Genomic DNA, 218,750 nt, shown 5'->3' on the forward strand with positions numbered 1-218,750 from the left:
ACCAGAGCGTCCACCGCTATTGCCTGAGGGTCCCTTGACCTGGCGCAATATCTGTCTAGTTTTTTGTTGAGACGGGACGCCATCATGTCCACCTTTGGTTTTTCCCAACGGTTCACAATCATGTGGAAGACTTCTGGATGAAGTCCCCACTCCCCGGGTGAAGGTCGTGTCTGCTGAGGAAGTCCGCTTCCCAGTTGTCCACTCCCGGAATGAACACTGCTGACAGTGCTATCACATGATTCTCCGCCCAGCGAAGAATCCTTGCAGCTTCTGCCATCGCCCTCCTGCTTCTCGTGCCGCCCTGTCTGTTTACGTGGGCGACTGACGTGATGTTGTCCGATTGGATCAATACCGCCTGACCCTGAAGCAGGGGTTTTGCTTGACTTAGGGCATTGTAAATGGCCCTTAGTTCCAGAATGTTTATATGAAGAGATGTTTCCATGCTTGACCACAAGCCCTGGAAATTTTGTCCCTGTGTGACTGCTCCCCAGCCTCTCAGGCTGGCATCTGTGGTCACCAGGATCCAATCCTGAATGCCGAATCTGCGGCCCTCTAGTAGATGAGCACTCTGCAGCCACCACAGAAGAGACACCCTTGTCCTTGGCGACAGGGTTATCCGCTGATGCATCTGAAGATGCGATCCGGACCATTTGTCCAGAAGATCCCACTGAAACGTTCTTGCATGGAATCTTCCGAATGGAATCGCTTCGTAAGAAGCCACCATTTTTCCCAGGACCCTCGTGCACTGATGCACTGACACCTGGCCTGGTTTTAGGAGATTCCGGACTAGCTCGGATAACTCCCTGGCCTTCTCCACTGGGAGAAACACCTTTTTCTGGACTGTGTCCAGAATCATTCCTAGGAACAGGAGACGTGTCGTTGGAATCAGCTGCGATTTTGGAATATTTAGAATCCACCCGTGCTGACGTAACACTAACTGAGATAGTGCTACTCCGACTTCTAACTGTTCCCTGGACCTTGCCCTTATCAGGAGATCGTCCAAGTAAGGGATAATTAAAACGCCTTTTCTTCGAAGAAGAATCATCATTTCGGCCATTACCTTGGTAAAGACCCGAGGTGCCGTGGACAATCCAAACGGCAGCGTCTGAAACTGATAATGACAGTTTTGTACTACAAACCTGAGGTACCCTTGGTGAGAAGGGTAGATTGGGACGTGGAGATAAGCATCTTTGATGTCCAGAGACACCATATAGTCCCCTTCTTCCAGGTTTGCTATCACTGCTCTGAGTGACTCCATCTTGAATTTGAACCTCTTTATGTAAGTGTTCAAGGATTTTAGATTTAAAATTGGTCTCACCGAGCCGTCCGGCTTCGGTACCACAAACAGCGTGGAATAATACCCCTTTCCCTGTTGTAGGAGAGGTACCTTGATTATCACCTGCTGGGAATACAGCTTGTGAATGGCTTCCAAAACTGCCTCCCTGTCGGAGGGAGACTTTGGTAGAGCAGACTTCAGGAACCGGCGAGGGGGAGACGTCTCGAATTCCAGTTTGTACCCCTGTGATACTACCTGCAGAATCCAGGGGTCCACTTGCGAGTGAGCCCACTGCGCGTTGAAATTTTTGAGACGGGCCCCCACCGTGTCCGAGTCCGCTTGTAAAGCCCCAGCGTCATGCTGAAGACTTGGCAGAAGCAGAGAAGGGCTTCTGCTCCTGGGAAGAGGCTGCCTGGTGCAGTCTTTTTCCTCTTCCTCTGCCCCGGGGCAGAAATGAGTGGCCTTTTGCCCGCCTGTACTTATGGGAACGAAAGGACTGAGTTTGAAAAGACGGTGTCTTTTTCTACTGAGAGGTGACCTGGGGTAGAAAGGTGGACTTTCCGGCCGTTGCCGTGGCCACCAGGTCCGATAGACCGGCCCCAAATAACTCCTCCCCTTTAAACGGCAATACTTCCATATGTCGTTTGGAATCCGCATCCCCTGACAACTGTCGCGTCCATAACGCTCTTCTGGCAGAAATGGACATAGCACTCACTCTTGATGCCAGGGTGCAAATATCCCTCTGTGCATCACGCATATATAGTAATGCATCCTTCAAATGCTCTATAGTTAGTAATATACTGTCCCTATCCAGGGTATCAATATTTTCAGTCAGGGAATCCGACCACGCAACTCCAGCACTGCACATCCAGGCTGATGCGATTGCTGGTCGCAGTATAACACCAGTATGTGTGTATATACCCTTCAGGATATTTTCCAGCCTTCTATCCGCTGGTTCTTTGAGGGCGGCCGTATCAGGAGACGGTAACGCTACTTGTTTAGATAAACGTGTGAGCGCTTTATCTACTCTAGGGGGTGTTTCCCAACGCGCCCTAACCTCTGGCGGGAAAGGGTATAGTGCCAATAATTTATTAGAAATTAGCACTTTTTTATCGGGGGAAACCCACGCTTTATCACACACCTCATTTAATTCATCTAACTCAGGAAAAGCTACTGGTAGTTTTTTCACTCCCCACATAATACCCTTCTTTGTGGTACTTGTAGTGTCAGAAATGTTCAATTCCTCCTTCATTGCCGTGATCATGTAACGTGTGGCCCTACTGGACATTACGTTTGCCTCCTCACCGTCGACACTGGACTCAGTATCCGTGTCTGGGTCTGTGTCGACCCACTGAGGTAACGGGCGTTTTATCGCCCCTGACGGTGTCTGAGACGCCTGGACAGGCACTAATTGATTTGTCGGTTGTCTCAAGTTGTCAACAGTTTTTTGTAAAGTGCTGACATTGTCACGTAGTTCTTTAAATACAACCATCCAGTCAGGTGTCGACTCCCTAGGGGGTGACATCACTAATACAGGCAATTGCTCTGCTTCCACATCATTTTCCTCCTCATACATGTCGACACGATCGTACCGACACCCAGCACACACACTGCTAGAGGACAGGACCCCACTAGCCCTTTGGGGAGACAGAGGGAGAGTTTGCCAGCACACACCAGAGCGCTATATATATATATATATATAGGGATAACCTTATATAAGTGTTACTCCCTTTTATAGCTGCTGTTTATAATTTAGCTGCCAATAGTGCCCCCCCTCTCTCGTTTTTACCCTGATTCTGTAGGGACTGCAGGGGAGAGTCAGGGAGCCGTCCTTCCAGCGGAACTGTGAGGGAAAATGGCGCTTGTGTGCTGAGGAGATAGGCTCCGCCCCTTCACGACGGCCTTATCTCCCGCTTTTTTCTGGAAAACTGGCAGGGGTTAAATACATCCATATAGCCCAGGAGCTATATGTGATGTATTTCTTTTGCCATCCTAAGGTATTTCTGTTTTTATTGCGTCTCAGGGCGCTCCCCCCCAGCGCCCTGCACCCTCAGTGACCGGAGTGTGAAGTGTGCTGAGAGCAATGGCGCACAGCTGCAGTGCTGTGCGCTACCTTAGTTGAAGACAGGAAAGTCTTCTGCCGCCGATTTCACCGGACTTCTTCGTTCTTCTGGCTCTGTAAGGGGGCCGGCGGCGCGGCTCCGGGACCCATCCAGGCTGAACCTGTGATCGTCCCTCTGGAGCTAATGTCCAGTAGCCTAAGAAACCCAATCCACTCTGCACGCAGGTGAGTTCGTTTCTTCTCCCCTTAGTCCCACGATGCAGTGAGCCTGTTGCCAGCAGGACTCACTGAAAATAAAAAACCTAAAATAAACTTTTACTCTAAGCAGCTCAGGAGAGCCACCTAGCATGCACCCTTCTCGTTCGGGCACAAAAATCTAACTGAGGCTTGGAGGAGGGTCATAGGGGGAGGAGCCAGTGCACACCAGCTAGTTCAAGCTTTTACTTTTGTGCCCAGTCTCCTGCGGAGCCGCTATTCCCCATGGTCCTTACGGAGTCCCAGCATCCACTTAGGACGTTAGAGAAAAAACAATTTCTGAGACTTAGCAAAAACTGCGTATACACTACAAAAAGTAGGCGTGTAGGGGGCGTACTAAAGGGCTGGACTCGCAAAAACTATGATCAGGGGCGTGGTGTTCTGGGTCATGTTGTGGGCGTATGCTAATGGTCTGTGGGCGGTGCATTCGCAATTTTTACAACAGATTGCACATTTCTGATGTGCAGTTTCGGAGTGACTACAGGTCTACCTTAAAAATTGCACAAGCTGACCTCAGTTGTAGACTGCATGTATACTGCAATCATTGCTTCATTCTACCCAGCTTAAGAAGCTCACACCTCAGACCACAAATCACTTCATTCAGCTGTATTGGAACTTAAGGGCCCTACACATTTATCGAACCACCGCCGAGCTGCCCGACGGCGGATACGGCCGACGGGCGACCCGGCGGGGAAGGGAGGGGGGGGGGCAGTGACGGGGGGAGTGAAGTTTCTTCACTCCCCCCGTCACCCGGATCCATAGAAGTGCAGGCAAATATGGACAAGATCGTCCATATTGGCCTGTATGCACAGCCGACGGGGCACCAGCGATGAACGAGCGCGGGGCCGCGCATCGTTCATCGCTGTTGCCTCCACACTGCACAATATTTTTTTTTATTAACACATTTTTATTACATTTTATTGTAACAAGATAATACATAGATGCATAAGCGGGGTTTAGATACAGAACCAGTTATCACACCCTAAGAACAAGATGAATAACCCCAAATAGCAGATTGTGGTCACACACTCAAATAAACAGAACTAAACAAACAAGACTAGACAGGATGCACACAGAAGGGATAGAAATTCATGGGAAAAAGATAAAGCTCTAGGAAGAAATAGAATAGAGAGAGAAGCACAGTAAATATATGAATACCACATAATTTGGGGAGCACCCAAACAATTAGTTTATAAACCTTTTTGTAAATGACATAAGATGTCTGTATCAATTTTTATCATACTAGCTCCTACACAAAGGAGTAAACGTGGAGATTACTAACAGAGGAAAGTGCTAGTACATTGAGGGTCCATCATTTAAGCATGTAAGCACAGATAAGATTTGACTCTTGTCCATTCCTGAAGCCCAAAGAATCCCGAGACTGTACTTCTTGAGTCCTTGTCCAAGGAATTTATGAAGAAGTCCCAGCGTTTGTGAAATGTAGGCAATGGAAGAGTTGGGTTTATCATCAAAGTTCGCATATCAAAATAAAGTAGGAGGAGGAGTCGAGACTTCAGTTCATGAATTGTAGGAGCAGACTTCTTGATCCAGTGGATCAAGATCAACTTTTTAGCCAATGTTAATAAAGTTACAAGATATGGAATGCAACTAGGGGCCTTAGTATCCAATCCCCAATGGTCAAAACTGAGTTAAAGGCAAGCTTCTGGTATAGGTGTCAAGGATACATCAAGTAACGTATTCAAATAACAAATCATTTTGGACCAAAATCGCCTGACTTTAGAACATTCCCAGAGACAGTTAAATAAGTGTGCATTTAACATCAAGCTTTTAGGACAATTCCCAGTTTCCTGTGGAACCATATATTTCCTCTGGGCGGGAGAAATATATGCCCTGTGTAAATATTTGAAATGAGTTTCCAGAAGGTAAGCTGATTGCAAATGTCTGGAATAATCGCAGTATTTTTGTAGTATGTTCTCCTGAGGGGTTATGAGATACGGAATGTCAGTGTACCAGTTAGTCAGAAGACGTTGAGAATATTGGGGAATATGTACCTTGCTTTCAATCAAATGTGAGTAAAGATGTTTTAATCTATACATTGTAGTAGAGCTATAGTGTAAAGCTTTGAGAATAATATGTGGTTCAATAGTTAGAGGGACAGTGATTGTGAGGGAGTGTATGTAGTGTCTCACCTGAAGGTATAGGTAAAAATTGTGATTAGGTAGAGAGAATTGGTGCTGAAGGGCCTGGAAGGAGAGAACATATCCCCCTGGGTCAAAGACTCTGTTCACGAGAGCAATACCTTTCTGTTTCCAAATTTGAAAATAAGGATTGTGGAGAGACGGGATAAAGTTCGGATTAAGCCCAAAAGGGGAGATATGGGGAGAATCTGAAGTCCCTTTTTAGTTTTTTATGTAGACTTACCCAGTTGATATATGTATCGTGGAAGATGACATGTGAGTTAAATTGCTTAGGGATATCAGAAGCTTTAAGATGAAGCAATGCCGAAGGGGAATATGGGGCAAAAATTGCCTCTTCCAATAAGGCATCTGTATAAGTGAATTTCTCCAAAAGCCAGTCTCTGGGATATCTAAAAAAACAAAACTGAAATAGTATAAGATTTAAAATCTGGGAGGTTGAGACCTCCTTTAGACTTAGGGAGTATTAACTTAGAAAGAGCAATTCTAGAGCGCTTTCCCTTCCATAGAAATTTAGTTATGGCAGAGTTTATAGTCAATAAGTCTCTTTTGGCCAGAGCAATGGGTAACATCTGGATGGGGTAAAACAGCTTCGGAAATATCACATTTTTCACAGCAGTGGCTCTCCCCAGAAGAGAAAGGGGGAGTGAATTCCATGATGACATTAACGTGGACACTTTATTGACCATAGGAGAAAAGTTTACTTTGTATAATTTGTCTATTGTTCTGGGAATATGAACTCCTACGTATTTTATGGAGGAGGTGCTAACTTTAAAATTTGAAAAGATTGGGGAGGACATAAGATCCATGGAACAAATGCCTAAAGGTAAAATTTCTGACTTGTCCACATTTACCCTGTATCCAGACAATTTTCCAAAACCATCAATCATGGCCATGATTGCTGGAATCGAGTTCAAAGGGTCCGAAACAAAAAGCAACATGTCGTCTGCAAATAAGGATACCTTCAGTTCATATGATGAAACATATATACCCCTAAATGCAGACGAGTCCCTGAGTGAAATAGCTAAGGGCTCTATGGCTATGGCGAATAGTAAAGGAGACAATGGGCAACCTTGTCTCGTGCTTCTGAACAGTGAGAAACGATCAGAAAATTGTCCATTACACATAATTTGGGACAGGAGATAGGCATAAAGTAGTTTGATAAATGAAACAAAAAGAGGAGAAAAGCCAAATTTATCCATGGTTCGAAATAAATGAGGCCAAAGTACAAGGTCAAAGGTCTTTTCTGCGTCTAGGGACATGATCACCCCGGGGGAAGCGCGATCGGATGTGTGTTGGAGATGCTGGATAGCAAAGACTTCCTTTCTGATATTCAAGACTGAGTGCCGGCCTATGATGAAACCAGTTTGATACGGAGGTATGATAGCAGGAAGTACAGTATTCAGTCTGTTCGCCAATAATTTAGCTAGAATTTTGTAGTCCGAATTGAGAAGGGAAATGGGTCTATATGAACCCGGTAAGGTTAAGTCTCGGCCTGGTTTGGGTAAAAGTTTGATATATGCTGCATTAAAATATAGAGGGGCCGAGCCTGATTGTAATATATAACTAAATGTGAGTACAAGTGAGCCGAGAATGTCAGATTTCATTGCTTTATAGAAACTACTACCGAACCCATCAAGCCCAGGGGCTTTGTTTGTTTGTAGAGAATTAATTATCCTAGAAACTTCCCCCGGTGTGATCACATCCGTGAGCATGGATTTCATGTCATCAAGTAAGGTAGGAAAATTAAGGTCGTTCCAGGGAGAGCCAGGGCCTGTAGAACGGGCAGCGGGAGATTGAGGATCTAAGGGGGTAGCTGAGTATAATTCTGCATAGAAGTCCTTCATCAATTGGGCAATTTCTTTATTAGAGGAAGTGAAAGAGCCATCAGGGCATTTGAGGGGGTAAACCACTGCTGTGGATCTGGTACCATTTAATAAATTGGTAAGCAGTTTCCCGGATTTATTTCCGAACATGTGATATTTGTAGTTAATACTGTAGAAAAGCTTGTTTCCCTGTTTTGTAAGATATTCATTAAAGTGCGTTTTAGCCGTGTTAAAATTTAATTTATTGGTTAAATTTGTCAGTAGCCGAAAATCTGAATAAGCTGTGGAAAGAGCATGTTGTAGTTTGAGTTATGTGGCGGCATAGGCTTTTTTCATTTTGGTTACATATGATATTATATCCCCACGTATTACCGCTTTCACCGTTTGCCAGAATAATGGAGGGTTAAGGGTAACCTGCGCTTGGTTGTGAGAGTAATAATCCTTCCAACTTTCCGCTAACATAGTTTTAAATTCAGGGAAAGTCAAGAGATGGGAGGGGAAGCGCCAAGAGAGCTGCAAGGGATGCTCATCGGAAGCATGCAGAAGAAACCATTGCATTGCATGGTCAGATATAGAAATCGGTTCTATCTCTACCGAGGATACTCTCGCGAACAGAGACTGCAACACCAGCAAATAATCTATTCTGGATAGGGTTCCATAAGCAGCGGACAGACAGGTAAATTCTTTAACAGTAGGGTTAGCAGCCCTCCATATGTCCACTAACGATAACTGAGAAGTGAGCTGAGGTATGCCATATTTAGGCAGTGAAAAGGAAGGTTTGGGAGGTGAAGATCTATCTAAGAATTTATCAGAGACAAGATTAAAGTCCCCACAGACCATCAAATTTTCGTTCATATAAGGTATGAGTCAGTGAGCATATGCATAAAGAATTTTTTTTTATAAACAGTGGGGGCATACACATTACAGAGGGTATAACGCTTAGAATACAAAGAGACGTGCAATAATAAACCTGCCCTCAGGATCTAGTGTAAGTTTTATTGTCTCCAGAGGGATTGAACGCTTCATCAGGATAACTACTCCTCGAGCTTTGGAGGTGTAAGGGGAGCAGGCCACTAGTTTCCACACCAGCATTTGAAGTTTTAGCATTTCGGAATGTATTAAGTGAGCTTCCTGAATAAAAATTAAATCAAGTTTTAGCCTATTACAATAAACCAGTACTTTCCTACGTTTTGCAGGGGAGTTAAACCCCCCTACATTCAAGGATCCTACCTTAAGCGTAGACATAATGGTCGTCAGAATGCAATCAACACATCGTTTGGGTTACACATACCTAAAATACTGTGGTGAGAGAATGGAATGAAAGGGAGAAGAAAAAGAGGGGACCAGGAGGGAGAGGGAGACACAACAACAATAAGAATACAAATAAACACAAGGAAATGCGACATGCGCAGCATGTCAAAAATTTAAGTTAAATATTCACATAACTTCGGAATACATAAAAAAATATCAAATTTAACAAGCTAACCCAGAGTATAACTCCTACCGTGACCGGCCTGAGCAGCAGATCCTTCCCCTATAAGCAAAAGGAGTTAGAAGAAACAACATGTGGACGGTAAAGCAGGTGACAGAACAACAAACATTAGTCGTCTACATTTGTGAGGCTATAAATTCAACTAGCTAAACTGTAAACTACTAGTTAGAAAGCAGTTGAATAGAAAGTGAATACGTATGAAAATTTTAGAAAAATACAGCCCACTAGGCCTGATCGGATATGTCAGTATCCAAATGGCTTTCCCTTTCTTGCAAAAAAGCTGCAGCCTCATCAGGCGAGTTAAAGTGAAAGTGTTTATCCTTATCAAAGAAGCGCAGTTTGGCTGGATAGATAAGTGCAAATTTCTGTTTTTCAGCAATCAGACGGGAACAAATGGGTGAGAAAGCTCTGCGGGCTTTCGTGAGTTCCACTGAGAAATCCTGAAATAGTCTCAGAGTCATGCCTTCATACTTAAGCAATGGCTGTTTTCTGGAAGCTTTCCAAATTTCCAATTTGTGAGTATAGCTAAGGCATTTGAAGATAGTGACCCTAGGGTGTGAATCATTAGGGCGCAGGGGAGGGGGGGGGGCAATTCTATGAACTCACTCTATTACAAGGTCCTTACAAAGATCCTGAATACCCAGCAATTGGGGGAGAGTATGTTTAACAAATTGCTCCAGGGAAGGCCCTTTAAACGACTCAGGGAGACCCACAATTCTTATATTACAGCGCCGTGAGCGTTTTTCAATTTCCTTCAATCTGTTCACTATGGTATAATTTTCCTTTTCCAGCCTCTTCACATGACATTGAAGGTCAGCCAAACTGTGGGCTAGGGACCCTATACGGTTCTCAGCAGTGGATACCCTCATATTAAGCTGCTGAATCAGCAGTGAGATGTCACTTACCGCTTTTGTTAACAGCGGTCCTACTGCAGTGGTGATCGCGTCCACCAAATCCCCAATGGGTGAGAAGGGTGTCCCGCTGGTTTTGGGCAGCGTCAGAAACCGGGGTGGCAGTTGCAGGCTTCTTAGATGCAGAAGACGCTGCTTGTGTCTCTGCATCCGGCGCCATGACAGGGTCCGGGCTCCACTTTACCTGGCGCAACGTTTGTAGCGATCTCGGCGGCTGTGAGGCAGTGATATATTTGTCCATCCTCAGTGAGGGGACAGTGAGGGGTGATTTCCAGGGGAGTTGGAGGCTGCAAGAAGCCTTGAAAAAGTGTTTTAGGCTGGTCACGGAGCGAAGCAGTGAGACGTAGCTGCTCACTCCATGCACCTGGAACCGGAAGTTTTTATTTTAAAAATTTTATTTGTACGCTACACACATAAACATATGTTGAAGAACAGCAACACCATCTTTTTATTTTCAAGTTTTGCAAATTCTGCTCCATATACTATTGAAAAAAAATATTCACACATAATTCCTTTAAGTAAGGTACGTAAATAAAAGCAAAGAAACAATAATATGTAATATTTGACCACTTCACAATCAAAAAAACACTTTTTTTTTATAAAAATGTTACTGTTGTTTCCGAATTAAAATATTTTGACTCCAAAAAACGTGTGTTTGTTAAAACATATACCAATAATTGCTGTTGTGTAGGGTTTAGAGGCTAGAATTCACACTCTCTCTAGTTGAATATATTTGAACACAGTTATGGGAATTAGTCAATGTTTGAAGAAAAACACTATGGTCTCTTTAAGATAATAATTGCTAAATTACCACAAGATCATTTGACCAATTAAGTGATGATTGAATTGATTTACAATTGTTGAGTAGTTTCTTTAATTTGGGTGCAGGAAAGTAGGTTGTGCAATTTTTAAGGGAAAAACACTGTTGTTAGCAAAAAATGCAACATCAGAAACATGTACGCAAAAATTGCGTACATTTTTAATATGTATGCAAAAAATAAGATTTTAAACCTACCGGTAAATCTTTTTCTCCTAGTCCGTAGAGGATGCTGGGGACTCCGTAAGGATCATGAGGTATAGACGGGCTCCGCAGGAGACATGGGCACTATAAGAACTTTAGATGGGTGTGCACTGGCTCCTCCCTCTATGCCCCTCCTCCAGACCTCAGTTAGAGAAACTGTGCCCAGAGGAGACGGACAGTACGAGGAAAGGATTTTGTTAATCCAAGGGCAAGATTCATACCAGCCCACACCATCCACACCGTATAACCTGGAATATACGAACCAGTCAACAGTATGAAACAAACAGCATCAGTCAAAGACCGATCAAAACTGTAACATAACCCTTATGCAAGCAATAACTATATACAAGTCTTGCAGAATGTTGTCCGCACTGGGACGGGCGCCCAGCATCCTCTACGGACTAGGAGAAAAAGATTTACCGGTAGGTTTAAAATCTTATTTTCTCTTACGTCCTAGAGGATGCTGGGGACTCCGTAAGGACCATGGGGATTATACCAAAGCTCCAAACCGGGCGGGAGAGTGCGGATGACTCTGCAGCACCGATTGAGCAAACATAAGGTCCTCATCAGCCAGGGTACCAAACTTGTAGAATTTTGCAAAAGTGTTTGAACCCGACCAAGTCGCCGCTCGGCAAAGCTGTAACGCCGAGACGCCTCAGGCAGCCACCCAAGAAGAACCCACCTTCCTAGTGGAATGGGCCTTTACCGAATTTGGTAACGGCAATCCAGCCGTAGAATGAGCTTGCTGAATCGTGTTACAGATCCAGCGAGCAATAGTCTGCTTAGAAGCGGGAGCGCCAACCTTGTTGGCTGCATACAGTACAAACAGTGCCTCTGTTTTCCTAACCCGAGCCGTTCTGGCTACATACATTTTCAATGCCCTGACCACATCAAGGGACTCGGAATCCTCCAAGTCCCGCGTAGCCACAGGCACCACAAAAGGTTGGTTCATATGAAAAGAGGAAACCACCTTAGGCAAAAATTGAGGACGAGTCCGCAACTCAGCTCTATCCACATGGAAAATCAGATAGGGGCTTTTGTGAAATAAAGCCGCCAACTCAGACACTCGCCTTGCCGATGCCAAGGCCAACAACATGACCACCTTCCAAGTGAGATACTTTAATTCCATGGATTGAAGAGGCTCAAACCAGGGAGACTTAAGGAATTGTAACACCACGTTAAGGTCCCATGGTGCCACTGGAGGCACAAAAGGAGGCTGGATATGCAGCACTCCCTTCACAAAAGTCTGGACTTCTGGGAGAGAAGCCAATTCCTTCTGAAAGAAAATGGATAGGGCCGAAATCTGAACCTTAATGGAGCCTAATTTTAGGCCCATATTCACTCCAGTCTGTAGGAAGTGCAGAAAACGGCCCAGATGGAAATCTTCCGGAGGAGCATTCTTGGTTTCACACCAAGAGACATACTTCCTCCAGATACGGTGATAATGTTTCGCTGTCACCTCCTTCCTAGCCTTTATCAGAGTATAGATGACCTCGTCCGGAATGCCCTTCCCAGCTAGGATCTGGTGTTCAACCGCCATGCCATCAAACGCAGCAGCGGTAAGTCTTGGAATAGACAGGGCCCCTGTTGCAACAGGTCCTCTCTGAGAGGAAGAGGCCATGGATCTTCTGTGAGCATTTCCTGCAGATCCGGATACCGGGCCCTTCGAGGCCAATCTGGAACAATGATAATTGTCTGTACTCCTTTTCGTCTTATTATTCTCAATATTTTTGAGATGAGAGGAAGAGGAGGGAACACATAGACCGACTGAAACACCCACGGTGTCACCAGGGTGTCCACTGCTACTGCCTGAGGGTCCCTTGACCTGGTACAATATCTCGGAAGCTTCTTGTTGAGGCGTGACGCCATCATGTCTATTTGAGGAAGTCCCCACTGACTTGCAATCTCTGTAAAGACTTCTTGATGAAGCCCCCACTCCCCTGGATGGAGATCGTGTCTGCTGAGGAAGTCTGCTTCCCAGTTGTCCACTCCCGGAATGAAGACTGCTGTCAAAGTGCTTACATGATTTTCCGCCCAGCGAAGAATCCTGGTGGCTTCCGCCATCGCCACTCTGCTTCTTGTTCCGCCTTGGTGGTTTACATGAGCCACGGCTGTGACGTTGTCTGACTGAATCAGAACAGGCAGGCCGCGAAGAAGAGTCTGCGCCCGACGTAGGCCGTTGTAGATGGCCCTCAATTCCAGTACGTTTATGTGTAGACAAGCCTCCTGGCTTGACCACAGTCCCTGGAAGTTTCTTCCCTGTGTGACTGCTCCCCATCCTCGGAGGCTTGCGTCCGTGGTCACCAGAACCCAGTCTTGAATGCCGAACCTGCGACCCTCTAGAAGGTGAGCACTCTACAGCCACCACAAGAGAGATACCCTGGCCCTGGGGGACAGGCTGATCTTCTGATGAATATGTAGATGGGACCCGGACCACTTGTCCAGAAGGTCCCACTGAAAAGTCCTCGCATGGAACCTGCCAAAGGGAATGGCCTCATAAAACGCCACCATTTTTCCCAGAACTCGAGTGCATTGATGGACCGACACCCTTCTCGGCTTCAACAGGTCCCTGACCAAGTTCTGGAGTTCCAGGGCTTTTACCATCGGAAGAAAAACCCTTTTTTGTTCCGTGTCCAGAATCATGCCTAAGAAAGTCAATCGGGTCATTGGAACCAACTGTGACTTTGGCAGATTGATAATCCAGCCGTGCTGCTGCAACACCCTCAGGGAGAGTGACACGCTTTTCAGCAACTGTTCTCTCGATCTCGCTTTTATCAGGAGATCGTCCAAGTACGGGATAATTGTGACTCCCTGCTTGCGCAGGAGCACCATAATTTCCGCCATTACCTTGGTGAAAATCCTCGGGGCCGTGGAAAGCCCAAACGGCAACGTCTGAAATTGGTAATGACAATCCTGTACAGCAAATCTCAGGAACGCCTGATGAGGAGGATATATGGGAACATGAAGGTATGCATCCTTTATGTCCAGTGACCCAATAAAATCCCCCCCTCCAGGCTGGCGATGACCGCTCTGAGCGATTCCATCTTGAATTTGAACCTTTTCAAGTATAGGTTTAGGGATTAAAAATTCAGAATGGGTCTGACCGAACCGTCCGGTTTCGGGACCACAAACAGGGTTGAGTAGTACCCCGTCCCCTGTTGAAGCAGGGGAACTTTGACTACCACTTGTTGAAGACACAGTTTTTGAATTGCATCTAAAACTACCTCCCTTTCTGGGGAAGAAGCTGGTAGGGCCGATTTGAAAAACCGGCGAGGAGGCACATCTTCGAATTCCAGCTTGTAACCCTGGGATACAATTTCTATTGCCCAGGGATCCACCTGTGATTGAACCCAGACGTGGCTGAAAAGTCGAAGACGTGCCCCCACTGGGGCGGACTCCCTCAGCGGAGCCCCAGCGTCATGCAGTGGATTTAGTAGAAGCCGGGGAGGACTTCTGCTCCTGGGAACAAACCGTAGCTGGCAGCTTTTTCCCTCTGCCCTTACCTCTGGCGAGAAAGGAAGATCCCCGTACTCTTTTGGACTTATGCGACCGAAAGGACTGCATCTGATAATGTGGCGTTTTCTTTGGCTGTGAGGAAACATAAGGTAAAAAAGTAGATTTACCTGCAGTAGCTGTGGAAACCAGGTCCATGAGACCTTCCCCAAATAAGTCCTCACCCTTGTAAGGCAAAACCTCCATATGCCTCTTTGAGTCGGCATCACCCGTCCATTGGCGTGTGCACAGGGCTCGCCTAGCAGAAATCGCCATGACGTTGGCAACCCAGTAGGCCAACGTCTCTCTGAGCATCTCTCATATATAGGACAGCGTCTTTAATGTGACCCAAGGTCAATAAAATGGTATCCTTATCCAGGGTATCAATTTCAGCAGACAAGGGGGTATATTTACTAAGGTCCCGATTTTGACCGAGATGATGTTTTTTCTTCAAAGTGTCATCTCGGGAATTTACTAAACTCAAATCACGGCAGTGATGAGGGCATTCGTAATATTTTGGAAGTCCTAGGAAAAAATTACGAATCAATACACCATCGGTCAAATACGCCTGCAATTTGGTAGAAATCGGTCATTTACTAAAAAGTGCAAATCACAAACACTGCCGACAATAGCCAAACACTGCCGTGCTGAAATACAATTCGTGAGAAAGTGCTAAAAAAAAAACAGACCTGCTTTTTTTCCCCGTGTTTGGATAGGCATGCACGGATCCATGAGATCCGTGCATGTTTATCAGTGGGAAGGGGATGGGAAAGTGTTATTTAAAAAAAAAAATAATGCGTGGGGTCCCCCTCCTAAGCAAAACCAGCCTCGGCTCTTTGAGCCGGCCCTGGTTGAAAAAATATGGGGGAAAAAATGATAGGGGTTCCCCCATATTTAAACAACCAGCACCGGGCTCTGCGCCTGGTCCTGGTTCCAAAAATACGGGAGACAAAAAGCGTAGGGGTCCCCCATATTTCTGAAACCAGCACCGGGCTCCACTAGCCAGATACATAATGCCACAGCCGGGGGACACTTTTATCTAGGTCCCTGCGGCCCTGGCATTACATAACCAACTAGTCACCCCTGGCCGGGGTACCCTGGAGGAGTGGGGACCCCTTCAATCAAGGGGTCCCCCCCCTCCAGCCACCCAAGGACCAGGGGTGAAGCCCGAGGCTGTCCCCCCCCCATCCAAGGGCTGCGGATGGGAGGCTGATAGCCTTTTTGTCAAAAAATGAATATTGTTTTTAGTAGCAGTACTACAAGTCCCAGCAAGCCTCCCCGCAAGCTGGTACTTGGAGAACCACAAGTACCAGCATGCGGAGGAAAACCGGGCCCGCTGGTACCTGTAGTACTACTACTAAAAAAATACCCCAATAAAAACATAAGACACACACCTTGAAAGTAAAACTTTAATACATACATCCACACCTCCATATACACATACTTACCTATGTTCACACGAGGGTCGGTCCTCTTCTCCATGTAGAATCCATGGTGTACCTGTTGAAAAAATTATACTCACAAAATCCAGTGTAGATGGCTCCTCTTTTAATCCATTTGTAATCCAGGTACTTTGCAAAATAAAAAAACGGACACCCGACCTCGCACTGAAAGGGGCCCCATGTTTTCACATGGGACCCCTTTCCCCGAATGCCAGGAACCCCCTCTGACTTATGTCTAAGACGGTTCCATCAGCCAATCAGGGAGCGCCACGTTGTGGCACCCTCCTGATTGGCTGTGTGCTCCTGTAGTGTATGACAGGCAGCACACGGCAGTGTTAAAATGTAGCGCCTATGCGCTCCATTGTAACCAATGGTGGGAACTTTGTGGTCAGCGGTTGACCGAAAGTAACCTCACCGCTGACCACAAAGTTCCCACCATTGGTTACAATGGAGCGCATAGGCGCTACATTGTAACACTGCCGTGTGCTGCCTGTCATACACTACCGGAGCACACAGCCAATCAGGAGGGTGCCACAACGTGGCGCTCCCTGATTGGCTGATGGAACCGTCTTAGACATAAGTCAGAGGGGGTTCCTGGCATTCGGGGAAAGGGGTCCCATGTGAAAACATGGGGCCCCTTTCAGTGCGAGGTCGGGTGTCCGTTTTTTTATTTTGCAAAGTACCTGGATTACAAATGGATTAAAAGAGGAGCCATCTACACTGGATTTTGTGAGTATAATTTTTTCAACAGGTACACCATGGATTCTACATGGAGAAGAGGACCGACCCTCGTGTGAACATAGGTAAGTATGTGTATATGGAGGTGTGGATGTATGTATTAAAGTTTTACTTTCAAGGTGTGTGTCTTATGTTTTTATTGGGGTATTTTTTTAGTAGTAGTACTACAGGTACCAGCGGGCCCGGTTTTCCTCCGCATGCTGGTACTTGTGGTTCTCCAAGTACCAGCTTGCGGGGGAGGCTTGCTGGGACTTGTAGTACTGCTACTAAAAACAATATTCATTTTGTGACAAAAAGGCTATCAGCCTCCCATCCGCAGCCCTTGGATGGGGGGGGACAGCCTCGGGCTTCACCCCTGGTCCTTGGGTGGCTGGAGGGGGGGGACCCCTTGATTGAAGGGGTCCCCACTCCTCCAGGGTACCCCGGCCAGGGGTGACTAGTTGGTTATGTAATGCCAGGGCCGCAGGGACCTAGATAAAAGTGTCCCCTGGCTGTGGCATTATGTATCTGGCTAGTGGAGCCCGGTGCTGGTTTCAGAAATACGGGGGACCCCTACGCTTTTTGTCCCCCGTATTTTTGGAACCAGGACCAGGCGCAGAGCCCGGTGCTGGTTGCTTAAATATGGGGGAACCCCTGACATTTTTTCCCCCATATTTTTTCAACCAGGACCGGCTCAAAGAGCCCGAGGCTGGTTTGGCTTAGGAGGGGGGACCCCACGCAATTTTTTATTTTATTTTAACATTGATTACAATTTTTTAAAAGGTGCACAATGAAGCCCAGCACGGATCTCTCACGTAAAACACTGCCAAAAAAACCGAATGACATCGACATCGGTAAATCCGAAAATGCAGAATACGACAGCTTAGTAAATTAGTCATAATAAATTCAAAAAGTTGCAACTTTACACTTTCGATGTCATTCGTGATTGAACTTTGACCTCAAATGGGAAAATACGAATTTTAGTAAATATACCCCAAGGTATCTGTCCAAGCTGCTACAGCGCTACAAACCCAAGCCAACGCTATCGCCGGTCTGAGCAAGGTACCAGTATATGTATAAATCGACTTCAAGGTAGTCTCCTGCCTGCGATCAGCAGGATCCTTGAGGGCTGCGGTATATTGAGACGGCAGCGCCACCTTTTTGGATAAGCGCGTTAACGCCTTGTCCACCCTGGGGGAGGATTCCCACTGTATCCTGTCCTTAGCCGGGAAAGGATACGCCATAAGAATCCTCTTGGGAATCTGCAGTTTTTTGTCTGGAGTGCTGATGTGCCCTGGGACACAGGGCACATCTCCACATCCCCCCCCCCCCCCTTTTTCCTTTGTAGTCCCTACAAAGGTCTCCACGACGTCCATTGTCCGCGGGTCAGGGAATTCCGAGGTCCCTCCAGCGAGGTTGTGTTCGAGGGCCCAGCCCGGACAGACTGTGACCCCACCTCCTTCCTCCACCGGTTCCGGATTCCTCTTCTTCGTTCCTCCTGACCTCCATCGGTGGATCCTCTGGGGGAGTGGCACCTCCTCACGGTCGCTCGACGGGGCCCACCAAGGGGAATCTTCCTCCACGGGGACAACAGTCACCCACTCTTGACCTCCCATGTCGTCTGTGGCATCGTCCCTGTCTTCAGGGTGTGGTACCGACCACCACCCAACAGCGGAATCCTCCGGGGCATCCGTTTCCTCCCGGGCAACAACCACCATCTGTCGCATCTCCTCGTGGGGCATCTCTAAAGGTCCCATGTCTTCCTCTGGAACGGGTCCTCCCACGGCATCACGATCCTCTCCCCGTACGTACGTCCATTTCGGCACTTCCGGCAGGTATTCTTGCTCCAGGACTATCTCCTCCTCTGCACGGAGGGCATTCAACTGGGAGCACGACTCCACCCGATCCTGCCAGTCACTCTCGTCGGCGCTTCCGATGCCAGAGTCGTCCTCATCTGTTCTTGGAGGGATTCGTCGGCGGACAGCTCACCGTAGTCCGAGTCCTCCTCCACCGATACCTGGACTAGGGGATTATTTTCCTCCTCAGCGTACTTGGTCCCTTCCGCTGGCATCTTTACTTCCTCAGCGTACTCCTTCGCTTCCGCTGGCATCTTTACTTCCTCAGCGTACTCCTTCGCTTCCGCTGGCATCTTTACTTCCTCAGCGTACTCATTCGCTTCCGCTGGCATCTCTTGGTACCCAGGGCACACCTGTTCCACACGTCCTAGTCGTGGACAGTTCCAACGCGGAGAGATTCCGGACGTCCCCGTCACTGGGTCTTCACGCTTTTCCTCGCAGCGTGGTCTCTTCACCTCCCAGTCATCCACCTCCGCCTTTCGCGGGAAAGGATTTTTCCTTACTGGGGTCGCTTCCTTGGGACAGAGCTGGGCACGACCATCCACAATCATCCGGTCTTCATTCCATGGACAATCGGGAAGCTCATGTCCCCTAGCCTCGCAGAGCACACACACGGGCTCTTTCTTCGTTTGGCCCTTCTGACGTCTTCGGTCCGCTTCCTGGACCACCTTCACGGTGGACTTCTCTCGTCAAGTACATTCTTCGGCAAAGTGCCCCGTTTGCCGACATTTCTTGCAGGGCATCACAGCTGCCTTCTTTCGCCCCTTCTCCCGGCGCTCTTCCTTTTCACGCTGGACCGACCACTGCACCATCTTCAGGAGGTCTGCCCCAGACACCATCACCCAGTCGCTCTGGTCCGCACACATCCGGGGGTGGGTCTGTTCCGGAGCCGTCCGCAGGGAGGTCTTCTCGGGGACGTTCCACATCGTGTCCGTGATCCTGTATCCTTGATCCTGCCGACTACTGTCAAAGTCAAAAATATTACATAGAGAGACCATATAAACTGCACACATATAAGTCGCTATACTTGCAAATATGCGCAGCGAGCACAGCAATATATGGAAACACACGCATTTGCTCGGACATGGCACAGAGATGGATTCGGCACTTGTTTCATACAGTACATGGTTATAATAATGAACAGCACCAGACATCATGGAGATTTAGAATTGGCTAATGAATTAATGTCATGGATGTGTATCATTCGAACCGAACCAGATAAACACATCATGTTTGGTATTGAAGCAAGCAGAATCAGGTGTGGGTTAGTTTGAGGCCTGTTGTGTTGTTGTGGGACATTGCAGCGGATAGATATGATTATATGTATAAAAGCTAAGATCATATTGTTAGAACAATATGATGCTCAAAACAACCTTTTACTAAGTTTTCAGGGCTGAACCTGATTAGCATATACAAAGAGAATGGTGACTCAATACAAAGGAGAAAGAAAGACCCCTCCCCCAGGTACTGGTCAAACAGGAAGGTAGTGGTCAGGTGTGGCATCAGAGAACAGATGTAATGTAGCTACACTCACAGACACACACACAGCTACCTGGCACCAAGCAGCATGGCGGCTGAATCCCCAGGACATCTTCCAAACTAAAGGCTAAGTATTGAACCTCACATGGCTAGATAAGGAAACAGATAGATTGCTTTCTGGTTTAAATAGGATATTGTAACTTGGTTGTGTGATTGTTGGGTGTTTGTGGATACTCTGTGAAGTCTGTGATAAATTGGAACAGTATACAATCTGTAGCATAATATTTGTGGTATTTGTTTGCCAATGGAGATTTAAAATAGATTGTGCTGGTTAGTTATAATATATATCCTGTTAATCATAAATACCACCATGCAGTTACGTTTGTGTTAATTACATTGTGATCTGGTCTTGTGATGAATATGCTCTGGTTATTGAGATACTGAAGTTGTTTGGGATGTGAAATTATGAGATGGTTCTAGGAAGTTGGATTACATTGTGAAAGGTGTTTTAGATGGTTTGGAATTGTAAAATCAGAACATATGCATTGTTTTGAGGCTTGGACATTTTGGAAGAAAATGGAGTCTTGTGTTTTCTGCTATGTGATTGTGGTTTAGTATAGAGTGCCATGTGTTTGGACCTGCAAATCTAAAATGGCTGCTGCTGGATGTCTTCCCCTCCCCCTTTCAGCCATGTGGTGTGGTCTTTGGAATCAAGTGGAGGTTTCTCAAAATGGAGTCTAGCTTCCATCCCATGCTGTATTCAGCATTGACTAACTGCGCAGCGATTGTCTCTCACATGTGTAGTTTTATCTGCAACCATGTTGTCTCTTATTTAATGTTATCATGAGCCATTTCTCTCTATCTCTCTCTTCTTCTCTTCCCCTTCCATTTTCCCATAAATAGTAATTGTATTGTATTTCTTGTGTAGTTATCTGGTTAGGAAGTCTCTGTTATATTGTAGTGTATCAATTGTACTGTTATCCCCTTTTACAAGTATATTAGATATAATACAGTTAATAGGCCTTGGAACCTAAACCAGCATCTGTGTATTTTCTATAGTGATAAGTGTTCATTTGAGCGTCGGTGACGCTCATGCAGCTTTGTAGATAGTCAGGTTACACAAGGTTGCACTTACACCCTGTACTCACATTAAGGTATTCAGTGTATTTCATTGGTATAAGGTTTTAACATAAAGGTATAGTGTTGTAAGCGTCTGCATCGCTGGTGACCTCCTCGTGGTCTCGAGCGTATGCTACGCTACAGCGAATCATTCCCCTAGACATAACCAATAACGTGTCCTGTGATCACTGGGCCGTGAGCGAACGTGACGCTTGAGCGTCTCGCCTACGGCTGAGCGATCGCTACGCAGATAGCGTACCATTACGGTACTTCTTAAGTAAACAGCGTACAGTGTTCTTAGCTTCATAAAGGGTTGTTTATACGACAAAGGAATTTAGCATTGTCAATTGCGGGCTCGTCCTATACTTCTCATATCTGCACTAGGTAGATCAGCAGACATTATCCCTCCAGCAAAGGGTGGGAGGTTGTCTCACAGTGCTGACGGGATAAGCGTCTGCTTCGCTTAGATAAAGAGTGCTGAAGGAACCCGGTAACCGGAGGTAAGAACAGTACGCTATTGTCTTTGAAAATCTGGTTTTTATTTCAATTTGGTGCCAACTACACACTCAGGCCTAGAATAACTTTAGGAGTTTTGAATGATGACTTTCTTTGTGACAAGAGGCCGCATGGTCTGTCCACCATTTTGTGTGACCCTCATGGAGGTGGAAGGGGGAGGAGCAGCGGCCATTTTGGGAAGGTCAAAAAAAAAAATTTTTTTTTTTTTTTGAGCGGCTGGTTTTCAGTTGACTCAGGAAACAATCAGCCATCCACTGTCAAAAAGAAATCATCATTTAATGAGTTTTTTTTTAATGCATTTATTTAATCTATATCATAGTCAATCATAAGTAATAGTGATTGGTACTTATATGTAATATCTATATGCGTGTGCTTACATCAATGTATGTTATTAGATTAAATTTAGAATTGCATTTTCATCTGTGTAAGTTTCACATCTCACCTTCCTGTTTGCCATTTGCATTGATAACGTGCTGAGAAAAAAAACAAGCACACAGCATAGAAGATACTGTGTGGTGTTTGGTAAGCGTTTATATAGTGAAATATCGCTTATAGTAAGGCGATACAGAAGCCACAAGACAATAGCACACATTTGTTCAGTTTCCAAAATTTAGTTTAAATACCTTACTTTACTGTAACGCCTCTGGGGAGAGCTATCAGACTACGGGAAATGATTTTTCTGATCAGAAAACTATAAGAATGATAGTGGGTTGAAAACGGTATGAGTGTATTGAATCCCGCTTTGTGGACTTTGTGATCTATGTGATAAAACGGTATTGAATTCCGCTTTGTGGACTTTGTGAACTTTGATCTATGTGGAACGTGATGAGCACGATCTGAGTGAAAACGTGCAACAGAGTGTGATAAAGTTTTCGTTGTATTACGCTCTGGCTGTTTTGGAGCACAGTAGGGAGACTCCAATGATCCTACCATTTATGGGCAACAAGTGTCTATAAGTGGTACGATTGGACCGCACGGTTGTATGTGTGACCAATAACGCAACGTGATATGAGGTCGTATATCCATGCGTAAATCATGCCCTCATACGTGTTGTAGGGAGCACATGCAAGCGTGATTTGTGTAAAGAAAAAGGAAGGGAATTTTCTCAGGAAAATCTCTAGAGATAGGGCCTGCAACGGCTACACGTGTCTGCTAGAAGGCGGACCGGAGATACCCGGAGCAGAAGAAGTTCAGTGGAAGAGCTTTAAGGATTTCCAACGAAGTTCTGTGTTTGGTGCATTTTAGGAAGTTTTTCTGTGTTAAAAAGGTCCACAATGGCAGCCAAGTGCACAACACAGAGACGGTCGGAGGTCAGGATTCAGACTCCAGAGGCTTGCAGACCCCGAGGGTCTGCTCGGTTAGTATGTGGGGGAAATATGGTCCCCACACTGAGACCTTTTGTGATGAATGGACACGAATGACTGCGGGGGATAAGGCACCATTTCCCGGGATAGGTAGTTTTGACTTAGAGGTGTTGCATAATTTAAGGCAAAGGATCAGTCTCATAAAATCCTGGAAACAACGAGTTAAACATGATGATTGTTTGCAGTTATGGCAACAGGAAAGTGAAATGCAAAGAAATGTAACTTACATATCTAACTTTCATCTTGAGAGGAGAGACATGGCATTGAAGAGGATTATGGTTGCAGAGAAATGGCACAATGTTGTACGATAAAAATGCACTTAGTAACTGTATTAAGAATGAAAGTGTTAAATGTAATAATGTTTATGAAAATGAAAGTGTAAAAATTACAAATGTTAACCTGTGCAAGTCGCACCCCATGTTAAACTTCCCTCAGGATTACCAACAAGAAAGTGAGCCCAGAACGATGTCGGCACCTCTTAAAGAAGCCATCCTACAAGACATCCAGGTGGACGCGACCAAATTGGTAAAGGCAATAATCAAACCCCCTAACGGAGGGTCAGGTGAGGTCGTGTCCACAGGTACGTACAATGTTTTATATCACGCACAAACAAATGTACCCCATATTATAAGACCAAAACAAGGTGATGTAATTGAGTTTAGTCCTGTCAGGGTGATCACAGTCCCCAATGGGAAGACTGACGATCAGGGAACCATTCCCGTCAAGGACAGTGCAATGCGCCATCCCTGGTCCCGAACAGAATTGAGATCAATCATGTCTGATTACCCAGATCCTAGGAAAGATCTAACTGTATGATCAAAGATTCACAGAAGGTATATCAACTCCCTAGACAACGACATAATCATGGTATCCAAGGAATCAGGTAGGTACAGGGAAAGCGGTTGATGGTGATGAGCATCCAAGCGTTTGAGGAGGCATCAAATCAACCAAAACCCCAGGCCATTGGCACATGGAGGAACTTCAAAAGTTATGACACACCATTATAATCAAGGATCACATAGGCAGGAAAGGTGATTATTAGGAATGGAGGCAAGCCTGAGGTAACGGTTAATAAATTGGGAGGTCATTCACTGAAGACACAGGAATGACCAGGTTAAACGTTGTAAATGTATTTGTGAAAAATGTTTTTTCTTTCTCTCTCTATCCCCATCTCTGACGATTATTGGTAAGAATTCAAACATTGCATATTCGCTTGGTCCTTGCAGAAGTCTACCAAACCCCAGCATGACCTCCGCCACAATGTATTTCTGGCCAGATACAGACAGTGGAGTAATGCAGGTGCTGGTGGGGAGGGACTGCTCAAGGAGACCATTAGACACATAGATATGACAGCCTAATAAGTCTGACAATGTTTTTCTAATGCTAACAATGTTTTCTTAATGTTGACAATGTTTAAAAATGTTTTGTTTCTCTTTTCTCATTGGTGGTTATTGTCGAGTTATGTAATGTATATATGCACATGAATTGTTCTCTATCTCTTTTGTTTTTTTGTTGTCTCTCTCTTCCCACTCATGTTTCCATGGTTTAAAGATGGTATGTCATCCCTCAGTTGGACCAATGGTAATGCCAGATTTTTTCTCCTTACAGAAAGATCGCCGGTTAGGAAGGAATATTGCATCACCAGAATGTTCGTTTGGAAGACTGAGAGACAGCACCTTTGAGAGGACAGCAGAACAAGAAGAACAACAAGACGAGAGAACTTATTATCGTAACAAGTTCTCTCCCCCTCAAACTGTTTTCTTATACCCCCTTTACAAATTTCTTCTTTTCTCCTCCTGTAAGATGGACTTGCCCCAAGAGACTGTGATATGGATTTTCCCGTTAACCATGATGTTGACCAGAGCAGTCTGTTTCGGTGAGAGTACCAGTGAGGTCGAGAAAGGATCCAGAAAGGTCCTGATGACTGAGACGGAGGTGTAAATTTCCAATAGCAACCCAATCACCAAGCAAAGGCGAGTACCGGGCACGATCTAACAACCATGTTATCTGTAAACATTTTCTTTGAAGGATTGTTAGTTCAAAAAGAAAAACTGTATCTGTAGGCTCTGTGACAATGGTTGAAGATGGATGCATAAAGAAATGCCAATCCAGTCTTAATATCCATATGGACCGGCATCCATTGAGTGACTATCACTCCTTAGTGGGTAGTGTGTTAAATAAAACTGATTGTTGGGTATGCTCTCAAGTACCTCAGGGTCATAGTAAATCAGGGCTAGTACCATTTCCTTTAACATTAGGGGAGGTACTTGAGCTAAGTGGTGGGAGACCGGTGGACAGGAGGTTTAATATCTCCAGCCCTCCTAGTTTGAAGCTCCACCAATACCATGTGGATAGGTCCCTCATATGTTTTAACATCTCCAATCCCAGAAAACCGGGAAATTGGGAAGTGTCATGGAGCAACCTTACCATGACCTTTTCACACAGAGCAGATAGAATGCCTACAGATACAGAGCTCGTACGCCACATAGCCAGTAGAGGAAAATCTTTCCGGTATCGATATACCTTAGGGAATAGGATTACTAGAGTTGGAGAGGTATCACCAGGATACTGTGCACATGTCATACAAACTGATACGTGCATTAGGCAGATGGAAGAATTAGGGTCAGGAGATTTCACCTGGAAGGTTTGTAACATGGTCATGTCCTTCTCCGTCCCTTATGTTCTCCCCGATGACGCATATTTCATATGCGGGAGAAAGGCGTATGAGCAGCTTGCCCCAAACCCTGAAGGATTGTGTTGTATTGGAAAAGTACTACCTGAGGTAATGAGTCTAAGGAGTGAGGAAACCGTAATTAACCTGGATTTGATTTATGACCCAATGATAGAAACCAGAATGTGATGAAAATGCGATTATACGGTCCGTTTCTTTCACCTGTTTTTCTGCTTTTCTCCCAGATACAAAGACCCCCTTGGACGAGGAAGCTGACGAGACGAGATGTATACAGACAACAGACAAGCACCAAAGAAGAAGATTTGACAACTTTAAATATGGACACTTGATGAACTTTGCCATGGATCCCCAGTTTCCCTAGTATCTTTAAACTCACGCTAGCCCAACATTTTTGTAAATCTGATGGCTCAGACAAAGCTATTTGCTCATGCCTAAGGAGCAATACAGCGCAAAGAAGACGACTCTCAACAGATACCGAACACAACCTCAACGACAGATGTACATTTCCCTGACATAGAATATCATTGCATTTTCCATAAGTGTTCTTTATCTTCATCTCTACAACCCTCAGGTAATAACACACATAGACGATAGGGAATACAGGCACAGATATCAGCAACCACATACCTCCCCCATTCATGTATCACCAATTAAAATGTGCATCCCCATTTTGTTACAACCACAGCCGAAATGAGCTCGGTAGAGTTTGACAGCCCATCCACAGACCCTTAGTACGGGATAAGAAGGAATTCAAATGTATACTTCGCAATACCTCGAAGCTTGATGTACAACACGTACGGCACGATGATACATGACCCCCCAAACATGGATTCATACACACATGCTTCTGCTATCTCACTAGGTCATACCCTCTTCACATCTTCTCCTCTCTCCTCCCTTACCCAACCATGGAAATGTATTAACCCCTGACATATATTTTTCTCTTTTTGAAATGTTTTAGGAAGTGGCAGTTATTGGTGACTGCCAAAGGGTGGACTGTCAAAGTCAAAAATATTACATAGAGAGACCATATAAACTGCACACATATAAGTCGCTATACTTGCAAATATGCGCAGCGAGCACAGCAATATATGGAAACACACGCATTTGCTCGGACATGGCACAGAGATGGATTCGGCACTTGTTTCATACAGTACATGGTTATAATAATGAACAGCACCAGACATCATGGAGATTTAGAATTGGCTAATGAATTAATGTCATGGATGTGTATCATTCGAACCGAACCAGATAAACACATCATGTTTGGTATTGAAGCAAGCAGAATCAGGTGTGGGTTAGTTTGAGGCCTGTTGTGTTGTTGTGGGACATTGCAGCGGATAGATATGATTATATGTATAAAAGCTAAGATCATATTGTTAGAACAATATGATGCTCAAAACAACCTTTTACTAAGTTTTCAGGGCTGAACCTGATTAGCATATACAAAGAGAATGGTGACTCAATACAAAGGAGAAAGAAAGACCCCTCCCCCAGGTACTGGTCAAACAGGAAGGTAGTGGTCAGGTGTGGCCTCAGAGAACAGATGTAATGTAGCTACACTCACAGACACACACACAGCTACCTGGCACCAAGCAGCATGGCGGCTGAATCCCCAGGACATCTTCCAAACTAAAGGCTAAGTATTGAACCTCACATGGCTAGATAAGGAAACAGATAGATTGCTTTCTGGTTTAAATAGGATATTGTAACTTGGTTGTGTGATTGTTGGGTGTTTGTGGATACTCTGTGAAGTCTGTGATAAATTGGAACAGTATACAATCTGTAGCATAATATTTGTGGTATTTGTTTGCCAATGGAGATTTAAAATAGATTGTGCTGGTTAGTTATAATATATATCCTGTTAATCATAAATACCACCATGCAGTTACGTTTGTGTTAATTACATTGTGATCTGGTCTTGTGATGAATATGCTCTGGTTATTGAGATACTGAAGTTGTTTGGGATGTGAAATTATGAGATGGTTCTAGGAAGTTGGATTACATTGTGAAAGGTGTTTTAGATGGTTTGGAATTGTAAAATCAGAACATATGCATTGTTTTGAGGCTTGGACATTTTGGAAGAAAATGGAGTCTTGTGTTTTCTGCTATGTGATTGTGGTTTAGTATAGAGTGCCATGTGTTTGGACCTGCAAATCTAAAATGGCTGCTGCTGGATGTCTTCCCCTCCCCCTTTCAGCCATGTGGTGTGGTCTTTGGAATCAAGTGGAGGTTTCTCAAAATGGAGTCTAGCTTCCATCCCATGCTGTATTCAGCATTGACTAACTGCGCAGCGATTGTCTCTCACATGTGTAGTTTTATCTGCAACCATGTTGTCTCTTATTTAATGTTATCATGAGCCATTTCTCTCTATCTCTCTCTTCTTCTCTTCCCCTTCCATTTTCCCATAAATAGTAATTGTATTGTATTGTATTTCTTGTGTAGTTATCTGGTTAGGAAGTCTCTGTTATATTGTAGTGTATCAATTGTACTGTTATCCCCTTTTACAAGTATATTAGATATAATACAGTTAATAGGCCTTGGAACCTAAACCAGCATCTGTGTATTTTCTATAGTGATAAGTGTTCATTTGAGCGTCGGTGACGCTCATGCAGCTTTGTAGATAGTCAGGTTACACAAGGTTGCACTTACACCCTGTACTCACATTAAGGTATTCAGTGTATTTCATTGGTATAAGGTTTTAACATAAAGGTATAGTGTTGTAAGCGTCTGCATCGCTGGTGACCTCCTCGTGGTCTCGAGCGTATGCTACGCTACAGCGAATCATTCCCCTAGACATAACCAATAACGTGTCCTGTGATCACTGGGCCGTGAGCGAACGTGACGCTTGAGCGTCTCGCCTACGGCTGAGCGATCGCTACGCAGATAGCGTACCATTACGGTACTTCTTAAGTAAACAGCGTACAGTGTTCTTAGCTTCATAAAGGGTTGTTTATACGACAAAGGAATTTAGCATTGTCACTACACCAAAATGTAAGAGGGCGGCGGTGCGTGTGGTGGTGCCTGCTGCCGTGCAGGTGTAGTTTCGGTACTCACCAGGCGCCGCTCTCTCTCACCTTCAGGTACTGGAGCCTTCAACGGACCTGGAAATCTTCAGTCGGATCCAGACACGGCAATTCCCTCTCGGAGCTGACCGACGAACGAGCTGAGGAGAAAATAGTCTACCTTAAGGGGGGTATCAACCCTTCTTCCACCGGAAAAGGGGATACCCCAGGGGTGACGGCGACCTTCACCGGTTGGGTGAAAGGTCATCACTGGCACAAAGCCTCAGCCACCCAGAAGTCACACACTCGCACTCTCGCGCGTAGTGTGATGAAGGGGTTCTCACGTCCGTGAGCAAGCCCCTATTCCGGCGCTCGGGGACAGACAAAGGGACAAACGTACACAGATGCTACTCACCGTCAGTTCCGCACTGCGAACGTCTTCTTCTCTTACAGGTCCCTGTAAGGAGGCAAACAGACAAGCAAACAGCCGTGCAGGGCCTAACTCTAACCTAGTGTCACACCCCTATACTAACTACAACGGCAGAGCCCTCAAACTAGCTCTGTGGGTGTGGTGCAACAAAACTAAACACAGACTTAACAAGCTCACACTTTGCCCTGCACGGTAACAACATATCCAATCACAATCCACAGCACAAGCAACTACCACGGTGCTGTCCCTTTAAGTACCTGAATCAGAACACCAGGTAGTGGGGGCCGCACAGCTCACCCACCTCCCGTACTCTCTTTCCAGGGGCTCAGGCCGAGCGGGCCTGCCTGCCTAAACACCTTGGGGTGGACTGGGCCTAGTGCCCAGTGCCACCTCTATTCACCTTCGGGGGAACCGCTTATTTATCGGGCCTAGCGCCCCCTATTCGCGCATGTTGGGTGACCTGGGCCTAGTACCCAGCGTCACCTTACATTAACCTAATCGGCCAACATACACTAGGGCCTAATGCCCTCTAATGCCCCACAGGCCTATTGCCTGAATTGCCCCTCGGGCCTAATGCCCGCCTATCTGGTACCACAGGCCTGTGGTCTGACTATTCCTATGGGCCTAGTGCCCAAACTGCACCCTCAGGCCTAGTGCCTGCCTATCAAGGCCACGGACCGGGGGGGCCCCCGACTAAATGCCCCAATGGGCCAGGAGGGCCCGACTAAATGCCCCCACGGGCCAGGAGAGTCCGACTAAATGCCCCCACGGGCCAGGAGGGCCCGACTAAATGCCCCCACGGGCCAGGAGTGCCCGACTAACTGCCCACAGGCCGGAAGGGCCTGACTGTGCCCACGGGCCTAATGCCCGAACACCCGGTGGTCTAGGGAGGAGAGAGGGGGGGGGGGCACCTTAGAAGGGCCTACCTGGTGGAGAAGGCTGCAGTGGGGAACTGCACAGCTCTATTGCTTCCCACCACTGCAGCGCTTCTCAATCCTGGATGGGCTCTTCTGCCGCTGGCCTGTCCTGGCCAGCGGCGCCGCCGTCGCTTCGCCGCGTCCAGCCGCCGCTGGACATCTTCTTCCACGAGCCTGGAGTCTTCTGGCCTCTTCCACGGCCACCCGAGCTCTTCAGCGCTCTTCCGCGCAACCTCGCATCATCGTAGTCGACACTGGAGTCAGAATCCGTGTCGGTATCAGTGTCTGCTACTTGGGATAGTAAGTAAGCATCCTTGATGTCCAGCGACACCATAAAATCCCCCTCTTCCAGGCTTGCAATAACCGCCCTGAGCGATTCCATTTTGAACTTGAACTTCTTTATATAAGTGTTCAAGGATTTTAAATTCAGGATGGGTCTCACCGAACCGTCCGGTTTCGGTACCACAAACATTGTGGAATAGTAACCCCTGCCCTGTTGAAGGAGGGGGACCTTGATTATCACCTGCTGGAGGTACAGCTTGTGAATTGCCGCCAGTACTACCTCCCTTTCCCTGGGAGCAGCTGGCAAGGCTGATTTGAGGTAACGGCGAGGGGGAGTCGCCTCGAACTCCAGCTTGTATCCCTGAGATACAATTTGTACAGCCCAGAGATCCACTTGTGAGCGAACCCACTGGTTGCTGAAGTTTCGGAGACGCGCCCCCACCGCACCTGGCTCCGCCTGTGGAGCCCCAACGTCATGCGGTGGACTTAGTGGAAGCAGGGGAGGATTTTTGTTCCTGAGAACTGGCTGCCTGGTGCAGCTTCTTTCCTCTACCCTTGCCTCTGGCCAGAAAGGATGCTCCTCTGACCCGCTTGCCTTTCTGAGGCCGAAAGGACTGCATTTGATAATACGGTGCTTTCTTAGGCTGTGAGGGAACCTGAGGTAAAAAAGTCGACTTCCCAGCAGTTGCTGTGGATACGAGGTCCAAGAGACCGTCCCCAAATAATTCCTCCCCCTTATAAGGCAAAACCTCCATGTCTTTTTTAGAATCAGCATCACCTGTCCACTGCCGAGTCCATAATACTCTCCTGGCAGAAATGGACATTGCATTAATTCTAGATGCCAGCAGGCAAATGTCCCTCTGTGCATCCCGCATATATAAGACGACGTCTTTTATATGTTCGATGGTTAGCAAAATAGTATCCCTGTCGAGGGAATCAATGTTGTCTGACAGGGTATCAGTCCATGCTGCTGCAGAACTACACATCCAGGCTGAAGCAATAGCAGGTCTCAGTAGAGTACCAGAGTGTGTATACACAGACTTCAGGATAGCTTCCTGCTTTCTATCCGCAGGATCCTTTAGGGCGGCCGTATCCTGAGACGGCAGTGCCACCCTTTTAGATAAGCGTGTTAGCGCCTTGTCCACCCTAGGGGATGTTTCCCAACGTAACCTATCAGTTGGCGGGAAAGGGTACGCCATCAGTAACCTCTTAGAAATCACTAGTTTCTTATCAGGGGAACTCCACGCTTCTTCACACAAATCATTCAATTCATCAGATGGGGGAAAAGTCACTGGCTGCTTTTTCTCCCCAAACATAATACCCCTTTTGGTGGTAACCGGGTTAATATCAGAAATGTGCAATACATCTTTCATTGCAGTAATCATGCATCGGATGGCTTTTGTAGACTGTACATTTGTCTCAACCTCATCTACACTGGAGTCAGACTCCGTGTCGACATCTGTGTCTACCATCAGAGCTAGTGGGCGTTTATGAGCACCTGACGGCTTCTGAGTCGCCTGGGCAGGCGCGGGCCGAGACCTCGGCTGTCCCAAGGCTGCTGCGTCATCGAACCTTTTATGTAAGGAGTTGACACTGTCGGTTAAGACCTTCCACATATCCATCCAATCAGGTGTCGGCCCCGTCGGGGGCGACCCCACATGTATCTGCCCCTGCTCCGCCTCCACGTAACCCTCCTCATCAAACATGTCGACACAGCCGTACCGACACACCGCACACACACAGGGAATGCTCAGACTGAGGACAGGACCCCACAAAGTCCTTTGGGGAGACAGAGAGAGAGTATGCCAGCACACACCACAGCGCTATATAACACAGGGATTTACACTGCTATGTGATTTTCCCAATAGCTGCTTGTTTGTATCGATTTGCGCCTAAATTTATGTGCCCCCCCTCTCTTTTTAACCCGTCTTGTACCTAGATACTGCAGGGGAGAGCCTGGGGAGCGTGCTTCCAGCGGAGCTGTGAAGGGAAAATGGCGCTGGTGTGCTGAGGAAGAAGGCCCCGCCCCCTCAGCGGCGGGCTTCTGTCCCGTGTTTTCTGTAACTTAATGGCGGGGTTTTTTACACATATACAGTTAACTGACTGTATTATGTGTATTTTATGCCAAAAGGTAATATTATTGCTGCCCAGGGCGCCCCCCCCAGCGCCCTGCACCCTACAGTGACCGGAGTGTGTGGTGTGCTGTGGGAGCAATGGCGCACAGCTGCAGTGCTGTGCGCTACCTTAATGAAGACAGGAGTCTTCTGCCGCCGATTTCATCTTCTGGCTCTGCAAGGGGGACGGCGGCGCGGCTCCGGGAACGGACGATCGAGGTCAGGCCCTGTGTTCGAACCCTCTGGAGCTAATGGTGTCCAGTAGCCTAAGAAGCACAAGCTAGCAGCAAGCAGGTAGGTTTGCTTCTCTCCCCTCAGTCCCACGTAGCAGTGAGTCTGTTGCCAGCAGATCTCACTGAAAATAAAAAACCTAACAAATACTTTCTTTTCTAGCAAGCTCAGGAGAGCCCACTAGGAGCACCCAGCTCTGGCCGGGCACAGATTCTAACTAAGGTCTGGAGGAGGGGCATAGAGGGAGGAGCCAGTGCACACCAGATAGTACCTAATCTTTCTTTTAGAGTGCCCAGTCTCCTGCGGAGCCCGTCTATTCCCCATGGTCCTTACGGAGTTCCCAGCATCCACTAGGATGTCAGAGAAATAGGGGCATGGCTTCGTGGGGAAGGGATGTGGCCACAAAATAATACCAATTCATATAACGGTGCACAGTAGTCTCTATTACTCAAATTACGCTGCACAGTAGCACCACTACACCAGGTAGAGCCCCTTTTACACCTTATGGCGGACAGATTCCCCTTTTTACACATTACGGCAGACAGCGTCCACCTTTTACACATTAGGGCAAACATCATCCCCTTTTTACACATTACGGCAGACAGCGTCCCGTTTTTATACATTACGGCAGACAGCGTACCATTTTTACACATTACGGCAGACAGCGTCCCCTTTAACACATTACGGCAGACAGCGTCCCCTTTTTTACACATAACGGCAGACAGCGTTCTCCTTTTTACACATTACAGCAGACAGCGTCCCCTTTTTACACATAACGGCAGACAGCGTCCCCTTTTTTTTTTACACATTACAGCAGTGTCCCCCTTTTTACACATTACGGCAGACAGCATCCCCCTTTTTACACATTAAGACAGACAGAATAGAAAGAAAGAAAGAAAGAAAGAATATATTAAAGAAAGAAAGAATATATTATACTTACTGTCTCCGCTGGCAGTCAGGCTCCTCGGTGCAGCAGCTTCTGGCAGATCCCGGGCAGGGTAGAAGGGAGCCGCAGCAGTGCAGTGTAATTGGTGGAGGCACTAATAGCTGTACCTCTCCTTCACCATAGGCGGAGGACAGCCTATGGTGAAGGAGAGGGACAGCTGCAGCAGCGCCTCCACCAATTACACAGCGCTGCTGCGGCTCCCTCCTCCTCCTTCCCCCCGTGGCCGCTGCACTCCTCTCCTCGGCGGGCGGCAGTGGCTCGCAGCACACAGCGGCATGTAATTGGTCAGTTTGACTCATTACATGCCGCTGGCATTGGGCCCCTTGACAGTGGCGGGCCCCAGTGCAAGGCACAGCATTTTTGCCAGATATTCTGATTCAGCAGAAATACACACAGTTTAGTGAAGTAACCCAGTACAGTGAAAAACACAGGACGGTGAAATAACACAGTAAACCCCAGACAACTGAATGGAGTGACACAGAGAGGAATGAGACCAGCACACGGTACCTCAGTCAAAGCAGTGCTCTGCTAGGTATAATTCACAGCTTTAGTAAGGCAGAATGTGGTATAGCCACCTATTTGCTCCCTCCTTTCTATAAAACCCCCTGGTACCAGTACAATTGGTGATTCAGCGGGGTCTGTGGAGGAGCAGCGGTTGCATGCAGCATGGAAGTAAGCAGCAGCTGGAAATGGCGCTTTTGAGCCGCTGGTCCCGCTCTCCGGGAAGCCCCGCCCCCTTAAAGGCGCGCGGTCCCTATATGATTATACTGGCTTTATAGTAACATATACAGTATAAAATTGAGTTTAAAAAAACCCTTTACCTCAGCGCCAGTATGGGTGTCTGCAGCTGGCACCGCAGCCTGGTGCCCGCCGTGCCCTTATACCGTCATTGTCACCGGGGACCCGCTAACCGGGACCCCGGGGTTAGTACTCACCGCACTGTGTCTTTTGTAGCATCTGTTAGGGGTGGAAGCATGCTGATGGCGTGTGCGCACACCCTGGGGGCATGTGAAACAGCGCCTCAGGAGCTAATGTCCTGTCAGCAGGGAAATGAACCATTAACCCTATGTTCCAGCTTGTTCCAGCTAGTGCGGCCTGAAAATAATAAACTAAAATAAATTTCTGAAGAAAACTCTCTGGAGATCAAGAGAATGCACCCAGCTCCCTGGGCACATTTTTCTAAACTGAGTTGGTGGGAGGGGCATTGAGGGGAGGAGCCAGCACACACTGAATATTTATTAAAAGTGCCAGGCTTCAATGGACCCGATCTATACCCCATGGTACTAATCCATCCCAGTATCCCCTAGGACGTTAAAGAAAACCACTTTATATAACAAGAGGAAACTTGGGAGTATTAATGCATTCTGTAGGGCATACAACCCTGTATTCCTGTAAAAACCGACCAACAGAACCTGCCCGCCGCCACATACACGCTGGCGATTTTGCCCAGTGTGTATTCACAGCGATGATGTGAACATCAGACTAGCAGGAAAATCGCTCAGTGTATATGTAAGAGGGCGGCGGTGCGTGTGGTGTTGCCTGCTGCCGTGCAGGTGTAGTTTCGGTACTCACCAGGCGCCGCGCTCTCTCTCACCTTCAGGTACCGGAACCTTCAACGGACCTGGAAATCTTCAGTCGGATCCGGACACGGCGATTCCCTCTCGGAGCTGACCGACGAACGAGCTGAGGAGAAAATAGTCTACCTTAAGGGGGGTATCAACCCTTCTTCCACCGGAAAATAAGAATTTACTTACCGATAATTCTATTTCTCGGAGTCCGTAGTGGATGCTGGGGTTCCTGAAAGGACCATGGGGAATAGCGGCTCCGCAGGAGACAGGGCACAAACAGTAAAGCTTTACGATCAGGTGGTGTGTACTGGCTTCTCCCCCTATGACCCTCCTCCAAGCCTCAGTTAGGTACTGTGCCCGGACGAGCGTACACAATAAGGAAGGATTTATGAATCCCGGGTAAGACTCATACCAGCCACACCAATCACACCGTACAACCTGTGATCTAAACCCAGTTAACAGTATGATAACAGCGGAGCCTCTGAAAAGATGGCTCACAACAATAATAACCCGATTTTTGTAACTATGTACAAGTAATGCAGATAATCCGCACTTGGGATGGGCGCCCAGCATCCACTACGGACTCCGAGAAATAGAATTATCGGTAAGTAAATTCTTATTTTCTCTATCGTCCTAGTGGATGCTGGGGTTCCTGAAAGGACCATGGGGATTATACCAAAGCTCCCAAACGGGCGGGAGAGTGCGGATGACTCTGCAGCACCGAATGAGAGAACTCCAGGTCCTCCTTAGCCAGGGTATCAAATTTGTAGAATTTTACAAACGTGTTCTCCCGCGACCACGTAGCCGCTCGGCAGAGTTGTAATGCCGAGACCCCTCGGGCAGCCGCCCAAGAAGAACCCACCTTCCTTGTGGAGTGGGCTTTTACCGATTTTGGCTGTGGCAGGCCTGCCACAGAATGTGCAAGCTGAATCGTACTACAAATCCAGCGAGCAATAGTCTGCTTAGACGCAGGAGCGCCCAACTTGTTGGGAGCATATAGTATAAACAGCGAGTCAGATTTCCTGACTCCAGCTGTCCTTGAAATGTATATTTTTAAAGCTCTGACAACGTCCAACAACTTGGAGTCCTCCAAGTCGCTTGTAGCCGCAGGCACTACAATAGGTTGGTTCAGATGAAATGCTGACACCACCTTAGGGAGAAAATGCGGACGAGTCCGCAGTTCTGCCCTGTCCGAATGGAAAATCAGATATGGGCTTTTGTAAGATAAAGCTGCCAGTTCTGACACTCTCCTGGCCGAAGCCAGGGCTAGTAGCATGGTCACTTTCCATGTGAGATATTTCAAATCCACAGTTTTTAGTGGTTCAAACCAATGAGATTTGAGAAAGTCCAAAACAACATTGAGATCCCACGGTGCCACTGGAGGCACCACAGGGGGCTGTATATGCAGCACTCCCTTAACAAAAGTCTGGACTTCAGGAACTGAAGCCAATTCTTTTTGGAAGAAAATCGACAGGGCCGAAATTTGAACCTTAATAGATCCCAATTTGAGACCCATAGACAATCCTGATTGCAGGAAATGTAGGAATCGACCCAGTTGAAATTCCTCCGTCGGAGCACTCCGATCCTCGCACCACGCAACATATTTTCGCCAAATGCGGTGATAATGTTGCGCGGTTACTTCCTTCCTTGCTTTAATCAAAGTAGGAATGACTTCTTCCGGCATGCCTTTTTCCTTTAGGATCCGGCGTTCAACCGCCATGCCGTCAAATGCAGCCGCGGTAAGTCTTGAAACAGACAGGGACCCTGCTGAAGCAAGTCCCTTCTCAGAGGTAGAGGCCACGGATCTTCCGTGATCATCTCTTGAAGTTCCGGGTACCAAGTCCTTCATGGCCAATCCGGAACCACTAGTATCGTTCTTACGCCTCTTTGCCGTATAATTCTCAATACTTTTGGTATGAGAGGCAGAGGAGGAAACACATACACCGACTGGTACACCCAAGGCGTTACCAGCGCGTCCACAGCTATTGCCTGCGGATCTCTTGACCTGGCGCAATACCTGTCCAGTTTTTTGTTGAGGCGAGACGCCATCATGTCCACCATTGGTCTTTCCCAACGGGTTACCAGCATGTGGAAAACTTCTGGATGAAGTCCCCACTCTCCCGGGTGAAGGTCGTGTCTGCTGAGGAAGTCTGCTTCCCAGTTGTCCACTCCCGGGATGAACACTGCTGACAGTGCTATCACATGATTCTCTGCCCAGCGAAGAATCCTTGCAGCTTCTGCCATTGCACTCCTGCTTCTTGTGCCGCCCTGTCTGTTCACATGGGCGACTGCCGTGATGTTGTCCGACTGGATCAACACCGGTTTTCCTTGAAGCAGAGGTTCTGCCTGGCTTAGAGCATTGTAGATTGCTCTTAGTTCCAGAATGTTTATGTGAAGAGACGTTTCCAGGCTCGACCACACGCCCTGGAAGTTTCTTCATTGTGTGACTGCTCCCCAGCCTCTCAGGCTGGCGTCCGTGGTCACCAGGATCCAATCCTGTATGCCGAATCTGCGGCCCTCCAATAGATGAGCACTCTGCAACCACCACAGAAGAGATACCCTTGTCCTTGGAGACAGGGTTATCCGCTGGTGCATCTGAAGATGCGACCCTGACCATTTGTCCAACAGATCCCTCTGGAAAATTCTTGCGTGGAATCTGCCGAATGGAATTGCTTCGTAAGAAGCCACCATTTTTCCCAGGACTCTTGTGCATTGATGTACAGACACCTTTCCTGGTTTTAGGAGGTTCCTGACAAGCTCGGATAACTCCTTGGCTTTTTCCTCCGGGAGAAAAACCTTTTTCTGAACCGTGTCCAGAATCATCCCTAGGAACAGCAGACGTGTTGTCGGAATTAACTGGGATTTTGGAATATTCAGAATCCACCCGTGCTGTTTTAGCACTTCTTGAGACAGTGCTAATCCCATCTCTAGCTGTTCTCTGGACCTTGCCCTTATTAGGAGATCGTCCAAGTATGGGATAATTAATACGCCTTTTCTTCGAAGAAGAATCATCATCTCGGCCATTACCTTGGTAAAGACCCGAGGTGCCGTGGACAATCCGAACGGCAGCGTCTGAAACTGATAGTGACAGTTCTGTACGACGAACCTGAGGTACCCCTGGTGTGAGGGGTAAATTGGAACGTGGAGATACGCATCCTTGATGTCCAAGGATACCATAAAGTCCCCTTCTTCCAGGTTCGCTATCACTGCTCTGAGTGACTCCATCTTGAACTTGAACTTCTTTATGTACAGGTTCAAGGATTTCAGATTTAGAATAGGTCTTACCGAGCCATCCGGCTTCGGTACCACAAATAGAGTGGAATAATACCCCTTTCCTTGTTGTAAAAGGGGTACCTTGACTATCACCTGCTGAGAGTACAGCTTGTGAATGGCTTCCAAGACCGTCACCATGTCGGAGGGGGACGTTGGTAAAGCAGACTTCAGGAAACGGCGAGGTGGATCCGTCTCTAGTTCCAACCTGTACCCCTGAGATATTATCTGCAGGATCCAGGGATCTACCTGCGAGTGAGCCCACTGCGCGCTGAAATTCTTGAGACGACCCCCCACTGCCCCCGAGTCCGCTTGAGAAGCCCCAGCGTCATGCTGAGGCTTTTGTAGAAGCGGGGGAGGGCTTCTGTTCCTGGGAAGGAGCTGCCTGTTGCTGTCTCTTCCCCCTTCCTCTGCCTCGTGGCAGATATGAATATCCCTTTGCTCTCTTGTTTTTAAAGGAACGAAAGGGCTGCGGTTGAAAAGTCGGTGTCTTTTTCTGTTGGGGAGTGACTTGAGGTAAAAAGGTGGATTTCCCGGCTGTAGCCGTGGCCACCAAATCCGATAGACCGACACCAAATAACTCCTCCCCTTTATACGGCAAAACTTCCATATGCCGTTTTGAGTCCGCATCGCCTGACCACTGTCGCGTCCATAAACTTCTTCTGGCCGAAATGGACATAGCACTTACCCGTGATGCCAGTGTGCAGATATCCCTCTGTGCATCACGCATATAAAGAAATGCATCCTTTATTTGCTCTAAAGACAGTAAAACATTGTCCCTATCCAGGGTATCAATATTTTCAATCAGGGACTCTGACCAAGCTACCCCAGCACTGCACATCCAGGCTGTCGCTATAGCTGGTCGTAGTATAACACCTGTATGTGTGTATATACTTTTTTGGATATTTTCCATCCTCCTATCTGCTGGATCTTTAAGTGCGGCCGTCTCAGGAGAGGGTAACGCCACTTGTTTTGATAAGCGTGTGAGCGCCTTGTCCACCCTAGGAGGTGTTTCCCAGCGCGCCCTAACCTCTGGCGGGAAAGGGTATAAAGCCAATAACTTCTTTGAAATTAGCATTTTTTTATCGGGGGCAACCCACGCTTCATCACACACCTCATTTAATTCATCTGATTCAGGAAAAACTATAGGTAGTTTTTTCACACCCCACATGATACCCTGTTTTGTGGTACCTGTAGTATCAGCAATATGTAACGCCTCCTTCATTGCCAAAATCATATAACGTGTGGCCCTACTAGAAAATACGGTTGATTCGTCACCGTCGCCACTGGAATCAGTGCCTGGGTCTGGGTCTGTGTCGACCGACTGAGGCAAAAGGCGTTTTACAGCCCCTGACGGTGTTTGAGGCGCCTGGACAGGCACTAATTGATTGTCCGGCCGTCTCATGTCGTCAAACGACTGCTTTAGCGTGTTGACACTATCCCGTAATTCCATAAATAAAGGCATCCATTCTGGTGTCGACCCCCTAGGAGGTGACATCCCCATATTTGGCAATTGCTCCGCCTCCACACCAATATCGTCCTCATACATGTCGACACACACGTACCGACACACAGCAGACACACAGGGAATGCTCTTAACGAAGACAGGACCCCACTAGCCCTTTGGGGAGACAGAGGGAGAGTTTGCCAGCACACACCAAAAGCGCTATATATGACAGGGATAGCCTTATAATAAGTGCTCCCTGTATAGCTGCTTTAATAATATAGTTTTGCCACAATTTTGCCCCCCCTCTCTTGTTTTACCCTGTTTCTGTAGTGCAGTGCAGGGGAGAGCCTGGGAGCCTTCCTGACCAGCGGAGCTGTGTGAGGAAAATGGCGCTGTGTGCTGAGGAGATAGGCCCCGCCCCTTTTTCGGCGGGCTCGTCTCCCGCTCTTTAGTGGATTCTGGCAGGGGTTAAATATCTCCATATAGCCCCCGGAGGCTATATGTGAGGTATTTTTAGCCAAAAAAGGTTTTCATTTGCCTCCCAGGGCGCCCCCCTCCCAGCGCCCTGCACCCTCAGTGACTGCCGTGTGAAGTGTGCTGAGAGGAAAATGGCGCACAGCTGCAGTGCTGTGCGCTACCTTAAGAAGACTGAGGAGTCTTCTGCCGCCGATTCTGGACCTCTTCTCGTTTCAGCATCTGCAAGGGGGCCGGCGGCGAGGCTCCGGTGACCATCCAGGCTGTACCTGTGATCGTCCCTCTGGAGCTAATGTCCAGTAGCCAAGAAGCCAATCCATCCTGCACGCAGGTGAGTTCACTTCTTCTCCCCTAAGTCCCTCGTTGCAGTGATCCTGTTGCCAGCAGGACTCACTGTAAAATAAAAAACCTAAGCTAAACTTTTCTAAGCAGCTCTTTAGGAGAGCCACCTAGATTGCACCCTTCTCGGCCGGGCACAAAAATCTAACTGAGGCTTGGAGGAGGGTCATAGGGGGAGGAGCCAGTACACACCACCTGATCGTAAAGCTTTACTTTTTGTGCCCTGTCTCCTGCGGAGCCGCTATTCCCCATGGTCCTTTCAGGAACCCCAGCATCCACTAGGACGATAGAGAAAAGGGGATACCCCAGGGGTGACGGCGACCTTCACCGGTTGGGTGAAAGGTCATCACTGGCACAAAGCCTCAGCCACCCAGAAGTTACACACTCGCACTCTCGCTCGTAGTGTGATGAAGGGGTTCTCACGTCCGTGAGCAAACCCCTATTCCGGCGCTCGGGGACAGACAAAGGGACAAACGTACACAGATGCTACTCACCGTCAGTTCCGCACTGCGAACGTCTTCTTCTCTTACAGGTCCCTGTAAGGAGGCAAACAGACAAGCAGACAGCCGTACAAGGCCTAACTCTAACCTAGTGTCACACCCCTATACTAACTACAACGGCAGAGCCCTCAAACTAGCTCTGTGGGTGTGGTGCAACAAAACTAAACACAGACTTAACAAGCTCACACTTTGCCCTGCACGGTAACAACATATCCAATCACAATCCACAGCGCAAGCAACTACCACGGTGCTGTCCCTTTAAGTACCTGAATCAGAACACCAGGTAGTGGGGGCCGCACAGCTCACCCACCTCCCGTACTCTCTTTCCAGGGGCTCAGGCCGAGCGGGCCTGCCTGCCTAAACACCTTGGGGTGGACTGGGCCTAGTGCCCAGTGCCACCTCTATTCACCTTCGGGGGAACCGCTTATTTATCGGGCCCAGCGCCCCCTATTCGCGCACGTTGGGTGACCTGGGCCTAGTACCCAGCGTCACCTTACATTAACCTAATCGGCCAACATACACTAGGGCCTAATGCCCTCTAATGCCCCACAGGCCTATTGCCTGAATTGCCCCTCGGGCCTAATGCCCGCCTATCTGGTACCACAGGCCTGTGGCCTGACTATTCCTATGGGCCTAGTGCCCAAACTGCACCCTCAGGCCTAGTGCCTGCCTATCAGGGCCACGGGCCGGGGCCCCGACTACACGTGGCCACGGGCCAGGAGGGCCCGACTAAATGCCCCCACGGGCCAGGAGGGCTCGACTAAATGCCCCCACGGGCCAGGAGGGCTCGACTAAATGCCCCCACGGGCCAGGAGGGCCCGACAGAAATGCCCACACGGGCCAGGAGGGCCCGACAGAAATGCCCCCACGGGCCAGGAGGGCCCGACTCGGGCCCTCATTCCGAGTTGTTCGCTCGCAAGCTGCTTTTAGCAGCATTGCACACGCTAAGCCGCCGCCTACTGGGAGTGAATCTTAGCAAAATTGCAAACGAAAGATTCTCAAAATTGCGAATAGAAATTTCTAAGCACTTTCTGAGTAGCTCGACTCTTACTCTGCCACTGCGATCAGTTCAGTCAGTTTCGTTCCTGGTTTGACGTCACAAACACACCCAGCGTTCGCCCAGACACTCCCCCGTTTCTCCAGCCACTCCCGCGTTTTTCCCAGAAACGGCAGCGTTTTTTCACACACTCCCATAAAATGGCCAGTTTCCGCCCAGAAACACCCACTTCCTGTCAATCACACAACGATCACCAGAACGAAGAAAAAACCTCGTAATGCCGTGAGTAAAATAGCAAACTTCTTAGCAAATTTACTTGGCGCAGTCGCAGTGCGAACATTGCGCATGCGCAAATAGCAGAAAATCGCAGCGATGCGAAGAAAATTACCGAGCGAACAACTCGGAATGAGGGCCTAAATGCCCCCACGGGCCAGGAGTGCCCGACTAACTGCCCACAGGCCGGAAGGGCCTGACTGTGCCCACGGGCCTAATGCCCGAACACCCGGTGGTCTAGGGAGGAGAGGGGGGGGGCACCTTAGAAGGGCCTACCTGGTGGAGAAGGCTGCAGTGGGGAACTGCACAGCTCTATTGCTTCCCACCACTGCAGCGCTTCTAAATCCTGGATGGGCTCTTCTGCCGCTGGCCCGTCCTGGCCAGCGGCGCCGCCGTCGCTTCGCCGCGTCCAGCCGCCGCTGGACATCTTCCCCGAGCCTGGAGTCTTCTGGCCTCTTCCGCGGCCACCCGAGCTCTTCAGCACTCTTCCGCGCGTCCTCCGTCTTCGGCTCCCGCCCGGCGTCTTCTCCTGTCGCGCTCCCGCACGCGGCCCTCTTCTTTGGTTCCCGCCCGGCGTCTTCTCCTGTCACGCTCCCGCACGTGGCCCTCTACTTTGGATTGGCTCGCCGCGCCCACCTCCGATTGGCCGGTACCCCGCGAGCCGCGATTGGCTCGCGGACGGCGCCGGATTTGAAAAGTCGCGGGCGGCGCTTTTGATTGGCGGCCAGAATGGCGCCAAGTTTAAAGCGCCGCTGCCGCGCCGCTACCCGCCGACGACAGCCTGGTGCAGGGAAACGTCTGATCCCTGCACCAGACACCCGCTGCTGCTGTATAGCCAGCGCTGGGGACAGACAAGCTGCCCCAGCGCTGTCCACCCTTGCGCTCTGCAGGGGACACAGATCCCCTGCACCCTGCAGTGCTGATGTGCCCTGGGACACAGGCACATCTCCACATATACACAGAGTCATTTTCACCCAGCTCAGCTATGTTTACTCGGCCGGTATAACAAGCCAACACACGGCGGCAGCCATCGATGATGAAGGAGCGTGCATCAGCACTCACCGACCCATACACACTAGAACAGAGGTTCCCAAACGCGGTCCTCAAGGCACCCCAACGGTGCTGGTTTTAAATGTATCCATGCTTGGCCACAGGTGACTTAATTAGCACCTTAGTCAATTTGATTTAACCATCTGTGCTGAGCCATGGATATACCTAAAACCTGGACCGTTGGGGTGCCTTGAGGACCGCGTTTGGGAACCTCTGCACTAGAAGATTTTGAGCTCAAAGTAGCTCAAAACGCCAAATGTGAGCAAAATTTGAGCTCAAAATCTACTAATGCGTATGCACCTTTAGAACGACATATAAGCACAGTTTACATAAATTAATCAACTTTTGGCCTTGGGGTGCAGTGAAAAAATAAGAATTTACTTACCGATAATTCTATTTCTCATAGTCCGTAGTGGATGCTGGGGACTCCGTAAGGACCATGGGGAATAGCGGCTCCGCAGGAGACTGGGCACAAAGTAAAAGCTTTAGGACTAGCTGGTGTGCACTGGCTCCTCCCCCTATGACCCTCCTCCAAGCCTCAGTTAGGATACTGTGCCCGGACGAGCGTACACAATAAGGAAGGATTTTGAATCCCGGGTAAGACTCATACCAGCCACACCAATCACACCGTATAACCTGTGATCTGAACCCAGTTAACAGCATGATAACAGAGGAGCCTCTGAAAGATGGCTCACAACAATAATAACCCGATTTTTGTAACAATAACTATGTACAAGTATTGCAGACAATCCGCACTTGGGATGGGCGCCCAGCATCCACTACGGACTATGAGAAATAGAATTATCGGTAAGTAAATTCTTATTTTCTCTAACGTCCTAAGTGGATGCTGGGGACTCCGTAAGGACCATGGGGATTATACCAAAGCTCCCAAACGGGCGGGAGAGTGCGGATGACTCTGCAGCACCAAATGAGAGAACTCCAGGTCCTCCTCAGCCAGGATATCAATTTTGTAGAATTTTACAAACGTATTTGCTCCTGACCAAGTAGCTGCTCGGCAAAGTTGTAAAGCCGAGACTCCTCGGGCAGCCGCCCAAGATGAGCCCACCTTCCTTGTGGAGTGGGCATTTACAGATTTTTGGCTGTGGCAGGCCTGCCACAGAATGTGCAAGCTGAATTGTACCACAAATCCAACGAGCAATAGTCTGCTTAGAAGCAGGAGCACCCAGCTTGTTGGGTGCATACAGGATAAACAGCGAGTCAGATTTTCTGACTCCAGCCGTCCTGGAAACATATATTTTCAGGGCCCTGGCTACGTCCAGCAACTTGGAATCCTCCAAGTCCCTAGTAGCCGCAGGCACCACAAATAGGTTGGTTCAGGTGAAACGCTGAAACCACCTTGGGGAGAAACTGAGGACGAGTCCTCAATTCCGCCCTGTCCGAATGGAAAATCAGATAAGGGCTTTTTCAGGATAAAGCCGCCAATACTGACACGCGCCTGGCCCAGGCCAGGGCCAACAGCATGACCACTTTTCATGTGAGATATTTTAACTCCACAGATTTAAGTGGTTCCAACCAATGTGACTTTTGGAACCCAAAACTACATTGAGATCCCAAAGTGCCACTGGAGGCACAAAAGGAGGCTGTATATGCAGTACCCCTTTTACAACGTCTGAACTTCAGGGACTGAAGCTAGTTCTTTTTGGAAGAAAATTGACAGGGCCGAAATTTGAACCTTAATGGACCCCAATTTCAGGCCCATAGACACTCCTGTTTGCAGGAAATGTAGGAATCGACCCAGTTGAATTTCCTCCGTCGGGCCTTACTGGCCTCGCACCACGCAACATATTTTCGCCAATTGCGGTGATAATGTTTTTGCGGTTACATCCTTCCTGGCTTTGATCAGGATAGGGATGACTTCATCCGGAATGCCTTTTTTCCTTCAGGATCCGGCGTTCAACCGCCATGCCGTCAAACGCAGCCGCGGTAAGTCTTGGAACAGACAGGGTCCTTGCTGGAGCAGGTCCCTTCTTAGAGGTAGAGGCCACGGATCCTCCGTGAGCATCTCTTGAAGTTCCGGTTACCAAGTCCTTCTTGGCCAATCCGGAACCACGAATATAGTGCTTACTCCTCTCCATCTTATCAATCTCAGTACCTTGGGTATGAGAGGCAGAGGAGGGAACACATACCCTGACTGGTACACCCACGGTGTTACCAGAGCGTCTACAGCTTATTGCCTGAGGGTCCCTGGACCTGGCGCAATACCTGTCGAGTTTTTAATCATGTGGAAGACTTCTGGGTGAAGTCCCCACTCTCCCGGGTGGAGGTCGTGCTGAGGAAGTCTGCTTCCCAGTTGTCCACTCCCGGAATGAATACTGCTGGCAGTGCTATCACATGATTTTCCGCCCAGCGAAGAATCCTTGCAGCTTCTGCCATTGCCCTCCTGCTTCTTGTGCCACCCTGTCTGTTTACGTGGGTGACTGCCGTGATGTTGTCCGACTGGATCAACACCGGCTGACCTTGAAGCAGAGGTCTTGCTAAGCTTAGAGCATTGTAAATGTCCCTTAGCTTCAGGATATTTATGTGAAGTGATGTCTCCAGGCTTGACCATAAGCCCTGGATATTCCTTCCCTGTGTGACTGCTCCCCAGCCTCGCAGGCTGGCATTCGTGGTCACCAGGACCCAGTCCTGAATGCCTAATCTGCGGCCCTCTAGAAGATGAGCACTCTGCAACCACCACAGGAGGGACACCCTTGTCCTTGGTGACAGGGTTATCCGCTGATGCATCTGAAGATGCGACCCGGACCATTTGTCCAGCAGGTCCCACTGGAAAGTTCTTGCGTGGAATCTGCCGAATGGGATTGCTTCGTAGGAAGCCACCATTTTACCCAGAACCCTTGTGCATTGATGCACTGAGACTTGGCTCGGTTTTAGGAGGTTCCTGACTAGCTCGGATAACTCCCTGGCTTTCTCCTCCGGGAGAAACACCTTTTTCTGGACTGTGTCCAGGATCATCCCTAGGAACAGAAGACACGTCGTCGGAACCAGGTGCGATTTTGGAATATTGAGAATCCAATCGTGCTGCCGCAACACTACCTGAGATAGTGCTACACCGACCTCCAACTGTTCCCTGGATCTTACCCTTATCAGGGAATTGTCCAAGTAAGGGATAACTAAAATTCCCTTCCTTCGAAGGAATATCATCATTTCGGCCATTACCTTGGTAAAGACCCGGGGTGCCGTGGACCATTCATACGGCAGCGTCTGAACTGATAGTGACAGTTCTGTACCATAAACCTGAGGTACCCTTGGTGAGAAGGGTAAATTTTTACATGAAGGTAAGCATCCTTGATGTCCCGAGACATCATGTAGTCCCCTTCTTCCAGGTTCGCAATCACTGCTCTGAGTGACTCAATCTTGAATTTGAACCTCTGTATGTAAGTGTTCAAAGATTTTAGATTTAGAATCGGTCTCACCGAGCCGTCCGGCTTCGGTACCACAACAGTGTGGAATAATACCCCGTTCCCTGTTGCAGGAGGGGTATCTTGATTATCACCTGCTGGGAATACAGCTTGTGAATGGCTTCCAAAACTGTCTCCCTGTCAGAAGGAGACATCGGTAAAGCCGACTTTAGGAAACGGCGAGGGGGAGACGTCTCGAATTCTAATTTGTACCCCTGAGATATCACCTGAAGGATCCAGGGGTCTACTTGCGAGTGAGCCCACTGCGCGCTGAAATTCATTGAGACGGCCCCCCTACCGTGCCTGATTCTGCTTGTAAAGCCCCAGCGTATACTGAGGGCTTGGCAGAGGCGGGAGAGGGTTTCTGTTCCTGGGAACTGGCTGATTTCTGCAGCCTTTTTCCTCTCCCTCTGTCACGGGGCAGAAATGAGGAACCTTTTGCCCGCTTGTCCACGAAAAGACTGCGCCTGATAATACGGCGTCTTCTCATGTTGAGAGGCGACCTGGGGTACAAACGTGGAATTCCCAGCTGTTGCCGTGGCCACCAGGTCTGAAAGACCGACCCCAAATAACTCCTTAATAAAGCAATACTTCCAAATGCCGTTTGGAATACGCATCACCTGACCACTGACGTGTCCATAACCCTCTACTGGTAGAAATGGACAACGCACTTAGACTTGATGCCAGTCGGCAAATATTCCGCTGTGCATCACGCATATATAGAAATGCATCTTTTAAATGCTCTATAGGCAAAAAAATACTGTCCCTATCTAGGGTATCAATATTTTCAGTCAGGGAATCCGACCACGCCAACCCAGCACTGCACATCCAGGCTGAGGCGATTGCTGGTCGCAGTATAACACCAGTATGTGTGTAAATACCTTTTAGGATACCCTCCTGCTTTCTATCAGCAGGATCCTTAAGGGCGGCCATCTCAGGCGAAGGTAGAGCCCTTACAAGCGTGTGAGCGCTTTATCCACCCTAGGGGGTGTTTCCCAACGCACTCTAACCTCTGGCGGGAAAGGATATAATGCCAATAACATTTTAGAAATTATCAGTTGTTATCGGGGGAAACCCACGCATCATCACACACCTCATTTAATTTCTCAGATTCAGGAAAACTACAGGTAGTTTTTCCTCACCGAACATAATACCCCTTTTTGGTGGTACTCGTATTATCAGAAATGTGTAAAACATTTTTCATTGCCTCAATCATGTAACGTGTAGCCCTACTGGAAGTCACATTTGTCTCTTCACCGTCGACACTGGAGTCAGTATCCGTGTCGGCGTCTATATCTGCCATCTGAGGTAACGGGCGCTTTAGAGCCCCTGACGGCCTATGAGACGTCTGGACAGGCACAAGCTGAGTAGCCGGCTGTCTCATGTCAACCACTGTCTTTTATACAGAGCTGACACTGTCACGTAATTCCTTCCAACAGTTCATCCACTCAGGTGTCGACCCCCTATGGGGTGACATCACTATTACAGGCAATCTGCTCCGTCTCCACATCATTTTTCTCCTCATACATGTCGACACAAAAGTACCGACATACAGCACACACACAGGGAATGCTCTGATAGAGGACAGGACCCCACTAGCCCTTTGGGGAGACAGAGGGAGAGTTTGCCAGCACACACCAGAGCGCTATATATATACAGGGATAACCTTATATAAGTGTTTTTCCCCTTATAGCTGCTGTATAGTTAATACTGCGCCTAATTAGTGCCCCCCTCTCTTTTTTAACCCTTTCTGTAGTGTAGTGACTGCAGGGGAGAGCCAGGGAGCTTCCCTCCAACGGAGCTGTGAGGGAAAATGGCGCTTGTGTGCTGAGGAGATAGGCTCCGCCCCCTTCACGGCGGCCTTTTCTCCCGCTTTTTTTAGGAAAACTGGCAGGGGTTAAATGCATCCATATAGCCCAGGAGCTATATGTGATGCATTTCTTTAGCCATATAAGGTTTAAAACATGTTTTATTGCGTCTCAGGGCGCTCCCCCCCAGCGCCCTGCACCCTCAGTGACCGGAGTGTGAAGTGTGCTGAGAGCAATGGCGCACAGCTGCGGTGCTGTGCGCTACCTTATTTGAAGACAGGAACGTCTTCTGCCGCCGATTTTTCCGGACCTCTTCGCTCTTCTGGCTCTGTAAGGGGGCCGGCGGCGCGGCTCCGGGATCCATCCAGGCTGAACCTGTGATCGTTCCTCTGGAGCTAATGTCCAGTAGCCTAAGAAGCCCAATCCACTCTGCACGCAGGTGAGTTCGCTTCTTCTCCCCTTAGTCCCTCGATGCAGTGAGCCTGTTGCCAGCAGGTCATTCGGGCACAAAATCTTAACTGAGGCTTGGAGGAGGGTCATAGGGGGAGGAGCCAGTGCACACCAGCTAGTCTTAAAGCTTTTACTTTGTGCCCAGTCTCCTGCGGAGCCGCTATTCCCCATGGTCCTTACGGAGTCCCCAGCATCCACTTAGGACGTTAGAGAAAAATGCTGCTAGATGGCTAACCTGCGGCTCGTCTCCAGCTGTTGTGAAACTACAAGTCCTAGCATGCCCTGCCACAAAGAATACTACAATTGTGGGAGGCATGCTGGGATTTGTAGTCCAGCCTTGCTTAGGGTGCCGCGATTCAATAAAGTTTGGGAACCCCTGACTCACGGTGCTGTGCAGCTAGTTATAGCTTAGCACCGCAGAGAGACATGATGACACCACGTGACACACACCACGCAGGAAGGACGTTCTACTAACTGCACACACGCCACAACCAACATGGCCGTCGCCCCTTCACCTGTGGGTCATGTGCAGCGTCTCGTCTAGCCATGGCACTCTGACGCTCTATCACCGCCGGGCGGAGGACTGAGCAGCGCAGCCTGTGTGTGTACAACGCGCCCGCAGCAGTGTCTGACTGGTGCGATGGCGGCGGTGCCGGAGCTGCGGGTGTCGGTTAAATCAGGAGTTGCTGGAGGTGGCAGCGAGCCGGAGCCCATGGAAGTGGAACTGGAAGTAGAAGAGGGGGAAGTAGAGGCCGCGGCCGGCAAGAAGTCTCCCCTTGAGGTGGTTTCGGTACGTGTAGCCGGTGCTATAGCTCCCCCATCCCCGGTGAAACTTGGTGTATGTGCTTAGCTAGACTCGGGTCCCCCCTGCCTGTCTATCACCTGGCTCCTCCTTGTCTCAGCAGCTGCCCATTCATTGCCCGGTGTCTGCACTGCGTGTTTGTGACCTGGGTGCATATAAATACAGTTCTTGTTATTACTACCATAGTACATGTTCCCATCCCAGTATGACATACAACAGTGGCAGTGAGGGATCAGCTTCTATTGGCATTCATGTACAGGACTATAGGGTGGGAAGTAAAGGAGAAATTAGACATTTGGTATTGGTAGATGCTAGAATCAAGTGGGCTAAGGGACCTTTTCCGTCTGGGGGAGGAGTCACAACACAAGGGGGAGGAGCAAGGCCAGCGGGATAGTTCCTCTACTATCCACGCCACCAACTATTACCTTTAGTAATCAGGTGGCAAGCGGACCGAGCCCGAAGCGTGGCGAGCATACTTTTCGGGTACCCTGTTCGCCCGTAGCTCCTCCCCCCTGGTGACGTGTCTCCTCCCCTAGATACGTCAGAAGGTCCCTTCTCCCACTCCGAAATAGAATCAACCATTTGGTAATAGGTGGTCCCATTTCCACCCCTGCATTGAATTAAGGTTGCCGTTAAGCTGGGTAGACACTAATACCCCTTTCACATCGCAAATGCTAGGTCCCACCTGGTAATTGGAAACGGGTCCTTACCGGGTGGGAACGGCATTTGACCCTAACAACTTGCTCCCTGACCCAGCAATATGCCAGGTTGGGTTGCCATAGCGGTGGCGGGTGGAGCTGTGGGCGGAGGCGGCGCTCCGCCTCTTCCTATGTAGTGAACGGGTCCCAGGTCGCATCGACCTGTCAACCCGTTCACACTGCCCCTGACACGGTATTCAACCCGGGAATAACACTGCTTTCTCTAACGTCCTAGTGGATGCTGGGGACTCCGTCAGGACCATGGGGAATAGCGGCTCCGCAGGAGACAGGGCACAAAAGCAAGCTTTTAGGATCACATGGTGTGTACTGGCTCCTCCCCCTATGACCCTCCTCCAAGCCTCAGTTAGGTTTTTGTGCCCGTCCGAGCAGGGTGCAATCTAGGTGGCTCTCCTAAAGAGCTGCTTAGAAAAAGTTTTTAGGTTTTTTATTTTCAGTGAGTCCTGCTGGCAACAGGCTCACTGCATCGAGGGACTTAGGGGAGAGATTTTCAACTCACCTGCGTGCAGGATGGATTGGAGTCTTAGGCTACTGGACATAGCTCCAGAGGGAGTCGGAACACAGGTCACCCTGGGGTTCGTCCCGGAGCCGCGCCGCCGATCCCCCTTACAGATGCTGAAGATCGAGGGTCCGGAAACAGGCGGCAGAAGGCTCTTCAGTCTTCATGAAGGTAGCGCACAGCACTGCAGCTGTGCGCCATTGTTGCTACACACTTCACACTGAACGGTCACGGAGGGTGCAGGGCGCTGCTGGGGGCGCCCTGGGCAGCAATATTTAATACCTTTTATGGCAAAGGAATACATCACATATAGCCATTGAGGCTATATGTATGTATTTAACCCAGGCCAGATATCTCAAAACCCGGGAGAAAAGCCAGCCGAAAAGGGGGCGGGGCTTATTCTCCTCAGCACACAGCGCCATTTTCCTGCTCAGCTCCGCTGTTAGGAAGGCTCCCAGGACTCTCCCCTGCACTGCACTACAGAAACAGGGTAACAAAGAGAAGGGGGGCATATTTTGGCGATATTTATATATTTTAAGGCGCATATAACAGAAACAACACCTTTTAGGGTTGTTTATATACATTTTATAGCGCTTTTTGGTGTGTGCTGGCAAACTCTCCCTCTGTCTCCCCAAAGGGCTAGTGGGGTCCTGTCTTCGATAAGAGCATTCCCTGTGTGTCTGCTGTGTGTCGGTACGTGTGTGTCGACATGTATGAGGACGATGTTGGTATGGAGGCGGAGCAATTGCCGGTAATGGTGATGTCACCCCCTAGGGAGTCGACACCGGAATGGATGGCCTTAATTATGGAATTACGTGATAATGTTAGTACATTACAAAAGTCAGTTGACGAAATGAGACGGCCGGAAAACCAGTTGGTACCTGCTCAGGCGTCTCAGACACCGTCAGGGGCTGTAAAACGTCCCTTACCTCAGTCAGTCGACACAGGTACCGACACAGATGAATCTAGTGTCGACGGTGAAGAAACAAACGTATTTTCCAATAGGGCCACACGTTATATGATCACGGCAATGAAGGAGGCTTTGCAGATCTCTGATACTGCAGGTACCTCCAAAAAGGGGTATTATGTGGGGAGTGAAAAAACTACCTGTAGCTTTTCCAGAATCAGAGGAATTGAATGACGTGTGTGATGAAGCGTGGGTTAACCCCGATAGAAAACTGCTAATTTCAAAGAAGTTATTGGCATTATACCCTTTCCCACCAGAGGTTAGGGCGCGCTGGGAAACACCCCCTAGGGTGGATAAAGCGCTCACACGTTTATCAAAACAAGTGGCGTTGCCGTCTCCTGATACGGCCGCCCTCAAGGATCCAGCAGATAGGAGGCTGGAAACTACACTGAAGAGTATTTACACACATACTGGTGTTATACTCCGACCAGCAATAGCCTCAGCCTGGATGTGCAGTGCTGGGGTAGTGTGGTTGGATTCCCTGACTGAAAATATTGATACCCTGGATAGGGACAGTATTTTATTGACTTTAGAGCAATTAAAGGATGCGTTTCTTTATATGCGAGATGCTCAGAGGGATATTTGCACTCTGGCATCGAGAGTAAATGCGATGTCCATATCTGCCAGAAGAAGTTTATGGACGCGACAGTGGTCAGGTGATGCGGATTCCAAAAGGCATATGGAAGTATTGCCATATAAAGGAGAGGAATTATTTGGGGTCGGTCTATCGGATCTGGTGGCCACGGCAACTGCCGGCAAATCCACTTTTTTACCTCAGACCCCCTCCCAACAGAAAAAGACACCGTCTTTTCAGCCGCAGTCCTTTCGCTCCTATAAAAACAAGCGGGCAAAAGGACAGTCTTATCTGCCCCGAGGCAGAGGAAAGGGTAAGAGAGGGCAGCAAGCAGCCCCTGCCCAGGAACAGAAGCCCGCCCCGGGTTCTACAAAGCCATCAGCATGACGCTGGGGCTTTACTAGCGGACTCAGGAGCGGTGGGGGGTCGACTAAAGATTTTCAGCAATCAGTGGGCTCGCTCACAGGTGGACCCGTGGATCCTGCAGATAGTATCTCAGGGTTACATGTTGGAATTCGAAAGGTCTCCCCCTCGCCGGTTCCTAAAGTCTGCTTTACCAACGTCTCCCTTAGAAAGGGCGACGGTATTGGAAGCCATTCACAAGCTGTATTCTCAGCAGGTGATAATCAAGGTACCCCTCCTACAACAGGGAAAGGGGTATTATTCCACACTATTTGTGGTACCGAAGCCGGACGGTTCGGTAAGACCTATTCTAAATCTGAAATCCTTGAACCTGTACATACAGAAATTCAAGTTCAAGATGGAGTCACTAAGAGCAGTGATAGCGAATCTGGAAGAAGGGGACTTCATGGTGTCCCTGGACATAAAAGATGCTTATCTGCATGTCCCAATTTACCCCTCACACCAAGGGTATCTCAGGTTCGTGATACAAGACTGTCATTATCAGTTTCAAACGCTGCCGTTTGGTTTGTCCACGGCACCTCGGGTCTTTACCAAGGTAATGACCGAAATGATGGTTCTTCTACGAAGAAAAGGCGTATTAATTATCCCTTGGACGATCTCCTGATAAGGGCAAGGTCCAGAGAACAGCTGGAAGTCGGGGTAGCACTAACCCAAGTAGTGCTTCAACAACACGGGTGGATTCTGAATCTTCCAAAATCTCAATTGACACCGACAACACGTCTGCTGTTCCTGGGAATGATTCTGGACACTGTTCAGAAAAAGGTGTTTCTCCCGGAGGAGAAAGCAAGGGAGTTATCCGAACTTGTCAGGAACCTCCTAAAACCAGGAAATGTGTCAGTACATCAATGCACAAGAGTCCTGGGAAAGATGGTGGCTTCTTACGAAGCAATTCCATTCGGCAGATTCCACGCACGAATATTTCAGTGGGATCTGCTGGACAAATGGTCCGGATCGCATCTGCACATGCATCAGCGGATAACACTGTCACCAAGAACAAGGTTGTCTCTCCTGTGGTGGTTGCAGAGTGCCCATCTGTTAGAGGGCCGCAGGTTCGGCATACAGGACTGGGTCCTGGTGACTACGGATGCCAGCCTACGAGGCTGGGGAGCAGTCACACAGGGAAGAAACTTCCAGGGTGTATGGTCAAACCTGGAGCCGTCTCTTCACATAAATATACTGGAGCTAAGAGCGATCTACAATGCTCTAAGCCTGGCGAAACCGCTGCTTCAGGGTCAGCCGGTGTTGATCCAGTCGGACAACATCACGGCAGTCGCCCACGTAAACAGACAAGGCGGCACGAGAAGCAGAAGAGCAATGACAGAAGCTGCAAGGATTCTTCGCTGGGCGGAAAATCATGTCATAGCACTGTCAGCAGTGTTCATCCCGGGGGTGGACAACTGGGAAGCAGACTTCCTCAGCAGACACGACCTTCACCCGGGAGAGTGGGGACTTCATCCGGAAGTTTTCCACATGATTGTGAACCATTGGGAAAAACCAAAGGTGGACATGATGGCGTCTCGCCTCAACAAAAAACTGGACAGATATTGCGCCAGGTCAAGAGACCCTCAGGCAATAGCTGTGGATGCTCTGGTAACACCGTGGGTGTACCAGTCAGTGTATGTGTTCCCTCCTCTGCCTCTCATACCAAAGGTACTGAGAATTATACGGAAAAGGGGAGTAAGAACAATACTAGTGGCTCCGGATTGGCCAAGAAGAACTTGGTACCCGGAACGTCAAGAGATGCTCACGGAAGATCCGTGGCCTCTACCTCTAAGAAGGGATCTGCTTCAGCAGGGACCTTGTATGTTCCAAGACTTACCGCGACTGCGTTTGACGGCATGGCGGTTGAACGCCGGATTCTAAAAGAAAAGGGCATTCCAGAGGAAGTTATTCCTACCTTGATTAAAGCTAGGAAGGAAGTGACCGCACAACATTATCACCGCATTTGGAGAAAATATGTTGCGTGGTGTGAAGCCAAGAAGGCCCCAACGGAAGAATTTCAATTGGGTCGATTCCTACATTTCCTGCAGGCAGGATTGTCTATGGGCCTAAAATTGGGGTCTATTAAAGTTCAAATTTCGGCCTTATCAATCTTCTTCCAGAAAGAATTGGCTTCAGTGCCTGAAGTACAAACTTTTGTCAAGGGTGTACTACATATACAGCCCCCAATTGTGCCTCCAGTGGCACCGTGGGATCTAAACGTAGTTTTGGATTTTCTCAAATCTCATTGGTTTGAGCCTCTCAAATCGGTAGATTTGAAGTATCTTACATGGAAAGTAACCATGCTACTGGCCCTGGCTTCAGCCAGGAGAGTTTCAGAGTTGGCGGCTTTATCGTACAAAAGCCCATATCTGATTTTCCATTCGGACAGGGCAGAACTGCGGACACGTCCTCATTTTCTCCCTAAGGTGGTTTCGGCTTTTCACTTGAACCAGCCTATTGTGGTGCCTGCGGCTACTAGCGACTTGGAGCACTCCAAGTTACTGGACGTTGTCAGAGCATTGAAAATATATATTTCAAGGACAGCTGGAGTCAGAAAATCTGACTCGTTGTTTATCTTGTATGCACCCAACAAGATGGGTGCTCCTGCGTCTAAGCAGACGATTGCTCGTTGGATCTGTAGCACAATCCAACTTGCACATTCTGTGGCAGGCCTGCCACAGCCTAAAACTGTTAAAGCCCACTCCACAAGGAAGGTGGGCTCATCTTGGGCGGCTGCCCGAGGGGTCTCGGCATTACAACTTTGCCGAGCAGCTACGTGGTCAGGGGAGAACACGTTTGTAAAATTTTACAAATTTGATACTCTGGCTAAAGAGGACTTGGAGTTCTCTCATTCGGTGCTGCAGAGTCATCCGCACTCTCCCGCCCGTTTGGGAGCTTTGGTATAATCCCCATGGTCCTGACGGAGTCCCCAGCATCCACTAGGACGTTAGAGAAAATAAGAATTTACTTACCGATAATTCTATTTCTCATAGTCCGTAGTGGATGCTGGGCGCCCATCCCAAGTGCGGATTGTCTGCAAATACTTGTACATAGTTATTGTTACAAAAATCGGGTTATTATTGTTGTGAGCCATCTTTTTTTAGAGGCTACTTCTTTGTTATCATACTGTTAACTGGGTTCAAATCACAAGTTGTACGGTGTGATTGGTGTGGCTGGTATGAGTCTTACCCGGGATTCAAGATCCTTCCTTATTGTGTACGCTCGTCCGGGCACAGTACCTAACTGAGGCTTGGAGGAGGGTCATAGGGGGAGGAGCCAGTACACACCATGTGATCCTAAAAGCTTGCTTTTGTGCCCTGTCTCCTGCGGAGCCGCTATTCCCCATGGTCCTGACGGAGTCCCCAGCATCCACTACGGACTATGAGAAATAGAATTATCGGTAAGTAAATTCTTATTTTTTCAGACGACCCGGGAATTCGCCATGGGCCCTTTCACACCACACAGCAACCCATGTCGACCCGGCAATATACCAGGTCATACCGGGTTATTTTTGCGGTGTGAAAAGGGGAATTAGTGACATATTGGATGATATATATTGTTGCGGTGTCGATAGTAACAGTATATATATACACATTGGATAGTGTGTACCTGTGATCGCGCACTCCCTGCTGTACTCTGCAGGGGTCTCCCATTGGATGTACTGCTCGTCAGATGGACCGACCCCGTGAAGATGACTTTCAGTTAAAAGCGCGATGTACCAATATATAGTGTGGCGGTGTGATACATCAGTGCATTGTGTTGGGACATCGCTGGGTTGCACCATCGCGTAGTGTGTACCCAGCTTTAGGCAGCCTAGATTTCTGGCCCCATCTCTATTACCAGGTCTTGCATTTTGACTCTTGATTGAAGTGATTGGGGGGGGGGAGAGAACGGAAATGCAGGGGCAAAACCTGGGAATTCTGCCACGGGCTCATGCAGGGACATTCCCGGGTTGGCACCTTTCATACCAGCATTTGGAGCCGAGACATCCCGGGTCTGCACCTTTCATACTGAACCCGGGATAGCCCTGCATTTTCTGAAAATGGGCGTCTCAGAACAAACACAAGACCAGGAAGTTCCTTGAATAGCCAATCAGCATCAGCAGAGGCAACCCGGGAAGGTGGGACATGTCCCTGCACCATTCACACTGTCCAGGTTCCAGGGAAGAACCCGGGACCAACCCTGGTCGATTGCAGGGTTGAGATGCAGGGACAGAAGAAACCTGGGATTTTGTCCCTGTACCCTTTCACACTGAGAAATTTCCCGGGTTGATGCGCGTTCATGTGTTTTAACCCGGGAAATTTTGGGCTGTGTGAAAGGGGTATACGTAAGGTAACAAGACCTTTCGTGTGTAATTTCACTCTAATGTCCCACCAGGGCAGAGCAGGTAGACCACTGCTTCCCCTCATGGCGATTAGACTGTACCTTATATCAGTCATTACTGTCCCAACGTCTGTCGTAAGATGGCAGGGCTGGGAGAAACATGTAGTGGGATCAGATTTTTGCATCTAATGGGCACATCAGCAGCTGAAATTCATTGCCAACTGGTTGAGGTGTATGGTGATAACATGTCACGAAAACAAGTTTTTGTTTGGTGCACTGCCTTTGATAACGGCAGGACAGACTTTCAAGATGAGCAGTGATCTGGCCGGCCGAGCATGTCAATCAAACCTGTTTCCGTGACATGATCACCGTACATCTTGACAAGTTGGCAATAAATTTCAGATGCTGATGTGCCCCTTAGGCACAGAGATCGGATCACGCCACACACCTCAGTGTTTGCCCATGTTCCCCCAACATCGTCATCTTACTACTGCTGTTAGGACCGTTTGACCATACCTCCCAACATGACCCTCTCCAGGAGGGACAGAATGCTCTGCTCCTGGACTTCCCTCTTAATGTGTGATTGCTGTCACCTGTTTTGAACAGTTTAATGGATAAGAAAGGTGTTTCAGCACAGGTGATGGCAATCCTAAATTAAGAGGGAATTCCAGGAGCAGATCATTCTGTCCCTCCTGGAGAGGGTCATGTTGGGAGGTATGGTTTGACTAATGGCCATGAGGGGAAGCAGAGGTCTATCTGCTCTGGCCAGGTGGGAATTTAGAATGAGAATATTACACACTGAGGTGTTGTTGCCTTACGCCGTACCGGTCAAGATGGATGGTCCCAGAAATGTATTGGGGAGTCCTGGTGGTGACTGGCTGTTTAGACACACACAGATGTACCATTTTATGGGTGTACTTTCTGAGTGTCGAAGGTGTGTCACTGACATGATTGTGTATATAGATGCTTTTTTTCACTCTCAGTGGAGGCCATACTCTGATGGAGAATCTGCACCTAGCATGAAGCTGGGGCGAGTTTCCATGGTGCAAACTGAGCATGATTTTATTGTCTAAAGGTGCTCAAAGTGGGTGTCTCAGTCCTTGCACATTTAGATGTATGGCTGTACACCAGGGAAACTGCTTATAATAGCATTAGCATAAAGTCGCAGATGCTCCTATGGCCCAGCTGGTTGTCATTTCTGGCCCATGTGCTATTTTGTAAGCTCTCACTATGAGGGAGATGTATCAAACCTTTGAGAAAGTTTAATTGGAGAAGTTACCCATAGTATCCAATCTACACTGTGCTAGAAATGATAGTTTGCTATGGGCAGCTTCTCACCTTTTATCTCTTGAAGGTTTGATACAGCTCCGCTTGTGCGTGGCCAGCTGTGGTGGTGCTGGCTGGTCTGCTGAGATTGCTGCAGTTGGATAAAGAATAAGGGGTCTATTAACGAAAGGTGGGTACACACTGGCCGATATATTGGCCGTTCTCTTGAACGGCTGATATATCGCAGGTCCGTTGGCTAGTGTGTACGGCTGATACGTCTGTGAACTCAGTCGTTCACAGACGTATCGCGTCAGTCCCGCTGCACAGCCGACGGACAATATATCTACCGATATATTGGCGCATCGCTGTGTGTGTGTGTACGGGCGGTTGGCCGACCGCCCGTACACATGCTGCGGCGGTCGGCGGTGATTGACAGCTGAAGTTCATGACGTAAGTCCCCGACGGATCGGGCAGTGTTTATGCACAGCACACTGCCCGATCCATCCATAGATATATCTGCCGATCAATTGATTGGCAGATATATCTACCAATGTGTACCCACCTTAAGTCTCGGATGGAGATAAAGTACCAGCCAACCAGCTCCTTACTGACATGTTTCAAACCCAGTCTGTGACATGGCAGTTGGAAGCTGATTGGCTGGTCTTTTATCTCCGTCTGCTTTATCTCCATCCAAGGCTTAGTATAGACCCATAAGACACTGTTTATTTTGAACTATGTGACCACATTAATAATTGCAAGAAGCACATTACCTTATTGTTAAACTTTCTTTATAATCTGATAATCGGGGGCCCCACCAGCGCTTTAAAGCGTTCAAATCTTTATAACGAAAAGGTAAATGAAGAGTCGTAACTCTTCACTCCCTACAGGTGATCTATTTAAGTTACATAATCATGTCGCATACTAGCTCTACAGTGGATGAGATGGGAGCCCAGCATGTACTGTAGGTTACAATGGACAAGGGAATGTACACTGATACCAAATTAGGAGTTGGCTTGGCTCCAATACTCCATTAAATAGTTCTGTAAAATCTTATCAGTTTGTTAGGATTCTTAAATCTGAATGCTCTAATAAGGACAGTTATGTACCTGAGACTAAAGCTGGCCATAGACTGCAAGATGGATGCACCTCCATACACTGCACAATGAATGGAAACCATCTCCATTATCATGTGGGCTGAATGACTGTCAGATAGGTTTAATAATTAAATGATCCAGAGCAGTTTTCAAGTTGTGAATGATTATCGTTCAGGTCCATACGCTTTTCTTCATACCCCAGATCCCCACTGCAACCTGTATATAGCAGAACAGAATAAATCCTTAATGCATCTGTCATTTTTGTGCATTTAATCACTGCAGACATCTAAGCAGCAGCTGAGCTGTGGGACCCTCATGAGGCTGCCAGTCTTTAATGGAGTGGAAACCACGTTTTTGACGTGGTTTCCGGCGTGTGATCGCTGGGGCAACAAATTGCAGTTATGGCCGTAACCGTTACAGAAACGTATTTTACATGCCAGCCAGTTTCTGTTCTCACAGCAATTATAGATCCTGGAGAGAGAGCGAAAAGTAGTTTTTATAGGATGTAACAAAATAATAGGTTTGATTTTATTATTGTTTACATATAGTGTATATGTATGTGTATATCGCTCTATCTATAGAGGGAATCGTGAGAGCCCAAAGGAAACGCACACATATGGAGAACATGTAAACTCAATACACACAGGGCAATAATTGTGAATCTAAAGCTGCGTACACTTGAGCGACACCGTCTAGTGTTTCCCATCCTGGGCCGCCCATATACAGTCTGCGATATGACTGTTCATATCGCTCAGTGACGTCACGCAGTGGCCGGGCCGTGCAGGCAGCTCCTGGACGACCGTCCAGATTGAGCATGCATGCACTGCCGACACCAAGGGTCGTTAACAACCCGCGGTGCCGCGCATCGCCGGCAAACACACTTGCCGAGAAAGTGAACAACGTATCTCATGAAGGGAGAAAATGAGTGACGTCGTTCATTTTATCAGCAAGTGTGTATGAATCATTACTCCTGGCCCCAGTGCTGTGAGAGAGAAATCGTAGCTACTGTGTTTTAACAAAATTACTGTGTTCCAAAATTGATCCTTCTATCCCGTGTAAATATTTTTCTCTATCGTCCTAAGTGGATGCTGGGGTTCCTGAAAGGACCATGGGGAATAGCGGCTCCGCAGGAGACAGGGCACAAAAAAGTAAAGCTTTACTAGGTCAGGTGGTGTGCACTGGCTCCTCCCCCTATGACCCTCCTCCAGACTCCAGTTAGATTTTGTGCCCGAACGAGAAGGGTGCAATCTAGGTGGCTCTCCTAAAGAGCTGCTTAGAGAAAGTTTAGTTTAGGTTTTTTTTCTTTACAGTGAGTCCTGCTGGCAACAGGATCACTGCAACGTGGGACTTAGGGGGAAAGTAGTAAACTCACCTGCATGCAGAGTGGATTTGCTGCTTGGCTACTGGACACCATTAGCTCCAGAGGGATCGAACACAGGCCCAGCCGTGGAGTCCGGTCCCGGAGCCGCGCCGCCGACCCCCTTGCAGATGCTGAAGCGTGAAGAGGTCCGGAAACCGGCGGCTGAAGACTCCTCAGTCTTCATAAGGTAGCGCACAGCACTGCAGCTGTGCGCCATTTTCCTCTCAGCACACTTCACTGGGCAGTCACTGAGGGTGCAGAGCGCTGGGGGGGGGCGCTCTGAGAGGCAAATATAAACCTTATACAAGGCTAAAAATACCTCACATATAGCCCATAGGGGCTATATGGAGATATTTAACCCCTGCCTGACTGGAAAAATAGCGGGAGAAGAACCCGCCGAAAAAGGGGCGGGGCCTATCTCCTCAGCACACGGCGCCATTTTCTGTCACAGCTCCGCTGGTCAGAACGGCTCCCAGGTCTCTCCCCTGCACTGCACTACAGAAACAGGGTAAAACAGAGAGGGGGGGCACATTAATGGCTATATATATATATATTAAAGCAGCTATAAGGGAGCACTTAATATAAGGATATCCCTTGTATATATAGCGCTTTGTGGTGTGTGCTGGCAGACTCTCCCTCTGTCTCCCCAAAAGGGCTAGTGGGTCCTGTCTTCATTAGAGCATTCCCTGTGAGTTTGCGGTGTGTGTCGGTACGTGGTGTCGACATGTATGAGGACGATATTGGTGTGGAGGCGGAGCAATTGCCAAATATGCAGATGTCACCCCCCAGGGGGTCGACACCAGAATGGATGCCTTTATTTGTGGAATTACGTGATGGTTTATCTTCCCTTAAACAGTCAGTTGAGGACATGAGGCGGCCGGACAATCAATTAATGCCTGTCCAGGCGCCTCAAACACCGTCAGGGGCTGTAAAACGCCCTTTGCCTCAGTCGGTCGACACAGACCCAGACACGGGCACTGATTCCAGTGACGACGGTAGAAATTCAAACGTATTTTCCAGTAGGGCCACACGTTATATGATTTTGGCAATGAAGGAGACGTTACATTTAGCTGATACTACAGATACCGTAAAACAGGGTATTATGTATGGTGTGAAAAAACTACAAACAGTTTTTCCGGAATCAGAAGAATTAAATGACGTGTGTGATGAAGCGTGGGTTGCTCCTGATAAAAAGTTGATAATTTCAAAAAAGTTATTGGCATTATACCCTTTCCCGCCAGAGGTTAGGGCGCGCTGGGAAACACCCCCTAAGGTGGACAAGGCGCTCACACGCTTATCCAAACAAGTGGCGTTACCCTCTCCTGAGACGGCCGCACTTAAGGATCCATCAGATAGAAAGATGGAAGTTATTCAAAAGAATATATACACACATGCAGGTGTTATACTACGACCAGCTATAGCAACTGCCTGGATGTGCAGTGCTGGAGTAGTTTGGTCAGAATCCCTGATTGAAAATATTGATACCCTAGATAGGGACAATGTTTTACTGTCGTTAGAACAAATAAAGGATGCATTTATCTATATGCGTGATGCACAGAGGGATATTTGCACACTGGCATCTCGGGTGAGTGCTATGTCCATTTCAGCCAGAAGAGCCTTATGGACACGACAGTGGACAGGCGATGCGGATTCAAAACGTCACATGGAGGTTTTGCCGTATAAAGGGGAGGAGTTATTTGGAGTTGGTCTATCAGACTTGGTGGCCACGGCTACTGCCGGGAAATCCACTTTTTTACCTCAAGTCACTCCCCAACAGAGAAAGGCACCGACCTTTCAACCGCAGCCTTTTCGCTCCTACAAAAATAAGAGAGCAAAGGGCTTGTCGTACCTGCCACGAGGCAGAGGAAGAGGGAAGAGACACCAACAGGCAGCTCCTTCCCAGGAACAGAAGCCCTCCCCGGCTCCTGCAAAAACCTCAGCATGACGCTGGGGCCTCTCAAGCGGACTCGGGGACAGTGGGGGGCCGTCTCAAAAATTACAGCGCGCAGTGGGCTCACTCGCAGGTAGACCCCTGGATCCTGCAGATAATATCTCAGGGGTACAGGTTGGAATTAGAGACGGATCCTCCTCATCGTTTCCTGAAGTCTGCCTTACCAACCGTCTCTTCCGAAAGGGAGAGGGTGTTGGAAGCCATTCACAAGCTGTACGCTCAGCAGGTGATAGTCAAAGTACCCCTATTACAACAAGGAAAGGGGTATTATTCCACTCTATTTGTGGTACCGAAGCCGGATGGCTCGGTAAGGCCTATTCTAAATCTGAAGTCCTTGAACCTCTACATAAAAGAGTTCAAGTTCAAGATGGAGTCACTCAGAGCAGTGATAGCGAACCTGGAAGAAGGGGACTTTATGGTATCCTTGGACATCAAGGATGCGTATCTACACGTTCCGATTTACCCCGCACACCAGGGGTACCTCAGGTTCATTGTTCAAAACTGTCACTATCAGTTTCAGACGCTGCCGTTCGGATTGTCCACGGCGCCTCGGGTCTTTACCAAGGTAATGGCCGAGATGATGATTCTTCTTCGAAGAAAAGGCGTATTAGTTATCCCATACTTGGACGATCTCCTAATAAGGGCAAGGTCCAGAGAACAGCTGGAGACAGCTTTAGCACTATCTCAAGAGGTGCTAAGACAACACGGGTGGATTCTGAATATTCCAAAATCCCATTTAATCCCGACAACTCGTCTGCTGTTCCTAGGAATGATTCTGGACACGGTTCAGAAAAAGGTTTTCCTTCCAGAGGAAAAAGCCAAGGAGTTATCCGATCTGGTCAGGAACCTCCTAAAACCAGGAAAAGTGTCAGTACATCAATGCACAAGAGTCCTGGGAAAAATGGTGGCTTCTTACGAAGCAATTCCATTCGGCAGATTCCATGCAGAATATTCCAAAGGGATCTGTTGGACAAATGGTCAGGGTCGCATCTGCAGATGCACCTGCGAATAACCCTGTCACCAAAGACAAGGGTGTCACTTCTGTGGTGGTTGCAGAAGGCTCACCTATTAGAAGGCCGCAGATTCGGCATTCAGGATTGGATCCTGGTGACCACGGACGCCAGCCTGAGAGGCTGGGGAGCAGTCACACAAGGAAGAAACTTCCAGGGAGTATGGACGAGTCTGGAAAAGTCTCTTCACATAAACATTCTGGAACTAAGAGCAATCTACAATGCTCTAAGCCAGGCGGAACTTCTCCTGCAAGGAAAGCCGGTGTTGATTCAGTCGGACAACATCACGGCGGTCGCCCATGTAAACAGGCAGGGCGGCACAAGAAGCAGGAGTGCAATGGCAGAAGCTGCCAAGATTCTTCGCTGGGCGGAGAATCACGTGATAGCACTGTCAGCAGTGTTCATCCCGGGCGTGGACAACTGGGAAGCAGACTTCCTCAGCAGACACGATCTTCATCCGGGAGAGTGGGGTCTACATCCAGAAGTCTTCAACATGTTAATAGACCGTTGGGAAAGACCAATTGTAGACATGATGGCGTCTCGCCTCAACAAGAAACTGGACAAATATTGCGCCAGGTCAAGAGATCCACAGGCAATAGCTGTGGACGCACTGGTAACTCCTTGGGTGTACCAGTCAGTGTATGTGTTTCCTCCTCTGCCGCTCATACCAAAGGTATTGAAGATCATACGGCAAAGAAGAGTAAGAACAATACTAGTGGTTCCGGATTGGCCGAGAAGGACTTGGTATCCGGAACTTCAAGAGATGCTCACGGACGAACCGTGGCCTCTACCTCTGAGAAGGGACCTGCTACAGCAGGGTCCCTGTCTTTTTCAAGACTTACCGCGGCTGCGTTTGACGGCATGGCGGTTGAACGCCAGATCCTAAAAGGGAAAGGCATTCCAGAAGAAGTCATTCCTACCTTGATTAAGGCACGGAAGGAAGTCACCGTGAAACATTATCACCGCATTTGGCGAAAATATGTAGCGTGGTGCGAGGATCGGAGGGTTCCGACGGAGGAATTCCAACTGGGTCGTTTCCTACATTTCCTGCAATCAGGATTATCTATGGGTCTCAAATTGGGATCCATTAAGGTTCAAATTTCGGCCCTGTCAATATTCTTCCAAAAAGAATTGGCCTCTGTCCCTGAGGTCCAGATTTTTGTCAAGGGAGTACTGCATATACAGCCTCCTGTGGTGCCTCCGGTGGCACCGTGGGATCTAAATGTAGTTTTAGATTTCCTCAAATCCCATTGGTTTGAACCATTGAAAAAGGTGGATTTGAAATATCTCACATTGAAAGTGACTATGTTACTAGCCCTGGCCTCTGCCAGGAGAGTATCTGAATTGGCGGCTTTATCTTATAAAAGTCCTTATCTAATCTTCCATTCGGATAGGGCAGAACTGCGGACTCGTCCGCATTTTCTCCCTAAAGTGGTATCAGCATTTCATCTGAACCAACCTATTGTGGTGCCTGCGGCCACTAGCGACTTGGAGGACTCCAAGTTGTTGGACGTTGTCAGAGCCTTAAAAATATACATTGCAAGGACGGCTGGAGTCAGAAAATCTGACTCGCTGTTTATATTGTATGCACCCAACAAGTTGGGCGCACCTGCTTCTAAGCAGTCGATTGCTCGTTGGATTTGTAACACAATTCAACTTGCACATTCTGTGGCAGGCCTGCCACAGCCTAAAACTGTAAAAGCCCACTCCACAAGGAAGGTGGGCTCATCTTGGGCGGCTGCCCGAGGGGTCTCGGCATTACAACTCTGCCGAGCAGCTACGTGGTCGGGGGAGAACACGTTTGTAAAATTTTACAAATTTGATACCCTGGCAAAGGAGGACCTGGAGTTCTCTCATTCGGTGCTGCAGAGTCATCCGCACTCTCCCGCCCGTTTGGGAGCTTTGGTATAATCCCCATGGTCCTTTCAGGAACCCCAGCATCCACTTAGGACGATAGAGAAAATAAGAATTTACTTACCGATAATTCTATTTCTCGGAGTCCGTAGTGGATGCTGGGCGCCCATCCCAAGTGCGGATTATCTGCAATACTTGTACATAGTTATTGTTAACTAATTCGGGTTATTGTTAAGGAGCCATCTTTAAGAGGCCCTTTCTGTTGTCATACTGTTAACTGGGTTTAGATCACAAGTTGTACGGTGTGATTGGTGTGGCTGGTATGAGTCTTACCCGGGATTCAAAATGCCTCCCTTATTGTGTATGCTCGTCCGGGCACAGTACCTAACTGGAGTCTGGAGGAGGGTCATAGGGGGAGGAGCCAGTGCACACCACCTGACCTAGTAAAGCTTTACTTTTTTGTGCCCTGTCTCCTGCGGAGCCGCTATTCCCCATGGTCCTTTCAGGAACCCCAGCATCCACTACGGACTCCGAGAAATAGAATTATCGGTAAGTAAATTCTTATTAATTGATTAGTTCAGTAGAAAAAGAAACACTTGTCGTTTCTCCTGATCCCTATAACTAGCCAGTGCTCCAAAAATAATCTGTATTTCATATCATGAGATGATCTGCAGAAGATAGTTGTCTTACTAGGTACCTATCTTGTGACCAAAACACCAAAAGTTTTCCTAATGTTATTAATATAATAGACAACATACATCCTAACACATTAGCCATAACATTAAATCCACTGACAGGTGAAGTGAATAACCTTGATCATCTCATTACAATAGTACCTGTCAAGGGGTGGGATATATTAGGCAGCAAGTGAACAGTCAGTTTTTTTGCAGTTGATGTGTTAGAAGCAGGATATATGGGCAGGCGCAAGGACCTGAGCAACTTTGACAAGGGCCAAATTGTGATGGCTAGATGACTGGGTCAGAGTATCTCCAAAATATCAGGTCTTTTGGAGTGTTCCAGGTATGCAGTGGTTAGTACCTTCCAAAACGTGGACCAGCCACAGGGTCCTGGGTGCCCAGTGCTCTTTGATGCACCTTTTTAGGGCAATCCCACAGAAGAGCCACTATAACACAGATTGTACAAAAAGTTAATGATGACTTTGATAGAAAGGTGTCAGAACACTTTAGTGCATGACAGTAGCCGCAGACCAGTCAGAATGCCCATGCTGATCCCTGTCCTTCACTGAAAGTGTTTATAATGGGGCCGCTCAGCATCATATCTGGACCATGGAGCAATTCAATAAGGTGACCTGGTGTGATGATTCACGTCTTCTACATCATGTGGATGTCGGGGTGTGAGTGTCATTTATACGGCGAAGAGATGGCACCAGGATGCTTTATTGGAAGTAGACAAGCCTCCGGAAGCAGTGCGATGCATTGGAAAACCATGAGTCCTGATATTCATGTGGATGATACTATGACAAATAGTACGCATGTTAGGCTGTTTTAACAGGGGCCCTGCCCTAATTGTGGCGCTGTTCCTGGCCGCAGTATAGCAATAATTGCCGGTGAATAGACGCATGACACTGCATTGAGGGCAGAGCTTGGGAAGCCCAGCACCTCGTAAGTGTTGGGCACGCCCCTAGAGTGATGCCAACGGGGCTGCACCCCCCTCGCCTGCCACGCTGTGCAGCAATCTCGCACATCGGCGCCCTGCCCACATCCTAGTGGGAACACTAATGAAACGTTCCACCTGGCTAAATATTGTTCCAGGCCAGGTCACTCCTTCAGCGCTATTCCCTGATGGCAGTGGACTCTTTCAGAAGGATAATTGTGCCCTGTACACTGCGAAAAGGAGTTCATAAATGGTTTGAGGAACATGACAGAGTTCAAAGTGTTGAATTGGCCTCCAAATTCCTCAGTACTCAATCCAGTAGAGCACAGGTTCTCAAACTCTGTCCTCTGGACCCCACACAGTGCATGTTTTGCAGGTCTCCTCACAGAATTGCAAGTGAAATAATTAACTCCACCTGTGGACCTTTTAAAATGTGCCAGTGAGTAATTAATACACCTGTGCACTTGCTGGGTTACCTGCAAAATATGCACTGTGTGGGGGTCCTGAGGACCGAGTTTGGGAACCTGTGGTCTAGACTAGTACACAGGTTCTCAAACTCGGTCCTCAGGACCCCACACAGTGCATGTTTTGCAGGTCTCACAGAATCACAAGTGAAATAATTAGCTCCACCTGCAGACCTTTTAAAATGTCAGTGAGTAATTAATACACCTGTGCACTTGCTGGGTTACCTGCAAAACATGCACTGTGTGGGGTCCTGAGGACCGAGTTTGAGAACCACTGCAGTAAAGCATCTGTGGGATGCAGAGCCATGAAGGCCCCCACCTCGTAACTTACGGGACTTAAAGGAACCTGCTGCTAACATCTTGGTGCGAGGTGCCACAGGACACCTTCAGAGCACTTGTGGAGTCCTTTACTCAAAGGGTTGGCACTAGGGGCACCTACACAGTGTGGTTGTAATGTTATATCTGATTGGTGTATGTTCTGTGTTTACTAGCATGTGATTTTGTGGAATGATATATTAGTACAACAGGGGGAACTTTGTCATAATTAGAATCCTGTGTAATCTTTTTTTTTTTTTTTACTAAAAATTGTATAATATAATGCTAAAAATGTAAAAAATTTTTTAAATATAATAAATCAGAAGCTGGGATAATCTTTGTTTTTAACTTCAGTTTTTAATTATATAAAATATGATTTTACTTTACATTTCTTACAGTAATGTATAAGTTCTGCTTATTTTTACATAATTTGCACGGTTTAGAGTGTTTTCTACATAATGCAAATAACTAGCGCACTGATATATGGATTGTAACTGGATGTTCTGTGTTAATAAAGGAAGCTCATGTGGATTTGAATTATGGACGTGAGTACCAACCTATTGGAATGGAGGTACAAATCGTAATTTCTCTAACGTCCTAAGTGGATGCTGGGGACTCCGTCAGGACCATGCTGGGGACTCCGTCAGGACCATGGGGTTTAGCGGCTCCGCAGGAGACAGGGCACAATAATAAAAGCTTTAGGATCAGGTGGTGTGCACTGGCTCCTCCCCCTATGACCCTCCTCCAAGCCTCAGTTAGATTTTTGTGCCCGGCCGAGAAAGGTGCAATCTAGGTGGCTCTCCTGAGCTGCTTAGAATAAAAGTTTAAGTTAGGTTTTTTATTTTCAGTGAGTCCTGCTGGCAACAGGCTCACTGCTACGAGGGACTTAGGGGAGAGAAGTAAACTCACCTGCGTGCAGGATGGATTTGCTTCTTAGGCTACTGGACACCATTAGCTCCAGAGGGAGTCGGAACACAGGTCTCACCCTGGGGTTCGTCCCGGAGCCGTGCCGCCGACCCCCCTTGCAGATGCCGAAGTTGAAGAGGTCCAGAGGTCCAGAAACAGGCGGCAGAAGACTTTCAGTCTTCATAAGGTAGCGCACAGCACTGCCACTGTGCGCCATTGTTGTCAGCACACTTCATACCAGCGGTCACTGAGGGTGCAGGGCGCTGGGGAGGGCGCCCTGGGCAGCAATGTATTATACCTTTTTTATGGCTAAAATACATCACATATAGCCCTTGAGGCTATATGGATGTATTTAACCCCTGCCAGATCTCACAAACTCCGGGAGAAGAGCCCGCCGTTTTAGGGGGCGGGGCCTATTCTCCTCAGCACACGGCGCCATTTTCCTGCTCAGCTCTGCTGTGAGGAAGGCTCCCAGGCTCTCCCCTGCACTGCACTACAGAAACAGGGTTAAAACAGAGAGGGGGGGCACTTATTTGGCGATATGATTACTTATGTGAAAATGCTATAAGGGAAAACACTTGTATAAGGGGTTGTCCCTGTATAATTATAGCGTTTTTGGTGTGTGCTGGCAAACTCTCCCTCTGTCTCCCCAAAGGGCTAGTGGGGTCCTGTCCTCTATCAGAGCATTCCCTGTGTGTGTGCTGTGTGTCGGTACGTGTGTGTCGACATGTAGGAGGACGATGTTGGTGAGGAGGCGGAGCAAATTGCCTGTATTGGTGATGTCACTCTCTAGGGAGTCGACACCGGAATGGATGGCTTATTTAGGAATTACGTGATAATGTCAACACGATGCAAGGTCGGTTGACGACATGAGACGGCCGGCAAACAAATTAGTACCTGTCCAGGCGTCTCAGACACCGTCAGGGGCTTGTAAAAACGCCCATTTACCTCAGTTGGTCGACACAGACACAGACACGGACACTGACTTCAGTGTCGACGGTGAAGAAACAAACGTATTTTCCTTTAGGGCCACACGTTACATGTTAAGGGCAATGAAGGAGGTGTTACATATTTCTGATACTACAAGTACCACAAATAAGGGTATTATGTAGGGTGGGAATAATCTACTTGTAGTTTTTCCTGAATCAGATAAATTAAAGTGTGTGATGATATGTGGGTTTCCTCCGATAGAAAATTATTGGAGGTATACCCTTTCCCGCCAGAAGTGAGGGCGAGTTGGGAAACACACCTTAGGGTGGATAAGGCGCTCACACGCTTATAAAAACAAGTGGCGTTACCGTCTCCAGATACGGCCGCCCTCAAAGAGCCAGCTGATAGGAAGCTGAAAAATATCCTAAAAAGTATATACACACATAATGGTGTTATACTACGACCAGCAATCGCCTCAGCCTGGATGTGCAGCGCTGGGGGGGCTTGGTCGGATTTCCTGACTGAAAATATTGATACCCTTGACAGGAACAATATTTTATTGACTATAGAGCATTTTAAGGATGCATTTCTATATATGCGAGATGCGCAGAGGGATATTTGCATTCTGGCATCAAGAGTAGATGTGATGTCCATATCTGCCAGACGATGTTTATAGACACGACAGTGGTCAGGTGATGCAGATTCCAGACGGCACATGGAAGTATTGCCGTATAAAGGGGCGGTCCATCGGACCTGGTGGCCATGGCAACAGCTGGAAAATCCACTTTTGTTACCCCAAGTCACATCTCAGCAGAAAAGGACACAGTCTTTTCAGTCTCAGTCCTTTCGTACCCATAAAGGCAGGCGGGCAAAAGGCCAGTCATATCTGCCCAGGGTTAGAGGAAAGGGAAGAAGACTGCAGCAGGCAGCCCATTCCCAGGAACAGAAGTCCTCCACAGCTTCTGCCAAGTCCGCAGCATGACGCTGGGGCCATACAAGCGGACTCAGGTGCGGTGGGGGGTCATCTCAAGAGTTTCAGCACGCAGTGGGCTCACTCGCAAGTGGACTCCTGGATCCTACACGTAGTATCCCAGGTGTACATTGGAAATTCGAGACGTCTTCCCCTCACAAGTTCCTGAAGTCTGCTTTACCAACGTCTCCCTCCGACAGGGAGGCAGTATTGGAAAAAAATTCACAGGCTGTATTCCCAGCAGGTGATAATCAAAGTACCCCTCCTACAACAAGGGAAGGGGTATTATTCCACACTATATTGTGGTACTGAAGCCAAACGGCTCGGTGAGATCTAAAAGTTTTGAACAATTACATACAAGGGTTCAAATCAAGATGGAGTCACTCAGAGCAGTGATAGCGAACCAGGACGATATGGTGTCACTGGACATCAGGGACGCTTACCTACATGTCCAAATTTTGCCCTTCTCACCAAGGGTATCTCAGGTTCGTGGTACAGAACTGTCACTATCAGTTCAGACACTGCCGTTTGGATTGTCCACGGCACCCCGGGTCTTTACCATGGTAATGGCCGAAATGATGATTCTTCCTAAAAGAAATATGGACGCTTTCCTGATAAGGGCAAGGTCCAGAGAACAGTTGGCGGTCGGAGTAGCACTATATCAAGTAGTTCTACGACAGCACGAGTGGATTCTAAATATTCCAAAATCGCAGCTTTTTCCGACGACACGTCTAATGTTCCTAGGAATGATTCTGGACACAGTCCAGAAAAGGATGTTTTCTCCCGGAGAAGAAGACCAGGGAGTTATCCGAGCTAGTCAGGAACCTCCTAAAACCAGGAAAAGTATCAGTGCATCATTGCACAAGGGTCCTGTGAAAAATGGTGGTTTCTTACAAAGCGATCCCATTCGGTAGATTTCACGCAAGAACCTTTCAGTGGAATCTGCTGGGAAAATGGTCCGGATCGCATCTTCAGATGCATCAGCGGATAACCCTGTCTCCAAGGACAAGGGTGTTTTCTTCTGCGGTGGCTGCAGAGTGCTCATCTATGAAAGGGCCGCAGATTCGACATTCAGGACTGGGTCCTGGTGACCACGGATGCCAGCCTGAGTGGCTGGGGAGCAGTCACACAAGGAAAAAATTTCCAGGGAGTGTGATCAAGTCTGGAGACTTCTCTCCACATAAATATACTGGAGCTAAGGGCAATTTACAAGGCTCTAAGCTTAGCAAGACCTCTGCTTCAAGGTCAGCCGGTATTGATCCACTGGGACAACATCACGGCAGTCGCCCACGTAAACAGACCCCTGGCACATGAAGCAGGAGGGAAATGGCAGAAACTGCAAGGATTCTTCGCTGGGCGAAAAATCATGTGATAACACTCTCAGCAGTGTTAATTCCGGGAGTGGAAAACTGGGAAGCAAACTTCCTCAGCAGGCATAACCTCCACCCGGGAGAGTGGGGACTTCAGCGGGAAGTCTTCCACATGATTGTAAACCGTTGGGAAAAACCAAAGGTGGACATGATGGCGTCCCGACTGAACAAAAAACTAGACAAATATTGCGCCAGGTCAAGGGACCCTCAGGCAATAGCGGTGGACGCTCTGGTAACACTGTGGGTGTACCAGTCAGGGTATGTGTTCCCTCCTATGCATCTCATACCAAAAGTACTGAGAATCATAAGAAGGAGATGAGTAAGAACGATACTCGTGGTTCCGGATGGGTCAAGAAGGACTTGGTACCCGGAACTTCAAGAGATGCTCACGGAAGAACCGTGGCCTCTACCTTTAAGAAAGGACCATGCACCAGCAGGGGCCTTGTCTGTTCCAAGACTTACCGCGGCTGCGTTTGACGGCATGGCAGTTGAACGCCGGATCCTGAAAGGGCATTCCAGATGAAGTCATCCCTACCCTGGTCGAAGCCAGGAAGGATGTAACCGCAAAACATTTTCACCGCATTTGGCGAAAATATGTTGCGTGGTGTGAGGCCAAGAAGGTCCCTACAGAGGAATTCCAACTGGGTCGTTTCCTACATTTCCTGAAAACAGGACTGTCTATGGGCCTAAAATTAGGGTCCATTAAGGTTCAAATTTCGACCCTGTCAAATTTCTTCCAGAAAGAACTGGCTTCAGTGCCTGAAGTTCAGACGTTTGTAAAAGGGGTACTGCATATACAGCCTCCTTTTGTGCCCCCAGTGGCACCTTGGGATCTCAATGTTGTTTTGAGTTTCCTAAAGTCACATTGGTTTAATCCACTCACCACTGTGGAATTAAAATATTTCACATGGAAGGTGAAGATTCTATTAGCCCTGGCTTCAGCCAGGCGTGTGTCAGAATGGGCGGCTTTATCATATAAAAGCCCTTACTTAATTTTTCATTCTGACAGGGCAAAATTGAGGACTCGTCCTCAATTTCTCCTGAAGGTGTTTTCTGTTTTTCACATGAACCAACCTATTGTGGTACCTGCGGCTACTAGGGACTTGGAGGACTCCAAGTTACTTGACGTTGTCAGGGCCCTGAAAATATGTTTCCAGGACGACTGGAGTCAGAAAATCTGACTCGCTGTTTAGCCTGTATGCACCCAACAAGATGGGTGTTCCTGCTTCTAAGCAGACGATTGCTCGCTGGATTTGTAGTACAATTCAGCTTGCACATTCTGTGGCAGGCTTGCCACAGCCAAAATCAGTAAAAGCCCATTCCACAAGGAAGTGGGCTCATCTTGGGCGGCTGCCCGAGGGGTCTCGGCTTTACAACTTTGCCGAGCTGCTACTTGGTCAGGGGCACACCCTGACTGAGGAGGACCTGGAGTTCTCTCATTCGGTGCTGCAGAGTCATCCGCACTCTCCCGCCCGTTTGGGAGCTTTGGTATAATCCCCATGGTCCTGACGGAGTCCCCAGCATCCACTTAGGACGTTAGAGAAAATAAGAATTTACTTACCGATAATTCTATTTCTCGTAGTCCGTAGTGGATGCTGGGCGCCCATCCCAAGTGCGGATTGTCTGCAATACTTGTACATAGTTATTGTTACAAAAATCGGGTTATTCTTGTTGTGAGCCATCTTTTCAGAGGCTCCTTCGTTGTTATCATACTGTTAACTGGGTTCAGATCACAGGTTGTACGGTGTGATTGGTGTGGCTGGTATGAGTCTTACCCGGGATTCAATATCCTTCCTTATTATGCACGCTCGTCCGGGCACAGTATCCTAACTGAGGCTTGGAGGAGGGTCATAGGGGGAGGAGCCAGTGCACACCACCTGATCCTAAAGCTTTTATTATTGTGCCCTGTCTCCTGCGGAGCCGCTAAACCCCATGGTCCTGACGGAGTCCCCAGCATGGTCCTGACGGAGTCCCCAGCATCCACTACGGACTACGAGAAATAGAATTATCGGTAAGTAAATTCTTATTTTTAGTGCGCCTCTTGCACAAGTGCCAAGGGTTATGTTAGTGTGCCTCTTACACGTCCGCCCATCTCATTGACCTAGTGCCAATGGTTATATTAATGCGCCTCCTGTATGTCTGGCTATCTCACTGACATGGTGCCAAGGGTTATAATAGTGCGCCGTTTACATACCCTAGCAGAATTTGGGATTTTCTGGCCATTTGTCAGAGAATATGAATGATAACTCACAAACTTTTCTTTCACTCATGGTTAGTGTTTGGGTGAAGCCATTTATGGTCAACTGTGTTTACTCTTTTTAAATCATAATGACAACAGAAACTACCCAAATGACCCTGATCAAAAGTTTACATACCCCAGTTCATAATACCGTGTATTGCCCCCTTTAACATCAATGACAGGTTGAAGTCTTTTGTGGTAGTTGTGGATGAGGCTCTTTATTTTCTCAGATGGTAAAGCTGCCCATTCTTCATGGTAAAAAGCCTCCAGTTCCTGTAAATTCTTGGGCTGTCTTGCATGAACTGCACGTTTGAGATCTCCCCAGAGTGGCTCAATGGGGTCGATTCAATTCGGCAACAGATGAATAGCGCCGGGAATTAGCTCCCGACGCTATTCAATTCAGCTAAAGTTAAGTCGGCGAATGCCCGTTCTCGCCGACTTAAGTAGTTTTGTCGGGAGAACGGGCATTCTCCGACTTAACTACCCGCGGCGATGCTGATTCCCGACAGAATCAGCTTCGCGGCAGCACTTTTGTCAGTTTTCTTCTTTCACCCCCTGGGGGAGAGAGAAGAATTCCCGACAATTGCGGGTAACTAGCAGCTGATTTGAATAGCGTCGGGAGCTAATTCCCGGCGCTATTCATCTGTTGCCGAATTGAATCGACCCCAATGATATTGAGGTCAGAAGACTGAGATGGCCACTCCAGAACCTTCACTTTATTCTGCTGTAGCCAATGACAGGTCGACTCGGTCTTGTGTTTTGGATCATTGTCATGTTGGAACGTCCAAGTACGTCCCATGCGCAGCTTCCGGGCTGATGAGTGTAAATTTTCCTTCCGTATTTTCTGATGTTTGTTCGGGATGCAAAGAAAAATCCACCAATAACTTCAGCTGAAATACAGGACTCTCTGAAAAAAAGTGGTGTGGTTGTTTCAAGATGCACAATAAGGAGGCATTTGAAGGAAAATGGGCTGCATGGTCGAGTCGCCAGAAGAAAGCCATTACTACGCAAATGCCACAAAGCATCCCGCTTACAATACTCCAAACAGCACAGAGACAAGCCTCAAAACTTCTGGAACAAAGTCATTTGGAGTGATGAGACCAAAATTGAACTTTTTGGCCACAACCATAAACGTTACATTTGGAGAGGAGTCAACAAGGCCTATGATGAAAGGTACACCATTCCTACTGTGAAACACTGAGGTGGATCGCTGATGTTTTGGGGATGTGTGAGCTACAAAGGCACTGGAAACTTGGTCAAAATTGATGGCAAGATGAATGCAGCATGTTATCAGAAAATACTGGAGGAAAATTTGCACTCATCAGCCCGGAAGCTACGCATGGGACGCACTTGGACGTTCCAACATGACAATGATCCAAAACACAAGGCCAAGTCGACCTGCCATTGGCTACAGCAGAATAAAGTGAAGGTTCTGGAGTGGCCATCTCAGTCTCCTGACCTCAATATCATTGAGCCACTCTGACGTGCAGTTCATGCAAGGCAGCCCAAGAATTTACATGAACTGGAGGCTTTTTGCCAAGAAGAATGGGCAGCTTTACCATCTGAGAAAATAAAGAGCCTCATCCACAATTACCACAAAAGACTTCAAGCTGTCATTGATGTTAAAGGGGGCAATACACGGTATTAAGAACTGGGGTATGTAAACTTTTGATCAGGGTCATTTGGGTAGTTTCTGTTGTCATTATGATTTAAAAAGAGTAAACACAGTTGTTTGACAATAAATGGCTTCACCCAACCACTAACCATGAGTGAAAGAAAAGTTTGTGAGTTATCATTCATATTCTCTGACAAATGGGCAGAAAATCACAAATTCTGCTAGGGTATGTAAACTTATGAGCACAACTGTATATGGCCATCTCACTGACATAGTGCCTAATTCAGAGTTGATCGCAGCAGCAAATTTGTTAGCAGTTGGGCAAAACCCTGTGCACTGCAGGGGGTGCAGATATAACATGTGCAGAGAGAGTTAGATTTGGGTGGGGTGTGATCAAACTGAAATCTAAATTACAGTGTAAAAATAAAGCAACCAGTATTTACCCTGCACAGAAACAAAATAACCCACCCAAATTTAACACTCTGCACATATTATATCTGCCACACCTGCAGTGCACATGGTGGTCATTCCGACCTGATCGTAGCTGTGCTAAATTTAGCACAGCTATGATCATCTTCCCTGACATGCGGGGTGTCGCCCAGCACAGGGCTAGTCCGCCCTGCATGTCAGGCCGCCCCCCATTCCCCCCCCCCCCCCTCTCAACCCGGTGCACAAGTACAAAAGCATTGCACAGCGGCGATGCTTTTGTACTTGTAGAGTAACGCCTAGCCAGCGCAGCTCCTGTGGCTGACCAGAAATTACTTGTCGCTAGCTGGGTCGTAGCGGCTGCGTGAGACGTCATGCTGCGGCCCGCCCCCCCCCCCCCCCCCCCCCCGCATGGTCTGATTACACCTGCGTTGGCTGGACCGTGCCCACAAAACGGCACCAAAACGCTGCCGTGCCGTCCCCTCCTGCCCAGCGAACGCCTCTGCCTGTCCATCAGGCAGAGGCGTTCGCTGGGCTACGACAGCCGTCGACTGCCTGGCATGTTCCGGCGCATGCACAGTTCCGACCTGATCGGCTGCTGTGCGGAAACGCACAGCACCGATCAGGTCGGATTGACCCCCATGGTTTTGCCCAACTGCTAACAAATTTGCTGCTGCGATCAACTCTGAATTACCCCCATAGTTCCAATGGTTATACTAGTCACGCTGGATAACTGATTTGAGCTTGAACATAAACAACGTTTTGTTGCAAGCCCTCATATTAGGTGAACACATTACTGTTACACTGATTTCTTCAGTCCCACAATTATGTGGATATACAGTGCATCCGGAAAGTATTCACAGTGCTTCACTTTTTCCACATTTTTATGTTACAGCCTTATTCCAAATTGGAATAAATTCATTTTTTCCCTCAAAATCCTACACACAATACCCCATAATGACAATGTAAAAAAAGTGTTTTTGGGATTTCTGCAAATTTATTTAAAAAAAAAACAAAAAAAAAACCTAAGACTTCACATATACATAAGTGAAGCGCTGTGAATACTTTCCGGATGCACTGTAGCTAATAGACTGAAGTGGTGGTATGAAAATGTTAGTGATAGAATCTGATAGTATAACCATTGATACAGTAAGAGAGGGCATATTGCCGTATACAGGCCCTCTACAATCTGTGTGTGTTATTTTGCTTAGAACAATGTTGGGAAATGTAACTTTTTGGGATTATTGCTCATAAACTAAGAACATTAATTTCTGGAAAGAAAACAGGTTCATACCACTGTAGCTTAGAGAAGTATTGTGGTTATTCTCATGCAAACTTCCCCCGGATATGAAGGAGTTAAGGTTATGTCCTGTTTATCCTTTTTAAGTATGTTGTATTTAATAAAATAGAAAAAAAAAACCACCTGCTGTTTTTAAGGTAACTGCTTGTTTATCTAGTGCTTTATGGAAGCATAATAAACACAAAACAGGTTTTTCTGTGCTCCTGCTGTTTAGGAGAGACCATAGAAACCCATTGTGTGCTGTTTGCTAATGTTTCAGAGTCCTCCTGCAGTTACTCTGTAATCGCTCTTGGACTTCATTCAGCTGCCCTCTCTAGAGAGCACTTACATGGCAGGAGAGGATAGAGGAATATGTGGGGTAACTTACCATTCCCCTTCCTCCCCAGGCAACGTGCTGCATGCCCCTATTTCAGCATGTACTTTGTTTGCGAGTGTATACAGTCAAGTGGGGGGAAAAAATAGGTTCTTACAAATGTTATTACATATTGGGACATAATTAAACCATCTTGTTTATAAAGTATTAAAAATCAATAAATCTTCCAAAAAGCAATGAATAGATTTGACCTTTGGGGGTGATTCAGAGTTGGAAGCTAATTGCATTGGGCAATGGTATAATATGCTAATGCCACAGGAGGCATCCGAGGACAATAGACACCTAGTGCTGGCATCACAGATACGAGTGCTGCATCTGAAGGCTCCGCAACGGGTCACCGATTGTGATGTTTGCAGCATCGGCCATCTGAGTAAGCCTAATGCTCGGTACACACTTGATGACTGATCGGCCCAACGATTGTGTAGGAAGGAGTGTTAGCAGAATAATGGCTTAAACGCTATTGCAACTATCTAATTGGGAGGTCGCATCTTATGTTCTGCATAGCTGACCTCCCAATTCCATAGCTGAAGTACACGCAGCTATTTCATGCTTGGTGTGTACTGGGGTCAAACTGGGTACACACTACTCGGCTGATCAGGAGCATTTTACCCGTTCAGCCGAGTGATCGCAAAGGTGTGTACCCATCTTAATGCCGTCTCATCTGCTCTGCAGTGGCTAGTAAATTTGCATCAGCAGATGCAAACACTGGCATTGGCACTCCCAGACAACACGAGCGATACATCCCATTTTTGGGAGTGCTGCTCAGTGCCACTTCCAGTTGGGGGCACTGCGCATGCACTGTTTACCCACTATCGTATGAATCGGTCCCTTGTCAATATTCATTCAACAAGAAATAAGCTGTGAAAAGTATGTATACACTGATTCTTGAGCTTGCAGAATAATGTGAATAAATGGGATGAGGGCGCGCTAGGAGTGCGCACCCTAATTCTAAACATAATGGCGGTCTATGTACTAAGCCTTGTGGAGAGAGCTTAAAGTACCAGCCAATCGGCTCCTAACTGCCATGTTACAGGCTGTGTTGGAAAAATAACAGGAGTTGGTTGGTTGGTACGTTATCTCCTTCCACTTTCTCCAAAGCTTAGTACATAGACCCCAATGAGAGATGCTACCATGCTAAGACTTCTAGTTCCACACAGGAAAAAAAATGCAGGTGCATACTATAAATACTAAATACTGCTACAATCTAACATAGTGGTCAATCCAATTAGGTGTGAATGGTGCAATGTAACATTGCCGCAGCATTTCAACGCTGGCAACAGCACCCTATCTCGCACCCTTCGGAAGCTGGTTTGATCTTGCATAAAACTGCTCGGAGCCCTAAGGGTTGGTGAGCACTTTTTTGTGCGATTTCCGTCACCGAAAAGTGCTTATTGGATTGACTCAGAGTAAATTTGAGGTGCTTAGCATAACTTTGGCTAAAAATATGGGTCCACAAACCGTGACCAAGTGACCTCATCTGGTGGGTCCCTAACACTAAAGGCCCATACACACTTGACGATAAAATGAACAACGTTGTTCATTTCAGCCCTCATCAACGACGTCGCTCATTATATCGTCAAGTGTGTATGCATCCGACGACCACCGATGTGCGGCCCCGCGGGACGTTAACGACCCTCGCTTATCTGTGGAGCATGTATGCTCAATTTCCACTATGGTCGTTACCGACCAGAGACGTCGTTGAATGTGTATGGTGTGAAAGACCAACGACCAAGCCACTGTTCACCAGCCCTGTTCCCAGCTCATTATTTTAATAAACTGTTCAGCTTGGATGCTTCAACGATGAATGGTCTTTGGTCTTTCGTCTTTGGTAGTTTGTATGCTCATGTCGTTTGCTCAGCTGTTCAAGGGAAGTCGTTAACGATGTGTGCATCGTCAAGTGTGTATGGGCCTTAAGGTTCAAGTCCAGGTGCTGCTTTTGGGGTCCAGTGCCCTGGATTTGTACCTTTAGTGATGGTAACCTAAACATTTTCTGTGGGAATATCGGCCTAATGCAGTGTTTCCAAACTTTTTTTGAATCCCGGCGCACTAGAACATCGGAATTTTTTTCACGGCACCCCTAGGCCAAAAATTTCTTATTGAGAAATTTGGAAAGAAATATTACATTAAGTAGATCACGTTTATATGTCATCCTTAGGGTCAGTTGTGTGGTGAGGGACAAGATTTGCTTCTGTTTGGCCACATATTTTATGACTGGCAGCCACCAGCACTGGTTTTGCCTATTATATTGACCATGAATAATTTGAATTGGTCCTGGACCATCAACCCAGGGCACCCCTGCAAGTGTCCTGAGGCACCCCAGGGAGCCACGGCACACAGTTTGGGAATCCCTGGCCTAATGTGTTTTATTTATATATATATATATATATATATATATATATATATATATATAAATCTATCTATCTATCTATCTCTGACCAACTAATCAATGGGATTAAAGTGGTGTCACCTTTCATAAATGAGTAAAAAAAAAAATTTGGGGGGGAGGAGTGCTGGTCAGCCATTTAAATTGTAGATATTCTGGTGTGCTTAGTATCCTTGTCCTGCTACATGGGCCAGTTATCAGAGTGATTGCCTCACATTTTTCTTTAGGATACGCTGCTATATATCAGGGGTTCATGGTTGATTCAATGAGTACAAGATGTGCAGGTCCTGTTCCCGCAAAATAAACCGCACTCATCATTTTTCCACCCCTGTGCTTGAACCTTGGTTTGAGGTTCTTGGGCTGATATGCTGATTGGTTTTAACTGAGCATGACACGGTTATTTAAGACCATACAATTTCACTATTGTCTTGTCTTTCCAGACAATATTGCTCCAGTTGTCTTGTGTTTCATTCTGACACAGCCTTGGAAAGCGAAGTTGTACTGTCGTATTGTTTTTATTTTATTGTTTCTTAATTGGAGTGAAGGATCTGGTTCTGTGTACCATTCAGTGAAAGGCTTAGCTACTTGTTAGTGCTTCCTGATGATCAAATAATAAGTCTGCAGCACCTGGCTCAAATTACCTCCTAATTGATATGGAAGCAGTAAAGGTGTACTTACTATTTCACAGATGGATTATGACAAAGTAAAATGTTCTTTAGACGCTTAACATGACCGATTGTTGCTTCCTGATATGGAAAGAGACAGGTTTGAAAGAGGTTGTGCTTTCTTTTTGTCATTACTGTACTGACTGACAGCCTACACAGCACACTTTTGCATTTCTTTGTGCAGTGGTTGGATAAGCGCATGCATTCAGTCACCCAGGCACCTAATATTATGGTGTCGCTGACATCGCATGTATCCCTTCTCTAATACTGACTAATTTTAGAGTGTTGGACATAGTTAATTCCAGACATGGGTATGTATAGAAGCAAGAGTTTGTCCTCCGCCCTCTGACTCCTCAACGCCCTGCCCTCTGACCCCTCAACACCCCGCCCTCTTGCACATACGTTTGATCAGACTCTGACCACTGTGCGATTGGAAGTTACCACTGGTCCACGTTGAACTTGCCAATATTCATCAGCATTACCAGTATTCTGGGCTAAAGGCAGCTCTGGTAGCTGGTTGGAGACTAGTTTGGCGACTGTTGTGTCCCTATTCCCAGAGTGGCATCAAGACAGCTGCCTGCAACCTATCTGTTCTGTTTCCCAACTCCAGCCCTGAGTACACCCAATTAGCTCCTAATTTGGGGATATGTCTGTGGGAAAAGAAGGTAAATTGCTAACCAAATATTTCTCACTGCTCCATGATTAAAGAAATCCTCAAAATATGAGCTCTTGAGGGTTTTGGAATTGGGGAAATAGTGATCTATATTGTGCCGATATTGGCACCTTTTGATAATCTCTTCACTTAAGTGGTCAATTCAGTTAGGAGCAATGCCAAATCACCTTTATTTAACAGTTTCTTCTATAGCGCAGCATATTCCGTTGCTCTTTACAATTGGAACAACCGTAATTGGAAAAAAAAGTGGGTAAAAACAGACTGACACAGAAGTAGGAAGGCCCTGCTTGCAAGCTTACAATCCATAGTGAAATAGGCACTGATACACAAGTATAGATGCTACCTATTGCATAATGGTCCACAAGATTGCAAAGGCTCTTTATGGTCACCCAGCAATGTTGGCCAAGAGTCAGTAGGGTGTGAAAGTGAAGAAAGATAAAATATGTGAAGTTGTGTGGACTGTACAGAGGGAATGTAATTAGATAGGGAGGCACTGAAGGTTATGTGGGTGTGGACAGAATTTGATAAGCTTGCCTGAAGAGGTGAGTTTTCAGCTAATGTTTGAAGACTAGAGGTGAGTCTTATTGTGCTTGGAAGGGCATTCCACAGATAAAATCCTGTCATTTTGAGTGGGAGCAAGTAATGAGTGTGAATGAGAGATGCAGAGCGGAGAGGTCCGGTAGGGAAATATTTTGAGATGAGTGAGATGTATGTTGGTGCAGTTTGGTTAATAGACTTGTATGTAAGAAAGTATTTTATATTGAATACGGTAAAATACAGCCTTGCAGCTGCATTCAAAATGAATTGTAGTGGTGAGAGCCTATTTTTGGGAAGACCAGTCAGAAGACTATTGCAATAATCAGTACGTGTGATAATGAGAGCATGGATTAGAGTTTTTGCTGTGTCTTGTGTACGATATGGTCGTATTCCACACCCGTTCTATTTCTGCTGACGGGTGTCGTATATTCATTTCAACTCGCTACCCCCGCGATAGCGAGGGCACCCAACCTATTACGCAGCTAAACCGGATTACTATGGGTGTGGTAATGTAGTTCACTTTAGATAGGAGAATGGGCGTGATATATAATTTAAATACCGCCCATTGAATGTGGGGAACAAAGGTCAGTTCAGAGTCAAGAATGACACCTAGGCAGTGAGCTTGTAGGGTTGATTGAGTTATCAACAGTGGTGGACATATTAGGTTGGTAACTATTATTGACCGTTGGAAATATAATTAATTCTGTTTTGGAAATATTAAGTTTGAGGTAGCGAGCAGTCATCCAAGGTGAAATGGCAGAAAGGTATTCAGTGACACAGACCAATACAGATGGTGACAAATCAGGGCAGGTTAGGTAGATTTCAGTATTATCTGCATACAGGTGATATTGAAACCCGAAAGAGCTGATTAGTTTGCCAAGAGATGTTGTATAGATTTGAGAAAATCAGAGGACCTAAGACTGAGCCTTGCGGTACCCCAGAGGTAGTTAAGAAGAGGTGGATTCAGAGGAATGAACACTGAAAGAGTGATTTAGATAGGTAGGTTGAGAACCAAGAAAGGGCTGTGTCCTGGAGACCTAGGGATTGTAGTGTTCGTATGAGAAGAGTGGTCAACCGTGTCAAAAGCAGCAGAGAGATCAGGGAGAATAAGGAGTGAGTAATGGCCTTTAGATTTAGCAGTGACCAGATCATTCACTACTTTAGTCAGTGCTGTCTTTGTGTAGTGTTGGGCACGAAATCCTGACTGAAGTGGGTCCAGTAAGTTGTGTGAGTTAAAGTGTGTGAAGCGAGTGTAGGCAAGTCTCTTAAGTAGCTTGGAGAGGCATGGTAGCTGAGATTTATTTATTTTATTATAAATAAATTTATAATTTATAATAGATTTATAAATATTATTACCAGTTGTTTATATAGCGCACACATATTCTGCAGCGCTTTACAGAGAATATTTGGCCATTCACATCAGTCCCTGCCCCAGTGGAGCTTACAATCAATATTCCCTACCACATGTACACACACATTCACACTAGGGTTAATTTTGTTGGCAGCCAATTAACCTACCAGTATATTTTTGGAGTGTGGGAGGAAACCGGAGTACCCAGAGGAAACACACGCAAGTACAGGGAGAATATACAGACTCCGCACAGTTTTTGGCCATGGTGGGAATCGAACCCATGACCTCATTGCTGTGAGACAGTAATGCTAACAATTACACCATCCGTACTGGGACGGTAGTTTGAGAGAGTTAGGGTCAGAATTTTTTTTTCTCTGACGTCCTAAGTGGATGCTGGGACTCCGTAAGGACCATGGGGATTAGCGGCTCCGCAGGAGACTGGGCACAACTAAAGAAAGCTTTAGGACTACCTGGTGTGCACTGGCTCCTCCCACTAAGACCCTCCTCCAGACCTCAGTTAGATTCTTGTGCCGGGCTGAGCTGGATGCACACTAGGGGCTCTCCTGAGCTCCTAGAAAGAAAGTATATTTTAGGATTTTTATTTTACAGTGAGATCTGCTGGCAACAGACTCACTGCAGCGAGGGACTAAGGGGAGAAGAAGCGAACCTACCTAACTGGTGGTAGCTTGGGCTTCTTAGGCTACTGGACACCATTAGCTCCAGAGGAATCGACCGCATGGAACCGGCCATTGATGTTCGGTCCCGGAGCCGCGCCGCCGGCCCCCTTACAGAGCCAGAAGCAAGAAGTGTTCCGGAAAATCGGCGGCAGAAGAGTTCAGTCTTCACCAAGGTAGCGCACAGCACTGCAGCTGTGCGCCATTGCTCCTCATGCACACCTCACACTCCGGTCACTGATGGGTGCAGGGCACTGGGGGGGGGGGGGGGGCGCCCTGAGCAGCAATATAAACACCTTGCCTGGCAAAATCATCACAATATATAGCCCCAGAGGCTATATATGTGATAAATACCCCTGCCAGAATCCATAAATAAGCGGGAGAAAAGTCCGCGAAAAAGGGGCGGAGCTATCTCCCTCAGCACACTGGCGCCATTTTCTCTTCACAGTGCAGCTGGAAGACAGCTCCCCAGGCTCTCCCCTGTAGTTTTCAGGCTCAAAGGGTTAAAAAGAGAGGGGGGGCACTAAATTTAGGCGCAATATTGTTTATACAAGCAGCTATTGGGGGAAAAATCACTCAGTTATAGTGTTAATCCCTGCATTATATAGCGCTCTGGTGTGTGCTGGCATACTCTCTCTCTGTCTCCCCAAAGGACTTTGTGGGGTCCTGTCCTCAGTCAGAGCATTCCCTGTGTGTGTGCTGTGTCGGTACGGCTGTGTCGACATGTGGGATGAGGAAGGTTACGTGGAGGTGGAACAGAGGCCGATAAATGGGATGTCGCCCCCTGTGGGGCCGACACCAGAGTGGATGGATAGGTGGAAGGTATTAACCGACAATGTCAACTCCTTACATAGAAGGCTGGATGACGTAAAACAGCTGTGGGACAGCCGGCTTCTCAGCCCGCGCCTGCCCAGGCGTCTCAAAGGCCATCAGGGGCTCAAAAAAGCGCCCGTTACCTCAGATGGCAGACACAGATGTCGACACGGAGTCTGACTCCAGTGTCGACGAGGTTGAGACATATACACAATCCACTAGGAACATCCGTTACATGATCTCGGCAATGAAAAATGTGTTAAGCATTTCTGACATGAACCCAAGTACCACATAAAAGGGGTTTTATTTTTGGGGAGAAAAAGCAGCCAGTGTTTTGTTCCCCCATCAGATGAATGAATGAAGTGTGTAAAGTAGCGTGGGTTCCCCCGATAAGAAACTGGTAATTTCTAAAAAGTTACTGATGGCGTACCCTTTCCCGCCAGAGAATAGGTCACGTTGGGAGATATCCCTTAGGGTGTTTAAGGCGCTCACACGTTTGTCAAAAAAGGTGGCACTGCCGTCTTAGGATACGGCCACCTTAAAGGAGCCTGCTGATAAAAAGCAGGAGGCTATCCTGAAGTCTGTATATACACACTCAGGTTATATACTGAGACCTGCTATTGCCTCAGCATAAATAGTGCTGCTGCAGCGTGGTCTGATACCCAGTCAGATAATATTAATACTCTAAGACAGGGATAATAGTTTGCTAACATAGAGCATATAAAAGACGTCGTCTTAGATATAAAGGATGCACAGAGGGATATTTGCCGGCTGGCATCCAGAATTAATGCAATGTCCATTCTGCCAGGAGGGTATTAGAAACCCGGCAGTGGACAGGTGATGCTGCCTATAAAAGGCACATGGAGATTCTGCCTTATAAGGGTGAGGAATTGTTTGGGGATGGTCTCTGGGACCTCGTATCCACAGCAACAGCTGGGAAGAAACATTTTTACCTCAGGTTTCCTCACAGCCTAAGAAAGCACTGTATTTTCAGGTACAGTCCTTTTGGCTTCAGAAAAGCAAGCGGGTCAAAGGCGCTTCCTTTCTGCACAGAGACAAGGGAAGAAGGAAAAAGCTGCACCAGACAGCCAGTTCCCAGGATCAAAAATCTTCCCCCGCTTCCTCTGAGTCCACCGCATGACGTTGGGGCTCCACAGGTGGAGACAGGTGCGGTAGGGGCGCGTCTCGGGAACTTCAGGGACCAGTGGGCTTGCCCACAGGTGGATCCCTAGGTTCTGCAAATAGTATCACAGTGATACAGGCTGGAGTTCGAGGCGACTCCCCCTCGCCGTTACCTCACATCAGCCTTGCCTGCTGCCCTCGGAGAAGGGTAGTACTGGCGGCAATTCACAAGCTGTACTTCCAGCAGGTGAAATCAAGGTACCCCTCCTTCAACAAGGCCGGGGTTACTATTCCAAAATGTTGTGGTACCGAAACCAGACGGTTCGGTGAGACCCATTCTAAAATTGAAAGCCTTGAATACTTATATACGAAGGTTCAAGTTCAAAATGGAATCGCTCAGGGCGATTATTGCAAGCCTGGAGAATTTCATGGTATCACTGGACATCAAGGATGCTTACCTGCATGTCCCTATTTACCCTCTTCACCAGGAGTACCTCAAAATTGTGGTACAGGATTGTCATTACCAATTCCAGACGTTGCCGTTGGTCTGTCCCCGGCACAGAGGTATTTACCAAGGTAATGGCCGAAATAATTATCCCGTACTTGGACGATCTCCTTATAAAAACGAGGTCCAGGGAGCAGTTGTTCGGCGGAGTAGCACTATCTCGGGAAGTGCTACAACAGCACGGCTGGATTCTGAATATTCCAAAGTCGCCGCTGGTTCCTACGACGCGTCTACTGTTCCTGGGTATGGTTCTGGACACAGAACAGGATAAAAAGGGTTTCTCCCGGAGGAGAAGTCCAAGGAGTTGTCGTCTCTAGACAGAGACCTCCTAATACGTATACAGGTGTCGGTGCATCAATGCACGCGAGCCCTGGGAAGGATGGTAGCTTCTTACGAAGAAATTCCATTCGCCAGGTCCCATGCAAGGATTTTCCAGTGGGATCTGTTGGACAAGTGGTCCGGGTCGCATCTTCGGATGCATCGGCGGATAACCCTGTCTCCAAGGGCCAGGGTGTCGCTGTTGTGGTGGCTGCAGAGTGCTCATCTTCTAGGGGGCCGCAGATTCGGCATACAGGACTGGGTCCTGGTGACCACGGATGCCAGCCTTCGAGGCTGGGGGGCAGTCACACAGGGAAGAAACTTCCAAGGCTATGGAAAAGTCAGGAGACTTCCCTACACATAAATATTCTGGAACTAAGGGCCATTTACAATGCCCTAAGTCAGGCTAGACCTCTGCTTCAACACCGGCCGGTGCTGATCCAGTCAGACAACATCACGGCGGTTGCTCATGTAAACCGACAGGGCGGCACAAGAAGCAGGTTGGCGATGGCAGAAGCCACAAGGATTCTCCGATGGGCGGAAAATCATGTGTTAGCACTGTCAGTAGTGTTCATTCCCGGAGTGGACAACTGAGAAGCAGACTTTCTCAGAAGACACGACCTCCACCCGGGAGAGTGGGGACTTCATCCAGAAGTTTTCCAAATGATTGTACACCGTTGGGAAAGGCCACAGGTGGACATGATGGCGTCCCGCCTCAACAAAAAGCTACAAAGATATTGCGCCAGGTCAAGGGACCCTCAGGCGATAGCTGTGGACGCTCTGGTAACACTGTGGGTGTACCAGTCGGTGTATGTGTTCCCTTCTCTGCCTCTCTTACCCAGGGTAATGAGAATAATAAGAAGGAGAGGAGTAAGAACTATACTCATTGTTCCGGGTTGGCCAAGAAGAGCTTGGTAACCAGAACTCCAAGAAATGTTCTCAAAGGACCCTTGGCCTCTGCCGCTCAGACAGGACCTGCTGCAGCAGGGGGCCTGTCTGTTCCAAGACGTACCGCGGCTGCGTTTGACGGCATGGCGGTTGAACGCCGGATCCTGAAGGAAAAGGGCATTCCGGAGGAAGTTTTCCCTACGCTATTTAAAGCTAGGAAAGAAGTGAACGCAAACCATTATCACCGCATATGGTGGAAATATGTTGCGTGCTGTGAGGCCAGGAAGGCCCCAAAGGAGAAATTTCAGCTAGGTCGATTTCTGCACTTCCTACAGTCAGAGGTGACTATGGGCCTAAAATTGGGTTCCATGAAGGTCCAGATTTCGGCTCTATCGATTTTCTTCCAAAATAGAACTGGCTTCACTGCCTGAAGTTTGGACTTTTGTTAAGGGAGTGCTGCATAGTCAGCCCCCGTTTGTGCGTCAAGTGGCACCGTGGGATCTCAACGTGGTGTTGGATTTCCTGAAGTCGCATTGGGTTGAGCCACTTAAATCCGTGGAGCTACAATACCTCACGTGGAAAGTGGTCATGCTGTGGGCCGTGGCGTCGGCCAGGCGTGTATCAGAATTGGCGGCTTTGTCATACAAAAGCCCTTATCTGTATTTTATATGGATAAGGCGGAATTGAGGACTCGTTCCCAATTCCTTCCTAAGGTGGTATCAGTTTTTCATGTGAACCAACCTATTGTGGTGCCAGCGGCTACTTGGGACTTGGAGGATTCCAAGTTACTGGACGTAGTCAGGGCCCTGAAAAGTATATGTTTCCAGGACGGCTGGAGTCAGGAAAACTGACTCGCTATTTATCCTGTATGCACCCAACAAGCTGGGTGCTCCTGCTTCTAAGCAGACTATTGCTCGCTGGATCTGTAGCACGATTCAACTTGCACATGCTGCGGCTGGACTGCCGCACCCTAAATCTGTAAAAGCCCATTCCACGAGGAAAGTGGGCTCTTCTTGGGCGGCTGCCCGAGGGGTCTCTGCTTTACAGCTTTGCCGAGCTGTTACTTGGTCGGGTTCAAACATTTTTGCAACAGTCTACAAGTTTGATACCCTGGCTGAGGAGGACCTAGAGTTTGCTCATTCGGTGCTGCAGAGTCATCCGCACTCTCCCGCCCGTTTGGGAGCTTTGGTATAATCCCCATGGTCCTTACGGAGTCCCAGCATCCACTTAGGACGTCAGAGAAAATAAGCTTTTACTCACTGGTAAATCTATTTCTCGTAGTCCGTAGTGGATGCTGGGCGCCCATCCCAAGTGCGGATTGTCTGCAATACTTGTTTATAGTTCTTGCCTAACTAAAGGGTTATTGTTGAGCCATCTGTTGAGAGGCTCAGTTATATTTCATACTGTTAACTGGGTATAGTATCACAAGTTATACGGTGTGATTGGTGTGGCTGGTATGAGTCTTACCCGGGATTCAAAATCCTTCCTTATTGTGTCAGCTCTTCCGGGCACAGTATCCTAACTGAGGTCTGGAGGAGGGTCTTAGTGGGAGGAGCCAGTGCACACCAGGTAGTCCTAAAGCTTTCTTTAGTTGTGCCCAGTCTCCTGCGGAGCCGCTAATCCCTATGGTCCTTACGGAGTCCCAGCATCCACTACGGACTACGAGAAATAGATTTACCGGTGAGTAAAATCTTATTTCTCTAACGTCCTAAGTGGATGCTGGGGACTCCGTAAGGACCATGGGGAATAGCGGCTCCGCAGGAGACTGGGCACAAAAGTAAAAGCTTTAGGACTACCTGGTGTGCACTGGCTCCTCCCCCTATGACCCTCCTCCAAGCCTCGGTTAGATTTTTGTGCCCGAACGAGAAGGGTGCACACTAGGTGGCTCTCCTGAGCTGCTTAGTGAAAAGTTTAGTTTTAGGTTTTTTTATTTTCAGTGAGACCTGCTGGCAACAGGCTCACTGCACCGAGGGACTAAGGGGAGAAGAAGCAAACTCACCTGCGTGCAGAGTGGATTGGGCTTCTTAGGCTACTGGACATTAGCTCCAGAGGGACGATCACAGGCCCAGCCATGGATGGGTCCCAGAGCCGCGCCGCCGGCCCCCTTACAGAGCCAGAAGACTGAAGAGGTCCGGAAAATCGGCGGCAGAAGACGTCCTGTCTTCAATAAGGTAGCGCACAGCACCGCAGCTGTGCGCCATTGCTCTCAGCACACTTCACACTCCAATCACTGAGGGTGCAGGGCGCTGGGGGGGGGCGCCCTGAGACGCAATATAAACACCTTAGATGGCTAAAAATACATCACATATAGCTCCTGGGCTATATGGATGCATTTAACCCCTGCCAGAATTCACAGAAAACCGGGAGATAGGCTCCGCCCCCTTCTCGGCGGCCTTATCTCCTCAGCACACTGGCGCCATTTTCCCTCACAGCTCCATTGGAGGGAAGCTCCCTGGCTCTCCCCTGCAGTCACTACACTACAGAAAGGGTTAAAAAAGAGAGGGGGGCACTAATTAGGCGCAGTATTAAAGATACAGCAGCTATAAGTGGAAAAACACTTATATAAGGTTATCCCTGTATATATATATAGCGCTCTGGTGTGTGCTGGCAAACTCTCCCTCTGTCTCCCCAAAGGGCTAGTGGGGTCCTGTCCTCTATCAGAGCATTCCCTGTGTGTGTGCTGTGTGTCGGTACGTTTGTGTCGACATGTATGAGGAGAAAAATGATGTGGAGACGGAGCAGATTGCCTGTAATAGTGATGTCACCCCCTAGGGGGTCGACACCTGAGTGGATGAACTGTTGGAAGGAATTACGTGACAGTGTCAGCTCTGTATAAAAGACAGTGGTTGACATGAGACAGCCGGCTACTCAGCTTGTGCCTGTCCAGACGTCTCATAGGCCGTCAGGGGCTCTAAAGCGCCCGTTACCTCAGAAGAGACAAATGTGACTTCCAGTAGGGCCACACGTTACATGATTGAGGCAATGAAAAATGTTTTACACATTTCTGATAATACGAGTACCACCAAAAAGGGGTATTATTTTCGGTGAGGAAAAACTACCTGTAGTTTTCCTGAATCTGAGAAATTAAATGAGGTGTGTGATGATGCGTGGGTTTCCCCCGATAACAACTGATAATTTCTAAAATGTTATTGGCATTATATCCTTTCCCGCCAGAGGTTAGGGTGTGTTGGGAAACATCCCCTAGGGTGGATAAAGCGCTCACACGCTTGTAAGAACAAGGGCTCTACCCTCTCCTGAGATGGCCGCCCTTAAGGATCCTGCTGATAGAAAGCAGGAGGGTATCCTAAAATGTATTTACACACATACTGGTGTTATACTGCGACCAGCAATCGCCTCAGCCTGGATGTGCAGTGCTGGGTCGGCGTGGTCGGATTCCCTGACTGAAAATATTGATACCCTAGATAGGGACAGTATATTATTGCCTATAGAACATTTAAAAGATGCATTTCTATATATGCGTGATGCACAGCGGAATATTTGCCGACTGGCATCAAGTCTAAGTGCGTTGTCCATTTCTGCCAGTAGAGGGTTATGGACACGACAGTGGTCAGGTGATGCGGATTCCAAACGGCATTTGGAAGTATTGCCTTATTAAAGGGAGGAGTTATTTGGGGTCGGTCTTTCAGACCTGGTGGCCACGGCAACAGCTGGGAAATCCACGTTTGTACCCCAGGTCGCCTCTCAACATAAGAAGACGCCGTATTATCAGGCGCAGTCTTTTCGTGGGCAAGCGGGCAAAAGGTTCCTCATTTCTGCCCCGTGACAGAGGGAGAGGAAAAAGGCTGCAGAAATCAGCCAGTTCCCAGGAACAGAAGCCCTCTCCCGCCTCTGCCAAGCCCTCAGTATGACGCTGGGGCTTTACAAGCAGAATCAGGCACGGTGGGGGCCCGTCTCAATGAATTTCAGCGCGCAGTGGGCTCACTCGCAAGTAGACCCCTGGATCCTTCAAGGGATATCTCAGGGGTACAAATTGGAATTCGAGACGTCTTCCCCTCGCCGTTTCCTAAAGTCGGCTTTACCGATGTCTCCCTCTGACAGGGAGGCAGTTTTGGAAGCCATTCACAAGCTGTATTCCCAGCAGGTGATAATCAAGGTACCCCTCCTGCAACAGGGAACGGGGTATTATTCCACACTGTGGTGGTACCGAAGCCGGACGGTTCGGTGAGACCGATTCTAAATCTAAAATCTTGAACACTTACATACGGAGGTTCAAATTCAAGATTCAGTCACTCAGAGCAGTGATTGCGAACCTGGAAGAAGGGGACTACATGATGTCTCGGGACATCAAGGATGCTTACCTTCATGTCCCAATTTACCTTTCTCACCAAGGGTACCTCAGGTTTGTGGTACAGAACTGTCACTATCAGTTCAGACGCTGCCGTATGGATGGTCCACGGCACCCCGGGTCTTTACCAAGGTAATGGCCGAAATGATGATACTCCTTCGAAGGAAGGGAATTTTAGTTATCCCTTACTTGGACGATTCCCTGATAAGGGTAAGATCCAGGGAACAGTTGGAGGTCGGTGTAGCACTATCTCAGGTAGTGTTGCGGCAGCACGATTGGATTCTCAATATTCCAAAATCGCAGCTGATTCCGACGACTCGTCTTCTGTTCCTAGGGGATGATCCTGGACACAGTCCAGAAAAAGGTGTTTCTCCCGGAGGAGAAAGTCAGGGAGTTATCCGAGCTAGTCGGGAACCTCCTATAACCGAGCCAAGTCTCAGTACATCAATGAAAGGGTTCTGGGGAAAATGGTGGCTTCCTACGAAGCAATCCCATTCGGCAGATTCCACGCAAGAACTTTCCAGTGGGACCTGCTGGACAAATGGTCCGGGTCGCATCTTCAGATGCATCAGCGGATAACCCTGTCACCAAGGACAAGGGTGTCTCTCCTGTGGTGGTTGCAGTGTGCTCATCTTCTAGAGGGCCGCAGATTCGGCATTCAGGACTGGGGGGGCAGTCACACAGGGAAGGAATTTCCAGGGCTTATGGTCAAGCCTGGAGACATCACTTCACATAAATATCCTGAAGCTAAGGGCCATTTACAATGCTCTAAGCTTAGCAAGACCTCTGCTTCAAGGTCAGCCGGGGTTGATCCAGTCGGACAACATCACGGCAGTCACCCACGTAAACAGACAGGGTGGCACAAGAAGCAGGAGGGCAATGGCAGAAGCTGCAAGGATTCTTCGCTGGGCGGAAAATCATGTGATAGCACTGTCAGCAGTATTCATTCCGGGAGTGGACAACTGGGAAGCAGACTTCCTCAGCAGATACGACCTCCACCCGGGAGAGTGGGGACTTCACCCAGAAGTCTTCCACATGATTATAAACCGTTGGGAAAAACTCGACAGGTATTGCGCCAGGTCAAGGGACCCTCAGGCAATAGCTGAAGACGCTCTGGTAACACCATGGGTGTACCAGTCAGTGTATGTGTTCCCTCCTCTGCCATCTCATACCCAAGGTACTGAGAATTATAAGATGGAGAGGAGTAAGCACTGTATTAGTGGCTCCGGATTGGCCAAGAAGGACTTGGTAACCGGAACTTCAAGAGATGCTCACGGAGGATCCGTGGCCTCTACCTCTAAGAAGGGACCTGCTCCAGCAAGGACCCTGTCTGTTCCAAGACTTACCGCGACTGCGTTTGACGGCATGGCGGTTGAGCGCCGGATCCTGAAGGAAAAAGGCATTCCGGATGAAGTCATCCCTATCCTGATCAAAGCCAGGAAGGATGTAACTGAAAAACATTATCACCGCATTTGGCGAAAATATGTTGCGTGGTGCGAGGCCAGTAAGGCCCGACGGAGGAAATTCAAATGGGTCGATTACTACATTTCCTGCAAACAGGAGTGTCTATGGGCCTGAAATTGGGGTCCATTAAGGTTCAAATTTCAGCCCTGTCAATTTTCTTCCAAAAAGAACTAGCTTCAGTCCCTGAAGTTCAGACGTTTGTAAAAGGGGTACTGCATATACAGCCTCCTTTTGTGCCTCCAGTGGCACCTTGGGATCTCAATGTAGTTTTTTGGGTTCCAAAAGTCACATTGGTTTGAACCACTTAAATCTGTGGAGTTAAAATATCTCACATGGAAAGTGGTCATGCTGTTGGCCCTGGCCTGTGCCAGGCGCGCGTCAGAATTGGCGGCTTTATCCTGTAAAAGCCCTTATCTGATTTTCCATTCGGACAGGGCGGAATTGAGGACTCGTCCTCAGTTTCTCCCTAAGGTGGTTTCAGCGTTTCACCTGAACCAACCTATGGTGGTGCCTGCGGCTACTAGGGACTTGGAGGACTCCAAGTTGCTAGACGTTGTCAGGGCCCTGAAAATATATGTTTCCAGGACGGCTGGAGTCAGAAAATCTGACTCGCTGTTATCCTGTATGCACCCAACAAGCTGGGTGCTCCTGCTTCTAAGCAGACTATTGCTCGCTGGATTTATAGTACAATTCAGCTTGCACATTCTGTGGCAGGCCTGCCACAGCCAAAATCTGTAAATGCCCATTCCACAAGGAAGGTGGGCTCATCTTGGGCGGCTGCCCGAGGGGTCTCGGCTTTACAGCTTTGCCGAGCAGCTACTTGGTCAGGGGCAAACACGTTTGCTAAATTCTACAAATTTGATACCCTGGCTGAGGAGGACCTGGAGTTCTCTCATTCGGTGCTGCAGAGTCATCCGCACTCTCCCGCCCGTTTGGGAGCTTTGGTATAATCCCCATGGTCCTTACGGAGTCCCCAGCATCCACTTAGGACGTTAGAGAAAATAAGAATTTACTTACCGATAATTCTATTTCTCATAGTCCGTAGTGGATGCTGGGCGCCCATCCCAAGTGCGGATTGTCTGCAATACTTGTACATAGTTATTGTTACAAAAATCGGGTTATTATTGTTGTGAGCCATCTTTTCAGAGGCTCCTCTGTTATCATGCTGTTAACTGGGTTCAGATCACAGGTTGTACGGTGTGATTGGTGTGGCTGGTATGAGTCTTACCCGGGATTCAATATCCTTCCTTATTGTGTACGCTCGTCCGGGCACAGTATCCTAACTGAGGCTTGGAGGAGGGTCATAGGGGGAGGAGCCAGTGCACACCAGGTAGTCCTAAAGCTTTTACTTTTGTGCCCAGTCTCCTGCGGAGCCGCTATTCCCCATGGTCCTTACGGAGTCCCCAGCATCCACTACGGACTATGAGAAATAGAATTATCGGTAAGTAAATTCTTATTTTATTTTATTTTTCAGATTGGGGTTATTACTGCATGCTTGTACAGAGAAGGAAATATACCAGGAGAGAGAGAGATTACAGATTTTAGTTAAAGTTGGGATGAGCACAGGAGACAGAGCTTTACTTATTTGTGAGGGTATAGAATCAAGGGGGTAAATTTACTAAGTTGGGAGTTCTATATAAGATGGGATGTTGCCCATAGCAACCAATCAGATTCTACTTATTTATCTAGACCAGTGGTTCTCAAACTCTGTCCTCAGGACCCCACACAGTGCATGTTTTGCAGGTAACCCAGCAAGTGCACAGGTGTATTAATTACTCACTGACACATTTTAAAAGGTCCGCATGTGGAGCTAATTATTTCACTTGTGATTCTGTGAGAGGACCTGCAAAACATGCACTGTGTGGGGTCCTGAGGACCGAGTTTGAGAACCTGTGATCTAGACCCTTCTAGAAGATAATACCTGGAATCTGATTGGTTGCTATGGGCAACTTCCCATCTTAAATAGAACTCCCATCTTAGTAAATTTACCCCCAGGAGAGGTAGTCAAGTTGGCAGATCAGAAGAGTGCTGATATTTCATCTTCATTTGTGGGATCAAATGAAGAGAAGGGTTAGAGGGTTTAGGAAGGAAATTGAGTAGGTCATTGGCTGTGGAAGAGCATACTATTTCATTTCTGATCTTATAAATCGCATTGTTCCGGTTGACATGCAGTGCATGACTACGGTAGCCTCAATTCTCGGATTTTAGTACACATTGCTATGGGACTGCGTGATTGAAAGGCAAAATTGGAGCAATATAGTGTAGAAGTAGGGTGTCATTACAGCAGCACATTTCAGGCATCGCCCCTAATTGAATCAACCCCTTACTAACCTATAATTACAGTATTTAATTTACAGTAAACCACAAACAGATGTGTCCTCCTAAATCCAGCCTCAATATGCCACGTAGCGCAAGATGCCTGGTATGAGTGAGCTCCAGGTCCCGTGCAACCCCTTAGTTTGGTTTGGAAATTGTAATATAGCAGAGTGTAAAAACTGCTGGTAGGATAATTGGTATGCAACTGCCTAGTATTCAGTCTATTTATGAAAAGAGGCTCCTTACGAAGGCTAGGAGTAGACTGGGTGATGCGACCCATCCTAAATAAGGGGTATTTATTTTGCTTCCTTCAAACTCGCGTTACAGATCGCTACTGTGTAAGACCAGCCGGCTGAAAGACCGCTTTTTTCCTATGGCAATTAATATGCTTAATGGTTTTAAATGCAGATAGGACTGTTGTACCTGTCTGTGTTTACTGTGTTCTTATGGCTTTTTTAAAATATTTTATGGTACTCTTCTTTTGTGGTATTTTATGCTTTTGTGGTATTTGTCCCTGCTTACATCAAAATTTCATAGATTGTCCACATGCTGAATATTTAATGACAATAAACTCAACACTGCTAATGTGTCTGGCGTAGTTTTACGATGCGACTAGTATACATAAGGAGACTGTGCTGATTAATTTGATATGACGCTTGTGTATTGTGTGTGACTGAGTCTTTATACGGAGCAGAGCAGGACTTGTATTGGGGAAAAAGCTACGGCTGCTACAATGTAGCACTTTGTGTGCGACAGAGTCTCTGAATCTGTACACAGATATACAAGTGTCATATATCAAGTGTCCTATATCAAATTAGCAGTGTCTCCTCGTGTATCATAGTCACATTGCGTTGCATCTTAAGGTGGGTACACACTGATAGATATATCTGCCGATCAATCGATCTGCAGATATATCTATGGACGGATCGGGCAGTGTGTTGTGCATACACACTGCCCGATCCGTCGGGTACTAACGTCATGAACTGGGCGGGTGTGTACACACGTCCACCCAGTTCAGTTGCCAATCACCGCCGGCTGCCGCAGCATGTGTACTGCGGCCGACCGGCCGTACCACACAGCGACGCGCGGGGGGCGACGCGATTTGTCTGTGAACAACGGAGTTCAGACATATCGCCCATACACACTGGCAGACGGACCCGCTATATATCGGCCGTTCAAGAGAACGGCTGATATATCGGCCAGTGTGTACCCACCTTAAGAAGCATATTCGGTATAAAAGATGCCTGAAGCTAGAAGAGTCTCGCGTGACATGGCTTGCCAAGAGGGGTTGTTTGCCGTGACAGCAGCAAAGATGTACGAGGACACATCTGTACATATATGTGCATTTTTCCCCAAAGAAGTGTCAAAGATGTTTAGTATTTATAATTTGCTCACCTTGTACTGTGTGGCCTGTATTTCTGTGCATAACAACTAAAGTTCTAGATATTCTATCAGGATGTGGTTTAACATCCCATTAGACTGTTGTATGTCATATGATCTTAATGCTCATGACTATATTGAGTCATCTTTTGTATAATATTTAATTTTATGCTTTTAAAAAAAAAAAAAAAAAATGTTTTTGTTTATAGGGCAGCTCCAGGCGATATGAAAATAAAGCTGGCTCCTTTATTACTGGAATAGATGTCAATTCCAAGGTAAATTATTCAAAATCTGTTTGTGAAAAGACCATTTCATATCACATTAATTTGTCTGGATATTGTATTTTTGTTTCACAAAAAAAATATATAATTGGAGAGCTACAGCCATGAACCACATCTCCTATATAATAGCCCTATTCTGTGACCTTGTGATTCATTTGCTAACGCTGGGCGGAGTTACAACAGTGGGCGGAGTTAGTCAAATGAGTCACAGAGATCTGGCCAAATCTACAGGAGACTAGGAGCAGAAGCAGATAGCATGGGCATTGGGCATGGCACAGGCAGGGGTGCAGACCTCCCAGCTTTCTGCAGGAGCTTTATCCAGGCAGAAGGAGGGACACACACACACTCGGCGAAAAGGGGGCGTGGCTTCACGGGAGGGTCCCCGTTTTCGTCAGTGAGGGAGCATGCCCAGCGCTCTGAGCTGCTGGCATGCTCCCAGGGGCTGATTATGAGTCCCGGGGGCCCAGGGCACTTGTGACAGGCGAGCCCTATCTCATTGCTGTGCCTGCTGTGGGTTGGGGGCGTGGCCTAATCGCGCCCCGCGCGGCCACGCCCCCTTATGCAAATTTCAATTTTTATTTTTATTTTTTTGATGGGATTTTGGCCCCTCAGCTAGGGCTAAATCCAGAGGAGGTGGTCGCTCCCCCCCTACACACCCGCACAGGCAGAAGAAAGCAGGGAAACTGCTGCCTCCCTGCAACACCACAGACCTGCCTACACGTAGCAGCGTGCGCTGACTGTAGCACAATGCTGCCGCTGTTACTGGCAGGACGGGGGGGTAGCTTCTGAGCTGGGACAGAGCTACTCCAGCCGGGGGGTCCCCTAAAACTGTGGGGCCAACGGTACGTATCCCCTGCCCCCCCCCCACACCTTAATCCGGCTCTGCTGCTGGAACCCCCCCATTAATTCGTACCCCCTGATGCCCCCTCTCCCTCTGTCTCCACTATTCACCGCTGCTCTGCTAAGCAGAACAGCGAGTACAGGAGCTTTCCAACTGCCCCCCCCCCCCCCCCCACCGTCGGACACTGCGACCCGCGGGCGGGACAGCGGGACAGACCCCAAAAAATTGGACTGTCCCGCGAAAATCGGGACATTTGGGAGGTATGGGGGTGTGTGAGGGGTATGTCATACAGACAGACGGGCACCGGCTCACTGCGTGCTTGACCCCCCACATCGGCATACTCAGCAGGGTCTCTCTGATGCGGAGGAGCGTCACTTTCTGGCACACTCCACGCTTCTTAGCTGCAGTTTAGTGGGGCACCTGCCGCTGTGCAGGTTCCGTACTGCCTCTGTTATCTCCAGCCCCGGCAACCCCACCGCTAGCTGCAGCGCTGCCACCCGCAGTGGAGTGCGCCCAGCTCATTCACACACTTTAGCTGGCGGGTAGCGCTGCAGAAATCCGAGCTGCTTGCAGGCTCTGACCCACTCCTCCCTCCAGCGTCTCCTGGGAGCTAACCAGTCACTCCCAGTCTCCCCTTACCACAGTGCCCGGAAGCCGTGAGGTCCGCGCCACGTGCATGCTATGACTCCCTCCAGCCGCAGCATCTCCTGGGGGCTAACCAGTCATTTCCAGTCTCACCTTACCACAGTGCCCGGCAGCTGCGCGAGGTCTGCGGTGTGTGACTGAGGAGGGGGGGAGGGATGCGGACGGGCAGAGGAAGCAGGACTACAGCCTGAGAGAGTCAGCCATGCCAAGTCTCCAGCAGCAGCAGATCCCAACAGGTTGGAGTGGAACAGCAGCAGCCAGCAGCAGTGACTCCGGTAAGACACATCTGTCTGTCACCACTGTTTTGTCCCTAATACCAATCTCTCCCGTGCCCTGTGTTCTGTCATGTCCCTGTCACCCCTGGCCTTGCCCTTTCACCCTTATCCTGGCCCTTTCACCCTTATCCTGGCCCTTTCATTTCTGTCCTGGCCCCGTCACCCCTGTCCTGGCCCCGCCACCCCTGTACTGACCCTGTCACCCCTGTCCTTGCTCTGTTACTGCATACCCTCCAACTACCTTTTATGGCATGTACAGTACCCGCAGCGCCTCCAGACCTCCCCCCAATGCACCACACCTCCGCACCTTCCCCTCCACCACATGCGGCACTCCACCCCTCCCCCACATGCTGTGCCTCCAGACCCCCTACACCACCCGTGGCTCCCACTCCTCCACCCCTTCACCACCCACAGCACCTCCAGGCCCCTTCCACCATTCACCCCCCTTATGTCTCCCCCAACACCTGCTCCCCTCCACCCGCAGCATCTGCAGACACCCTCCTCCATCAGCGGTCCCCCCCTCACCCACCCCTCCCCCACCAATGGCACCCCCGCACCTGCCCCTCCACCACCTGCAGCACCTCCGGACCTCCTTTCCCATCCGCCGCAACACCCGTACCTGCCCCTACCCTACCCATGGTGCCTGCGGTCCCCTACCCAACCCCCGGCACTCCCGTCCCTTCCCATCCAACAGCACCTCCGGAACCCTTCATCCATCCACAACATCCCCACACCTGCCCCTCTCCCACCCGTGGCACCCCTGCCCCTCCCCCACCTTCAGTGCCTCCGGACCCCTCCCCCATCTGCATCCCCCACTCCTCTGCCCCTCCCCCACGCGCAGCACCTCCCGAACCTTCCCCATCCGGGCCCCACCCCCACTTCTGCCTCCCTCCACCCGCAGCATCTACAGACACCATCCGCAGTCCCCCCCACACCCGCTACATTCTGTACATCGTGCCCTGCAGGTGCTGTTCACGCCGTCGCAAGGGGCTGCGCCTCCTTCACCATCGCACGCCCTTTCATTGTGCAATATTTAACAACTAACAAAGGAATGCAGGTAATACTCCATATAATACAAATATTAAACCCCAGAAAGGCATGCAAGGGTTAAGGGGGCGTAGCCCCTTGCGACGGTGTGAAGAGCGCCCGTAGGGCGCGATGAAGCACCTAGTTATCGATATGGCACTAGCAGTTGGAGGAATAAATGTATATACAGTGCATCCGGGAAGTATTCACAGAGCTTCACTTTTTCCAAATTTTGATATGTTACAACCTTATTCCAAAATGGAATGAATTAATTTTTAGCCTCAAAATTCTACACACAATACCCCATAATGACCACTTGAAAAGGTTTGTTTGTTTTTTGAGATTTTTGCTAATTTCTTAAAAATAAAAAACTAAGAAATCACATATACATAAGTATTCACTGCCTTTGCTCAATACTTTGTCGATGCACCTTTGGCAGCAATTACAGCCTCAAGTCTTTTTGAATATGATGCCACAAGCTTGGCACGCCTATCTTTGGCAAGTTTTGCCCATTCCTGTTTGCAGCACCTCTCAAGCTCCATCAGGTTGGATGGGAAGCATCGGTGCACAGCCATTTTCAGATCTCTCCAGAGATGTTCAATTGGATTCAAGTCTGGGCTCTGGCTGGGCCACTCAAGGACATTCACAGAGTTGTCCTGAACCCACTCCTTTGATATCTTGGCTGTGTGCTTAGGGTCATTGTCCTGCTGAAAGATGAACCGTTGCACCAGTCTTAGGTCAAGAGCGCTCTGGTGCAGGTTTCTATCCAGGATGGATGTTTCTGTACATTGCTGCATTCATCTTTTCTCTATCGTCCTAGTGGATGCTGGGGTTCCTGAAAGGACCATGGGGAATAGCGGCTCCGCAGGAGACAGGGCACAAAAAAGTAAAGCTTTAGGATCAGGTGGTGTGCACTGGCTCCTCCCCCTATGACCCTCCTCCAAGCCAGTTAGATTTTTGTGCCCGGCCGAGAAGGGTGCAATCTAGGTGGCTCTCCTAAAGAGCTGCTTAGGAAAGTTTAGCTTAGGTTTTTTATTTTACAGTGAGTCCTGCTGGCAACAGGATCACTGCAACGAGGGACTTAGGGGAGAAGAAGTGAACTCACCTGCGTGCAGGATGGATTGGCTTCTTGGCTACTGGACATCAGCTCCAGAGGGACGATCACAGGTACAGCCTGGATGGTCACCGGAGCCTTGCCGCCGGCCCCCTTGCAGATGCTGAAGTAAGAAGAGGTCCAGAATCGGCGGCAGAAGACTCCTCAGTCTTCTAAAGGTAGCGCACAGCACTGCAGCTGTGCGCCATTTTCCTCTCAGCACACTTCACACGGCAGTCACTGAGGGTGCAGGGCGCTGGGAGGGGGGCGCCCTGGGAGGCAAATGAATACCTATTTTGGCTAAAAATACCTCACATATAGCCTCCGGAGGCTATATGGAGATATTTAACCCCTGCCAGAATCCGTTAAGAGCGGGAGACGAGGCCGCCGAAAAAGGGGCGGGGCCTATCTCCTCAGCACACAGCGCCATTTTCCCTCACAGAAAGGCTGGAGGGAAGGCTCCCAGGCTCTCCCCTGCACTGCACTACAGAAACAGGGTTAAAACAGAGAGGGGGGGCACTAATTTGGCGATATGCTTATATATATATTAAGATGCTATAAGGGAAAACACTTATATAAGGTTGTCCCTATATAATTATAGCGTTTTTGGTGTGTGCTGGCAAACTCTCCCTCTGTCTCTCCAAAGGGCTAGTGGGTCCTGTCCTCTATCAGAGCATTCCCTGTGTGTGTGCTGTGTGTCGGTACGTGTGTGTCGACAGCTAGGAGGACGATGTTGGTGAGGAGGCGGAGCAATTGCCTGTAATGGTGATGTCACTCTCTAGGGAGTCGACACCGGAATGGATGGCTTATTTAGGAAATTACGTGATAATGTCAACACGCTGCAAGGTCGGTTGACGACATGAGACGGCCGACAAACAATTAGTACGGTCCAGACGTCTCAAAAACACCGTCAAGGGTTTTAAAACGCCCGTTTACTTTAGTCGGTCGACACAGACACAGACAGGGACACTGAATCCAGTGTCGACGGTGAATAAACAAACGTATTCCTTATTAGGGCCACACGTTAAAGGCAATGAAGGAGGTGTTACGTATTTCTGATACTACAAGTACCACAAAAGAGGGTATTATGTGGGATGTGAAAAAACTACCATAGTTTTTCCTGAATCAGATAAATTAAATAAAGTGTGTGATGATGCGTGGGTTCCCCCCGATAGAAAATTATGGGCGGTATACCCTTTCCCGCCAGAAGTTAGGGCGCGTTGGGAAACACCCCTTAAGGTGGATAAGGCGCTCACACGCTTATCAAAACAAGTGGCGGTACCGTCTATAGATAGGGCCGTCCTCAAGGACCAGCTGACAAGGCTGGAAAATATAATAAAAAGTATATACACACATACTGGTGTTATACTGCGGCCAGCGATCGCCTCAGCCTGGATGTGCAGAGCTAGGGTGGCTTGGTCGGATTCCCTGACTAAAAATATTGATACCCTTGACAGGGACAGTATTTTATTGACTATAGAGCATTTCTATATATGCGAGATGCACAGAGGGATATTTGCACTCTGGCATCATGAATAAACGCGATGTCCATAACTGCCAGAAGATGTTATGGACACGACAGTGGTCAGGTGATGCAGATTCCAAACGGCACAGTATGGCCGTATAAAGGAAGAGGACTTGTTTGGGGTCGGTCCTTCGGACCTGGTGGTCACGGCAACTGCTGGAAAATCCACCGTTTTTTACCCTAAGTCACATATCTGCAGAAAAAGACACCGTCTTTTCAGCCTCAGTCCTCTCGTCCCTATAAGATCATATCTGCCCAGGGATAGAGGAAAGGGAAGAAGACTGCAGCAGGCAGCCTATTCCCAGGAACAGAAGCGTTTCACCGCGTCTGACAAGTTCTCAGCATGGCGCTGAGACCGTACAGGACCCCTGGATCCTACAAGTAGTATCCCGGGGGTACAGATGGGAATGTCGAGACGTTTCCCCTTCGCAGGCTCCTGAAGTCTGCTTTACCAAGTCTCCCTCCGACAAGGAGGTAGTATGGGAAAAAATTCACAAGCTGTATTCCCAGCAGGTGACAATTAAATTACCCCTCCTACTACAGAAAAGGGGTATTATTCCACACTATATTGTGGTACTGAAGCCAGAAGGCTAGGTGAGACTTATTCTAAAAAAAATTTTTTGTCCCGGGACATCAGGGATGCTTACCTCTATGTCCCAAATTTGCCCTTCTCACTAAGGGTACCTCAGGTTCGTGGTGCAGAACTGTCACTATCAGTTTCAGACGCTGCCGTTTGGATTGTCCACGGCACCCCGGGGTCTTTACCAAGGTAATGGCCGAATTGATGATTCTTCTTCGAAGAAAAGGCGTCTAAATTATCCTTTACTTGGACGATCTCCTGATAGGGGCATAGTCCAGGGAACAGTTGGAGGTCGGAGTAGCACTATCTCGGATACTGCTACAATCAGCACGGGTGGATTCTAAATATTCCAAAATCGCAGCTGATCCCGACGACACGTCTGCTGTGCCTAGGGATGATTCTGGACACAGTCCAGAAAAAGGTGTTTCTCCCGGAAGAGAAAGCCAGGGAGTTATCCGAGCAAGTCAGGAACCTCCTAAAAACAGTGCATCATTGCACAAGGGTCCTGGTAAAAATGGTGGCTTCCTACGAAGCAATTCCATTCGGCAGATTTCACGTAAGAACTTTTCAGTGGGATCTGCTGGACAAATGGTCCGGATCGCATCTTCAGATGCATCAGCGGATAACCCAATATCCAAGGACAAGGGTGTCTCTCCTGTGGTGGTTATAGAGTGCTCATCTTCTAGAGGGCCGCAGATTCGGCATTCAGGATTGGATGCTGGTAACCACGGAGCCCAGCCTGAGAGGCTGGGGAGCAGTCACACAAGGGAAAAATTTCCAGGGTGTGTGATCAAGTATGGAGACTTTCCTCCACATAAATATACTGGAGCTAAGGGTAAATTTATAATGCTCTAAGCTTAGCAAGACCTCTGCTTCAAGGTCAGCCGGTATTGATCCAGTGGGAAAAACATCACGGCAGTCGCCCACGTAAACAGACAGGGCGACACAAGAAGCAGGAGGGCAATGGCAGAAACTGCAAGGACTTTTCGCTGGGCGGAAAATCATGTGATAACACTGTCAGCAGTTTTTCATCCCGGGAATGGAAACTGGGAAGCAGACTTCCTCAGCACGACCTCCACCCGGGAGAGTGGAAACTTCATTGAGAAGTTTTTTCCACATGATTGTAAACCGTTGGAAAACTTCAAGAGATGCTTACAGAGGTCTTATGGCCTCTGCCGCTAAGAAGGGACTTGCTTCAGCAAGTACCATGTCTGTTCCAAGACTTACCGCAGCTGCGTTTGTCGGCATGGAGATGGAAAGCCGGATCCTAAGGGAAAAAAGGCATTCCGGAAGAGGTCATTCCTACCCTGGTCAAAGCCAGAAAGGAGGTGACCGCACAACATTATCACCACGTGTGGCGAAAATATGTTGCGTGGTGTGAGGCCAGGAAGGCCCCACAAAGAAATTTCAACTCGGTCGTTTCCTGCATTTCCTGCAAACAGGAGTGTCTATGGGCCTCAAATTGGGGTCCATTAAGGTTCAAATTCGGCCCTGTAAATTTTCTTCCAGAAAGAATTGGCTTCAGTTCCTGAAGTCCAGAAGTTTGTCAAGGGAGTATTGCATATACAAAACCCTTTTTTGTGCCTCCAGTGGCACTGTGGGATCTCAACGTAGTTCTGGGATTCCTCAAATCACATTGGTTTAAAACCAGTCAAATATGTGGATTTGAAGCATCTCACATAAAAAGTGACCATGCTCTTGGCCCTGGCCTGGACTAGGCGAGTGTCAAATTGGTGGTTTTTTCTCAAAAAAGCCCATATCTGTTTGTCCATTCGGACAGGGCAGAGCTGCGGACTCGTCCCCAGTTCTCTCCCTAAGGTGGTGTCAGTGTTTCACCTGAACCAGCTTATTGTGGTGCCTTGCACCTACTAGGGACTTGGAGGACTCCAAGTTGCTAGAAGTTGTCAGGGCCCTGAAAATATGTTCCAGGACAGCTGGAGTCAGAAAATCTGACTCGCTGTTTATACTGTATGCACCCAACAAGTTGGGTGCGCCGGCTTCTAAGCAGTCGATTGCTCGTTGGATTTGTAACACAATTCAACTTGCACATTCTGAGGCAGGCCTGCCACAGTCTAAATCGGTTAAGGCCCATTCCACAAGGAAGGTGGGCTCATCTTGGGCGGCTGCCCGAGAGGTCTCGGCATTACAACTCTGCCGAGCAGCTACGTGGTCAGGGGAGAACACGTTTGTAAATTTCTACAAATTTGATATCCTGGCAAAAGAGGACCTGGAGTTCTCTCATTCGGTGCTGCAGAGTCATCCGCACTCTCCCGCCCGTTTGGGAGCTTTGGTATAATCCCCATGGTCCTTTCAGGAACCCCAGCATCCACTAGGACGATAGAGAAAATAAGAATTTACTTACCGATAATTCTATTTCTCGGAGTCCGTAGTGGATGCTGGGCGCCCATCCCAAGTGCGGATTATCTGCAATACTTGTACATAGTTACAAAAATCGGGTTATTATTGTTGTGAGCCATCTTTTCAGAGGCTCCGCTGTTATCATACTGTTAACTGGGTTTAGATCACAAGTTGTACGGTGTGATTGGTGTGGCTGGTATGAGTCTTACCCGGGATTCAAAATTCCTCCCTTATTGTGTACGCTCGTCCGGGCACAGTACCTAACTGGCTTGGAGGAGGGTCATAGGGGGAGGAGCCAGTGCACACCACCTGATCCTAAAGCTTTACTTTTTTGTGCCCTGTCTCCTGCGGAGCCGCTATTCCCCATGGTCCTTTCAGGAACCCCAGCATCCACTACGGACTCCGAGAAATAGAATTATCGGTAAGTAAATTCTTATTTTCCTCTATCCTGACTAGTCTCCAAGTTCCTGATGCTGAAATACATCCCCACAGCATAATACCACCACCATGCTTCACTGTAGGGATCGTATTGGCTTGGTGATGAGCAGTGCCTGGTTTCCTCCAAACATGACACCTGGCACTCACGCCAAAGAGTTCAATCTTTGTCTCATCAGACCAGTGAATTTTGTTTCTCATAGATGAGTCCTTCAGGAGCATTTTGGCAAACTCCAGGCGGGCTGCCATGTGCTTTTTACTAAGGAGTGGCTTCCGTCTGGCCACTCTACTATACAGGCCTGATTGGTGGATTGCTGCAGAGATGGTTGTCCTTCTGGAAGGTTCTCCTCTTTCGACAGAGGAATGCTGTAGCTCTAACAGTGTGACCATCAGGTTCTTGGTCACCTCCCTGGCTAGGGCCCTTCTCCCCCGATCGAGCGCTCAGTTTAGACGGCCGGCCAGCTCTAGGAAGAGTCCTGGTGGTTCCGAACTTATTCCATTTACGGATGATGGAAGCCACTGTGCTCATTGGGACCTTCAAAGCAGCAGATATTTTTCTGTAGCCTTCCCCAGATTTGTACCTCAAGACAATCCTGTGTTTGAGGTCTACAGACAATTCCTTTGAGTTCATGCTTGATTTGTGATTTGACATGCACTGTCAAGTGTGGGACATAGATATATATATAGACAGGTGTGTGCCTTTCCAAATCATGTCCAATCAACTGAATTTACCACAATTAAGCTGTAGGAATATCTCAAGGATGATCAGTGGAAACAGGATGCGCCTGAGCTCAATTTTGAGCTTCATGGCAAAGGCTGTGAATACTTTATGTACATGTGATTTCTTAGTTTTTTATTTTTAATAAATTTGCAAAAATCTCAAACTTTTCTCTAACATCCTAGTGGATACTGGGGAACTGTGCTTTAGTACCATGGGGTATAGATCGGGTCCACTGGAGCCTGCCACTTTAAAAATCTTTAGTGTGTCTGCTGGCTCCTCCCCTCTATGCCCCTCCTACCAGACTCCGTTTAGAAAAATGTGCCCAAGGAGCTGGGTACATTTCTCTGGCGCTCCAGAGAGTTTCCTTTATTTTTTATTTTTGTTATTTATTTTCAGGTAGCACTGGTTGGCAACCAGTCTACCTGCTTCGTGAGACTTAGAGGGGGGCCGAACCAACCTCCTGAGGGTTAATGGTTTCGTAGTCCCAGCTGACAGGACACAGAGCTCCTGAGGTGCTGTTTCACACACCATACTGTGTGTGCCCACGCCAACAGCTAGCCGCCACCCTCTAACAGATGCCGAAGATCGTCAGGTGCGGTGGGTGTTAACATCAGGGTCCCGGTTAGCAGGTCCTCGATGCGGTTTGACAGCATGTCGCGTGGCGGCCACGAGCTGTGGTGCCCGCCGCAGACTACACTGGTTCAGAGCCCATGCTCCACAGTGCTCACTGTTAATTAGGCTTTGTGTGTACTGTTTTATGTTCAAATCAGCCAGTTATAAACATTAATGGGAGCGCGCGCCATTACAAGGGGCGGGGCTTTCCGGAGAGCAGGACCAGAGGCGGGAAGGCGCCATTTCCTGCTGCTGCGGTTTATCAAGGCTGCATGCACGCTGCTCCTCCATGGACCCACACTGTTGCAGACTGTGTACTGGTACCAAGGGGTCATAGCAGGGAGGGGAGCACATCAGCGGTAGCGCTGCTGCACATCTATAAGGTGATACACATATTTTCACACACTGTGCTGTGTGCTGGTCTCCATTTTTTCTGTCACTCCAGGGGCTCTCTAGGGTCTATGTGGAGGTGCTTTTTCAGTGAGCTGCGCTGTATTACAGTTGTGTAAATATGTTTGTTGACATGGTTTTGTGTGCTGCTTGTAACTCTACCCCTTCTTCAGCGGGGTGCCTCATGTGTGAACAGTGCTCCTTATCTCCACAGGTACACAGTTCACAGGCACCTGACTGGCTAGATAATTTTAAAGGCATGATTCAGAATGTGAATTCAGAATTAGCTGCAGCTAAAAAGGAGAGACAGGTGTTAAAACAGTCTATAGCTTGCATGGCTAAAGCAGCAGATACCAGAAAGGCTTCTCAGCCCCCTCTGTTGGTTTCACATAAACGCTCACTGCCACAGGTGCTCCAGTCTGATTCTGTTCAGCCTGATGTGGATGACGATGATATGGGTGAAGACAGTTCTCTGTCCCTGGGGGTGGAGGCCCTCATTTATGCTGTAAGAGACGTTCTTCACATACCAGATCAGGAAGCAGAACCATATGAGGAGTTGTACTTTAATGTTAGACCCAAGACCTCAGCCACTTTTCCTGTGTCTAAGGAATTAAACTCCCTGGCCAGGGAGGCATGGGTCAACCCTGACAGGAAATGTAAAATTCCTCAGAGGTTTTTATCTACTTTTCCCCTCCCAGCTGAGGACAGGAAGGTATGGGAACCCCTACCCCCCCCCCACCCCCCACCCCCTGTAAGTCGATACATCTGTGTCCAGACTGTCTAAGAAATTGAAACTGCCTGTGCGAGGGGCTATATCCCTTAAAGACCCCGGTGACCATAAACTTCAGACCACTCTCAAGGCAAAATATACGGCAGCAAGCGTAGCACAGCGTCCCACAATAGTGTTTGGGTGGATTTCCAGGGCAGTAGTCAAATGGTCCGAATAATATTAATGGATTAGACACTCTGCCCCAGGATGAGGTCATTACTCTGCTGCAACACATACAGGATGCTGCAAATTTTATGAGTGAGGCTATAAAGGAATTGTGCAAGGTAAATTGGCGCACTACTGCTATGGCAGTTTTGGCACGCAGAGCTCTGTGGTTACGTCCGTGGTCAGCGGACGCGGATTCCAAAAAGGGTGTAGAAAATCTTCCCTTTATAGGTGATGCCTTGATTGGGGACGAATTAAATAAATTGATCTCCCAGGCAACTTGGGAGTCTACCTATCTGCTGTCGGCTACGCCACCTGCTAGACGTTCTTACACAGGACCCTCCTTGCAGTCCTTTCGTGTGGCAAGATACAGAGGCAGTGGCCGGGGAGTCTCCACCACTCCCGAGAGGATCTTGTGGTAAGTCCCGTAAACCTGCAACTGCCCATAGAGTGTAAGCTTGCGAGCAGGGCCCTCCTACCTCTGACTGTTTTTACCCAGTTTTGTCTTCTAATTGTGTCTAGTTGTAAAGCGCAATGGAATTTGCTGCGCTATATAAGAAACTGTTAATCAATCGATAAATAACTACTGCATCCCTGGACCAGACCACCGGATCCCCTGCCACTTAGCTTTCTGCGTGACAGTTGGCTTCAGCAGCAAGGCGATTTTAAGGTTGGTGTTCACCTTCAACACTTCGCCCACACGTGCCGGGATCCATGGGTGAGGGGCCTCATTTCCCAGGGATACCGGCTGGAATTTCAAGCACTTCCTCACAGATTTTTCAAGTCAGGCTTACCAGCTTTACCCGCAGCAAAAGTTACCTTGCAAGAGGCTATTCAAAAACTTTTACGGACAGGGGTGGTGGTTCCGGTACCTCCAACAGGGGTTTACTCCAGTGTTTTTATCGCTCCAAAACGAGACTGTTCGGTGCGACCCATCTTGAACCTGAAGTCTCTAAACCTGTATCTGCGATTGTTCAAATTCAAGATGGCAAATCTGCGGGCAGTGGTGTCCAGTCAGGAGGAGGGGGAATTCCTGGTATCTCCTAGATGTCAAGGATGCTTACCTACTCATTCCCATGTGGCCCCCTCATCAGGCTTACCTCAGGTTCTTCATCTTGGACAACCATTTCAAGTTTCAGGCATTGCCTTTTGGCCTGTCCACAGCTCCGGGGGTCTTCGCCAAAGTCATGGCGGAGATGATGCTGCAACTGCGCATGATGGGAGTCAACATTGTCCCCTACTTGGATGATCTCTTGATAAAGGCTATGTTCAGGGAGCGTCTACTGCACAGCATTGATCTGACGACTCGCCTGCTTACGGATCATGGGTGGATCCTAAATTTTCAGAAATCTCACCTGGAACCGACCCAACGTCTTCGGTTCCTGGGAATGATACTGGATATATTGTCTCAAAAGGCGTTTCTACCGATGGACAAGGCCTTGGCTATCCAGGCTATGGTCTGCTAAGTGCTTCGTCCTCGCAAGGTATCCATACATCTGTGCATCCGCTTGCTGGGCAGGATAGTTGCTGCTTATGAGGCAATCCAATACGGCAGATTTCATGCCCGCCCATTTCAGCTGGATCTGCTGGACAAATGGTCGGGGTCCCACCTTCTCATGCATCAGGAAGTGACTTTATCTCCGAAAGCCCGGACTTCTCTATTATGGTGGCTACAAGTTCCTCATTTGGTAGAAGGCAGTAATTTCAATATCCACTTGAGGATTCTACTGACAACGGATGCCAGCCTCCGTGGTTGTGGGGGCTGTGACCAAAGGGACTCTGTTCCAGTGGATATGGTCAATTCAGGAATCTGCTCTGCCGATAAACATCCTGGAACTCATGGCAATTTACAATGCTCTTCTGCAAGCTTCCCATCTCCTGAAGGATCCGGGCGATCCAGGTTCAATCGGACAACGCCACGGCGGTGGCATACATAAACCGACAAGGGGAAACAAGAAGCAGAGTGGCAATACAAGAAGTGTCAAGGATTCTCGTCTGGGCAGAGGCCAACGCAAGGGCCATCGCAGCCATCTTCATTCCAGGAGTGGACAACTGGGAAGCAGACTTCCTCCGCAGACACGACCTCCATCCGGGTGAATGGGGCCTACATCCCCAGGTGTTTCAACAGTTAATTCACCGGTGGGGCTACCCGCAGATGGATCTGATGGCTTCTCAACAAGAAGCTATGCCGTTACTGTTCCAGAACAAGGGATCCGCAGGCTGTAGCAGTAGGCGCGCTGACATCGCCATGGACGTACCAGTTTGTGTATCTGTTCCCTCTACCGCTAATCCCAGTGGTTCTAAAAAGACTAAGAAGGGAAAGCATTCAAGCAATTCTAATTGCCCCGGATTGGCCTCGACGGGTGTGGTACTTAGACCTCCTATCCATGGCTCTGGAGGATCCCTGGCCTCTGCCGCTTCAAAAGGATCTTCTTCAACAAGGTCCGTTCGTCTATCCAAACTTAGTTTGATGGCTTGGAAGTTGAGAGGGAGATTCTAGCAAGGAAAGGTCTTCCCTCCAGGGTTATTTCCACCGTGGTCCAGGCCAGGAAGATGGTTACGTCAAAACATTATCATTGTATCTGGATAAAGTATGTTTCCTGGTGTGAAAGTAGAAAGGTTTTTCCCGTGGAATTTAGAATTGGTCGTTTTCTACTTTTCCTACAAGCAGGAGTAATTATGGGCCTACGTTTAGGCTCCATTAAAGTACATATTTCGGCGCTCTCTATTTTCTTCCAGAAACAACTTGCTATATTGCCGAAAGTACAAACTTTCCTAAAAGGAGTTCTTTATATGCGACCGCCCTTTGCACCTCCCAATGTGGTTCTGTTCTTTCTTCAATCGGACTGGTTTGAACCCTTAAATAGGGTGGAGTTGAAATTTCTTACCTGGAAGACGGTGATGTTATTGGCATTGGCGTCTGCCAGATGTGTCTCTGAATTGGGGGCCTTATCCTGTAAGAGCCCTTATTTGATTTTTCATGAAGACAGGGCGGAACTCAGGACCCGACCTCAGTTTTTGCCAAAAGTGATATCTTTTCATGTGAATCAACCCATTGTGGTTCCGGTGTTTGACGCTTCCGTTGGTCAAGAGTCCTTTGATGTGTTGAGGGCTCTGAAGGTTTGTCAAACGGACTGCTTGTCACCGGAAATCTGATTTGCGGTTTGTCCTTTATGATGCCACCAAGATTGGTCTTCCGGCTTCTAAGCAATCAATTGCTCGTTGGCTCAGGTTGACCATTCAACAAGCCTGTACTTCGGCGGCTCTGCCTTTGCCGACGTCTATTCAGGTCCATCCGACGAGATCGGTGGTCTCTTCCTGGGCGACTGCCTGGGGTGTCTCAGCCTTACAGTTGTGCCGAGCTGCTACTTGGTCTGATTCAAATACATTTGTGAAATTCTATCGGTTTGACACCTTGGCCAAGTATGACCTTCAGTTTGTAGGACTCTACACACCCACATGGCACTGACCATTCCACCACAGCACTGGTCACAACTCCTTGCTTCTCCCCAGGCCCATGTGGCACTTAATTTGGCCATGACGGTGCTAACTCCCCTAACCATTGCATCGACAGCTGCTGCATATCTCCAGGGGAGCAGTCACTGCCCACAGTGGACCAAGGAACAATAGGCAGAATATTGGTGGACAATTGCTGAGGTGTGTGCCACACAGACACAGCAGCAGGAATCATCAGTAGTGAGCATAATTCCCATAGACATTGCTGTATAATAGTTCAGAGACACGTTATACCAGTCACCAGATTACACTTCAGGAAGTATAAAGTATTGGCACTGGCACTGTCTAGGTGACCTGTGTGGTGAGTAGGAAGGGTATTCTGTAGCTCTCTGGCTAATCTGTGATGTATATGAACAATCCAAGCTTCCAGCAATGTCCGGGTACAGTCTGTATAGTGTTGGGGTGGGGGTTAGGGCATCTAGTGTATCTTATTATAGGAAAGTGTTGTGAAGCAGGGTAATAAGAGAGGTGTAGAACTGCAGCTTCCTTCCCCCGCCTTTCCAGTCATCAGGGCACATTACTGTGTTAGGCAGCTGCAGCAAAGCCCACACTGTCACGGAGAGTAACTAATGGCTAACCTCAAAACCCCCTAATAACAAATTTCCAAACCCATACTATTCACTGGTGTTAGACATACAGGTTTTTCCTATGGGGAAATCCCATTCCCATAGCATCTTCTGCTAATATCTTTTATCATGGAAGGTGGAACAATTGAAAACGCCCTTTTTGTGCGCAGAACTGCGCCCTCAGGTTGCAGAGCCCATGCATAAATCAGTATGCCAGCTGCTGCCTGTTTTGGCAGTTAAAAAAAAAAAAAAAGTGATCCTATGGTTTTATATAGTTTATTGGGCACCAGAGTTTAGCAGCGCCCCATAATGTTTGCTAGTAGTCATCTTAGAGTCACAAAATAAAGTATGGACAATTGCTCCAGAAGGATGGGGTGCTGTTTAAAGCCCTCAAGAATTGAGGACTCAAGAAAAGCCTTTAATGCATAGGGGGGCCCATTTATCAAAACATATTTGTGGTCTATTTCCCCGAAAAAACTAATTTTTGGGAGTTTGTTGCAAATATCCGCCCTTCTTACTGTACCGCTCTTCTGCAGAAGAAACAGCCCACTACCCAGCCAGCTGTCCGTCGCCATCTGCTGCCCTCAGCAGACTGGACACCATGGGGCATGTGTAATAGGGTTCAAGTTTGCCGGCGATTCGAGATGCCGGTTGTTCTCGGAGGTTTTCTTTTAAAGTGGCAATAATTTACAAGGCAAACTCTGACCCCATATGTGCTGATGTTTGATAGCATGAGCCCCAATAGCCACCAAAAGCCAGGAAGACCACTTCACTAACGGGCTGTAACAATTCCAAGGTGAGTTTACATCCAAGTGTCCTCTGACAAGTGGAGCACCCAATTGGGAATTACTAGCATTTGAACTCATGCCCCACTCTCCCAATCTCAAGTCTAGTATCTTATCTGACATGCTTCAGAGGACCACCAGTGGACGCCCCTTTGCAGAGATTGCTCAAATGATTTCCGCAGAGACCACAGTGAATTTGCAAACACAATTGTTGCTATGGAGCTTCTGGTGACCCTACCAAATGAGAATCCTTGTGGATGGGTTATCTTAAGGGCCTATAATTACCTGTGTTTGGTATCCTGTCAATTTACAGCCCTAATATCTTATTTCTCTGCACTTTTGTTGTAAATGCGTATAGTATTTTGTCACTGGAATTCTTCTGGACTCCATCAACACTGTTTCCTTCCCTGTTTCTCATACCCCTGCTTCTCACCACTGGCTAATTTTTGGGGCTTCCATATGTCTGTGGCTCATCCTTACTCTTCTAAGCAACAGGTCTGGCCCCAGAGAGCGAAATTTCAGTCTACTAGTCATATCCACATAGCCAAATTGTGCACTGCTTGTGAATAGCTGTAACCTGTGCTTGCCACTTCTAACTTTAATGATGTTCATGCCTCAGCTCTAATACCCAGTAAGTGTGGGACAGCCTGGGGGCAAGCATTCAAGCAGGGCTTTAGTGTCTGAAAATATTCACATCACTCCCCAATGTGTTACTTATACCCCTTTCAGACATGGGACCCGGGAATTTCCATGCTTCAGACCCGGGATTTTCACCTCTGAAAAATCCCGGGTTTTTGCTGGGACCCCTTTCACACTAAACCTGAGACCTGGGAAATTCCCGGGTCGACCCCTTTCAGACATAAGTCTGGTCTGCCCTGACAGCCTTAATCTCTCTGTCTCAATCCTTGCAGGGCTGTCTTGAGTCACTGTGTTATATTTTAACCTATTCCTGTGTGTATGCTCTGCTGTTCAGTATGCTGGAAAAAAGGTTACATGTCAGTCCTGTAGCACAAAGTTTTCCTCTACCCCAGGGGGGGTCTCTGTTGTGTACTCAGTGTGGTAACCGTTCTCAGGAGCCAGCATGGCTGGACTCCATTAAGGGGATGATTACTGATATCACCACTGAACTAGCTACAGCCAAGCAAGAAAGGCAGGTGTTTTACAAAATCTATGAATGTTTTTCTAGTTCAGACTGCTGACCTCAGACCTTCTTCCCAATGGGATCAGTACGAGATCCCGGTGGTTGGAATACCGACACCGGGATCCCGACCGGCACAATCCTGACAGGATCTGTTTTCCTCCTTTCAAAGTATGTCCGTCTCCTCGGGCAGTTTTACTAGACTGAGTCTGCAGGAGCGACTGAGGGGAGGAGCCAGCACACTGAAGAAATTTTAAAGTGCCATGGCTCAAATGGACCCCATCTATATCCCATGGTACTAAGACCATCCCAGTATACCCTACAGACTAGGAGAAAAGGAATTACCAGTAGATATCAAATTCCTATTTTAATACATTTCCAACACGATTTTATTTAAAAAAGAAAAAAGTAGAACTTGTTTATTAACATCGATTTAAATATTGATGGTCATTATATCCGGATCATTGATGATCAAACCATTGTGACTTTACGTTTTCATGGCAGCTCGCACCTCTCTGCAGCCACTGGGTGTGCCCAGGGTAGCTAAGGGGAAGTTTCTTTTATATTTCCCCAGTGGCTGCTAATGTCGGCAGCCGTAGGGTGTGGGGTACTGCCAGTCTGCCTGATTAGCAGTGATTGGCTGTACAGCAGGCACAGTAGGAGGGAACCAGGAAGCAGAGGAGTCGGGAGGTCCCACTGAGATTGGCAGCTGCTGGAAGATTATCTTCCAGCAGCCGCACATTGGGCATTTCTGACTGGTCGCATCAGATGTGACCATGTTGAGTGGACACCAGCCTGGTGTGGTTGCATGTGATGTAACCTCACCAGGCAAGTTGTTAATATATAAAGGACAAAGGGGTTAGTGTAATAGACTGCAAACTGCAGGCATCAGCGATTCTGCCCAATGTTTTAAAGTAGAAATCTTTTAAAAGTTTTAAAATATCTGTCAGACACCCTGGGAACCTGCCAATGCCTTAAGTTCTGAGGCTATTACATTTACCACCATGTCTCTTTATTAGTAGCAGAATCAGCAATATTTTTACAAAAGGCATAAGTGTACAAATATAACCCCCTCACACAATCTTATATGTAATGATTTGTGCATATATTACTTTCCCCACCTGCAGAGGGCTGGCCATAGTGAGTCCTCCTCTGTACAGCCTTTATCCCAACAAGAGCTGTTTTCAAGTATTTCTGTAAATGTTTGGTAAAACTTATGCCAGAGGTGGTCAAAGCGTAGACCGGTAGTTTGCGGTGTATATACTGCAGAAGCCAGTAAGAATCAGGCTGACTTATTGGCTAGCTGTGCAGTAGCTGCATCCGTCATGTCTCCATAAGCTGTAATGTATGACAGCAGCAGCCAATAAGAATCAGGCTGATTCTTATTTGGCTTGCTGTGCAGTGAAGCCGCGGCTTCCAGTATATGCTACATTACCATGACTGGGTATGAGATGATGCCAGCGCACAGGGTGTGGAAATATCCACAGTTCCCAACCTCCTCCCTGCCACACAGCTCGGTGCCAGTCCCGGTGGTGTGTGCCTGCTGCCATATTTCTCTTGATGCCACTTGGGCTCTTGGTGCCTATACGTAGCTGTCCATGTCTGGTTGCTCCTTATTGGTAATCTGAAGGGAACCTGTTCAGTTTTAGAGGGCATTTCTGCTGTATGGTCAGTGTGCATCTATTTATCTGTTCCCTTTCTGCCCTGGCTGGGCGGTTAGCACCCCTTTCCTAACTAAATAGTTACACCATTGCCTACATACCTCCTAAAACTTCCCGATTTTGTAGGGAGAGTCACCATGCACCTTGCTGCAAGACCACATCCCCCTTCTTTCGGCACACCACAACCCATTATTCTCTGCTTGGTAGGTCGTCAAAGATTTTCGCCCTTTGGTTTAGAGTCCAGAAGTCTGGCTACCCCTAACCTATGTGTTCCACCAGGCACAACGAACTCTGGTAGAATCGGGTTAATGAATCAGAGTTGACAGATTTATATGGTAGTTATTATATAGAATCTACTGGCATTTACAGAAATGGTTATGTATGTATATGTGTGTATATAAATTTTTTTTTTTTTTTAGTATTACCTGTATGAAAAATGTATCGACTGTCATTTAATGTTTTAAAAAGGTAAATACCGGTGTGTTTTGGAGTTTCCTTCATCTGGATTGTGAAACTGCAATAGCTGTAAATGAGCACGTGGGAGCGTTCAGGGTGGCACCATGACGCATAGTAAGTTGGTGTGTTTGTTGTCAGGAAGCTATTGAGAAAAAGGAGCAGAGGGCAAAGCGTTTCCATTTCCGCGCAGAAGTTGGTGAAGACCGAAGAAATGTTGTATTGGATCTAGAGATGATGAGGAAAGGTAAATATTGTCCTGCCTAATACTTCTATTACCTGGTATGTTGCCTAGTAACCTATGCACATAGAGCTTTGTAGACAGCGTGGTGATAAAATGTCGGTCATATAAACCTGTCTATTAGAAGCTGGCTATAGGGGGTAATTCCAAGTTGATCGCAGCAGGAATTTTGGTAGCAGTTGGGCAAAACCATGTGCACTGCAGGGGAGGCAGATAACATGTGCAGAGAGAGTTAGATTTGGGTGTGGTGAGTTCAATCTACAATCTAAATTGCAGTGTAAAAATAAAGCAGCCAGTATTTACCCTGCACAGAAACAAAATAACCCACCCAAATCTAAGTCTCTCTGCAAATGTTATATCTGCCCCCCCCTGCAGTGCACATGGTTTTGCCCAACTGCTAAAAAATTTCCTGCTGCGATCAATTTGGAATTACCCACATAGTGCGGCCACCTGCAGCCGCCCCCCCCCCCCCCTCCCACACACACACACACACACACACACACACACACACACACACACACACACACGTGTAATTCTATTGTGCTCTGACAGTGCACAAAGGGACACGCATCCACCAAGTTCTAGTATTTATTTACAAAAGTATTGACATGTTATAAAATAAGTGTTAATCCTATTTACCCTGCTGATTTCTGAGTGAGGGAAATTGAAACCTACCTATACAATGACATTACTGAGTAAGCCGTGTTTTCCAGTGCACGTTCTCACTTATACTTTGAAGCTATTAATGAATAATCATGGAAGCACTATACCTATTAGTGGTAATTGACTTATTGTGATCACTAATATATAACTAATCAGGCAACCTACAACCAATGTGGAAATCTGGTGGAGCGTTAGCAACTACATGACAGCAGTTTTGTGTGATATTTGCTCCCTTGGTTGTATTAAGCTCCCTGGATATAGTCAGTGTGACATGCAATCCTGCCTGTGTACCTGCTATCAATCCGTAATTATCGCAGAGAGATTAGGTTTCTTAGGTGGTGCTATAACATTGGATTAATGTGTAAGTGACTCATGTGTACATGGATTTAATCCTAAATAAGTGATCCCAATGGAAATTTTGTGTGTTGGATTTTATTTTGTGTTGAGTGCAACTCAGGTGACTACATATTCCCTTGGGTGTCTCGCAATAAGAATCTTCTGATAAAAATGACATCACTGTCTCAGTGGTATAATTAGTCCTTACAGCATGCAGCATAAACCTATTACAGAGAAATAGAAAGCGTTAATGGCTAATGTTTTGCAGTAACCCCCAAACTCCGGCTGGAGACCATTCATGTAATTGGTGTGGATGACATGAGCACAGAGGATATCTTTGGCTTCTTCAAACCCTACCCTCCTGGTTTCATTGAGTGGCTGGATGATAGCTCTTGTAAGTTGAATGCACAGTACAGATGTTTTTATTTCAATGTGAATTATTTCCATAATGTCGGCAGTGATGAGGTTAGAGACCAGGCAGCAACATTAGTAAGTAAACCCAAACAAGTGTGAGCTTTTCTGGTGGGGCTGCCACAATACTGCAGAACCATATGTGTTTATTATTTACTTGAGTCATCTTACGCCAACAAGTGTGATCTCTCTTCCCCCCAGGCAATGTAGTGTGGCTTGATGAAGTAACCGCAGCTCGGGCCTTGATAAATATGAGCTCTATGCCATCGGAAGTGAAGGACAAAGCACGTGGAGAGAGCAATTCTGCAAAGTCCAAAACCGGTAATGATGATATCCAGTTCTATAAGTTGCTGCAAATTTTTGGTTCCCATTTGCTTCGCTACACTAGTGTGTAGAATTGTGTTTCAGATTGATACATTTTATACCTTATGGTGCAACTGTTATCTGAAGGGAGGTGAAGTATAACTACCTGAACGTAGGCGATGATCAGAGGGTTTTCTATACTGGTGCCTAACTTAATACAAATTGAATAGTTCTGTAACATCACACTTTCTCCTTGTTGGATTCTTAAGTGTTGGTATTTTTTTTTTTTTAATACCTGTTCAAATATAAATAAATGTTGGTGCCGAGAATGCTGTAAGGAAAAAGGTGACGCTTTGGATTTGTAGTACTTCTCATGCAGTAATTTAAATGTTATCCCTAAATAAATTATAGGCAACTAATTACACTTCCAAGTCATTATTATCCCACTGTTTGCTGTGACTAGAGGTTTTTAATACATATTTCTCTTACGTCCTAGAGGATGCTGGGGTCCACATTAGTACCATGGGGGTATAGACTGGTTCACCAGGAGCCATTGGCACTTTAAGAGTTTGTGTGGGCTGGCTCCTCCCTCTATGCCCCTCCTACCAGACTCAGTTTAGAAAATGTGCCCGGAGGAGCCGGTCACAGCTAGGGGAGCTCTCCTCCGTTTTCCTGGTAAGTTATTTTTTTAGAGTTTATTGTTTTACAGGGAGGCTGCCAACAGCCTCCCTGCAGCGAGGGACTGAGGGGGGAGCAGTGTCTGCCCTGCGGGGTCTGAGCCACTGTCTACGCTGACTAAACACTGAGCTCCAGAAGGGTTTGATCGTTCTCCGCCACAGGGGGCTGCTCGCCCCAGCAGCATGCCGCCACCCCCTTGTAGAGCTGAAGAATCGGTGGCGAGTGAGACACCGAACCCCCTAGCAAGCGGGGGGGTCGGTGTGGAGATGGGAGCAGGGTAGGAGCACAGTATTAACTGCGCTCCTGGGATGGCTCTGAGCCAGCGCGACACCCTACACTGGTCCAGAAGCCTGTCTGGGTCCCCGGATCTCAGCCAGCACTAAATTCTCAGGCCAGTATAATCTGAAGAGCGGGAAGACAGCGCCATTTTGGGGGCGGAGCTTCTCCTCAGAGCGGACCCAGCAGCGTTCAGCGCCATTTTCCTGCTTGTACAGCGCTGAAAATGAGAATCAGGTCCCTCCACAGCAACTCCAGCTATCTGCAAATGGTACCAGGGGGTTGTAGAAGGGGGGGGGGGGGGGGGGGGAGGCTGCAATACGACTGTGTATCCTATTAAGGTACACAGCGCTGAAAAGGGGTCTCCCTTTGGTAAAAATGCGCTGTGTGTGGGTTGGCTCCAATCTCTGTCTTTCTCTTGCCATTCTTGGTGGGAAACTCTGTCTGCCCTCACGTGTGTGTGTGTGTGTGTGTGTGTGTGTGTGTGTGTGTGTGTGTGTGTGTGTGTGTGTGGAGTGTTTGGTGGTTTCCTTAAGCTATGTCCAGGGACACTGTGTCATATGCTGTAGAGGATTTGTCCTCCCAGGATGATCCCATTCCATGTAATCAGGATAGCACTGGTTTAGCACAGATACCAGCAAGGGAGCCTGAGTGGTTTTCCTCTATCAAATCTTGGATTTCTCAGATTTCTGACATGGTTGCTAGTAATGAATCTGAAACCCAGGTATTACAGAGCTCTATGGCAGTATGGCCCGATTCTGGTACCTCAGGACGCTCCGCTATATACCCCCACAAACGTGCGCTTGTGCATGTCACACAGGATGACACGGATACCGATTCTGACACCACAGACGGTGATGGGGATGTGTTGCGGTGGTCTGCATCTCTTGCAAAGGGGGTGCAATTGATGATAGAGGCTATCAGGGATATGTTACATATTAATGATACCACATCTGAGCAGGGGTTTTTTTTCACTGAAAATAAAAGCCTCGCTAACCTTCCCTGCGTCAAAGGAATTGAATGCTATATTTGAGAAAGCATGGGAAAACCCTGAGAAAAAATTCCAGATCCCTAAACGGGTACAGGTAGCGTTTCCTTTCCCTGAGGAGGATAGAAAAAAATGGGAAAACCCGCCGATTGTTGACACATTTGTGTCCAGACTCAAAAGAAGGTGGTTTTACCTGTTCTAGGATCTACCGCCTTAAAGGAGCGGCTGATCGAAAGATTGATAACACACTTAAATCAATGTACACTGCTTCAGGGGCCATATTACGTCCCACTATTGCTAGTGCATGGATTGCAAAGGCTATAGTAAGTGGTCGGCTACCTTACTAGAGGATTTGGATACGATGGATAAGGGTGATGTTGAATTATATTTGCGCAACATTCACGATTCAGCAGGTTTTATGGTAGAATCCATGAAAGACCTGGGTTCCATGGCTGCGGGAATCTCTTCCATGTCTGTTTCAGCCCGTCGGGGACTGTGGCTGCGCCAGTGGTCGGCCGACGTGGAGTCCCTATCCTATACAGGTCAGGCTCTTTGGGCAAGCTTTAGACGCGTGGATATCCACGGCTACAGCAGGCAAGTCTCCGTTTCTTCCCTCAGCAGCACCTGCTCCGAAGAAATCCTTCTCTTCATCAGCAACACAGTCCTTTCAGCCAAACAAGCCTAGAAAGGCCAGACCGTCCAATACCTTCTTTAGGGGAGGTCGAGCTAAGTCCAAGAAACCTGCTGCTGCAGGTTCCCAGGAACAAAAGCCTGCTTCAGGTATGCCAAAGTCCTCCGCATGACGGTGGGCCGCGCCGCCTGGTGGTGTGGTCAGTGGGAGCGAGATTCAGACAATTCAGTCACTTCTGGGTATCTTCCGGCCTTGATCCCTGAGGGATAGATATTGTATCCCAGGGGTACAGGCTGGAATTTCAAAGTCTCCCTCCTCATTGTTTTTTCAAATCAGGCTTACCAGCTCTGCTGGCAGACAGCACTGTCCTACAAGTAGCTGTCCAAAAGTTGGTGGAGGCACAGGTCATTGTGCCAGTTCCTCATTCGCAAACCACAGGTTACTATTTGAACCTTTTCGTGGTACCAAAACCGGATGGTTCGGTCAGGCCCATTCTGAACCTAAAATCACTGAACCCCTTTCTAAAGAAGTTCAAGTTCAAAATGGAGTCTCTCAGGGCGGTGATATCAGGTCTGCAAGAGGGGTAATTCCTGGTATCCCTGGATTTCAAGGATGCGTACCTACACATTCCGATCTTTCTGCCGCATCAGGCTTATCTTCGTTTTGCATTACTGGACTGTCCTTTCCAGTTCCAGGCCCTGCCATTCGGCCTCTCCACAGCACCGAGGGTGATGGCAGAGATGATGGTTCTCCTCCGCAAACAAGGGGTGAACATCATTCCATATCTGGACGATCTGCTGATAAAGGCATCGTCCAAGGAGAAGCTGCTGCAGTCCATTGTTCTCACAACCCGCCTCTTCAAGATCTACGGTTGTCCTTTCTGGGAATGATCCTAGACACAGAAGTTCAGAGGGTGTTTCTTCCGCAGGAGAAGACGTTGGTGATGCAAACAATGGTCCGGGATGTCCTGAAGCCAGCCCGGGTGTTGGTTCATCAATGCATTCGCCTGTTGGGAAAGATGGTGGCCTCTTACGAGACTCTCCAGTACGGGAGGTTCCACGCTCGGGCCTTTCAACTGGATCTCCTGGACAAGTGGTCAGGATCTCATCTCCACATGCACCAGAGAATACGTCTGTCGCCGAAGGCCAGCATTTCGCTCCTCTGATGGCTACAATTACCTCACCTTCTGGAGGTCCGCAGGTTCGGGATTCAGGAATGGGTCCTTCTAACCACGGATGCGAGCCTTCGGGGCAGGAGAGCAGTCACTCAAGGAATAACTTTCCAAGGAAGGTGGTCAAGTCTGGAAGCCGGCCTGCCCATCAACATCCTGGAACTAAGAGCAGTCTACAACGGTCTTCTTCTGGCGGCCCATCTTCTAAGAAATCGGGCCATTCAAGTGCAGTCGGACAATGTAACGACCGTAGCATACATAAACCAACAAGGCTGAACGAAGAGCAGAGCTGCAATGTCGGAGGTGACCAGAATTATCCTCTGGGTAGAAAGACACGTGTTGGCGCTCTCTGCAATCTTCATTCATGGAGTGGACAACTGGAAAGCAGACTTCCTCAGCAGACACAATCTCCATCCAGGGGAGTGGGGTCTCCATCCGGAGGTGTTCAAGGAAATAAGACATTTGGGGGTTACCCCATATAGACATGATGGCCTCTCATCTCAACAAAAAGCTTCAACGCTATTGTGCCAGGTCGAGGGACCCACAAGCAGTGGACGCCCTGGTGTCTCCGTGGGTGTTCCAGTCGGTGTACGTGTTTCAACCACTTCCACTCATTCCAAAAGTTCTAAAGCTCGTAAGGAGAACAAGAGTTCAAGCGATCCTCATTGCTCCAGACTGGCCAAGGCGGGCTTGGTACCTTCTGAATCTCTTGCAGGAAGAGCCAAGTCCTCTTCGGGAGGACCTGCTGCAGCAGGGGCCGTTCGCCTATCAAGACTTACCGCGGCTACGTTTGACGGCATGAAAGTTGAGCGCCTGATACTTGCTTGGAAGGGCATTCCGAAGAAGGTCTTTCCTACAGGCTAGGAAAGGGGTAACGTCTAAACATTACCATCGTATTTGGAAGAAATATGTCTCTTGTGAATCCAAGAAGTTTTCTACGGTGGAGTTTCAACTCGGACGTTTTCTCCTCTTTCTGCAAGCAGGGCTGGATATGGGACTGAGATTGGGCTCCATCAAGGTCCAGATCTCTGCTTTGTCCATCTTCTTCCAAAAACAATTGGCTGTCCTCCCTGAGGTTCAGACCTTTTTGAAAGGAGTTCTGCGCATCCAACGGCACCCTGGGATCTTGATGTGGTGTTGCAGTTCCTGCAATCAGCTTGGTTTGAGCCTCTACAGGTGGCTGACATCAAGTTTCTCACATGGAAGGCGGTCACTTTGTTGGCCTTGGCTTCTGCCCGACACGTGTCGGAATTGGGGGCTTTATCTTGTAAAAGTCCCTATCTGATCTTCCATGAAGACAGGGCAGAACTGTGGTTGTATCGGCTTTCCATATCAACCAACCTATTGTGGTGCCAGTGGCTACGGACTCCTCAATTGCTTCAAAGGCCTTGGATGTTGTGAGGGCTTTGAAGATTTATGTGAAGATGACGGCTCGTCATAGGAAAAGTGACTGTGATCCCAAGAAAATTGTGTCCTGCTTCTAAGCAGTCGATTTCACGCTGGATCAGGTTCACTATCCAGCATGCTTTTTCCACGGCAGGATTGCCGTGTCCAAGATCTGTAAAGGCCAACTCTACTTGTAAAGTGGGCTCTTCCTGGGCGGCTGCCCGGGGTGTCTCGGCTGTACAACTTTGCCGAGCAGCTACTTGATCTGGGTTGAACACGTTTGACAAGTTTTACAAGTTCGATACTTTGGCCTCTGATGACCTCAAGTTTGGGCAAACAGTCTTGCAGGAGCCTCCGCGCTCTCCCTTCCGTACTGGGAGCTTTGGTACATCCCCATGGTACTAATGTGGACCCCAGCATCCTCTAGGACGTAAGAGAAAATAGGATTTTGATTACCTACCCGTAAATCCTTTTCTCGTAGTCCGTAGAGGATGCTGGGCGCCCGCCCAGCGCTGCGTTTTCCTGCATTGGTTTTCTAGTTCAGTCCTGCCTGGTTCCTAGGTAAGTTCTGCGTTATTTACGTTTTCAGCTGTTGCTGAGTTGTTCCGGCATGTTAGCCAGATTTGCCTGTTGTGTAAGCTGGTATGAATCTCGCCACTATCTGTGTAATTCCTTCTCTCGAAGTATGTCGTCTCCTCGGGCACAGTTTCTAGACTGAGTCTGGAAAGAGGGAGGAGCCAGCCCACACTCTCAAACTCTTAAAGTGCTAATGGCTCCTGGTGGACCCGTCTATACCCCATGGTACTAATATGGACCCCAGCATCCTCTACGGACTACGAGAAAAGGATTTACCGGTAGGTAACCAAAATCCTATTTTCCCCACCACAGTGGCCATCTTTTTATTGCAGTTGTGTTTTTGGTCAGCAATTTTATCATGTTCTGTGATGGGAGAACATCCTTTAAAGCAGTGTTTCCCAACCTCTGTCCTCAAGGCACACTAACAGTCCAGGCTTTAGTGATATCCATGCTTGAGTACAGATGGTGACCTCAAAATAACTGCGGTACTAATTAAGTCACCCATGCTCAAGTATAGCTATCCTTAAAACCTGGACAGGTAGTATTTGGGAACCCCTGACTTAACATAATGTACTACTCAGAGGATTGATGGATTTCTATGTTTTTGTTAGTTTTATTGAACTATGATACAATTTGTCATTAAACTAAGGATTAGGTGGTTATTCTGCTCTAGGTCTTGTATATTGGTGCTCTAAGACCATTTACCACATGCACCACCGATAACGTGTCTATTCAAATGCTTTGTTTCACCTCCCTCTAGATAGATACAATGATAGCTCTGGGGATGAGACAGAAGAAGGAGAAGTGGATGAAGATAATCCTAGTGATGCTGAAAAAGAGCCTGCGAAGAAGGTCGTGAGCACGGTATGAACTCACGGACGCATCATGCTGATATTTCTCTGCTTCTGCATGCTTCAGTCTCCTTCAACTCAAGCTAGTGACCAGCACCTATGTCACATTCCCTCTGTGGCTTTTTACATTTGCCTAAGGAGGTTCTTTGTGCCACCTCCAGTTGCTTCCCACTCCTTGCACCGCTGGTTGGGTTCTGAGTGATGTAGTTGGCACCCAGTCCAGCAGTGCCAGCCCTTACATTACCCTCCCCTCCCCCTTTTTCTTTTGCCCAGGTAGAATCCCTAGAGCTTACACTGGAGGTACTGTAGGGTCAGTTAGGAGCAAACTAACTTTTGCCAAAGATTACAGATTTGGTGGGAAAGTGCCACGCACAGATGCCCACCTAAAGGTGCAGCATTGTGACTTCTAGATGTTCCATTGTCCCCCAAGTGGATGAGTGGGACAATGGGATTTTTATAATTATTAAATCCTATTCTCTGTATTTATTGTGACTCATTAAGTGGCAACCCTGATTATGCTCTTATTTTCTCCTATTATAAGTGTTCAGAGACAAGCACTCATAATCCAAAGTAAGCCACACCCATAGATTTTTTTGGGGGTGCTTTTTGATCCAATAAAACAACAGATTAATCTATTCCACTTGTCCTATATTTTGCTACCATTCACTGTGCAATGCACTTGTGGCAAGGTAACTTAAGTTTGTTGAATGTCTCATTTCTTTGCATGCAGATGGACACATTCTCTCAGGCAGAGCAAGACTCTCTAATGCAGAATGATCTTCGATCCTCTGTGAAACTGGTCAAAGGAAACAAACTGTACATGAGGTTTGCCACTGAAGGTATGCAAGAAATCATTTTAAAACTTCCCTGGTCACAGACAGAGAGACAGATGTATTAACATGGAGAAGGCATAAGGAAGTGATAAGTGGAAGGTGATAAACGCACCAGCCAATCAGCTCCAATATGCAAATTGACAGTTAGGACCTGATTGGCTGGTGCGTTTATCACCTTCCACTTATCACTGCTTTATCACTTCCTTATGCCTTCTCCAGGTTAATAAATCTGCCCCTGAAGTGAAAATGCTTTCCATAGATTGGTAGAGTCCCACAGGAGCAAGTGATGTCGCTGTACGCTAGAAGGGAAATTACTTGTGTTAGCTGCCAGTCGCCTTACTAACCAACTTTCTCAGGGTCCATAGGGCTCCACAGGAGTTATGCTGGGGTGTAGGTGGCTGGAGAGGACCAGGCACCAAACAGTTAAAGCTTTCAGCTCCTAGGATGCACTTGTCCCTCCTCCCCTATACCACGCCTCCAGCCAACGGCCGGACAGTTTTCAGCTGGTGGCGGCAGGAGCCGGATGCACCTTTAGACGGGGGGCTGCTTCAACGCTGGTAAGTTGTCCAGTAATTACAGCGAGTGCCACCAGAGCTCAGCTAGCCGCTCCTCTGGGTAGAACCAGGCTACAGCCGGAGAATGGGGGGGGTGGATTTAGGGGGGGAGGGGAGGGGAGGGGGATGAGTAAGGTGATTCCTCTCTTGCAAGGGATCGTGTCTTTTTGCAGCCTTTACCTCCGGATGTGGAGAGCAACTGGAGGCACTGATGTGGGCGTCCGGTTTATCCTCAACCTTCACTAGGCTACCAAGGCATTTATTGCTGGCACCGGGGTTTTGAGGCCAGTTACCCCGAAGGTTAAAGTCAGCAAGGGGGCAGTATGCTCTCCATAGAAGCCCCTCTCTCGGCTCAGCGCAATCCCTCAATTTTTTTTACAGGAGGCTGTTGGCAACAGCCTGCCTGCAACGAGGGACTGGGGGGGGGGGGGGGGGGGCAGTGTCCGCCCTGCGGGGTCTGAGCCACTGTGTCCGCTGACTGGACATTGAGATCCAGAGGGGACAGATCACGCCCCACCACAGGGGAACGCTCACCCCAGCAGCATGCCGCCATCCCATCCCCTTGCAGAGCTTAAGTGTGGCGAATGAGTCACTGTCCCCCCTGACAAGCGGGGGGTCAGTGTGAAGATGGCGGCTTAAGGGTAGGAACGCAGTATTAACTGCGCTTCCGGACGGCTCAGGGGTACTTCGGCGCTGTGAGGGGCGCCCTGAGCCAGCACCTGACCCTACACTGACCAAACAAGGCTGTTGGAGTCTGCGGATATCAGCCAGCAAAAAATCCTCAGGCCAGTATAATCTCAGAAGAGCGGTAAGACAGCGCCATTAAGGGGGCTGAGCTTCTCCTCAGAGCGGACCCAGCAGCGTTCAGCGCCATTTTCCTGCCTGCAGACACGCTGCCAGTGGAATAACAGTCCCTCCAGAGCACCTCCAGCTATCTGTACGGTACCAGGGGGTTGTAGAATGGAGGGGAGGCTGTGTAAAGACTGTGTCGCCTATTAAGGGACACAGCGCTGGTTTAGGGTCTCCCTATACCTAGAATAGCGCTGTGTGTGGGTTGGCTCCAATCTGTGTGTCTCTGCCATTCTTGGGGGGGGAACTCTGTCTGCCCAGTACCCTGTGTGTTTGTGGGGTGATTGGTGTGTATTTGCAAACATGTCTAGAGACACTGTTTCATATGCTGCAGAGGATTTATCTTCCCAGGAAGATCCTATCCCATGTAATCAGGATTGCACTGTTGTAGCGCAGATCCCAGATAAAGAACCGTAATGGTTAGCTTCTCTTAGGGGGACTATTTCTCAGATTTCTGATAGGGTTGCTAGAACTGAGCATGCAACTCAGGTACTGCAATCCTCTATGGTTGTATGGTCTGATACTGCTTCCTCAGGGTCCCCTGCAGTACATTCTCACAAACGTGCACTTGCCAAACTTTTATGCAGGATGACACCGATTCTGACACTGTAGACCAGTGATTTTCAACCTTTTTTTACTCACGGCACACCAAACAATAATTTAAAATTGCCAAGGCACACCATCAGTTTCCCACAGAACCCCCCCCCCCCCCCCCCCCCCACCACCACCACACACATTGGCCCTCACAATAAAACAAGAATCCACACATACATTGGCCTACACAGGAAAGACAATTACATTGCTCCCCATATAAATCATGTTGCTCACACATAAATCAATCCCATTTCTCCCCACATAAATCCTATTGCTCCCCACATGAATTATTCACATTGTTCCCCCCATAAATCCATAAATCCTATTGCTCCCCACAGGAGAAATAACATAACAAATATTGGCCCCTCTGGTTATCTGTACTCCTCCCTGTCCCTCAGTGGCGGGGGTTGTTCATAGTGGAGTGCTGCGAATACTGAGCAGCAGGCGGGCGGGCAGGTGTGGATGTGGGTGGGCAAGGAAAGCTGTGTATGCAGGCAGGAACTGGAAGATGTGTATTCAGGCAGGTGGGCTGGCTGGGTGGTGAGACGCTGCGGCCGTGACCTATGATATCTCACTGCCGGAGCATGACTGATCCTCTCAGAAGAGCCCGGGAAAACAGTTCACTCTGAAGGTACAGGAAGTTGCTCTGGCTCCGCGGCACACACCTTGCAACTGGTCGCGGCACACTAGTGTGCCCACAGCACACTGGTTGAAAAAGCTAGCTGTAGATGGTGATGGGGATGTGTCAAGGGGGACGGCATCACTTGCTAAGGGTGTGCAGTTGATGATTGAAGCCGTAAGGGATGTGTTACACATTACTGACACAACTCCTGAGCAGGCCTTTTTCACGAACAGTAAAAAGCACCCCCTCACCTTCCCAGCATCTAAGAAATGAAATGCTATCTTTGAAAAAGCCTGGGATAATCCGGAGAAAAAAATCCAGATCACTAAGAGGGTCTTGGTTGCTTTTCCCTTCCCATAGGAAGATAGAAAAAAGTGTGAGTCTCCGCCGATAGTCTCCAGGCTGTCAAAACAGGTGGTATTACCAGTCCCGGGATCTACCGCGTTGAAGGACCCGGCAGATTGCAAGGTGGATGCTACGCTAAAATCCATTTACACGTCTTCAGGGGCTATATTGCGGCCTACTATTGCCTGTGCTTGGATTTCTAAAGCTATTGCCAGGTGGTCAATCACTCTGCAGGAGGAATCGGCTTACGATGGATAAAGGTGACGTTGATTTATTTTTACGTAATAATCAGGATTCTGCAGGATTCCTGGTAGATTCCATGAAGAACCTGGGTTCCATGACTGCGGGGATCTGCTCCATGTCCGTCTCGGCTCGCAGGGGTCTCTGGCTGCGCCACTGGTCTGCGGACGCAGAATCCAGGAAGAGTGTGGAGGGCCTACCATATACAGGTCAGGCTCTCTTTGGGGAGGCGCTAGATGCGTGGATTGCCACGGCTACCGCGGGTAAGTCTCCTTTTCTCCCCTCAGCTGCACCGGCTACGAAGAAGCCTTTTACACCAGCCACGTCACAGCCCTTTCGGCCCACGAGGCATAGAAAGAACAAGCCTTCGAACACCTTCTTCAGAGGTGGTCGTGCTAAAGGAAATAATCCTGCTCCTAGAACCAGAAGCCTGCTTCTGATACCCCAAAGTCCTCCGCATGTCGGTGGACAGCTATGCCTGGAGGAAGGTCAGGTGGGGACAAGACTCCGGCATTTCAGCCACGTCTGGGTGTCGTCTATTCTGGACCCCTGGGTACTGTATATAGTGTCCAGGGGGTACAGGCTGGAGTTTCAAAATCTCCCACCTCACCGTTTCTTCAAATCAGGCTTGCCAGTTCTGCCGGCAGACAGAACAATTCTTCTGGAGGCTATCTGAAAATTGGTGGGGTCTGAGGTCATTGTTTCAGTTCCGCCTCATCAGTGGAACAAAGGTTACTATTCAAACCTTTTCGTGGTACCGAAGCCGGATGGTTCGGTACGGCCAATTCTGAACTTAAAATCTTTGAACCCTTATCTCAGGGAGTTCAAATTCAAGATTGAGTCTCTGAGAGCTGTCATCTCAGGTCTGACGGAGGGGGAGTTCCTGGTGTCTCTGGACATCAAGGATGCGTACCTCCACATTCCTATCTGGTCACCGCATCAGGCATATCTCAGGTTTGCACCGTTAGACAATCACTATCAGTTTCAGGTGCTGCCGTTTGGCCTCTCCACAGCACCGAGGGTCTTCACCAAGGTGATGGTGGAGATGATGGTTCTCCTCCGCAAGCAAGGGGTGAACATAATTCCGTATCTGGACGATCTCCTGATCAAGGCATCGTCCAGGGAGAAGTTGTTGCGATCCATTGCTCTCATGACACAACTGCTCAAAGAGCACGGTTGGATCCTGAACCTTCCAAAGTCTCATCTGGAGCAGACAAGGAGGCTGTTTTTCCTGGGGATGATCCTGGACACGGAAGTGCAGATGGTTTTTTTGCCGGTGGAGAAAGCATTAGTGATTCAAACAATAGTCCGGGATGTCTTAAAGCCTACCCGGGTATCTGTTCATCAGTGCATCCACCTTCTGGGGAAGATGGTTGCCTCCTACGAGGCTTTACAGTACGGAAGGTTTCATGCTCGATCCTTTCAGCTGGATCTCTTGGACCAGTGGTCGGGATCTCACCTACACATGCACCAGAGGATAAGTCGGTCACCGAAAGCCAGGATTTCACTCCTCTGGTGGCTACAACTACCACACCTTCTGGAAGGCCGAAGGTTTGGAGTTCAGGACTGGATCCTTCTAACCACAGATGCAAGTCTAAGATGTTGGGGAGCATTCGCTTAGGGGGAAACCTTCCAAGGAAGGTGGTCGAATCAAGAATCCCTTCTCCCAATAAACATCCTGGATCTAAGAGCCGCATACAACGGTCTTCTGCAAGGAGCACACCTTCTACAGGATCGGGCTATTCAGGTGCAGTCGGACAACGTGACCACAGTGGCCTACATAAACCAACAAGGCGGAACGAAGAGCAGGGCTGCAATGTCAGAAGTTTCAAGAATCCTCTGGGCAGAAAGACACGCGGTGGCGATGTCAGCAATCTTCATTCCGGGAGTAGACAACTGAGAGAGCAGACTTCCTCAGCAGACATGATCTCCATCCAGGAAAGTGAGGACTCCACCCGGAGGTGTTGGTGGGGGGTTCCTCACATACATGATGACCTCCCGCCTCAACAAGAAGCTGTGGAGGTACTGTTCCAGGTCGAGATACCCGCAGGTAGTGGCGGTGGACGCACTGGTAACACCGTGGGTATTCACGTTGGTGTATGTGGTCCCTCCACTTTCTCTGATACCAAAGGTTCTTCAGCTGGTAAGAAGAACAAAGGTTCTGGCAATCCTCATTGCTTCGGACTGGCCAAGGAGGGCTTGGTACGCGGATCTGCTGGATCTTCTGTTGGAGGTTCCAAGGCCCTTACCTCTTCGGGAGGATCTGCTACTGCAGGGGCCATTCGCTTATCAAGACTTACCACGGCTATGTTTGACGGCATGGCGGTTGAACGCCAGATCTTAGTTCGGATAGGTATTCCGAGTGAAGTTATTCCTACCCTGATGCAGTCTAGGAAGGGGGTAACGTCTAAACATTACCATCGAATTTGGAAAAAATATGTTTCTTGGTGTGAATCACGGGGCCGCGCATCGCTATCGCTGTGGGGTTTCACACGGAAACCCCCGTTTCCGTGAGTACCCCCGTTTACTGTGTGATGATTGTATTGCTATATCCTCCAAAGGCAAAGGTAATAAAGATGCTGCTGCTCTTGTGCTGGTTACATGCAGATATTATTCAGCAGGATTATCCCCTCAGGATCCTGTACAGATCTGCTAACTGTACACTCATTTCTTAACCCAGACATACCAGGGTGTTTAAGGGTTCAAAATCTACCTCCCATTTTCTTGTACTTGTGAGGAATGTCACATTGCATTGTTTGCCTGTACACATACTGTGTGGCTTATACTGCCAGATATATTACTATGTCTTCTAAAGGCAGGTGTAATGAGGAGACTGGGAGCGCCTTCTCTGGCTACGTGCGGATCCTGTTCAGCTGGGTTATCCCCTTCGGATTCTGTACATGACAGTGAATGGTTAGGGTGTTATATCCCACGACAACAGTCTGTCACTATACCGCCTGTCCAGGAACCACCATGGTGTTTTCCTTATCTCCGGTTATGACGCAGTAGATGACTTCGAAACAAGGGGAGGCTTACAGAGAAGACAAAAGATGACCCTGGTAGGGAGCACTCTTATCCGAAGTAACACTAGAGTTAATTTGTTCATAGAATAATCATAAAATATCAATTTTTATTGGTATGCCTTAAAAATACTCATTCATTAATAAATATGTGATCATGAGCGAAAATATTTTTGAAGAGTGTGTGTATTATTATTATAATGAATGGCCTCAGCCAAAACCATAGAATATATTAAGGTCCGTCTGTATAATAGTTCCCTTAACACGATGTGTTGGGAATCGAAGTATTTAAAAATTGAAAAGTGTAAAGTGTGACCATCATCTAATCAGTTGTGTAGCCCATACACAAGTTTCACAGGGCAATTGGTTTGAATCATGGGTCACTGGTTGGTTACTTCGATTGGGTCACCTGTACAACAGTACAGGTCCTGAAAGTCAGCAAGAGATATCTGTGGAGCTGTAAGTGGTGGGCATCAATGTGTTATCCACCCACCTGGTGATACTGCCACCTATGTGAAAAAGATTATATATATATATATAGTAGTTATTCACATATGTATTAAATGCAGAGGTTTGCAACCCTAATGTTTGTACAGAGGCTCAAAAACAGCTCATTTGCTCAATATAGAATATTCACAAAAGATAGAGGCGGAGCCTATGAATCTGCAATGTACAATAATCTCTCAATAATTCTCTTTAGACTGTACACAATCAACAATAAAGCATATTCCTGGACAAGTGCTGTAATTGTTGTAGGATAATTTCCTAATCATGCTTGTGGCTAAAATATAAACACCTAGACCACATGATTACAAATAGACATGATTGTTAGAAGATTTGATATAGTCAGTTGTGAGATATGAGGCACAAGTACCTCAGTTATTCACAGATTGTCAAACGGTTTTGATAACAAATCTTTAAGCACTAGATAGAGATGTATACAGTGGCCAAGATACAGGTATGACTGCCCTTCTGCTGTTCTCCCGTCTTGCCAATAGGTATAGGACGAGGAATGAGAGAGGGTAAGTGCACCCAACTTGACCAGAAGAAAGAAAGAGGAGGTATCAAGCAGAGTGACCTGCGGCAGGTGCTCCCTGGTGCCCTTTTTAACAAGCAGTGCAGAGAATGTTTAACCTGCACTTCGGTCTCTAGTGCGGTACACTCCTGAAAGTTTCTTTATTGTACTGTCAGATACTTGTATGGAGTATGTATATCTTTCACAAAGAGCTGTGTCTAAATTTAAATTGATATGCTCATGAAAAAACTGCGTTTCTCATTGTGTTTGTCCCAGAAAAATAGAGCACATGTAGCTTCTTTAAACTTGCACTTAATCTCTCTAGCAGTACACTCCTAGATAGTTACTTTTCTTTATCACAGAGGTATATGGCACATGAAATACATCAATTTGCTCAGTAATTGTCAACCACTTATGAAGTGCTTTGTTCACAACATCAATTTAGGATTAAAAGGGGGTCGTGCTCCAGCAAGGGTGTGAAACTCTCAATTTTAACGTTGAACAGACATTAACAATTGCTGAAGTCCTGATATGATAAATGGAACACACTCCCTGTAGGGGCTCACTGATAATCATAAACAGCTGATCCCTCTTGTGCAGATACACCTATCAGCAACAAAATAACAGTTAGCTGATAATGTTAATCCTGCTATGATTGCACATGATACAATGTGATCTTGTGCAGATACATCTGTCAACAACCAATTGACAATTAGCTGATAATGTTGCTCCTGCATACAATTTCAAAAAGTGGTCCACTACATATACCTAAACTCTAATATAGTGAGAAACAATGTGCATAATTTGTCTCATGTATCATATAGAATTAGCAACATGAAGGAGGATTTGTGTGGTTAGTCATACGGTTACCACTCCTGAAGCTGGCCTCGGAGGGGAGAGGAGATACTGCCACAGGATCCCATACGGGAGTGTCCTCAATATCAGGTGCTTCCTCCCGCTGGTTGGCCGCACAAAAAACTCGCCCGCCTGAGCCGCTCAATTCAGCGGCGGATGGCCGCTTCCTCTGCTTTCGCTGCCACAGTGCTGACTGTAACTGACGGACCCGTGAATCACGTGTGCGCACCACGTGACTCACACGGAGTTCCTGACGTACGTTTCGCAATGCTTGATCACAGGTAATTGGGTAACCTGTGAGCTAGTGTTTATAAAGGAGAATCACTTTCCGTTCACAGCTTAAAGTGATTAATTTAATCCGTTTTAAATGCCGGTAATTACTTTCACAGTGTGATGAATTATTAGGTAAGTTTTGAATACCAGGAACAGTTATATATCTGGAGGGGGAGATTACCAGAGAATAAATAAATAAACGTAAAAATGAAAAATAATAAAAATAATTATAATGATAATGAGATAAATTAAATTGGATATATATAATATATCAATGATTACCAAAAAATTATCACCAATGATGAAGGATAAAAATTAATTAGAATAAAAAAACTAGTTGATTATAGGAGTAGTGGGTGATGAAATAATTAATTAAACTAAATTGAAAAAATAATTCCCACAAAGCATTTTGGGTGAACAGTGATATGAGGTCAGACATAATATAATATAAAGGAAGAAAGACAATTCTACATTAATTATATGGTAGTATTGAGAAAAACCCAATAATGTACATATTGTGAAATAATAAACGAGAATAAATAAATAAACGTAAAAATGAAAATTAATAAAAATATTAATAATGATAATGAGATAATTAAATTGGATATATATAATATATCAATGATTACCAAAAAATTATCACCAATGATGAAGGATAAAAATTGATTAGAAAAGGGGAATAAAAACAAAACTAGTTGATTATAGGAGTAGTGGATGATGAAATATTTAATTAAACTAAATTGGAAGAATAATTCCCACAGAGCATTTTAGGTGAACAGTGATATGAGGTCAGACATAATATAATATAAAGGAAGAAAGACAATTCTACATTAATTATATGGTAGTATTGAGAAAAACCCATAAATGTACATATTGTGAAATAATAAACGAAAAGGCAGATGATTATATCTGACCCATACATGGGTATTATTATTTGGACTCAGTTATGAGGGAAGGAAAAGGTTTTTTATGTGTATATATATATATATATGCTTTATAAAGCACCTTGCAGTGTATATACATGATTTATATATATTTTTCTAATTTATCTATACAGTTGCTTCCACCTACACATTATACATGAATTGTGTGTAGAACTGTGTTCATATTGTGTGAAGTTGTGCTGGATTCCCAGTTAATTAAGTGATGCTGTGAATGAGATGGGACCATGAATCGAGGATTTGTGTGACAATGTGTCGAAGGCAGAGGGGTTATTCATCTGCCTTAGTGAGTGATATTATGTGGTTGAAATAGATAGTTATATAAATGTGTACAGTTGCAATGAGTGTGTAGTATGGTAATAATGACCCAGATGTGATAATCACATAACAGGGATATCAGTACCTAATAATCTGTGCAGACTGGACAAAAGGTGATAGTAAAAGGCATAAATAATGAAGAAAAGAGAGAAGGGGTGAAACCTCAAACCAAATACATTGAAGTGATACGTGCTCTAAAATGGTGAAGCCGGGGGTCGCGTGACCAGTGACTAGTGTTGGAGTTAATGAATATATGTATATGTGAAGGTCCTAAACAGAATCAGAGGCATGAATTGTTGATTCAAACCTAATCTATTTATGACAATAGATATTGTCAAGTGATGTGTAGTAATGAAAGATATGTCAGAATCACTTGGGAAGGAAGGCTCCAAAGTTAATGTTCTCATTTAGACCCTCTGGATTGAGAGCCCCAAGTTTAAAAGTCCATTCACATTCCCTCTGTAATAGGCTGTTAGTGAGATCGCCTCCTCTGTTCCCTAACTTAACTTGTTCAAGGCCATAGATTTTAAAATTCACCCATGATCCATCATGTTCAAAATGGAAATGACGTGCAACTGAAGTCAATTTTTTAAATTTAGTCAGATCCTTTGCAGCATTCCTTATTGAGCCAATGTGCTCCAAGATACGTTGTTTAAAAGGTCTGCTTGTCATCCCCACATAACGTTTATTGCACTCACATGATATGCAATAGACTACGGCTTCTGTATTACAATTGATGAAATGTTGGGATCTTATGTCCTTTCCAAAACGATCCCTGATTGTATCCGTTTGTTGTATCCACTTGCAGGCTTTACAGTGTCCACAAGGGAAAGTTCCCACAGTTTTTGGTTTTGTAGTTGGGACCCGCTTAAAATGACTTGAGACCAACTGATCTCTCAAATTTCGGGATCTTTTCCAGCTCATGGAAACATGAGAGCCTAATCTTTCGGCTAGGACAGGGTCTAGTTGGAGAATACCCCAATGTTTTTGAATTGCCTCTTTGGCTTGATGCCATTGACGACAAAACCTCCCAACAAAGCGTAGGGTACCTTTCTCTTCTTTTTTAGATTCCTTTGTTGTGAAAATTAATTCTTCTCGGTTTAAGTACCGAACACTATTGTGGGCTTTTTTAACAGATGTCTTGCTATACCCTCTTTCATGAAGCCTTCTTGTTAAATCCTTACTCTGTTCAGCAAAAAGTACATCATCTGAACAGTTCCTCCTCAAACGGAGGAATTCCCCTTTCGGAATGTTCTTAATAGTAGATGGTAAGTGCGAGCTAGCATGGTGTAGAAGGGAGTTTGTTGAAGTTTCTTTCCTATATAGCTTGGTAGAAATCATGCCTTCCTGGTTTTTATATATCAGTAGATCCAAAAAGGGAAGTTCCTGTTGACTGATGTCATGAGTAAGATGTATATTTAATTGATTGTTGTTAAGGTGTTCAATGAACAGCAGAAGTAATTGAATGTCACCTTCCCAGATCATCAGAATATCATCAATGTATCTGATCCACATTATGATGTTGGGAGTGAAATTATCATTCTGATCCGTAAACACGTGTTGCTTTTCCCACCATCCTAAAAAAATGTTTGCATATGTGGGAGCACATGCTGCTCCCATGGCAGTTCCACGTGTTTGTAAATAGAACCTATCATTGAACAAGAAAAAATTGTGGTATAATATGAACTGAAGAAGGTCAGCTATGAAAGCATGAAATCCCTCATAGCCCTCTGTTTTCATGAAATAATTCACTGCCTCTAGACCTATTTTATGGTCAATGGATGTGTACAGTGCCTCCACATCTAGGGAGACTAAAAACTGATTTTCCTCTAACCGTATGCCATGTAACTTACGTAGGACGTCCGACGTGTCCTGGACATAGGATGGAAGGGACTGAACATGATGCCTGAGATGTGTGTCTACAAAGATGCTCGCTTTTTCTGTTAGGGCACCAATGCCCGAAACAATTGGCCTCCCAGGTGGTGTAGTTAAGTTTTTATGAACCTTTGGGAGTAAGTAAAAGGTTGGTATCCGTGGATAGTCATTTGAAAGAAATGCAAATTCCTGAGAAGTGATGGTACCATCCTTCAGGGCATTAGTGATCTTTCTGTTGTAGATAGTTCTAAAATCCTCTAAGGGGTTGAAAAGAAGTCTTTTATAGCATGTGGGATTCTCCAGTTGCCTGTAGGCTTCCTGTAAATATTTAGTTTGAGGCCACAGAACCACATTTCCTCCCTTATCTGATGGCTTTATAATTGTATCTTTCCATGATTGTATGTCATGGAAGGCTAATTTCTCTTTCTTGGTTAGATTAGAATTTCGGGGGTATGTGGGTTTTTTTACATGAATTTGATCAAATTCTTTGGATACGGCCTTTATGAAAATCTGTATCTCTGGACTTGTGTGTTCCGAGGGAAAAAAGGAAGATTTTTTCTTAACTATTGGTCTAGTTGCCACCTCCCATTCCTGATCCTTCGACATTGAGGTTTCTTGTTCTAGATCCATCAGGGCCTCAAGGGCTTCAGATTCCAAGGTAGCTAGGTTTTCACCCGCTTGGATCAGAGAGTAGTCCTTTTGGGTTCCTTGATTTTGGTTATGGAACTTGGTGAGAAGCAATTTTCTGCCAAACAGTTTAAGGTCCTTCTCCCATTCAAATCTATTGAAATCTGTAGTTGGAGAATATGTTAGGCCTTTGCCTAAAATGGATAAATGATCATCACTTAATTGATGTTCAGACAGATTAATCACTTTGAGTTTGGATGATGACTCCTCCTCAATATCTACTGGAGAGAGGTGGGATATTATCTCTTCCGTGTGTTTCGTATAGGTTGTCTCCTTGATGGTGGGGAATCCCATTGTTGTCGTCGGTATCCCCTTTCGTTTCCTATTTGCCCTCCTTGTTTTCCTTCTTTTTGTCTCCCCCTCTTTCCTTTCGTGAAATCCCCTAAAAAAGAAGGAGAATTGGAGGAATTGGGGTTAAAGTTGTAATTGGAGGCGTGGTGACTTGCCCTATAGTTCGTCACCTGTGATCCCTCAGTACCAGATTCCAGGTCCTCGGTCCCTGATGTCTCTGTCTCCGAGGATGAGTAATTGTCCGTATTTTTAGGAGGATATGATTTCCACACTTGTTTATGCCACTTAAAGATTTTTCCAGATGCGAAATCCCTTCTATCTCTTATGAATTTGTTCTTTTTTCTATCCACGATAGTTTGTTCATAGGTTTTAATATCAACCTTATGTTTCTCAAAACAGCGTTGGAATTGTAAATCTTTTTCCCAGGGTTCAAGTTTCTTACTGAGCTCTTCTAAGTCACGTTCACACCTTTCTAATATGAGGTTGTTGTGTTTCATCAGGATGTGAATTAGGTCATTTGAACATTTCAGGAGAGCATTTTCCCATTCACTCTTTAATCCTTCACTCGCTAGTTCGAACGTGGGAAAAACTCTGGGTCTCAATCCCCTTGGAACAATTTTGTTTTTAATATAATTTTCAAGTGTGATGAGATCCCAGTTAGTTCTAACCTGCTTCTGCAGTGTCTGTTTAAGTCGCGTAAATTCTCCCTCCCAACTTATATGGGGATCCTGATTGTCGATATTACTGGGAAAAATATCTTCCAGATTATCACTCGTAGCTCTTTTAAATGTCAGTTCCTGTTTTAAGTTAAAGCTCATTCTGCTCCCACAATCTGTATTTGTGGGAAAATGTAGAAGAAGGCAAGTAGCAAATTCTTGAAAAAAAGAGAAAATTTCCAAGAATAAATGTAAAGAATCATATAATGTGATCAAGCATTGCGAAACGTACGTCAGGAACTCCGTGTGAGTCACGTGGTGCGCACACGTGATTCACGGGTCCGTCAGTTACAGTCAGCACTGTGGCAGCGAAAGCAGAGGAAGCGGCCATCCGCCGCTGAATTGAGCGGCTCAGGCGGGCGAGTTTTTTGTGCGGCCAACCAGCGGGAGGAAGCACCTGATATTGAGGACACTCCCGTATGGGATCCTGTGGCAGTATCTCCTCTCCCCTCCGAGGCCAGCTTCAGGAGTGGTAACCGTATGACTAACCACACAAATCCTCCTTCATGTTGCTAATTCTATATGATACATGAGACAAATTATGCACATTGTTTCTCACTATATTAGAGTTTAGGTATATGTAGTGGACCACTTTTTGAAATTGTATGCAGGAGCAACATTATCAGCTAATTGTCAATTGGTTGTTGACAGATGTATCTGCACAAGATCACATTGTATCATGTGCAATCATAGCAGGATTAACATTATCAGCTAACTGTTATTTTGTTGCTGATAGGTGTATCTGCACAAGAGGGATCAGCTGTTTATGATTATCAGTGAGCCCCTACAGGGAGTGTGTTCCATTTATCATATCAGGACTTCAGCAATTGTTAATGTCTGTTCAACGTTAAAATTGAGAGTTTCACACCCTTGCTGGAGCACGACCCCCTTTTAATCCTAAATTGATGTTGTGAACAAAGCACTTCATAAGTGGTTGACAATTACTGAGCAAATTGATGTATTTCATGTGCCATATACCTCTGTGATAAAGAAAAGTAACTATCTAGGAGTGTACTGCTAGAGAGATTAAGTGCAAGTTTAAAGAAGCTACATGTGCTCTATTTTTCTGGGACAAACACAATGAGAAACGCAGTTTTTTCATGAGCATATCAATTTAAATTTAGACACAGCTCTTTGTGAAAGATATACATACTCCATACAAGTATCTGACAGTACAATAAAGAAACTTTCAGGAGTGTACCGCACTAGAGACCGAAGTGCAGGTTAAACATTCTCTGCACTGCTTGTTAAAAAGGGCACCAGGGAGCACCTGCCGCAGGTCACTCTGCTTGATACCTCCTCTTTCTTTCTTCTGGTCAAGTTGGGTGCACTTACCCTCTCTCATTCCTCGTCCTATACCTATTGGCAAGACGGGAGAACAGCAGAAGGGCAGTCATACCTGTATCTTGGCCACTGTATACATCTCTATCTAGTGCTTAAAGATTTGTTATCAAAACCGTTTGACAATCTGTGAATAACTGAGGTACTTGTGCCTCATATCTCACAACTGACTATATCAAATCTTCTAACAATCATGTCTATTTGTAATCATGTGGTCTAGGTGTTTATATTTTAGCCACAAGCATGATTAGGAAATTATCCTACAACAATTACAGCACTTGTCCAGGAATATGCTTTATTGTTGATTGTGTACAGTCTAAAGAGAATTATTGAGAGATTATTGTACATTGCAGATTCATAGGCTCCGCCTCTATCTTTTGTGAATATTCTATATTGAGCAAATGAGCTGTTTTTGAGCCTCTGTACAAACATTAGGGTTGCAAACCTCTGCATTTAATACATATGTGAATAACTACTATATATATATAATCTTTTTCACATAGGTGGCAGTATCACCAGGTGGGTGGATAACACATTGATGCCCACCACTTACAGCTCCACAGATATCTCTTGCTGACTTTCAGGACCTGTACTGTTGTACAGGTGACCCAATCGAAGTAACCAACCAGTGACCCATGATTCAAACCAATTGCCCTGTGAAACTTGTGTATGGGCTACACAACTGATTAGATGATGGTCACACTTTACACTTTTCAATTTTTAAATACTTCGATTCCCAACACATCGTGTTAAGGGAACTATTATACAGACGGACCTTAATATATTCTATGGTTTTGGCTGAGGCCATTCATTATAATAATAATACACACACTCTTCAAAAATATTTTCGCTCATGATCACATATTTATTAATGAATGAGTATTTTTAAGGCATACCAATAAAAATTGATATTTTATGATTATTCTATGAACAAATTAACTCTAGTGTTACTTCGGATAAGAGTGCTCCCTACCAGGGTCATCTTTTGTCTTCTCTGTAAGCCTCCCCTTGTTTCGATACATGTTTCTATACCCTTGGGAGCACCACTGACCGTCAAAATCTTTGTTACCAATATACCAATTCGGCGTAGGTATACTATTGACTAATTAAGGGAAAGAATATCCCGAGAGTGTCAGTTTTTTCTGAGGTAACTATATAATGTACAGTTTTTTCCTGTGCGGCCGTCCACAAACCTCCTTTCTTACCATTGCATCTTGAGACTGGTTACAGTCTTTCTTGGAGGGCCAGCACGGATCACATTATATGATTCTTTACATTTATTCTTGGAAATTTTCTCTTTTTTTCAAGAATTTGCTACTTGCCTTCTTCTACATTTTCCCACAAATACAGATTGTGGGAGCAGAATGAGCTTTAACTTAAAACAGGAACTGACATTTAAAAGAGCTACGAGTGATAATCTGGAAGATATTTTTCCCAGTAATATCGACAATCAGGATCCCCATATAAGTTGGGAGGGAGAATTTACGCGACTTAAACAGACACTGCAGAAGCAGGTTAGAACTAACTGGGATCTCATCACACTTGAAAATTATATTAAAAACAAAATTGTTCCAAGGGGATTGAGACCCAGAGTTTTTCCCACGTTCGAACTAGCGAGTGAAGGATTAAAGAGTGAATGGGAAAATGCTCTCCTGAAATGTTCAAATGACCTAATTCACATCCTGATGAAACACAACAACCTCATATTAGAAAGGTGTGAACGTGACTTAGAAGAGCTCAGTAAGAAACTTGAACCCTGGGAAAAAGATTTACAATTCCAACGCTGTTTTGAGAAACATAAGGTTGATATTAAAACCTATGAACAAACTATCGTGGATAGAAAAAAGAACAAATTCATAAGAGATAGAAGGGATTTCGCATCTGGAAAAATCTTTAAGTGGCATAAACAAGTGTGGAAATCATATCCTCCTAAAAATACGGACAATTACTCATCCTCGGAGACAGAGACATCAGGGACCGAGGACCTGGAATCTGGTACTGAGGGATCACAGGTGACGAACTATAGGGCAAGTCACCACGCCTCCAATTACAACTTTAACCCCAATTCCTCCAATTCTCCTTCTTTTTTAGGGGATTTCACGAAAGGAAAGAGGGGGAGACAAAAAGAAGGAAAACAAGGAGGGCAAATAGGAAACGAAAGGGGATACCGACGACAACAATGGGATTCCCCACCATCAAGGAGACAACCTATACGAAACACACGGAAGAGATAATATCCCACCTCTCTCCAGTAGATATTGAGGAGGAGTCATCATCCAAACTCAAAGTGATTAATCTGTCTGAACATCAATTAAGTGATGATCATTTATCCATTTTAGGCAAAGGCCTAACATATTCTCCAACTACAGATTTCAATAGATTTGAATGGGAGAAGGACCTTAAACTGTTTGGCAGAAAATTGCTTCTCACCAAGTTCCATAACCAAAATCAAGGAACCCAAAAGGACTACTCTCTGATCCAAGCGGGTGAAAACCTAGCTACCTTGGAATCTGAAGCCCTTGAGGCCCTGATGGATCTAGAACAAGAAACCTCAATGTCGAAGGATCAGGAATGGGAGGTGGCAACTAGACCAATAGTTAAGAAAAAATCTTCCTTTTTTCCCTCGGAACACACAAGTCCAGAGATACAGATTTTCATAAAGGCCGTATCCAAAGAATTTGATCAAATTCATGTAAAAAAACCCACATACCCCCGAAATTCTAATCTAACCAAGAAAGAGAAATTAGCCTTCCATGACATACAATCATGGAAAGATACAATTATAAAGCCATCAGATAAGGGAGGAAATGTGGTTCTGTGGCCTCAAACTAAATATTTACAGGAAGCCTACAGGCAACTGGAGAATCCCACATGCTATAAAAGACTTCTTTTCAACCCCTTAGAGGATTTTAGAACTATCTACAACAGAAAGATCACTAATGCCCTGAAGGATGGTACCATCACTTCTCAGGAATTTGCATTTCTTTCAAATGACTATCCACGGATACCAACCTTTTACTTACTCCCAAAGGTTCATAAAAACTTAACTACACCACCTGGGAGGCCAATTGTTTCGGGCATTGGTGCCCTAACAGAAAAAGCGAGCATCTTTGTAGACACACATCTCAGGCATCATGTTCAGTCCCTTCCATCCTATGTCCAGGACACGTCGGACGTCCTACGTAAGTTACATGGCATACGGTTAGAGGAAAATCAGTTTTTAGTCTCCCTAGATGTGGAGGCACTGTACACATCCATTGACCATAAAATAGGTCTAGAGGCAGTGAATTATTTCATGAAAACAGAGGGCTATGAGGGATTTCATGCTTTCATAGCTGACCTTCTTCAGTTCATATTATACCACAATTTTTTCTTGTTCAATGATAGGTTCTATTTACAAACACGTGGAACTGCCATGGGAGCAGCATGTGCTCCCACATATGCAAACATTTTTTTAGGATGGTGGGAAAAGCAACACGTGTTTACGGATCAGAATGATAATTTCACTCCCAACATCATAATGTGGATCAGATACATTGATGATATTCTGATGATCTGGGAAGGTGACATTCAATTACTTCTGCTGTTCATTGAACACCTTAACAACAATCAATTAAATATACATCTTACTCATGACATCAGTCAACAGGAACTTCCCTTTTTGGATCTACTGATATATAAAAACCAGGAAGGCATGATTTCTACCAAGCTATATAGGAAAGAAACTTCAACAAACTCCCTTCTACACCATGCTAGCTCGCACTTACCATCTACTATTAAGAACATTCCGAAAGGGGAATTCCTCCGTTTGAGGAGGAACTGTTCAGATGATGTACTTTTTGCTGAACAGAGTAAGGATTTAACAAGAAGGCTTCATGAAAGAGGGTATAGCAAGACATCTGTTAAAAAAGCCCACAATAGTGTTCGGTACTTAAACCGAGAAGAATTAATTTTCACAACAAAGGAATCTAAAAAAGAAGAGAAAGGTACCCTACGCTTTGTTGGGAGGTTTTGTCGTCAATGGCATCAAGCCAAAGAGGCAATTCAAAAACATTGGGGTATTCTCCAACTAGACCCTGTCCTAGCCGAAAGATTAGGCTCTCATGTTTCCATGAGCTGGAAAAGATCCCGAAATTTGAGAGATCAGTTGGTCTCAAGTCATTTTAAGCGGGTCCCAACTACAAAACCAAAAACTGTGGGAACTTTCCCTTGTGGACACTGTAAAGCCTGCAAGTGGATACAACAAACGGATACAATCAGGGATCGTTTTGGAAAGGACATAAGATCCCAACATTTCATCAATTGTAATACAGAAGCCGTAGTCTATTGCATATCATGTGAGTGCAATAAACGTTATGTGGGGATGACAAGCAGACCTTTTAAACAACGTATCTTGGAGCACATTGGCTCAATAAGGAATGCTGCAAAGGATCTGACTAAATTTAAAAAATTGACTTCAGTTGCACGTCATTTCCATTTTGAACATGATGGATCATGGGTGAATTTTAAAATCTATGGCCTTGAACAAGTTAAGTTAGGGAACAGAGGAGGCGATCTCACTAACAGCCTATTACAGAGGGAATGTGAATGGACTTTTAAACTTGGGGCTCTCAATCCAGAGGGTCTAAATGAGAACATTAACTTTGGAGCCTTCCTTCCCAAGTGATTCTGACATATCTTTCATTACTACACATCACTTGACAATATCTATTGTCATAAATAGATTAGGTTTGAATCAACAATTCATGCCTCTGATTCTGTTTAGGACCTTCACATATACATATATTCATTAACTCCAACACTAGTCACTGGTCACGCGACCCCCGGCTTCACCATTTTAGAGCACGTATCACTTCAATGTATTTGGTTTGAGGTTTCACCCCTTCTCTCTTTTCTTCATTATTTATGCCTTTTACTATCACCTTTTGTCCAGTCTGCACAGATTATTAGGTACTGATATCCCTGTTATGTGATTATCACATCTGGGTCATTATTACCATACTACACACTCATTGCAACTGTACACATTTATATAACTATCTATTTCAACCACATAATATCACTCACTAAGGCAGATGAATAACCCCTCTGCCTTCGACACATTGTCACACAAATCCTCGATTCATGGTCCCATCTCATTCACAGCATCACTTAATTAACTGGGAATCCAGCACAACTTCACACAATATGAACACAGTTCTACACACAATTCATGTATAATGTGTAGGTGGAAGCAACTGTATAGATAAATTAGAAAAATATATATAAATCATGTATATACACTGCAAGGTGCTTTATAAAGCATATATATATATATACACATAAAAAACCTTTTCCTTCCCTCATAACTGAGTCCAAATAATAATACCCATGTATGGGTCAGATATAATCATCTGCCTTTTCGTTTATTATTTCACAATATGTACATTTATGGGTTTTTCTCAATACTACCATATAATTAATGTAGAATTGTCTTTCTTCCTTTATATTATATTATGTCTGACCTCATATCACTGTTCACCTAAAATGCTCTGTGGGAATTATTCTTCCAATTTAGTTTAATTAAATATTTCATCATCCACTACTCCTATAATCAACTAGTTTTGTTTTTATTCCCCTTTTCTAATCAATTTTTATCCTTCATCATTGGTGATAATTTTTTGGTAATCATTGATATATTATATATATCCAATTTAATTTATCTCATTATCATTATTAATATTTTTATTAATTTTCATTTTTACGTTTATTTATTTATTCTCGTTTATTATTTCACAATATGTACATTATTGGGTTTTTCTCAATACTACCATATAATTAATGTAGAATTGTCTTTCTTCCTTTATATTATATTATGTCTGACCTCATATCACTGTTCACCCAAAATGCTTTGTGGGAATTATTTTTTCAATTTAGTTTAATTAATTATTTCATCACCCACTACTCCTATAATCAACTAGTTTTTTTATTCTAATTAATTTTTATCCTTCATCATTGGTGATAATTTTTTGGTAATCATTGATATATTATATATATCCAATTTAATTTATCTCATTATCATTATAATTATTTTTATTATTTTTCATTTTTACGTTTATTTATTTATTCTCTGGTAATCTCCCCCTCCAGATATATAACTGTTCCTGGTATTCAAAACTTACCTAATAATTCATCACACTGTGAAAGTAATTACCGGCATTTAAAACGGATTAAATTAATCACTTTAAGCTGTGAACGGAAAGTGATTCTCCTTTATAAACACTAGCTCACAGGTTACCCAATTACCTGTGATCAAGCATTGCGAAACGTACGTCAGGAACTCCGTGTGAGTCACGTGGTGCGCACACGTGATTCACGGGTCCGTCAGTTACAGTCAGCACTGTGGCAGCGAAAGCAGAGGAAGCGGCCATCCGCCGCTGAATTGAGCGGCTCAGGCGGGCGAGTTTTTTGTGCGGCCAACCAGCGGGAGGAAGCACCTGATATTGAGGACACTCCCGTATGGGATCCTGTGGCAGTATCTCCTCTCCCCTCCGAGGCCAGCTTCAGGAGTGGTAACCGTATGACTAACCACACAAATCCTCCTTCATGTTGCTAATTCTATATGATACATGAGACAAATTATGCACATTGTTTCTCACTATATTAGAGTTTAGGTATATGTAGTGGACCACTTTTTGAAATTGTATGCAGGAGCAACATTATCAGCTAATTGTCAATTGGTTGTTGACAGATGTATCTGCACAAGATCACATTGTATCATGTGCAATCATAGCAGGATTAACATTATCAGCTAACTGTTATTTTGTTGCTGATAGGTGTATCTGCACAAGAGGGATCAGCTGTTTATGATTATCAGTGAGCCCCTACAGGGAGTGTGTTCCATTTATCATATCAGGACTTCAGCAATTGTTAATGTCTGTTCAACGTTAAAATTGAGAGTTTCACACCCTTGCTGGAGCACGACCCCCTTTTAATCCTAAATTGATGTTGTGAACAAAGCACTTCATAAGTGGTTGACAATTACTGAGCAAATTGATGTATTTCATGTGCCATATACCTCTGTGATAAAGAAAAGTAACTATCTAGGAGTGTACTGCTAGAGAGATTAAGTGCAAGTTTAAAGAAGCTACATGTGCTCTATTTTTCTGGGACAAACACAATGAGAAACGCAGTTTTTTCATGAGCATATCAATTTAAATTTAGACACAGCTCTTTGTGAAAGATATACATACTCCATACAAGTATCTGACAGTACAATAAAGAAACTTTCAGGAGTGTACCGCACTAGAGACCGAAGTGCAGGTTAAACATTCTCTGCACTGCTTGTTAAAAAGGGCACCAGGGAGCACCTGCCGCAGGTCACTCTGCTTGATACCTCCTCTTTCTTTCTTCTGGTCAAGTTGGGTGCACTTACCCTCTCTCATTCCTCGTCCTATACCTATTGGCAAGACGGGAGAACAGCAGAAGGGCAGTCATACCTGTATCTTGGCCACTGTATACATCTCTATCTAGTGCTTAAAGATTTGTTATCAAAACCGTTTGACAATCTGTGAATAACTGAGGTACTTGTGCCTCATATCTCACAACTGACTATATCAAATCTTCTAACAATCATGTCTATTTGTAATCATGTGGTCTAGGTGTTTATATTTTAGCCACAAGCATGATTAGGAAATTATCCTACAACAATTACAGCACTTGTCCAGGAATATGCTTTATTGTTGATTGTGTACAGTCTAAAGAGAATTATTGAGAGATTATTGTACATTGCAGATTCATAGGCTCCGCCTCTATCTTTTGTGAATATTCTATATTGAGCAAATGAGCTGTTTTTGAGCCTCTGTACAAACATTAGGGTTGCAAACCTCTGCATTTAATACATATGTGAATAACTACTATATATATATAATCTTTTTCACATAGGTGGCAGTATCACCAGGTGGGTGGATAACACATTGATGCCCACCACTTACAGCTCCACAGATATCTCTTGCTGACTTTCAGGACCTGTACTGTTGTACAGGTGACCCAATCGAAGTAACCAACCAGTGACCCATGATTCAAACCAATTGCCCTGTGAAACTTGTGTATGGGCTACACAACTGATTAGATGATGGTCACACTTTACACTTTTCAATTTTTAAATACTTCGATTCCCAACACATCGTGTTAAGGGAACTATTATACAGACGGACCTTAATATATTCTATGGTTTTGGCTGAGGCCATTCATTATAATAATAATACACACACTCTTCAAAAATATTTTCGCTCATGATCACATATTTATTAATGAATGAGTATTTTTAAGGCATACCAATAAAAATTGATATTTTATGATTATTCTATGAACAAATTAACTCTAGTGTTACTTCGGATAAGAGTGCTCCCTACCAGGGTCATCTTTTGTCTTCTCTGTAAGCCTCCCCTTGTTTCGATACATGTTTCTATACCCTTGGGAGCACCACTGACCGTCAAAATCTTTGTTACCAATATACCAATTCGGCGTAGGTATACTATTGACTAATTAAGGGAAAGAATATCCCGAGAGTGTCAGTTTTTTCTGAGGTAACTATATAATGTACAGTTTTTTCCTGTGCGGCCGTCCACAAACCTCCTTTCTTACCATTGCAGTAGATGACTTGTCAGCTTCTACTCTGCATCACAAAGAGGTTCCCGCAGCATGTATAACCTGCCTTAATGACTCCCCCTATAGATCCTCCCTTGAGAGATCCTTTTTCACTGTGTCAAGCGTTTGTCTCAGACGTCGGTTGCCTTTCAGGTAAGGCTTCAGGGCAACAGGCGTTACCTGCCAATGCGCATAAATGTGCTGTAACATCAGTCTGTTCAGGCTTCAAATTCTGAGGTATCATCTGATCAGATGGTTATAATGATTCAGACCTCAAGTCTCCCTATGTTTGTGAGGAACAATACTGTACTGTGGATGTTCCTGCTTTAGTGCAGGCAGCACAATTCTTAGTGAATATGAGGAATGGGAGCCGGTGTCTAAGCCTAAAATGTCTGTATTTAAATGCCAGAAGGTTGAAACCAGAATTTCCTCAGTCAGACCAGCCCAGGGGACCTGGGCTATGCCTAAGAAGCGGTTCCAGTTGTCAGAAAGGCTTACGTCCTATTATCCTCTACCTGTTGGACTGGGGCGTCACTGCCCCTGATTACACCCGGTGCAGGCTGCCTTCGGAGTGGCATGCCTTAGTGTAGGGGGCATGGTCTCACAGCCCGAACCCCTGTTTTCGGCATTCCGTGGGTCCGGGAGATACAAGCTGCCCCCCAGTGGATTGCTATGGCTGCAGTGCCAGCTCCTACAAGGTGAGAGGAGCCAGGTGCTGCATGTAATGTTAAAGTGCAGGAGCCTGCATTTTGGGGGCACCCGTGTGCGGCCCGCACCCCCCCTTATGACGCTGCTGGGGAATTTACGAAGTGGAATGTGCTCCTCTTCGGTAGATGCTCATGTAGCCGTATAGTCAGAAGCTCTGCATCACCTGTTCCCACTGCATCCACCCTCACAGATGCCAGCCACTGGGGAACAACTGACCTTTAAAGTATCTGCAGTCTCTGGCAGCTAGACGAGTTTTTTTGGCTTCGCTCCTGGAGGGCAGACTCTTGTCTCAAAAAGAGCTCTTGAGTCTCTGCCTTTTGCAGGTAAAATACTGTTTGGAGCACAGCTAGATAAGATTATGGCCACTGTCGCAGCTTTTAAAACTGCTCTTCTGCAATCAGCTGCTGTCCCGACATCTATGACCTCCTCTTTTAAGCCCTTTCATACTCAAGGGACAGCTTTAGGTCACTCCTTTTATAGGCACAACGGACCACACTCTCTAAGCTGTCCTGGGCCTCCAGACGTCCAGCTACTAAGCCAGATGGGCAGCCTCGTGGGGATCCCAGGGAAGGAGGCCGTCTGCTTCAGTTTACAGTGACCTGGTGTCAAACTACAACAGACGATTGGGTATGAGACGTAGACACCCATGGGTACGCTCTTTCATAAGTGACCTCCTCTTTTGTATGGGTCTACCAGCAGATCCAAACATTTTATGTGGATTGCACTGAGGGCCTAATTTAGATCTGATCGCAAAGCAAATTTGTTAGCTAATGGGCAAAACCAGACATAACATGTGCAGAGAGTTAGTTTTGGGTGGTGTGTGTTCAAACTGAAATCTAAATTGTAGTGTAAAAATAAAGCTGCCAGCATTTACCCTGCACAAAATAACCCACCCAAATGTAACTCTCTCTGCACATGTTACTGTATATCTGCCCCCCTGCAGTGCACATGGTTTTGCCCATTAGCTAACAAATTTGCTGCTGCGATCAGATCTGAATTAGGCCCTGAATCTTTCTGTACATAGGATGCTCTTTTTTTGTGTTATATGGTAGAAGACTCTCTTCTTCCTTGCTAGGTCTTCTGCTCGCAGAGTGTCTGACCTAGGAATGCTATCCTTTCTTTTTTTTTTTTATTATTTTCCATCCGGACGGGGCCGTCCTCACGACTAGGTCTGGATACCTCTCCAAAGTTTTATCTCGGTTGCAGATTACTGAAGAGATTGTGGTTCCAGCCTTTCAATCTACACCACTTTCTGCAACGGAAGCCCTGCTTGAAGTTGGTCGTGCGCTTCTCATTTATGTGGATCACACTGAATCCGTATATAGGATGCTCTTTTTTTTTTTTTTTTTTTTTTTTTTGTGTTATATGGTTTTCACAAAAGGGGCTGGCCTGCTTGGGCTTTCGCAGACCTCCCCTTTCCAAGTGTGGTTACAGCTTATTCCACATGGTCTGTGGGGCCCTTTTGGGCAGCTAGACGAGGAGCTTCTGCTGAACAGTTGTGCAGTGCGGCCACGTGGTCTTCCGTCCACACTTTCCTCTGTTTCTACGCCTTTGATACGTCCGCCTCCCAGGTTGCTTCCTTTGGGTGACAAGTTCTCCATTCAGCTCAGGATCGTCCCCTCCCTTAGGCTCCCTCTCCTCTGTCCTGCTCCTACCTTGGCTTGTTCACAAAAACTGTCTGGCCGTTGGCTGGGTGTAGGGGTGGAGGGACCAGTGAATCCTGGGAGCTGAAAGCTTTAACTACACCCCAGCGTTATCCCTGTGGACACCATTGACCTAGAAGAAAAGGCGCTAATAAAGGTAATGCTACCATAAATCTTATAATGTCATGTGGATTATCTCAAGATTTAGTGGAAGGAGCCAGAGCAGAAAAATTAACTAGGGGAATTTGTTTTTTGTTTTTTTCCTTTTCAAATATTTCTGCCTGTCTATTAATGGTTCTAGAGCTGCCCATCTGCTTTAAGGTTTGGTTTTGTGCAGCAAATTGTTTTGTGCCATAATTATGAAACCTTTTCATTTGTTCACGAGATTATAATGTGCTCATTGTTTGTTTCTTAGATGACAAGAAAGAGCTAGGAGCCGCACAAAGAAGCCAATATTACATGAAGTATGGAAATCCCAACTATGGAGGCATGAAAGGAATCCTCAGCAACTCATGGTACATAAGGGATTTTATAGGCTCCGCTATCCGTAGACATCCTTTCCATAATGACCAACACCGTAACATAAACTTTGTTTTCTGTTTAGAAAAAAAAAAAACTTTGTGCAATTTGTGTTTCCAACTGTTGTGGTACAGCATGTCTCGGCATGAAAGCTGGCCTGTCTTCCTGAGATTTGTAGTGCTACAAGCTGCACAAGCTTTGTGAACTTAAGGATGATAGAATGTGTTGGTGTCTTAGATCATTAATTGTAGCCCTAAATCACTTTTTGTGAAAGATTACTTACAAAGCCCACAGGATGTAGTCTGATGTTAGCGAGTTAATGTGTTTGCTTGCAGGAAGAGGCGCTACCATTCTCGCCGTGTCCAGAGGGATGTGACAAAGAAGAGGACGTTTATTGGAGATGATGCTCCTGCATACCAGCACCTTCATTCAGGTAATGGAGAAAATAAGAATGTTTGTACCCTGGAATGAAACAAAACCTAAACGTCTGCAGTGCTGCACAGATTTGAGTGGAGGCCAGTGTGGTCTTCTGCTGTGGTATTCAATGTGCTGTACATTCAGAGATGCTTTTCTGAGATACTCAAACCAGCCAATCTGACAAGGTTACACATCCTGTTATCCCTAGGGAATGTCAGGTGATTGCCGGGGAAATTTATTTTATGGCTTTCTGAAAACAAGCATCCACTAGCACCATCTCGGGGATGGCACCGCTCTCCCTATGGAGCCAGTAATGGGTCAGCAAAGTACAGACTTTGCACCTGCAGGATATGTTCCGTAGCGGCCAGGGTAAGATGTGCAGTGAAAGGACTGTGCTAAATAAACAGTTTGTACCCTGGTATATGCATTACTTTGGATGAATTGGATTACAGTAACATGACAACTTATACCTTTTTAATGTAAAGTGAGCCACAAAAGCAGATTTTAAGCTGTTTATTTTTTTTCCAGAAAATAGGAAACGTTTTTTGATCAGGGCAGCTAAGTTTGGTGGATAATTTTACTGTCTTTAACCTTCAGTGTGTTCATGAAACATTATCCAGTTTATTCAGGTGGCATCCCAACTTGCAGAACCTTACTGAGACATGGTAAAGTTTGCCATAAAAACCAAGCACACCACGGGGGCTATATAATTGGTTCTAAGGTCATAGAACTGGCAATCTGTTATAAAGCTGGTTACCTATAACCCCCCAAATGCATCTTAATTTCCAATATATGTTATGTTTGTGTCCCTGCTGGGAAATAATGAATATATGCTTATCTGACCCATCTAACGAGACTTCCAGTGACACAGTAGTTCCCAAATATCCATTCATCATACAGACACTCCAGTTGGGGGGAAAAAACAGAGTTGTTTTTTAGGCAACAAACATTTTAATTAAACATTTTAATAAAAAAAATGTATTTATAAATAATTGTGTCGGCAGACAACTTTTCTGATGGTAGTGCATGCCTCTCTGATGGTGGTGGGGGCACATGCGTCCCTGGTGTTTTTGGGGCACACATGCCTTCTACCTCTCTGATGGTGGTGGGGGCGCATACCTCCCTGATGGTGGTGGGGGCGCATACCTCCCTGATGGTGGTAGTGGGGGCGCATACCTCCCTGATGGTGGTAGTGGGGGCGCATACCTCCCTGATGGTGGTAATGGGGGCGCATACCTCCCTGATGGTGGTAGTGGGGGCGCATACCTCCCTGATGGTGGTAGTGGGGGCGCATACCTCCCTGATGGTGGTAGTGGGGGCGCATACCTCCCTGATGGTGGTAGTGGGGGCGTATTCCTCCCTGATGGTGGTAGTGGGGGCGCATACCTCCCTGATGGTAGTGGGGGTGCGAGCTCCCTGATGGTGGTAGTGGGGCACATGCCTCCCTGATGGTGGTTGTGGGGGCGCATTCCTCCCTGATGTTGTAGTGGGGGAGGATGCCTCTCTGGAGTGGGAACCTTTGTCTCCCGAGGTGGCGGTGGTGCCTTTGTCTCCCGAGGTGGCGGTGGTGCCTTTGTCTCCCGAGGTGGCGGTGGTGCCTTTGTCTCCCGAGGTGGCGGTGGTGCCTTTGTCTCCCGAGGTGGCGGTGGTGCCTTTGTCTCCCGAGGTGGCGGTGGTGCCTTTGTCTCCCGAGGTGGCGGTGGTGCCTTTGTCTCCCGAGGTGGCGGTGGTGCCTTTGTCTCCCGAGGTGGCGGTGGTGCCTTTGTCTCCCGAGGTGGCGGTGGTGCCTTTGTCTCCCGAGGTGGCGGTGGTGCCTTTGTCTCCCGAGGTGGCGGTGGTGCCTTTGTCTCCCGAGGTGGCGGTGGTGCCTTTGTCTCCCGAGGTGGCGGTGGTGCCTTTCTCACTCGGGGTTGCGTGGGTGCATGATTTCCCCGGGATGGTGGGGGTGGCTGTCTTGTCCGCGGAGGTGGTGGTGTCTGCCTTGCCTTGGGTGGCGGTGGTATCTGCCTTGCCCTGGGTGGCGGTGGTATCTGCCTTGCCCTGGGTGGCGGTGGTATCTGCCTTGCCCTGGGTGGCGGTGGTATCTGCCTTGCCCTGGGTGGCGGTGGTATCTGCCTTGCCTGGGGTGCAAGGGGGTCTGGCGGTGCCTGGGGTAATGAGGGCACTTGCCTCTCCACGGGTAACTGGTGTGCCTGGTTTTCCGAGGGTAGGGTGGGCTTTTGACTTTCCTGTGATAACAGGGGAGGATCCCTCGGCTGCGCCTTATTTAAATAAAGATAAAACAGAAATACTAAATAATAATCCAGCTCAGTTATAAGCAAACATCCCTTCTAGTCAGACTTCCACCTTCACCATCCCCTGAGGCTGGTTTTGGTTGGGGGCGGTTTGTGCTCTTGTAGATGTATTTGTTCGTGCACTGGTTGGTTTGGTGGTTGACACTGAATGGGGATATTGGGAATTTTGTTTTTTTTATTTTGAGCGAGATCTCTATAAATACAGTGACCGTGTGGTGCACATTAATAAAGCTATTTGCACAGTGACATATACACTGACATTTAGGGGCTATTGAAATGTTTCTTCCTTATCGACAATTGTTTATCAACAGTATCTGCATGCAATAATTACTAAGTACCTAAAGTATATGCATCTCACCCCAGCAGAAGTATATGTATATAATGTGTATATAGATATAGATAGATATATATAGATATATAGAGAGAGATATAGATAGATAGATAGATAGATAGAGAGAGATAGATATATAATATATATATATATATATATATATACATATATATATATATATATATACATACACAGAGAGAGAGAGAGATTTTACATTATTATTGTATATGTAATGGTGCAAATATCTACATTCATTGATGTGTACTACATTGTCACTGTAGTTATAGATCTTGTTTGAAATGAAGGCAGGATTCTTGCTACACCTATTCAGTGTCCATTACCAAACTGGCAGGTGCACAAGCAAATATATCGGCAAGTGCACAAACCTCCCCCTACCAAATACTTGTGTAATATAGTGGGCACTGGGTAATGCCCACAGGTTTGTTGCAGCAGAAACAATTTAGAGTGACCTCAGTAGTGCAGCATAAGTCCCCACCCAGAATTACCTCCTGAGGCCGCCCTCACAAGACGTGATCAGTGATTTACGTATAATAAAGTATAAGGGGCGATGTATCCTGACATTTAGGCCTACTAAATTTGGACAAAACCGCCTTGTGTGCTCTGACACGCCCACTTTCAGATCAGCCCCGTCCCTTATGAAATCCCGAAAAACCCTAATTGTGCTAACAACAAAGTACACACAAAAACAAAAGCGCACTTGCCTTACGCCAAAAGAATGGCCAACACGTGTTACATGGGATGCAGCCCATGGCTTCTCCCTCTCGCCTCACTCCTCGCTCTTCTCTCCGATATACACTTACTATATAGTAATATAATAAAATATAAAAATAAAAACTATTAATTTAATTTTAAATAACTTAGAATATAAATAAATTAGCACAACGCTTCAACAGTCTCTGCTCCAAAGCCAACGTCCTGTTCTCCTGGGAACCAGGTAACAGGATAAAGCCTATGTTCTGCACTGGCATTCCATTCATTGTGTAAGTGGACCATCATGATGTCATAGCACAGACAGCAGCAGCAGCCATACAGGCAAATATTTGCATTCCATAATGTGACTGTGTATAGGCGTAGGCAGGGACAGAATAGCATATCTCCCACCTGCCCCAATTTACACACCCTAAAAGTGGCAATATTTTACACAAAATGGGTGGAGCTTTGCAGATTGGGGCGAGCTTATTATGTCTGCTGTGAAGTGGATCAGGCATTGCTAGCACCATAATAAAGTTTGGGTAGGGGCCTGGTGATGCTGCTCCAGCCTCTCAGGGCACCCTCTGTGCTCTCAGAAGGGAAGAGCGGGTGCTTCTTCTTATCATGTGCGACATTGATAAAGCCGTAAAAGCAACACCTGACCCCATTCACTAAACTAACTTACTCCCTCACCCCTATCCCTCATCCTATAACCCCTAACCCAATCCCCAACCCTAATACCCTATCCCTCATACCATAACCCAATCCCCAACCCTAATACCCTATCTATCCCTCATACCATAACCATCCGTACTGGGCAGTCCGGATGGGGTCATGGTTAGCATTACTACTTCACAGCACTGAGGTCATGGGTTCGATTCCCACCATGGCCCTAACTGTGCAGAGTTTGTATATTCTCCCTGTTTATATTCTCACTTGCCTGGTAGGTTAATTGGCTCCCAACAAAAATGAACCCTAGCGTGAATGTCTGTGTGTACATGTGGTAGGGAATATAGATTGTAAGCTCCACTGGGGCAGGGACTGACGTGAATGGGCAAATATTCTCTGTACAGCGCTGCGGAATGTGTACTGGTAACTGGTAATACATAAATAAATGTTCTGTTTTAATAAGTGCAATAGCTTACTTGTCTCTGTTCTTTTGTCAGTCATGGCTTTGAAATGTCTGTCGCCGTGGCCCCCCCCCCCCCCCCCCCAGCCACCACACACACACGCACAACCTTTTCCTTTTTTTTTTTCCCTGACATTTATTACAGGTTAGCTTTCTGTAGTTAAGTACACGTTGGTGAGGCTCGGCTTGTTATTGGGTGTTGCCAAATTAGTAAATCTATTTAGAGATTATTATTTTTTTGATCAGTCGCGCTACTGCCCGCGAATCTCCTGTTATGTGCGGTGGTGAGGTAGATGGCGCCTTCAGGCACCTACTACATTACTGTTATCTTGCTTGGAGTTGTACAATTTGCTGTAGGCCTGCTCTGTTCTGTTTTGACCTACTGTTATTGTCGAGTAGCTCAATTTAACTACTCTTTGCTGTTTTTGCTTGACTTCCTGCGCTCTTTATCCATTTTGTGCTCTCGTGTACTTGTCAAATGTATTGTGCTGGTCATCTCTCACTGATATTTTGTGTATTCTGGGTATAAATCTCAAAATTGAAATATAAATGCAATTTAAAAAAACTCTTACACGGTCTGCGAGAGTAGTGTGTAATGGCCTTTGGCCTATATGGTTTGGCTGATGAGATGATGATAATTTGCCTGATATGTAGGCCTGGTGAATGTTCCAGAGGAGCCTATAGAGGAGGAGGAGGAGGAAGAAGATATGGATGAGGATGATCGTGTTGTGGTAGAGTACAGAGATGAGCTGCAAGCTTTTAAACGAGAACGTGAGGGGGCACGGCGGTCCGCAGCCAGCACGTCAGACTCTGATGAGATGGACTATGACTTGGAGCTAAAGATGATCTCCACTCCCTCCCCGAAAAAGAGCATGAAGATGACAATGTATGCTGATGAAGTGGAGTCGCAGCTGAAGACCATCAGGTAGAAACCTTCCTTCCATGTGTTTTTCTGTTTTTTCATATTGATTCTCTTTATTGGAGTTCAAACTTTCAAGTAGGGGAGATTAGGAGAGGGGGGTGGGGGGGGGGGGGAATGCAGTCTACGAGCAGTATCCTATTAGTAATAACGTGCCTTTTAGCCCAATGACAGTATGGGGCTATCCAGTTACAGCCCATTTTTCTCTAACGTCCTAGTGGATGCTGGGGACTCCGAAAGGACCATGGGGAATAGCGGCTCGCAGGAGACTGGGCACAAAGTAAAAGCTTTAAGACTAGCTGGTGTGCACTGGCTCCTCCCCCTATGACCCTCCTCCAAGCCTCAGTTAGATTTTGTGCCCGAACGAGAAGAGTGCAATCTAGGTGGCTCTCCTGAGCTGCTTAGAGTAAAAGTTTAAATAGGTTTTTTATTTTCAGTGAGACCTGCTGGCAACAGGCTCACTGCATCGAGGGACTTAGGGGAGAGAAACGAACTCACCTGCGTGCAGAGTGGATTGGGTTTCTTAGGCTACTGGACATTAGCTCCAGAGGGACGATCACAGGCCCAGCCATGGATGGGTCCCGGAGCCGCGCCGCCGGCCCCCTTACAGATGCTGAAGCAAGAAGAGGTCCATAAATCGGCGGCAGAAGACTTTCCTGTCTTCATAAGGTAGCGCACAGCACTGCAGCTGTGCGCCATTGCTCTCAGCACACTTCACACTCCGGTCATTGAGGGTGCAGGACGCTGGGGGTGGGCGTCCTGGGAAGCAATGAATTTACCTTAGTTGGCGAAAAATACATCACATATAGCTCCTGGGCTATATGGATGTATTTAACCCCTGCCAGTTTTCCAGTAAAAAGCGGGAGAAGAGCCCGCCGTGAAGGGGGCGGGGCCTATCTCCTCAGCACACAGCGCCATTTTTCCCACACAGCTCCGCTGGTAGGAAGGCTCCCAGAATCTCCCCTGCATCCTGCAACTACAGAAACAGGGTAAAAAAGAGAGGGGGGCACTTATTTGGCAAAATAACAGATATAAGCAGCTATAAGGGATAGACACTTATTGTAAGGTTGTCCCTATACATATATAGCGCTCTGGTGTGTGCTGGCAAACTCTCCCTCTGTCTCCCCAAAGGGCTAAGTGGGTCCTGTCCTCTATCAGAGCATTCCCTGTGTGTGTGCTGGGTGTCGGTACGTGTGTGTCGACATGTATGAGGAGGAAAATGATGTGGAGGCGGAGCAGAGTGTCTGTAACAGTGATGTCACCCCCTAGGGGGTCGACACCTGAGTGGATGTACTGTTGAAAATTACGTGACAGTGTCAGCTCTATATAAAAAAACAGTGGTTGACATGAGACAGCCGGCTACTCAGCTTGTGCCTGTCCAGACGTCTCATAGGCCGTCAGGCAGATGGCAGATACAGACGCCGACACGGATACTGACTCCTGTGTCGACGGTGAAGAGACAACCGTGATTTCCAGTAGGGCCACACGTTACATGATTGAGACAATGGAAATTTTTTTATACATTTCTGATAATACGAGTACCACCAAAAGAGGGGTATTATGTTCGGTGAGGGAAAAACTACCTGTAGTTTTCCTGAATCTGAGAAATAAAATGTGTGATGATGCGTGGGTTTCCCCCCGATAACAATTAATAATTTCTTAAAAAGTATTGGCTGCATACCCTTTCCCGCCAGAGGTTAGGATGCATTGGGAAACACCCCCTAGGGGGGATAAGGCGCTCACACGCTTGTAAGAACAAGGGCTCTACCCTCTCATGAGATGGCCGCCCTTAAGGATCCTGCTGATAGAAAGCAGGAGGGTATAAAAAAATAAAAAAAAAGGTATTTACACACACACTGGTGTTATACTGCGACCAGCTATCGCCTCAGCCTGGAGGTGCAGTGCTGGGTTGGCATGGTCGGATTCCCTGACTGGAAATATTGATATCCTAGATAAGGATAGTATATTATTGCCTATAGAGCATTTAAAAGATGCATTTCTATATATGCATGATGCACAGCGGAATAATTGCCGACTGGCATCAAGTATAAGTGCGTTGTCCAATTCTACCAGTAAAATGGTCAGGTGATGCGGATTCCAAACGTCATTTGGAAGTATTGCCTTTGAAAGGGGACATTTAGGGTCGGTCTTTTAGACCTGGTGGCCACGGCAACAGCTGGGAAATCCACGTTTGTACCCCAGGTCGCCTCTCAACATAAGAAGACGTATTATCAGGCGCAGTCCTTTGTTGGCAAGCGGACAAAAGGTTCCTCTTTTCTGCTCGTGACAGAGGGAGAGGAAAAAGGCTGCAGAGATCAGCCAGTTCCCAGGAACAGAAACCCTTTCCAGCCTCTGCCAAGCCCTCAGTATGACGCTAGGGCTTTACAAGCTCAGGCACGGGGGGGGCCCGTTGTCAATGAATTTCAGTGCGCAGTGGGCTCACTCGCAAGTAGACCCCTGGATCCTTCAGGTAATATCTCAGGGGTACATATTGGAATTCGAGACGTCTCCCCCTCGCCGTTTCCAAAAGTCGACTTTACCGACGTCTCCCTCTGACAGGGAGGCAGTTTTGGAAGCCATTCACAAGCTGTATTCCCAGCAGGTGATAATCAAGGTACCCCTCCTGCAACAGGGAACGGGGTATTATTCCACACTATTGTGGTACCGAAGCCAGACGGCTCGGTGAGACCGATTCTAAAATCTTTGAACACTTACATACAGAGGTTCAAATTCAAGATTGAGTCACTCAGAGCAGTGATTGCGAACCTGGAAGAAGGGGACTACATGATGTCTCGGGACATCAAGGATGCTTACCTTCATGTCAAAATTTACCCTTCTCACCAAGGGTACCTCAGGTTTATGGTACAGAACTGTCACTATCAGTTCAGACGCTGCCGTAGGGATGGTCCACGGCACCCCGGGTCTTTACCAAGGTAATGGCCGAAATGATGATGTTCCTTCGAAGGAAGGGAATTTTAGTTATCCCTTACTTGGACGATTCCCTGATAAGGGTAAGATCCAGGGAACAGTTGGAGGTCGGTGTAGCACTATCTCATATAGTGTTGCGGCAGCACGATTGGATTCTCAATATTCCAAAATCGCAGCTGGTTCCGTCGACGTGTCTTCTGTTCCTAGGGATGATCCTGGACACAGTCCAGAAAAAGGTGTTTCTCCCGGAGGAGAAAGCCAGGGAGTTATCCGAGCTAGTCAGGAACCTCCTCAAACCGAGCCAAGTCTCAGTGCATCCAATGCACAAGGGTTCTGGGTAAAATGGGGGCTTCCTACGAAGCAATCCCATTTGGCAGATTCCACGCAAGAACTTTCCAGTGGGACCTGCTGGACAAATGGTCCGGGTCGCATCTTCAGATGCATCAGCGGATAACCCTGTCACCAAGGACAAGGGTGTCCCTCCTGTGGTGGTTGCAGAGTGCTCATCTTCTAGAGGGCCGCAGATTCGGCATTCAGGACTGGGTCCTGGTAACCACGGATGCCAGCCTGTGAGGCTGGGGAGCAGTCACACAGGGAAGGAATATCCAGGACTTATGGTCAAGCCTGGAGACATCACTTCACATAAATATCCTGAAGCTAAGGGACATTTACAATGCTCTAAGCTTAGCAAGACCTTTGCTTCAAGGACAGCCGGTGTTGATCCAGTCGGACAACATCACGGCAGTCACCCATGTAAACAGACAGGGTGGCACAAGAAGCAGAAGGGCAATGACAGAAGCTGCAAGGATTCTTCGCTGGGCGGAAAAATCATGGGATAGCACTGTCAGCAGTATTCATTCCGGGAGTGGACAACTGGGAAGCAGACTTCCTCAGCACGACCTCCACCCGGGGAGAGTGGGGACTTCACCCAGAAGTCTTCCACAGGATTATAAACCGTTGGGAAAAACTCGACAGGTATTGCGCCAGGTCCAGGGACCCTCAGGCAATAGCTGTAGACGCTCTGGTAACACCGTGGGTGTACCAGTCAGGGTATGTGTTTCCTCCTCTGCCTCTCATACCCAAGGTACTGAGATTGATAAGATGGTGAGGAGTAAGCACTATATTCGTGGCTCCGGATTGGCCAAGAAGGACTTGGTAACCGGAACTTCAAGAGATGCTCACGGAGGATCCGTGGCCTCTACCTCTAAGAAGGGACCTGCTCCAGCAAGGACCCTGTCTGTTCCAAGACTTACCGCGGCTGCGTTTGACGGCATGGCGGTTGAACGCCGGATCCTGAAGGAAAAAGGGCATTCCGGATGAAGTCATCCCTATCCTGATCAAAGCCAGGAGGATGTAACCGCAAAAACATTATCACTGCAATTGGCGAAAATATGTTGCGTGGTGCGAGGCCAGTAAGGCCCGACGGTGGAAATTCGACTGGGTCGATTCCTACATTTCCTGCAAACAGGAGTGTCTATGGGCCTGAAATTGGGGTCCATTAAGGTTCAAATTTCGGCCCTATCAATTTTCTTCCAAAAAGAACTAGCTTCAGTCCCTGAAGTTCAGACGTTTGTAAAAGGGGTACTGCATATACAGCCTCCTTTTGTGCCTCCAGTGGCACTTGGGATCTCAATGTAGTTTTTTTTTTTTTTGGATTCCAAAAGTCACATTGGTTTGAACCACTTAAATCTGTGGAGTTAAAATATCTCACATGGAAAGTGGTCATGCTGTTGGCCCTGGCCTGGGCCAGGCGCGTGTCAGAATTGGCGGCTTTATCCTGTAAAAGCCCTTATCTGATTTTCCATTCGGACAGGGCGGAATTGAGGACTCGTCCTCAATTTCTCCCTAAGGTGTTTTCAGCATTTTACTTAAACCAACCTATTGTGGTGCCTGCGGCTACTAGGGACTTGGAGGATTCCAAGTTGCTGGACGTAGTCAGGGCCCTGAAAATATATGTTTCCAGGACGGCTGGAGTCAGAAAATCTGACTCGCTGTTTATCCTGTATGCACCCAACAAGCTGGGTGCTCCTGCTTCTAAGCAGACGATTGCTCGTTGGATTTGCAGTACAATTCAGCTTGCACATTCTGTGGCAGGCCTGCCACAGCCAAAATCTGTAAAAGCCCATTCCACACGGAAAGTGGGCTCATCTTGGGCGGCTGCCCGAGGGGTCTCGGCTTTACAACTTTGCCGAGCAGCTACTTGGTCAGGGGCAAACACGTTTGCGAAATTCTACAAATTTGATACCCTGGCTGAGGAGGACCTGGAGTTCTCTCATTCGGTGCTGCAGAGTCATCCGCACTCTCCCGCCCGTTTGGGAGCTTTGGTATAATCCCCATGGTCCTTTCGGAGTCCCCAGCATCCACTAGGACGTTAGAGAAAATAAGAATTTACTTACCGATAATTCTATTTCTCATAGTCCGTAGTGGATGCTGGGCGCCCATCCCAAGTGCGGATTGTCTGCATTACTTGTACATAGTTATTGTTACAAAAATCGGGTTATTGTTGTTGTGAGACATCTTTTCAGAGGCTCCTTCTGTTATCATGCTGTTAACTGGGTTCAGATCACAAGTTGTACGGTGTGATTGGTGTGGCTGGTATGAGTCTTACCCGGGATTCAAAATCCTTCCTTATTGTGTACGCTCGTCCGGGCACAGTATCCTAACTGAGGCTTGGAGGAGGGTCATAGGGGGAGGAGCCAGTGCACACCAGCTAGTCCTAAAGCTTTTACTTTGTGCCCAGTCTCCTGCGGAGCCGCTATTCCCCATGGTCCTTTGGGAGTCCCCAGCATCCACTACGGACTATGAGAAATATAATTATCGGTAAGTAAATTCTTATTTTACCATGCATTAACTCACAAGTTATCTGCTGATAACACATGGGATCGCAGACCCATGTGTTCGCGTCCGGTAACAGGTCTCCTGGAGCTGAGGCACGCAAAGCAGAGTCCCCGATAAGTGCCGGCTTACGGGGCTATTAGGATAGCCCTGGGGGAATCCTTTAGCGGTTGTAACTCAACGCACCTAATAGGATACCGCCCTAAAGATTACAGTGCTCCTAAGATATTAAACTGGGAACCAAGAAAAGCACAATAATTTTTTTTTTTTAAAGAATAATTAAGCAGAGCGTTGGCAGTTGCCAATTTCATATATCTCTGAATCAGTCCCCTAATTCCGAAGGCAGAGTAATTCCCGAGGAGTTCCTGTAGGAAACCCATGTATGCCACGAAAAAAGGAGAGAAATGTTAAGACTGCTAAAATTAGAAGGATTCGAGCTTAGTGAATTAGATCTCGAAGCCTATGGTACCTTCGGTCTGTGATCATGTCAAGGAAGTAGGGGAATTAGATGCAAGATTGAAAAAACTATTTTTTTACGGGAGATCTAATTGAATACCCCCGTAAAAAAAACGGGGGGGGGGGGGGGGAATCCCGTTTTTCACACCCAATGTTTCATAGCGGGTAATTGGATACCGCCCCTTGTCTCATTTAATTGATATGAAGGCTGGTATCAATTAGCTGCAGTAATTTACCACAGCTAATGGATTCGCCAGGGCTATCCAATTAGCCCCTATATGCGCTACTTATCAGTGATTTATGCAGGCATAAAGATATAATCCGCGACAAAAAATGGTTTCGTAGCAGTTGTAACACATCAGGTCATGGACTTATCCCGGATCCATGTAATATCGCACAATCACGGGTCCTATTTCTGCCAATAAAAACAGACTATAGTGTCGATCCTATTAGCCGCAATGATATCACTTTCAGGGATCATTTCTATAAGTAATAATGGGAGAAATGTGCTTGAAAGTGTCCAAACTTGCCAACCACCATGATGAGTTTAAGAGCTCTCTTCTCAGCATGAAGGCTGTTAGCAACTCTGTTTCATGCAGATATTAGCTTTTGATGACTGTCCTACTTCTTTATAAAGAAGTGTTAGAAGAGGGCTCATTCAGAGTGAAAAAGGGATTGCACCTGACTGAGGAGGGGGCAGCGGTGCTGGGGGGAAGGATGGTTAGAAGGTTGGAGGAGATTTTAAACTTGGAAACTGGGGGGTGGGTTTAGCTAGAAACTACGGGTTATGCAGTGAGAATAGTGGGGATGGCGGTAGTAAACAAAATGGGGGAGAAGTTGGCGGGAGGGTAAGAGCAAGCGGTAAGGTTACTAACATGGGTACTAAAAGATTTTACCAAAGCACTAACCAATGACAATTACAGGTCATCATTGCTACATAAGGTGAAACATGCCCCTAGCGCAAGGGAAAATACTTATCTAAGTTGTATGTATGTAAACGCTAGAAGCATTACTGGTAAAAAGGGCGAACTAGAAATACTTGCAGCAAGCAAACAGTATGATATTATAGGCATTACTGAAACTTGGTGGGACGAATCTCATGATTGGACAGTCAATCTAGAGGGCTATACACTGTTTAGGAGAGACAGACTAAATAAAAAGGGTGGAGGGGTGTGTCTTTACGTAAAGCCGTTTTTAAAACCTGATATACGAGAAGATATTCAGGAGGGGACTGTAGACACTGTCGAGACATTATGGGTAGAAATTGCATGCGGGGAAAAAGGAATAAAAAAGTTAGTATTGGGGGTATGCTATAGGCCGCCTGCTATCAATGTATCTGATGAGGAATTGTTACTAAAGCAAATTGAAAGAGCAGCAGGAGTAGGAGACATAGTAGTGATGGGAGATTTTAACTATCCAGAGATAAACTGGAAAAACGATTCATGTGATACTGCTAGGGGCAATATGTTTTTAAACACACTTAATGATAACTACTTAGTTCAACTAATTGAGGAACCAACTAGGTACAATGCAATCTTAGACCTGGTATTAACAAACAATGGGGATTTGGTATCAGGTATTATAGTAGGGGAACCCATAGGAAACAGCGACCACAATATGGTCACATTCAATATCAGTTTTCATGAACAGCCCTATACTGGCTCAACTAGGACTCTAAACTTTAGCAAAGCGAATTTTGAAAAGATGAGTGTATTTTTCAGGGATATTGAATGGGAAGGTTTGTTTTTAGGAAAAAATACTACGGAGAAATGAGAGGTACTAAAATTCCTGCTAGCTAAAAATACACTCAAATATATTCCTACGAGCAGCAAAAAAAGGAATAAAAATCATAAACCGGTGTGGCTTAACAAAAAGATAAAGGAACTTATGGGCAAGAAAAGGTGAGCATTTAAAAAAATACAAATCTGACAGGGAAGCAGTCATTTCAGCACTATAAGGAATGTAACAACATTTGCAAAAAGGAAATAAGAGCGGCTAAAGTAGAAACTGAAAAACTAGTAGCAAAGGAAAGCAAAGCGAATCCCAAAAAATTATTTAAATACATTAATAGCAAGAGATTAAAGAAGGAGAGTATAGGCCCTTTAAAAGACAAGTTGGGAGTCTTAAGCAAAAATGATACATAGCGGACACACTAAATGAGTTTTTTTCAACAGTATTTACTAGAGAGGACCCAATTCAGTGACTAACACATAATCTCAATAATGAGAATATCCCACCGATAGGTACTTATTTAAGCGAGAAAGTAGTCTGTGACCGATTAAAACATTTAAAGATTAATAAGTCACCAGGTCCCGATGGTATTCACCCAAGGGTTCTAATGGAGCTTCACTCTGAACTTGCAAAACCGCTATTTTTGATCTTTAAGGATTCATTAATATCAGGTATGGTTCCCAAAGACTGGCGTATAGCGGAAGTAGTGCCTATATTCAAAAAGGGAATTAAAGCAGAACCAGGTAATTATAGACCAGTTAGTCTTACATCTATAGTGGGGAAAGTATTGGAAGGTATTCAAAGAGATAGTATTCAGAAGTTCCTTGAAGTCAATAAGGTCATTAAAAGGAATCAACATGGGTTTATGAAGGACAGATCCTGTCAAACCAACTTACTTGGCTTTTATGAAACAGTAAGCGCAAACCTAGATCAGGGTAAAGAGGTGGACGTAATCTTTTTAGATTTTGCCAAAGCATTCGACACTGTACCACACATGAGACTTATCTACAAGCTACAAGAATGAGGGCTAGGAAGCACAATATGCACTTAGGTCAAAAACTGGTTAGATAATAGGGAGCAGCGTGTTGTGGCTAATGGATCTTTTTCACCTTGGACTGAAGTGCTAAGTGGTGTGCCGCAAGGCTCAGTATTAGGACCGCTATTGTTCAATATTTTCATTAACGACCTAACAGAAGGTCTAGAGAGCATGGTGTCAATTTTTGCAGATGATACCAAATTGTGTAAAGTTATAAATGCGGAGGGGGATGCTGAGTCGCTTCAGAACGACTTAGTTAAATTAGAAGCTTGGGCAGCGAAATGGAGAATGCACTTCAATACAGACAAGTGTAAAGTAATGCACTGTGGTAACAAGAACAAAAATAACACCTACCTACTAAATGGGGTAAACTTAGGGGATTCTGTACTGGAAAAGGACTTAGGTGTCCTCATAGATAGCAAACTAAGCAGTAGTACCCAAAGTAGGACTGCAGCAAAGAAGGCTAATAAGATATTAGCATGCATAAAACAGGGAATTGATGCTAGGGACGAGAGTATTATACTCCCGTTATATAAATCACTTGTGAGGCCACACCTTGAATACGGTGTACAATTCTGGGCACCTTACTACAAAAAAGGATATCCTGGAGCTAGAAAAGGTTCAAAGGCGGGCGACCAAACTAATTAAGGGTATGGAGACGCTGGAATACGAGGAAAGGCTTGCAAGACTAGGCATGTTTACACTGGAAAAGAGGAGATTAAGAGGGGACATGATCAACATTTACAAATATATAAGGGGACAATATACAGATCTTGCGCAGGACCTGTTTTTGGTTAGATCAACACAGAGAACTCGTGGACACTCGCTCAGGTTAGAGGAGAGGAGATTCCGCACAATACGGCGTAAAGGCTTTTTTACGGTAAGGACGATACGTGTTTGGAATTCCCTGCCTGAGGGAGTTGTAATGGCAGACTCAGTCAACACCTTTAAGAATGGGTTAGATAAATTCCTAATGGATAAGGATATCCAGGGTTACGAGGCATAGTCACGCACTGGTTATTAGAAAAAAGAGGGGTAAAACGTAATGGCAGTCATCCACTTCAGTCAAAATTTTATACAAAATAATCGTGCATAGGAGACCACAAATAGGTTGAACTCGATGGACAATTGTCTTTTTTCAACCTTAGATACTATGTTACTTCACGGCAGCCCGAATTTGCGTAAAAGTGCTTGCTGCCCTATAGGGTTTCGAAAACTTTAGTGCGAAGTCAGCCTGAAACCAGCCAGCAAAGGGTGCGTGATCGGGTGCCATTGCCATCGCTTAAACGCTGTGGCAACGTCACATCGCACCCTTCGTGGGTAATGGGAACGACCCCTATAATTGGATAGCACAATAATAATCTCGGTCTAAAATTGTGCTCTTTTTACCGTCCGAAAAAGGATACCCCCCCCTCCCGAAGTGTGAAACTCACTAATATAAATAGTATATTTTGTCATTTACAGAGACAGTGTAACTAAAACATAATAATTTCACCGCATAGCCTGATTTATTTGCTGCCATGGTGTGAAATTTATTTAGGGGAGTTTCATCCTTAAATGAGAAAAAAATCTCCAATATATCCTTCACACAAAATAGGGCAAACACAATTTTCACTAGTTTCCTTTTATATAGCAAATGTATTAAGACAGTGGTTTCCAAGCTCCACCGCAAGGCACCCTAGCAATCCAGGTTTTAAGTATATCCATGGTTGAGCACAGATGTTTTAAATCAAAAATTGAATGCGTTACTAAACTGAGATCAAGCATGGATATTCATTTAACCTGGATTCTTAGGTTTCCTTGAGTACCAAGTTTCTGAACCTCTGTGTGAGCAAGAACAATCCTACACGTACACATCCCCCCCATATACTGGATATAATCCAGGTATCTGCCAGACTGATATAACTGTGTTGGCAAATAAAAGTAATAGAGACGTGGTTCAGCAAAAATAAAAGAAAGTTAGTAAAAACTTTTTTGACATTTCACAATATGTATACATTCTAATGCTGTCAACACTTTTTAACATAAACAAAATAAGTTCTATTTTAGTAAATCTATGGAATCTTGTTCAGTCATCGTTTATCCAAGATATTACATGCCTAAGAAAAAATAAGATTTTAAACCTACCGGTAAATCTTTTTCTCGTAGTCCGTAGAGGATGCTGGGGACTCCGTAAGGACCATGGGGATAGACTGGCTCCGCAGGAGACATGGGCACTTTAAGAAAGACTTTAGGTCTAGGTGTGCACTGGCTCCTCCCTCTATGCCCCTCCTCTAGACCTCAGTTAGAGAAACTGTGCCCAGAGGAGATGGACAGTACGAGGAAAGGATTTTTGTTAATCCAAGGGTAAGATTCATACCAGCCACACCAATCACGCCGTATAAGTTGTGTATCAAGTAAACAGTTAACAGTATGAAAAAATAACGTAGCATCAGTCCAACCTGATGGAACTATATCATAACCCTTATGTAAGCAAAACTATATACAAGTCTCGCAGAAGTAGTCCGCACTTGGGACGGGCGCCCAGCATCCTCTACGGACTACGAGAAAAAGATTTACCGGTAGGTTTAAAATCTTATTTTCTCTAACGTCCTAGAGGATGCTGGGGACTCCGTAAGGACCATGGGGATTATACCAAAGCTCCCAAACGGCCGGGAGAGTGCGGATGACTCTGCAGCACCGATTGAGCAAACAGGAGGTCCTCCTCAGCCAGGGTATCAAACTTATAGAACTTTGCAAAGGTGTTTGACCCCGACCAAGTAGCAGCTCGGCACAGCTGTAGTGCCGAGACCCCTCGGGTAGCCGCCCAAGACGAGCCCACCTTCCTAGTGGAATGGGCCTTAACCGATTTCAGTAATGGCAATCCTGCCGTAGAATGCGCCTGCTAAATCGTGTTACAGATCCAGCGAGCAATAGTCTGCTTTGAAGCCGGGCCGCCAACCTTGTTGGCTGCCTACAGGACAAACAGTGCTTCTGTTTTTCTGATCCTAACCGTTCTGGCCACGTAAATTTTCAAAGCCCTGACCACATCCAGGGACTCGGAATCCTCCAAGTCACGTGTAGCCACAGGCACGACAATAGGTTGGTTCATATGAAAGGATGAGACCACCTTAGGTAGGAATTGAGGACGGGTCCGCAATTCCGCTCTAGCCATATGGAAAACCAGATAGGGGCTTTTATGTGATAAAGCCGCCAATTCCGAAACTCGCCTAGCCGAAGCCAAGGCTAGCAACATGACCACCTTCCAAGTGAGATATTTCAACTCCACTGTTTTAAGTGGTTCAAACCAATGTGACTTAAGGAAACTTAACACCACGTTAAGGTCCCAAGGCGCCACCGGAGGTACAAAAGGAGGCTGAATATGCAGTACTCCCTTCACAAAAGTCTGTACTTCAGGTAAAGAGGCCAATTCTTTTTGAAAGAAAATGGGTAAGGCCGAAATCTGAACTTTAATGGAGCCTAATTTTAGGCCCAAATTCACTCCAGTTTGTAGGAAGTGAAGAAAACTGCCTAGATGGAATTCTTCCGTAGGAGCATTCCTGGCCTCACACCAAGAAACATATTTACGCCATATTCGGTGATAATGTTTAGATGTCACGTCCTTCCTAGCCTTTATCAGCGTAGGAATGACCTCATCCGTAATTCCTTTTTCCGCTAGGATCCGGCGTTCAACCGCCATGCCGTCAAACGCAGCCGCGGTAAGTCTTGGAACAGACATGGCCCCTGTTGTAACAGGTCCTGTCGTAGAGGAAGAGGCCACGGATCTTCTGTGAGCATTTCCAGCAGATCCGGATACCAGGTCCTTCTTGGCCAATCTGGAACAATGAGAATTGTTCTCACTCCTCTTTCTCTGACGTCCTAGTGGATGCTGGGAACTCCGTAAGGACCATGGGGAATAGCGGGCTCCGAAGGAGGCTGGGCACTCTAGAAAGATTTATGACTACCTGGTGTGCACTGGCTCCTCCCACTATGACCCTCCTCCAAGCCTCAGTTAGATTTTGTGCCCGGCCGAGGTTGGATGCACACTAGGGGCTCTCCTGAGCCTTTAGAAAGAAAGATAGAAATTAGGTTTTTTATTTTCAGTGAGACCTGCTGGCAACAGGCTCACTGCAGCGAGGGACTAAGGGGAGAAGAAGCGAACCTGCCTGCTTGCAGCCAGCTTGGGCTTCTTAGGCTACTGGACACCATTAGCTCCAGAGGGATCGACCGCAGGCCCAGTCCTTGGTGTTCGGTCCCGGAGCCGCGCCGCCGTCCCCCTTACAGAGCCAGAAGCAAGAAGAGGTCCGGAAAATCGGCGGCAGAAGACATCAGTCTTCACCAAGGTAGCGCACAGCACTGCAGCTGTGCGCCATTGCTCCTCACACACAGGGGGCGCCCTGAGAAGCAATAATAACACCTTGGCTGGCAAAAATACCACAATATATAGCCCCAGAGGCTATATATGTGGAAAATACCCCTGCCAGAATATAGGAAAAAGCGGGAGAATAGTCCGTGGAAAAGGGGCGGAGCTATCTCCCTCAGCACACTGGCGCCATTTCTCCTTCACAGATCCGCTGGAAGGAAGCTCCCTGGCTCTCCCCTGCAGTCTACACTACAGAAAAGGGTAAAAAAGAGAGGGGGGGCACTAAATTTAGGCGCAGTATACAATTATATAGAAAAAGCAGCTATAGGGGACATAACTCAGTTAGTCCCTGCATTATATAGCGCTCTGGTGTGTGCTGGCATACTCTCACTCTGTCCCCCCAAAGGGTTTTTGTGGGTCCTGTCCTCTGTTGGAGCATTCCCTGTGTGTGTGCTGTGTGTCGATACGGCTGTGTCGACATGTTTGATGAGGATAATGATGTGGAGACGGAGCAGATGCCTTTAGAAGGGATCTCACCCCTTGCGGGGCAGACACCTGAGTGGTTGAACTTATGGAAAGAAATGAGTGCACGTATAGACTCCTTACATAAGAAATTTGACGACATGCCAAATGTGGGACAGCCGACTTCTCAGCTCGTGCTTGTCCAGGCGTCGAACAGGTCATCAGGGGCTCTAAAACGCCCGCTACCTCAGACCGCAGACCCAGATGTCGACACTGATACTGACACCAGTGTCGACGACGAGTCTAACCTGATGCCCACTAAGGCCATTCACTGCATGATTGAGGCAATGAAAGAGGTGTTACACATTTCTGATATAAATACAGGTACCACTAAAAAGGGTATTATGTTGGGGAGAAAAAACTACCCGTAGTTTTTCCCCCATCAGATGAATTAAATGAAGTGTGTGAAGAAGCGTGGGCTTTCCCTGATAAAAAATTGGTAATTCCTAAGAAGGTACTAATGGCGTTCCCTTTCCCGCCAGAGGATAGGTCACGTTGGGAAACACCTCCTAAGGTGGATAAAGCGCTCACACGTTTGTCTAAAAAGGTGGCACTACCGTCTCCGGATACGGCCGCCCTCAAGGAACCTGCTGATAGAAAGCAGGAGGCGATCCTGAAGTCTGTATATACACACTCAGGCATTATACTTAGGCCAGCTATTGCGTCAGCTTGGATGTGCAGTGCTGCCGCTGCGTGGTCAGATAAACTGTCAGAAAATATTGACACATTAGACAGAGACACGATCCTGTTAACCATAGACCATATCAAAGACTCAGTCTTATATATGAGAGATGCACAGAGGGAAATCTGCCGACTGGCATCTAAAGTAAGTGCATTGTCCATTTCTGCTAGGAGAGGCTTATGGACTCGCCAGTGGACAGGAGATGCAGATTCTAAAAGGCACATGGAAGTGTTGCCATATAAGGGTGAGGAATTATTTGGGGATGGTCTCTCGGACCTAGTTTCCACAGCAACGTCTGGGAAGTCAGCATTTTTACCCCATGTCCCCTCACAGCCTAAGAAGGCGCCGTTTTATCAGGTTCAGTCCTTTTGGACCCAGAAAAACAGGCGTGGAAAAGGCGGGTCTTTTCTGTCCAGAGGCAGAGGTAGGGGAAAAAGGCTGCAACAAACAGCAGGTTCCCAGGAGCAAAAGTCCTCCCCCGCTTCTTCTTCCAAGTCCGCCGCATGACGGTGGGGCTCCACAGGCGGAGCCAGGTACGGTGGGGGGCCGCCTCAAGAATTTCAGCGATCAGTGGGCTCGCTCACAGGTGGATCCCTGGATCCTTCAAATAGTATCTCAGGGGTACAAACTAGAATTCGAGGCGTCTCCACCCCACCGGTTCCTAAAATCTGCCTTGCCGATTGCTCCCTCAGACAGGGAGGCGGTGCTAGCGGCAATTCACAAGCTGTATTCCCAGCAGGTGATAATCAAGGTACCCCTACTTCAACAAGGCCGGGGTTACTATTCCACACTATTTGTGGTACCGAAACCGGACGGTTCGGTGAGACCCATTTTAAATTTGAAATCCTTGAACACATACATAAAAAAAATTCAAGTTCAAGATGGAATCGCTCAGGGCGGTTATTGCAAGCCTGGACGAGGGGGATTACATGGTATCCCTGGACATCAAGGATGCTTACTTGCATGTCCCCATTTACCATCCTCACCAGGAGTACCTCAGATTTGTGGTACAGGATTGCCATTACCAATTCCAGACGCTGCCGTTTGGACTGTCCACGGCACCGAGGGTATTTACCAAGGTTATGGCGGAAATGATGATACTCCTTCGAAAAAAGGGAGTTTTAATTATCCCGTACTTGGACGATCTCCTAATAAAAGCGAGGTCCAAGGAACAGTTGTTGGTGGGAGTAGCACTATCTCAGGAGGTGCTGCACCAGCACGGCTGGATTCTGAATATCCCAAAGTCACAGCTGGTTCCGATGACACGGCTACTGTTCCTGGGTATGATTCTGGATACAGTCCAGAAAAAAGTGTTTCTCCCGGAGGAGAAAGCCAGGGAGTTGTCATCTCTAGTCAGAGACCTCCTGAAACCAAAACAGGTATCAGTGCATCGCTGCACACGGGTCCTGGGAAAGATGGTGGCTTCTTACGAAGCAATTCCCTTCGGCAGGTTCCATGCCAGAATCTTTCAGTGGGACCTGTTGGACCAGTGGTCCGGATCGCATCTTCAGATGCATCACTTAATAACCCTGTCTCCAAGAACCAGGGTGTCTCTACTGTGGTGGCTGCAGAGTGCCCATCTTCTAGAGGGCCGCAGGTTCGGCATACAGGACTGAGTCCTGGTGACCACGGATGCCAGCCTTCGAGGCTGGGGGGCAGTCACACAGGGAAGAAACTTCCAAGGACTATGGTCGAGTCAGGAGACTTCCCTTCACATAAATATTCTGGAACTAAGGGCCATCTACAATGCCCTAAGTCAAGCAAAATCCCTGCTCCTACACCAGCCGGTGCTGATCCAGTCAGACAACATCACGGCAGTCGCCCATGTAAATCGACAGGGCGGCACAAGAAGCAGGATGGCGATGGCAGAAGCCACAAGAGTTCTCCGATGGGCGGAGAATCATGTACTAGCACTGTCAGCAGTGTTCATTCCGGGAGTGGACAACTGGGAAGCAGACTTCCTCAGCAGACACGACCTCCACCCGGGAGAGTGGGGACTTCATCCAGAAGTCTTCCAGATGCTGGTAAACCGTTGGGAAAAACCACAGGTGGACATGATGGCGTCCCGCCTCAACAAAAAGTTAAAAAGATATTGATCCAGGTCAAGGGACCCTCAGGCGATAGCTGTGGACGCTCTAGTGACACCGTGGGTGTACCAGTCGGTTTATGTGTTCCCTCCTCTGCCTCTCATACCAAAGGTATTGAGAATAATAAGAAAGCGAGGAGTAAACACAATTCTCGTGGTTCCGGATTGGCCAAGACGAGCGTGGTACCCGGAACTTCAAGAGATCCTCTCAGAGGACCCGTGGCCTCTACCGCTCAGACAGGACCTGCTACAGCAGGGGCCCTGTCTGTTCCAAGACTTACCGCGGCTGCGTTTGACGGCATGGCGGTTGAACACCGGATCCTGAAGGAAAAGGGTATTCCGGAAGAAGTCATTCCTACGCTTATTAAGGCCAGGAAAGATGTTACGGCAAAGCATTATCACCGCATATGGCGGAAATATGTTGCATGGTGCGAGGCAAAAAAGGCCCCAACAGAGGAATTTCAGCTGGGTCGATTTCTGCATTTCCTGCAAGCAGGAGTGAATATGGGCCTAAAACTAGGCTCCATTAAAGTACAGATCTCGGCTCTGTCGATTTTCTATCAAAAAGAACTAGCTTCAGTACCTGAAGTTCAGACATTTGTGAAAGGAGTGCTGCATATTCGGCCCCCGTTTGTGCCCCCTGTGGCACCTTGGGATCTCAACGTGGTGTTGAGTTTCTTAAAATCACATTGGTTTGAGCCACTAAAAACCGTGGATCTAAAATATCTCACGTGGAAAGTGGTCATGTTATTGGCCTTGGCTTCAGCCAGGCGAGTGTCAGAATTGGCGGCTTTATCATGTGAAAGCCCTTATCTGATTTTCCATATGGATAGGGCAGAATTGAGGACTCGTCCCCAGTTTCTACCTAAGGTGGTGTCAGCGTTTCACCTGAACCAGCCTATTGTGGTGCCTGCGGCTACTAAGGATTTGGAGGACTCCAAGTTGCTAGACGTTGTCAGGGCCCTGAAAATATGTTTCCAGGACGGCTGGAGTCAGAAAATCTGACTCGCTGTTTATCCTGTATGCACCCAACAAGTTGGGTGCTCCTGCTTCTAAGCAGACTATTGCTCGCTGGATTTGTAGTACAATTCAGCTTGCACATTCTGTGGCAGGCCTGCCACAGCCAAAATCTGTAAATGCCCATTCCACAAGGAAAGTGGGCTCATCTTGGGCGGCTGTCCGAGGGGTCTCGGCTTTACAACTTTGCCGAGCAGCTACTTGGTCAGGGGCAAACACGTTTGCAAAGTTCTACAAATTTGATACCCTGGCTGAGGAGGACCTGGAGTTCTCTCATTCGGTGCTGCAGAGTCATCCGCACTCTCCCGCCCGTTTGGGAGCTTTGGTATAATCCCCATGGTCCTTACGGAGTTCCCAGCATCCACTAGGACGTCAGAGAAAATAAGAATTTACTCACCGGTAATTCTATTTCTCGTAGTCCGTAGTGGATGCTGGGCGCCCATCCCAAGTGCGGATTGTCTGCAATACTTGTAAATAGTTATTGTTAACTAAAGGGTTATTGTTGAGCCATCTGTTGAGAGGCTCAGTTGTTTTTTCATACTGTCAAACTGGATATAGTATCACGAGTTGTACAGTGTGATTGGTGTGGCTGGTATGAGTCTTACCCGGGATTCAAAATCCTTCCTTATTATGTCAGCTCGTCCGGGCACAGTGTCCTAACTGAGGCTTGGAGGAGGGTCATAGTGGGAGGAGCCAGTGCACACCAGGTAGTCATAAATCTTTCTAGAGTGCCCAGCCTCCTTCGGAGCCTGCTATTCCCCATGGTCCTTACGGAGTTCCCAGCATCCACTACGGACTACGAGAAATAGAATTACCGGTGAGTAAATACTTATTTTTTTCTTATTATTCTCAATACCTTGGGTATGAGAGGAAGAGGAGGAAACACATAAACCGACTGGAACACCCACGGTATCACCGGGGCGTCTACTGCTACCGCCTGAGGATCTTTTGATCTGGCGCAATCCCCACTGACTTGCAAACTGTGCGAAGACTTCCCGATGAAGTCCCCACTCCCCTGGATGCAGGTCATATCTGCTGAGGAAGTCTGCTTCCCAGTTGTCCACTCCCGGAATGAACACAGCTGACAGTGCGCTTACATGATTTTCCGCCCAGCGAAGAATCTTGGTGGCTTCCGCCATTGCCACCCTGCTCCTTGTGCCGCCTTGGCGGTTTACATGAGCCACTGCGGTGATGTTGTCTGACTGGATCAGAACTGGTTGGTCGCGAATTAAGTTCTCCGCCTGACGTAGGGCGTTTTATATGGCCCTCAATTCCAGGATGTTGATGTGAAGACAAGTCTCTTGACTTGTCCAGAGTCCTTGGAAGTTTCTTCCCCTTGTGACTGCTCCCCACCCTCTGAGGCTCACATCCGTGGTCACCAGGATCCAATCCTGAATGCCGAACCTGCGTCCTTCCAAAAGGTGAGCACTCTGCAGCCACCACAGGAGAGATACCCTGGCCCTGGGGGACAGGGTGATCCGCTGATGAATTTGTAGATGTGTTCCGGACCACTTGTCCAATAGGTCCCATTGGAAAGTCCTTGCATGGAACCTGCCGAAGGGAATGGCCTCGTATGTTGCCACCATTTTTCCCAGGACTTGAGTGCAATGATGCACAGACACTTGTTTTGGCTTCAATATGTTCTTGACTAGAATCATGAGTTCCTGAGCCTTTTCTATCGGGAGAAAAACCTTTTTCTGGTCTGTGTCCAGAACCATGCTCAAGAAGCTCAGACGAGTCGTAGGAACCAGCTGCGACTTTGGGATATTGAGAATCCAGCCGTGTTGCTGTAACACCTTCACTGAAAGTGACACACTGTTCAGTAACTTCTCTCGTGATCTCGCTTTTATGAGGAGATCGTCCAAGTACGGGATAATTGTCACACCCTGCTTGCGCAGGAGCACCATCATTTCCGCCATTACCTTTGTGAAAATCCTCTGGGCCGTTGAAAGCCCAAACTGCAACGTCTGAAATTGGTAATGACAATCCTGTACCGCAAATCTCAGGTACGCCTGATGAGGTGGATATATGGGAACATGAAGGTATGCATCCTTTATGTCCAGGGATACCAGAAAATCCCCCCCCCCCCTTCCAGGCTGGCGATGACCGCTCTGAGCAATTCCATTTTGAACTTGAACCGTTTTAAGTATAGGTTCAGGGATTTTAAATTCAGTATGGGTCTGACCGAACCGTCCGGTTTCTGAACTACAAACAGGGTGGAGTAGTATCCCTTCCCTCTCTGAAGTAGGGGAACTTCGACCACCACTTGTTGAAGACACAATTTGTGAATAGCATTTAACACTATCTCCCTTTCCAGGGGAGAAGTCGGTAGAGCCGATTTGAAAAACCGGCGAGGAGGCACCTCTTCGAATTCCAGCTTGTATCCCTGAGAAACAATTTCTATTGCCCAGGGATCACCTGTGAGTGAACCCAGATGTGGCTGAAAAGTCGAAGACGTGCCCCCACTGGGGCGGACTCCCCCAGCATCGTGCAGTGGATTTTGCAGAGGCCGGGGAGGATTTCTGTTCCTGGGAACTAGCTGTGCTGTGCAGCTTTTTACCTCTGCCCTTACCTCTGGCAAGAAAGGACGATCCACGCACTCTTTTGCTTTTATTTGAACGAAAAGACTGCATTTGATAATGTGGCGCTTTCTTAGGTTGTGAGGGAACATAAGGCCAAAAATTCGATTTACCTGCCGTAGCTGTGGAGACCAGGTCCGAGAGACCTTCCCCAAACAATTCCTCTCCCTTGTAAGGTAAAACCTCCATATGTCTTTTTGAGTCGGCATCCCCTGTCCACTGCCGGGTCCAGAGGACTCGTCTAGCAGAGATTGACATAGCGTTTATTCTGGAACCCAGTAAACTAATGTCTCTTTGAGCATCTCTCATATATAAGACAGCATCCTTTTATATGGCCTAGGGTAAATAAAATGGTATCCTTATCTAGGGTTTCAATCTCCGCCGATAAGGAATCTGTCCATGCTGCAACCGCGCTACAAACCCAGGCCGACGCAATTGCCGGTCTGAGTAATGTACCAGAATGTGTGTAAATGGATTTCAAGGTACTCTCCTGCTTGCGGTCTGCAGGATCCTTGAGGGTAGCCGTATCTTGTGATGGCAGCGCTATCTTTTTTGACAAGCGTGTCAACGCTTTGTCCACCTTAGGGGATGATTCCCACCGTACCCTGTCCGTTGGCGGGAAAGGATGCGCCATAAGAATCCTTTTGGGAATCTGCAGTTTTTTGTCTGGAGATTCCCAAGCTTTTTCACATAATTCGTTCAACTCATGTGAGGAGGGAAAAGTTACCTCAGGCTTTTTTCCCTTATACATGTGTACCCTCGTGTCAGGGACAGGGGGTTCCTCTGTGATATGCAACACTTCTTTTATTGCAATAATCATATATCGAATACATTTAGCCACTTTTGGCTGTAACTTTACATCATCGTAGTCGACACTGGAGTCCGAATCCGTGTCGGTATCAGTGTCTGCTATTTGGGATAGTGGGCACTTCTGAGACCCTGAAGGTCCCGGCGACATAGGGACAGACACGGGTTCACTCCCTGACTGTTCCTTAGCCTCAGCTTTGTCTAATCTCTTGTGCAATAAGTTCACACTAGCACTTAAAACATTCCACATATCCACCCAGTCAGGTGTCGGCACCGCCGACGGAGACCTCACATTCATACGCTCCCCCCTCCTCTCTAGGTGAGCCTTCTACCTCAGACATGTCGACACACGTGTACCGACACACCACACACACAGGGAACCTCTTATCTGAAGACAGTTTCCCCACCAGGCCCTTTGGAGAGACAGAGAGAGTATGCCAGCACACACACCAGCGCTGTATGACCCAGGACAAAAACACAATAATATTATGTTTACCCAGATAGCGCTGTTTACATATACAATATGCGCCAATTTTGTGCCCCCCTTCCTCTTTAAAACCCTCTGTCTACCGTGGTATAAGCAGGGGAGAGTCCGGGGAGCTTCCTCTCAGCGGTGCTGTGGAGAAAAAATGGCGCTGAGAGTGCTGAGGGAGAAGCACCGCCCCCTCCGCGGCGGGCTTCTGTCCCGCTGAAAATCAAAAAATTTGGCAGGGGCTCTTATATATGTACAGTGCCCAGCTGTACATATACTTATTTTTGCCAAAAGAGGTCTATATGCTGCCCAGGGCACCCCCCCTGCGCCCTGCACCCTTACAGTGACTGCCGTGTGTGAGGTGTATGGGAGCAATGGCGCACAGCTGCAGTGCTGTGCGTTACCTCAGTGAAGATCATGAAGTCTTCTGCCGCCTCTGAAGAATTCTTTTCTTCTCATACTCACCCGGCTTCTATCTTCCGGCTCTGCGAGGGGGACGGCGGCGCGGCTCTGGGACGGACGGCGAGGGTGAGACCTGCGTACCAATCCCTCTGGAGCTAATGGTGTCCAGTAGCCTAAGAAACAGAGCTTTGAAACTCACAGAAGTAGGTCTGCTTCTCTCCCCTCAGTCCCTCAATGCAGGGAGTCTGTTGCCAGCAGGCTCCCTGAAAATAAAAAACCTAACAAATATACTTTCTGGCAGGAAGCTCAGGAGAGCTCCCTGAAGTGCACCCATCTCCTCTGGGCACAGTATCAAACTGAGGTCTAGAGGAAGGGCATAGAGGGAGGAGCCAGTGCACACCCAGACCTAAAGTCCTTCTTAAAGTGCCCATGTCTCCTGCGGAGCCCGTCTATCCCCATGGTCCTTACGGAGTCCCCAGCATCCTCTAGGACGTTAGAGAAAAATCTATATATCGATCAAGTTCCCCTGCACCTCCTAAACACAACATTGAATACACTGGTCCATGTTTATTTGGACGAGGAACCTTTTAAATACTCCATTAACAGTGCAATATGCATTATGGTGATTTATACAGGAAACAAATCTTTTACTAAACCTTTATCAAATGAAATAAGAAAATTGAACGTTTAAACTCCAGTAAGTTAGTATCCTAGCTTTGAAGACTGCGCCAGTTGAACCAGACTACAACCCCGTACTGATCAGTCGAGGTCAACCGAGAATAAATAGTGCCCTCTCAGCTTCCTACGAAGCAACAGACTCTGCAGGAAGTACCTCTAATGCTAAAAAGCCTCTGCAGAGGACATCACAAGTGCTGCAAACATGCGTCTAGATTCCTGTGGATTCTGTAAATACTCTGAGAAATCTGGAAGAGAGAAGCTGTCATGGACTACATCTGTGGTGCCCTTTGCTTTTAAAACTGACCAATTATGTCTTATTGTGGCAGCCCCATGTGTTTGTGACAGCCCAAGATTAAGCTGTGTAGACAGGAAACTGTTTATATAGTTACTGGATGTTAAGTGATGTAAGAGCGTTCACAGTAAATGTAATTGCAGGAAAGTGCGACCAAAACTAGCATTTGTGTAGGGAGACCGAGATGTCAATGGGGAAAAATATTCGGAACCATTATGTACTAATATATTTTAGCAGAATTGGATACATTTTTATTATGGAACACAAATTGAATATCTTTATTTCCATATATGCTGTATAATGCGTATCTGTCTGGCAAACGATTATTCACTGCACTGGGATGTACAGTGTAATGAAGAACTTATTCTAAGCTAAATTTTTAATTCTAAACTGTTTGCGGTGTAAAATACCCTTGGTTATTACATTGTCTTCCCTTTTTGTTTTTTTTCTACAGAAACTCAATGAGGTCAGACTCTACAAGCAGTGTGAAAAATCGTATTGGGAGTAAATCCCATTCTGAGAAACCAGCTGATGTCCGGCTGTTACTGGAGGAGAAGAGGCAGAGCACTGCGAGCAGACCTCCAGTGACTGGTGTAAAGTCAGGTAAGACTGATAATCATATCATAATATTGTCATAGTACCATGTATAGTATTATAATTGTACTATACGGGGGCAGTTCTTACCCGGATGGAGGTAGGTGACTTGCTGCCTGGTCCCTTTCACCTTACTCCCACTGCTGGCCTGGTCCCGGAACCTGTGCTATGTAGATGACAAGTCCCAGGACCCGCGCAGTGGCTGTGGCAGTACTGTACATGCGCAGAACCCAGGGGTTAAAGTGACCCAGAACGGGGCAGAGCTGCGATCCGTCAGTTCTATTTGCAAACGGAACGCAGTTCCGCCTCCTCTGGCTCACCAGATGTGTGCCGGCGCTGCAGGAAGATGCCAGGCGCCCGCTGAGATTGTGTTACCAGGGGGCGCGTGGCTCTCTCACCATAGTGGAAGCCAGAGGTAGGAGCTCACTACCGAGCTCTGGCTTTTGCAGTGTGCGGTGTGCTATGGGAGAGACGTCATGACGCCTCTCCCATAGTTCCAAGGAGCGGGCGCCGGACAGGGGGAAGCGGTCTGGAAGCAGGAGCCGGGCTTGGTAAGTATTTTTTTTTTTGGGGGGGGAGGTTTGTGTTTGTGTGTGTGTGTGTGTGTGTGTGTGTGTGTGTGTGTGTGTGTGTAAGCGGCTTATACAGGAGGCATTACCAGAGGGGGCTATAACGACAGGGGGCATTACCACTGGGGGCTAAACGACAGGGGGCATTACCACTGGGGGCTAAACGACAGGGGGCATTACCACTGGGGGCTAAACGACAGGGGGCATTACCACTGGGGGCTAAACTACAGGGGACATTACCACTGGGGGCTAAACTACAGGGGACAATACAAAACGGGCATTGTATAGGGGCACTTCATAATGGGCATCACTCCTGGTGACATAAGAGGCACTACAACTGGGGGCATTTCATAAGGGTAATCGCTAAGATGGACTATACATAAGGGGCACTACCATTACAGTGGCTATTGTATAAGGGGCGCTACTGCTGTGGTCATTATGTGTATTAGGGGTGCTACTAATGTGGGCTTTGTGTATAAGGGGCACTAATGTGTGTCATAACATGAATAAGGGACACTGCTGTGTCGTGTATTGTGAATAAGATTGTGCTACTGTTCAGCATAATTTTAATTGGGGATACTATTGCGTGACCATGCCCCTTTCTTTGTGAGACCATGCCCCTTTTTGGGGCAATCCCTTTATTACATGGGGAGGGGGTGAGTTCCACCTCTCTAGGACCACAAAACAGCTTCTATGGACTGCATTGGCTGCAGCCCATGGAACCCAGCTAGGGCTGAAAGGCAGGAAGTGACTTCCTACAGGCAGCCAGCTCTTTGCTAATCGCAGCCCAGTCTGGCTGCGATGAAACACTTCCCAATGGGCCTGCTGAGGACTGGCAGGTAGGACTTCAATAGGTCACAGTGAATTCAGTACAGTCACACAGACTGCATTTGGCTCTCTGAGCTGAGGTGGCGGATTTTACAGACGAGCCTGCAGTCCATAGGTAAAATCTGCCACTGGTACCCTGTTGAGTGTTTTATCATTGTACTATCCGTAGCATTATCATTGTACCATCCATAGCCTTATCATTGTACCATCCATAGCAGGCATTCCCAACCGCGGTCCTCAAGACGGCAAAATAACTGAGATACTAATTAATTCACCTGGGCTCAAGCATGGATATCACTAAAACCTGTACTTAGTGTTCCTATAGGACGGAGGTTGGGAATGCTTGATGTATAGTGTTATCATAGTACCATACGGTTTTTATCGGTTCACAAGCATTGTTCATAGGTTTGTGTTAACAGCATTCACGATTTACTTTAACTCGCTGTTAATGAAGGTAGGCTTTTTGGGGCTTATTCAGAGATGTTTGCAAACCCGATTACTGGGCATGTGCCCCGATAGTCTTGCAACAATGCTCACAGAGGGCATTAATTTGCAAAGTGATGTTCAGTGACTGTTTGGGGGGAGCTAATGGGAAGTGGCAGCAAAATTCCAGGCGTGCTTGAGGCTGCACCTGTGATCCCAGACGCAGTTACAATGTCTCAAGCGTGTTACTTCCTGCGGCCTTGCTGCGCAACCAGAGGGACACTCAGAACTTCAGTAACTGACTGACCTGCGACGGATGCTGGGTCTTTGTATGCAGCCGCAGGGATTAGCAAAGCCACCAGTGGGCATCTCAATACAAAGCCAGGTGGCTACGGCATTTGTATATTTTCTAAGTCGCTGTGTAAACATTTTCAGCTGTGCATTTGCATCCATCTTTGAATCGGGGCCTTTGTTAGCCTATGTACTGTGGCTTGTAACTGGCTGCCAGTTGCTGTTAAGTACATGGTAAACTGAATGCTGGTGATAGGGGAGACCGAAAATGCCCCAGGGTCAGGAAAAAAATAACTTCAATTAAAAGGAAAATGTTAAATGTAAGTAAATCCTTTGTTCAAAGGCCGTACAAGATAAAGTACATTTGTGTTCTTTCTAAACTCTGAAGCGCTAATTTATTTTGTTTTAGGATGTACAGACAAGAAGGAACTAATTAGAAGCCTGCAATCTGAGATTCTTACAGGGACTTGTATGTCTCTTTAGTGTTTTACTACATCTTTATCATTTTGTTCTGGATGCAGACGTGCGGCAGAGGCTGGGGAAAAGGGCTCATTCACCTGAACCGAGGAAGATCGTAAGCAATATCTCCGTTCCTCGCAGAGAACCCGTTTCTGACGTGCACAGCCGACTTGGTTTGCCTAAACAAATGGACGGAAAAGGACTATACTCTGATAGCAAGGAGAAGAAAACAGGTTAGTGATTCCACTGCTTGTGTAGAAAGCATCATACTTGTACCATGGTCTGATTCCTCTGTATGGTACATCAGTCCACGAGCGTTTACGCACAGAATCCATGAAAAGTTCAGACTCTTGCATTAACAGGGTCGTTGCACCTGTTAACCTCCGAGGTCCCAAGCATGTTGGATATAGGAGATTCAATGTGTACATGGCCATGGACATTTCTGAATACTATTGTACAGGTAAATGTAGCAATGTTTAAATTGACGAGGTTGATATCCATCATGTCGACACTAATGAAATGTCAACACGAAGAGAATGTTAACTAAACATCCCTTGTTTAGTGGTGACTGACCTGGTACAGATAATCCGACGCTCAGCTGATGAGGACTTCCACGGTTTATGGTGGTTACTATGCCAAACCCCTAACCCTCCCGCAGCCTAACCCCTAGCCTTCCCCTTCCACAGCCTAAGCCTCCCCTCCTGCAGCTTAACCCCTAGCCTTCCCCTTCCACAGCCTAAGCCTCCCCTCCTGCAGCTTAACCCCTAGCCTTCCCCTTCCACAGCCTAAGCCTCCCCTCCTGCAGCTTAACCCCTAGCCTTCCCCTTCCACAGCCTAAGCCTCCCCTCCTGCAGCTTAACCCCTAGCCTTCCCCTTCCACAGGCTAACCCTCCCCTCCTGCAGCCTAACCCCTAGCCTTCTCCTTCCACAGCCTAACCATAACCCTCCTGCAGCCTAACCCCTAGCCTTCTCCTTCCACAGCCTAAACATAACCCTCCTGCAGCCTAACACCTAGCCTTCCTCTTTCACAGCCTAACCCTCCTGCAGCCTAACCCCTAGCCCTCCCCTCCTGCAGCCTAACCCCTAGCCCTCCCCTCCTGCAACCTAACCCCTAGCCGCCTTCTTCCACAGCCTAACCATAACCCTCCTGCAGCCTAACCCCTAGCCTTCTCCTTCCACAGCCTAACCCCTAGCCTTCTCCTTCCACAGCCTAACCCCTAGCCTTCCTCTTCCATGGCCTAACCTTAACCCTCCCCTCCTGCAGCCTAACCCCTAGCCTTCCACAGCATAACCCTGCCCTCTGCAGCCTAACCCAAACCCCTGACCCTCTGCTACCGGTCGATGCAGAATGTCTGTGTTTCACATGCTGACATTTTGACTACATCCAGAATTTTCTTACTGGTTGATAAAGCAAACCATATTGTACTGTAGTACCAGGACCAATTGACAACAGAGCACTAAATAACATCCTAGTGCTATGGTTGTGCCATCATTTAGGTGTAACACATTTAAGGCCGCCATATTTGGGCATAACCACTATCTAGGAATATATTGGTGCCTCATTGATGTCTCCATGTCCTAGGGAATTACCAGGCTTGAAACCTGTGACTAGTGGTTCAGTAAATGAAGAGGCTACATTCACTCTGTCAAGAACTGCTCTTTAAAAAAAATAAAATGGTTTAGCTGGGTTGCTTTGTCTGCAAAGAAATGTATTTGTGTAGGTTTATGGATAAATACATTATGCCACATGGCCCTTATTTCTATATGTGACATGAAATGAGGTAACGAGGTAATGCAAAGCATTTGTATTTAATTTGATTTTTAAAACCTTCATGTGAAACATAACATGGCACCACTCTGATCCCGCTGTGTCTTCCACTTGCAGGAAGCTTATGGAATCGTTTGGGAACAGCACCAAAAGACAAAGCCAAACCTGTGGAGAAGAGAGAGAAGGCCATTGTGACTCCGGAAGACGAGGACTCTGTGCTGCAGAAAGCCTGGGGAGACATAATCAAAGAGAAGGAACAGATCCGGCAAAAGAAAAGCCGCCTGGACAACCTACCTTCCTTACAGATTGAAATTAGTCGGGAGAGCAGTTCTGGCTCCGACACGGACTCCTGATGACAACGATTGACTTGCACATTTTGGGACATTGGCTTTCAGCAACTTGAAAATGTGCCACCCCTGCCTTCCAGACAGCAAATGTTTTATGCCAACGTCAAGACACCAATAGTTCCGTGTTCTCGACAAGCCTCTACAGAATCTGTGTGTCAACTTACTGGTGGATTAAACAAAGCGTATTGGTTAATATGAAGTTTTTTTTTTTTTTTTTTTTTTTTTTCTGCTTTTTTTTGTAACTTCTGTAAAGTTACTGTGAATAAGGATAAACACAAGTTTGTTTTTAACTTATCTTTTTATACAGCTTTCTTTTTTAACCTTCTGGACAGATATCAATAACGTGACGCCTATGCTTGATATATGTCCTCCGCACCTGTAGAGGGAGAGCTTTTAAAGTGACAAACGTTGTCGTCTGGATTTACGGCAGTATTTTGCTTGCTGTGTAGCGTGCTTAGACAAGGGGCTGTGGATAGTCATAGGGTGATACCTGGATTGTTGGGCACAATGCAATTATTTATTCCATTGCTTGTATACTGGATTGCTATGAGAGACTATTGTATGTGTGGTACGATGGCCACATGCGGCATGTAATGAATAGGATGTCACCGTTTTTCACTGAGATCCATATATCGATCTTTAATCTATTTAAATATAGTAATCGTGCACCACTGCAATCTCTTATATAAACTAAGTCAGCCTTTCCTGATTGTGCGTCATTACTGACATTGTCCTTTTATCATTTTACTGTGTGTTATGGGTGTAGTATGGTATGCCGGCGACCAGCATACCGGCGCCGGGAGCCCGACCGCTGGCATACTGACAGTGTGGCGGGCTCGCTGCGCTCTCCATGCTGCGGGCACAGTGGCGCACGCTATTTTATTCTCCCTCCAGGGGGGTCATGGACCCCCACGAGGGAGAATAGCTGTCTGTATGCCGGGTGTCTGGATCCTGGCGCCGGTATACTGTGCGCCGGAATCCCGACATTCGGCATACTGTAGACCACCCGTGTGTTATGTCTGGGTGCATCCTGTACCTGGAGAAGGCGGAGATCTGTGTTATGAGAATCCTTGTAGAAAGGGTCTGATGTCTCTCCACGGCGGACGTGACGGATTTATGTAAGCTATACATGTAGCCGTTTATTACTATTTAAAGAAGTTGAAATTATAACGCCATCTTCCACAGGACAGTATGCTGGTGAATGACCTAGCCTCTCTCTTCCTGGTATTGCTCCTCCAACATATTTATGGCATTTATAACTGTCCAGGTGAATGTCTGTGTTGCCATTTGTTCATTAACTGTATGTTTGACTAACTTCCAGACCACCTAGTCCCAGGTTCTATTTTCAATGTACAGAACTGACCAGGAAACATTTGTATGTTCTGATGTCCGTGTCTCATAAAGATCACACACAAAGGATGCGGTTTATATTTTTTTAATTACTTTTATTCTTAATTCCACGTAGCCGTTATTTCAAATGACAAGACTGCACAATAATACAAATGAAATAACAAACATTATTCCGATATTTAGATGCAAATTCAAATGTTTACAATATAGAAAAATGTTTAATAAAAAAAGTTAACAATCTTGAAAAGGCCACAAAAAGGGAGTTTCTATTCTACCTGATTACAAGTTTGAAAGCTTGGTACAGAAGGCAGAGTCTGGTTACCTGAAGGATTTTATCAGCCAGGAATGCACACTGAAAGAGGGCAGCATTGTCACTTAATCAAGGGAACACATGCAGGATCATATGACTCAAATGCAACTTTTACGTATCTAGTTATATTCTGCATATTGCATTATAAGATTTCCTCATTGGTAGTGAATCATTGTTTCTCTTTTAGAAAGAACAAATGCAGCTACTACTGTTGTGCTAGGTACTACAGCGGCGCTACCCCCAAAGGCAGCAGGCTACTACAGCGGGGCTACCCCTAAACGCCGCTAGCTACTACAGTGGCACTATCCCCAAACGCCGCTAGCTGCTACAACAGGGCTACCCCCAAACGCCGCTAGCTGCTACAGCGGGGCTACCCCCAAACGCCGCTAGCTACTACAGCGGGGCTACCCCCAAACGCCGCTAGCTACTACAGCGGGGCTACCCCCAAACGCTGCTAGCTACTACAGCGGGGCTACCCCCAAACGCCGCTAGCTACTACAGCGGGGCTACCCCCAAGCGTCGCTAGCTACTACAGCGGGGCTACCCCCAAGCGTCGCTAGCTACTACAGCGGGGCTACCCCCAAACGCCGCTAGCTACTACAGCGGGGCTACCCCCAAGCGTCGCTAGCTACTACAGCGGGGCTACCCCCAAAATCAGCTAGCTACTACAGCGGGGCTAGCCACAAAAGGCAGCTGGCTACTACAGCGGGACATACCCCCAAAGGCAGCTGGCTACTACAGCGGGGCTACCCGCACAAGGCAGCTGGCTACTACAGCGGGGCTAGCCACAAATGCATTGAATGAAAGCCTGCGTGAATGGTTTAAGTTAGTGTTAGCAGCCGCACAAATCTCTGCTGCTGTTTTACGAAGGGTACATTACTCAAACCTTATCAGCTGCACGTAACCGCTGGATATGTGCATCAGTGCTACTTGCAAACATTTCTGTTCCTGCAAGCAATAGTTACATTGGGTACTGCATGCAGGGCCGTTTCTTGGGGCAGGCGAGCAGTGCAACCGCACTGGGCGCCCGCCGCGGAACTAACTGTGGCTCCCTGCTTCCCCCTTCTATTTCTCCCCGAGTAACCCGCTCGGGGGGCGGAGTTTCACGGAATTAAGTGGTTGCGTCGTTACGTCACGACGCAACCCCATCTCTCCGCGAAACTCCCTCCCCCCCCCCCCCCCCCCCCCCCGAGCGGAGTACAGAGGGGGATCCAAGTTAGGAAGAGGGAAAGGCCAGCGCGAGGAGCGACTGGTGAGGTGGGCCGAAGAGCGGTAATCGCCTCTGTAAGTATTCTCTCTCTCTCTCTCAATGTGTAAAATGGGGACACCTGCCGTAATGTGTGAAATGGGGACTCTTGCCTGCCGTAGTGTGGGGATTTAATGTATCAAGGGCATTGCGGTGTGTGGCATAATATGGTGCAGGGGGCATTACTGTGTGGGGCTTAATATGGTAGAATTTTTTTTTTCCTGTGGTGGTCGTGATCTGTTGGAGCAGGGTCAAAAACTGGATTGTGAGGTAGTCTTTTCAGACGAGGCCATGCCCATTTAAATGAGGCCATGCCCATTTAAATGAGGCCATGCCCATTTAAATGAGGCCATACCCATTTAGATGAGGCCACGCCCCCTTGCCGGGTGCACGCGCAAGTTTTTTTTTTTTTCATCTAGGTGTGGGGGGGGGGGACACATTTTTTTTATGTCACGGGGGGGGCGCATTTTTAAATCTCGCACTGGGAGCCAAATTGGCTAGAAACAGTCCTGACTGCATGCGTTCATTAGTGTTATTCCAAGACTACCTTTACCAGCCAAGATTGGTGTCAGAGTATATATTTAGTGAATTCTGCAATTTACAATTAAACTGTATTGGGTTTTCTCTGTTTAATTTGCTATTCGAAATAAGTGAATCATTTTTGGTTGTCAGCCAGTACAAGCTATAAGTAATCTTTTTGAAAAACATAATTGAGGTATAAATCTCCATATCCAGTTTGCTGTTGGACATGTGACTGTGCACAGTACACCCTTACATAGTATCTAAGGTTGAAAAAAGACAATTTGTTCATTGAGTTCAACCTATTTGTGGTCTCCTATGCACGATTATTTTGTAGAAAATTTTGACTGAAGTTGATGACTGCCGTTACGTTTTACCCCTCTTTTTTATAATAACCATAGTGCGTGACTATGCCCCGTAACCCTGGATATCCTTATCCATTAGGAATTTATCTAACCCATTCTTAAAGGTGTTGACTGAGTCTGCCATTACAACTCCCTCAGGCAGGGAATTCCAAACACGTATCGTCCTTACCGTAAAAAAGCCTTTACGCCGTATTGTGCGTAATCTCCTCTCTAACCTGAGCGAGTGTCCACGAGTTCTCTGTGTTGATCTAACCAAAAACAGGTCCCGCGCAAGATCTGTATAATGTCCCCTTATATATTTGTAAATGTTGATCATGTCCCCTCTTAATCTCCTCTTTTCCAGTGTAAACATGCCTAGTCTTTCAAGCCTTTCCTCGTATTCCAGCGTCTCCATACCTTTAATTAGTTTGGTCGCCCGCCTTTGAACCTTTTCTAGCTCCAGGATATCCTTTTTTGTAGTAAGGTGCCCAGAATTGTACACAGTATTCAAGGTGTGGCCTCACAAGTGATTTATATAACGGGAGTATAATACTCTCGTCCCTAGCATCAATTCCCCGTTTTATGCATGCTAATATCTTATTAGCCTTTTTTGCTGCAGTCCTACTTTGGGTACTACTGCTTAGTTTGCTATCTATGAGGACACCTAAGTCCTTTTCCAGTACAGAATCCCCTAATTTTACCCCATTTAGTAGGTAGGTGTAATTTTTGTTCTTGTTACCACAGTGCATTACCTTACACTTGTCTGTGTTGAAGCGCATTCTCCATTTCGCTGCCCAAGTTCTAATTTAACTAAGTCGTTCTGAAGTGACTCAGCATCCCCCTCCGCATTTATAACTTGACACAATTTGGTATCACCTGCAAAAATTGACACCGTGCTCTCTAGACCTTCTGTTAGGTCGTTAATGAAAATATTGAACAATAGCGGTCCTAATACTGAGCCTTGCGGCACACCACTTAGCACTTCAGTCCAAATTGAAAAAGATCCATTAACCACAACGCGCTGCTCCCTATTACCTAACCAGTTTTTGACCCAAGTGCATATTGTGCTTCCTAGCCCTGATTCTTGTAGCTTGTAAATAAGTCATGTGTGGTACAGTGTCTCATGTGTGGTACAGTAGTCTCATGTGTGGTACAGTAAGTCTCATGTGTGGTACAGTAAAAGGGGGTACCACTAAAGAGATGTGTGCTGAGCGATCTATTAGTGACCGCTCGGCACACACTTCTCCCCCCGCTTAGCACAGCGCGATGTGTGCTGAGCGAGGGGGGATGGGGGGGGGGGGGGGGGCGCTCTCTTCAGACAGCGCTGAAGTGAGCGACCTGCTAGATTGAACCTGTATGCATGCTCAATCTAGCACTGGCGATAGCGATGCGCGGCCCTATCGCTGGGGGGGCATACACACGACAGATCCGTGCTTAAATTCTAAGCAATCTAGTCAGATTGCTTAGATTTTAAGCACTGATCTCTCCATGTATACCCCCTTTAGGATAGTAATAATATAGATTGTACTCTTTATCTCTCAAAGCTCCATCTGTGCCCGGATAACTTTTGTAAATCCCCACACTGGCTCCATTTGTCCTCCCAGAATCAATTCACCCACATCTACAAAGTCTTCAACCACCCTTAATCTATCTTCTATCAAATACTCCCTCCCCCTCTTATATCTACCTCTGACCTTCACCCTTGTGGCTTCTCTGATAATACACTCACTCTTCTGTGTGTAATTCCCTACCATGCCCAATCAGGCTCTCCCACAGCCTTCATATGTTTCCATGCTCTCAGCAAAGCCACCTCTTTATTCCTCCATGTCCCCTACACTGATGAGGCAACCTCATAACGGTCACAATCTCTGCTTTTAAAGCTGGGTACACACTAGACAATATTTGAATGATTCCAGCGGATCAGAACAACAAATTGTTCAATGTCCAGTGTGTATGTACCATGCACGCTCCCGCGGCATTGTCCGTCGCATCTTCAGATTGGCCGTGCATGCAGCTCAGTCTGAAGATGTCATTTGCGTTGCCATGCAGTATAATGAAGAACAGAACGAGGGGTTATCCGTCGTTTATTACATCAGCTAGTGGATACCGGTTATCATTCCGGGTCGGACGAGGGTGTTATCTTCCCAGCCATCGGCAAGACTGCCGGTCACATTGGTTCCTTTGTATCATGTTTGCTCTCTTCTAATAATAATAATAATAATAATAATAATATAAGCTCTCATAAGCAGGGACTTCCTTACCCTCTGCTTTTATGCCTGCAGGTAGTCTACCTTGTATGTCCCGGTTTCATATGTATGTTTTGTTGCTCCCTACTGTCTGGCACTATGGCACCCTACAAATGGGCAGTAACTTGTTTTAAAAATAAAAGGATTAAAGCAAAAAATGTAAATATGATTGATGAAAAAAAAAAAAAGTGTGTGAATGCAATGCCAAATATGTGGAGGGAAACCCAAATTATGTACCCAGTGTTCAACGAAAATGGATAAAACATCTCATAAGTGGATATGTTGGTTCTACTCTACATACTGTATGGAGGATGACACAAGCCTATGTTAACCAGCCTGCCCTGTACTGTAGCTCTTAGATGTTTGTTTTATTTCATTATTATTATTCCTTTTTCTGAATACTGTGTATATTTGTTTTTGCTTTGGGACAGGGGGTGTGGTCACATTTTAGCACTAGCTGCTCCTTACATCCCTCCCCACCCAACACCCATTCATTGCTGCTCAGTTACCTGTTCAGCATGGCTCTGATATGCAGAGCAGCAGTGAGTGAGACAGGTGACAAAGTCCTCACATCAGGAGTGTCCTGCTTAAGTCTAGATAGCTGGGAGGAGTCACTGTCCATCAAATGTGCAGGGTAAATATTACGAAACAGTTCACTAATTTAAGTATATCTGCTGCCTAAGTTACACCAGACAAGAGGTCTGAATACACTATTATAAGGGACTGTAAAATAACATTAAGCCATGCTGATGTTACTGGAATTGTCGACCCTAAAAGCATTGGTATCTGCACAGATGCAGCGTGACTAGGAGTGATTTCCATTTATTTTTATTTCTCTATCGTCCTAGTGGATGCTGGGGTTCCTGAAAGGACCATGGGGAATAGCGGCTCCGCAGGAGACAGGGCACAAAAAGTAAAGCTTTTTCCGATCAGGTGGTGTGCACTGGCTCCTCCCCCTATGACCCTCCTCCAGACTCCAGTTAGATTTTTGTGCCCGGCCGAGAAGGGTGCAATCTAGGTGGCTCTCCTAAAGAGCTGCTTAGAAAAAGTTTAGCTAGGTTTTTTATTTTACAGTGATTCCTGCTGGCAACAGGATCACTGCAGCGAGGGACTGAGGGGAGAAGGAGTCAACTCACCTGCGTGCAGGATGGATTGGCTTCTTGGCTACTGGACATCAAGCTCCAGAGGGACGATCACGGGTACAGCCTGGATGGTCACCGGAGCCACGCCGCCGGCCCCCTTGCAGATGCTGAAGACAGAAGAGGTCCAGAATCGGCGGCTGAAGACTCCTGCAGTCTTCAAAAGGTAGCGCACAGCACTGCAGCTGTGCGCCATTTTCCTCTCAGCACACTTCACACGGCAGTCACTGAGGGTGCAGGGCGCTGGGAGGGGGGCGCCCTGGGAGGCAAAATGATTACCTATAAAGGCTAAAAATACCTCACATATAGCCCTAGAGGCTATATGGAGATATTTAACCCCTGCCTGATTTCTCTAAATAGCGGGAGACAAGCCCGCCAGAAAAGGGGCGGGGCCTATCTCCTCAGCACACGGCGCCATTTCCTCTCACAGTTCCGCTGGTCAGGACGGCTCCCAAGTCTCTCCCCTGCACTGCACTACAGAAACAGGGTAAAACAGAGAGGGGGGGGCACATTTATGGCGATAATTTGATATAACAAAGCAGCTATAAGGGAGCACTTATTATAAGGCTATCCCTGATATATATATAGCGCTTTTGGTGTGTGCTGGCAAACTCTCCCTCTGTCTCCCCAAAGGGCTAGTGGGTCCTGTCTTCGTTAGGAGCATTCCCTGTGTGTCTGCTGTGTGTCGGTACGTGTGTGTCGACATGTATGAGGACGATATTGGTGTGGAGGCGGAGCAATTGCCAAATATGAGGATGTCACCCCCTAGGGAGTCGACACCGGAATGGATGCCTTTATTTATGGAACTACGGGATAGTGTCAACACGCTAAAGCAGTCGTTTGACGACATGAGGCGGCCGGACAATCAATTAGTGCCTGTCCAGGCGACTCAAACACCGTCAGGGGCTGTGAAACGCCCTTTGCCTCAGTCGGTCGACACAGACCCAGACACAGGCGATGACTCCAGTGGTGACGGTGACGAATCAACCGTATTTTCCAGTAGGGCCACACGTTATATGATTTTGGCAATGAAGGAGGCGTTACATTTAGCTGATACTACAGGTACCACTAAACAGGGTATTATGTGGGGTATGAAAAAACTACCTATAGTTTTTCCTGAATCAGAAGAATTAAATGACGTGTGTAATGAAGCGTGGGTTGCCCCTGATAAAAAACTGATAATTTCAAAGAAATTATTGGCATTATACCCTTTCCCGCCAGAGGTTAGGGAGCGCTGGGAAACACCTCCTAGGGTGGACAAGGCGCTAACACGCTTATCTAAACAAGTGGCGTTACCCTCTCCTGAGACGGCCGCACTTAAAGATCCATCAGATAGGAGGATGGAAAATATCCAAAAAAGTATATACACACATGCAGGTGTTATACTACGACCAGCTGTAGCGACTGCCTGGATGGGCAGTGCTGGGGTAGTTTGGTCAGAGTCCCTGATTGAAAATATTGATACCCTGGACAGGGACAATATTTTACTGTCGTTAGAACAAATAAAGGATGCATTTCTTTATATGCGTGATGCACAGAGGGATATCTGCACACTGGCATCACGGGTAAGTGCTATGTCCATTTCGGCCAGAAGAGCTTTATGGACGCGACAGTGGTCAGGTGATGCGGATTCAAAACGGCATATGGAAGTTTTGCCGTATAAAGGGGAGGAGTTATTTGGAGTCGGTCTATCAGATTTGGTGGCCACGGCTACAGCCGGGAAATCCACCTTTCTACCTCAAGTCACTCCCCCACAGAAAAAGGCACCGACTTTTCAACCGCAGCCCTTTCGTTCCTTTAAAAATAAGAGAGCAAAGGGCTATTCATATCTGCCACGAGGCAAAGGTCGAGGGAAGAGACAGCAACACGCAGCTCCTTCCCAGGAACAGAAGCCCTCCCCGGCTTCTACAAAAGCCTCAGCATGACGCTGGGGCTCCTCAAGCGGACTCGGGGATGGTGGGCGGTCGTCTCAAAAATTACAGCGCGCAGTGGGCTCACTCGCAGGTAGATCCCTGGATCCTGCAGATAATATCTCAAGGGTACAGGTTGGAATTAGAGACGGATCCACCTCGCCGTTTCCTGAAGTCTGCTTTACCAACGTCCCCCTCCGAAAGGGAGACGGTTTTGGAAGCCATTCACAAGCTGTACTCTCAGCAGGTGATAGTCAAGGTACCTCTTCTACAACAAGGGAAGGGGTATTATTCCACTCTTTTTGTGGTACCGAAGCCGGATGGCTCGGTAAGGCCTATTCTAAATCTGAAGTCCTTGAACCTGTACATAAAGAAGTTCAAGTTCAAAATGGAGTCACTCAGAGCAGTGATAGCGAACCTGGAAGAGGGGGACTTTATGGTATCCTTGGACATCAAGGATGCGTATCTCCACGTTCCAATTTACCCCTCACACCAGGGGTACCTCAGGTTCGTTGTACAAAACTGTCACTATCAGTTTCAGACGCTGCCGTTCGGATTGTCCACGGCACCTCGGATCTTTACAAAGGTAATGGCCGAGATGATGATTCTTCTTCGAAGAAAAGGCGTATTAATTATCCCATACTTGGACGATCTCCTAATAAGGGCGAGGTCCAGAGAACAGCTAGAGATGGGATTAGCACTGTCTCAAGAAGTGCTAAAACAGCACGGGTGGATTCTGAATATTCCAAAATCCCAGTTAATGCCGACAACTCGTCTGCTGTTCCTAGGGATGATTCTGGACACGGTTCAGAAAAAGGTTTTTCTCCCGGAGGAAAAAGCCAAGGAGTTATCCGAGCTTGTCAGGAACCTCCTAAAACCAGGAAAGGTGTCTGTACATCAATGCACAAGAGTCCTGGGAAAAATGGTGGCTTCTTACGAAGCAATTCCATTCGGCAGATTCCACGCAAGAATTTTCCAAAGGGATCTGTTGGACAAATGGTCAGGGTCGCATCTTCAGATGCACCTACGGATAACCCTGTCTCCAAGGACAAGGGTGTCTCTTCTGTGGTGGTTGCAGAGTCCTCATCTATTGGAGGGCCGCAGATTCGGCATACAGGATTGGATCCTGGTGACCACGGACGCCAGCCTGAGAGGCTGGGGAGCAGTCACACAAGGAAGAAACTTCCAGGGAGTATGGACGAGCCTGGAAACGTCTCTTCACATAAACATTCTGGAACTAAGAGCAATATACAATGCTCTAAGCCAGGCAGAACCTCTGCTTCAGGGAAAACCGGTGTTGATCCAGTCGGACAACATCACGGCAGTCGCCCATGTGAACAGACAGGGCGGCACAAGAAGCAGGAGTGCAATGGCAGAAGCTGCAAGGATTCTTCGCTGGGCAGAGAATCATGTGATAGCGCTATCAGCAGTGTTCATCCCGGGAGTGGACAACTGGGAAGCAGACTTCCTCAGCAGACACGATCTTCACCCGGGAGAGTGGGGACTTCATCCAGAAGTCTTCCACATGCTGGTAACCCGTTGGGAAAGACCAATGGTGGACATGATGGCGTCTCGCCTCAACAAAAAACTGGACAGGTATTGCGCCAGGTCAAGAGATCCGCAGGCAATAGCTGTGGACGCGCTGGTAACGCCTTGGGTGTACCAGTCGGTGTATGTGTTTCCTCCTCTGCCTCTCATACCAAAAGTATTGAGAATTATACGGCAAAGAGGCGTAAGAACGATACTAGTGGTTCCGGATTGGCCAAGAAGGACTTGGTACCCGGAACTTCAAGAGATGATCACGGAAGATCCGTGGCCTCTACCTCTAAGGAGGGACTTGCTTCAGCAGGGTCCCTGTCTGTTTCAAGACTTACCGCGGCTGCGTTTGACGGCATGGCGGTTGAACGCCGGATCCTAATGGAAAAAGGCATGCCGGAAGAAGTCATTCCTACTTTGATTAAAGCAAGGAAAGAAGTAACCGTGCAACATTATCACCGAATTTGGCGAAAATATGTTGCGTGGTGCGAAGATCGGAGTGCTCCGACGGAGGAATTTCAACTGGGTCGATTCCTACATTTCCTGCAATCAGGATTGTCTATGGGTCTCAAATTGGGATCTATTAAGGTTCAAATTTCGGCCCTGTCGATTTTCTTTCAAAAAGAATTGGCTTCAGTCCCTGAAGTCCAGACTTTTGTGAAGGGAGTGCTGCATATACAGCCTCCTGTGGTGCCTCCAGTGGCACCGTGGGATCTCAATGTAGTTTTGGATTTTCTAAAATCTCATTGGTTTGAACCACTAAATAAGGTGGATTTGAAATATCTCACTTGGAAAGTGACCATGCTTCTAGCCCTGGCTTCTGCCAGGAGAGTGTCAGAATTGGCAGCTTTATCTTACAAAAGCCCATATCTGATTTTCCATTTGGACAGGGCAGAACTGCGGACTCGTCCGCATTTTCTCCCTAAGGTGGTGTCAGCATTTCATCTGAACCAGCCTATTGTAGTGCCTGCGGCTACAAGTGACTTGGAGGACTCCAAGTTACTGGACGTTGTCAGAGCATTAAAAATATATATTGCAAGAACAGCTGGAGTCAGAAAATCTGACTCGTTGTTTATATTGTATGCACCCAACAAGATGGGTGCTCCTGCGTCTAAGCAGACGATTGCTCGTTGGATCTGTAGCACAATCCAACTGGCACATTCTGTGGCAGGCCTGCCACAGCCTAAATCTGTAAAGGCCCACTCCACAAGGAAGGTGGGCTCATCTTGGGCGGCTGCCCGAGGGGTCTCGGCATTACAACTTTGCCGAGCAGCTACGTGGTCAGGGGAGAACACGTTTGTAAAATTTTACAAATTTGATACTCTGGCTAAGGAGGACCTGGAGTTCTCTCATTCGGTGCTGCAGAGTCATCCGCACTCTCCCGCCCGTTTGGGAGCTTTGGTATAATCCCCATGGTCCTTTCAGGAACCCCAGCATCCACTAGGACGATAGAGAAAATAAGATTTTACTTACCGATAAATCTATTTCTCGGAGTCCGTAGTGGATGCTGGGCGCCCATCCCAAGTGCGGATTATCTGCATAAATTGTACATAGTTATTGTTAACTTATTCGGGTTATTGTTGTAGGAAGCCATCTTTCAGAGGCTCCGCTGTTATCATACTGTTAACTGGGATTAGATCACAAGTTGTACGGTGTGATTGGTGTGGCTGGTATGAGTCTTACCCGGGATTCAAAATCCTCCCTTATTGTGTACGCTCTTCCGGGCACAGTACCTAACTGGAGTCTGGAGGAGGGTCATAGGGGGAGGAGCCAGTGCACACCACCTGATCGGAAAAAGCTTTACTTTTTGTGCCCTGTCTCCTGCGGAGCCGCTATTCCCCATGGTCCTTTCAGGAACCCCAGCATCCACTACGGACTCCGAGAAATAGATTTATCGGTAAGTAAAATCTTATTTTTTTTGGCCTACCGAGAATATGTTCTACTATCTCTTGTTTTTTTTTCTTTTCTTTGTAATTGATAGATTTTGGCTGGTTAACCCATATAACACATGCAGCCTCTTCATGGAATTACTCATTTAGAAGGACTGCATTATAATACTATCCAGCAGATGGCAGCACTATCAAAACAATTGCAGGAAGGACTCCATTCCGGATCAGAAAAACATTTTTTACAAGTCTGTGTTTTACCATTAGAATTTATTGCACCTAATTTTCAATTTTTATTAGTTTTTTTACATTTTGCAATGTTATTCACTCGATAAGTGTTTGCTAGTCACTAGTAATATACTAAACTCGTACATATGGCTGACACATGATTGCAAATAAAAAGTATTTAAACAGGAGTAAGAAGTGTCCCAGTTGTACATAGCCGAGAACATCTTGTGACCTAGTTAACCTTAAGCATGGCCTGAAACGTTTGTGTAGTTGCCAAACTTGCCCACCTTGCTGTATGTTCTAGAGGTCCTCTTCCTCCTTGCTCTATATGGCCTGTCACTTAGCAACTACTGCTAATACAGTGTATATATAGTATGTCCTTACTCTACAAGATGGAATTTAATGTTCACTGCGTAGGTCTATTACTGGGTGCTTGGTACCTTTCTCCTTTCCTAACTCTGCATGACATAACACATAAGATCTATTGAGTGTTTATATTAAAAATATTATTTTGCTTGTCTAGTAGTGACGTCATGTTCTGGGTTCTAATAACCAAGGTTGGCAAGTAAGCTTTTAGGTGGCCTAGGCGTGGCTACAAGACCTAAATCTACTAACCTAAGTGTAAAGGCTTTCATTCGACTGGTTCACTTTTAATGTTTGTCCTTGCAGAGCCAGTATCTTACTCATTAAGGAATGGGTATGATATGTGGACAGTCCTACTATTGCCATTGACATATCAACAATCATGTAGACCGTTAGTAAATGTCCACGTTAAAATGTTGACACATCGTCCCTGGTACCCAGCGTTGACTTACCTGCACCCAAAGTCTGCAATTAAATCTTCCGTGTCTTGGCGGTCATGTGACTGCGAGTTCCAGGTCAAGTCTCCAATACTTCATTGTTCGGGTATTTCCCCACTATCCCTTATCCTTATCCCTAACCTTTCAACACAGCTTATCAGCCTATCCCTAATGTTGACATTTCACCTGTTGACAATGTCAACATGTTGCCTGTCGACATTGTGTTGACTATATCCCCTCAGTGACCACTGGGCCAATGCGAGGTGAAATCTAGGTGAAGCTTTAAGTTTGTGCATATGAGTGACCAATAATCTTATGTGCATTATTATATGTATTATGCAGCTGTACCTTCGCCTGTGTCCAGCATTCTGTACCAATTTCGATGTCTAATACAAATACCCACTAAAGACCCTATCTCTGTTTCAGCTTTGTGTGATATCATTTCTGTCATGACTTCTATATAAACACTTTTCAACCAGTACAACGTGCCTTTAATTCAGGTTTTTCCTGTTTCCCTTTTATGCTACATAAACAACGTCAGCGAGTATCTGATAAACTTCATTCAAGCACCAAACTAAACTGCCAAAAATGGGATATACAAAGTAGCTTCAATGATAGCAACATGTAACAATGGGGCAGATTTATTAACATGGAGAAGGCATAAGGAAGTGATAAACCAGTGATATGTGCAAGGTGATAAACACAACAGCCAGTCAGCTCCCATATGTAAATTAACAGTTAGGAGCTGATTGGCTGGTACATTATCACCTTGCACTTAACACTGCTTTATCACTTCCTTATGCCTTCTCCAGGTTAATACATCTGCCCCACTGATCTCAACTGAGGTACTGAACTGAATATTACAGAAAAGGCAACTCTGATTTAAATTGTATAAGAACACCGCAACCAGAATGAACACTTAATACGTCATAAGAAGGAACGTGCTGCCTTATCTTGTAAAGCTTTGGGCATTAGGCCTTAGCCATCCTCACCACATGGAAAGAAAGCCAATTGTCACTGAACTGATTCTGTCCCACCTTAAGTGCAACACGTGACTGTGTACATCCGAAACATCTGCGTATATACTTGTCCTGTCACTAGCAAAACGTGGATATCCGTTGGGTTGCCCCACTATCTGTTCCAGGTAAAATCAGCTGCAACTTTTGGAGACTAATAAGGGCTTCAGAAAGCTGTCGCATGTTCTGCAATGCACCAGCCAACCGCAGGAAAGCTAGCGACATGTTTTCCGTTCACAGGCTCTAGCCTATGTCTCATAAAGCACTAATGGGCTGATATAATTAACATCCCCCCAGGATTGGCTGTGCGTGTATTTACGTTTGGTTTCCTGTGCATTACTATGGGGTGCAAGGATAAATTGTCTGGCCACGATGTGGAAGTGCACATCACAGCCAACCCGCTAACTGTATTGCCTCCTGTTCTCGTGTGCAAACCATAGCTGTTGGTAAGTGTAATAACTACCCACTCCAGATTTACCACTTACTTTTAAAACCACAATGGACTGATCTCGGTTAAAGACTTGGGGGGTAATTCAAATGTTTGAAAAGTCGGTTGGGTGTTTTTTCCTGTCAATTAGATATGAAAAAGCAGACACCCAACTGACTTTTCAAACAATTGAATATCCCCCTTGATGTTAAATGTGATTATTCTAGTTATACGGTCCAGGTAATTTCAGCGCAAAAGTAAGTGATAAAGCAAGAGCATATTATGATGACAAAATATAGATTAATGCAGCAAACATATCAATCTATATAAAGTTAGCACGCGTATATGCAAGTTCTATTCAAACATGAGTAGTTAATGAAATAAAATGTAGAAATCCATCATTCCAATGTCCTCCATTATCAATCAAAGTCTGTACCATTTTGGAGCTGATTTTACATTTCACAGATATGTGTACAGGTTGAGTATCCCATATCCAAATATTCCGAAATATGGACTTTTTTTGAGTGTGATAGTGAAACCTTTGTTTTCTGATGGCTCAATGTACATAAACTTTGTTTAATACACAAAGTTATTAAAAATATTCTATGACCTTCAGGCTGTGTGTATAAGGTATATATGAAATATAAATTAATTGTGTGAATGTACACACACTTTATTTAATGCACAAAGTTATTAAAAATATTGGCTAAAATTACCTTCAGGCTGTGTGTATAAGGTGTATATGAAACATAAATGCATTCTGTGCTTAGATTTAGGTCCCATCGCCATGATATCTCATTATGGTATGCAATTATTCCGAAATACGGAATAATCCGATATCCAAAATACTTCTGGTCCCAAGCATTTTGGATAAGGGATACTCAACCTGTATAACGATCAGATTACATGTTTCACTGACTCTAGATAACGCAATATTTGCAGGGTACAAACAAATGACCTATTTCTGCATAAATCGGATCCTAAAAGCTAAAGCAAAACTTCCAGCCAACTCGCTGGCTGCAGAGGCATGCCCATCGTGAGCTGTGGTCTGTGTGGCAAATCAGTGGTGTTTTAGGGTGGTCTTCAGTATGCCGGCTGTCGGGATTCCGGCGCCGGTATACTGTGCGCCGGGATCCCGACAGCTGGCAAACTGAAGACCACCCGTTTTAGGGGCAGCCTAACACTACAGAAGTGCAAAACATGCCTACATTGTGCACAGCAAGCCCTTGTTTTATGAGGAAGATTAACACAATATTGGAAGTTATGTTAATGTTCCAAAGGATGTTGGATGTTTCAGTAAGACAATGATATAAAAGATAACATCAGAATGAACCATGCAGTGTTTACAGGAAGAAACGATTACGGTTTTAGAATAGGCTTATTACACATGTGGTGAGATCTAAAACATGCAGACTTAAGAATATTTCTCTAACGTCCTAGTGGATGCTGGGGACTCCGAAAGGACCATGGGGAATAGCGGCTCCGCAGGAGACTGGGCACAAAGTAAAAGCTTTAGGACTAGCTGGTGTGCACTGGCTCCTCCCCCTATGACCCTCCTCCAAGCCTCAGTTAAGATTTTGTGCCCGAACGAGAAGGGTGCAATCTAGGTGGCTCTCCTGAGCTGCTTAGAGTAAAAGTTTAAATAGGTTTTTTTATTTTCAGTGAGACCTGCTGGCAACAGGCTCACTGCATCGAGGGACTAAGGGGAGAGAAACGAACTCACCTGCGTGCAGAGTGGATTGGGCTTCTTAGGCTACTGGACATTAGCTCCAGAGGGACGATCACAGGCCCAGCCATGGATGGGTCCCGGAGCCGCGCCGCCGGCCCCCTTACAGAGCCAGAAGAGTGAAGAGGTCCGGAAAATCGGCGGCAGAAGACGTCCTGTCTTCAATAAGGTAGCGCACAGCACCGCAGCTGTGCGCCATTGCTCTCAGCACACTTCACACTCCGGTCACTGAGGGTGCAGGGCGCTGGGGGGGGGCGCCCTGGGACGCAATGAAAATACCTTAAATGGCTAAAAATACATCACATATAGCTCCTGGGCTATATGGATGTATTTAACCCCTGCCAGTTTTCCACAAAAAAGTGGGAGAAAGGCTGCCGAAAAAGGGGCGGAGCCTATCTCCTCAGCACACAAGCGCCATTTTTTCCTCACAGCTCCGTTGGAGGAAGGCTCCCTGACTCTCCCCTGCAGTCCTGCACAACAGAAACAGGGTAAAACAAGAGAGGGGGGGCACTAAATTGGCATATTAATATATACAGCAGCTATATTAGGGAAAAACACTTATATAAGGTTATCCCTATATATATATATATAGCGCTCTGGTGTGTGCTGGCAAACTCTCCCTCTGTCTCCCCAAAGGGCTAGTGGGGTCCTGTCCTCTATCAGAGCATTCCCTGTGTGTGTGCTGTGTGTCGGTACGCTGTGTCGACATGTATGAGGAGGAAAATGGTGTGGAGGCGGAGCAATTGCCTGTGTTAGTGATGTCACCCCCTAGGGAGTCGACACCTGACTGGATGGTCTTATGGAAAGAATTACGTGATAGTGTCGGCACTTTACAAAAGACTGTTGACGACATGAGACAGCCGGCAAATCAGTTGATACCTGTACAGGCGTCTCAAACACCGTCAGGGGCTATAAAACGCCCGTTACCTCAGGTCGATACTGACACGGACACTGACTCCAGTGTCGACGGTGAGGAAACAAACGTATTTTCCAGTAGGGCCACACGTTACATGATCACGGCAATGAAGGAGGTTTTGAACATTTCTGATACTACAAGTACCACAAAAAAGGGTATTATGTGGGGTGTGAAAAAACTACCCGTAGTTTTTCCTGAATTAAATGAGGTGTGTGATGAAGCGTGGGTTTCCCCCGATAAAAAACTGCTAATTTCTAAAAAATTATTGGCATTATACCCTTTCCCGCCAGAGGTTAGGGCGCGTTGGGAAACACCCCCTAGCGTAGATAAGGCGCTCACACGCTTATCAAAACAAGTGGCGTTACCGTCCCCTGATACGGCCGCCCTCAAGGAACCAGCTGATAGGAAGCTGGAAAATATCCTTAAAAGTATATACACACATACTGGTATTATACTGCGACCAGCAATCGCCTCAGCCTGGATGTGCAGTGCTGGGGTGGCTTGGTCGGATTCCCTGACTGAAAATATTGATACCCTGGACAGGGACAATATATTATTGACTATAGAGCATTTAAAGGATGCATTTCTATATATGCGAGATGCACAGAGGGATATTTGCACTCTGGCATCAAGAGTAAGTGCGATGTCCATTTCTGCCAGATTATGGACGCGACAGTGGTCAGGGGATGCGGATTCCAAACGGCATATGGAAGTATTGCCGTATAAAGGGGAGGAGTTATTTGGGGTCGGTCTATCGGACCTGGTGGCCACGGCAACGGCTGGAAAATCCACCTTTTTACCCCAAGTCACCTCGCAGCAGAAAAAGATACCGTCTTTTCAGGCTCAGTCCTTTCGTCCCCATAAGGGCAAGCGGGCAAAAGGCCACTCATATCTGCCCCGGGGCAGAGGAAGGGGAAAAAGACTGCAGCAAACAGCCTCTTCCCACGAACAGAAGCCCTCCCCCGCTTCTGCCAAGTCCTCAGCATGACGCTGGGGCCTTACAAGCGGACTCAGGCAAGGTGGGGGCCTGTCTCAAGAATTTCAGCGCGCAGTGGGCACACTCGCAAGTGGACCCCTGGATCCTGCAGGTAGTATCTCAGGGGTACAAATTGGAATTCGAGACGTCTCCCCCTCGCCGGTTCCTGAAGTCTGCTTTACCAACGTCTCCCCCCGACAGGGAGGCGGTATTGGAAGCCATTCACAAGCTGTATTCCCAGCAGGTGATAATCAAGGTACCCCTCCTACAACAGGGAAAGGGGTATTATTCCACGCTGTTTGTGGTACCGAAGCCGGACGGCTCGGTGAGACCCATTTTAAATCTGAAATCCTTGAACACTTACATAAAAAGGTTCAAGTTCAAGATGGAGTCACTCAGAGCAGTGATAGCGAACCAGGAAGAAGGGGACTATATGGTGTCTCTGGACATCAAGGATGCTTACCTCCATGTCCCAATTTGCCCTTCTCACCAAGGGTACCTCAGGTTTGTGGTACAGAACTGTCACTATCAGTTTCAGACGCTGCCGTTTAGATTGTCCACGGCACCCCGGGTCTTTACCAAGGTAATGGCCGAAATGATGATTCTTCTTCGAAGAAAAGGCGTCTTAATTATCCCTTACTTGGACGATCTCCTGATAAGGGCAAGGTCCAGAGAACAGTTAGAGGTCGGAGTAGCACTATCTCAAGTAGTACTACGACAGCACGGATGGATTCTAAATATTCCAAAATCGCAGCTGATTCCGACGACACGTCTGCTGTTCCTAGGGATGATTCTGGACACAGTACAGAAAAAGGTGTTTCTCCCGGAGGAGAAAGCCAAGGAGTTATCCGACCTAGTCAGGAACCTCCTAAGACCAGGCCAAGTGTCAGTACATCAATGCACAAGGGTCCTGGGAAAGATGGTGGCTTCTTACGAAGCGATTCCATTCAGCAGATTCCACGCAAGAACTTTTCAGTGGGATCTGCTGGACAAATGGTCCGGATCGCATCTTCAAATGCATCAGCGGATAACCCTGTCTCCAAGGACAAGGGTGTCTCTCCTGTGGTGGTTACAGAGTGCTCATCTCCTAGAGGGCCGCAGATTCGGCATTCAGGATTGGGTCCTGGTGACCACGGATGCCAGCCTGAGAGGCTGGGGAGCAGTCACACAGGGAAGAAATTTCCAGGGCTTGTGGTCAAGCATGGAAACGTCACTTCACATAAATATCCTGGAACTAAGGGCCATTTACAATGCCCTAAGTCAGGCAAGACCTCTGCTTCAGGGTCAGCCGGTGTTGATCCAGTCGGACAACATTACGGCAGTCGCCCACGTAAACAGACAGGACGGCACAAGAAGCAGGAGGGCAATGATGGAAGTGGCAAGGATTCTTCGCTGGGCGGAGAATCATGTGATAGCACTGTCAGCAGTGTTCATTCCGGGAGTGGACAACTGGGAAGCAGACTTCCTCAGCAGACTTCCTCAGCAGACTTCCTCAGCAGACACGATCTTCACCCGGGGGAGTGGGGACTTCACCCAGAAGTCTTCCACATGATTGTGAACCGTTGGGAAAAACCAAAGGTGGACATGATGGCGTCCCGCCTCAACAAAAAACTGGACAGATATTGTGCCAGGTCAAGGGACCCTCAGGCAATAGCTGTGGACGCTCTGGTAACACCGTGGGTGTACCAGTCAGTGTATGTGTTCCCTCCTCTTCCTCTCATACCAAAAGTACTGAGAATCATAAGAAGGAGAGGAGTAAAGACTATACTCGTGGCTCCGGATTGGCCAAGAAGGACTTGTGATAAAGCTGAAAATGTATCTTATATAAAACCCTTTATGAGGTCTAAGAACACTGTACGCTATTTACGTATGAAGTACCGTAAGGGTACGCATGTTGCGTAACAATCGCTTAGCCGTAGTCGAGACGCTCAAGCGTCACGTTCGCTCACGGCCAAGAGATCACGGGCAGGCACGCTATTGGCTGCTGACTAACTTAATGATTCGCTATAGCGTAGCGGACGCTCGGGACCACGAGGAGATCACCAGCGGCGCTGACGCTCACAATGTTAAACCTTTGTATCTAAACCATAAACAGTGTATTGTGCAGTAAAACCTTAGTGTAATGATAGAGTGTAAATGCAACACAGTATAACCTTATTACCTTTAAAGCTGTTCTAGCGTCACCGACGCTCTGAGAATACTTAACACTATAAGAAATACACAGATACCGTGCTCAGGGTCCAACGCCTAATATATATATTATGAATGATATACTTGCAAAAGAATTAATACAAATACAAATCATACACTACAATATAACATAGACTACCTAACCAGATAACTACACAGGAAATATAATACAATTACTATTTAAGAGAAAATAAGAGAGAAAGAGGAGAAGAGAGAGAGAGAGAGATTGGCTCACAATAACAAAAAGATCAATATGGTTGCAGCGAAGCTTACACATGTGAGGAACAATCGCTGCGCAGTTATTCAATGCTGAGAATCTTTGTGGAGAAAATACTTGACCTTACCCATACTGGCAGTCCCTATATACACAACCCTACAATACCGCATGGGACAGAAGCTAGACTCCATTTTATTAAAGCTCCCATGATTCCAAAGACTGCACCACATGGTTGAAAGGGGGAGGGGAAAATACCCGGCAGCAGCCATTTTAGATTTGCAGGTCCAAACACATGGCACTCTCTGCTACACCACAATCACATAGCAGAAGACACAAGACTCCATTTTATTCCAAAATGTCCAAGCCTCAGAACAATGCATATGTTCTGATTTTACAATTCCAAACCATCTAAATCACCTTTCACAATTTCAATCCAACTTCCTAGAACCATCTTATTCACTTTCACATTCCAAACAACTTCCTAGAACCATCTTATTCACTTTCACATTCCAAACAACTTCAGTATCTCAATAACCAGAGCATATTCATCACAAGACCAGATCACAATGTAACCACACATCTCAGCCCGCCACTGCCACAAGCACATGCCCAAACGCAACTGCATGGTGGTATTTATGATTAACAAGATATATATTATAACTAACCAGTACAATCTATTTTAAATCACCATAGGCAAACAAATACCACAAATGCTATGCTACAGGTTGTCTAATGTCCCAGCTACCATCACAGATTCCCAGATCTATCACACAAACACCCAACAATCACACAACCAAGTTACAATATCCTATTTAAACCAGAAAGCAATCTGTCTATATTTCCTTATCTAGCCATGTGAATTCAATACTTAGCCTTTGGTGCCTGGTGATGATCCAGCCATGCTTCTGGGAGCTTTGTTCTGAGTGTAGCTTCATTACATCTGTTCTCTGAGGCCACCAGCAAAAACTGACCCCCAACCCCCCCAGACAGGAACTATCCTCCTGTGTGTCTGTTCCTAGGGGAGGGGTCTCTCTCTCTCCTTTGTATATGTTAATCAGGTTCAGCCCTGAAAATCTTAGTAAAAGGTTGGCTTGATCATCCATTGTTCTCAACAAAGTGATCTTAGCTTTTATACATATAATCATATCTATCCGCTGCAATGTCCCACAACTTCACAACCAGCATCAAACTAACCCACACATCATTCTGCTTGCTTCAATACCAAACATGATGGGCGCATCTGGTTCTGTTCAGATAATACATATTCATGACATCAATTCATCAGCCAATTCTAAATCTCCATGATGTCTGGTGCTTGACATTATTATAACCATGTACTGTATGAAACAAGCGCCGAATCCATCTCCGTGCCATGTCCGAGCAAATGCGTGTTTCCATATATTGCTGTGCTCGCTGCGCATATTTGCAAGTATAGCGACTTAAATGTGTGTGTGGTTTGTATGTTCTCTCTATGTAATATTTTTTACTTTGACAGTCCACCCTTTGGCAGTCACCAATAACTGCCACTTCCTAAAACATTTCAAAAAGAGAAAAATATATGTCATATGTAAATACATTTCTATGATTGGGTAAGGGAGGAGAGAAGAAGGTGGGAAAAAGGTATGACCTAGTGAGATAGCAGAAGTATGTATGTATGAATCCATGTTTGGGGGGTCATGTATCATCGTGCCGTACGTGTTTTAAATCAAGCTTCGAGGTATTGCGAAGTATACATTTGAATTCCTTCTTATCCCGTACTAAGGGTCTGTGGATGGGCTGTCAAACTTTACCGAGCTCGTTTCGGCTTTTGGTTGCAACAAAATGGGGGAGCACATTTTAGTTGATGATACATGAATGGGGGAATATGTGATTGCTGATATCTGTGCCTGTATTCCCTATCGACTATGTGTGTCACTACCTGAGGGTTGTAGAAATGAAGATAAAGAACACTTATGGTAAATGCAGTGGTATTCTATGTCAGGTTAATGAACATTTGTCGATTGAGGTCTTGTTTGGTGTCTGTTGAATGCAGTCTTCTTTGTGCTTTTGCCCATAAGGTGCGAGCAAAAGCTGTCAATGTCCATAGATTTACAAAAGTGTTGGGCTAGCGTAATTTTAAAATTTCTAGGGAAACTGGGGATCCATGGCATAGTTCATCAAAAATCTGTGTATCACGTTGTCAAAACTTCTTCTTTAATCCCTCTGTTGTCTGTATATCGGCTCATCAAATTCCTCGTCCAAGTGGGTCTTTTTACCTTGGAGGAAACGGAAAAACAGGTGAAAGAAACGGACCGTATAATCGCATTTTCATCACATCATTGTTTCTACAGTTGGGTCATAAATCAAATCCATTGAAATTACAGTTTCCTCACTCCTTAGACTCATTACCTCAGGTAGTACTTTTCCAATATAACACAATCCTTCAGAGTTTGGGGCAAGCCGCTCATACGCCTTTCTCCCGCATATGAAATATGCATCATCGGGGAGAACATATGGGACGGAATATGTCATAACCATATTACAAACCTTCCATGTGAAATCTCCTAACCCTAATTCTCCCATCTGTTTAGTACACCTATCAGTTTGTACGATCTGTGCACTGTATCCTAGTGATACCTCTCCAACTCTCGTAATCCTATTTCCTAGGGTATACCTATATCGGAAAGATTTTCCTCTACTGGCTATGTGGCGTATAAGCTCTGTATCTGTCGGCATTCTATCTGCTCTATATGAAAAGGTCATGGTTTGGTTACTCCATGACACTTCCCAATTTCCAGGCTTTCGGGGATTGGAGATGTTAAAACATAATAGGGACCTATCCACATGGTATTGGTGGAGCTTCAAACTAGGAGGGCTAGAGATATTAAACCTCCTGTCCACCGGTCTCCCACCCTTTAGCTCAAGTACCTCCCCTACCGTTAGAGGAAATGGTACTAGCCCTGATTTGCTATGACCTTGAGGTACTTGAGAGCATACCCAACAATCTGTTTGATTTAATACACTACCCACTAAGGAGTGATAGTCACTCAATGGATGCCGGTCCATATGGATATTAAAACTGGATTGGCATTTCTTTATGCACCCATCCTCAATGACATTGTTACAGAGCCGACAGATACAGTTTTCTTCAGCTAACAATCCTTAAAAGAAAATGTTTACAGATAACATGGCTGCTGGATCGTTTCCGGTACTCGCCTTTGCTTGGAGATTGGGTTGTTATTGGAAATTTACACCTCCATCTTTATCATCAGAACCCATTCCAGGACCTCTCTCGACCACCATGGTACTCTCGCCGGAACAGACTGCTCTGGTCAACATCATGGTCAACAGGAAAATCCGGATCACAGTCTCTTGGGGCAAGTCCATCTTACAGGAGGAGAAAAGAAGAAATTTGTAATGGGGGTACAGGAAAACAGTTAGAGGGGGAGAGAAACTTGTTACGATAATTAAGTTCTCTAGTCTTGTTGTTGTTCTTGTTCTGCTGTCATCTCAAAAAGGTGCTGTCTCTCAGTCTTCCAAACGAACATTCCGGTGATGCAATATCTCTTCCAAACCAGCGATCTTTCTGTAAGGAGCAAAAATCTTGCATTACCATTTGTCTAACTGAGGTGTGACATACCATCTTTAAAACATGAAAGCATGAGTGAGAAGAGAGAGAAAACAACAACAGCAAAAAAAACAAAAGAGAGAGAACAATTCATATATGTATATATATAACATAACACATCAATAAACAACAACAGGGAAAAAAACATTTTTCAAACAAACAGTTTTCAAACATTTCAAAACATTTCAAAACATTGTCAGATCATCAGGCTGTCATATCTACATGTCTAATGGTTTCCTTGCGCAGTCCCTCCCCCCAGCACTTCCATATTCCACTGTCTGTATCTGGCCAGAATACATTGATGCGGATAGGTCATGCTGGGGTTTGGTAGACTTCTGCAAAGACCAAGTATATATGCAATGTTTGAATCCTACCAATATTCGTCAGAGATGGGGAGAGAGAAAAAGAAACATTTCACAGATACATTTACAACGTTTCACCCGGTCATTCCTGTGTCTTCAGGGAATGACCTCCCAATTCATTAACTATTACCTCAGGCTTACCATCAGTCCTAATGATCACCTTTCCTGATTGCACATTATGGGTGTGGCTCAAAATTCTTCCTATATGGTCCCTGTTTATAATTGTGTGTGTTTTAATTTTGCTCATTTCTGGGTCTAGGGGGTCTGACTTTATGTGGGTTATTACAGCTGCTGGCATAATGCCCTTCTCTTTTACAAAGAAAACAAACCCGGGGCTTCTTCCAAGTGTCAGTGACCTGAGGTTTTGGTAGATTTGATGCCTCCTCAAACGCTCGGATGCTCATCACCATCAACCGCTTTCCCTGTGCTTCCCTGCTTCCTTGGATATCATGGTTATGTTGTTGTCTAGGGGATTGATATGACTTTTGTATTCCTCTTGATCTACAATCTCTCGCAAAGTGTCCTTTTTTATGACAATTGTAACAGACTTCCACATTTAAATTTCTCGCAGGGGTTTGGGGCTTATGCTGGAGTGGTCTTGTGGTTAGGGCCTGTATACTTGCGGCCATTAATTTATCACTTTGTGACTCTCTGTATCTGGTGATATTTTGATCAATATCAATAGCGGCCTCTCTTAATGCGGCCACCGAGATATTTCTCCAGTTTGGGTTGGTGGTCTGTACCCTTGTACTCAATACCTCCTTTAAACCATTCATTAATACCTTAACCGCTATTTCTCTATGCTGTGCGCATGTTTTGATGTCTGTGATCCCAGTGTTCCTAGCCATTACTTGCAGTGCTCGATTGAAATAACTGGAGATACTTTCCCTTTCGTTTTGTCTTATGGAGAAGATTTCATTCCACTTGACAACGGCAGGGAAATATACTTCCAACTGTTGGTTTATCTGCTTAATACATTCCTGATTGTGTTCCTCCATTTGAGGTACTTCTGTGTCTAATTGACAATCAGTAATAAATGTCGCAGAGTCAACACCGGAGGGCAAACATGCCCTCAGCACTGTCCGCCAATCGTTGTTGGTGGGTTCTGTTGAGTTTCCTAGTTCTTTAATGAACCTTTGACATGCGACTAGATTTTTCCGTGGATCGGGAAATTTGGACATAATTGATCTCAATTCGGTCCGGGACCAGGGACAGCGCATTGCACTGTCCTGGACGGGAATGGCAGTCTTCCCATTGGGGACTGTGATCACCCTGACAGGACTAAACTCAATTACATCACCTTGTTTTGGTCTTACAATATGGGGTACATTTGTTTGTGCGTGATATAAAACATTGTACGTACCTGTGGACACGACCTCACCTGACCCTCCGTTAGGGGGTTTGATTATTGCCTTTACCGATTTGGTCGCGTCCACCTGGATGTTTTGTGTGATGGCTGCTGGAAGTGGTGCCGACATCGTGTTGAGTTCACTTTCTTGCTCGTATTCCTGAGGGAAGTTTGACATGGGGTGCAACTTGCACGGGTTAATAGTTGTACATTTAACAGCATTACAATTATCATTGTTATGTTTATTATACTTATTCTTATCATCTATACTACAGTTGCTAAGTGCGTTTTTATTGTTCAACATTGTGCCTTTCTCCGCAACCATAATCCTCTCCATTGCCACATCTCTCCTCCCAAGATGAGTCAGGTATGTCAGTTAGCTCTTTTTGCATTTCACTTTCCTGTTGCCATAACTTTAAACAATCATAATGTTTGATCCGTCTCTTTGCTGGTTCAATAAGACCTATCCTTCTCCTTAGATTTAGTAACACTTCTGGGCTAAAGCTACCTATTCTTGGGAATTTCTCCCCGTCCAGTACAGTCATTCTTTCCCATTCATCACATAAAACCTCTATGTGTGAACCGTATTTTTCACACATTACATACCTGGCCGACCCGATTGGTCGGTTTACTAAATCAACCCGAACCGAGGTTGATCGCCCCCTACCTGAACAACTGGCCCCCATAACTTGCAGGTGTTGCTTTTCTTCAGCGAACCCTTACAAAAACCAAGATGCCCGGGGCAGGCTGGCGGTGAAGTTTACCGAGTACTCCACTCACTTCTCGCCCACGTTGGCCAGTAACACAATCACTGTATCCAGAGCTGTTGTACCCAACCTAGGGCCCTTGTGAACCTTTATTTACTGGGGCGCGTTCCCCAGCAAGTATCGGTTGTTGGATAGTTCCTGAGTGACCAGCGAACTTCCCTTAAAATAAAATAAAAAATTACACAAATCACGTTAGAATGTACAAATAGCGTTTATGACCTTCGTACACAAATAGTACCGGTCAGGTTTACTAATGCACACAATTACGTGCGGTACAATCGTTCAGCACATAAGCAACTAATCTTATGTACTGAGCGACCAACGGAATCGAAAATTACGGCTGCGAATTCCTTCAGCCAGAGCTTGTATGGCCTATATGGGTGTTGCACCAACCCTTTTAGGTGTTGTGCCTGTGGACTGTATAGCGGACTTCCTTGTCTGCTGTACCTGAACCTGCTGGTCTGCTATGACCTCCTGGTCTGTTACAGTATGACCTCCTGGTCTGCTACACTCTAATGCTCAAATTGTATGTTTTAACCAGGGATGCCTCCCTAGCCACCATGTACGTCACTTACACGTATGTACCTCACGAGAACTCGACTTTTCTTGTGGTTCAACCTCAAAAATTGTAAAAACAAACACTCACTCACCACATATACACTTTTGTTTCTATTTCTATTTCTGCGCAGAAATTTCTCTTTAGACCAGATGTGTTACCAATTAGGAGAAGGATCTGTTAATTTAAATTTCGAATGTTAGAATAGATTTGCGCGATTTATCGCCTTGCGTTATTTACCGCGTTGCGCTATTTATCGCGTTGAAAAAAATTAACACTTGTGATTTGAGTTACGTGGGCGTACCCGTACGCTCCGTTGCGTAATATACGCTGCGTGCGTCGGCCCTTGGGTTGCGTACGCAAGTCTCAGTCCTTTGTTAGAGACACGTGTATGCAAAGCAAAGATCCACCGTAACACAATTTATACGTTTATCAATGTAGATGATCCTTTATCATCTACCGCGCACCACACTGACTTCGCCTTGTCTCTCAGGCACAGCTGTTTGTCTATACTTTAACTATATTACCTTTTTACTCTTAAACTATAAAATAGCAGCAAATCTCTCTTAGCACGTTTATCAATTATAAAACTGGCAAACAGGAGAGTGATATACGAAAATACACAAATGAAAAGAAATGCAGATATGCGTGCGTGTGTACGCAAGACAGAAAAATAAACAGTTTTAAAAGAGACTAGCGTGTTGTTCTTACCTCCGGTTCCCGGATTCCTTCAGCACCCTTTACTAAGAGAAGCAGACGCTTATCCAAACAGCACTACGAGGAATATGATCTCCCGCCCTTTGCTGCTGGATAATGTCTGCTGAAATTACCTAGTGCAGATATGTGAAGGACGGGCGAGCCCGCAATTGATAAAGCTGAAAATTTATCTTATATAAAACCCTTTATGAGGTCTAAGAACACTGTACGCTATTTACGTATGAAGTACCGTAAGGGTACGCATGTTGCGTAACAATCGCTTAGCCGTAGTCGTGACGTTCGCTCACGGCCAAGAGATCACGGGCAGGCACGCTATTGGCTGCTGACTAACTTAATGATTCGCTATAGCGTAGCGGACGCTCGGGACCACGAGGAGATCACCAGCGGCGCTGACGCTCACAATGTTAAACCTTTGTATCTAAACCATAAACAGTGTATTGTGCAGTAAAACCTTAGTGTAATGATAGAGTGTAAATGCAACACAGTATAACCTTATTACCTTTAAAGCTGTTCTAGCGTCACCGACGCTCTGAGAATACTTAACACTATAAGAAATACACAGATACCGTGCTCAGGGTCCAACGCCTAATATATATATATTATGAATGATATACTTGCAAAAGAATTAATACAAATACAAATCATACACTACAATATAACATAGACTACCTAACCAGATAACTACACAGGAAATATAATACAATTACTATTTAAGAGAAAATGAGAGAAAGAGGAGAAGAGAGAGAGAGAGAGAGAGATTGGCTCACAATAACAAGAAGATCAATATGGTTGCAGCGAAGCTTACACATGTGAGGAACAATCGCTGCGCAGTTATTCAATGCTGAGAATCTTTGTGGAGAAAATACTTGACCTTACCCATACTGGCAGTCCCTATATACACAACCCTACAATACCGCATGGGACAGAAGCTAGACTCCATTTTATTAAAGCTCCCATGATTCCAAAGACTGCACCACATGGTTGAAAGGGGGAGGGGAAAATATTCGGCAGCAGCCATTTTAGATTTGCAGGTCCAAACACATGGCACTCTCTGCTACACCACAATCACATAGCAGAAGACACAAGACTCCATTTTATTCCAAAATGTCCAAGCCTCAGAACAATGCATATGTTCTGATTTTACAATTCCAAACCATCTAAATCACCTTTCACAATTTCAATCCAACTTCCTAGAACCATCTTATTCACTTTCACATTCCAAACAACTTCCTAGAACCATCTTATTCACTTTCACATTCCAAACAACTTCAGTATCTCAATAACCAGAGCATATTCATCACAAGACCAGATCACAATGTAACCACACATCTCAGCCCGCCACTGCCACAAGCACATGCCCAAACGCAACTGCATGGTGGTATTTATGATTAACAAGATATATATTATAACTAACCAGTACAATCTATTTTAAATCACCATAGGCAAACAAATACCACAAATGCTATGCTACAGGTTGTCTAATGTCCCAGCTACCATCACAGATTCCCAGATCTATCACACAAACACCCAACAATCACACAACCAAGTTACAATATCCTATTTAAACCAGAAAGCAATCTGTCTATATTTCCTTATCTAGCCATGTGAATTCAATACTTAGCCTTTGGTGCCTGGTGATGATCCAGCCATGCTTCTGGGAGCTTTGTTCTGAGTGTAGCTTCATTACATCTGTTCTCTGAGGCCACCAGCAAAAACTGACCCCCAACCCCCCCAGACAGGAACTATCCTCCTGTGTGTCTGTTCCTAGGGGAGGGGTCTCTCTCTCTCCTTTGTATATGTTAATCAGGTTCAGCCCTGAAAATCTTAGTAAAAGGTTGGCTTGATCATCCATTGTTCTCAACAAAGTGATCTTAGCTTTTATACATATAATCATATCTATCCGCTGCAATGTCCCACAACTTCACAACCAGCATCAAACTAACCCACACATCATTCTGCTTGCTTCAATACCAAACATGATGGGCGCATCTGGTTCTGTTCAGATAATACATATTCATGACATCAATTCATCAGCCAATTCTAAATCTCCATGATGTCTGGTGCTTGACATTATTATAACCATGTACTGTATGAAACAAGCGCCGAATCCATCTCCGTGCCATGTCCGAGCAAATGCGTGTGTTTCCATATATTGCTGTGCTCGCTGCGCATATTTGCAAGTATAGCGACTTAAATGTGTGTGTGGTTTGTATGTTCTCTCTATGTAATATTTTTGACTTTGACACTTGGTACCCGGAAATTCAAGAGATGCTCACGGAAGACCCGTGGCCTCTACCTCTAAGAAAGGACCTGCTCCAGCAGGGACCATGTCTGTTCCAAGACTTACCGCGGCTGCGTTTGACGGCATGGCGGTTGAACGCCGGATCCTGAAGGAAAAAGGCATTCCGGATGAAGTCATCCCTACCCTGATCAAAGCCAGGAAGGATGTAACCATACAACATTATCACCGTATTTGGCGTAAATATGTTGCGTGGTGCGAGGCCAGGAAGGCCCCTACAGAGGAATTTCAACTGGGTCGTTTCCTGCATTTCCTGCAAACAGGACTGTCTATGGGCCTCAAATTAGGGTCCATTAAGGTTCAAATTTCGGCCCTGTCAATATTCTTCCAAAAAGAACTGGCTTCTGTTCCTGAAGTTCAGACGTTTGTCAAGGGAGTACTGCATATACAGCCTCCTTTTGTGCCTCCAGTGGCACCTTGGGATCTCAATGTAGTTTTGGGATTCCTAAAATCACATTGGTTTGAACCACTCACCACTGTGGACTTAAAATATCTCACATGGAAAGTGGTAATGCTGTTAGCCCTGGCTTCAGCCAGGCGTGTCTCAGAATTGGCGGCTTTATCCTATAAAAGCCCTTACCTAATTTTTCATACGGACAGGGCAGAATTGAGGACTCGTCCTCAATTTCTTCCTAAGGTGGTTTCAGCATTTCACTTAAACCAGCCTATTGTGGTGCCTGCGGCTACTAGGGACTTGGAGGATTCCAAGTTGCTGGACGTAGTCAGGGCCCTGAAAATATATGTTTCCAGGACGGCTGGAGTCAGAAAATCTGATTCGCTGTTTATCCTGTATGCACCCAGCAAGCTGGGTGCTCCTGCTTCTAAGCAGACGATTGCTCGTTGGATTTGTAGTACAATTCAGCTTGCACATTCTGTGGCAGGCCTGCCACAGCCAAAATCTGTAAAAGCCCATTCCACACGGAAAGTGGGCTCATCTTGGGCGGCTGCCCGAGGGGTCTCGGCTTTACAACTTTGCCGAGCAGCTACTTGGTCAGGGGCAAACACGTTTGCTAAATTCTA

The 218,750-nt window shown here is 46.6% G+C and overlaps 2 protein-coding genes and 1 non-coding gene across 4 annotated transcripts; 2 read left to right on the forward strand and 1 right to left on the reverse strand.

Annotated features, from left to right (window-relative positions):
- The first annotated feature begins 49,620 nt into the window (after window positions 1-49,620).
- NCBP3 (nuclear cap binding subunit 3) lies at window positions 49,621-187,798 on the forward strand. Of its 2 annotated transcripts, none has more exons than XM_063956139.1 (13): window positions 49,621-49,986; window positions 98,144-98,209; window positions 117,911-118,016; window positions 119,278-119,403; window positions 119,622-119,741; window positions 126,190-126,293; window positions 127,011-127,119; window positions 153,044-153,143; window positions 153,483-153,580; window positions 158,702-158,954; window positions 182,268-182,416; window positions 185,040-185,210; window positions 186,863-187,798. In XM_063956139.1, the coding sequence occupies exons 1-13, from the start codon at window positions 49,837-49,839 to the stop codon at window positions 187,096-187,098; spliced, it is 1,788 nt and encodes a 595-aa protein (XP_063812209.1). In that variant the 5' UTR covers window positions 49,621-49,836; the 3' UTR covers window positions 187,099-187,798. The 2 variants fall into 2 exon arrangements, with proteins under 2 accessions (XP_063812209.1, XP_063812208.1); XM_063956138.1 differs by having other exon boundaries at window positions 49,622-49,986; window positions 158,684-158,954.
- On the reverse strand, window positions 154,510-157,708 carry LOC135050489 (uncharacterized). Its single transcript, XM_063956980.1, has 2 exons — window positions 157,700-157,708; window positions 154,510-155,825 (listed from the first exon to the last, which is right to left on the reverse strand). Exons 1-2 carry the CDS (start codon window positions 157,706-157,708, stop codon window positions 154,653-154,655), a joined length of 1,182 nt encoding a protein of 393 aa, XP_063813050.1. The 3' UTR covers window positions 154,510-154,652.
- On the forward strand, window positions 165,626-165,835 carry LOC135054035 (small nucleolar RNA U3). Its single transcript, XR_010243313.1, has one exon. It is a non-coding gene; the product is annotated as a small nucleolar RNA U3 (small nucleolar RNA).
- Window positions 187,799-218,750: the final 30,952 nt, after the last annotated feature.

This window comes from Pseudophryne corroboree, chromosome 2 (assembly GCF_028390025.1).
Source record: "Pseudophryne corroboree isolate aPseCor3 chromosome 2, aPseCor3.hap2, whole genome shotgun sequence".
NCBI classification, from domain to species: Eukaryota; Metazoa; Chordata; class Amphibia; order Anura; family Myobatrachidae; genus Pseudophryne; species Pseudophryne corroboree.

Bases quoted from the DNA above. Each gene is read 5' to 3' on its own strand.
- NCBP3 (XM_063956138.1), top strand. From the start codon at position 49,837: ATGGCGGCGGTGCCGGAGCTGCGGGTGTCGGTTAAATCAGGAGTTGCT. The intron at 119,742-126,189 runs GTAATGATGATA...ACCTCCCTCTAG, and splicing joins TTCTGCAAAGTCCAAAACCG to ATAGATACAATGATAGCTCT. The intron at 127,120-153,043 runs GTATGCAAGAAA...TTTGTTTCTTAG, and splicing joins CATGAGGTTTGCCACTGAAG to ATGACAAGAAAGAGCTAGGA.